The sequence below is a fragment of the Suncus etruscus genome, chromosome 14, assembly GCF_024139225.1.
Source record: "Suncus etruscus isolate mSunEtr1 chromosome 14, mSunEtr1.pri.cur, whole genome shotgun sequence".
Classification (NCBI taxonomy): Eukaryota; Metazoa; Chordata; class Mammalia; order Eulipotyphla; family Soricidae; genus Suncus; species Suncus etruscus.
Window position 1 is genome coordinate 32,474,472 of NC_064861.1, and position 276,668 is coordinate 32,751,139.

General features: G+C 44.5%; 8 protein-coding genes and 2 non-coding genes across 14 annotated transcripts; 5 read left to right on the forward strand and 5 right to left on the reverse strand.

Moving 5' to 3' along the window:
* The first annotated feature begins 29,483 nt into the window (after nucleotides 1-29,483).
* On the forward strand, nucleotides 29,484-125,257 carry AFF4 (ALF transcription elongation factor 4). The gene is made up of 22 exons (XM_049786819.1): nucleotides 29,484-29,533; nucleotides 54,213-54,304; nucleotides 54,768-54,894; nucleotides 58,611-59,405; nucleotides 63,908-63,952; nucleotides 69,168-69,254; nucleotides 89,354-89,390; nucleotides 93,460-93,505; nucleotides 100,849-100,903; nucleotides 101,330-101,367; nucleotides 102,862-103,024; nucleotides 103,546-104,463; nucleotides 109,899-109,987; nucleotides 110,937-111,177; nucleotides 112,000-112,094; nucleotides 113,896-113,959; nucleotides 114,063-114,199; nucleotides 114,913-114,984; nucleotides 117,289-117,382; nucleotides 117,737-117,780; nucleotides 118,624-118,844; nucleotides 120,895-125,257. The coding sequence occupies exons 3-22, from the start codon at nucleotides 54,772-54,774 to the stop codon at nucleotides 121,020-121,022; spliced, it is 3,492 nt and encodes a 1,163-aa protein (XP_049642776.1). The 5' UTR covers nucleotides 29,484-29,533; nucleotides 54,213-54,304; nucleotides 54,768-54,771; the 3' UTR covers nucleotides 121,023-125,257.
* A 2,007-nt stretch (nucleotides 125,258-127,264) lies between these two features.
* LEAP2 (liver enriched antimicrobial peptide 2) lies at nucleotides 127,265-128,149 on the reverse strand. Its single transcript, XM_049786815.1, has 3 exons — nucleotides 128,063-128,149; nucleotides 127,739-127,878; nucleotides 127,265-127,550 (listed from the first exon to the last, which is right to left on the reverse strand). The coding sequence occupies exons 1-3, from the start codon at nucleotides 128,117-128,119 to the stop codon at nucleotides 127,514-127,516; spliced, it is 234 nt and encodes a 77-aa protein (XP_049642772.1). The 5' UTR covers nucleotides 128,120-128,149; the 3' UTR covers nucleotides 127,265-127,513.
* Nucleotides 128,150-137,631: 9,482 nt separating this feature from the next.
* Nucleotides 137,632-139,112, reverse strand: LOC126027799 (cytochrome b-c1 complex subunit 8). Its single transcript, XM_049786814.1, has 3 exons — nucleotides 139,049-139,112; nucleotides 138,740-138,907; nucleotides 137,632-137,827 (listed from the first exon to the last, which is right to left on the reverse strand). The coding sequence occupies exons 2-3, from the start codon at nucleotides 138,891-138,893 to the stop codon at nucleotides 137,733-137,735; spliced, it is 249 nt and encodes an 82-aa protein (XP_049642771.1). The 5' UTR covers nucleotides 138,894-138,907; nucleotides 139,049-139,112; the 3' UTR covers nucleotides 137,632-137,732.
* A 3,874-nt stretch (nucleotides 139,113-142,986) lies between these two features.
* Nucleotides 142,987-148,836, forward strand: GDF9 (growth differentiation factor 9). Its single transcript, XM_049786759.1, has 2 exons — nucleotides 142,987-143,380; nucleotides 147,839-148,836. Exons 1-2 carry the CDS (start codon nucleotides 142,987-142,989, stop codon nucleotides 148,786-148,788), a joined length of 1,344 nt encoding a protein of 447 aa, XP_049642716.1. The 3' UTR covers nucleotides 148,789-148,836.
* A 9,491-nt stretch (nucleotides 148,837-158,327) lies between these two features.
* Nucleotides 158,328-158,434, reverse strand: LOC126029172 (U6 spliceosomal RNA). Its single transcript, XR_007502823.1, has one exon. It is a non-coding gene; the product is annotated as a U6 spliceosomal RNA (small nuclear RNA).
* A 19,561-nt stretch (nucleotides 158,435-177,995) lies between these two features.
* On the forward strand, nucleotides 177,996-181,714 carry SHROOM1 (shroom family member 1). Its single transcript, XM_049787370.1, has 7 exons — nucleotides 177,996-179,090; nucleotides 179,189-179,244; nucleotides 179,286-179,759; nucleotides 180,184-180,750; nucleotides 180,874-180,994; nucleotides 181,077-181,349; nucleotides 181,433-181,714. Exons 1-7 carry the CDS (start codon nucleotides 178,062-178,064, stop codon nucleotides 181,712-181,714), a joined length of 2,802 nt encoding a protein of 933 aa, XP_049643327.1. The 5' UTR covers nucleotides 177,996-178,061.
* Nucleotides 181,715-192,173: 10,459 nt separating this feature from the next.
* On the reverse strand, nucleotides 192,174-193,962 carry SOWAHA (sosondowah ankyrin repeat domain family member A). Its single transcript, XM_049786737.1, has one exon. The coding sequence runs from the start codon at nucleotides 193,950-193,952 to the stop codon at nucleotides 192,255-192,257; it is 1,698 nt and encodes a 565-aa protein (XP_049642694.1). The 5' UTR covers nucleotides 193,953-193,962; the 3' UTR covers nucleotides 192,174-192,254.
* LOC126028365 (basic proline-rich protein-like) lies at nucleotides 193,951-206,287 on the forward strand. The gene is made up of 2 exons (XM_049787371.1): nucleotides 193,951-194,195; nucleotides 206,193-206,287. The coding sequence occupies exons 1-2, from the start codon at nucleotides 193,951-193,953 to the stop codon at nucleotides 206,245-206,247; spliced, it is 300 nt and encodes a 99-aa protein (XP_049643328.1). The 3' UTR covers nucleotides 206,248-206,287.
* Nucleotides 206,288-237,880: 31,593 nt separating this feature from the next.
* SEPTIN8 (septin 8) lies at nucleotides 237,881-267,526 on the forward strand. 5 transcript variants are annotated; one of them, XR_007502319.1, is made up of 11 exons: nucleotides 237,881-238,126; nucleotides 250,365-250,485; nucleotides 251,381-251,576; nucleotides 251,787-251,973; nucleotides 254,417-254,578; nucleotides 256,075-256,171; nucleotides 256,381-256,549; nucleotides 257,103-257,235; nucleotides 257,333-257,523; nucleotides 259,712-259,839; nucleotides 259,999-260,380. XR_007502319.1 is itself a non-coding variant. In XM_049786751.1 (10 exons), exons 1-10 carry the CDS (start codon nucleotides 238,097-238,099, stop codon nucleotides 266,323-266,325), a joined length of 1,452 nt encoding a protein of 483 aa, XP_049642708.1. In that variant the 5' UTR covers nucleotides 237,881-238,096; the 3' UTR covers nucleotides 266,326-267,526. The 5 variants fall into 5 exon arrangements, 4 of the variants coding, with proteins under 4 accessions (XP_049642708.1, XP_049642709.1, XP_049642711.1 ...); XM_049786751.1 differs by lacking the exons at nucleotides 259,712-259,839; nucleotides 259,999-260,380 and adding an exon at nucleotides 266,160-267,526; XM_049786752.1 differs by lacking the exons at nucleotides 259,712-259,839; nucleotides 259,999-260,380 and adding an exon at nucleotides 266,163-267,526.
* On the reverse strand, nucleotides 244,903-245,022 carry LOC126028852 (U6atac minor spliceosomal RNA). Its single transcript, XR_007502550.1, has one exon. It is a non-coding gene; the product is annotated as a U6atac minor spliceosomal RNA (small nuclear RNA).
* Nucleotides 267,527-276,668: the final 9,142 nt, after the last annotated feature.

The following is a 276,668-nucleotide window of genomic DNA, read 5'->3' on the forward strand; positions in this document are numbered from 1 at the left end:
TCAGAAAATTGTTTTGATTTCTTATCCTTAGTGAAAAGCTCAAGAATCTATGCGGGCCCGAGCTATAGCGGGTGTGACCCCCCCAAAAATCTATGCCTTTTGGACAATAGTATTTGTGGGTTTTGGGTTTTTTGGGAGGGGGTTTGGGCCACACCCAGTGATGCTCAGGGGTTACTCCTGGCTCTGCTCTCAGAAATTGCTCCTAGGAGCTGGCGTGGTGGCACTAGAGGTAAGATGTCTGCCTTGCCAGTGCTATCCTAGGACGGAATGCGGTTCCATCCCCCGTCATCCCATATGGTCCCCCAAGCCAGGAGCAACTTCTGAGTGCGTTGCCAGGAGTAACCCCTGAGCGTCACCAGTGTGGCCCAAAAACCAAAAAGAAAAAAAAAATTGCTCCTGGCTTGGAGTACCAGATGGGACGCAGGGGATTCGAACCTCGGTCCATCCTAGGTTAGCATGTGCAAAGCAGACGCCTTAACTCTCGCACCATCACTCTGGCCTCTTGTTGCTATGGGGTTTTATTTGTTTAACCCCTGGCAGCACTCAGGGGTTATTCCTGGCTCTACACTCAGAAATCGCTCCTGGCAGGCTCGGGGGACCATATGGGATGCCAGGATTTGAACCACCATTCTTCTGCATGCAAGGCCTACCTCCATGCTCTCTTCGGCCCCTGTTGCTGTGTGGTTTGGGGGGTTTTTATGGGGGGTATTTAGTTTTTGGGTCACACCCAGCAGCACTCAGGGGTTACTCCTGGCTCCACACTCAGAAATTGCTCCTGGCAGGCACAGGGGACCGTATGGGATGCCAGGATTCAAACCACCATACTTCTGCATGCAAGGCAAATGCCTAACCTTCATGATATCTCTCTGGCCCTTCTCCTAGTTCTTATAGTTAGCCTTTTCAGAGGAAAAATGTTCTTGAAGAATCTAAAAAGGAAAAAGATGTTAAGCTTTTAGGATAATTTTGGTGTCTCAGTAATTCAGCGTGTTAGAAAATAAAGTCCTGGGCCTGGAGAGATAGCACAGCGGCGTTTGCCTTGCAAGCAGCCGATCCAGGACCAAAGGTGGTTGGTTTGAATCCCGGTGTCCCATATGGTCCCCCGTGCCTGCCAGGAGCTATTTCTGAGCAGATAGCCAGGAGTAACCCCTGAGCACCACCGGGTGTGGCCCAAAAACAAAAAAAAATAAAATAAAATAAAGTCCTGAGGCTGGAACAATAGTACAGCAGGTAGGGCATTAGCCATGCATGCAACCAACATAGGTTTGATCCATGGTACCCCATATGGCTCCCTAAGAACTGCCAAGGGTGATCATAGAGCACATAGCCAGAAGTAACCCGGAGCACTGTCAAATTTAAACTCCCCCCCCCCCAAGTAAATAGGCAGATAAAAGGCTAACATCTGGGGGGCCGGTGAGATAGCATAGCAGGTAAGGTTTCAAGCAAAGGAGTAATCCCTGAGCACTACTAGGTGTTATACACACCCCAAATTATTTTAGGGGCCTGAGAGTACAATGATCAAGGTGCTTGCCTTGCATTCAGCCTCGCTGGTTGAATCCAATCAACCGGGAGTTATGACTGAGTGCAGAGCAAGGAGTAGTAGTCTCTGAGTATCACTAGGCATGCTCAAAAAAATTTTTTTAAACAGGGCTGAATAGTGCAATGCATTATTTGCATTCAAGAAACCTAGATTTGGGGCCGGAGAGATAGCACAGCGGCATTTGCCTTGCAAGCAGCCGATCCAGGACCTAAGGTGGTTGGTTCAAATCCCGGCGTCCCATATGGTCCCCCGTGCCTGCCAGGTGCTATTTCTGAGCAGATAGCCAGGAGTAACCTCTGAGCACTGCTAGGTGTGGCTGAAAAACAAAAACAAAAACAAAAAAACCCTAGATGGGCCCGGAGAGATAGCACAGCGGCCTTTGCCTTGCAAGCAGCCGATCCAGGACCAAAGGTGGTTGGTTCGAATCCCGGTGTCCCATATGGCCCCCTGAGCCTGCCAGGAGCTATTTCTGAGCAGACAGCCAGGAGTAACCCCTGAGCAGTGCCGGGTGTGGCCCAAAAACCAAAAAAAAAAAAAAAAAAAAAAAAAAAACCCTAGATTCAGGGTTGGAGAGATAGCACAGCAGTAGGGCGTTTGCCTTGCACACAGCCCTGACCCAGAACGGACCCAAGTTCCATCCCCAGCATCCCATATGGTCCCCCAAGCCTGTCAGGAGCGATTTCTGAGCGCAGAGCCAGGAGTAACTCCTGAGATCTGCCAGGTGTGGCCCAAAAATACCAACCAATAAAAAAAATAAACTAGATTCAATCCCCATTTTGACATGGTCCCTTGAGCACCTCTCCCCAAAGGTGGGGTTAGTCAAAGAAGGATGCTAGATACTGGAAGCATGTCACATATATTGCATGCAATGAAGCCTTAATTTTAACCTGGAACTGCCTTACATGGCTGAGTTCACACATATATTATAACACTACTGAAAGCAAAATCAATGGCAAAGAAGAGTCTAAGGTTCAGACTCCCCATCCTGCCTGAAGTCCTATAACAATACTAGAGAAATGTTCTTGGAAGGAAAATTTATGGTCTAGTAATTCCTTATGCCTTTTTTTGTTTGTTTGTTTCTGGGCCACACCCTGTGTTGCATAGAAGCTACACCCAGAAAGTGACTTGGGTATTACTCCTATCGTGATGCTCAGGTACCATGAAGTGCTGGGGATCAAATCTGAGCTTCCTGCACTTTATCCCTTTGAGCAATCTGCCTGACCCTGTGATTCATTCTGATATGATTGTAACCAAGAAATTACACATTTGCTAAAAGGCCAGAGAAGATAATACCTGGGTAAGGCACTTTGCCTTGAATACAGTCAACCCTGGTTCAATCCCCAGGACCACATAGAGTTCTGAGCACTGTTAGAAGTGATACCTGAGCACAGATCCAAAAGAAAGCCTTGAGTATCCAGGATATGACCTAAATTGCCTCCCCTTCCAAAATTACATTTGCCAGAGACAATTCCACTAACATTTCACTAGTTTTGTTGCAGGATTTTGACCCAACTAGACTGAGAAAAACCAAATGCTCACTCACCAACCCTTAGAAACAGGATATTACCTGGGGGGCCGGAGCAGTAGCACAGTGGGGAAAGTGTCTGCTTTGCATATGGCCAACCAGAGTTCAATCCCAGGCATCCCATAAATTGTCCCCCCTAAGCCTGCCAGGAGTAATCTCTGAGCACTGTAGGGTATACCCTCCTGCAAATAAGAAGAAATAGGCTTTTATTTCAGGCATGGGAAAAAACTCCAACTTGAGCAAGTGCTCTGTGGGTCTGGGCCCAGAACAAAGTTATATAAAGAGGGGATGGACATTTGCAGGCAACAAGGAGGGGAGAATACAGAAGCAGAAATTCTTGAGCATGTTACTTAGTAGGGTCAGCATCATTCCTAGGATTCTCTAGGCCCATTCTCTGGTCACAAGACAGAGTGACTATCTCAAGGACATCCTGTGTGTGTTCTTTAATTGCCTCTGTTTCTGGCAGCCTTTCCTCTCTGGCTGCTCACCTTTTCATGACGGATGAGGGGCAGAGTGTAGGAAAACAGGGGTTTGTTTTCCTCATCAGAATGATGGTAATACTCTCTTAGAAAAAAAAAGAAATGTTCTAGGTCATTTTGTCCTAGAATTAAAATAAGTGATTAGACCTCCTATTAGCATGGAAAGTGGAAGACAGTGCAGGCAAGAGGTAATTAGTGGTTTGTTTCAACTATTTTGAACTGATTGTAAATTTCTAAGAAATTTCTAATTTCTAAAATGGTAAATTTTTCTAAGGTGTAAATTACATCTAGGGGAAGGGAGAAAAAAGTTGTAAATTGTGCTTAGTGCTGTCTCAAGTCATAGAGCACCTATGATCCCTGGCACCACATGTCCTTGCCCAGTGCTGCTGAGTGTAGGCCCTGGAGCACTGCCACAAGTGGCCCTATTAAGTAATTTAAATTAAATACAGAAAATAAATACTATTCAACCCTATAAAAAAATCTCTAGCAAGGAGCCTGAGGAATAAATTTAGTACTTGCCCTGCACATGGCCGACCCGGATTTGATCTTCGATATCCCATATGGTCCCAAGTCCGCCAGGAATTTCTTTTTTTTTTGTTGTTGTTTTTGTTTCTTTTTTTGGGGGGGGTCACACTCAGCGGTGCTCGGGTTACTCCTGTCTCTGCACTCAGAAATCGATCCTGCCAGGCTCTTGGGACCATATGGGATGCTGGGAATCAAACCGGGATCTATTCAGGATTGGCCGTGTGCGAGGCAAACAAACACCCTGCCTGCTGTGCTATCTCTCTGGCCCCTTGCCAGGAGAGATTTCTGAGCACAGCGCCAGGAATAACCATCAGGTGTGGCCCCCAAACAAAAACAAACAAAAAACCCCAGGAGCAGATTTGAATGTCGCCCAAATTTAAGACAAAATCAAGAAAAAACAGGGCCGGAACAGTGGCGCAAGCGGTAGGGTGTTTGCCTTGCACAAGCTAACCTGGGATGGACAGTGATTCTATCCCCCGGCATCCCATATGGTCCCCCAAGCCAGGAGCGATTTCTGAGCACATAGCCGGGAGTAACCCCTGAGTGTCACCAGGTGTGGCCCCCAAAAACAAAAAAAGTAAAAACAAACAAACAAAACTAACTAGAGAGTAAGCTCTACAGAACACATGTTTTGCATGTGACACGTGAGACACATGCTCAATTCCAGGCACTGCAAGGTTCCCTCAAGCACTGTCAGGAGCAAGTGAAACATAAGCAGGAAGTAGTACCGGATCACTGTTGGGCCCAAAACAAAACCAAGTCAAATCCATAAAATTTAGGTGATTAATTTCCCTTTTGTAACAAGGAACCCAACCCCATATGAACATTGCATGTTGTGCTAAATACCTGATAAAATGATTCCTTTAAGGAGTCTTTGGAGCCAGAACAATACTACAAGCTGGTAGTAGGGCTCTTACCTTGCACACAACCTACCAGGGTTCTATCCCTGACATCCCATACAGGTCCCTTGAGCACTGCTGGGTGTGGCTCAAAAACAAAAACAAAAGAAAAAGAGAAGTCTTGAAGACTAGAACTGGGAAATAGCTCAAAGTACTGGAGAATGTGCTTAACATGTCAAAAGGCCGGATTAAAATCTGAGCCATAGCACAGCAGATAGGGTAGGTGTGTCCAAAAGAACATCACCAGGCCTGCCCCCCCCCAAAGGCCCATTTCTCAGTTCAATCCTTGGCAAACCATTAGAAGCAAAGCCCCCCCACTTACCCCCCCAAAAAACTAAATGAAACAAAACATGTAAGATAATACAAGGAGATATTTCTGCAAAGGAAACCTTTTAATAGCTCTTTTGAAGGGATTTCGTAAGTGTGTACAAAGGAGAAATCACTCCTTTCTTCACTATTCATTCATGCAAAATGTAACTATTACTAAGCATTTGTTTCAGTTCTTTGAAGATTCATGATCTGTAAATAAACAAGTAGCAATCTATCTTAAGTGTTGCAAAAAAAGCCACTGGAGAGCCGAGAACCTTAAAAATTGCTAGAAGAGATGTCTAATTGTGAGAAATTGTGTCTAATAGTGAGAAATTGCAGCAGATGGGCACTTACCTTGCACATAGCCAACGTAAGTTTCTTTTCCCAGAATCCTTATGGTCCCTGAGCACCCACCAGAAGTGATCCAAGAACATGGAGCAAGGAGGAAGACCTGAGCACAGCCAGGTGTGGCCTAAACAAACAAAAAGAAACAGTTATCTACAGGATTTCAGGGGCCTAGAAATATTTCAAAGAACTAACAAACATTTTGCTTATCCCATCCCCACCCCCTTTTGCACTGCCCTAATCCTCTGGCCATCACTGGGTGTGGCCCCAAATGCTTCAAGGGAGGTGTGTTTGGCTAAGAAAGAGTTGTTGAATGTGGCAAAAAGCCAGACTCCGTGGGAAACTAGCAGGAAGTGAGGCTGGAGAAGAGGATTGCTACATTATGGGGGAGGGAAGGAGGGATTGTATGTCAGAGGAAAGATTTTTGTATTTATCCAGATGACTGAGGAGCTTTACTGTCAAGAGACATTGAAAATATGTTTTTTTAATTTATTTGGTTTGGACTTGTTCTTCAAGCTCATGTTCTTCTTGTAACATGCATCTTCCTTATTTATTTTCTATGTTTGTTTGTTTGTTTTAATCTTTTAGGGGCGGGGGGGGGGGGGAGATAGCACAGCGGTGTTTGCCTTGCAAGCAGCCAATCCAGGACCAAAGGTGGTTGATTCGAATCCCTGTGTCCCATATGGTCCCCCATGCCTGCCAGGAGCTATTTCTGAGCAGAGAGCCAGGAGTAACTCCTGAGCACCGCCGGGTGTGGCCCAAAAACCAAAAACCAAAAAAAAAAAAATCTTTTAAAAGATACTTTTCTCAGGCGAAGCAATAGCACAGCAGTAGGGCGTTTGCCTTGAACATGACGACCAGGAGACCCAAAACCAAACCGGGTTCAATTTCCAGCATCCCATATGGTCCCACAAGCCTGCCAAGAGTGATTTCTGAGATCAGAGTCAATAATAATCCCTGAGCGCTGCCAGGTGTGGCCCAAAACTAATAAATAAATAAATAAATAAATAAATAAATAAATAAATAAATAAATAAATAAATAAAAGATACTTTTCTCTTTTGGGGGGTGGGGGGGTCACACCCGGCAGCACTCAAGGGTTACTCCTGGCTCTGATCTCAGAAATCGCTCCTGGCAGGCTTGAGGGACCATATCGGATGCTAGGGATAGAGCCCAAATCTGTCCTGGGTCAGCCACATGCAAGGCAAACACTCTACCACTGTGCTATCACTCCAGCCCCAGTTCCCTTCTCACACCCTTCTAAGCAAATTTACATTCAATAAAAACTATCTTTTTTTTTTTTTTTTTTTTTTTTGGTTTTTGGGTCACGTCCGTGGCGCTCAGAAGTTACTTCTGGCTCTGCGCTCAGAAGTCGCTCCTAACAGGCTTGTGGGACCATATGGGATGCCAGGAATGGAACCAAGGTCCGTCCTGTGTTGGTCGTGTGCAAGGCAAACGCCTTACCGCTATGCTCTCGTTCCAGCCCCAATAAAAACTATCTTGCTTCAAAAGAGTTTCTGAATTTGGTTTGGGGAGTAGGATCAACCAGCAGTGCTCTGCCAGGAATCTGCTCAGGGGACTGGAGATTTGGAGATCAAACTCAGAAAACCCAGGCTTCCTGTATGCAGAGTATATGCTTCATTTTGTTTGCTTGTATTTTATTTTGGGCCACACCTGGAGGTGCTCAGGGGTTACTCCTGGCTTTGCGCTCAGGAATCACTCCTGGTGGGATCAGGGAACTATATGGAATGCCTGGAACAAACCCACATGAGCTGTATGCAAAGCAAGCACCCTACCCGCTATGCTAATACTCTGGCCCTAGTGCTCCTATTTTTTGAGCCATCTCCCTAGCCCTGAAAATATTTTTTAGCATCAAGATGAGAGGTAGAGGGGCCGGAGAGATAGTGTGGAGGCAGGGCGTTTGCCTTGCATGCGGAAGGACGGTGGTTAGAATCCCTACATCCCATATGGTCCTCTGAGCCTGCCAGGATCGATTTCTGAGCATAGAGCCAGGAGGAACCGCAGGGTGTGACCCGAAAACAAAAACAAAAACAAAAAAGATAAGAGGTAGAGACTCCTTGGCAAAAGCCAAGGCATATGCCTTCACCTAGAATCAAAATGTTGGATTGGGGAGAGGGTTCAGAGGGCTAGCATTCATGCTTTGCAGGCCTGGGTTTGAACTCATTGGGTTTGAACTCTGAAACCACACAGTCCCCCAGGTACTTCTAGTGAGACCCTCACATCAAAAATGAACCAAGGGGCCGTAGCGATAACACAGGTAGTGCGTTTGCCTTGCACGTGGGTGACCCGGGACGGACCATCCCTGGCGTCCCATATGGCCCCCCAAACCAGGACTGATTTCTGAGTGCCTAGCCAGGACTAAACCCTGGGCATCACTGGGTGTGTCTCAAAAACCAAAAAAAAAAGAACCAAAATGTTGGAATCCAGAACATGTTATTGTTGTTTGTTTGTGATGATATAGATCTTGTGAGTCTTATAGTTAATCTTTTTTTTGGGGGGTGGGGGAGGTCACACCCAGCAGCACTCAGGGTTACTCCTCACTCTACGCTCAGAAATCGCTCCTGGCATGCTCGGGGGACCATATGGGATGCCGGGATTTGAACCACCGTCCTTCTGCATGAAAGGCAAGTGACTTACCTCCATGCTATCTCTCCAGCCCCTTATAGTTAATCTTAGGAAGAAACCAAAAATATAACCAGAAGTTTCAGTAAATAGCAACCACAAAAAAAAAAAAAAAAAAAAAAAAAGAGTATGACCCAGATAAAACAAATCTTAGCATATAAATAATAAATTAATTCACAATATCTTTTTTGTTTGTTTGTTTGTTTTTGAGTCACACCCGACCACAATCAGGGGTTACTCCTGGCACTATGCTCAGAAATCGCTCCTGGCAGGCTTGGGGGACCATATGGGATGCCGGGATTTGAACCACCGACCTTCTGCATGAAAGGCAAACGCCTTATTTCCATGCTATCTCTCCGGTCCCAATTCACAATATCTTAATGATGAATGTATGTAACATAATATCTATGTATACTTAACCAGGAGGGAAGGATATGACTCAAAGGATATTGTAAGCAGCAAATTCTTGATATGTGTAAGCTGTTTTTTTTTTTCTTTTCATTTTGGACCACACCCAGTGACTCCTGGCTCTATGCTCAGAAATCACTCCTGGCAGGCTTGGGGGACCTATTAAATGCTGGGTGGGAATCTAACTCGAGTCCGTCCCAGATTGGCAGCATGCAAAGCAAATATCCTACTACTGTGCTATTGTTCCAACCCCTGATGTGTGTAAGGTTTTGATCCCTGGCATTGCATGGCTTCTGAGTACACCTGGGTGGCCCTGATGCCCCATAGTACTGCCAGGCCCTTAGTACCAACACAATGATCTGAGCACAGAACTGTTGTAGGGTCCACTAAGTCAAATATTTCTGGGAGTGTCCTCTTGGGCTCTACAGTACTACTGGGTGTGGCTGCTATAAAATTAATCATAGAAAAGAAAATAATGACCACCAACTCTTCTCAGTCTGGTCTGGGCCTTTGGGGGCCTTCTCAGAATGGATAGGCCAGATTTTCCTTCATACCTAAACCAAAGTAGCCCAGTACCACACCCCTTTACCCTATGGCAGTAACGCAGCTCCACAACTTAACCTTATCAAATTGCCCAGTCACCAAATTTGTTGCAGACCTCATAGTAGCATTAGCCCAGTAGTAATATCACAGGAAAAACCTCTGTTTGATTCCTGGAATTCTATATGGCCCCCGAGCCTGCCAGGAGCGATTTCTGAGCTCAGAGTCAGGAGTAACCCCTGAGTGCCACTGGGTGTGGCCCAAAACCCAAAATAATAATAATAATAATAATAATAATTTCACCAAAAATCTGATGGGAAAGTTACATAGAAGTCTACCAAACTCAGTGAGTCTAAACAGTAACACAGAAGGCTCAGCTAGGATCAACCACAACCCAGTAAAGCTCAGACACTGACTTTAGTAACACCATAGAGAGATATAACAATTATTTCAAATTGATCCTTGTTTTTTCTTTTTGTTTTTTTTTTGGGGGGGAGGTCACAACCCAGCGGCACTCAGGGGTTACTCCTGGCTCCACGCTCAGAAATTTCTCCTGGCAGGCTCGGGGGACCATAATGGGATGCCGGGATTCGAACCAATGACCTCTGCATGAAAGGCAAACGCCTTACCTCCATGCTATCTCTCCGGCCCTTGATCCTTGTTTTTTCGTTTGTTTGTTTGTTTGGGATACATCTGAAGGTGCTCAGGAATTATTCCTGGCTCTGTACTTAGAAATCACTCCTTATGTGATACTGGGATTGAACCCAGGTTTTTTACATGCAAGGCAAGCATCCTACACACTTTACTATTGCTTTAACCCTCAAATTGACCCTATTGATTTATGTTTTGATCATTTTATTTGTCTTTATGTTGTAACAAATAATTTGAAGTAAATATTTTTTACCTGCAAGGTGCAGGCTAGTGTGGTAGGTGAGAAATTAGGGACACTGGTGAAGGGAATTTTACACTGGTGATTGGCATGTGAACATTTAATGTCTGAAATGATTATGTTAAGTATGAACAACTTGGTAAATTAAAGTGTTATAATGAAAACTTAAAAAAATAATCATAGGTTCAGAGGGCTGTGCGCAGGCATTATTTGCTGGGATCAGTCTCCAACACCATCTCTGAGCACCTTCAACCCTTAAGAATCATTGAAATGGGGCCGGGAAGGTGGCGCTAGAGGTAAGGTGTCTGCCTTGCAAGCGCTAGTTCGTCCCATATGGTACCCCCCAAGCCAGGGGCGATTTCTGAGTGCATAGCCAGGAGTAACTCCTGAGCGTCAAACGGGTGTGGCCCAAAAACCAAAAAAAAAAAAAAAAAAAAAAAGAATCATTGAAGTAACCCCCAAACAAAAATTAAATTATGGAGTCAGAGAGGTAGTATAGCATGTAGGGTACTTCTCTTGCAGGCAGCCAATCAATTCAATCCCTGGCATCCCATATTGTTTCTGAGCTTCTCAGAGGTGATTCCTGAATGCAGATCCAGGAGTAGTTCTTGAGTATCCCCTGGCATGTCCCCCCAAACCAAAAATAAATAAATAATTTCATTTAATTCGAAAGAGCTATTTAAAATTGGGGCTGAAGAGATAGCATGGAGGTAAGGCGTTTGCCTCGCATGCAGAGGGTTGGTGGTTCAAATCCCGGCATCCCAGATGGTCCTCAGAGCCTGCCAGGAGCTATTTCTGAGCATAGAGCCAGGAGTAACCCCTGAGCGCTGCTGGGTGTGACCCCCAAAAAATACATAACTTTTTTTTTTTTGCCATCCCCAGTGGTACTCAGAAGTTACTCCTGGTTCTGCACTCAGAAATTATTACTGAAAGAAAGAAAAGAAAGAAATTATTACTGGCAGGCTCAGGGGACCATATGAGATGCTGAGATTGAACCTGTACCGACTGCTAATCGACAGCCTAACCTGCTGTGTTATTGTTCCAACCCCCAAATACATAACTAATTTATTTATCCATTTGGAAGTTGATGACAGGTGTGAAAGATAGGGAGAAGGACAAAGTATGGGGCCAGCGATAGTGCATTTGCCTTAGACACAGAAGGACGGTGGTTCAAATTCCGACATTCCATATGGCACCCCGAGCCTGCCAGGAGTGATTTTTGAGCATAGTAACCCCTGAGCACTGCTGGGTGTGACCAAAAACAAACAAACAAACAAAAAATAAAAACAAAAAACAAGAGAAGGACAAAGTAAGTGGTGAGTTAGTTGATGGTGCTGAGACGTGTATCTGGGAAAGTCTCAGTATTTGTGGGAAAGTTGGAGGAGGAGACGTGACCACAAAGGAACTCACACATAGACTGGGGCAACTGGAGACTCTTCACAGTCACTCCCCTGTCCTTGCAATGTTCTTGGCTTGCCAGACCCGAGTTGAATAGTATAAATAATTAAACTCAGCTTGGGGCAGGAGAGATAGCACAGCGGTGGAGCGATTGCCTTGCAAGCAGCCGACCCAGGTTTGAATCCTGGCATCCCATATGGTCCCCCATGCCTGCCAGGAGCAATTTCTCAGCAGAGAGCCAGGAGTAACAACCCCTGAATGCTGCAGGGTGTGGCCCAAAATGTCACTGCATGTAACATGGATGTCTCCATTATAAAGGGATAACACACTCCAGATGTGTCTACTGGCTTTCCAGGTGAAGTGCCTAATTTTCCTCTAGAAATAATTCAGTCAGAAGGCCCGTTGGTGGAAGTCAATCATAACCCCTGCGTGGATTACTGGCTATATTTCTGACATGCTGTGACATTATATATCTCTTTACTTTTATTTATTTGACTTTGCCTCCCTTGCTAAACTACAGATATTCGGCCTCAGTTATCCTGCAATCTTATAGAAATTTTCAGCACCAAGACTGCTAAATTTCCCGCTGGCTAGTGTATTTGCAACTCAAAGGTTGAGCCAAGCCAGTTCCCTGCAACTTGCTTTTTCCTGCTCTCTGCTTCATGATGCTATACAATAGCTTCTGCCTTTCTTGAATTCTACTTTCCGGAGACTGAACTTCTTGCAAACCAGAACACCTCCGTCTCATGTTTCGCCTTACCTCTAGCAGGGTTCTTTTTCACCTACATCAGGTAGTTATTTGACATGTAGATTCCAGGGTCCAGTACCATTGTGTTGTCCCTCCTAATGATCCTCTGCCCTTTGTTTCCCTGAAAATACCTTGCATACCAGAGTTGTGCTTAAAATGTCATCAGCTGAAAAGTAAAGTTGGTCTCTCTTCTCATAGAAGTGGTTCCCCATACAATGCATTTTGTGTGGTCTCAATTATTCCATATTTCATATTCGTCCACTCATGTACCCATTTTCCTCTTGTGAAAGTACTATGACCCACGAAAATTGCTGAGACACAACACATCCACAGCACCAAAAACCAAAATAATAATAATAATAATAATAATAATAATAATATAATAGGGGCCGGGAAGGTGGCGCTAGAGGTAAGGTGTCTGCCTTGCAAGCGCTAGCATAGGATGGACAGCGGTTTGATCCCCCGGCGTCCCATATGGTCCCCCCAAGCCAGGGGCGATTTCTGAGCGCATAGCCAGGAGTAACCCCTGAGCATCAAATGGGTGTGGCCCAAAAACCAAAAAATAATAATAATAATAAAAATAAACTCAGCCAAGGCCTTGCTGTCAACTTTTTTTTTGGGGGGGGGCCACACCCGTTTGATGCTCAGGGGTTACTCCTGGCTATGCACTCAGAAATTGCCCCTGGCTTGGGGGGACCATATGGGACGCCGGGGGATCGAACCGCTGTCCGTTCCTTGGCTAGCGCTTGTAAGGCAGACACCTAACCTCTAGCGCCACCTTCCCAGCCCCTTTGCTGTCAACTTAAGATTTAGTAAGAAGGTGCTGGGAGATTGCTCCATGACTAAGGTGCTGTCTTGCAAACATAAGGCCATAATTTTGATTCCACATGTGCCAACAGAGGTTCTGACAGCTTTGCAGATTGGGTTCCCCAGCATCAGGCTGGATGTGAATCTCTGGTGAAGTCGGGGGAGCACACACTTCAGCTAAAGATGTGTGAACACTGGACAGGATGGTGATTTCTGATAAACACAGGTGGAATCATTGCAACTAACGAATGTGACAGTGAGTTTTGCAGCCTGATATGAAGGCTATCCCTGCTCATCACAACAGCAGAAAAAGAATTGAGAACAGTGGTGGGGAGCAGTGGGGATTTGGTGGTCAAATGTGGAAGCCAACTCAAATTACCCAGTTCTAGTCTTTTTTGTTTGTTTGTTTGTTTGTTTTTTGTTTTGTTTTGTTTTGTTGGGCTACACCCTGCATTGCTCAGGGGTTACTCCTGGCTGTCTGCTCAGAAATAGCTCCTGGCAGGCACGGGGGACCATATGGGACACCGGGATTCAAACCAACCACCTTTGGTCCTGGATCGGCTGCTTGCAAGGCAAACGCCACTGTGCTATCTCTCCGGGCCCCCAGTTCTAGTCTTATACATTTCCTTGGTCATTAAAACTGTCACTTAAGGGCTGGAACGACAACGTAGCAGTAGGGCATTTACCTTGCACTCTGCTGATCCAGGATAGACCCAGGTTCGATCCCTGGCATCCATGTGGTCCTCCGAGATTGCCAGGAGCCATTTCTGAGCTCAGAGCCAGGAGTAACTCCTGAGTGCTGCCAGATGTGTCACAAAAAAACAAAAACAAAAACAAAAAAATAGGGGCCGGAGAGATAGCATGGAGATAAGACATTTGCCTTGCATACAGAGGGTCAGTAATTCAAATCCCGGTGTCCCATATGGTCCACCGAGCCTGCCAGGAGCGATTTCTAAGCATAGAGTCAGGAATAATCCCTGAGCGCTGCCGGGTGTGACCCAAAAACCAAAATAAAATAAAATAAAATATAAAATAAAAAAACTATCACTTAAGGAACCGAAGAGACAGTAGTACAGCAGTGCTTGCCTTGCATGGACCAACTTGAATCTGATCCCCAGCCCACATATGGTCAGGGGTGACTCCTGAGCCAGAAATCCTGAGCACAGGCAAATGTGACCCCCAAGTCAATAACAACAAATTGCCACGTAAGCTCTAAGGCCTGAGCACATGTCAGGCATGCAGGAGCTCTGGGTTCAAGGCTCCAGCAACACATCTAGCTCTGCAGAAAGCAATCCTATAACAACACTCTAGGAGTAACCCTCCAGAACCACTGGCTGTGGTCCTCAAACTAAAATAAACCAATCATGAATAATTTTATAATTTCACTGTGGCTACATAAAATAATGTTTAATGCTTAAAAAGTAGTAATGACAGGGCCGGCGAGGTGGCTCTAGAGGTAAGGTGTCTGCCTTGCAAGCGCTAGCCAAGGAAGGACCACGGTTCGATCACCTGGCGTCTCATATGGTCCCCCCAAGCCAGGGGCAATTTCTGAGCACTTAGCCAGGAATAATCCCTGAGCATCAAATGGGTGTGGCCTAAAAAAAAAAAGTAGTAATGACAATAATAAAATAAAAACCCCATCTACTATTTCAGAGCGTTCTGCTTCTTTGGTTTCTCTTTGTCTTACATCAGTGCTTCTCAATTATTTTCTGTCATGCCCCCCTAGGAAGAAGAAAACATTTTTTGTGCCCCCCACGCGACTGTAAATAGTATCTTTTTTTTTTTTTTTTTTTTTTTTTGGTTTTTGGGCCACACCTGGCAGTGCTCAGGGGTTACTCCTGGCTGTCTGCTCAGAAATAGCTCCTAGCAGGCACGGGGGCCCATGTGGGACACCGGGATTCGAACCAACCACCTTTGGTCCTGGATTGGCTGCTTGCAAGGCAAACGCTGCTGTGCTATCTCTCCGGGCCCGTAAATAGTATCTTTATTTTAAAAAAAACTTTAACCTGCAAAACAAAAATATCTAAAATAATTTGATCTGATTTTGTAATCAGAGGTGATGGCTACAATGAGGACATTTTGCAATGCATAATTTTTCGAAGCAGGATTTGAAGCAGGACACAGCAACTCTCAGCTCCAGAGATATACAGAGATATAAACACGGGCTTAGCTTGTTATAATAGTGTTTGCTGAGGTCATACGCGTCCCCTTTTACGGAGCCTCGTGCCCCCCTGGGGTGTGTGCCCCACTATTTGAGAAGCACTTTTACATGGAAGGGTCAGTTTGCAAACCAACAGAAGAGACAGAGGATTGATTCCTGGTACCACAAAGAGAGAAACATAATGAAACAGAGAGACAGAGGCACAGAAGACTGAGAGAAAGAGAAGATACAAAGGACTGGAGCATTATGAGTGTAGTGGAGTGATAGTACAGTGGATAAGGCACTTGCTTTTGCATGTGCCTGACCTGAGTTCGGTCCCTGTCATCCCATATGGTCCCCCAAGCACCTTGCAAGCAGTGCCTTGCACGCGGCCGACCCTGGACAGATCTGGGTTCAATCTCCGGCATCCCTTATGGTACCCACCCCCAGCCTGCCAGAATCATTTCTGAGCCCAGAGCCAGGAATAATCCCTGAGAGCTACCAGGGGTGGCCCAAAACCAAAACAAAATAAAACAAACAAAAAAATCATTGTGTCTTAGGCATCTATTCTTTTTACTTTTATGGAAGTTAAAAAGACCCTAAGTGAATAGGGCAACTTTGTTATTTACATAGTTAAAGAAAATGGGCTAGGGAAATAGCTCAGGGCAGGGCTGCATACCCTGAATATACATGGCCCCATTAGTTCATCCTTGCACTATATAGCAAATCTCCAACCCTGCTGGGATGACCATTACAGTCTACAAAGGCAAGGCCTTTAAGGGCTGCATTGAGCAACTGGCTTTAAATCTCTAGGACAGATCCTGGGCTCTGAGCACTATGTAGAAGAGTCAAAAAAATGAGAAAAATTTCTGGAAAACCAACAGTTGCATTTCATTGAAGAATATTCCATTATTTGAATACACTTATCTATAGAAAATAAAGCAACCTATAGCTAAAAATCCTTACACACACACAACTTCTCTTTAGTTTGTTCTTTGTTTTTCTTTTTTTTTTTCTTTTTTTTTTTTTGCCACACCCTGCGACATGCAAGGCAAACACCCTAGCCCTACTGCTGTGCTATTGCTCCGGTCCCAGTTTGTTCCTTGTTTTAAAGACTCACCCAGTGCTGTAGTGGTGCTCAAGGTCTACTAGTCCCAGTGCTATGAGAAGAGTGTAATGAAGGGGTGAGGACGATAGCCCTCCCCAACAGTGCTAACAGGGGAACATATATTTGCAAGGTCTGAATGCAAAGCATGCACGCTAGCCTGTTGAGTTATCTCTTCAGCCCAGAATTTTACTTGTTAAAAATATTTTTGGGGGACTAAAGAGAGTTCAGGGCTAAGGTGCTTGCTTGCCCTGTGAGTGGTCAACTCAGGTTCAAGTAACCCAGGAGTAATCCTTGAGTGCAGAGCCAGGCGTAAAGACTTGGGCACCATCAGGTATGGACCAAAACCAAAGAACAAGAATAACAACAACAACAAAACATACTTTATACACTTTTGGGGGGTTGAAAGATTGGGCTTCATCCATTAATATTCAGGAGTTAAACACCTGGTTCAGTGCTTGGGGGTGACCCATAGGGGATCTTGAGTGGCAGTGCTCTCAGGTGCTAGGAATAGAACACAGGGCTGGTACATGCATTGATGCAAACCATGCAAAACATGTGTTCTAGTACTTTTAGAGTTCTCCCAGGTCCTGTATTTTTTACTTCCTAATAATTTAACGTCAGAAATTAAAATGAAATAAACTTTGATCAGTAAGTAATATAATAACGTAGAGATATATTCAATTTCATATTTCATACCTTGACAATGAAATTGAATAAATATAGAAACATTTGCCTTTAGAGTTCACCAGAAGGTTTTTTTCCCCATGTAAAGTTGTTATGACTATTTGAAAGAAAATAAATGGTTTAGATTGGTATAACCTTTGTCTTCAAAATATTTCCGTGATCTTCATTCCCTTCTATTTGTGCCCTTGAGTACCCTCTTATTCCAAGGTTAATTTAAGAAACCAGTGGGAGAATACAAAATTTGACAGTGTGACTTCAGAGACTAGGTCATAAAAGGGATTACAACTTGTGCCTTGTTTCTTGAAAGTCTCATTCTGGGCCAAACCAGCTTCCATCCAGTGAGGAATGCAAGCAGCCTTTAGAGAGTCTCCTCTGGAGAGGCACTTAGTTCTGTTCCAAGCAACTGCCAACATCAGCCTGCAATTGAACCAGGGAGCCACCCTGAAAGCAGTTCTACTTTCCCAGTTAAGTCTTCAAATGACTACAACTTCTCAAGAGACTATTACCTGACAAAGTCACCCCTGAATTCCTGACTCAGAGAAATTGTGAGAGATAAGTGGTTATTATTGTTTTAAGCCATTAAATTTTGAGAAATTTGTTAATAATAAATATAATTGCTTATATATATTTTATTGTTATGGAGGTAATATGGTTTGCAAAATGGTGAATATTTATGCTTTTATTATATAAATTTATTGTTTCTTCACCAATATGTCAAGTCTGACATATTGTCCTTATGTCACTTGCCTCATCACCTCTGTCCCCTGACCTCTACTGTCAGAGTCCAAGGGCTGGTTTTGATTTGGATATCATCCATTCTATTGTTATGTCTCTTTACAATATATCATATTTTCCGGCATATAAAACGACTGGGCGTATAAGATGACCCCTAATTTTGCAGTTAAAACATAGGTTTAGGCCTATATTCGCTGTATCAGACAGAACGTTCCTGTGCTGCATGTGTTCCTGTGCTCACATACCACAGTGAGCCAATCACAACATGCAAAGGTTCAAAGGTTATACTGTCATAGACTTCCTCTCTGAATGGCCAATCTGAGCAGGCTTTTTACAGTGTAGATTCGGGTCCAGAACATTGTCTAATTTGCATGCATCAAAAACCTGCTTGGATTGGCTGAGTTAGAGAGGTGGTCCGAGCAGTCTTGCAGTGATTGGTGCAGGATCGAGTTGGAAAATTCGTTTTGTGGCAATATTCAGACAATTTTCGTTTAGCGGCATATTGAAACATTTTTCGGGATATACTCGGCGTATAAGACGACCCCCGATTTTCGGTTGACTTTTTTTTTTTTGTTTCAAAAGGCGTCTTATACGTCAGAAAATACGGTATGAGTGAGATCATCCAGTAGTTTTCCTTCTTCCTCTGACTTGTTTTACTTAGCCTGACACACTCTTGTTCCATCCAAGTTGTAACAAAGGCAAGGTTTTATGTTTTCTTCAAACAGAATAGTCGCCATTGTATTTGTATATCATAACTTCTGTATCAATTTTCTTTCATTGGGTTATTGTTTCTAAGTCAATTATAAGTAGTTCTGCAATGAACATAATGTGCCTATATTATCTCCTCAATTGGTTTTGTGTGTGTGTGTGTGTGTGTGTGTGTGTGTGTGTGTGTGTGTGTGTTAGGATAGATGCCAAGGAGTGGAACTGCTGGATCATATGGTGATTTTTTTCTTAATTAAAAAAAAATCTCCATGCTAATTTTTTGGGGTCACACCTGGCCGCACTCAGGGTTTATTCCTGGCTCTGGGCTCAGAAATTGCTCCTGGCAGGCTCGGGGCACCATATGGGATGCCAGAGATCGAACCTGGGTTCGTCCCAGGTTGGCTGTGTGCAAGGCAAAATCCCTACAGCTGTGCTATCTCTCGACCCCTCCATGTCATTTTCTAAAGAGACTGTAACAGATGACAGTCCCATCAACAATGAATAAAGGATTGATCATATTCCACAATATTCCTACCAACAATGACTGTTTCTGAATTTATTTAATCGTTTGAATGTCTTTTGGGTCACTCCAAGCAATACTTGTGGGAACATGCATCCCTGATGCCAGGGATCAATCTCAGGACTCCTTCATGCAAAGCATGTGTTCCAGCTCTTTGAGCCATCATCCTGGCACCATTTCACACTTTTCAATATAGCCTATTGTCACTGTGAAGTAATTTTTCATTGTTGTTTAGATTTACACTTAGCTCATAATCAATCACTTTTTCATATGCCTATTGACCAACTAACTGTAAGTCTTCTTTGAGAAAGTGTATCTCTGCTTCTCAAGTTTGGATGAGGCTGGCTATTTTTATGTTGTTGAGCGTTCTGCACACTTTCTATATCTTGGATATCAGTCTTGTCATATATACAGTGTGTACTTTTTCTTCTATTTAGTAGGATGTTTTTTTATTTGAGCCCAAATTTTTTTTCACAGTACAATGACCATATTTTAAATCAAACATTTATTTGAAGGTCACATTTAAGTTTCTATTCAAAGTTCATCTCCTTTGGGTTTTTCTTACCAAGCTATCTAAAAATAGCACTTGCACTCATTCTAATCCTTTGCCCTGCTTTTTCTTCTCTGCATTTACCTGAAAGTTTAGAGTATGATCCTTCTTCAACAAAACAGGAGCCCCCAGAGAATAAGGACTTCATTTTGTTCACTACTGCCTCTAAGCCTAGAATTCTTTTTTTGTTTGTTTGATTTTGGGCCACACCTGGAGGCACTCAGGGGTTATTCCTGCCTCTGCACTCAGAATTACTCCTGGCAGGTCCCCTATATGGGGACCATATGGGATGCCAATGATCAAGTCTGGACGGGCTACGTACAAAACAAATGTCCTACCCGCTGTGCTATCACTCCAGCCCCATTGCCTAGAATTCTTAAGTCTAGGTATATTTCTCATATACCTAAATCTATCTCGTATATAAGAGACATTGGATGGATAATTGTTGAGTGAATTCATGAATATTGACAAAATAATTAGTATTCAAGCTTGCCTTAGTAGTATTCTTGGTTTGATTTTGGAGATGGTTGGTAGTATAGAGAGTATGAGCCTTGTGTGAATTTTTACTGCATATCTTCCTTAATGCCTATGGTTAACATCATTACAATATAAACTCATGCTTCCCCCTCAAGGGTGCTGCTGAGTTCTAGCCTCAGATCCTCAAGGCTAGTGCTTTTTCTACTGCTGAGCTACATCCTCTCACCCTGGAAAAAAATGTTTTACAATAAAAAATCATCTTTCACACCTGCAGTTTTTGTTGTTGTTGTGTTTTTTCAAAAGCTCCTAAGATCCACAATGATCCTGACTCTCAGATTTAATGTTCCCATCTAGCTCCCCCCGTGCTGAGTAGAGCTGACTACAAGAGCCCAAAGGATAGTGCAGAAACTAATAAATTTGCCTGAGAGAGGATCATAAAAGCCATTGTCGGAAAATGTAAACAGGAGCCAGAATGCCAGTATAGAAGGGAGGGTGTTTGCCTTATTCGCAATGGACATGATTTGATCCCTGACAAGCCCAACAGGGCCAGGCCTAAATCAAAACTAAAAGTAAATACCCACTAAGTTTCTTCACAAAATTAAAAATAAAGAAGAGACGGGGCCGGCGAGGTAGCATGAAGGTAAGGCGTTTGCCTTCCATGTAGAAGGACGGTGGTTTGAATCCCTGCATCCCATATGGTCCCCTGTGCCTGCCAGGGGCGATTTCTGAGCATAGAGCCAGGAAGAACCCCTGAGCGTTGCCGAGTGAGACCCAAAACCCAAAAACAAACAAACAAACAAATAAGAAGCTGTAAACCAAAGCAAATGTCTGAGTAATCAATTAGCAGTCAGTACCTGTTTTCCCAACAACTATGCAACCATAGAAAACACTTAAAAAATCCTTAAGCACCGTGATTAAGAACACGTTTGTAGTGAGATTATTCTGTGTCTATTTCTCTCCCTCTGACTTATTTCACTCAGCATAATAGTTTCCATGTCCATCCAAGTATAGGAAAATTTCATAACTTCATCTCTCCTGATAGCTGCATAACATTCTTTTGTGTATATGTACCACAGTTTCTTTAGCTATTCATCTTTTGAAGGGCATCTTGGTTGTTTCCAGAGGCTGGCTATGGTAAATAGTGCTGCAATGAATATAGGTGTAAGGAAGGCATTTTTTTTCTATTGTATTTTTGTGTTTCTAGGATATATCCCTAGGAGTAGAAAACCACTCTTTTGTCTCTATATATTTCCTAAGATGGACACATTGTCTTTGACTCAGGATAATGTTTTCATTTAATTTCTCAAAGTTTTTAATAATATCCTATAAGTTTTTTTTTTTTTCCTGTAACACCCGGCAGTGCTCAGGGGTTGCTCCTGGCTCTATGCTTAGAAATCGCTCCTGGTAGGCACAGGGGACCATATGGGATGCCGGGATTTGAACCACCGACCTTCTGCATGAAAGGCAAATACCTTACCTCCATGCTATCTCTCCGGCCCCAATATCCTATAAGTTTTAAAGTAATGTACAAATTTTAAGTATTGTTATAAAATTTATAAAATTATAAAACTACACCTGTGGGGCTGGAGAGATAGCACAGTGACATTTGCCTTGCAAGCAGCCGACCCAGGACCTAAGGTGGTTGGTTCAAATCCCGGCATTTCAGATGGTCCCCTGTGCCGGCCAGGAGCTATTTCTGAGCAGGTAGCCAGATAGCCTGCTAATTATGAATGTTAGTAAGAGTGGAAAAAATGGAACACATAGATTGTAGGTGGGTTTGTAAAATGGGACAGCTGCTTTGGAAAGTTATCTGTCAGAAATACAAAAGGCTAAGGTACAGTTACCATCAGAGGAGAAATCCCATACCAATTTATATCCCTGAGAGAACTCAAAACATATGTGCTTACAAAACACTGTGCAGAAATGTTCATAGTAACATTGTCTGTAATAGCCAGAAGATGCAAACAACCCTACTGTCCAACTGGGAGTGGATCAACAAAATGTGATGTGCAATATGTGTATACAATCTCACAATCAAAATAAGTGAAATGCTGATACAGACTACACAACAGATGAACTTTGAAAACATTATGCTGTGATCAGAAATATATTTCAAAAGTCTGAAATTTTACAGACGTTACATGCAGGATGGCCTGGTTTGGTCCTCGGGACCTCATAATTTACCACCTGGAGCAACCTCAGTGCACCACCAAGAGTGTCCCCAAAACACACAAAAATTGTGCACAAATATATGATTACTTCTTCCTAATTATGCATTCAAGGGTGTTGAGGACAAATCATTATGTCTCTTTAATAGTTAAAGGAAGAAGGGGCCGGAGAGATAGCATGGAGGTAAGGCATTTGCCTTTCATGTAGAAGGTCATTGGTTTGAACCCTGGCATCCCATGGTCCCCGGGGCCTGCCAGGAGCGATTTCTGAGCATAGAGCCAGGAAAAACCCCTGAGCACTGCCGGATGTGATCCAAACCCCCCCCAAAATAATAATAATAAAAGGAAGAATTATTAAAAGTAATTTATCAAAGGGTCAGAGCCACGGCATGGAGCCGTAAGGTGTCTACCTTGCCTAGGATGGACTGCGGTTTGAACCCTCTGCGTCCTATATGGTCCCCAAGCCAGGAGCAATTTCTGAGCGCGTAGTCAGGAGTAACTCCTGAGTGTCACCGGGTGTGGCCCCTCCAAAAATTTATCAAGAATGGGGAGATTGCTGGAGCACATTTTTTATATGCAAAGGGTCCACTTTTGACACCCCAGCACCATTGAGATCTCAAAACCACCAAGAGTGGTAAATCAAAAATGGTAAAAGTGGTAAAAACTAAAATCTGGGGGTTATTCGTGAACACTACCAGATGTAGCCCAAAAGCACCCTTCATACACACACACACACACACACACACACACACACACACACACACACACACACACACACACATACACACACACAAGTTTTATCAGAGTTCCTTAACTTAAAGATTTTCTATTACAGGTGTAGTGTTTTGTTTTTGTTTTTGTTTTTGTTTGTTTGTTTGTTTTTGGTTTTTGGGCCACACCCGGCAGTGCTCAGGGGTTATTCCTGGCTCTATGCTCAGAAATAGCTCCTGGCAGGCTCCAGGGACCATAGGATGCCAGGGTTCAAAACATTGACCTTCTGTATGAAAGGCAAACGCCTTTCCTCCATGCTATCTCTCTGACCCCTTCTTCCTTTAATTATTAAAGAGACATAATGATTTGTCCTCAACACCCTTGGGTACATAATTAGGAAGAAGTGATCATATATTTGTGCACAATTTTTGTGTGTTTTGGGGTCACTCTTGGTGGTGACTGAGGTTGCTCCAGGTGGTAAATTATGTGGTCCCGGGGACCAAACCAGGCCATCCTGCATGTAACGTCTGTAAAAATTTCAGACTTTTGAAATATCTTTCTGATCACAGCATAATGTTTTCAAAGTTCATCTGTTGTGTAGTCTGTATCAGCATTTCACTTATTTTGATTGTGAGATTGTATACACATATTGCACATCACATTTTGTTGATCCACTCCCAGTTGGACAGTAGGGTTGTTTGCATCTTCTGGCTATTATAGACAATGTTACTTTGAACATTTCTGCACAGTGTTTTGTAAGCACGTATGTTTTGAGTTCTCTCAGGGATATAAGTTGGTATGGGATTTCTCCTCAGATGGTAACTGCATCTTAGCCTTTTGTATTTCTGACAGATAACTTTTCAAAGTAGCTGTCCCATTTAACAAACCCACCTGCAATCTATGTGTTCCATTTTTTCCACGCTTATTAACATTCATAATTAGCTGTCGTTTCAATTATAGCCACCCTAGTGGGAGTGCAGTAGTTTTTCACTATGATCTGTATGTGCATGTCTATGATAGCTGATGATGTTGAGCATCTTCTCTGTTCTTTTTGCCCTTTGGATCTTCTTTGAAGATGTCTATTTAAATATGCCCATTCTGGGGCTGGAGCGGTGGTGCAAGCGGTAGGGCGTTTGCCTTGCATGCGCTAACCTAGGATGGACCAGAGTTTGATCCTCCGGTGTCCCATATGGTCCAAGCCAGGAGCGATTTCTGAGTGCAGAGCCAGGAGTAACCCCTGAGCATCACTGGGTGTGGCCGAAAAACAAAACAAAAACAAAAGGGCCGAGAGATAGCATGAAGGTAGGGCATTGGCCTTGCATGCAGAAGATCAGTGGTTTGAATACCGGCATCCCACGTGGTCCCCTGAGCCTGCCAGGAGTGATTTCTGAGTGTAGATCCAGGAGTAACCCCTGAACGCTGCCGGGTGTGACCCAAAAACCAAACCAAACCAAACCAAACCAAACAAAAACCAAAAATAGTTTTGACAGTTGAGTTTTAGTCATACACCGTTCTAATACCCATCTCTTCACCATTGTTCATTTCCTGCCACTAAATTTCTCAATTACTCTCCTATCCCCCAGTGTTTATAGACACACATAAAAAATAGAAAGTCTAATATTTAAACGTTTCAAAGAAAGGGCCAGAATACAGCACTTAGGGCCTTTGTCTTGCATATGATCAACTCAGGTTCAATCTCAGGAACCACATATAGTCCTAGACCTCTGCCAGGAGTGATTCCTGAATACACAGCCAGGAGAAACACCTGAGTATTGCTGAGTATGACCCAAAAACAAAACAAAAAGCAAAAGTTTTAAAGAAAAATACGACTTAAAGCTTAAGCTTTTGCTTATTTATTTTGGGTTGTACCCAACTGTGCTAACTCCTGGCTCTGTGTGCTCAGGGATCAAACTGGTAGTGCTGCAGAACTCTGTTGTAATGCTAGGGACCAAATCTGGGTCAACTAAGTGCAGAGCAAGTGCCTTACTGGTTATACTATCTCTATGGCCCCTTAGCTTATAGTTTTATGAGAATTAAATATCTTCTAATGTTTCCCTATTATGTGAAGCTGCCATATGTTGTACTGGAACACAGTTAAAGATAGAACATTTAATTTGTTTACATGGGATTAAGTAAAAATGATAACATAGGGCCAAAGTGATAGTACAGTGGATGTTTGATATGCATGTGACAAACCCAGGTTTGATCTCCAGCATCCCTTGGACTTTATGGGTCCAAGTACTGTCAGGAGTAATTCTTTCTTTTTTATTTTATTTTATTTTTTTGGGTCACACCCGGCAGCACTCAGGGCTAACTCCTGGCTCTATGTTCAGAAATCACTCCTGGCTGGCTCGGGGGATCACATGGGATGCTGAGATTTGAACCACCGGCCTTCTGCATGCAAGGCAAATGCCCTACCTCCATGCTATCTCTCTGACCCCAAGCCCTCTTTTATTATTTACTTATTTTATTTATTTTTTGGCTTTTGGGCCACACCCAATGGCCCTAAGGAGTTATTCCTGCCTCTGTGCTCAATAATCGCTCCTGGTAGGCTTGGGAGCAATATGGAACGCCCGGGTTGGCAGCATTTAAGGCAAATGCCCTATCCAATGGGGCTTTGGCCCCATCCAATCCCCCCTTTTCTTTTTTGTTTTTTTGGGCCACACCCGGTGACACTCAGGGGTTACTCCTGGCTATGTGCTCAGAAATTGCTCCTGGCTTGGGGGCCCATAAGGGACACTGAGGATTGAACAGATGTCTTTCCTGGATTAGCTGTGTGCAAGGCAAATGCCCTACCATTGAGCTATCACTCTGGCCCCAATCTCACCTTTTTAAAGGGTTTTTTAATCAAGGTCTCGTCTTATGTTAAAAATCATGCGGGGCCCAGAGAGATAGCACAGCGGCATTTGCCTTGCAAGCAGCCGATCCAGGACCAAAGGTGGTTGGTTCGAATCCCAGTGTCCCATATGGTCCTCCGTGCCTGCCAGGAGCTATTTCTGAGCAGACAGCCAGGAGTAACCCCTGAGCAACACCGGGTGTGGCCCAAAAACAAAAACAAAAACAAAAATCATGCTGCCGGAAAGATAGCATGGAGGTAAGGCATTTGCCTTACATACAGAAGGACAGTAGTTCAAATCCCGGCATCCCATATGGTCCCCCGAGCCTGCCAGGAGCAATTTCTGAGCGTAGAGCCAGGAGTAAACCCTAAGCACTGCCGGGTGTGACCCCCTCCAAAACAAAACAAAACAAAACAAAAACAAAATAAAATCATTATGCAGTAGCGATAATATAGTGGCAAGACAATTGCCTTGCGCTAGGCTGAGCAGGAACAGACCTGGCTTCAATTTCCAGCATTCCACATGGTCCCTGAAGCTAGCCTGACATTTTCTGATTGCAGAGCCAGGAGTAACCTCTGAGTACCCCACCCCCAAATCATTATGGTGTTAATCCTCCCCCTCTTGCATGCTTTGAGAAGTTTCTTTTAAAAATCTCAATGGTGCTCAGAGGCCCCTATTAGTCTATGTTTAAGAAACAAGGCATTGCTGTGTATCAAAATAGGCTCTCATTTGTGCTCCTGTTCTTTGAGCAATTTCCCCAGCCCGATCATAATCCTTTATAGAACATAAAGCATATGATGGGGGGGGGGTAGATTGATAGAACTGTGGGTAGAGCATTCTAGCACACAGCCAACCCAGGTTCGATTCCCTGCATCTCATCTAGTCTCCAGAGCTGGTCAGGAGTGATTTCTGAGCTCAGAGCCTGGAGTAACCCTTGACCACTGGGTGTGGCCCAAAAACCAAACAAACAAAAAGTATGGTATATGATCATAAGATTAACCACATAATATTTGTTTCAAAGCATAGGTCTCAATAAAAATTATTAAAAAAAAAAACCCAAGCAAGCATAGGACCTGCTTGTAAAGTTGAGTAAATAGCTCTCATTTGCATTTTACTATTTCTTTAATTCTTTTTTTTTTTTTTTTTTTTGGTTTTTGGGCCACACCCGGCAGTGCTCAGGGGTTACTCCTGGCTGTCTGCTCAGAAATAGCTCCTGGCAGGCACGGGGGACCATATGGGACACCGGGATTCGAACCAACCACCTTTGGTCCTGGATGGGCTGCTTGCAAGGCAAACGCCGCTGTGCTATCTCTCTGGGCCCTATTTCTTTAATTCTTATGTAAAATGACAAATAGTCCTTTCTGTAGCTTTTTTTTTTCTCTCTCTCTCTTTTAGTTGTTGGGTGATACCAGCTGTGCTTCCAGTATGTTCCTGGCTATAAGATGAATTCAGGAATCATTCCTAGAGGTGCTCAGTCCTCTGTAGTGCTGGGGATTGAACCTGGCTTGGTAATGCACAGGCAAGCACCCTACCCACTGTATTATTTCTCAAACTACCATTATTTTATTTATTTATTTTGGGTTTTGGGTCACACCCGGCAATACTCAGAGGTTATTCCTGGCTCTATGCTCAGAAATCGCTCCTGGCAGGCTCAGGGGACCATATGGGATGCCGGGATTAGAACCACTGACCTTCTGCATGCAAGGCAAACACATTACCTCCATGCTATCTCTCCGGCCCGACTACCATTATTTTAAAGTTGTTAAGGAGCTCATGCAGTATGTGTAGGAGACTTAGGGATGATCCCAGCACCCCAAGGAGTGAGCATGCCCAGCTGCAAGGCGTGGCCCCCAAAAGTCCAAGGATGGAAGGGTATAAATTGGTAAAAAGAAAAAAAGGGGGGAAAGGGAGATATCAGATGTCTCATAAAGATACTTAGTGAGGCCTCTGTACCCTGGCAGTATCCTGTTACCCGGTGGAACATGCTCAAAAACCAAAATAATTTTTATCTTTAGGTCACACCCGGAGGCACTCGGGTTTTTCTTGACTCTGCGCTCAGAAATCACTCCTGGCAGGCTCTGGGGACTCTATAGGATGCCAGGATTGAACCCAGGTTGGCTGCGAGCATGGCAAACTCCCTCCCCACTGTGATATCGTTCCAACCCCCAAATCCCCCCAAATTTAAAGCAAAAGATAAATTTTTCTCTTATTGGCAAATCACCAGTTTTTAGGCAAGATAAAAACATTTTAATTATGCACATTCCTTTTATTTTTTTGTGCACAAAGCTTGCAAAGCAAGCGCCCTACCATTCAACTATTCTCTCCAGTTCCTCCTTTTATAATTTACTACTGTACTATTCTCAAAACGCTTGACTTTTATTTAAAAAAGAAAATTAAAATGCTTGCTTCGTAACTAGTAGAAAATAGGGACAAAAGCCAACTTCCCACATTAAAGAACACCCCGATTCATGGGGTTTCTTCACAGCAATTAATTAGGAAGGAGCGGGAAGAAAGAACCAAGGCCATTCTTTCTGGACAGGTACCATTCAGTTTCATGGGACACTATAAATCCTATGTAGCGTCTATGATTTCAATCTAATTCTGCCTGGCTCTAACTTGCAGGATGTTAAGGAATGAAGGAAATGAGTGCAAAACGACAAGTCTTAGGGGCTGGAGAAATAGCACAGTGGTAGGGCCTTGCAAGCAGCCGACACAGAATTGTAGGTGGTTCGAATCCCAGCATCCCATAAGGTCCCCCAAGCCTGCCAGAAGCAATTTTTGAGCGCAGAGCCTGGAGTGTCCCCTGAGCACTGCCAGGTATGGTAGCCCCAAAACCAAAACCCAAAAAACAAAAACAATATCAGGGGCAGAAAGTGTCTCGATCACGGTGCTGGAGAGGAGGGTGTCCCGGAGCAAAGTGGGGCCATTTGGGCCACTATGGAATTCAACCAGGTTCCAAGGGGCCTGGAGGAGGACGTCATGAGAGTTCCCTGCGGATGTCAATCCTTTTCACCGGACCTGTTGAGTCTCGGGGCTTCGGGATCCACACACCAAAGGCAGATCTATGGAGCGGAGGGATGGGGGGGGGGACAGAGTAAGACCCCCCAGGAGAGGCGGGCCACCGGGGGCCCAGTTCACAAAAGCCCCAGAACCGGTCGATCCTGCCGGGCCCGGCCCCACCCCGCCCTTCGGAAGAACCTCGCCTGCGTCGACGCGCAGAAGGAGACGAGGGTGCGCGCGTGCGCGAAAGGTGCAGGCCTGGTCCTGCCAGCGGAGACCCAGCCGGGGCCTTAATTTAGCCTCTGGGGCCTGAGGCCGGTCCTCTCGCGAGGTCCGGGGTCGAACGTCACCGGCCTCGTTGCCCCCCCACGCGGATCCCCCCTCACCTCCGCGACCGAGCTGGGGGCGGAGCCAAGAAGGGGCGGGGCTAATGACACCACGTGACCCCGCCCCTCCCCGCCCGGCAGGGTCACATGGGTGGCGCGGCCGCTGCGTCAGTGCCAGTCCGGGCTGCGGGAGGGGAGGGAGGGAGGGAGGCCAAGCCAGCCGCCGCCGCCGCCGCCTCCAGCAGCAGCGGACGGACGGGCGGACGGGGCGGGGATCCCGGGCGCTGCCAGTTCCTCGTCGGGCCGCCCCGAGCGTCATGGAGCGGGGCTGGTCCTGGGCCGGGGCCGTGTGAGGAGCGACGCCTTTTTCCCCCCCGCGATCTCTCCGTCCCGCATCCCGGAGCCCCCTCGTCCTTGGCGCAGCGAGCTTCGACCCATCCCCGCCGAGGTGCTGGCCGAGTCCGCCGAAGGTGCAGGCCCGCTGCGGGAGATGGTTCGGGCCTAGCGGAGCCGGGACTGGAGGTGAGACGGCCGCCGAGGGAAGCTAGCTGGCTGGGCCGGGGTGTGGAAAGGGAGGGCCGCACCGCACCGCACCGCACCGCGGGGGGTTGCATCCTGGGGGGCCCCTGTGCGTGGAGTGGCGAGATCGAGGGGGGCCCCCTGTCTGGGCTGGGCTGCGCTGCCTCCCTCCTTCCCTCCCAGCTCGCATTCCGCACCCCCCAAGCCCGCCTCACCCCACCTCACCTCTCCTCACCTCGTCCCCTCCAAGACTCAAAAAATACCAATGAAGAAGCTTCCACTAGGGCCGTCACCCTCTTCTGCCGCTTTCTCTCTTTTCTCTGTTTCCCCATTTGGTTTTGGGGAAAAGGAGCTTGGCAGGCAAGATCGCTTGCCACCCCGGGGTGACCTGCTACTTTTTGTAATTCATTCCTTCATTTCTAGATCTCTTTCTTTATTCATGTATTTCCCTTCGAATCCTTCTCTTTCTCCCAGCCTCCGTCTCTCAAGTTCTTTCTGCTGGCCCCGGCTTAGAAAAAGAGAAAAAAGAAAATGGGCCTGGCTTCTTTCTGGCTGCTCCTGGCTCTGCTCACCACCCCACTTGGTTCTCGCTTTTCCTTCTCGCGATCCTGCGCGCGGCCTCGTCGTCCTCCTCCTTCTCCTCCTCCCTCTGCCATGCAAAAAAAAAAAAAAAGAAAAAGAAGGTGGAGGGTGGGGGGAAATTTCCGCCTTCGATGAGCGTCGGGGTTGACTAAAAATGGGAAAGACGGGGGGGTGTGTTTCTGGGGTTCCCTCCCTTCGGGATGGGGCTAGGGCTGGGGCCCACTGGGCTGCCTGGCCGGCCGGCTGGCTGTCGGCGGTGGTGGTGGCTCCTATTGATGTTTTTCAGGCCTTGGCTCCAGCTGCTTAGGCTGCCCGGGCCCCGGGTTAAGCTCGTAATTGACGTCAGTGCTTTGTTCCTTCCACTTTCTGCGCCTTCTTCTTCTTCTTCCATCCATCTACTCTTTGCAGGGTGGGATGGAGCTGGGAGATTGGGGGCTGGGGGTCCTAGCGGAGTTTTGGGGGGAGTCTTGTCTTCTCACCACCTTTTTTTTTTTTTTTGTTTGCTTTCACAAAATGAATCCCCGTCACAGCCGGTGGAAAGCAAGCAAGCAAAGCCAGCGTCGGTCTGAAATGCTTGCGTAGGTAGTTAGTTGGGGAGGAGTTGGGGCGAGGGGAGCCCCCCATGTCAGTGGCCATGAAGGATTATTCATCGGGCGATTTCGTCCCTGCTGGCCATATGGAATTTTTTTTTTTAAAACTCAGACCTGTGTTATGTCCCTTTTCTTTTCCAATGACCGGCGTTTTTTAAAATTTTTTTTTATTTTTAATTTTTTTTCCTGCATCGAAATTATCTGTAGGTGCCGGTGAATGAGTGTTTGTAAAATTCTGTCGTCTTTTGTTGCTGATTTTTTTTTTTTTAGGGCTCGAAGCTTTGTTTGCATCATCATCATCATCATTCTGTGAAGTGCTGCCTTTTTTTTTTTTTTTTTTTTTTTTTTTGAATTTTCTTTTTTTAAAACTGTCTCCTAAGTCCAAATGGAGAGACATTTCGGAGAAACTCTGACTTTGGTGTTTGAGAGATAAGGAGCCTTTGTGGCCTGTGAGTCTGCCGGGGATCATTTTGGTAATACGTGCATAAAAGAACTGTTGGCAAGTGGCCACTTGGTTTTTTAACAAAGATGGCTTTTAATTTTTTTTCTTTGCCGGCTTATTTTCCTTTTTCATCACTGCATCTTTCAGTCTCTAAACCGGCTCTTCGACCCCCCCCCCCCAATACTGTTATTTTAAATTATCTTTCAGAGTTGATTTATCTGAGAGCAAGAAAAAAATTATTTTTAAGACCAGCAGTTTCATTCAGTTTGTGGTGACTAGCAGGCCCATTGATGATTTTTTTTTTTTTTGGTTAGCTTATTGGAACAGTATACAAATTTCCCTTTAAATAAAACGTTGTGTTTAAGAGTGGAGTGGACAAGATAAGGATGTTTGTGATTTAGGAGGGGGTTTTGTTTATTTAAAGAGTTTAGCTAATTGGAAAGTGATGTACAATTTTGAATAGTTATACTATGCTCTGGTGAACCTGTGCAAATTAAGATTTTTTTTACAAATAGACTGTTTTTTAACTTCAGTTGCACTTTCAAGTTGTCAGATGTGGCTACACTCTCTTCTAATGCGCTCCTGGGTTATTTGTACCCTTCTAGTAACTGTTGCTATATTCTGCCATGTTCCACAAATTTCTTGCAGGTCCATTACTAAGGTCTGTAGCACAAGCAAGCACTACTTTTGACATTTGTATCTTTGTCCTCCCCAGTATTTCATACACTTCGTAGCTTGAATTTGAACAAGATCATATTTTGAGTTTGAAATAGTTGTTCAGTCAGGTTATTCAACCTAAGGTTTCACACAAAATGGTCACCTAAGAAAGTTGAATGAGTCAGGTGTTTGAAGGGGGAAATGCCTGTCATTTACAGATGACTAGGTGAAGCCATCTACAGGTTGTCTTATCTTTTTTTTTGAGGAGTTACGGTAAATGTCATGGTTTTAAGCCTACTTGAGAGAAACAAAGGAAACAGGTATTTCTTCTTTTGTGGCCATCTACTGGCATAGAATGGAGTCCAAAATGTAACAGGCCTTGCTTTTTTATAAAATCAAAGGGATGTTTCTTTGTATTGAAAAAGCACACCTGGACAAATGACCCAGAAATGTATGAATGCTGTATATGTTGATGACTTAATTAATTTTTTTTAAAATTTTAGTTCTTTTCTTCAGCTATATTATTCTTTTAAAAAAAAACCCTGGAATACAGAGATTTCCCAACTTTTGAACCAGTTTTTTAATCATTTGCTTATTAAATGTCCCAGCTTTTACTTCCTTTTTCATTTCTTCTGAAGTTATATTTGATTTCTAGAAGGCTGTTTGCCTGGCCCATTTATTGTGAAAGAAGGTGTAATCATTGAATGCAAACTACTTTAAACTCCACTGACCAGTTACCTTGCTCATTTTTCATTTGGTTTAGTCAAAGTAAAACCCATCTGTAGTCTCCTATACTTACTCATTTTAGTTGTTGGAAATGATAACTCTAGTAAATGAAAGAAAGCAATAATAAACAATACAGTTACTGAATTTTGACTGAATCACCCATGTTTCTGTTGATTTTGATGTTTATTTTCACATCATTTTCTGAGCATTTCAGTGATACTGGCACATGAAAATATTTAGAACCACTGAATATATTACCAAAATATTCCCAAGCATTTTATTTAGTTTTTTTTTTTTTTTTTTTGCGGGTGGGGGGATGGGGGGCACACCCAGCTGTGCTTAAGGCTTATTCTTTGCTCTGTAAAAGAATTACTTTCCTGGGCCTTTGCCTTCCTGGGACACACCCTGGTTCGATTCCCTGCACATATGGGTTCGATCCCATATGGTCCCCTGAACCTGCCAGGAGTGATTTCTAAATTAAGTAACAGGAGTTACATTCCTGAGTGCCACTGGGTGTGGCCCAAAAACCAAAAAAAAATAAATAAATAAAAAAGGGAATTACCTTTCTATATTTGGGGGGGACTATATATATATATATATTGCCATTGGCTGTGGCAAGGCAAGCACCGTAATCTTTGTCCTTACTATCTCTCTAGCCCCCTCAAACATTTTACTATTGAATTTACTACTGTTTTGAAGGGGGAAAATTCTGCTTGCTATCTACCTATTAACTAGCTGTACTTTATTAATTTATTTTGGGTTTTTGGAACATGCCAGGCAGTGCTCATGGCTTACTCAGGCTCTTTGCTCAGTGATTACTCTTTTTTTTTTTTTTTTTTTTTTGGTTTTTGGGCCACACCCAGCGGTGCTCATGGGTTACTCCTGGCTCTATGCTCAGAAATCGCTCCTGGCAGGCACAGGAGACCATATGGGATGCTGGATTTTGAACCACTGACCATCTTGCATCTGCTATGTGCAAGACAAATGCTCTATGGCTGTGCTGTCTCTCAGGCCCCAGTGATTACTCTTGACTAGGTGGCTCAAGAGATGTGGGGATGGAACCTGGGTCTACTGCATGCAAGACAAGATCCCTAGCTGTTGTACTATTGCTCCAGCCCAATTAGCTGTATTATTTAGAAATCTGTAACCTGAGGAACTTTCTGAGGGAAGGCTTTTCCTGTAATCTTATCTCTATAAGGTGTCTAATGAACTCAGGTGCTGAATTTTAGGCTGGAAAATATAGCTTATCAGTGGATACTATTTTTGGTGGAGCTTAGGGGACCATATCTTTTTTTTTTTTTTTTGGATTTTGGGCCACACCCGGCAGTGCTCAGGGGTTACTCCTGGCTGTCTGCTCAGAAGTAGCTCCTGGCAGGCACGGGGACCATATGGGACACCGGGATTTGAACCAACCACCTTTGGTCCTGGATCGGCTGCTTGAAAGGCAAACTCCACTGTGCTATCTCTCCGGGCCCAGGGGACCATATCTGACTGTGCTCAGGAGTCACTCCTGGTAGGCTTGGGATCATATGGGATGCCAGGGATCAAACCCAGGTCAATCACATGCAATACAAGCTTCTTATGGTGCTATCTCTCTTGACTGTGAATTCTATGTGTTTTTTTTCCCCCACCCCGAATTCTATGTTTTTTGGGGAGGGGCAAGGGGGGGTCATCCTCAGTGGCCCTCAGGGGTTACTCCTGGCTCTGTGCTCAGAAATCACCCCTGGCAGGCTCTGGTTACCCTATGGGATGCCCGGAATCCAGCCACCATCTCCTGGGTTGGCCATGTGCAAGGCAAACACCCTACCCACTCTACTATCTCTCAGGCCCCCATGGAATTTATGCTTTTGTTTTGTTTTGTTTTTGGGCCACACCTGCTGACATCCTGTTATACTCCTGGCTATGCGGTCAGACACAGAAATTGCTCCTGGCTTGGGGGACCTTGGTTCATCCTGGCTGGGTCAGCTGTGTGCAAGGCAAACACCCTGCACTATTGCTCCAGTCCTGCACACTATTGCTCCAGTTCTGGAATCTATGTTTTTGATAGGGTCTACTTCCAGTCATTATGGGGGCTGGTCAGGTGCATTTGGTGGTAGAATTGAATTCTCGGATTCACACATTACCAGCCTTTAATGGGAGTACAGTGAATAGGGTACCTGTTTTACATGTGGTTTAACCTCCTAGTCTGCCCTAAAAACAAAACAAGTAAACAAAAATTTTTGTTGGGGGTATACCTAGTGATGTGGGGTGGAAGGTTTGGGTGGGGGTGAGGAGTCGGGGACTTGTAATGTTGGGGAATCTAGCTCTTGTATACAAAGTATCTGATCTAACATCCCAGTCACATCCTTAGTCCTAGTGGGTAGTATTTTATTATTTATTTATTTATTTATTTATCTATTTTTAAATGTGAGGCAAGGGCTGCTCTGGTGAAATGCCTTTCTTGATCAGTCACTTCTACCATATGGGATGAAGCCCAGTCTGTCTACTCTAGGCTCATTAGTTAGTAATATTTTATTTTGTTTTGTTTTGTTTTGTTTTGTTTTGATTTTGGGTCACACTCAATGATGCTCAGGGGTTACTCTTGGTTCTGCACTCAGGAATTACTCCTGATAGTGATTTGTAGGCCACATGCTAGGATGCCAGGGATTAAACCCGGGTCAGCTGTATTTAAGACAAGCTCCATCGCTCCAACCCCTTTAGTTAGTAGAATTTGCGTGCATGCGTGCTCTATGCTCAGAAATCGTCCCCAGCAGGCTCGGGGGACCATATGGGGTGCCGGGATTTGAACCACTGTCCTGCATGCAAGGCTTACCTCCTTGCTATCTCTCCGGCCCCTGTACTATTGCTCTTGTTCCAGGTGGGTAGTTTTTTAAAGGGATTATTTTGATTTTTATTTACTAGAATGGATTAAAGAATTCTCAAAGTTTTGGAGGGTGTGTTCAGAAAAATCTGGGGCTTCCATAATTGATAGCTTTGGAAAGCCAGTAGGGTTGCCCAGGGAGACACTGCTATGATCTGTTGGAACATGCGCTTCATGGGGTTGTTTTGGGCCTGAATGGCTCTCATGTTCTTTTTTGGAGAACTGCATGAACAGGCTTTCACAATGCTTAGCTGTTACTGACTTTTTTTTTTTTTTTTTCTGGAATATCACTATTTTTTTTTTTTGGCCACACCCGGTGACACTCAGGGTTACTCATGGCTATGTGCTCAGAAATCATTCTTTTTAGGCTAGAGCATACAAGGCAAATGCCCTACCGCTTGCACCACCACTTCTTCCTCCCCCTTTTTTGTTTTTTGGGTTACACCCAGAGACTCTCAGGGTTACTCCTGGCTCTGTCCTCAGAAGTTACTCCTGGCAGGCTTGGGACCATATGGGATGCCAGGATTGAACTGGGCCTGTTCCAGGTGGCTGCATGCAAGGCAAATGCCCTCCCACTGTGCTGCCTCTCCAGGCCCCTGGAATATCAGGGTTTTTTTTTGGGGGGGGGGTGCATAACCTGTGACGCTCAGGGGCTTACTCCTGGCTTTGGCTCAGAAATAACTCATGGTCCCCCAGGGATTGAACCAAGGTCCATCCTAGATCAGCCACGTACAAGGCAAATGCCCTACTGCTGTGCTATCGCTCTGGTCCCTGGAATATCACTTCATATCTTTTGTTTCTACCTGTTAACATTTTTTTGTTTTGTTTTGTTTTGTTTTTGGATCACACCCAGCAGCACTCAGAGATTACTCCCGGCTCTACACTCAGAACTTGCTCCTGGCAGGCTCAGGGGACCATATGGGATACCGGGATTCGAACCAAGGTCCTTCTGCATGCAAGGCAAATGCCTTACCTCGATGCTATCTCTCTGGCCCCCAACATTTCATCTTTTTTATTTTTTTGTTTTTGGGTCACACTTGGCTGCACTCAGGAGTTCCTCCTGCTTCTGCACTAAGAAATTGCTCTGGCAGGCTCGGGGTCCCTCTTGGGTTGACTGCATACAATGCATAAGCCCTACCACTGTGCTATTGCTCCAGTCCCAAAATTTCACCATTTTAAAGGCCCAGTATAAGTTGCTTTAAAATGGTATAAGTTGCCTCCTTTGAATCCCCATTTTACTTTTTTATTTTTTGTATTGCTTTTGGGCAAAAGCACCAGCAGTGTTCAGGCTTACTTCTGATTCTGCACTCAGGAATTAACACTTGGCAGTGCTTGGACAACCACATGGAATACTGGGGATTGAACCCGTCAGCTGTTTGCAAGGCTGTGCTATTGTTTTGGTGCTGGTGTTTTACTTTTTTTTTTTTTTTGGTTTTTGGGCCACACCCGGCGGTGCTCAGGGATTTACTCCTGGCTGTCTGCTCAGAAATAGCTCCTGGCAGGCACGGGGGACCATATGGGACACCGGGATTCGAACCAACCACCTTTGGTCCTGGATTGGCTGCTTGCAAGGCAAACGCCGCTGTGCGCTGTGCTATCTCTCCGGGCCCTTTACTTTTATCTTAATTATTTGTTTTTCAACTAATGAGGGGCCTGCGAGCATAGTCTTCTATGGGGAAGACACAGTAATGAAAAACTGTTACAGTATTTCATCATATATCTTTAAAAGATAAGGATTAAAATGATCGGATTACTTTTTGTTTGGTTTTTGGGCCAACCCAGGTTAAGCGCTGGGCTTACTCCTGGCTCTGCGCTTAGAAATCGCTCCTGGGGCCGGATCAGTGGCGCAAGTGGTAGGTTAGCACGGGTAAGGCAGACACAAGTGGCTGTGGTGTGTCTTGAAATCACTGGTGGCCACATAGTGCTCCCATGCAAAACAGTGGAGCTGCCAGGATCATGCTTGGCATATGTGGTAGAACCACCACCTGCTGCAAGCTTGAAAGGCAGCGCTTTATTTATTTATTTATTTATTTATTTATTTATTTATTTATTTACTGATTCGCTTATTTATTTATTTGGGCCACATCCTGGTGTATTCAGAAGCTGTTCTGACTGCTCAGGGGTCACATGTGCTGGGCATTTAACTCAGGCATCTTTCATGGATGGATGGATGGATGGATGGATGGGTGTGTGTGTGTGTGTGTGTGTGTGTGTGTGTGTATGTGTGTGTATGTATGGGTGTGTGTGTGTGTGTTTAACTCAGGCATCCTTCATGGATGGATGGATGGATGGGTGTGTGTGTGTGTGTGTGTGTGTATGTGTGGTGTGTGTGTGTAACACAAACTGGTGATGCTCATTTGATACTCCTGGTGTGGTTTGGTGCTGAGGAATCACTCCTGGCAGGGCTTGGTGGACTATATAGGGTGCTGGGAATTGAACCTCAGTTGGCTAAGTATAAGACAAAGGTCCTACCTGCTGTACTCTTTCTCTGACTCCAATCTGCCTTTATTTCTTCTTCCTCTGGTGGTCTTATTGCCACAACAAAAATAGTGCAAGGTTCACCTTGTAGAAAACAATACAGTAATAAAATTGCAGGATCTAAAACAAGTATGCAAAAATCGGTTGAGAGAATTTTAAAAATCTTACCCCTGATTGCTTAAAAAAAGGATAAAAGTGGGATCGGAGTGGTTGCACAAGCAGTAAGGCATTTGCCTTGCCCACATTAGCCTAGGACAGACCGAGTTTTGATCCCCTGGTGTCCCATATAGTCCTCCAAGCCAGGAGCGATTTCAGAGCACATAGCCAGGAGTAACACCTGAGTGTCACCGGATGTGGCCAAAAGAAAAAAGAAAGAATAGAAGTACTAGGGAAGAATTAGACCTATAGGGGCCAGAGAGATAGCATGGAGGTAAGGCATTTGCCTTGCATGCAGGACGGTTCGAATCCTGGCATCCCACTCTCTCTCTCTCTCTCTCTCTCTCTCTCTCTCTCTCTCTCTCTCTCTCTTTCGCACACACACACACACACACACACACAAAACCCCTGAGCGTGGCTGGGTATCTCTCTCTCTCTCTCTCTCTCTCTCTCCCCTCTCTCTCTCTCTCTCTCTCTCTCTCTCTCTCTCTCTCTCTCTCTCTCTCTCTCTCTCTCTCTCTCTCTCACACACACACACACACACACACACACAATATTAGACCTATAGAGGTGAAAGACCTAACACTGAAAACTGACATTATTGAAAATAGTAGGAGACAGTAAAATGGAAAGTCATCTGGTCATGGATTGAAAGAATAACTATTGGGCCGGGCGGTGGCGCTAAAGGTAAGGTGCCTGCCTTGCCTGCGCTAGCCTTGGACGGACCGCGGTTCGATCCCCCGGTGTCCCATATGGTCCCCCAAGCCAGGAGCAACTTCTGAGCACATAGCCAGGAGTAGCCCCTGAGCATTACTGGGTGTGGCCCAAAAATCCAAAAAAAAAAAAAAAAAAAAGAAAGAATAAATACTGTTAAAATGTTCACCTTATCCAGAGCATTCTACAAATCTAGCATTATCCCTTCAAAATTCCAGTGTCATTTCCCACAAAAACAGGACGGAATTTTCAGAAATTTGCATAGAACTAGGAAGATCCCAAATACCAAGAAAGTTTTGAAAAATTAAAGTGTGGAGAAAGGGAGTAATTCCCACCTTTCCTTCTAGGTTGGCAGATGATCAAATTAATATCAGATGGATTGAAGAGGAAAACAAAACAAAAGTAAGTTTAATAGCATATATAGGGGCCGGAGAGATAGTACAGAGGTAAGGCGTTTGCCTTGCAAGCAGCTGATCCAGTATGGATGGTGGTTCGAATACTGGCATCCCATATGGTCCCCTATGCCTGTCAGGAGCGATTTCTGAGCACAGAGCCAGGAGAAACCCCTGAGCGTCATTGGGTGTGACTCGAAAAAACAAGACAAAACAAAACAAAACAAAAAAAAAAGAAAAATAACATATGTAACTCCTGTATATATGGGATAGAACCAGCAAAAACTGATTAACTTCCATTTTTTTTGAATATTGCAAATAGTACTGCTTTACTACTTTACTTTTTTTTTTTTTTTTTTTTTTTTTTTTTTTTTTTTTTTTTTGGGTCACACCCGGCAGTGCTCAGGGGTTACTCCTGGCTCCATGCTCAGAAATTGCTCCTGGCAGGCACAGGGGACCATATGGGACGCCGGGATTCGAACAGATGACCTTCTGCATGAAAGGCAAACGCCTTACCTCCATGCTATCTCTCCGGCCCCTACTTTACTTTTTTTACTGCTTTACTTTTTGCTGACTGATTTTACTACTTTTCCTTTTTTTTTGGTTTTATTTATTTTATTTATTTATTTATTTATTTATTTATTTATTTTTTATTTGGGTCACACTCCATGAAGTCCAGGGGTTACATCTGGATCTGCGCTACTTCTGGTGGTGCTTGAGGGACTATATGGGATGCTGGGGTTTGAATCTGGGGTCAGATGTATGAAAGACAAGCATCTTACTTGCTGTATTATTTCTCCAGCCCCACTGCTTTACCACATTTTATACTTGTTTTCCATTTTCTCCTGGATGAGTTTTCTTCATTGTCTTATTACTATCTCTCTCTCTCTCTCTCTCTCTTTCTTTCTCTCTCTCTCTCCTTCCTTCCTTCCTTCCTTCCTTCCTTCCTTCCTTCCTTCCTTCCTTCCTTCCTTCCTTCCTTCCTTCCTTCCTTCCTTCTTTCTTTCTTTCTTTCTTTCTTTCTTTCTTTCTTTCTTTCTTTCTTTCTTTCTTTTTCTTTCTCTTTCTTTCTTTTCTTTCTTGGGGGAGAGGGTCACACTCAGCAGTGCTCAGGGGTTCCTCCTGGCACTACACTCAGAAATCTCTCTTGGCAGGCTTGGGGGACCATTTGGGATGCTGGGATTTGACCCAAGGTCTTTCAGCATGCAAGGCAAACACCCTACCTCCATGCTCTCTCTCTGGCCCCCTACTATTCCTTTCTTAACTTTTTTCTTTGTAGACTGCTAATGGACTGCTAATCCATTGTTATTGATAGTTCTGGGTTTTAGCCTTGACCTTCTCCTCACTGTCTGTATGATCTCATTCACTTATATTGCTTTAGCTAACATCTCTTGAGTATTTTGAGTACCAGAACATCTACATGCAACTGAAAACCCAATTTAATCTAATAGATATTTTAATTTTGTTAGGTGAATGACACATACTAATTTAAATGAAATGGAAATTTGGTGAGAACAAATGGGATATTACATGAATTCCAAATAAAGATAGAAAAACTATAGAAGAATACAGGGAGGTTAGAGAGATAATACAGGGATTATTGCACCTGGCTGATCCAGATTTGATCCAAAGAACTGAGCTCAGCCAGGAGTAAGCCCTGAGTACTGCTGGTTTTTGTGCTGCCTCTCCCTCCACTCCTCCCCCCAGATGGCTAGATGGACTTTGGAACTACAGGATTCAGAATCTCAAAATGTGATTAGGAATATCTATGGCTCATGAAATGCTCTGTGTATTAATTTCGTTTTTTTCTTAGATGAGCTTTAACACTTCTATTTTATTATTTTTTTTATTTTTGTTTTTCGGGCTACACCTGGCTCTGCACTCAGGAATCACTCCTGGTGGTGCTGGGAGTACATTATGGGGTGGCGGGGATTGAACCTAGACTCACTATTCTATCACTTCAGCTCTGTTTACATGTTTTGTTAGAAGTATTCTATGATCTACCACTGGAGAGGGACTCAGCGAGGGTTATGTACCATATTTTCCGGTGTATAAGACGACTTTTGAAACAAAAAAAAGTCAACCGAAAATCGGGGGTCGTCTTATATGTTGAGCATATCCCAAAAAATGTTTCAGTATGCCGCTAAATGAAAATTGTCTGAATATTGCCACAAAACAAATTTTCCAACTGGATCCTGCACCAATCACTGCAAGGCTGCTCAGATCGCCTCTCTAACTCAGCCAATCCAAGCAGGCTTTTGATGCCTGCAAATTAGACAATGTTCTGGACCCGAATCTACACTGTAAAAAGCCTGCTCAGATTGGCCAGTATCAGAGAGGAAGTCTATGACAGTATAACCTTTGAACCTTTGCTTGTTGTGATTGGCTCACTGTGGGACATACAGTTGCAGCACAGGAACGTTCTGTCTGATACAGCGAATATAGGCCTAAACCTATGTTTTAACTGCAAAATTAGAGGGTCGTGTTATATGCCCAACGCTGGAAAATATGGTATACCCTCTTCAACCACAGTTTTGACTACATTGTCATAATATGTTATAGCTGCAATATCCTAGGGAGAAGTGGAATAATTAGGTTTTGGGGCCACAGCTGGCAGTATTCAGGTCACTCCTAATGGTACTCAGGGTATCATGTCCTGCTAGGGATTGAACCAAGGTTGACTTTATGGAAGGAAAGAGACTTAAAATTTTATGTTATCTCACTGTGCCCATAGGTTTTCATTAGGGAAAAAAATTTGAGGGGGGGCCTGGAGAGATAGCACAGCGGTGTTTGCCTTGCAAGCAGCCGATCAGGACCAGAGGTTGTTGGTTCGAATCCCTGTGTCCTGTATGGTCCCCCGTGCCTGCCAGGAGCTATTTCTGAGCAGGCAGCCAGGAGTAACCTCTGAGCAACGCCGGGTGTGGCCCAAAAACCAAAAAAAAAAAATTTTTTTTTGAGAGGGCTCTAGAGTGATAGTATAGCAGGTAGGTGTTTGCCTTGCACTCGCCCAACCCTGGTTCAATTCCCAGCATCCCATATAGTTCCAGAGTGTAGAGCCAGGAATAATTAATCCCTGCTGGGTCTGGCTCAAAAGCCAAAAAAAAAAGGGAGGGGGTCAGTGGGAATACAGGGTGTGCTGGGCTGGAGCACATGTTTTATTTATGCCAGAGACCAAGGTTTGAACTCTGGCACTGCATGTTCTCCCAGGTTTCACCAGGAGCAACCCTTAAGCACAGAGCTGGGAGTATCTCCTGAAAACTATTAGGGGTTAGGATGGTAGAGAGGGGGGAGGAAAGGACAGAGGGAAGGATGGTGGTAAAGGAAAGGAAGAAGAAAGAAAGGAACAAAATAAGGGACCTGAGAGATAGTACAGGAGGTAAGGCGCTTACCTGGGTAAAATGGCTGACCTGCATTTGATCTCTGTCATCCCATAGGGTCCCCTGAACACCACCAGGAGTAACTCCTGAGTGCAGAGCCAGAAGTAACCTCTGAACATTACTGAGCATGGCTAAAAAAGGAAAGAAAGAAATTGCCATGCTGGATATTGAATTTTGGGCCCCATGTGTGAGTTATGTGCTTTACTACCAAGCCACAATTTTCAAAAAGTACTTATTTCCGAATCACTTTATTGTTATTTCGGGGCAGTGCACCGAGAGTCCATGTGGTTCCTTAACCATCATCCGACCCCCAGCATCTAGAATGATGATGTCAGAGCAGAGTGCAGCAGCAGCTTGCAAAATTCACAAGGTTTACTATGTGGTTTAAAAAGAAATGGTTGATTTCTTTCTTTGCAGATTAAATGGACCTTAGCAGTAGTAGACACCAGTCTGAGGATTGCCTAACATTCCGCTCCTTACAGTCAGTTCTCTTTACTTAGGTAGTGGTTGAGTTTTGTTTTGGTTTTGGTGCTACACCCAATGTTGGCTAGTGGGGATGGAGGTGTCACAGTGCTAATACTGACTGTGCGCTTGGGGATCATTCTGATGGTTCTTTGGGGATCACTTAGTATTGGGGATCTAATTATGGTCTCCTATATGCAAAATATACACTCCAATTAGTTGAGCTATCTCTTCAACATTATAATAATAATAATAATAATTATTATTATTATTATACTATTATTATTTTGGTTTTCACCACCCTGGTGGTGCTCAGGGATTATTCCTGGATCTGTGTTTAGGGATCACTTCTGGTAACTTGGAGGTCCAAATGTGAGGCCAGGGATCAAACCTGGCCAACTAAGGCAAATGTCCTACCTGAAGGCCACTCTTCGGCATTAAGTATTTTTGTTTGTTTGAGAAATATACAGCGGGCCCAGAGAGATAGCACAGCGGTGTTTGCCTTGCAAGCAGCCCATCCAGCACCAAAGGTGGTTGGTTCAAATCCCGGTGTCCCATATGGTTCCCCGTGCCTGCCAGGAGCCATTTCTGAGCAGACAGCCAGGAGTAACCCCTGAGCACCGCCTGGTGTGGCCCAAACCCCCCACCCCCCAAAAAAAAGAGAGAAATATACAGCAATAGGTACTCACTTATCTATAGTTGTATATATGTACACCCACATACATACATACATACATACATACATACATACATACATATACTATATATAAAACTGTTGGCATCTGGTCCTTGACCTAGCTTTAAGTTAAGATTCAGACCTGGGGCCGGGCGGTGGCGCTCGAGGTAAGGTGCCTGCCTTACCTGCGCTAGCCTAGGAGACGGACCGCGGTTCGATCCCCCGGCGTCCCATATGGTCCCCCAAGCCAGGAGCGACTTCTGAGCGCATAGCCAGGAGTAACCCCTGAGCGTCACCGGGTGTGGCCCAAAAACCAAAAAAAAAAAAAAAAAAGATTCAGACCTTACTGATGAACTGTAGTTTGAAGATAGAATCACATGTGGATTACATTGTAACATGTTGCTTTTGTACAGCTCTGATTGAGGGGCAGAATTTCCAGCAAAGACAGGGAGTGAGGTCAGGCAGGCTAGAAATGGATCAAATAATCTCTTTTAAATGGTCATCATGTTAACTGGTCTCTCCTTCCCCCCTTCCCTCCCTTCCTCCCTCCTTCCCTCCCTCCCTCTCTCATTGTTGTTTTTGTTTTGTTTTGTCTTGCCTTTGGGCCACACCCAGTGATGCTCAGGGGTTACTCTAGACTCTGCACTCAGGAATTATTTCTGGCAGTGCTCAGGGGACTATATGAAATTCTATTGCCTGGTCTCTAGGTCACTATTTTGTGTGTGTGTGTGTGTGTGTGTGTGTGTGTGTGTGTGTGTGTGTGTGTGTGTGTGGTCTCTAGGTCACTATTGTGTGTGTGTGTGTGTGTGTGTGTGTGTGGTGTGTGGTGTGTGGTGTGTGTGTGTGTGTGTGTATGCGGTTTGGGCCACACCTAGCAGTGCTTGGGTTGGCTACTCCTGGCTCTGCACTTAGGAATCGTTCTTGGCAGGGGACCATATGGGATGCTGGGATAGAACCTGGGTCAGTCACAGGTTGGCTGAGTGCAAGGCAAATGTCTACCCACTGTGCTATCACACCTGCCCCCCTAGTTCACTATTTCTTTTTTTTTTTTTTTTTTGGTGGTTTTTGGGTCACACTCAGCAGTGCTCAGGGGTTATTCCTAGCTCCAGGCTCAGAAATTGCTCCTGGCAGGCACAGGGGACCATATGGGATGCTGGGATTCGAACCGATGACCTTCAAGGCAAACGCCTTACCTCCATGCTATCTCTCCGGCCCCACTCCACTATTTCTTGCCTCACTCTCGGATCCTATGATTTTTTTTTTTTCTTGGAGGAAAAAAACCCACAATAAATGACATATATTGGTTTTTGGGTCACACCTGGCAGCATTCAGGGGCTACTCCTGGCTCTGCACTCAGAAATCGCTCCTGGCAGGCTCAGGGAACCACATGGGATGCTGGCATTCGAACCAGTGACCTTATGCATGCAAGGCAAATGCTTTACCTCCATGCTATCTTTCCAGCCCCCCAAATAATAATAATAATAGTAATTATTATTATTATTATTATTATTATTATTATTATTATTATTATTATTATTATCATTATTTTGGTTTTTGGGTCACACCCGGCAGTGCTCAGGTTACTCCTGGCTCTATACTCAGAAATCGCTCCTGGCAGGCTCGGGGACCATATGGGATGCTGGGAATTCGAACCATCGACCTTCTTCAGGCAAGGCAAACGCTTTATCTCCATGCTATCTCTTTGGCCCCTATTATTATTTTTTTTTAATTTATTTTTATTTATTTATTTTTGGGTTTTGGGTCACACCCGGCGGTGCTCAGGGGTTATTCCTGGCTGTCTGCTCAGAAATAGCTCCTGGCAGGCACGGGGGACCATATGGGACACTGGAATTCGAACCAATCACCTTTGGTCCTGGATCGGCTGCTTGCAAGGCAAACACCGCTGTGCTATTTCTCCGGGCCCAATTTTTTTTTTAATTATTATTTTTTCTTTTTTTTGGTTTTTGGGTCACACCCACCAGCGCTCAGGGATTACTCCTGGCTCTATGCTCAGAAATTGCCCCAGGCAGGCTCAGGGGACCATATGGGATGCTGGGATTCGAATCACCGACCTTTTGCATGAAAGGCAAACGCCTTACCTCCATGCTATCTCTCCGGCCACCTATTATTATTGTTTATAATAATTTATTTATTTACACACCTGGCGGCGCTCAGAGTCTACTCCTGGCTCTGCACTCAGAAATCACTCCTGGCAGGCTCCGGGGACTATACAGGATGCTGGGGATTGAAACCTGGTCTGCCCTGGGTAGTCTGAGTGTTAGGCAAATGCCCTACCACTGTGCTATTGCTCTGACCCCAACCATGATGTTGGGGTTTGAATTTAGTCTACCCATATGCAAAACTTGCAACCTAGTCTTTGAGCTGTCTTGGCTGAACCTCCTTAAAAACAATATTCTTGGGGCTGGGCCGGTGGTGCTAGAGGTAAGGTGTCTGCCTTGCCAGCGCTAGCCTAGGACGGACCATGGTTTGATCCCCTGGCGTCCCATATGGTCTCCCAAGCCAGGAGTGACTTCTGAGTGCATAGCCAGGAGTGACCCCTGAGCGTCACCGGGTGTGGCCCAAAAACCAAAAAAAAAAAAAACCAAACAAACATATTCTTGTTTATATTTTAGTAGGATTCTATTACAGAATTTAATTAGGACATGAATTGATTTAAATTTATAAACCTTGAGTTTATGCTTTCTCATTCAATATATTAGCATTTTACTTTAACCTTGTTATTCTGAGGGATGAAACATTAAGTACTTTACAGAAAATCTATGTACTTTATCACCATATATACAAATAAATATATCTTCTACACATTGCAAATAAGGATGCAATTAATGAGAAACAATTTCATTTTTAGTGTAAACCAACATTTCTTTTTTTTTTTTTTTTTGGTTTTTGGTTTTTGGGTTACTCCTGGCTCTACGCTCAGAAATCGCTCCTGGCAGGCTCGGGGGACCATATGGGATGCCGGGATTTGAACCACAGTCCTTCCGTATGGAAGGCAAATGTCTTACCTCCACACTATCTCTCTGACCCATAAACCAACATTTCTGAGGTTCTGGAGAGATAGATAGTACAGTGGATAAAGCACTTGGCTTGCATAAGGCTGACCCATATTCAATCCTTGGCATTCCATATAGTACCCCCTAGCTTGCTAGGAGTGGTCCCTGGGTGCAGAGGCGGGAGTAACCTCTGAGTAACATTGCGTATGGTCTGAAAACAAAAACAAGCCCCAAAATGACTGTGTATCATTTGCTAACTTTTAATTTGCTCTCTGCATGCAGTTTTGGAAGTGGGAGCGCCCACTCCTGTCAGTGCTTAGGGAACCAGGGCTTGCACTCCAGACCTTGAGTCATCTTTCTAGACCTGTCATTACATTTTCATTTTGTCATTTATGCTTGGATTATTCATTTTCTTGACTTTCTTGTGTACTATAACTGAAAGTAGTCTTATAGTGCCATTGAATAGATAGTTTCTTTTTTCTTTCTCCCCACTTGAACAGATTATTTCTTTCTGGGTATTACAGACTGAAATATCAGTGCATATACCATTTCAGTTTGCTTAGTATGGTTCTGAAATGTTACAGCCTAGCTCTTACATTTGGTGGACATTTTGAGAGTACAGGATTTAAAAGTAGAAATTTGTCATACTTATACATATATATTTTGTTTGTTTGTTTGTTTTTGGGTCATACTCAGCAGTGCTCAGGGATTGGGTATTCCTGTTTCTGCGCTCAGAAGTTGCTCCTGGCAGGCATGGGAGCTCATATGGAATGCTAGGATTTGAATGACCGCTCATCCTGGATCAGTTGCGTGCAAGGCAAATGCCCTACCGATGTGCTATCTTATCTCTCCGACCCCTATACATATATTTTATCCATGTTTTCCTTTTACTCTTTTAAAAAATTTAATCTAAAAGCTGTTTATTTAACATTATTAATAATGACTTATTGGAATGATAATTTTTTATGTTTTAATTTATTTTGGGAGGCTCTGGGCAATACCTGCCGATGTTTATGGGGCTAATACCAGTTCTGTGCTTGTGAGTTGCTCCCAGCAGTTTTTGGGGGGCATGTGGCACTGGAGGTAGAAAGAACCAGTTTGGCCATTTGTCAGACTAGACTATCTTTCATATATATATTTTTTTTGGGGGGGGAGGGGGGTTTCGGCCACACCCAGCGGTGCTCAGGGGTTACTCCTGGCTTTGTGCTCAGAAATCTCTCCTGGGCAGGCATGGGGACTATATGAGATCCCAGGATTCGAACCACGTGGGCCCTGGGTCGGCCACTTTCAAAGCAAATGCCCTACCACTATGTTATCTCCCTGGCCCCTGAATTAATAACATTTTAAATGTAAAAGTAAGAATACCTGTCTCTTATCAAAGAAAACTAAAGTGTTAGGGAGGAAATGGGAAACTAGATTGAAGATGATAGGTGACATCACATTCTGAAACTGTCACTGATCATTGGGCTCTTGAAGAAGTAACACTACAGTTACTACCTTTGCCTTTTTGTCCGTCTGTCATCTATGTAGGGTTGTGGGATTTTTTTGTTTTTGTTTTTGTTTTTGGGCCACACCCTGTGATGCTCAGGGGGGTTACTCCTGGCTATGTGCTCAGAAATTGCTCCTGGTATGGGGGACCAAATGGACCGCAGAGGGATTGGACTGTGGTCTGTCCTGGGTCAGCCGCGGGCAAGGCAAACACCCTACCACTGTACCACCACTCTGACCCTAAGTAGGGTTTTTGTTTGTTTGTTTGTTTGTTTGTTTTTTGAGCCACATATACACCCTGTGATGCTCGGGTTATTTCTGGCTCTGTGCTCTGGCTTTGCACTCAGGACTCCTGGCGGTGCTAGGGGGATCATATGGGATGCCGGAGATCGAACCTGGGGTTGTCCTTGTGTAAGGCAAAGGCCCTACATCCTGTACTATTGCTCCAGTCCCGACCTTTTTTTTTTTTAATAAATGAAGCAAAGTCCTTTTTTTATTTTTTGAAGCAAAGTACTTTTTTTTTGTTTGTTTGTTTTTGGGCCACACCCGGCAGTGCTCAGGGGTCACTCCTGGCTGTCTGCTCAGAAATAGCTCCTGGCAGGCACGGGGGACCATATGGGACACCGGGATTTGAACCAACCACCTTTGGTCCTGGATCAGCTGCTTGCAAGGCAAACGCTGCTGTGCTATCTCTCCGGGCCTGAAGCAAAGTACTTTTATAGAAACTTGTTAAGGGAGATGTGAGTGGAGAGAGGGAGAAGTGTTTGTTCAAGAGAGAACACAGACTTCTCAAGAGTGTAAATAATCAAAAAAACATCAAGATATGCAAGATGGATATGAGTTCAAGGGGAAATGGGCTTGAATAGCAAGCCCTTTATCACATTTTTGAGAACAGTATCTTCTATGTAAGCACTTTAAAGGACAGAAGAGAAGTTAATAATATCTGTAGTTATTGTTCTTCAGATGCTAAATATAAAAGTGTGTGTGGTCTGTGCATGAGATTGAAAAGTAAATAATAGACTAGAGTTAAATGCCAAGTGTGATGCCAAGAAATTGAGAAATGAATAATTTTTGTGGTGGAAGGATTATGGAGGAATGGGAAGAAATGAGAAGCCTTATAAAAGTAGGTAAGAACTGAATTATCCATAACTTTAAATTTGGGACTTTTGAAAATATTTTCCATAGAACTAGAATATATTTATTTTGGGTTTGGGGGCCCACACTTGGTGGTGCTTTGAGTTTAATCCCAACTGCAAGCTCTGAGTCTCCTGGCCATGAATGTAAGGGAAGTGAGGAATCTCAGGTAATACTGGGATCCAACTGGAGGGCTCCACACGCACAGCACGTGTTCCAGCTCTGCGCCATCTCCTCATCTGAGCTACTGATGATTTTTGCTTGTTTGTTTTTGGGCCATGTGTGCTCCATCTCCTTGAGTTGTCTATTTGGCCCATCTTTGTGCAGTAAGACTAAGAACTGGAAGTAGGAGGGAAGTGTTGTAGTGCTTCTTGAAAATGCAATTGAGGGCCCAGAGAGATAGCACAGTGGCGTTTGCCTTGCAAGCAGCCGATCCAGGACCAAAGGTGGTTGGTTCGAATCCCGGTGTCCCATATGGTCCCCCGTGCCTGCCAGGAGCTATTTCTGAGCAGACAGCCAGGAGTAACCCCTGAGCACTGCCGGGTGTGGCCCAAAAACCAAAAAAAAAAAAAAAAAGAAGAAAAAAGAAAAGAAAATGCAATTGACCAATAGTAAGGTGAGAACAGTATAAGTTTTTTTTTTTTTTTTTTTTTTGGTTTTTGGGCCACACCCTGTGACGCTCAGGGGTTACTCCTGGCTATGCGCTCAGAAGTTGCTCCTGGCTTCTTGGGGGATCGAACCGCGGTCCGTCCTAGGCTAGCGCAGGCAAGGCAGGCACCTTACCTCCAGCGCCACCGCCCGGCCCCGAGAATAGTGTAAGTTTGGGAGTAAAATTTTGGAGTTTTGTTGGAAGCAGTTGAAGATATATTATGAGAAATCAGTAAGACAAAAATAGATTTATCTTTGCTTTCATGTTTTTCACAGCATTACTTGAAACCTGAAAGCTCTAAGAATTTCATGACTTATAGGCAGACAGGAGAGAGGGTAGTGGTGAGGACAGGAGGGAAACTGGGGACATTGGTGGTGGAGAATGTGCACTAGTGAAGGGATAGGCGTTGGACATTGTATGACGGAAACTAATGATTAACTTCATGATTATCTTGGTGATTAAATTAAATAACTATTTAAAAAAATCTCATATCTAATTTTTTTGGAAAGAACCTTTTCATAAAACACTTTTTTTTTTTTTTATCAGAGCCCTGTAAATATAGCCCTGGTGGTCCCTCCTAGTCCTATGTCTTTGGGCTCTAATACTGAAATGCTGTTCTAGTTGGCTAAGTATCACTGAGAGTGATACTGGGCACTGCTAGGAGGCACTTCAAAACAAAACAAAACAATGCTGTCTTGGGACCTGATGTTTTTAGGTTTGAATTTGATCTTTAATTTTAAAACCTTTGTTTTCTCTGCCTTGTAGAGAAAATTCTTTTAAGACTCTCATGGGTATGAAATCCTGCCAAAAAGATCAAGAGAGGTTTCTCTGTTAATAAGGCTTTTTTGCATTAGCATAGTTTGCTATAATAAAGTTACAATTAAATAGTTTAAATAAAATGGATTCTAAAATCACTGAAATCTTAGCTCAAGTCTCTAATTTTTGGTTTTTAAGTCATTTAGTCTGATAGTTGAACTTTTCTTTTCCATAGAGCTAATTGTTTAAGGCACTAACTTGAAACGGCAACAATAACAAAACTCTTTTGTACCAGACTTGGTAACTACTTAAAAAAAAAGTTCATGAGGCCAAGGATTGTATGTAGTTTAGTTTATGCCCAGAGGGCATTGTGAAACCCTGGATTCAGAATACACTTAGATACTCTTACACAGCAAGTTAAAGGTCACATTTTACTCTTTAGCATGTTTTTCCCTGTTGTCATTTGTTAAATTTTTGGTTTTGTTTTTGGGCCACACGCAGCGGCACTCAGAGGTTATTCCTGGCTCTGTGCTCAGAAATTACTCCTGGCAGGCTCCGGGGACCATAAAGGATACAGGGAATCAAACCCGGGTCTGACCCGAATCAACCTTGTGCAAAGCCTTACCTCTGTGCTATCTCTCCAGCCCCCATTTGCTAAATTTTTTAATAGATATTACTCCTTATATCTTTAGGATATGGGAAAAGACTACCAAGTACACATTAAAATCTTTGTTTTGTTTGTTTTTTTTTGGTCATACCCGGTGACAGTGGTTACTGTCTCTGCACTTAGAAATTGCTCCTGGCTTGGGGGACTATATGGGACGCCGGGGATCGAGCCGTGGTTTGTCCTAGGCTAGTGCATGTAAGGCAGAGACCTTACGCCTTGCACCACTGCTCTGTCTCCCACATTAAAATTTTCTTTGGGGGGGGGTCACAGCCAGTGGTGCTCAGGGGTTACTCCCTGATCTCTCCCCTGGCAGGCTTGGGGGACCATTTGGGATGCCGGGATTTGAACTAGGATCTGTCCTGTGTTGGCTGTGTGCAAGGCAAATGCCTTATCGCTGTGCTATTGCTCCAGTCCCACACATTAAAATCTTTTTATGTGTTTTAAAAAGAAAAAGTATTTTTTAGGTGCTGGAATGATAGTACAGCAGGTAGGGCCCAGTTGCGTCCCTGGCATTGTATATGGTCCCCTGAACACTGCCAGTAGTAATTGCTGAGTGTAGAGCCAGGAGTTATCTCTGAGCACCCCCAAGTGTGGCCCCAAAAGCAAAACAAAGCAAACAAAATCTTTAAAACAATTTTATTTTACAACTATACCTAGAAAAATTAAGGATTTTTATGTTTAATTTTTAGTGTGCATTTAATAAAACATTTATATTATTTTAACGTTAAGTTTAATATTAAAATAATTACATATTAATTACTGTATGTTAATAAAAATGTCTTTTTTGGGGGGGTTTGGGCCACGCCTGGTGACGCTCAGGTTTACTCTTGGCTATGCATTTAGAAATTGCTCCTGGCTTGGGCACCCTATGGAATGGTGGGGAATCTAACCGTGGTCCATCCTAGGCTAGCGTGCATACGCCTTATTGCTTGCGGTCTAGCCCCATAAAATGTCTTTTTGTGTGTGTGTGTGTGTGTGTGTGTGTGTGTGTGTGTGGTATTTTTTTTTTGGGTCACACCCGGCATTGCTTAGGGGAAACTCCTGGCTCCATGCTCAGAAATTGCTCCTGGCAGGCACAGGGGACCATATGGGATGCTGGGATTTGAATAACCGTCCTTCTGCATGCGGGGCAAACGCCTTACCTCCATGCTATCTCTTCGGCCCTGGTAGAAAAAAATTTTAATTGTAATTAGGTTCAGAGTAAATAGTATAGGGGTCAGGCAAACATATTTTGCATGCTTAGGGTCCCAATTTGATCTTTGACATTACTTGTTCTCCCCCCCCACCCCTCACCCCCCCACCCCCGCCTGCTTGACACCATCAAGGTATACCATCATCAGGTATAGCTCTGGGCTTGGCCCTGGTGTTCTTTGGCACCATAGTGTCTGAGCAGCACCTCATCATCAGGCTGTAGCATTGAACTATCCCAGCCAGCTGAATATTATCGGAGTGGCTTTCCTGTCCCCTGATCATTGCTTGGGAGCTTTCATGAAATAATAAAATAAAAAATTGTTATTTAATCTGACACTTTGACTCTCAAGTACAATTAACAATATAGATGCAAGCACCATAGTTCCAGAGGGCTGCCTGAAACTTCATTATTGGTATTATATCATTATTGGTTCATGTATACAGGAGAATATATTCTTTGGTATTTGCTCTGAATACTATGTAAGAAACTTTTGTGGTGGAGGCTGTACATTACAGGGTCACTGCTCTACCACTGAACTATTTATTTTGGTGGGGACATTGGGGCCAAACCTGGCTGGTGCACAGGGCTGCACTGTGCTCAGGGATCACTTCTGGCAATTTTTTGGGGGACCATATGGGGTACCAGAGATAGAATTGTATGATACAAGACCAAGTGCCTTAGCCAATGTAAGCTTTCTCTGATCCCAGATCATTAAAAAACAAACCATTCGGGGCTGGAGAGATAGCACAGTGGCGTTTGCCTTGCAAGCAGCCAACCCAGGACCTGAGGTGGTTGGTTCGAATTCCGGCCGGCGTCCCATATGCTATATGGTCCCCCGTGCCTGCCAGGAGCTATTTCTGAGCAGATAGCCAGGAGTAACCCCTGAGCACCTCCAGATGTGGCCCCAAAACCAAACCAAACCAAACCAAAAAACCAAACCATTCAATTGGGGTAAATGAGATGTAGAGCACATTTAACTCAATACCCCTAACTTAGATCCCTAGTTTCCCTGCACAACTGAATGTGACATTACTGGGCTCTTTCCTTTATCATTACTGGGAGACACCCCACTATAGTATATATATATATACTATTCTGATATAAGTATACTATTATAGATTCACATGCACACACAAAACATTAAATTGTTTTATTTGCATAATAGTAAAATTGTGCAGATCAATCTTTGAATGTTTATTTATATTCTAACCACTTTATAAAAGCTTCAAGAGTATATTGATTTTGTTCTTAGCTCTAATTTGCAGTTATAGTTTGCCTTGATCTTGATTGATTTTAACTTTCTCATTAGGTTTGATTTTTGACAGATGGTTTAATCTTTCTCTACAGAAGAGCTTGCAGAGTCCCTGCTAATCCCTTGATCCTCAGGGTCTGAAAGCCTTTGTCATTAACTATTTAACCAAAATCCCTGCTGCTATAATAAGCTATTTTCTCTGGTTTGCTCTTAGAAAAACATAGTTTACTGTCATGATTATAGAAATTACACCATCATTATTCTTTCTCCCCGAAACGGTTTTCCTTTTTCAAAACAATTTCAACTACTGTTACTAACGAGTTAATTTTAGATTTTATTATGGAAAGCCTCATTTTGCCATTTATTGAGGTGTTAATTGAAATATTAATATATTTAGAGCAGAAATGTCGTTTTTTAGGGAATCTAGAGCAACAGCAAAGCTGAGGTCAAACTGCCATAAGGATGGACACCAAGGAAGCTGTGTTTGGGACAAAAAGAAATCAAGATAAGGTAGATGCAAGTAGAGAAAAGCACTGGACCCTGGGGGGAGAGGGTGGTAGGTGGGTGTGGGTTGTCTGCCTCTTAACAGAAGAGAATAGTTAGATTCCTGAGTAGTTAGGTTTTAAAGAAAAGTCCCAAAGCTTATAGGAAATATTAAGGTTTGGGGTTTGAGTATTGTCTTCCTTCTGAATGTCTAAATTTTACTTGACTTTTAGTTAGCAGAGTACTTTAAGATAGAGTTAAGTATCTCAATGGGGTGGATCCTAATAATCTGGGCTAGTGTTTTCTGTCTGGACAGTCATAGCTATTAGCTGATAAAATCATTGCCAAACCCAGCTTCAGCACTAATCTCTGAGATTACTTGAAAGTCACAAGGGCATCTTTCATTGAAGTATTAAACTAACAAACGAATACAGAAAAGTTATTTTTTAATTATCTTTTTGTGATGTAAGGATTGTGTTTTTGTTCATAGCAACATGAACCGTGAAGAGCGGAATGTGCTGCGAATGAAAGAACGGGAAAGGCGGAATCAGGAAATTCAACAGGGTGAAGACGCCTTCCCACCTAGCTCTCCTCTCTTTGCTGAGCCATACAAAGTTGTAAGTTGCTCTTTTAATTTTTTTTCTCCCCAATAATGTGGCACTTTTGCTTTTAACATGTTTAAGCTTGAATTTTTATTTTATTTTATATTTATTTTTATACTTTAGTCTACATGTAATAAAACCAGTTTTTTTGTATTAGAAAAGAGGTATTATTTGTTTCATTTAACACTTTCTTTCCTCTAAATCGATGATCTTTCTTTCTTTCTTTCTTTCTTTCTTTCTTTTTTCTTTCTTTTCTTTCTTTCTTTCTTTCTTTCTTTCTTTCTTTCTTTCTTTCTTTCTTTCTTTCTTTCTTCTTCTTTCTTCTTCTTTCTTTCTTTCTTCTTCCTTCTTCTTCTTCTTCCTTCCTTCCTTCCTTCCTTCCTTCCTTCCTTCTTCCTTCCTTCCTTCCTTCCTTCCTTCCTTCCTTCCTTCCTTCCTTCCTTTCCTTCCTTCCTTCCTTCCTTCCTTCCTCCTTCCTTTTTCTTTCTTTCTTTCTTTTCTTTCGTGGTTTTTGGTCACACCCGGCAGTGCTCAGGGGTTATTCCTGGCTCCAGGCTTAGAAATTGCTCCTGGCAGGCACGGGGGACCATATGGGATTCTAACCGATGACTTTCTGCATGAAAGGCAAATGCTTTACTTCCATGCTATCTCTCCGCCCCGATGATTGTACTTTCATGGGGTAAATTTATTGGAAATTTGCATGCATGCAGAAAAGTGATAAACCTCTATGCTTCTTTAAAGTGACTCTTTGTACCCCTAATCTCTTGTTAACCTAATCTCTTGTTAACCTGTACTTTTGAAAGAAATAAACTTAGATCAGCATTTTTCAATTGGGAGCCATTTGTCCAAGTGGGCCTCCAGGATATTCCTAAAAGAGGAAAAAATCATAGAAATGGAGGGCAGGGGCTGGAGCAACAGCACAGTGGTAAGGAGTTCGCCTTGCATGCCGTTGACCCAGGACAGACCTTGTTTGATTCCCGGCGTCCCATATGTTCCCCCAGCCAGGAGGAGTTCTGAGTGCAGAGCCAGGAGTAACCTGAGTGCCGCCGCTGGGTGTGGCTCAAAAACAAATGAACAACAAGAAGAAGAAAGAAGGGAGGGCAAAGTCACAAGACAGGGAGTCAGTGGTAGGGGAGGGGTTGTGCATTGGAAGAATAAAAGGCCAGAAGAGGGACATGGTCGTAATAAGGTTGAGAAACAGATAATGTTCATCTCTACATTCCTGACCAGAAACTTACTTTTCAAGTCTTCAGTTAAATTATTATTTTGTGGGTCAGTATGCATTACCTGCTGCTTTATAGGTTGTTTGGGTGTATTTTGTTTATTTTTGCCAAGGTTCAAATTCAATTTCTCCATTTGTGAAACACATACTTTACTATAAGCCACATGCCCACTCTGGGAATGCAAATATTCAAATTATTCATTTTTTACTCCATGTTTCTTCTTTCTTTTTTGTTTTTGGGCCACACCCAGCAGCGCTCAGGGGTTACTTCTGGCTCTGCGCTCAGAAATCGCTCCAGGCAGGCTTGGGGGACTATATAGGATGCCGGGGATCCAACCAAGGTTGGTCCTGGGTGCTGCGTGCAAGGAAAAGGCCCTACCGCTGTGCTATGGCTCCAGCCCCTAATGTTATGTATTTTGGCAATAAACACCATTCTTGGCTCATAGTAAGAGATGTAGAGGATATTAAACATTTTTCTGATTAAATATAATAAATACTGTTTCCTTTGTAACATTTGGTGTTTATAAAAATAATTTAAGAGATCTCTAAATATAATTTTTTAGAGATTATGAGGATTTTCTTATTCAAAAGCCATTGGGCATATAATACAAAATTTAGAATTTGAGATTAGAATTTTTTTGTTATTTTTGTTTGTTTGTTTTTGGGTCAAACCCGGTAGCGCTCAGGGAATACTCCTGGCTCTGCGTTCAGAAGTCACTCCTGGCAGGCTTGGGGGACCATATGGGATGCCGGAATTTGAACCATCGTCCTTCTGCATACAAGGCTAACGCTCTACCTTTATGCTATCTCTCCGGCCCCATGTTATCTTGTTTTTTGAGGTACACCAGTAGTCTTCAAAGCTTACTCCTGGCTCTGTGCTCAGGAGTCACTCCTGGTGAGCTTATAGGGACCACATGAGACTCCGGAGATTTAACCTGGCTTGGTTACGTATAAGGCAGGTGCCCTACTTTCTACTGTTCTCTGGCCCAAAATAGGTTACTTTTTTTTTTTGTTTTTGGGCCACATCCTGGTAACGCTCAGGGGTTACTCCTGGCTATGCGCTCAGAAGTTGCTCCTGGCTTGGGGGACCATATGGGACGCTGGGGGATCAAACTGCGGTCTGTCCAAGGCTAGTGCAGGCAAGACAGGCACCTTACCTCTAGCGCCATCGCCCAGCCCCAAAATAGGTTACTTTTTTGCACTCCAAAAAACTTTTTTTTTAATTTTTGTTTTGTTTTGGTGCCACACCCGGGGACGCTCAAGAGTTAAATCACTCCTGGCTTGGGGGATCATACGGGACTTGGGGGATCTAACTGTGATCCTTCCTAGGTTAGCGCCTGCAAGGCAAACGGCCTACCATTTGCACCATTTGCACCATCGCTCCAGCCCCTAAACATTTTTTTGGGGGGGCCACACCCAGTGGTGCTCAGATGTTACTCCTGGCTATCTGCTCAGAAATAGCTCCTGGGCCCAGAGAGATAGCACAGTGGCGTTTGCCATGCAAGCAGCCGATCCAGGACCAAAGGTGGTTGGTTCGAATTCCGGTGTCCCATATGGTCCCCCCCCCCCCCCCCCCCCCGTGCCTGCCAGGAGTTATTTCTGAGCAGACAGCCAGGAGTAACCCCTGAGCATCGCCGGGTGTGGCCCAAAAACAAACAAACAAACAAAATAGCTCCTGGCAGGCGGAGGACCATATGGGGTGCTGGGATTCGAGCCAACTACCTTAGGTCCTGGGTCAGCTGCTGTGCTATCTCTCCAGCCCCCCTAAACAATTTTTTTTAAAAACTATTCGTTGGTTGGTTAGTTGGTTTTTGGGCCAAACCCAGTGGCATTCAAGGGTCACTTGGTTTCTGCACTCAGAAATCATCCCTGCCAGGCTGGGGGACCATATGGGATGCCGGAAATCGAACCAGGTCCCTCCCAGGTCAGCCGCATGCTATACAAACACCCTACTGCTCTGTTACCTCTTCGGCCCTCCAAAAAACTTTTATTGTTTGCAATTCCAATAGATTCATTGAAGAAATCTGGAGTTTTTCCCTTCTCCAGGATTTCTTTATATATTATATATTTCAGTATTCTTTTGAATATTTGTATTTTGACATATTTTCTCTTTTCAGTGCTTTTTATTTGACTATTAAATTTATAGTATCTAATTTATTTTACACACTTTACTGAAGTGAAGTAAACTCAAGATATGAAGGCTGTCTTTAATGAGCCCTTCTCAATTTGAAGTCTAGAAAGTTTTCAAGGTTTTGTTTTGTTTTGTTTTGTTTTGAGCCACACCCAGCAGCACTCGGTTACGGTTACTCCTGGCTCTGCACACAGAAAGTACTCCTGACAGGTTTAGAGGACCATACAGGATGCTGGGAATTGAACCCGGATTGGCTGTATGCAAGGCAAACGCCCTACCCACTATACTATCTCACCCTGACTCCTGGAAAATCATTTTAATAGTGGTTTTATATCTAGTTATGCTAATTGTATTATTTTATTTTACTTTTTCTTATAGACTAGCAAAGAAGATAAGCTGTCAAGTCGTATTCAGAGTATGCTTGGAAACTACGATGAAATGAAGGATTTTATAGGAGATAGATCTATACCAAAGCTTGTTGCAATTCCCAAGCCTACAGTACCACCGACAGCAGATGAAAAATCGAACCCAAATTTCTTTGATCAGAGACATGGGAGTTCTCATCAGAGTAGTAAATGGACTCCAGTAGGACCTGCACCCAGCACTTCTCAGTCTCAGAAACGATCCTCAGGCTTACAGAGTGGACATAGTAGCCAGCGGACCAGTGCAAGTAGCAGTAGTGGTACTAACAGTAGTGGTCAGAGGCACGATCGTGACTCATATAGCAGTAGTGGGAGCAGTAGCCGGAAAAAAGGCCAACATGGATCAGAACACTCCAAATCACGCTCTTCTAGTCCTGGGAAACCCCAGGCTGTTTCTTCATTAAGCTCTAGTCATTCCAGATCTCATGGGAATGATCACCATAGCAAGGAACACCAGCGTTCCAAATCACCTCGGGACCCTGATGCAAACTGGGATTCTCCTTCCCGTGTACCTTTTCCAAGTGGACAACATTCAAATCAGTCTTTCCCGCCTTCATTGATGTCAAAGTCTAGTTCAATGTTACAGAAACCCACTGCCTATGTACGGCCCATGGATGGACAAGAGTCCATGGAACCAAAGCTGTCCTCTGAGCACTATAGCAGCCAACCCCATGGAAACAGTATGACTGAATTGAAGTCCAACAGCAAAGCACATCTTACCAAATTGAAAATACCTTCCCAGCCACTGGATGTAAGTCATGTGTTTAGAACTGTTAACTTTGACTCTGTGAAGCAATTTAACATGAAGTTGTGATTGAACTTAAACTGTTTCTTTGCCTTCATAGTAAGGAATGCAAACATTTATATACTTTTATTTCTTTATGGGGTGTGTGTGAGTGGAAGTTCTTAGTGAGGGAGGATCGTTCTCCAGCTGTGTTGGGGGACTCAAGGTCCATTCCTAGCTCTGCTAGGAATGTTAGATGCTCATAGACACCGACCAGGGCCACACTGATAATGGGGTATGTATGTGAATTGTAGGATGAGCATGTGAGATACCAGGATCATATTCAAGATTTGAAACATGCTAATAAGGTTGTCTACAGCCTTTTGAGCTATATTGCTGGCTTCTGCATGAAATGGTTAAAGAAGGATGTCTGATTTACTTTGAGCTAGATCCTAAACTTTATTAGTAGGCCAGGTACAGATTAGTACTTTAGATTTCCTCCTTTTGATTTTATGGAATACTGTTTCTGATTTATTTAAAAAAACATTCTAGGGGCCAGAGCAATAGCACAGTGGGTCGAGCATTTGTCTTGGACACAGCCAACCTGGGTTCGATCCCTGGCACCCAAATATGGTCGTCTAAGCCTGCCAGGAGCGATTTCTGAGTACAGATCCAGGAGTAAGCCCTGAGTGCTGCAGGGTGTGGCTAAAAATCAAAAACCAAAAATTAACTTTTAGTCCTGGAGAAGTAGTTCAGTAGGTAGTGTGCATGCCTTGCACATGACCAACCCAGGCTTAGTCCCTAGCACCAAATATGATCTACTGAGCACAGAGCCAGGACTGAGCACAGCTGAATATGACTCAAAACAAAAATAAATAATTTAACTATTACTATAGTGATGCTCATGATGAGAAGGACATAATTGATTGTGGTAAATGTTGGACTTTCCTCGCTTATGAAAAGACAGTGATGTATGGTTTAGTACCATGATCCTTTTATTTTTACACTTAAATGTTTGACTCAACTGCTCTAGAATCAGTGGTTTGGTAATTACAACTATATCAGTATATGTTATGCCAATATAACTAAAGTGAAACATATGATAGTTTCTTTTTCGTTTGTTTTGTTTTGATTTTCGAGCCACATTTGGTGATGATGGTCAGGGGTTAGTCCTGGTCCTACACTGAGGAATTAATCCTTTTTGGCTCGGGGATTATATGGGATTCTGTTGGCAAGACAAGGACCTTTTCTGCTTTACTCTTGTTTCAGCTCCAGTTTTTGTTGTTGTTGTTGTTTGTTTTTGTTTTGTTTTGGGGTCATACTCTCCAGGGCTCAGAGCTTACTCTTGGCTTTGTGCTCAGGAATTATTCCTGGTGGGACTTGACTATTCGTGTTTTTGCTGGGAATTGAGCCTTGATCAGCCACATGCAAGGCCACGGTACTATCTTTTTTACCCTAGTTAAAAAGAAAGTTTTTGCGATTAAAAAAAAAAGTCACTTTTAAAATTGTTGTTGGGGGGAGGAGAGATAGCATGAAGGTAAGGTGTTTGCCTTTCATACAGAAGGTCATTGGTTTGAATCCCGGCATCCCATATGGTCCCTTGTCCCCCGTGCCTGCCAGGAGCGAATTCTGAGCTTGGAGCCAGGAGTGAACCCTGACACTACCGGGTATGACCCAAAAAAACCAAGAAAACAAACAAACAAACAAAAAAGATTAAAATTGTTCTTGGAGTCATTCTCATTGGTGCTGGGGTACTCAGGAATTGAAAGCTATACATAAAGTGCCAAGGATCCAATCCAGGGTTACAAGAACATCAGGCATCCCTAGTCCTGAAAATTAAAAAACTTTAGTGTTAATGTAGCTCTTAAGTAATATTAGCTGAAAATTATAGATCATAGTTTAAAATGGTAGGGTAAGGAATGAAAGATAGGTAAAATTCTATTTTGAGAACATATAACATCTTGGGAAACTCGTTTGTGGTATTTGTCATTAATTTTTCCTTTCAATAGAGTAGTAAGTTGTTTTATTTTCAAATAACCTGATCCTTAGATTTAGATTTACGTTCAAACTCCAATGGTCTAAGTCCTGATTGTGCTTTAGAATAAACAGCTTAGAGGGCAGAGCGAATCCTGGCATCCCATATGGTCCCCCAAGCCTGCCAGGAGCGACCTCCGAGTGCAGAGCCAGGAGAAACCCCTGAGTGCCGCTGGGTGTGACCCAAAAACCAAAACTTAACTTTCTTTCTTTTTTTTTTTTTTTTGGTTTATGGGCCACACCCGGTGATGCTCAGGGGTTACTCCTGGCTGTCTGCTCAGAAATAGCTCCTGGCAGGCACGGGGGACCATATGATTCGAACTAACCACCTTTGGTCCTGGATCTGCTGCTTGCAAGGCAAACGCTGCTGTGCTATCTCTCTGGGCCCAAACTTTCATTATTTAAGAAAGATAATGTATAATGCTTTTCAGACAAGTAATATCAGCAGTATTGGTTATTTATCAGTTGATATGTAATGATTTATTTCAGTATAATGGTTTTTTAAATTTTTTCCCTCATTTTTGGGCTGCACCCAAGTGGTGCTGAGGAGTGACCCCTGGCTGCATTTGGGGGATTGTGTTACCTGCGGATTTGTACCTGGGTAGGACAGGCACCTTAAATCCTACACTATCTCTTCAGCACTCCTGTTTTTGTATACAAACATTTTCATAATCTGCTTACATAAAAACTTTCTTGTTTTTGTTTTTTTTTTTTAGATTTTTTGTTTTTTTTTGTTTTTTTTGGATTACACCCAGCGGTGCTCAGGGCTTACTTCTGGCACTGGGGACCATATGGGATGTCGGGATTAGAACCACCATCCTTCTGCGTGCAAGGCAAACACCCTACCTCCATGCTATCTCTCCAGCCCTTCTTGTTTGTTTTTGGACCACACCCTGCTGTGCTCAGGGTTTACTCTTGGCGCTGTGCTCAGGGACCACTTCTGGTGGGACTGGGGACCTTTTGGGGTACCACGAATTAGACTGGGTCAGCCCTATGCAAAGCAAGCTCCCTGCCCTCTGTACTATCCCTTGGGCCCAAAAATTATCTATCTATCTATTATTATCTATCTATCATCTATCTATCTATCTATCTATCTATCTATCTATCTATCTATCTATCTATATCTATCTATCTATCTATCTATCTATCTATCTATCTATCTATCTATCTATCTATCTATCTATCTATCTATCTATCTATCTATCCATCCATCCATCCATCATCTATCTTTGGGGCCACACCCAGTGAACTATCTATCTATCTATCTATCTATCTATCTATCTATCTATCTATCTATCTATCTATCTATCTATCTATCTATCTATCTATCTATCTATCCATCCATCCATCCTCTATCTATCTTTGGGGTCACACCCAGTGATCTATCTATCTATCTATCTATCTATCTATCTATCTATCTATCTATCTATCTATCTATCTATCATCTATCTATTTTTGGGGCCACACCCAGTGATGCTCGGGGGATTACTCCTGCTATGCGCTCAGAAATTGCCCCTGGGTTGGGGGGACCATATGGGATGCTGGAGGATAGAACCGCGGCTCATCCTAGGCTGGTGCGCACAAGGCAGATGCCTTTATGTATGTATGTATGTATGTATGCATGCATGCATGCATGTATATGTATGTATGTATTTGGGTCATACCTGGCATCGCTCAGAGGTTACTCCTGGCTCTATGCTCAGAAATCACTCCTGGCAGGCTCGGGGATCATATGTGAAGCTGGGATTTGAACCACGGACCTTCTGCATACAAGGCAAACGCCTTACCTCCATGCTATCTCTCCGCCCTTCCCCCTTTTTTGAAATATTTATTTATTTATTTATTTATTTATTTATTTATTTATTTATTTATTTATTTGTGGTTTTGGGGTCACACCCAGCAGTGCTCAGGGGTTATTCCTGGCTCCATGCTCAGAAATTGCTCCTGGCAGGCACGGGGGACCATATGGGACGCAGGGATTCGAACCGATGACCTTCTGCATGAAAGGTAAACGCCTTACCTCCATGCTATCTCTCTGGCCCCGAAAAATTCATTTTTAATTCAAGCATAAAACAGATGTTTGAAAGGTGTGAAATTCTGCAACTCATAAAATTTGATGATAAATGTATTATTGCTTTAAAAATTATTTAAAGAAATTAGTTTATTTAAACAGAATGGTGGTGAAATTATAAATACTTCCTTAGATTTATTTCAATAATAATGTCAAATTGGGGGCCGGAGAAATAGCATGGAGGTAAGGCATTTGCCTTGCATGCAGAAGGACAGTGATTTGAATCCTGGCATCCCTTATGGTCTCCCGAGCCTGCGAGGAGTGATTTCTGAGTGTTGAGCCAGGAGTAATCCCTGAGTGCTGCCGAGTGTGACCCAAAAAACCAAAAATAAATTAATAATAATAATAATGTCAAACTGAAATAATTCGTTACAGTTAATAATAAATTACTCTGAATCTAATGTGTATTTTTTTTCCTCTTAAGGCATCTGCTTCTGGTGATGTGAGCTGTGTGGATGAAATTCTTAAAGTAAGATTTTGTTCTTTTTTTAAAAAAAAAGTTTTTGGTCTCGAGTTATGATTATCTGCTATCCTCTTTTACTTTATATATTTCATAAAGTATTTCAAGTAGCAGATTAACATGTGATTTGTCACATAAAAACTAGCTTATTTTGCTTTTTTCATACTTGAGTTCTTAATCATTTATTTGTTACTGTTTTTTCTCAGAGAGTTGAGGTTTTAGTTTATAAGTTTTTTATTTTAAGTTAAACAAGTTTGTCCTGATAGTTTGCCTTGAAAAAGAGAGGAAATTTAAATTTAACTGTACGTTCTCAGGTTAAACAACAGACCTGAATAGAATTAAAATAAATTTAAAGCATAAAGAGCTAGAAATTATGGCAGTCAAGTAATTTTTGCCTTGTAATACATCTTACTGGCAAATTTCTGTGATAACTGGTCTCTGAATGTAATACATTTTATTGACATTTTAAAAATTTATACTTGACCAAATGGACAGGACAGTCTTCTGCTGGAATAGGAAACAGTTTGTTGGAGCAAGCACAATTCTAATGAATTTTAACATTATCAGTAGTGCTAGTGATTGCTTTGGTTCAGTAGAAATATATCATCCGTTAACTTATTATTGTGTAAATTCTTTGGTGAAGTTTGTGAGCTTTTGAATCTATCCTTGTTTGCCTTTTACTGGGGATACTCTTGAAAGATTGCTTCCATTTGCTGCTTCCGCTTTGTTCTCTATAATGCCCTTCTTTCGCATGATATAGTCTACTCTGTTATTCTGCCATTCTGCTGAACTTAATCTACATGTGAAGATGTTTTAAGTTTTGTACTTTCAAAATTTGGGAGGATACCGTGCAGTGCTCAAAGGCCTTTGGGTGCTAGGAATTAAATTTTGGGGCCTCTTGCTTACACGACATTTAATCTAGCCCTTTGAGTTATCTCTCTCCTAAGCCCCTGAAGAAGTTTTTTTCCCCCCCATTATGGAAACATTCTTATTCTTTTTCGTTTTGTTTTGTTTTGTTTTGAATTAGTTTTGGGTCACACCCTAAGATGTTCCTGGCAGCCACTGCAATAACATAGTGGGTATGAGGCTTGCCTTGCATATGGCCAACTCTGGTTTGATCCCTGTTGTCCCAGATCATCTCCAGAGCACTGCCAGGAGTAATTCTTGAGCAATGAACCAGGAGTGCCCTTGAACATTGCCCTCCCAGAACTCAAAACAAGCAAAAAATATCAACTTACTATATAAAGAATATCAACTTACTATATAAAGACAAACACAAATTACTCCTGGTAATTTGGGGGACCTTATGGGGTGCTGGGGATCAAACCTGATCTGATCCTTGGTGTGCAAGGCAAATGCTTTACCACTATACTATCTCTCTTAGCCCCCCCCCCCACTTTGTTCTCTTACTGTTGCTATGATTTATTGTTTTAATTTCCCATTCATCTTTTTTGTTTGTTTGTTTTTGGCCACACCCAGCGGTGCTCAGGGGTTACTCCTGGGTCTGTTATCAGAAATCACTCTTGGCAGTCTCAGGAGACATGGGATGCTTGAAATCGAACCTGGGTTTGTTCTGGGTCAGTCGCTTGCAAGGCAAATGCCCTACTGCTGTGCTAGCTATTGCTCTGGACCCATCCCATATTTTTTTTTTTGGGGGGGGGGGCACACATGGTGGCAATCAGTGGTTACTTCTGGCTATGCGCTTAGAAATTGCTCCTGGCTAGGGAGTCCATATGGGACTTCAGGGATCTAACCAGGTCCATCCTGGATCTACCGCATGCAAGGCAAACGCCCTACCGCTGAGCTATGGCTCTGGCCTCCCATCTTTTTAAAAAATCTTTTTTTCTCTGACTTTTGATAACTTATTTCATAAGCATGAATACATTTTATAGACTCCATTTTTGTCTTTGACTTTTCTTCTTCTTTTAGAGCTTTGTTAGCTCTTTAGTCTTCTGTCTGAGTTTCCTTTGGGTTTGAGATTAAATGTCTTCCAGAGACTTAGCTGTCTGGATTTCTCCCACTTTGTCATACTCACCATGTCTAAAGCCATATTGTCCCTCTGTTAGTTCCATTCTCTCTTTTTTGTTGTTGTGGACTCATAATCATCTCTCTCACTTTCTCTCTCTGTTCATTTTTTGTTTTGAATTTGTATCACACAATACTTGTGGGCTCCTCGCTCAGTTTAGGAATAACATGTGCCAGGGATCAAACCAGGCCTCCAGCACACTACTATGCACTCAGCCCTTTGATTTCTCTGGCCCTGTATCTTATTCTTTGTCTCTTTGTTTTGTTTTGGGCAACACCTAGTTGTGCTCAGGAAACCTTATGTAGTGCCAGGAATTGAACTTGGGTCTGTTGTGTGCAAGGCAAGCACTTTAACCCCATACTCTATGCAGACCCCAAAATCATAAAACTACTCATAGGACTTTAAAATATCTGCTCGTTTATCTCCATTTTTGCCATTTTGGGCTCCAGTAAATTGCTTAGTCTTTGTACAGCCTTTTTGCCTCTTAAATTTCTCTGCTCTTTTGCCTTCTTTATTGCTAACAGACTTATTCCTTTATCTTCTTTTTTTTTTTCTTCCTTTATCTTCTTAATCATATTTTCTTCTCAGAAAGTTTTTAGAGACCTTTCTCAGGGCCATAAGAAAAATAATAAAATACCTAGGCCTGGGTACATGGTATCCAAGCACATGTTGTCCACATCTCCCCTCTTGAGATGTGGACTTTTCCTACTTTGATGCTGGGTTGTGTATTGGGACTCTCTGTGTCTGGAGAAACCTGTCTTTCTTGAGCATGTTACTCATTACTCTCTTATCATCTTCCCTCCTCTTTCTCAGTATCTCCAAATAAAAATTGTTTTATACTTTAAAAAAAAAAAAAGACCTCCCAATGGCCTGTCCTAACCTGTACAACCTCCACCACTGTAAGTGAGCACTTCGATTTTCCTGAGCCATGTTTTACCTTCTGAAGTAACTTTAATGTTAGGAGTGTTTTTCTTTCCTCTATAGTTTTATGTCAATGCTTTTATTATTTCTGAATTGCAGTGAGGCCTTTCTGTATTAATAGTCAATAGTATGAACTTTTTCCTTTGAATATTTTGGTTGCCATGTATATGAAAAAGTACTAGAGATTTTTCTGAAATGTACATAATACATTATTATCTGGAAGCAGTTTTAGATTTTCTTTTATCTATTTTTTTCTTTCATGTTCCTGTTAATTTATTTTACATAACCAGAGCCTGACACATAGTCATCAGTCATTTGATCATAAAAAGTCAGATTTTTTTTTTTTTTTAGTATTTTGATATTTGAGAGATAAAATGCCAACACTGAAAACCCTTCTGGAAATAGTCTAGAAAGTTTCCCCATGTATAGTGTACAAAGGAACTTTAGCTCTTCATTATCTTCCTTTTTATTTTAAACTTCTTAGTAGTTTAGGTAATATGTAACTATACTGTTAATGTTTATTTTATTTTATTTTATTTTATTTTATTTTATTTTATTTTATTTTATTTTTGTCCTCTGTGCCACACCCAGCAACACTCAGTGGTTACTCTTGGCTCTGCTCAGAAATCACTGCTGATAGGGTTGGAGATGTTGGCGATTGAACCGGGTTGGCTGTGTGCAAGACAAATGCCCTACCCTTGTGATGGCTTGATGTACAAAGTTTTTATCAAAATCTTTATCTTCACGGAAGTGTCCAAGATCTTCCACCTCTGTCCTTACGCCATTTCTAATCTTTCTTCTCCATCTCCATATTTGTAGTCATAATATTTTCTTAAAACTTAAAAACATTTTTAATATGAAATTTCAAATGTTTATTAAAATGCAGATTAATTCAAGATGTGCTAATTGAATACTTCCCATGTGTCAAGCACTGGAAATATGGTGATAATAGTAATGGCATTTGTTATATTCTTTGAGTTGATATTTTATTGCCCAAAGGTAGCTGCTGTTTATTTCTTTTTAATATATAAACTTTACTAGGACATAGGATGTGAATTATGTTTGTCAGTACAATGTAGACATCATTTTATACCAATAAATTTAACATTTTACTGTCTACTTGGTGTTCCATTATATGGATGGCAAGTAATTATTCCTGTCCTGTTGGGTACTGGGTGGTATTAAATTTTAAATTGTGAGCTCTTTATACATCTTTATTTACATAGCTGTGTGGAAATATAGGGCAGATTACAAGAACAAGTTACCACCTTTAATTTTTTTATTTATTTTTTTTTTGCAACCTTACTTTGAATTTCTTTTTTTTTTGTTTTTGTTTTTTGTTTTTTGGGCCACAACCGTTTGATGCTCAGGGGTTACTCCTGGCTAAGCGCTCAGAAATTACCCCTGACTTGGGGGACCATATGGAAGCCGGGGGATCAAACCGCGGTCCTTCCTTGGCTAGCGCTTGTAAGGCAAACACCTTACCTCACCTGCCACCTCGCCGGCCCCAACTTTGAATTTCTTTAAATCAATTGCCAAAGTCAAAACTGTGCCTCTCCCATTACTAATAATTTGTTTCTCTCTCTTTCCCCTCTCTTCTAATATGCATGTACTTCAATCTTATTCAAGTCTCCATTTGTACCAATGAAATCTGATAAGACACTGCTTGTCTTCCTCCTCATAAACATTTTTTTTTAAATCTCTCTCCTGATTTCTTCCACCTGACCAGATTTTCTATTAGTGAACAGAATTTGTAGCCAGACTTTCTTAGATGAAATTCTCTATTACTAAGATTTGGAATAAATCAGCTCTGTGCTTCAGTCTCATCCTACAGAGAGTTAGGATAATAATGGCATCTACCTCATAATGTCATTATGAGAACTAACTGAGTAACAGACATGTAAAAACACTTAGCAAGTATCTAACCATTAGAGGTACACAATAAATGTTAGTTGCTTTTCTTACTGTTAATCCCCTCTTCTAACTCCCACAAAAAACTCTTCCCCAATAATGTTTTACTCTATTGCCTTGTATTTGATTACAGGTTTCTTTCTGAAACCCTTCACAGGTCTCCTAATTTTAACTATATTTATAATCTTACTTCCTCCCCATTAGTGTCTTGCACAAAGATTGTGCTTAATTAATACATTACTAATTAAATGTATACTTTTGGAGGAAGAATCATCAAACCAGCATTTATAATATAAATCTGGTTTTTAGCTGTATAGTTTTTATCCTTGACCTGGTTGAAAACAAACTGTAATAATTACATTTCAGGAGATGACGCATTCATGGCCTCCCCCTCTAACGGCTATTCATACACCATGCAAAACAGAAACTTCCAAATTTCCTTTTCCAACCAAGGTAAGTAATAAAATATGTCTTTGATTCTGTAAGTAAACTCTTAAAATGGCGTGACTAAAATCATAGGAATTTAAAAACTGTCTCGCCATTATCATTCTAGTGGGAGCTTATAAATAAGTAAATAAATAGATAACTTCAGATCATGTAATTTCAAGTAAAAACAAGATAACAGTTTAGAAAATTTGAATTGAGAGGTACTTCAAAAAAGGTAGCAAGAGACTTAAAATTAGAAGCCATCTGTATTTGGTGCAAACTCTTAATTGGTATTCTAGGCCTTAGGTGCTAAGTACTTAAACTTTGGTCTGAAATATCTCTTTCCAAGGTCATAGCAATTATACTTAATCCTGCGGAGCAAGGTTCCACAGACAACATTTTCAAATGCATCTAAAATGAACATTAAAAAAAATCATTGGCTTATATTATCATAAATAATATAGAAATACGTTCTTATACTAGCTTGACTAGTCTCTCTAATTGCCCCAGTTTTGCTGCCTCTGTCTTACTAGATCTATTTTCATGTACCTTTCCAGTTCATTTCATAGTCATATTTTATATATAATTGTTATACATCTACACAGTTTATTTCTGTAGTATTCTGTATTTTTAATCAATAATTTATAGCAACCTTTCCATATTTTTATATAGCTAGATAACATCTATATAATATATAGCTTTTTTTCCCTTTGTTTTGTGATGTCAGGAATCAAACCTAAGGCCTCACTCATGCAAAGCAAGTACTTTACTGTTGAGTGCATCCCTGGCTCTGGAGATAGATTATTTAACTCTTTCCCTTTGGTATTTACGGTGTTGTTAAGTTTCCATTTCTATACATGTTTCTTTAATGGATATTTTTATTCATACTTTCTTATAGAACATTGATTATGTGCCTAATGCTTGTTTTCTCTAATACTTGGTGCCAGTTAGTACTGTCTCTTAGATTACTTATTCCTGAATTTTTATCTAAAAGCTTCTTCTTTTGGGAGGGACCACACTTTATGGGGTTTGAGGCTAGGGCTGATTCAGTGCTCAGGGATCATTCCTGACAGTGCTTGGAGAGGACCATGTTGCAGACTTCCTGCATGCAAAGAATTAGTGCTTTAAGTTTTTTCTCTGATTTACTTTATATAGTGGGATTTGTGTGTGTGTGTGTGTGTGTGTGTGTGTGTGTGTGTGTGTGGTTATCATTTTTTTTTTTTTTTTTTTTTGTTTTTGGGCCACACCCTGTGAGGCTCAGGGGTGACTCCTGGCTATGCGCTCAGAAGTTGCTCCTGGCTTCTTGGGGGACCATATGGGACGCCGGGGGATCGAACCGCGGTCCGTCCTAGGTTAGCGCAGGCAAGGCAGGCACCTTACCTCCAGCGCCACCGCCCGGCCCCCATCATTTTGTTTTTTTAAGAATTTATATATGTTCCTGGGCCCGGAGAGATAGCACAGTGGCGTTTGCCTTGCAAGCAGCCGATCCAGGACCAAAGGTGGTTGGTTCGAATCCCGGTGTCCCATATGGTCCCCCGTGCCTGCCAGGAGCTATTTCTGAACAGACAGCCAGGAGTAACCCCTGAGCACCGCCGGGTGTGGCCCAAAAACCACAAAAAAAAAAAAAAAATTTATATATGTTCCTGAAGGATACTGACTGATAGTTTTTTGTTGTTGTTAAATCTTTGCCTACTTTTGGCACTAGAATACTGTGGGCTTTAATAAAATGAACTGGGACATAGTGCACTACTTGTGTATTTTATGAATCATTTCTGTAGAATTTATATATTTTTTTCTCCAAATTTTTTTTAAAGAATTACTTAGTAAAGCTCCTTTTATATTATGCCTTCTTTGAATGGCATTTTTATTTTGTTTTGTCAGTTACTGGGGATTAAACTCAGGGCTACACTTGGAAGGTACTCATGTGCTATACCACTATGCCTTATCCCCAGACCTCTTTGTATGAGTTTTCATCTTTTTTTCTCTCTGTTGCTTGTATTATCTTTTGTTTTGGGTGGGTGGAAGAGGAGTTGGGCCACACCAGCAGTGCTCAGTGCCTACTCCTGGCTCTGTACTCAGAGATCACTCCTGGCAGTGCTTGGGCACCATATTTGGTGCCAAGAATCAAACCTTGGTCAGCCACATGTAAGGCAAACACCCTACTCGCTATATTATGGCTCCAGTTCTTGCTTTTCATGTCTTTGTTTTTTCTTCCCTTTCATCAGTGTTGTTGCTATGATCAGGGATCACACAGACATGAGTTAACTCACACACTCAGCTGCTGTGTTTTAAGTGTTTGCTGGGGCTGCTGTTTGGGGTGGGTGTTTGGGCCATGCCTGACAATGCTCAGGAGTTACTTCTGGCTCTATACTCCAGGCTTACTACTAAAAGTGCTTGGCAGACCATTTGGGATGCTGGAGATTGGAGCAAGGTAAACAGCCTATCTACTATACTATCTATCTGGCTTCTGGGGTTGGCTTTGTGGTGCTTGTGAAAATCCTGGCTGCAGTGCTCACAAGTGTTTGCTATATGTTCATACTTGTGTTCACTGGGACTCACACTTCTTGTCGTGGCACTCAGATATTTTAGTTGTGATTCTAGTATACACCTGCTTTGGTGGGCCAGAAATTGCACATAAGTTGCACTACCCAGGTTTCTATCTGGTGGCGGAGCCTGAATTCAGTGTATGATGGGTGGCACTAGGAATTGGATTCATAACCTCATTTTTGCAAAAGAGACTCTTTTACCCAAGTTATCTCCCACGCAGTTTCTTGGTTTTTATTTTGTTTTACAAATAGAGGTTTGGTGGGTCATACCTGGTTCTCTATTGTTCTTTTTTGTTATATTGGTTTCTACTATGATCATTATTACCTTTTTGTTCACCTTTCTTTTGATTTAATTTACTTTTATTCTTTTTATAACAAAATCTTTGTATATTTGTTATTTTTGTGCCACACTGGCAGTACTTGGGGCTTACTTCTGACATTGCACCTAGGGATCTCTCCTGCCATGCTTGGGGGACTGTCTGGTGTGCAGGGAATTGAACATGGGTCAAGTGTCTTGTTGTACTATCTCTCTGGTCTTTTGAAAAACAATTCTTGGGGCTGGAGAGATAGCACAGTGGCAAGGCGTTTGCCTGCAAGCAGCTGATCCAGGACAGATGATAGTTTGAATCATGGCATCCCACATGGTCTTCCCACATTGTGGCTGTCAGGAGCAATTTCTGAGCGCACAACTAGGAGTAAACCCTGAGCACCCACCCCCCAAATAAAACCCAAGCAAACCTCCCCACTGATTTCAATAAATATTTAAAAATAAACTTCTTAATGAAGATATTACATCATTGACTTAAATAAGGTTTTTCTCCTTTTTTTCCTTTTTGATGGTGCTGGAGATGGAATCTAGGGCTTTACATGTACTTAAAATATACAAGAGAAAAGTTCTAAATCCCAGAGTTATATCCTACCAGAGTCCAGCCCTGGGTGAACAGACCTGAAGTAGGGGTGGTGCCAAGAGGATTAAGAAAACAAGACAGACATAGAGAAAAGCATGGAATCAGGGAGCTCTTTGGCTACCTGATCCTTTGTGTAGGATATTTATTGTTCAGGGACAATTCACTTGTGAGGAAGGACATGGCCAATACCTACCTAATACTAATCGACCCTAAGTGGGTTTTTACTTCTCAAAGAGGGATATATGATGAAAGAGGAAAGTAAAATCTCTGAAGTTTGTCTTCCCCCATGAGAAGTTGCAGATAATAGTGTGAAAACAGGACTCGCACTCAGAATACTTTTGAGTATTCCCAAAATTAAGAACCCTTAGATTACCTTTTTCTGCTCCACTCCTTAGACTATCAACTTTCCAGCTAAACATTATTACTTGAATGTCTTCATATCCGACAAGTCCCTGACCTCTCTTTATGTAATAAAGACTTAGTACTATTTATATTTCACAAGGAAATAATTAACTTGCATTCCATAATTCTTTTTGGTTTTCTTTGTTGTTTTTTTTTGTTTGTTTGTTTTTGGGCCACTCCTGGCGGTGCTCAGGAGTTACTCCTGGCTCTGCTCAGAAATTGCTCTTGGCAGGCTCAGGGGCCATGTGGGATGCCGGTATTCAAACCCGGGTTCGTCCTAGGTTGGTGCGTTCAAGCCAAATGCCCTACCACTGTGCTATCACTCCAGTACTCATTCCATAATTTTTGATATGTATTGTTTTTTATATTTTTGATTCAGCTCAAATAACTTCTGATATAATAGTCTTGTTTCATTGTTTTGTGTTGCTCTGTCGCCAGATATTATATATTTTCCTTTTGTTGAGTGAACTGTTATTTTCAGTTAGGCCAAGTTCACTTCTAGTATTGTAGTGTCATAAATTCTGTTTGCTTTTACTATTTTTTTTAGCTTTTACTATTTTTTAAACTATTTATTGATTGATCAATTGATTAGTTTCTGGGTCACACTTGGCCGTGCTCAGGGGTTACTCTTGGCTCTGCACTCAGAATTTGCCCCTGGGGGACCGGAGTTGTGGCTCAAAGTGCTAAGAAGTCCGTCTGCCTTGTGTGGTATCTAGGATGGACCATGGTTTGATTCCAAGCCAGGAGCTATTTCTGAGCTCATAGCCAGGAGTAACCCCTGAGTGTCACCACATGTGGCCCCAAAACAAAAAAAGAATTTGCCCCTGGCAGGCTGGGCGACCATATGGGATGCTGGGAATCAAACCAGGTCCCTCCCAGGTCTGCTGCATGCAAGGCAAATACCCTACTTACCGCTGTGCTATCTCTCTGCCATGTTAATGGTTTTGTTTTAAATTTTTATTGAGATCATTGTGAATTACAAGTCTTTTTTTTTTTTTTTTGGTTTTTTGGGCCACACCTGGCGGTGCTCAGGGGTTACTCCTGGCTGTCTGCTCAGAAACAGTTCCTGGCAGGCACAGGGGACTATATGGGACACCGGGATTCGAACCCAAGCACCTTTGGTCCTGGATCGGCTGCTTGCAAGGCAAACGCCGCTGTGCTATCTCTCTGGGCCCCCAAGTCTTTTACAGTTACATTTTAGGCATATAGTGACAGTGAATTAGGGCCATTCCCACCCCCTTCCCTCTGCCATAGTTCACAGCACACCCATACCTCCACCCTTAGCTCCTTGGACTCGTTTTGTGTTTAGCTTGTTATAGTTGGGTCTCTTGATTCTAATGTCGTTGTCTTTGGCTTAGGTATTTAGATCTGACTTTTTTTCCCCCTTCCACTCAATGCTCCTGAGACCACTTGGCCCCTGGGTCTCATCCACTTCCCTACCTTTTCTCAATTTGTAGGAACACATAGAAATATGAGGCACAACAAAATGATTCAAGTCCTAAGATTCCATGAAAAAGGTGGGAGCCTCTAGAAGATATAAATAAAATGAAAAGAATTAAAAGAAGAAAAAAAGGAGGGTGCCGATATGGCTTTTTTTTTTTTTTTTCTTTCTGTGGGGGCATAGGCACAGTAAACTTCATTGGGGAAATTAGAAAGAAAATTCCTTTGGCCTAAGAGCTACAGGGTGTCTCCACCCAGGAAGTATGCTGTCATAAGACTGACTATAGGCTCTGGGCATGTTGGTTATCCAACCCCAAGGTCTTTCTTTATGATTGTTAATGGGTGGTTTTTTTTTTTTTTTTTTTAATTATTATTGCTCTGCTTTTTCAAATCTTTAGGGTAGAGGTTTTTGGTCAATTTTTGTCGTTCCCCCCTTTTTTTTAAATCCAAGTACCTTTTATTTAATTTTATTATTATTACTGTTATTTTTGTGGGAGCCACACCCAGGAGACACTTAAATCACTCCTAGCTTAGAGCTCAGAAGTTATTCCTGGCAGGCTTGGGGGAAGCATAGAATGTCTGGGATAAAAACACAGATCAGCAGTGTATAAGGCAAATGCCCTACCTGCTATGCTCTCACTTTGACCTCTTATTTACGTAAAGTCGTATATGTTTATATGATACTGTTAGGTTTAAATCTGTCATCTGTTTTTTTGTTTGTTTGTTTGTTTGTTTGTTTTGGTATTGGGATTGGGAGAGGGTTGGGCCAAACTGGATGGTAAATGGGGGCTATTTCAGCTCTCAACTTGGGAATTGCTCCATAGTGTATGTAGTTCCAGGGGTTATCACCAGTCCTCATAAGCTTCTCTTTTAGTCCATTGAGCTGGTTCTTTTATATTCCTAATTTTTATTGCGGGAGGGGGGGGGCATGCACACCCAGCAGCACTCAGGGGTTACTCTTGTCTCTGTGCTTGGAAATTATTTCTGGCAACCTTGGGGGACCATATGGAATGCTTGGGACCCAACCTGGGTAGGCCGTATATAAGACAAACTCTCACCTGCTGTACTGTCACTTCTGCCTCTGATACATACATACATACATACATACATACATACATACATACATACATACATACGTTTGTTTCTTTTGGGTGATGCTCGGGTTACTCCTGGCTATACTCTCAGAAATCGCCCCTGGCTTGGGGGACCATATAGGATGCTGGGGGTTCGAATCGCGGTCAGTCCTAGGTTAGCATATGTAAGGCAGACACACTACTGATTGTGCCACCGCCCCCCCCCTTTTTTTTTTGAGTGAAGCGGTTGTCAAGGGCTACACTCATCTGAGTGCTGGGGGTTCCTCCTGGGGGTACTCAAGGAACCATGTGGAGCCAGGGATCATCAAACCTGATCCTATACATACTTTGCTGCCTTGGTGTGATTTCCAGCTTCTGAGTTCTATCCCTGATCCTGATTAATGTTTTATTTTACCTCCTTATAGATTGAATTAAATCCTTTAAATCTTACCATTGCATTTCATTTTTAGCTTATTATCTATAATTATTGGTTCCTTAGTATTTGTTGTAGAGTTTTATAAAATATATCTTTGGCTTATCAAAGGTTTATTAAAGTAGTACTGCTTTATGTATTCATACCCAGTTATTCTACATTCGGAGTTGTTGGGGCCTACCAAGTATATACCTAGTGGTACTGAGGGGAAGCAATCATTTTTTTAAAGTGTTTTTATTGGTGCTGAATGCTTTCAGCTTTTGCTTTCTTGAATTAATCCTTTATTTCATTTATTTTTTTTCTCATCCCCTCCCCACTCCCTAGCCCTCTATTTCATTTATTTTTAGTGTCGCTTTTATTCTTTTTAAAATCCTTAATGTTACACTTCTCCTAGTTATCACTTCTTCATAATGAAGATATTTATCAAATTTTATTAGAAGTCATGATTCTAGATGACTTATGAAAGTGTCATAAATAGGGGCCGGAGAGATAGCATGGAGGTAGGGTGTTTGCCTTGCATGCAGAAGGTCGGTAGTTCGAATCCTGGAATCCCATATGGTTACCCAAGCCTGCCAGGAGCAATTTCTGAGCATAGAGCCAGGAGTAACCCCTAAGCGCTGCTGCGTATGACCCAAAAATCAAAATTAAAAAAAAGTGTCGGGGTCGGAGAGATAGCATGGAGGTAAGGTGTTTGGCTTCCATGCAGAAGGACGGTGGTTCGAATACCGGCATCCCATATGGTCCCCCGTGCCTGCCAGGGGCGATTTCTGAGCTTACAGCCAGAAGCAACCTCTGAGGACTCCTGGGTATGACCCAAAAAGCCAAAAAAAAAAAATAAAATAAAATAAAAAAAGGCAAAAAAAATCAATAAATAAAGGGGCCGGAGACATAGCATGGAGGTAAGGCGTTTGCCTTTCATGCAGAAGGTCATTAGTTCGAATCTTGGCATCCCATATGGTCCCCTGTGCCTTCCAGCAGTGATTTCTGAGCGTGGAGCCAGGAATGACCCCTAAGCGCTGCTGGGTGTGACCCAAAAACCAAAAACCAAAACCAAAACAAAATAAAACTTTTGGGGCCGGGCGGTGGCGCTAGAGGTAAGGTGCCTGCCTTGCCTGCGCTAGCCTAGGACGGACCGCGGTTCGATCCCCCGGCGTCCCATATGGTCCCCCAAGCCAGGAGCAACTTCTGAGCGAATAGCCAGGAGTAACCCCTGAGCGTCACCGGGTGTGGCCCAAAAACCAAAAAAAAAAAAAAAAAAGTGTCATAAATAGGGGTTGGAGTGATAGCTGATAGCATGGGCGTTTGCATGAAGCCAGCCCAGGTTTCAATCCCAGGCATCACATATGGTCTCCGAACCTACCCAGAGTAATTTGAGATCAAAGCCAGTAGTAATCAACTTCTGAGTGTCGCCAGGTGTGGCCCATATCTAAACTCTTGACTCAGAAATTAAAAAAAAATAATTTATTTGCATTTGCATGTACTCAGGCACCATGAACTCAGGCAACACATGTGTCTTACTGTTTTGATTCCCATTTTATGAATGATTAGTAATTTTGAATTTCTTTTCATGTACCTGTTGATCATTTTTGGAAATCTGTGTCTACACTTCTGCTAACAAAATCAGTTAAACCTGATTGGTTGTTTGGGTATTAATAAACCTGCTACTGAGTTGTTTGGATATTAATGTCATTAGAATTAAATTTTACAAATACCTTCTCCCTTTGACAAGATTATTTTTAAATTTCTTGAGATTTCTTTCCTTTTTTGGGGGGGTCACACCCGGCAGTGCTCAGAGGTTTAGGGGTTACTCATGGCTCCATGCTCAAAAATTACTCCTGGCAAGCTCGGGGGACATATAGGACAGCCAGGATTCAAACCACCATCCTTCTGCATGCAAGACAAACGCCCTACCTCCACACTATCTTTCTGGCTCTTCTTGAGATTTCTTTCCTCCACAAAAGCTTTGTAGTTTGATATAGTCCTGTGCCAGAGTCAAGCTTCTGGAATGGACCCACACTGTTAGGTCTGCCATGGCCTGAAGGCAAGATTCTGACAAAATACGTTGTTTTTGTTGTTGTTGTTGTTGTTGTTGTTTTGGGTTACACCTGGCAGTGCTCAGGGGTTCTCCTGGCTCTACGCTCAGAAATCGCTTCTGGCAGGCTCAGGGGACCATATGGGTTACGGGATTCGAATCACCATCCTTCTGCATGTGAGGCAAACGTCTTACCTCCATGCTATCTCTCCAACCCCCTGACAAAATACTTTAAGCCTTTTTGTTTGTTTGTTTGTTTGGTTCTTGGGCCACACCCGGTGACTCTCGGTTCCTTCTGGCTATGCTCTCAGAAATTTGGGGGACAGTTTGTCTTACCCCTTGCACCACCACTCTGGCCCACTTGTAAGCCTTTTTAATAGAGGAGTCCAGGGGCCTTTGACAAACCCCTAGGCTGGGAGAGAGAAAAAGGGAGAGAGATCTGTGTTTGGGACCAGAGTAAAGTCAGATTGAGGGCCAGGTAAAATGAACAGGTATATAAGGTAAAGGGTAAATACTCCAAAAGGATACAGCTGAAGATCTGTCAAAATCTGGGGAAAAAAAAGCCACAGCCAGGAGTAGAAACAGTTTGATCAGATTGCTGCTCCAACTGCTTCTTCAAACTGCCACACACTCTCCACACTTTCATCCTACTCCACCTCACTGGGATCAGGGAGGGGAAAGGAGAGACGGGCTTTTATAGACCCAGACAGCTAATAATAATTGAGTAAAGTTTTTCTCAAAGGGGTGGACCCCTTTTCTGGATGGTGCTGGATTTATGCTGGAGTAATGTAGGATAAGAGTCCTGCTAGTTGGTTTTGCTTTTATTGTATCTTCTTATGGTGTTAGATCCAAAAATCATCACCAAGAACTATGTCAGGGAATTTACTACCTGTTTTTACTTGGAGTTGTCCTGGTTTCAGGCATTTTTTTTTTCTTCTTCTTCCGGATTTTGGGTCACACCCAGCAGTGGTCAGGGGTCACTCTTGGCTCTATGCTCAGAAATCACTCCTGGCAGGCTTGGGAGACCATATGGGATGACGGGATTCGAACCTCTGTCCTTCTGCATGAAAGGCAAAGGCCTTACTTCCAAGCTATCTCTCCTGGCCACCCCCCCCCTTTTTTTTTTTGTTTGTTTGTTTGTTTTTTTGGGTCACACCCGGCGGTGCTCAGGGGTTACTCCTGACTGTCTGCTCAGAAATAGTTCCTGGCAGGCACGGGGGACCATATGGGACACCGGGACTCGAACCAACCACCTTTGGTCCTGGGTTGGCTGCTTGCAAGACAAACACCGCTGTGCTATCTCTCCGGGCCCTCCCTTTTTTTCTTTTTAACTCTTTTTGTTTGCTTGTTTTGGGCCACATGTCGTGGTGTCAGATGTTACTCCTGCTCTGTACTTAGGAATTAATTCTGGAGCTGCACATAGGATCACATGGGATGGCAGGGATTGAATCTGGGTTGATTGCATATAAAGCAAGCACCTTACCTGCTATACTATCTCCAACCCCTTTAATTTATTTTTAGTTCATTTTTGTATATGATGTAAGAAAGCTATCCAATTACATATTTCCCAAGTGACTGCCAGTTTTCCTACCACCATTTGTTGAAGAGATTGCCCTTTCCCTAATGTGTATTTTTGTTTTCTTTGTGATAAATTAATTGGGTAATATGAATAGCTCGGCTTTTATAGTTTCTGTGTATTTTAGTGCTAGGGTTCTGAACCCAGGGCATTACCCATGCACAGCAGTCATTGTCATTGAGCCTGTATCTGACCCCAGAATATTATTGTTGTTATTATTTTGTTTCTGGGCCTATTCTTAGGGGTTACTAGCTCTGTGTTCAGGGTTCACTCCTGGTTGGGGCCTGGGAGAATGTATAGAACGCTGGGATTCAAACCCGCATCTACCACATGTAAGGCAAGAGCACGACCTGGTGTACTAGTGTTCTGACCCCATGACCCCAAATTTTTAGAGTATTCAATTTTGATTCATTTTGGCATGATGTCTTATTATTTTATGTGTGGGGTTTTTTTTCTTTTTCTTTCTTTCTTAGAACTTGGGTTTTTTTTTTTTTTATCACATTAGGGAAAATGGAATTAGTCCCTTTAAATAATTCTTTTTTTTTTTTTTTTTTTTTTTTGGTTTTTGGGCCACACCTGGCGGTACTCAGGGGTGACTCCTGGCTGTCTGCTCAGAAATAGCTCCTGGCAGGCACGGGGGACCATATGGGACACCGGAACTCAAACCAACCATCTTAGGTCCTGGATCGGCTGCTTGCAAGGCAAACACCACTGTGCTATCTCTCTGGGCCCAGTCCCTTTAAATAATTTAATGTACCTCATTTTCTTCTGCTTCAAGTATTCCATTTATGTGTATATTAATTTTCATAAAGTTCTGCCATTCAGAAGTGTGTGGAGAGCTTATTTTTTTTTTTTTGTCTTTTATCATTAAGTTCTTACTATGGTTCATAGAATTGACACTACTGTAGTTTTCATTGAAAATACAGACTGAATAAACAGCTGAGAGCAAGACTAATTGTATCTGAGTGAAAAGATATTGAATATATTAAAGACAGTTTTCTTTTGAGGTATTAATATAAAAGGAAACAGGAAAATGGAACTAAGAAGGGTATGGTGGGGCCTAGAGGGGACCTCAAGGGTAAATGCTTTGCATATATAAGGTGTCAAAATCAATCCCTGGCACCCCATTGATTCCCTGAGCACTGCTAGCAACGGCTCTAGAACCTGCAACACTACTGAATTCACAGTCTCAGTTTACAGAGCTGAAGCAGTGAACTGGTTAGCCAAGTATTGCCTGGAAGGGACCCTAGGGACCCTTGTAATCTTCTCAGTAGACTCCATGCCCTCTCTGTTTAAAAAAAAAAAAGGTTTCTTAAAAAAAGGTTTCACTAAAAAATACATTAACATCCCTTTAAAAAATCTGGGGCCGGGTGGTGGCGCTAAAGGTAAGGTGCCTGCCTTGCCTGCGCTAGCCTTGGACGGACCGCGGTTCGATCCCCCGGTGTCCCATATGGTCCCCCAAGCCAGGAGCAACTTCTGAGCACATAGCCAGGAGTAACCCCTGAGCGTTACCGGGTGTGGCCCAAAAACCAAAAACCAAAAACAAACAAAAAAAAGGTTTTTCCTAAGGTGAGGATATTTTATTGTTATATATGCTGATTATAATGATTATCAAAAGATAAAATTTAACACCTGGAAAGAGAAGGGGACCTTAGGGATATCATCCAAGAGAGCTGGAGAGTTAGGGTCCAAGTAAAATTCACTTTAGAACTGAGTACAATCAGGTTCTGTCTTTGCCTGAAGAGAACAAGCTAAAGGAAGGAGTTTATATAATTGGGGAGATTGGTAGATTTTCCAGTGTTATTTTGGAGCATACTAAAGATTTTGGTTGCATTTACATATACTATCTGTGTTTTGAACAGTGCCTGGCCATGTTCTAGGTGCTGCATGTATAGCACCAAATCAATCATTTTTATTTTTATGAAAGGGCTAGGACCAGAGTGATATTATAGTAGTATAGCAGTTGTGATGCTTACCTTGCACACAGCTACCAGGTTCTGTCCCCGGCATCCCATTGGTACCCTGAGCACTGCCAGGAGTAACACCTGAGCATTGCCGGGTCTGACCCCTAAACAAAATATAAATATTAAAAGGGGCCACCTGCATGGTATTTAGCCCAGCAGTATGACCCTGATTGTTTGGTGTGTATGCTTGACGATTCTTTATAGAGGGACTAGATCAAATTCAGGATCTTGCATGTGCCAGGCATGTAACACTGAACCATTTAGATACTACCCATACTCCAAGATTGGTATTTAGGGTTCACTATGTTAACTCAAATATCTATGGCACTTTCCATTTTTTTTCTATTGAAAAAGAATTGTAGAACTGGAGAGATAGTCTGTGGGCTGGAGCACATGTTTTGCATGAAGAAAGATCTTGGGTTAGATCTTAAGCACTGCATGGTCCCTCAAGCACTAAGCTGGGAATAGACTGAGCTCCTGCCCCAATTTGAAAATAAATAGAAATATTGGTAAGTAAAGAAGCAATTACCATAGAACATGTCAGTACTTGAAATAGTTCCTGGTAAGGAGTTGATAAAAAAATGTTTGATGATTGAATTTAACTAGTATGCTTAAGTAGTTATGTTCAGATTTTTGGTGTTTCTGAAACAGTTGTTTTGTTTCTTTTTTTCTTTTCTTTTTTCTTTTTTGTTTGTGGCTATATCTGGCAGTGTTCAGGACTTATTCCTGGCTCTGTCATTCTTCGTGGGCTTGTCCTACCATAGGAGGTGTCAGGGTTTGAATATAGGTCAGCTTTGTGCAAAGCAAGTTCTGCCCTCCCCAACTATACCATCTCTCTGGCCCATTGTGGGTGTTTTGTTTTTTGGCCCACACCTGGTGGCTCTCAGGTTACTCTTGGCTCTGTGCTCAGAAATTACTTTGGGAGGCCTGGGGGTGTGTGCATTTGGAATGCAGGGAATCAAACCCCAATCAGCCAAGTGCAAAGGTAATGCCCTACCTTCTATTATTGCCCTAAACCCCATAATAAAATATTTTATTTTAATAAAAAATAAAAATAACCCCAATATATATTTAAGTTTAATCTTCATTAGACTTATCATGCACATTGAGTGTCTTTTTGGGGGGGAAATGGAGGAAATCATACCTAACTGTCCTCAGGGCTTACTTCTGGCTCTGCACTTAGGTATCACTTCTGGTAATGCTGTATTTTAATGAATAGTTGTAAAGATTAGACATGACATCATTCAGATTGAGGTTCCCCCCCCCCCCTTCGGCTACACCTGGTGATGCTCAGGGTTACTCCTGGCTATGCTCTCAGAAATGGTTCTTGGCTTGGAGGACCGTATGGGACGCTGGGGGATCGAACCATGGTCCTCCTAGGCTAACGCATGCAAGGCAGATGCCTTACTGCTTTGCGCCATTGCTCCGGCCCTCAGATTTTTTTTGGGTCACACCAGGCATTGCTCAGGGATTACTCCTGGCTCCACGCTCAGAAATCGCTCCTGGCAGGCATGGGGGACCATATGGGATGCCGGGATTCAAACCAGTGACCTTCAGTATGAAAGGCAAATGCCTTATTTCCATGCTATCTCTCCAGCCCCCAGATTTTTCTTTTTGAATCTTTATTTAAACACCTTGATTACAATCGGCCCTCAGATTGAATGTTACCTACAAGGTCCTGGGGCCGGAGAGCTAGCATGAAGGTAAGGTGTTTGCCTTGCATGCAGAAGGTTGGTGGTTTGAATCCCGGCATTCCATGTGGTTCCCCCCCCACCCCCAGCCTGCCAGAAGTGATTTCTGAGCATAGAGCCAGGAGTGACCCCCCGCAGAAAAAAAAAAAAAAGCCCTACAAGGTCCATGTTTGAATTTGCATATCACCTGTTTTTTTAGTATTTAGGTATGAGTACATTTCATGTCAGCTTATAGGGTTCATCTCTTTATAAAATAAAGCCATTAGAGGCTTTGTGAAAAATAGGAGTGGGTTTCTAAGAATAGCTCAGTGGTTTATAGCTCCTTACTTTCAGGCATAAGGTCAAAAGTTCAAACCTTGGTTCCATCATATGCACTGAATTCAAAACTGGCAGCTCTACTGTCTGATTCCTGGCGCCACAAGGAGTTACTGGCCTCATCACAGTCAGTGAACACGGCAATTAAGGGGGTGCAAACCCTGGTGAGCATTTGTGCAGGCCCAACAATTAAATAATTGCAACCCTCAGTGAACACCTGTGCCAAATGTGCAATCATTGCAGCCTGATGGACAGACCTCGCGAGCACCATAGTCAAGGATAGGGAGGGAAATGCATTTTAAGTAAAGATGACATAGGCTAATAACACATATTGAGACTCAGACTTTAGAAAGATCAACTAGAGGCCATAGTTGAATGAAGGAAACTAAATCCATTAGATGACTCTTCCTCATTAAAAAGAAAAGAAGCCCTGGAATCTGCTTTGCAGATAGAGTGCTGATCACATTTCACTTTATGAGTGTTTTTCAACAGAATCTGGTAGCATTTGGTGAAGAGAGAATTAGCTGCTTATTGAGAGTTGAGGAAAAAAGTCAAAAGTACTTAAATCTTGAGTTATTAACTGTTAGGATATTAATCTTCTAAACGTTATTTTTTAGTGGAGGAATCGTGGTTTGCAATTATAATAATTATTTGGACAGGTAATGTCACTACACCATGTCCATCACCAAAGAGATATCTCTCCACCACTATCCTTAAGCCCCTTCTTTCCCAACCAACTCGGATTTCTTGACAGAATCTGAGTTTGTTGTCATTAACCATTTTCTCATCTCTTGTTTTGTTTCTTTATATACTTCATACAAATGAGATCATCCTCTATTTGTCTTTCTGACTCACTTTGCTTAGCATGGCACCATCAAGTTCTTTTTTTTTTCTTTTTCTTTTTCTTTTTCTTTCTTTCTTTCTTCTTTTTCTTTCTTTCTTTTCTCTTTCTTTCTTTCTTTCTTTTTCTTTCTCTTTCTTTCTTTCTTTCTTCTTTTCTTTCTTTCTTTCTTTTTCTTCTTTCTTTCTTTCTTCTTTTTCTTTCTTTCTTTCTTTTCTTCTTTCTTTCTTTCTTCTCTTCTTCTTTCTTTCTTTCTTTCTTCTTTCTTTCTTTCTCTTTCTTTCTTTCTCTTCTTTTCTTTCTTTTTTCCTTTTTCTTTCTTTCTTCATCTTTCTTTCTTCTTTCTCTTCTCCTCTCTTCTCTCTCTCCTCTCCTCTCTCTCTCTCTCTTCCTTCTTTCTTTCTTTCTTTTTCTTTCTTTCTTTTTTTTTCTTTCTTTTTTTTTTTTTTTTGGTTTTTCGGGCCACACCATTTGATGCTCAGGGGTTACTCCTGGCTAAATGCTCAGAAATTGCCCCTGGCTTGGGGGGACCATATGGGATGCCGGAGGATCCAACTGCGGTCTTTCCTTGGCTAGTGCTTGCAAGGCAGAGACCTTACCTCTAGCGCTACAACGCCGGCCCCCATCAAGTTCTTTTTGAGTTGTTGGCAGAAAGCAAGATTTTATCTTTTATAGCCAAGTATGATTCCATGTGTATGTATGCAATAGTTTCTTTATCCTAACTCATCTATTGTTGGGTACTTAGGTTATTTCCAGATCTTGGCTATTGTATATAGTACTGTATATTCACTATAGTACTATAGTGAATATAGGTAAGCAAATAACCTTTTCAAATTTATGGTTTTGTGTTTGGGGTAGATGACAAAGAGTATATATACTGGATCATGTAGGAATTCTATTTCCCATTTGGGAGAGTCTTAATACGGTTTTCCATAGAGACTGGCCCATATTTCATTCCCTCTAGTAGTGAATGAGGGTTCCTTTTCACCACTTCCCTACCAGCAGTCATTGTTTTTAGCCATTCTACCCTCAGATATAAGTTGGCATAAAATGTACAAAACAGAAGTTTTGTTAGTGGAGTGTTAGTACAGTAGGTAAAGAAGGCATTTACCTTGGCTGACCCTGGATCAATCTTTCTCTGGCATCTGTCCCTGAGCACCGCCAGGTATGCCAAAAACAGAACAGAAAAGGAAGATTTCATTATATTCATACATACAACTAATTACTATATCATATTTTTTTTTTTTTTTTTTTGGTTTTTGGTTTTTGGGTCATACCCGGCGGTGCTCAGGGGTTACTCCTGGCTGTCTGCTCAGAAATAGCTCCTGGCAGGCACGGGGGACCATATGGGACACCGGGATTCGAACCAACCACCTTTGGTCCTGGATCTGCTGCTTGCAAGGCAAACGCCGATGTGCTATCTGGGCCCATCATATTCATTTTTAAAATAACTTTAACTCAAAAATTGAAGCTCCCATTCTCTTTTTATTCCTCCCAGGCCTATAAAACTACTTTTGTACTATCTATACTCTCTATCTCTATAGATGTTCCTTTTCTGGACAGTTTTCTGGAATCTTTTATGATTAGATTTTTTTCATTGAATATACTTTCAAGATTCTTGTTGGTTATAGCATATTTTAGTATTTCATTTCTTTTTGACCAAATAATACTCTTTAATACTGTGTTAATGTATATCACATTTTTATTTGTACATTCATCAGTAGTGGATATTTGATTTATATTTTGGCTATTATGAATAATGCTTCTATAGACATTAGACAGTTGTGTACACATTTTATTCTTTGTTTTGGGTTTTTTTTTGTTTGTTTTGGGTTTTGGGTCACACCTGGCAGCTCTCAGGAGTTACTCCTGGCTCTATGCTCAGAAATTGCCCCCGGCAGGCTCAGGGGACCATGTGGGATGCCAGGATTCAAACCAATGTCCTTCCACATGCAAGGCAAATGCCTTACCACTTTGCTATCTCTCTGGCCCCATTTATTCTTTGTTTTTATTTTCTTCTGTTGTGCTGGGAATCGAATCCAGACTTCAGACATGCAAGGCAAGTGCTTTATAGCTGAGCTACTTTCCCGGCCAGTTCACTATTTTTTTTTTTTCATAGTGTAGGGAGAACATCTGTTGGTGCTTGACTGGTCCCAGTCAATGCTCAGTGTTTAAAGGACCATGTGCCAGGGATTGAGACTAGGGTTCTTGCATGCCAAGTTGCACTCCAGTCCTTTGAGCTCTCTTCCTGGACTTAAGGTTACAATTTGTTTTGTTTTGTTTTTGGGTCACACTGGCCGTGCCCAGGGGTTACTCCTGGCTCTGTGCTCAGAAATAGTCCCTGGCAGACACAGGGGACCATATGGGATGCCAGGATTCGAACCATCATTGGCCCTGGATTGGCCACTTGCAAGGCAAATACTCTACCGCTGTGCTATCTCTCTGGCCCTTTGATTTTTATTTTTGAGCCACACCCAATGGTGCTTAAGGGGCTACTCTTGGCATGGTGCTACTCAGAGATTTTCAGGGTAACTGCGATGTCAGGGATTAACTCCAGCAAGCAAAGCATGTGTGCCAGTCCTTTGAGCTATCTCTCCTTACCTCTACTTTTTTTTCCTCCTTTAAAACAGCAGAAGCTTTTTTTGGGGGGTGGTTTTGGGTCACACCCGACAGAGCTCAGGGGTTACTCCTGGCTTTATGCTCAGAAATTGCTCCAGGCAGGCTGGGGGACCATATGGGATGCCAGGATTCGAACCACTGTCCTGCATGCAAGGCAAACACCTTACTTACCTCCTTGCTATTTCTCCGGCCCAGAAGCATATTTTTAGATCATTGTTTGGATTCTTTTTAACAGAGAGTTCTATTATTAAAGATAGTTCTTTTTTACAGATAGTTCTATTATTAAAGATGCTTATCTTTCTTTAGATTTTTTAAAGGGATTTTTTTTTTTTTTTTGGTTTTTGGGCCACACCCGGTAACGCTCAGGGGTTACTCCTGGCTATGTGCTCAGAAGTTGCTCCTGGCTTGGGGGACCATATGGGACACCGGGGGGACGAACCGTGGTCCGTCCAAGGCTAGCGCAGGCAAGGCAGGCACCTTACCTTTAGCGCCACCGCCCGGCCCCAGATTTTTTAAAGGGATGTTAATGTATTTTTTAGTGAAACATACTAGGTACTACAGACCTTAACCAAGAAAGAGAGGTTATGCATAAAAAAACAGCAGTTAAAAAAATCACATAATATCTGCAGACCCCATTTAGGGCCCGGAGAGATAGCACAGTGGGGTTTGCCTTGCAAGCAGCCGATCCAGGACCAAAGGTGGTTGTTTCGAATCCCGGTATCCCATAGGGTCCCCCATGCCTGCCAGGAGCTATTTCTGAGCAGACAGCCAGGAGTAACCCCTGAGCACCGCTGGGTGTGACCCAACAACAAAAAAACAAACAAAAAAAAATCACAAAAACTGGGAAAGCCCTGTTTCAAAACTTTTTGGCTTTCTTCAGCATTGTCCATCTGTTTATAGAGAAGTACATGGCAGATGCTAATTGTAAGATGCTGAAGTTAGAGGAGTGAAATGATTGGGAGTAACCATGTAAGGGTTCTGGTCCACAAATATTCTATACTTTTAGTATAAGTAAATTGTACAGTTAATTTCATACCAGTATTAGATTTGGGATATTATCATTTTGAAAACAAAACAAAACAACTTTGTTTTGTGGTTTTTATTTTATGCTGTGAAGGATCAGATACTGGACTTCAGATTTACAAGTCTAGAACTCAAGTCTCAAGCTACATCCGCAATGCTGTTCTGGACTTTTAGGGAAATATCTGGCAGTGTTCAATGGTTACTCCTGGCATTGTGCTTAGTGATTGTTTCCAATGATGCTTGGAGGACCAGTTCAGTGTTGGGGATCTAGCCCATGCCTCCCATCTACAAACCATATGCTTTGCTCCTTTGAGCTGTCTTCCTGGCTCCAGGACATACATCTCTTAAAACCAAGAATCTGAAATTCTTTTTTTTTTTTTTAATCTGAAATTCTAACAAGAGAGAAAGTAGAGAAGTTAAGGTGGTTGCCTTGTATGTGTCTGATTTCAGTTTGTATTCCCAGCACCACATATGGTCCTGAAGCATTGTCAGGAGTTTCTCCTAAGCACAAAGTCAGGAATAACCCATATTAGCACTGGTAGGTGTGGATAATTTTCACCTCTCTCTCAAAAGAGTCAAATTAAAATCACCTGCATTTTCAGTGTTTTAAATTAGGAAATGAGTAGCATGGAATCTGGTAAAGAAATGAATGATAGAGGTCATCAGTAAGTTTGATTCTAATATGTTTTTCTTTTCGTTTTGTTTTTTGGGCCACACCGGTGGCACTCAGGTGTTACTCCTGGCAGGCTCAGGGGACCATATGGGATGCCGGGAATCGAACCCGGGTCTATCCGGGTTGTCCTTGTGCAAGGCAAATGACCTACAGCTGTGCTATTGCTCTGTCCCCTGATTATATTTAAGTGTTGCAAAGTCCATTATTAACCACAAATTACTGAGTCAAAGACCATTAAATTATTTTGGATTAGGGTTGTTTTGTTTTAAGGGGGGGTGGCTCACCAGGCAGTGCTTGGGTTTTACTTCTGGTCACTTCTGGGATACTTCAGAGATCACTCCTGGAGGTGTTCAGAGAACCATATGGGATGCTGAGCATCAAACCTGGGTCTGCCCTGCAGAAGGCAAGTGTCCTGTCCACTGTACTATTACTATAGCTTCATCATTAAATTCTGTTGATTTTTCTTTTATTCACTTTTAGGAATTCAACCAGATCTTTCATTGAACTAACTGGAATCCAATAGTTAAGTCTGGAACACTTTTAGTAATTGTTCTAATGTCAGTATGTCATTTTCTGTCCCTTTTTCTTAGGACTCTCAGCAGTCCAGTTTCGGCTCTGGAGAACAAAGTGAGTATTACTTTTAACTCTTTGTTGTCAGATTAAGTTGACATGAGCATTCCATTCTCATCATATCTCTTATTGCCTCAGTAATTATTTGCCTGTCTTATCCCAGTTTTATGATTAAGATAAATGTTGGGTTGAATTGACCTTGGTATACTTAAAAATGAAGAATTACATATTGTAGATATCAAGGTAAATAATTTTTATTAGGTATTTGAACTAATTGGTCAGAATTAATAAGTTCAGTGTGTTGGCTACCTACCTCATAAATCTACGAGCTGTTCTGTCTTTCCTTCTCCTTCATGAAGGTACTTGGGCTTATGATGCTAAAATTATATGTAGGAAAAAAATTAAATTTTATGTAGGAAGAGGTCATCGTAGCTGACCATGAAACCCTATCAGTAACAGCAAATAGTAAAGCACAGTGCCTAAAGGAATAAACTAAATAAGCTGCCTACCATAGATGCAGGCTGGGGGCAGTCAGGAAACTGGGGACATTAATAGAAGGAAGTGTACTTTGGTGAAGGGATTGATGTTGGAACATTGTGCACCTCAAAGTTAATTATAATTAACTTCATAAATCATAGCACTTCAGTAAAAAGTAAATAAAATACACATACTAAACAAAACCTATTTTTTTTCTAAGATTTTTTTTTTGGTGATAGTTACATCTTATTTTGGCTTTTTAAAAATGTTGGTTTTTTTGTTGTTGTTTTTACTTTTTTTTATTTATTTAAACACCTTGATTACATACATGATTGCGTTTGGGTTTCAGTCATAAAAGGAACACCACCCATCACCAGTGCAACATTCCCATCACCCATGTCCCAAATCTCCCTCCTCCCCACCCGACCCCTGCCTGTACTCTAAACAGGCTCTGCATTTCCCTCATACATTCTCAATATTAGGACAGTTCAAAATGTAGTTATTTCTCTAACTAAACTCATCACTCTTTGTGGTGAGCTTCTTGAGGTGAGCTGGAACTTCCAGCTCTTTTCTCTTTTGTGTCTGAAATTTATTATTGCAAGAATGTCTTTCATTTTTCTAAGATTTTTTTTTTCGGGCCACACCCGTTTGATGCTCAGGGATTACTCCTAGCTAAGCGCTCAGAAATTGCCCCTGGCTTGGGGGGACCATATGGGATGCCGGGGATCGAACTGCGGTCCTTTTCTTGGCTAGCGCTTGCAAGGCAGACACCTTACCTCTAGCGCCACCTCGCCAGCCCCTTTCTAAGATTTTTATAAGGAATTTTTTTCCTAAGACATATATTTCTTAGATCTGCCTAGACTCTGTAAGGTAAAAGGGACCCAACCATTGTTGATAAATCGAACAGTATAGCTAGTATTTCCTCTTGAAATCTTTTTTGTTGTTGTTATTATTATTATTATTATTATTATTATTATTATTTTAAAGTGTTATTATTTTTTATTGTGTTTTTGGGCCACACTTGGTAAAGCTCAGGAGTTACTCCTGGCTTCTGTACTCAGGACTTAATCCTGGCTGTACTCGGAAGAGGAACAGATGAGTTTCAGAGATAAATGTGATTTGGCTGTGCGCAAGGCAACAGAAACTCCTTTTCCGCTGTACTGTTGCTCCAGTATTTTTTAAAATCTTCTTTCAGACTTTTTTGTTTTGGGGCCACACCCAGCTGTGCATAGAGGTTATTTCTGGCTCTGCACTCAGAAATCACTCCTGGCAAGGTGCTGAGGTGGTGGTGGAGAGAACCATATAGGATACCAGAGATTAAACCTGGATCAGCTAGCTGTATGCAAGGCAAATGCCATACCCACTACGTTATCATTCCAGTGTATTCTCTTTTCAGAGTTGAGTTTTCCTTCTCCTTTACAAAAATTAATTATTTAAACACTGGTTACAGGTTTGCTCATAATAGAGTTGAGCTTGTTTTCACAGATACAGCCATGCGATACAACACCCATCACCATATACATATTTCTCACCAGTGTCCCAGTTTCTTTCCTGCTCTCCCCCCTAGGTCTGGGCTCTCTCTCCTCTCCTCTCCTCTCCTCTCCTCTCCTCTCCTCTCCTCTCCTCTCCTCTCCTCTCCTCTCCTCTCCTCTCCTCTCCTCTCCTCTCCTCTCCTCTCCTCTCCTCTCCTCTCCTCTCCTCTCCTCTCCTCTCCTCTCTCTCCTCTCCTCTCCTCTCCTCTCCTCTCCTCTCCTCTCCTCCCTCTCCTCTCCTCTCTCCTCTCCTCTCCTCCCTCTCCTCTCCTCTCCTCTCCTCTCCTCTCCTCTCTCTCCTCTCCTCTCCTCTCCTCTCCTCTCCTCTCCTCTCCTCTCCTCTCCTCTCCCTCCCCCCCTCCCCTCCCCACCCCTCCCCTCCCCTCCCCCCCCCCCTCCCCCCCCCTCCCCTCCCCTCCCCTCCCCTCCCCTCCCCTCCCCTCCCCCCCCCCCCCTCCCCTCCCCCCCCCTCCCCTCCCCTCCCCTCCCCTCCCCTCCCCCCCCTCCCCTCCCCTCCCCTCCCCTCCCCCCCTCCCCTCCTCTCTCCTCTCCTCCTCTCCTCTCCTCTCCTTTTTCCCCCTCTTCTTTTTCTCCTTCCCCCCCTCTCCTCTCTTCCCCTCTCCACCCCAGGGGTTTCAAACCTATCACTTTGTTTCCTTTCAGCACCCAATTCTTGTCCTGAGTGGTCATGTTTTTTCTTCCACTTGTTTTTTTATTTATTTTTTTTATTGGAAAACTGATGAGCTTCAGTTTGCAATACAGAACAATGGTGGTAAAACAGTTTTTTATTTATAATAACTTTATTTAAAAATCTTGATTAAAATATGATGGTGATTAGGTTTCAGTCATGTAAAGAACACCCCCCATTTCCAGTTCAACATTCCCACCCCAATGTCCCAAATCTCCCTCCATCCCACCCCACCCCCACCTGTACTTCAGACAGGCTTTCCAGTTCCCTCATTCATTCACATGATATGGTAGTTCTCTGTGTAGTTATTTTTTTAATATAATTTTTATTTTGATCATATTGACTTACATATTGTTGACAATATTATTTTAGGCACATATTTACATAAAATCAAGGGGGATTCCCATCACCAAATTGTTCTCCCTACATTTCCATTTTTGTCCTCCCTCCCATTTCCTCTTCCCTCACCCCCAGGGCGGCTAGAATATGTGGTCTCTTCTGTATCTGAGCTACTACTTAGTAGGCTTCCACTTGTTTTTACTCTTTCTCTGGGTCTCTTCCTAAAGTTAACTGTTAACAAATACCATCAAAAGTATATTCTCTTTTATCTATTTTTTTACTTATGTTCGCTTTTTCGTGTGTGTGTGTATGTGTGTGTGTGTGTGTGTGTGTGTGTGTGTGTGTGTGCGCGTGCGCGCGCGCGCCACACCTTGTAACACTTGGTTACTCCTGGCTATGTGCTCAGAAATCACCCCTGGCTTTGAGGTGCCATATGGGACACTGGGGATCAAACCGGGCTCTGTCCTAGGTCAGCCATGTGCAAGGCAAATGCCCTACTGCTATGGTATCTTTCCAGCCCCTGGTGTTCTGTTCCTTGATTTTCATTGATATTTCGGAGGGAGCATTTCTCGCCATGCGTAGGAACCATTTTTAGAAATGCTCTATAATTAAAATTGCCACCGAACCCAATGTTCTCACATGCAGACTTGTGCTGTGAACTGTCTCCCTGGCCCTTAATTTATTTATAATGATTTTTATGGCTGTATAAAGCTTTCATTGTTTTTTTAACATTAAATTGTATAAAGTCTCGTATTTATCTCCATAAATGGACATTTGTTTTCATTATTTTTATTATATACCATACTGTAAGCATCTCTGTATTTATGCACTTCAGAGATAGCTTGCAAGGAAAATGTACTTGTTATACAGTCATGGGGATAAGTGCATTTATAGTATTGGCAGTAATGGATGAACTTATGTCTTATCAATAGTCTTTGTTTTCCCAGTGTCTCAGATTCTGAAATATCACCCATTTGATGGACGAAAACTTAAAACCTGTTTTGATTTATATATATTGGGGATATTGAAGTTTTCTAGTTATGATTAGTCATATTTCAGTTGCTTATTTCTGCATTTTGTTTTGTTCTAGAAAGATACAATCCTTCTAAAACTTCAAATGGACACCAGTCTAAATCGTAAGTTATTTTTTTAACTGTTTAACTTTTTTTTTAATTTTTATTTTGATCATAGTGGCTTTACATATCTTTCACATTAGTATTTTAGGTACATATTAACATTGAGTCAGGGGAATACCCACCACCAAATTTGTCCTCCCCCCTTCCCCGTTCCCTTTCTGGAACCCATACCCCCCACCATCACCCCCCGGGCTGCTAGAGTAGGAGGTCCCCTCTTTGTCTAGCTTACTATCAGTGATCATACATCTGTTTGGTCCTGGTGCCCTCCCTTGTTTCTCCCTCTATTTGAGAGGCTAACCTAGATAAATCGAGTTATGTGGTTTTGTTTGAGGGAAAGAAAAGTAATAGAATGGGGTAAAGATTAAGCAAAAAAGAAAATAATAATAATAATAATAATAATATGCTGAAAATGGGCGGAGTCCTTCTAGTGGCTATCAGCCTCAGTTTGAGAGAGGACTTGAAAAAGGTAATTGAGGGCCCAGAGAGAAGATAGCACAGCAGCGTTTGCCTTGCAAGCAGCCGATCCAGGACCAAAGGTGGTTGGTTCGAATCCTGGTGTCCCATATGGTCCCCCGTGCCTGCTAGGACCTATTTCTGAGCAGACAGCCACGAGTAACCCCTGAGCGCCTCTGGGTGTGGCCCAAAAACCACAAAAAAAAAAAAAAAAAAAGAAAGAAAAAAGAAAAAGAAAAAGGTAATTGAAACACCATAACAATACAAAAATAAATGTCAAATTAAATATCCAGTGAGCCCTACAACAATAAAGAGAAACACCACACAATAGTCTCGGTTCTGAATTCAAATCATGCTGGAGTGCAAAAAGAAAGAGAAAGATAAGATAAAATAAAATAAAATAAAATAAAAAGGGAGACATCAGCTTCAATATCTATACCAGAATAAGGACATCAAAAAAAGCAATCAATCAATAAATATATATGTGGGAAAATGATTATTTTGTGCTCCCCCTCCCCCCATAGGCACAGTAACTATTGAGGATATTATAGAGGGAATTTCCTTGGCTTAGGAGATACAAGGTTTCTCCATCCCTGAAGTATACTGTCATGGAATTAACTGGTTTGGTTTGCTAAATGTCTGTATATTTAGAGCAAAATCTTTTAAGACCTGGGGTAGGCAAACTTTTATGTAAAGGGCCAGGTAGTAAAAGGTCTCAGGGTTTACTGTCCCAATAACTCAGCCCTGCCCCAAAGCATACAAGAATCACAAGTCATGATTTTAACTTTACTAATACATTTTTCTTTTTGCTGGTGCTCAGTGTGTCACTCGAGTATTCTGAGGACCATGTGGAGCTTGGGAGCTAACCCAGATATCTCTCCTCCTTCCCCCCAGTGGGCAAAATTGTCGTTATATAAGAGGATATTCAAAAAGAGTTAATAGATGTTAAGGGATTACATCTAAGATATACAAAGGAGGTATACATGTCCCTTTTATGTTTTAGAAATAGTCACAGGGGGAGGGTGTTGTTTCCGGGACATCACTTTGGTCTGTGATTTGGCCATCTGGAGTCTGTAAACAGCTCCCAGCACTCCCATATCAGGAAATGTCTTTGAGGGGGTGTCTCGGAAACTGATTATGGTAGCAAGCACAGGTCCCCAGTGAAGGATGTTGGAGGATAAGAGTTCGTAGATAATAAAATTGATAGGAAGAGAGTATTGGTTTCTTCTCAGGCTGAGAGTCTATTTTTTAATTTTGGGAGCTGACTGGTAGTTAGCTTGAGAGAGGATATTAATCTGCTTCATAAGGAGCGAAGATCTGAGGGTAAAAATGGTTATATATGGGGTAATAGACAGTGGGTGTGAGAGTAAAGAACTAGAAATGAGCCTGTAGGTGGTGAGCCAATGGGGGAAGGGAATAATACAACATAGACATTCTGTATATTGTAAACATAGATGAACACCTATGATATCCTATTTAACTATTTATACTTACTGTATAACACAAAGTGGATTACACTATATGATATCCTATAAATCTATATAAATTTTACGCATGGGAGCAATAGCATTCGTGTGGTTTGAGAATGGGGATTATTGGGAAGGGAAGTTCGCCAGGCACCACCCCAATACATGCTTCTGGTGCAGGGTATGGGATGGGGAGGCCTGGGGTCCCCTCAAAATGCTTGCCGGGGCCCACGTGGCTGGCACCCCAGGCAGGCGGTCCAGGGTAGTAACCCTGTAATTCAAATATCTTTCTGGACCTTCAATAAAGCTTTCTTTACATGGCCAAAACAATAGTTCAGTGTGGAGGGCCAACCCAGATTTGATCCTCCGTATTCCATGTGGTCCCCTGAACCCTGCTAGGGTTGATACACAAGTGCAGAGCCAGGAGTAACTCCTGATTATCTCTAGATTTGTGTACCCATTTCTCTTCCTGGCCCTTGAAATAAAAATAACACTTTCTGGTTTTGTTTTTGTTTGGTTTTGGATCACATCTGACTCTGTACTCAGAAATCACTCCTAGCAGGCTTGGAGGGACCATATGGGATGCTGGACCCCAGGTTGACTGCATGCAAGGCAAATGCCCTACCACTGTGCTATTGCTCTGGCCCCAAAAATAAAACTTTATTTACGGAATATGTAATGGTTTGAGTTTAACATCTGGTCAATAGTTTGCTTACCCTGAAAATCAGGTTTTTCCTCCTCATATTTATACTTCATTATGCTTATACCACATCATATACATACTGATTTGTTTGGGAGCCACACTTAGTAGTGCTCAGGGTTTATTCCTGACTCTGTGCTCAAGGATCACTTGTAGAAGTGACTTGGAAAACCATATAGGGTGCCAGAGATTGAACCTAGGTCGATCACTCTGGGCCTTCTGTGTTGATTTTGGGGCAACTTCTAGCTTAGTGTTCAGGAATCACTCATGCAGGCTTAGGGGACCATTTGGGGTGCTGAGGATTAAATTCAGACTAGCCTTGTGTTCTTAGTGCTTATTTATTTTTCTCCTCCCCCTGCTTATTTATTTTTAATAAAGAAGATATTAAAGATGTGATTCTTTTTTTATGTTGTTTTTTTTTGGGGGGGGGCGTCACATCTGGCGGCATTCAGGGGTTACTCCTGGCAGGCTCGGGAAACCATATGGGATGCCAGGATTTGAACCACCATCCTTCTGCATTCAAGGCAAACGGTTGCCTTACCTTCATGCTATCTCTCTAGCCCCACCTTTTTTTTTTTTCTTTTTTTTTTTTTTTTTTTTGGGTTTTTGATTTTTGATTTATGGGCCACACCTGGTGACGCTCAGGGGTTACTCCTGGCTATGTGGTCAGAAATCGCTCCTGGCTTGGGAGACCATATGGGATGCCAAACCGAGGTCTGTCCTGGATCAGCTGCATGCAAGGCAAGTGCCCTACCGCTGCACTACTTTTCTGGCACCTGGGGGCCAGAGAGCTAGCAAAACGTATGGTGTTTGCCTTGTACACAGCCAATTCAGGACGTACAGTGTTTCGAATCCTGGCATTCCCATATGTTTCCCCAAGCCTTCCAGGAGCGATTTCTGAACTCAGAACCAGGAGTAACCCCTGAGAGCCAATGGGTGTGACCCAAAACAAAAACAAACAAAAAGATGTGATTCTTCTCATAACCCTTTATTTAACCACTAAATGTAGAATATTAAGATAGCATTGTTTTATTTTTGTTTTTGTTTATAGGCCTCATCCAGGGGTGCTCAGGACTTCTGGCTCTGTACTCAGGAATTACTCCTGGTGTGGGGCTCAGGAGATGATATAGGGTGCAGGTACTGGAACTTGTGTTGGCCAATGCAAGGCAAGCATCCTACCTGCTGTACCATCCCTCCAGCTCAAAGCAACGTAGTTTGTCTTTATATTTACCTGCTTTGTAAGGCAGAAATGAATAATATATATACACTATATATTATTATCAAACTGTAATAGAGTGTAATGCTTCAAATTATATCAGGGTCCAGTTTTAAGGAATTTCTAAGACCCCAAATTAGAAACAAAGATACTGATTCTAATAATCTTGTAACTGCTTTTTAGCTAAGTAGAGGGAGAGAGACCTGAGATAGAAAATATAGGAGGGTTATTTTCTTGAATGTTCTGAAAATTTATCTTCCAGCTTTCACAGTGCCTTTGAGATGATTTAACAAAAAAAAATTTATTTTTGGTTTTTGAGTCACACTGGCTGCGTTCAGGGATTACTCCTGGCTCTATGCTCAGAAATCACTCCTGGCAAGCTCGGGGGACTATATGGGATACCAGGATTCGAACCACAGACCTTCTGCATGCAAGGCAAACACCTTACCTCCATGCTATCTCTCCGGCCCCCGATTTAACAAAATTTTTTAAAAAGTTATTTAAAATCACCATGAATCACAGAATTACAGAGCTGTTTATGATCGAGTTTGAGGCATATTGTTCCATCACCAAGCCCTCCACCAGTGTCCCTAGTTAGCACCCCCACCCTACCCTACCCCACCTGCTTTTATGGCAGGGCTCTATCTTCTCCCTTATGTAATATACTATTAGCAGTAGGGCATTATGCATGTCACTACCTCCTTTCTGCACCTAGTCCTGATTAAGAGTGACCGAAACTTCCCTCTCATTGCCATGATACTTTCCACGATCTAGCCCACCACCTCTTCCTCCTCCTCCAGTTGGCAAGTTTTCTTTTAAGGATCAGTTCCCTGCTCTTTACTTCCATTGTCTTCAGGTGTTAGTTATTCCTGGTCTAGCCCGTTAAGTTCGCCCTAATTCCTTTTATATTTAAATAAATAACGACTTTATATTTACAGTTCAGCAATTTACTAGTTATGTCTATTGCTTTATTATTCTAAAGACATTTTCATGTATAAAGTAGAAAACTTATTCTGGGTCTGTTTTATAATTTCTGGAAATTGCACCTTACTAATAATTGCAAATGGCAATGATTTTTTTTAAATGCAGAGATAAATACAAGAAGTTTCCCCTCACTGCTGAGGAATCAGATTTTATTACTATTCATCATATATATTCACATGCAAGGAACTGACACGAATCCTCCACTTTGGTTGTGGAAAAAGTAAAACATCCAAGACCTTTAGCAATTTTGAACACATTTTCTCTGTGTAAACAGGCTGATTAGCTACTTTTTTTGGAGTATACAAGCTGAAGAGCATTTTAGAGTTCCTACATGTCTTTTTGATATCAATCATAGAGATATGCAAGAAGTTCTTGTCTAAAAGAAACCGCACCCCCATCCCATCTGACTTTATTGGGTCAGTTTTAAAACACTTCTTACAATCCTATATTGTTCAGTTTCTAGATGATCTTTCTTTCTTTCTTTCTTTCTTTCTTTCTTTCTTTCTTTCTTTCTTTCTTTCTTTCTTTCTTTCTTTCTTTCTTTCTTTCTTTCTTTCTTTCTTTCTTTCTCTTTCTTCTTTCTTTCTTTCTTTCTTCTTCTTTTCTTCTCTTTCTTTCTTTCTTTCTTTCTTTCTTCTTTTCTTTCTTTCTTTCTTTCTTTCTTTCTCTCTCTCTTCTCTCTCTCTCTCTCTTCTCTCTCTTTCTTTCTTCTTTCTTTCTTTCTTTCTTTCTTTCTTTTCTTCTCTTCTTCTTTCTCTCTCTCTCTCCCTCCCTCCCTCCCTCCCCCTCCCTCCTCCCTCTCCTTCCTTCCTTCCTTCCTTCCTTCCTTCCTTCCTTCCTTCCTTCCTTCCTTCCTTCCTTCCTTCCTTCCTTCCTTCCTTCCTTCCTTCCTTCCTTTCTTCTTTCTTTTCTTTTTTGGTTTTTGGGTTACACTTAGCAGCAATCAGGGATTACTCCTGGCTCTGTGCTCAGAAATTGCTCCTGGCAGGCAGGGAGACCATATTGGATTTAAACCACCATCATCTGCATGCAAGGCCAACACCCTTCTCATTGTGCTATCTCTCTGGCCTCAACATTGTATTTATTTTCCCATGCCTAAAGACAGGAAAACGTTTTTTGTAGCTTTTGTTGTTGTTGTTGTTGTTGTTTCTGTTTTTTGTTTTTGTTTTTGGTGTTTGGGCTATAACCCAGTGGTGCTCAGGGGTTACTCCTGACTCTTCATTTCAGGGGATGCAGGAGAATTGATTGAACATGGGTTGGCCATATGCAAGGCAAAACTTGGCCACTCTGGCCCAATTACTTATATTTTCTTTTTAACTTTATGGCCTACAGGAAAATTCATACTTATTTAAAAAATTAGCTCTAGGAACTATTCATTTATGGATCTTTTTAGTCAGAGAATTTGGACTTTATTCTTAATTCATGCATTGTAATTTCTATGGTATGGGCAAGGTTCTATTTGCGGGGGGTGCACACCTACTAGTGTTCAGTGATTACTCCTGACTGCACCCAGGAATCATTCCTGGGAGTACTTGGGACCATATGGGATGCAAGGGATTGAACCCAAGTCAGTAGTGTGCATGGCAAACTACTGTTTTGACTACTACTGTTAGAACTCTCCAGCCCCTCACCAAGGTACTTCTTTTTTTCTTTTTTTGGGGCCACACCTGACTTGTGCTCACATCTGATTCCTGGCTCTTCACTCAGTGATTACTTCTAGTAGGGGCTTAGGGAAGCATATGGGGTGTCAGGGAATGAACTCCGGTTGGCCTTATGCCCTGGAGGTCACTTTTTAAATCATGGTTTATGTGCCTCTGTGCTCTAATTTTCATAAATTAGTTGGCAACAGTTGTACAAGTCTCTCTTCATTGAGGACGTCAAGAAACAGAATTGCTGATGCTTTCGATTTTATTTTTCTTCTTTATAGGAGCTTTATACATAGTGGACTGTTGGGTATGAGTATGACAATTTATAACAAATGAATTTGTGTGTATGTAACTATAGAAAATGAGAACAGAAATGTGGCTAAGAGCTTGCAGAAGATGACTTTTTAAGTAGGAAAAAAATATTAGTCTTTCAGTTATGGAAAAAAATTCAAGCTTGTGTCATTAAGTTCTTAACTTTTACTTTCTTTTTTTTTTTTTTTTTTTTTTTTTTTTTGTTTTTGGGCCACACCCGGCGGTGCTCAGGAGTGACTCTTGGCTGTCTGCTCAGAAATAGCTCCTGGCAGGCATGGGGGACCATATGGGACACCGGGATTCGAACCAACCACCTTTGGTCCTGGATCGGCTGCTTGCAAGGCAAACGCCACTGTGCTATATCTCCGGGCCCAACTTTTACTTTCTTTATGAACCAAACCAGACCTACTGGTTTGACAGAATATGATTTATTAATTTTTTTCTTTGTTTTTTATTACATTTTTGGCAACCAAAGTGATTACTTCTAGAATTATTTTAGATATTTAATACTCATATGCCATAATAAACTTCAAAAATTAATAATTCTTTTTGCCTTTTCCCTCTAGTATGTTAAAAGATGACTTAAAACTAAGCAGCAGTGAAGACAGTGATGGGGAACAGGTGTGTCTACCACTATGATTTTGTCAGTTTTATACAGTATTTGTTTTCAATGTCTTATGAAAATCATAACTAACATACGTTTGTAATTAGTTATTTAAAATCTTTTCTGCTTTCTGATAGAGGAATGTTAAAATTTTTATACTGTTTTTAAATCTTGATGTTTTTCTTATTAAAAGTAGTGATTTTTCCTTTCTATTTATATGAAAACCTATGAAGCATATGGTTTTTGATAAGAATGCTACAAAAGCCTTTTATTTTATCTTGGCATTTCAGTTACTCTTAAGGTAAATACCGTTTTTCATAAGTATTACGTAAACTTTATGTGCACATTATAGAAGCTAGTTTTTCAATTAAGAATTCAGCTTTTGTTCATATTAAGTAGGGAGGGCTTATATTCACACTTTTCCTCTAATGTTTCAATTTTAGGATTGTGATAAGACAATGCCACGGAGTACACCAGGGAGGTGAGCTTTCTTTAATTTATTTGAGATGATGTGCAAGTCTGATAATACAGTGATACAATATTGTGATGGTTATACAGCTCTATAAATGAAAATCATTAAATTGTATGCTTAAAATGAATCAATTCTTTTATTATTTATTTATTTGCTTGCTACATCTGGCTGTGTTCAAGGCTTACTCCTGGCTCTGCTCAGGGCTCTTTCCTGATGGGGCTGAGGAAACTATAGGTAGCACAGTGGATCAAACCTGGATAGGCTGTATGCAAGTCAAGTGCCTTACCCTTAGTATTATTCCTTTGACCCCTAGTGAATTCTTTTGTTTGTTTGGTTTTTTTTTTGTTCTTTAAGTTTTTTTTTTTTTTTTTGAGGGGGGTTCACACCCGGTAGTGCTCAGGGATTACTCTTGGCTCTGTGCTCAGAAATCACTCCTGGCAGGCTCGGGGACCATATGGGATGCCAGGATTCGAACCACTGTCCTTCTGCATGCAAGACAAATACCCCACCTCCATGCTATCTCTCCGGCCCCTTTTTTTTAAGTTTTTATGTCATATTCAGTGGTCTTTATTGCTTACTTTTGGCTCTGCTTTTGGAGAATCACTCTTGGCAGGCTTGGGACTGAATCTGGGTTAGTGGCATTGCAAGGCAAGCACCCTAACCTGCTGTACAATTGGTCTAGCCCCAGTGAATTCTTATGATATAAAATTATACCTCAGTAAAACTTAAGAAAAGTTAAGGTTACCAACAACATCAGAAACTTACAAAGACATTTTTTCTTGGTTGGTTGGTTGGTTTTGGTTTTTGCACCACTCGCAGCAGTGCTCAGAGGTTATTTCTGGCTCTGCACTCAGAAATTACTCCTAGCAGTCTTGGTGGACAATACAGGATGCTGGGTATTGAACCCAGACCAGCCACATGCCAGGCAAACATCCGACCCACTCTGCTATTGCTTCAGCTTCTATGAAGAAGTATTTTTGAAGGAATGGGTAGGCAGAGCAATAGTACAGCAGGTAGGGTGCTTGCCTTGTAGATACCTCAGCATGATCTGAGTCCAGTCAGAAGTATGCTCTGAGCATCACATGGTATGGCTCAAAAATCAAAAAGTAGAAAGGAATCAAAAGTAGAAAGGTTTAATTTTTTGTTTTGTTTTGTTGGGGGTGGGGGAAAAAGAAGTCTTTAGTTTTCTGTGTGTGTGTGTGTACGTACATACTCCTGACTTAAACATTTTAATTAAAATTGGTTGTTAGAGGGCCCAGAGAGATAGCACAGCGGCGTTTGCCTTGCAAGCAGCTGATCCAGGACCAAAGGTGGTTGGTTCGAATCCCGGTGTCCCATATGGTCCCCCGTGCCTGCCAGGAGCTATTTCTGAGCAGACAGCCAGGAGGAACCCCTGAGCATCGCCGGGTGTGGCCCAAAAACAAAAACAAAAAAATGGTTGTTAGATTTAGTGTTGTCATTGTCAAAATACTTTTTGTTCATTTGTATGTTTTTATCTTTCAGTAATTCTGAACCTTCACACCATAATAGTGAAGGAGCAGACAACTCCAGAGATGATTCTAGCAGTCACAGTGGATCTGAAAGCAGTTCTGGTTCGGACTCAGAGAGTGAAAGTAGTTCTAGTGACAGTGAAGCAAACGAACCATCCCAGAGCGCATCTCCTGAGGTGAGAGAAAGGCTTGGGGTCACTCACTAGAAGAAAACCTAGATATTTCCGTTTTCTTGATATTTGAACAAACTCTTGGTTTATATTGAAAATTACTTGAGGGGGCAGTGGAAGAGGTGGGGCCCCCCAAAAAAATATTACTTGAGATTATATTTCACATCACTAAAAGTGTTGACTATTTTTGTGTACTTAACTATGGATAGAATCTTAATGCAGCATAATTTTATAGAACATTGATAAAATGTATTAAAATATATCCTATGGTCATTTAGAATTTTGCTTTTGAAATTGGCAGGGATATTTAATATTTAAAGACCACAGATAAAACTCGGCAAAACTCAACATATTTTCCTATTCATTTCATTAGAACTTATGGATAAGTTTTAGCCCATTTTTTTCCTTCGGTCATAATTGAAAAACAAATACCTTTATATAATTAGTTTTGTTTTGTTTTGTTTTTTTCTACTCAGTAAAGGAGGAGAAATGTTCACAGGTTAAAAAAAAGCATTTTTTTTTTTCAGCCTGAACCACCACCAACAAACAAATGGCAACTTGATAATTGGTTGAATAAAGTGAATCCACATAAAGTGTCACCAGCTTCTTCTGTAGACAGTAATATCCCATCATCTCAAGGCTATAAAAAGGAAGGCCGAGAACAGAGCACTGGAAATAGCTACCCTGATCCAGGTGGACCTAAAGAAACTAGTTCTACTACTCCCGGACGGGACTCCAAAACTGTCCAGAAGGGATCAGAAAGTGGGCGCGGGAGGCAAAAGTCTCCTGCACAAAGTGACAGCACAACACAAAGGAGAACTGTAGGCAAAAAACAACCCAAAAAGACTGAGAAAGCAACTGCTGAAGAGCCCCGAGGTAGCCTGAAGATTGAGAGTGAGACTCCCGTAGACATGGCTGCCAGCATGCCCTCCAGCAGACACAAAGCCGCCACCAAAGGCTCCAGGAAACCCAACATAAAAAAGGAGTCCAAATCATCCCCTCGACCTTCAGCAGAGAAGAAGAAGTACAAGTCAACAAGTAAATCTTCCCAGAAATCACGGGAAATCATAGAAACAGATACCTCATCCTCGGATTCAGATGAAAGCGAGAGCCTTCCTCCTTCCTCGCAAACTCCCAAGTACCTTGAGAGTAATAGGACTCCTGTTAAACCCTCCTCCGTGGAGGAAGAAGATAGCTTTTTTCGACAACGAATGTTCTCTCCTATGGAAGAGAAGGAACTCCTTTCACCCCTCAGTGAGCCTGATGACAGGTATCCACTCATTGTGAAGATTGACCTGAACCTCTTGACTAGAATACCAGGAAAGCCTTACAAAGAAACGGAACCACCCAAGGGTGAAAAGAAAAATGTGCCAGAAAAGCACACAAGAGATGCTCAGAAACAAGCCTCAGAAAAAGTTTCCAACAAAGGCAAGAGGAAACATAAGGTTTGTAAAGTGATTTTTGTTTTAAGCGTCAGAATTTGCAATGCTCTGGAGATCTCAGGAAACAAAGAAAAATTAGTCAGTTAAGTCATAATAGCTATCAGGGAAAATGAGTTCTGGGGTACAGGCCCAGATAAGGCTATAGAGAAAATAGTCCTGACGTACACTGGCCTCTGCCTGGCTGCCTTTGCAAAGGAAAATTGTGAAGTGAAGGTAGTAGCAGTTCTTTTCTGAATGTGTGCTGCCCAAGTAGAGGGCATGAGAATGAATAGGAGATTGAACACCAGCCTTCAGGACATTCTTAAATTTTGGATTTAAGAGTTTTTCATTGGGGCCGGAGAGATAGCATGGAGGTAATGCGTTTGCCTTTCATGCAGAAGATCATCAGTTCAAATCTGGCTTCCAATATGGTCCCCCGTGCCTGCCAGGAGCAATTTCTGAGCATCGAGCAAGGAGTTTCCCCTGAGCATTGCCGGGTGTGACCCAAACCCCCCCCACACACACACACACCCTGGGTGTGACCCAAAAACCACACACACACACACAAAAGAGTTTTTCCAGGAGCAATTTCTGAGCATCAAGCAAGGTGTTTCCCCTGAGCATTGCCGGGTGTGACCCAAAAACCACACACACACACACACACACACACACACACACACACACACACACACACACACACACACACACACACACACACACACACACCTGGTGTGACACACACACAGAAGAGTTTTTCATTGAGATCTAGACTCTCCAGGTTGTCACAATCCCTAGCACTCTTGGACCTAGTCACACTTTGTAGATTACTAGTTATAGGTTTAAAAGGGAACTCACCAGAGGCCAGATAAGTATGTAGTGGGTTTGTCCCCCCGGCTTTCCTTACAGTACTCTGAGCCCAACCAGGAGTAATGCCTGAGTGCAGAATTTGGAATAATCCCTGTGCATTACTGGGTGTGGCCCAAACTGAAAGAAAGGAAGTTTAATGAACTCACCAAGTGTGACATGTCTTACAAATTGAATTAATTCACTGCTTAATTAAAGCACTGATGTTTGTGGCCCAAAAATAAAAGCAAACAAACAAAAAAATCTGGTCTTATCCCTAAATACTTTCAAGATTATACTGGATGATCTTGGCAGTTTTATTTGTTATTTTTGTCATACCTGACTGTGCTCACATCTTATTCCTGCCCTGTGCTCCAAGATTATTCCTGGTGGGTTTGGGGGATAATATGGGATGTTGGGAAGGGACCAAATTCGGGTAAGCCCATCAAACTATCCACTATACAATTGCTCTGGCTTCAAAGCTTGGCACATTCCTATGGTTAGCTTTTTTAAATGCGGGCATATGAAAAATTGAGGTCAGCAGCATGTATGTATTTGAAGTCTAAGGTAAAAGTTGAACTTTTTAGTTCTAAAGAGGACATTTTAGTTGAAAATAAATTTTAAAAAATGTTCTGTCATTTCCCATGATACATATTTATATATATGAATATGATTTTAAGATATTCTCAATTTTAAATGTGACTCTTAATTTCAAATTAAATACATTAATCTTAAGTACCTTAAACATGAACAGCTTCACAGATTTGGATTTATTGCAGATTTCTCATTCTGGGCCTCTAATAGTCCCCTGGCTTTCCGGGGAAATATCCATGCCAGATCATGCCAGAATAAGCTGTGGCCCTTGCTACGGGGGAGCAGGAGAGATAGTACAGTGGTAGGGTGTTTGCCTTAGACGCAGAAGGATGGTGGTTCGAATCCTGGCATCCCATATGGCCCCCTGAGCCTGCCAGGAGCGATTTCTGAGCTTAGAGTCAGGTGTGACCCAAAAAACCTAAAAATAAAATAAAAAATAAAAAAAATGGGGGCTGAAGCGTTGGCGCAAGTCATACGGCATTTGCCTTACTCATCCTAACTTAGGATGGACTGCGGCTTGATCCCCCGGTGTCCCATATGGTCCCCCAAGCCAGGAGCAGTTTCTGAGCTCAGAATCATGAGAATCACCGGATGTGGCCCAAAAACAAATAAACAAAAAGAATATAACATAGGGTCAGGGCCAGAGGGATAGCACAGTGGTAGGACGTTTGCCTTGCACAAGGCAGACCCAGAATGGACATGAGTTTGATCCCTAGCATCATATATGATTCCCTGAGCCTGCCAGGAGTGACTTCTGAGCTCAGCTAGGAGTAACCTGGAGTGCCACCGAGTGCGGTCCCAAAATAACTACAACTACAACAGAGACTGACATAGGGGCTGAGAAAATTGCTAAAAGGTCTGGACTAAGGGCTGAAGCAATAGCACAGCAGTAGGGAGTTGGCCTTGCACATGGGTGTAACCCAAAAACCAAAAAAAAAAAAGTCTAGACTAAATACTTGGCACCCCCATACAACACAGCTTCCAAATGGGAATGACATCAGGACCCCAACACTACTGAGCCTAAGTAATATCACGTTATTAAATTCCATGGAAAGGGGCCAGAGAGATATAGCATGGAGGTAGGGCATTTGCCTTTCATGCAGAAGGGTGGTAGTTCGAATCCCGACATCCCTTATGGTCCCCCCGAGCATGCCAAGAGCGATTTCTGAGCATAGAGACAGGAGTAACCCCTGAGCGTTGCTGGGTGTGACCCCCAAAAAATCCAAAAATAAATAAATAAAATTCCATGGGAAAATGTAAATTGGCCTGGAAAGGTAACAGCAATAATAAATGGGCTGAAACTTTCATTCAGCGAACATTTCCCCCCAAAATCATTAGACTTAACTAAAAAGAATAATAAAAGTGTTAGTGAAGATGTGGAGGAACCTAGGAAGAATATTGAGTTGGTAGATATATACAGTATTTAATCACTCTGGAACACATTTTTTTTTTTTTTGGCCACACCCGTTTGACGCTCAAGGGTTACTCCTGGCTATGTGCTCAGAAGTTGCTCCTGGCTTGGGGGACCATATGGGACACCGGGGGATCGAACCGCGGTCCTTCCAAGGTTAGCGCAGGCAAGGCAGGCACCTTACCTTTAGCGCCACCGCCCGGCCCCTGGAACACATTTTTACAGTTTCTCAAGTAATTAAAGATAGTATTACCATATTACCCAGGAGTTCCACTCTTAGGAATGTCCTCAAGAGAAATGAAAACATCAGAGAAAAACAAATATTTGATTTAGTTTCAATTTAGCTAACAGGTGGTGGCGACTAAAGTAGCCATCAGCTGATGAATGGAATAGATGTGGCACAGTCATGCAATTGGATTATATTTATCCATAAAAGTAATAAAATAGGTCCTGAGCAGTAGCGTAGCCGGTAGGACATTGCCTTGTATGCATCTGACCCAGGAATCCCCTGTAGTCCCCTGACCACCACCAGCAGTGATCTGGGTGTAGAGACAGGAATAACTCCTTAGCACTGCTGGGTATGGCCCAATACAAACCAAAAGGAATAAAATATTAATACATGCTGCAGCATGAACGAATCTTTAAAAGACTAGCTTGTTGGGGCCAGGGAAATGACTGAAAGGCTAGTATGTATGCATACCGAAGCCTGGATTCTTGGCACTGTATATTGGCCCTCTGTCTCCAGTTTCAGCAAAAATCATCCCTGAGCCAGGGACTGTTGGCACTCACTGTGCCAGAATTAGCACATAAGCTCTGCTGGGTGTCCCTTACCCCCACTAATGTTAGTGTCTGAGTCCCTATAAAGATAAATGTTTAAATGAGTGACTTTTTAGACTCTGAAGTAATGAGAATGGGCAGAGATTGCCAGTAGAGAGGGATGGTATCCCGGAAGTTAGGAAGGTCCCTTTTCAGAGTACTGAAAATTTTCTGAAATTGTGGATTATGTAACTCTGAAAAATAAGTAAGAACACCGAACTCTTCTACACTTTCATTTATTTTTGTCTTTTAAGACAATGTCACAAATTGAGCGCAGATCCTTAAACTTGCAAGACCAATGCTCTCTTACTGAGCCACACCTCAGCCTTAAATTGTATACCTTTACATGTTTGTTTGATTTGGGAAGGGGGAAAGGGGGCCACATCTGGTGGTACTCAGAGATCACTCCTGCATGCTCTGGGATCCATATGGGGTTCTGGGGATCAAACTCCAGTCAGTATGTGCAAATCAAGTGCCCTACCTGATGTACTATTTCTCCACCAGTTTTTGTGATTTTTGACTGGGGTGGGGGTGGGGTCATAACTGTACTTGAGGCTATTTCCATTGTTGCCTAGCAGTCCATGTGGTACCTAGAAGGATCAAACACAGTTTCTACATGTAGAACATGTAATCACGCTCTTTGAGGCATCTCCCTGTCTCTGGAATTGTATTTATTTTATTTGGCAAAGGGAGTGGGAGGAGGGTGCATCAGGCTTTGCTCAGGACTTATTCCTGGCTCTATATTCAGGGATCATTTCTGGTTTGCATCAAGGGACTATATGGGTGTTGGAGATCAAATTCAGATCTGCTGTATGTAAGGCAATTGCTTTACATATTGTACTATCTGTCCCCTATAATAGCACATTTTTGGTTTTGCTTTGTTTTGGGGTCACACCTGATAGTGCTCAGGTGTTACTCCTGGCTCTGTGCTCAGAAATCATTCCTGTCAGGCTTGGAGGACTATATGGGATGCAGGAGGTCGAACCTGGGTCAGCCACAAGCAAGGCAAACACCCTTTAAAAGAGTAAATTTGGGGAGAGAGATAGTACAGCAGGGAGGGTGTTTACCTTGCATGTGACTGACCCAGGTGTGGCCTCCAAACAAAAACAAACAAAAATTAAATTTAAAAAAATGTGGGGCCAGAGAGATAGCATGAAGGTAAGGCGTTTGCCTCGCTTGTAGAAGGATGGTGATTCAAATCCCGGCATCCCATATGCCCCCCCAAGCCTACCAGGAGCGATTTTTGACCGTAGAGCCAGGAATAACCCCTGAGCACTGCCGGGTGTGACCCAAAAACCAAGAAAAAAAAAAAAGTAAGATATGTTAAATACATTTTATTTTAATGGTTTAAATATTATATCCTTAATATTATTAGGCTGAAGAGATGCCAATTAAAAGACCAGAAAATGTATTTTCATGTTTGGACTCTCTACTTAAGATAGGAGATATTGCAAAATTAAACTTAAGGGTTTTGTTGTTGTGGTGGTGGTGGTGATGTTTGGTTTTTTTATTTTTTTAGCCACACCCATTGACGCTCAGGGCTATTTGCTCAGAAATTATCCTGGCTTGGGGGACTACATGGGATGCCAGGGAATTGAACTGTGGTCCATCCTAGGCTAGCACGCGCAAGGCCTTACACCCTGCGCCATTGCTCCGGCCCCTAAACTTAAGTTTTGAATATTGTTTGTCCCTTTTAAGGTTTATCCAGAGGTAAAATGGGGGTGACTAGTGATGGAACCTGAAGTTAGAGAATAAAAATCAGGCTTTAAAATAACTGCTGTTTTTCCCCACCCAGAATGACGACGATAACCGAACCATCGAGAGCAAGAAACCCAAAACAGAAGACAAGAATTCAGCAGGCCACAAGTCATCCAGCAACAGAGAGTATGTCTCCAAACATGTTGCATATGTTAATATATGTATGCAATTTTCTGTTGAGTTTTCAACATTTTCTTTGAATGTTCCTTTTAGTAAGCATATACATTTAGTATATATTTACATATACATTTAGTAAGCATATACATTATATATATATATATATATATAATGTGTTTGTGTAGGTGTGGAGCTTTAGCAGTTAGTTCGTAGGGATTAGAAGCTTCAATCAGTTTCTCTTAGTAGATTAGATTAAATTCTTATTACTTGGGGCCTGAGAGATATCACAGCGGTAGGGCATTTGCCTTGCATGCAATCAACCCAGGACGAACAATGGCTCAATTCCTGGCATCCCATGTGGTCCCCCAAGCCTCCCTGAAGCGATTTCTGTGTGTAGAACCAGGAGTAAACCCCTAAGCGCCACCAGGTGTGACCCAAAAACAAAACAAAACAAAATTCTTATTACTTAATTTAATAAAAATTATAGCAAATCTTTGCCACTTTCTGTAGACCACAGACTTACCTATAACTTAGGACACTAATTGTTAACTTAATCAATATTTATTGACTATTTGAGTGGCAGGCCCCATGAAAAGGCTAGACAAAACTTGTGGCCTTATAAAATTTACACTTTTTTTTTTTTTTTTGTTTTGTTTTTTGGGCCACACCCGGTAACGCTCAGGGGTTACTCCTGGCTATGCGCTCAGAAGTTGCTCCTGGCTTGGGGGACCATATGGGACACCGGGGGATCGAACCGCGGTCCGTCCAAGGCTAGCGCAGGCAAGTCAGGCACCTTACCTTTAGCGCCACCGCCCGGCCCCTAAAATTTACACTTTTGTTTTACAGAAGCCTGTGTCCAGATTGGGGGAAACAAATTTGAAAACAGGGAAAGAAAAGGGAAAAATTAGTTACCTGTATATATGTAGAGAATTAAAGGCTTTTTTGGTGGGTTTGACAGGTCTTCTAAGCAGAGTGCTACAAAAGAAAAGGATTTGCTGCCTTCTCCTGCTCCCGTTCCTTCAAAAGATTCAAAAACTGAGCATAGCTCTCGAAAGAGGACTATCAGTCAGTCTTCTTCCTTGAAGTCTAGTAGTAATAACAACAACAAGGAGAATAGTAGCAGCAGCAAAAGCAGTTCCTCTGCATCAAAACAGAAGAAGACTGAAGGGAAGACATCCAGTAGCTCAAAGGAGGCCAAGGTAAGGTACTGGGGGCCTGAGTTTTGAAAATAAAATATGTCTCATTCTTGTCATATGTCCTTCCTCAGTCCCCCCCTCTGTGCATGGAGATAATTCTTAGTTAGCAGTGCTCAGGGGATTGTATTGCCCACGATTAAATCCTGTCCTCCTACTGAGCTATCATTCTCCTTCTCCCTCTTCTACTCCTCCCTCTCCCTCTCCTTCCCTCCTTCCTCTTTCTGTTCATTTTTCTTCTTTATTATCTCTTCTTGTGATGACTAAAGATTGCACACACAATGTTTGTGGTACTTGCCTGGGGCGGGGTGGAGGTGGCAAAGATGGCATTGGGCCATGTATGTTTTTGGAGCTCCTGTCAGGAGTGATCCCTGAGCACAGAGCCAGGAGTAACCCCTTAAGTACCACTAGTGTGGCCTAAAACACAACAATAAAAATGTTTAAAATAATAGGTGGCTAGATCATTTATATTAGAATGCATTTTTGGACTTGTTCTGTAAACAAATGTTTGCATTCTGAAATTACATTTCAGGAATTTTATATCTCCTTCCAAGTAATATAAGAAATACTTTTTTTTACTTTTTATTTCAATCATCTCAAATTTTTCAAATTAGTGGCTGGAGAGATATAAGCCAGTAAGATGCTTAGCTAGCATGTGGCCAAACCAGGTTTGATCCTGGCATCCCATATGGTCCCTTGAGCACTTCAAGGAGTAATTCCTGAGTACAGAATCAGGAGAAACCTTTAAGCATTATCAGGTGTGGCTCAAAAAAATTTTTTCTACATGATCAAATATTGCTGTATGTGCATTCTTTTTTTCTTGCCCAGGAAAAGACTTCAAATAGCTCCTCAAGCTGCCCTCCATCTACCCCAACTTCTGAAGCTTCTAGGCCTCGGAGAACAAAGCTTGCCTTTGATGACAGGTGAAATAAATATGTTTTGTTGTTTTTTTTTTTTTATGGCATTCAAGAAATTGTTCCTGTAGGCACTGGAAGCAACTTTCTTTAAAACTCAGTAAATGGGACTGGAGCGATAGTACAGCAAATAGGGTATTTGTCTTGCACATGATCAACCTCATTAGATCCCCAGCACTTCATCTAGTCCCCCAAGTCTTTCAGTTGTGAGCCCTGAGCATAGAGCCAAGAGTCAGTTCTGAGTACCACCTGTTGTGGCCCCAAAATAAAAAAATTAAAAATAAACAAATGAAAAAACCCACCACAGTAAGGGAAACAACAAATATCCAAACGTTTCAGAACTGGATATTCTACAGAATTGAGCATCTGCAAGGTTGCAGTTACGAGAGTGAATGGTGACTGGGAGAGTTCCTTAGTACACTGGCGGAGGGAAGTAAGCAATCTAGTGTGGGTTTGGTGTTGAAATGGTATCTGCATGAAACTACCATTAATAGTATTAATATAAATTATGTCACCTCAGAAAAGTAAAGATCAAATCCTTGCCTCACAAAGTGTGTGGTTTAGAAGAGGACATGCAAATAAACAAATATACTTTATCATCTTGTAAGAGCTATGAAGATAAAGTAAAACAAGATGAAAGAATTTTTAAGAAAAGCTTTAATTACTATGTTAGTCATCAGAAAAATTTATGCTTGTTTTATGAATCACGGAATATCCAGTTCTAATTTGGAAGATACCCACTAATTCAAATACTTCTCCTTTAACATCACTCTGACTTGAAGGGGGCTATGAATGCCTTTCAGTAAAACCATCTATTACTGTTTAAAGTAGGTTAAATCAGTAAGAGCATTATTGGTTCTTCCTCTATTACTGATAAAAGTTTACTTCTCCCATCTCTATTTTATCTCCTCTAATCTTTTATACAGTTTGAGTAGTAATAATAAGGTTTTAGTAGTAATAATAAGGAGCTAGCTTTCTGTTGTCCTAAATATTGATTGCCTTCTGGGGCCAGAGTGATAGCACGGTGGTAGGGCATTTGCCTTACATCAGTGGTCTCAAACTCAATTTACCTGGGGGCCACAGGAGGCAAAGTCAGGGTGAGGCAGGGCCACATAAGGGATTTCGCTTACCGAATATTCACAATAAAAAATCGCATTAGTAAGAAAAAAAATTGCAAAAAGTCGCATTAAACATTCGCATACCCCAAGCAGTTCTTTTCTTACTAATGCAATTTTATTGCGATTATTTGGTAAGTGAATAATTGCGAATACTGCAATATTGGAAGGCCCGCCACAGGCCACAAAATATTGTACAGAGGGCCGCAAACGGCCCTCGGGCCACGAGTTTGAGACCCCTGCTTTACATGCAGCCAACTTGGGTTCAATCTCCCGCGTCCCATATGGTCCCTCAAGCCTGCCAGGAGTGACTTCTGAGGGAAGAGCCAGGAACAACTCCTGAGTGTTGCTGGATGTGGCCCAAAAACTAAAAACAACAAAAAAAAAAAAAAAAAAAAAAAAAAAAACAACTAAATTTTGCCACTTGTTGACCAAAATGATTTACATGCTAATTTACTTAAGTGAATGATTAGCAGTAACTTATTTTCTGTACTTGAGAATATGGAAACCTAAGAATGCTAGAGAGTTAAATGACTTTTATGACCATATTTGCCATTTTTTCTGGTGGAGGTATGGTGCTGGAATGTGTTACGCCTATAAACCCACCATTAACAATATTGTAAACCACATTGCCTAAATTATTTTTAATTAAAAATTATTTACCATTTCATTTACAATGAAAATTTACATTACAGAAATTATTCAGCAGACCATTATTTACAAGAAGCGAAAAAGCTAAAGCATAATGCCGATGCACTGGTATGTAAAATTATAACATGTATTTAATCAGGTGGTCTAATATTTATTTTTTGTTTGTTCACATCGTGTGGCCTCTCATCATCTTTATTTTTCTTTTTTTCAGTCTGATAGGTTTGAAAAAGCTGTATACTATCTTGATGCTGTGGTATCTTTCATAGAATGTGGGAATGCGTTAGAGAAAAATGCTCAGGAGTCCAAATCCCCATTCCCTATGTATTCAGAGACAGCAGATCTCATCAAGTAAGTGGAAAAACTTGTCACATGATTGAGCAATATCTATCTTGTCACTTACTAGGGATGCATTCTGAAAAAAGCATCGGCAGTGTCATTGTGCATATGTCACAGTATAATTATGCAAACCTAGATGATAAAAGTAGCTTAGCTATACTCTTCGACTATATGGCTTTGCCTTTTGGAACCATTGTCATACGCAGTTTGGCTGACAGAAGTGTCATTAAATGATGCTTCTGCCACATTGTACACACCAATATCTGCAATAAAGCTGAAGAGGATACTTGATTTGTTTTGACCATCAATTAGGAGGACTAGACACCCAGCACTTCCTGACCTTAGCTCTCATCAGATCAGCATGACCCTGGCAGTAGACATCATGCAATGACAGGCATAGAAGCCTGGGCTGCTACAAAGCATGTGCATTAAAATCTCTCTGGCCATTTTTCTTTTTTTTTCAGTAGGGACCTCCTTCATTCTGGGCACTCCTAATGGCCAGAGAGAGAGATTTTAATGGGAATGCTTTGTAGCAGCCCAGGGTTCTATGCTTGTCATTGCATGATGTCTTTGACCCTGCCAGGTGTGGCCCTAAAACATAAAGCTAGATAATACGTAAGTGGCTATCTTTTGCCTTATATTGGTTAGAGTCTAATGTTGTAAAGACTGAAGAAGTCATAGGTCAAGATGAAATACTATATGTTATTTGTTATTTTAACTCACAGATACACTATGAAACTAAAGAGTTATTTGGCACCAGATGCTACAGCTGCAGATAAAAGACTTACAGTACTTTGGTAAGTGTGTGTACTGACCTCTGATTCTTTTTTTTTTTTTTTTTTTGGGTTTTTTTGGGCCACACCCGGTAACGCTCAGGGGTTACTCCTGGCTATGTGCTCAGAAGTTGCTCCTGGCTTGGGGGACCTTACCTTCAGCGCCACCGCCCGGCCCCCCAGACCTCTGATTCTTGACACGCTACTACTCTTAAATAGGCAGTTCCATAATGTCTTGTGCTATGTTATTCTGAAAGCTAGTTTTGTAAATAAATTCATAAATTCATTCTTATATTTTGGAAGTTAGACACTGATACTTAGGTGCCACATGGTCTGGGGATCAAATTCCGGTCTCTCACAAAGCATACACTCCAGCCTTCCTTGCCAAGTTCTTGGCTTCAGATAAATTTATTATTGAATGAATAAATGACTCAATCCCTTTTAGTTGTCAATTTCTCATTCATTTCTTTCTGGTCAATTGACCAGAGTTTTTTGATGAAGTGGGATTGGTGTTAGAGACTTCATGTTTTTAAGTTACTTAGGGAGGCCCTTCTTTCACTGTGCTCTTTCTTCATTCACTTATATACCTTTTCTTAGGGAACACATGTTAAACTTGCTCAGAATACACAAGGTGGTCTGTTTGCTTGGTAATGGGGAGATATTATCAGGTTATTTGTTATTTGTATTTAACTCTCCCCTATGTGTCTTTTTTTGTTTGTTTGTTTTTTGATTTTGAGTGATGCTCAAAACTTATCCTGGCACAAACTGGGATGCCAGTTATTAAACCAGATGGACCACATGCAAGGCAAGTGCCTTACTCGTTATACTATCTCTCCAGCCCCAAATCTGTATTTAACAACTCCGAATGCAACTGTAGATAAAATTTCCAAGGTTGTGATTGGAGAGATAAGGTACTTCCATTGCATGCATCCTATCTGGGTTTAATCCTCAGCATATCATATAGTTCCTGGACTCTGCCAGGAATGGTCCTTAGCACAAAGTTAAGAGTAACCCTATATATATATAGCTGGGTAAGTCAAAAGGTTTTTTTCTTCTAGATTAGTGTGAGGATACAAACATTAATAAAATAATCATAAACATACATGAAAGATGTGTATAATTTTAGAGTAGATAGTAGGGAGACTGTCTTCAGGTAAAGTGTACATGTATGTACAAGTGTTGTTAGTGAAATAAAGCTGAAAACTTTTTTTCTTTTTTTGGATTTTGGGTCACACCCGGCAGCGCTCAGGGGTTACTCCTGGTTCTGTGTTCAGAAATCGCCCTTGGCAGGCACAGGGGACAATATGGGATGCCGGGATTTGAACCACCGTCCTTCTGCATGAAAGGCAAACACCTTAACTCCATGCTATCTCTCCGGCCCCAAAGCTGAAAACTTTTAAGGATTGAAAATACTACCAGTGAGGGCTGGAGTACTAGCACAGAGAGAGGTAGGGCCTTGCACGCGGCCCACCCAGGACAGGCCTGGGTTTGATCCCTGCATCCCATATGGTCTTCAAGCCTGCCAGAATTGATTTCTGAGCTCAGAGCCCAAAAACAAAAAGATAATAGACCAGTGAGAAGACAGCAATGGGAGAGGCAAATAGTTACGATCACATAAGACCACTATGACTCATCAGAGCTGTAATATTCATAGTTGAGTTTGCCAATTAAATTTGGTAGGGCCACACCCAATGGCACTTAGGGGTTATCTCTACTCCTGGCAGTCTCAGGGGTACCATGTGGGATGCCAGGGATCGAACCTGTGTCATCCATGTGGAAGTAAAAAACATTTAATTGGTCCAGCCTCCCAGTTAAAATTTTTCGATTCTTGGGCCCGGAGAGATAGCACAGCGGCATTTGCCTTGCAAGCAGCCGATCCAGGACCAAAGGTGGTTGGTTCGAATTCCGGTGTCCCATATGGTCCCCCGTGCCTGCCAGGAGCTATTTCTGAGCAGACAGCCAGGAGTAACCCCTGAGCATCGCCAGGTGTGGCTCAAAAACAAAAAAAAAAAAAAAAATTTTTTTTTTCTTCGATTCTTTATAATTTGATCTAGAGACCCTACTTTTAAGTGTCTTTTTTCCTTTTAATACATATCTGTTTTAATGATATTGGTATCATAAAATGTTTTTCAAATGTGCACCATACATTTGATATATACAAATGTACATCATAATAAAAGAAAATCTTATGATTTTGACTAAGGGTTAGTGATGTTGACCTTACTGCCATGGTACTGTCTAATCTCTTTGCATGGTACAAAAAAGATATCTGTACAGTATAAGCAGTCTACCATTGTGGTAAATAAGCTGCTTTTTTCTGTTGGCCAGCCTTCGATGTCAGTCTTTGTTATACCTGAGGCTATTCAAACTGAAGAAGGAAAATGCTTTGAGGTACTCCAAAACACTGACAGAACACCTGAAGGTAAGTGCAAAGAGCAGAGTTCATTTCCTAGAAGACAATTTTACCTGCTGCCACAGGGGAGGGGAAGAGCTCCCCTTGTGGGAACATTCAAGTATATGAGTTTTCCTAGAAAGTTTCTAAGTATAGTGTATTTAATTGTAGAATCTACATTACCCTCTATGGTAGCACATTTTATCATAAAATCTAATTTTTTTTATCTTTGCTTAAATTGTTAAACATAGGATGTCTATGTTTTTCATAACAATACGATTTTATTTTAAAGTAGTACTTCAGAATTAGTGAATGCTCCTCTTTTTTTCTTTCTTCTTTTTTAAAACTATTTAATAATGGTATTTACATTTATGTCCTTCACAGAATTCTTACAATAATTCTCAAGCACCGTCACCTGGCTTAGGAAGGTAAATTTATTTTATTCCATAAAATATTATATGTGACAAGTTACTTTTTATGTAAAAATAGTCGCTGCTCATTAAGACATTCTAGAAAAGATTCTAATTCACTCACTATTGCAGTCAGTGAGCTAAATAAGTATTATGAAGAAAAATACTTTTCTGAGAACATCTATTTTATTTTATTTTTATATATTTATTTTGGTTTTTCGGCCACACCCGGTGATGTGCAGGGATTACCCCTGGCTATGCACTCAGAAATCCCTCCTGGCTTGGGGGACCAGGGGATTGAACCATGGTCTGTCTTAGACTAGCACAGACAAGGCTGACACCTTACCCCTTGCGCCACCACTATGGCCCCCTGAAGACATCTATTTTAAAATAAATTTGCTGATTTATTGAATTATTTGTTACTTTTCTGAAAGAGAAATGTAGGAATGTCAGGCTTAATTAGCTAATTTTCTATTGTATATTTCTATAAACCTCTAATCCATAGGTAAATAGAAATCAGCTAAATAACAAGAAAAATGTCAAAAATAAATATTAAAGGGGCTAGAGAGATAGCACGGAGGTAGGCATTTGCCTTGCGTGCAGAAGGAAGGTGGTTCGAATCCCAGCATTCCATATGGTCCCCCGAGCCTGCCAGGAGCAATTTCTGAGCATAGAGCCAGGAGCAACCCCTGAGCGCTGCTGGGTGTGACCCAAAAACCAAATAAATAAATAAATAAATAAATAAATAAATAAATAAATAAATAAATAAATAAAGCCTTCATTTAAGGAGTAGTTAGATGCTTATTAATTTCTTTACTTTTTCCTATTTAATGATAATTCTTTCTGTTTCTATATGAATAGCAAAGCTGTTGGGATGCCTTCCCCTGTCTCTCCAAAGTTGTCACCAGGCAATTCAGGAAATTATTCTTCTGGGGCCAGTAGCGCTTCAGCAAGCAGTTCTTCAGTGACTATTCCACAGAGGATCCACCATATGGCAGCCAGCTATGTTCAGGTTACTTCCAACTTCCTCTATGCCATTGAAATTTGGGACCAAGCTGAACAACTTTCCAAAGAACAAAAAGGTGAGTAGATTGCTGAAATAACTTTGGTTGAGTAATGAAGTTGTTAAAAGGTACTTATGTGACCTGGCTAAATAAATACCAGTTCTGCATTTAGTTTATTATATAGTCTAGAATTAATAATAGGGGCACAGCGGTAGGGCATTTGCACACAAACAATCCAGGACGGACCTGGGTTCAATCCCTGGCATCCCATACGGTTCCCCGAGCTTGTGAGGAGCAATTTCTGAGCACACAGTCAGGAGTAACCCCTGTGCGCTGTTGGTTGTGGTCCAAAAAAAAAAAAAAAGAGTAATAGTTTGCTGATCTTTTGCTTAGCATCATCCTAAATATACTGCCTTTGTGTAGGCAATTTTATTATACTGGTGACACAAACTAAAAATAATCTTTATTAGTCATTATATATAAAAACAAAAACGTAAAATATTTTTTAGGTCAGAGCAATTGTACAGCAGGTAGGGCATTTGCCTTTGTACTCAGCCAACCCAGGTTTAGTCCCTGGAAACCCCTAAGCCAGCCAGGAGTAATTCCTGATTGAATCCCAGAACACTGTTAGTTGTCACCAAAAATGGAAAAAAAAAAAAAATCTTTTTTAAAGAAAAAATTTAGGGACAGGAGAGATAATACTGTGAATGGGTAAGGCACTTACCTTTCACACAGCCAATTTATATTCAGTCTCTGGCATTCTATCAGAAATTTATTTATTTATTTATTTATTTTTTAGGTTATTGTGTTATTTTTGTGCCACACCTGGTGGCACACCACAACTTCTGCTCAGAAGTTACTCCAGGTTTGGGACCATATGAGATGCCGGGGATTGAACCCGTGTCAGCAGCATGCAAGGCAAATGTCCTACACCCACTGTGCTATCACTCCAGCCTCCAGGAATTTTTTTCTATTTTGATTCTAGTTTGTTTCTAGTGATACATTACTTGGAAATCTATTAGGAAACACCTTATTTTCTCCACTGTTTGATTGCTTTTTGCTTTATTTGAATAGACGAAGATCTTTAAGACTAGTATGACCACTAGATTTCTTTTATATACCTAAAATTTTTTTCTCACCGAATCCTACATTTCTCTGTCATTCCAAATGACAATGAGACCAAATAGTGTATTATCAACACCTCCTCCACATAAAATTCAACCTGTATTTGTTCACATTGTAAGAAACTGGAAGGATTCTTTTATTTCCCTTCCCTGTCTTACATATTTAAATGACTCAAAAAACATAGAATTTAAGTTATCTAATTAGATTATGGGGCCAGAGTGATAGTACAGGAGGTAGGGTATTTGCCTTGTATGCAGCCAACCCTAGTTCATTCTCCAATACCCCATTTAGTCCTCCAAGCCTACCAGGAATGAGTGGTCACTGAATGCAAAGCCAAGAGAGACCTGAGCACCCTTACCCAAAATTAAACAGTTACAGTGGAAAGCTCTTAAAAGCTAATCTAACTCTTCCTCAATAAGTTACTTTTATAGAAAAAATGCACAGAACATTGTTCTTGTGTGTATACTTGCTTCTGTACAGAAACAATACTCAAAAAAATGTTTTGTGGTGCCAGAGCAACAGCACAGTGGGTAGGGCTTTTGCCTTGTATGAGGCTGACCCAGGTTCGATCTCCAGCATCCTATATGGTCCTCCAAGCCTGCCAGGAGTGATTTCTGACTGTAGAGCCTGGAGTAATGCTTGAGCACTGCCAAATGTGGCCCAAGCTCCCCCCACCCCAATTTTTTTGTGTGGACATAGGTCTCTGTTTTAATATTTCTTATATAATAAAGTACAGTTACTAATTTTTAGTAATCAAAATTCTGCTTATATCCGAAGGTAATACTTATATTCTGACCGTATTATTTTTCTTAAAATAGTGAAATTGGTGGTTTGTTTTAAAACATGGAGTTTATATAAATTTTAGTTTATTTAAAGATAGTGAAGAATGGGGAGTTTTGTTTTTGTTTTTAATTTCTTAATACTATTTTACAGTTGAGTAAAAATTTTAAAGTTGTGATTTAGAAGAGTGTGCCTCATTTAATGAGTGTTTTTGGTTTTCTAGAATTCTTTGCTGAATTGGATAAAGTAATGGGCCCTCTCGTCTTTAATGCAAGCATCATGACAGACCTAATTCGCTATACCCGGCAGGGACTACACTGGCTTCGCCAGGACGCCAAATTGATATCTTGAACTCAACACATTCTCGTTGCCTCTGATTTTCTCCACAACACTGTGTCACATCACGAAGGAAAACTGCCATAACACGCCACCTAGTCAACACTAAGAATGAGGAATGGTTTTCTCCTCCCTGATTCATGCATTGTTATTTTTTAAAACCCAGAGCCATCGTGTCAGTTGACCCTTCAATATTCCCTAGTATGAAAAATTATTTAAATATTTAAAAATATACAGCACATCAATCAGATGGTTTCAGTGATCTATAATAAGTGAAATTCCAGTTGCAATTCATGACTAATTGAAATTTAATTTATTTTAATTTTACAGTTCCCAGTTTGGGAATAGTTTAAAACTGAGTGTTTTTCTGCCTATAAATTTACACTGTTAAATATTTAGCATAAGTTTTATTTTGACATTTTTATTTATATACTTTGGGAGCTTTGTTACCTGATATCTTTTGTGGTAGCTCTTCTAAGAGTAAGAGTTGGTTCATCTAAAGTATGGACATATTCTTTCTATACCTACTACCTGATATTATTTCAAATCTTAACTACAGTTTTATGATTACAGAATTTTTATTTAGTATTAAGGGTATTCTACATGAAATCACTTAAAATGAGAAGATGGCATTCTACATGTCTAATTTGGTATGCATTATTTCAAAAACTGTGAATGTGTTAATAACACTATAGCAATCACAAGGTGACTATAGCTTGCATTTAATGCATTACTTAAGAGGGCAGGCAAACTTTCTTGGAGAAACATTGTATGAAGGATTTTATAAAAGGACAATCTTGAACTTTATGGATTATATTAAGACCATGTGTTCTTTTTTTGTTGCTAATCACGTGAAACAGAACATTATTGTTAAACAAAGGATAAGCTAGTCTGAGGGTTGCCTGTGTCTCACTGCTGAGGTTTGAAGGGTAAAATCTCTCTTCAGCATTTCCTGCCCACACACTATATTTGATGCTCTCTTAAGAACATGCAGTGATGTAGGAATGACTGGAGCTTTGGTTGTGTGTGCTTTTTGCTCTACCGTTTACAGTTTTAATGCCTGGCAGATAATTTCTTCTTCTTAACCTGTCTTCTATTTATTCTTTATATTATGAAGGCCCTCAATAATGTATGTTTCTGATGGGATCAGAAAATTCAGATTAGGAAAGCATTTAATTGGGTTCATTGTCAGCTTTTTGGGAAGGGGAGGGGGAGCTGGAGTAGTGCTAAGAAGCCAACTCTGTAAGAGTTGTTTCTCTAAGGACCTTTCCCTGTAAGATGCATATAGGAGTCACAGGTGAGCAATGTACCCAGTCTGTAGTTTTGTTTTGTTTTAAAGCCCCTATCATGTCTGGTGTGCCTTAAATCTTACCTTGAAATGAGGACTGTGGATTGTTTACAGATGAAGTTTTACACTAGGACCGGATTGCCCATATGGTTGGTCTTCTATAGTAATATTTTACATTCTCTTTTCTTCGAAACCTTAATTTAGGGTCACATAAGACGGAATCCTTTCAGAAAAACTAAGACTATTACATGACTTAGTCTAACCTGTTGGGTAATGCTGTTCAAAGAAAATAGCTTGTCCTTCTCCCTATTTCAAGAATCCATCTGAACAAAAATAAGGATTGCCCTGCTATTTTTAAAAATTGCTAATGCTTGAAATGGGAAAGGAGGATAGAAGATCTCCAAGCCCAGTGGTGCAGTGAGTCCTCTGTATTTGAAACTTTTACACTTATTTCTTAAGCTAGTGAACTTTCATTGTCCCGTGGCCTCAAGTTTCTAGAGCCTCTTCACGGTTTCATACCTCAAGTTGTTTTTGCATATCATTGATGATTAAAATCCAAAAAAAAAATTTGTTGAGTTTGTGAACTCGTTGGAGAACCCTTGGAGATATTGCCTCTGATCTTTTTAATAGTCATGGTGTGTTTTAGGAACAGTTTTCCTTAAGAGGACAACTTCTCAGTGATTGTGGTAATAAATGTGCCACTGTTAATCACAGATCTCTGTCCTCTCTTTGTCTGCTTCCTCTGACTAATTTCCTTTAATTTGCAGTGATGACTTAGAAAAGGATAAAGTATCCTCTGAGCTTTTAGGCGTTCAGCCACAGCAGCCAGGGGGGCCTCCCTGAGCTCCAGTGTGCTCGAGTCTCTTGTGTGTCTGAAGACAGCAGGAGCATTTCTGGGATCACACTGATAATTTTGTGGAAGCAGAACTTCCTGCATGTTTTATGGTGCTGCTCTAAGACTATCTATCTCTATATGTATCTGTGTTAATTCTTAGGGGAAAAAAATTCAAGTTTTAATCATGGGGGAGCTTTTCCCACCAGATGGTGATATGCCAAGGATAAAAATCCTATTCTAAATGATCGATTTTTCAATGAAATAGACTATGGAAATGCCACTCCCTCTTTTCTGTGTCCTTTTGCTCAGAAGTCTGTGTGTGTCTTCCTCAGCTCCAGCACCTACTTTGGACTCTTTTATAGATCACCATTCCGCCTTCTTCAGTGTTCTCTTAACCATTTTGAAACTGAATTTGACAAGTGGCTAAAAACTCTCTCTGAAATTTGTGCTCAATATATAGTTGATTTTAGAAATAGCAACTGTTTTAAAAATGACTCTGTTGACTGCTCTTTAATATCACACCTGTATGCCAGGAGGCAGCAGCCCATACCATTGGACTCTACAGGCAACCAGCAACCAGCAACCCGATTGCTGTGGGTGAAGTTGTCATGTGCAGGTGGCAGGGGCCTTCCCCTCCAGATGATACAAGTTTTCCACCGGCAATCCCAGGTGCATTCTGGCCAGGGATCATTGGTCCATTTCTTGCCCTAGTGCTACCTTTTTCTGGGCAAGCAGCCAAGATCTGACTTTAATTAAAGTAGTGAGTATGTCAGATAAATTTACAGCTAACATTGCTGAAGAGTGGAGAAGGTTGATTCTCACTAATTTAATTCTCCAACATAAAAGCATTTTAAAGTAATGTGTGCATGTGTCCACACACACACCTGTGCTCTGGGGAGCTTTTGCACGGATGAATCCATAAGGCATCTGGGCTGCACTTTGAATGACACATTTGTAGCTTTATTAGAGTCACTGTTGTTGTGTTTCTTAAAGCGTTTCTTTTCATTAAAGAAGGGTTTCTTCAGCTAGATCAGTCAGCATCATTTTGTATTTAATGATAGAATCTTTGAGAAGTTACCTTTATTAAATAAACGAGTTCATGTTGTAAAGCAAGAGCCTACAAAAGGCCCCTATTCTAAATGACAGTTTTTGCTATGGAGACCACAGTGCTCTCTGCAGTCTCTGAGCAGCCAGTGAGCAAGCAGCCTGTGGTCGCTGCAGTCAAGGATGCCTAGTTGTGTAGAGGAGAGAGTTACAGCGTGCACCCTTCTAGGTGTGAGGTATGCAACTTCAGATTTTAAAATTATGTACACACACACTCTTTATATATATGTATGTATGTATGTATGTATGAAAACATGAAATTAGTTTGTCAAATGTGTGTTTAGTATTTTAGCTTAGTGCAACAATTTCCACATTATTTATTAAATTGATCTAAGACACTTTCTTGTTGACACCTTGAATATTCATATTCAGGGCGTGCAATGTGTATTCCTTTTAGATTGTTAAAGCTTAATTCCTATGATTTGTAGAAAATTAACTTTTAAAATATATTCGAGCCCCTTCTGTAGTGTTATAGGGCTCTTACAGGGTGGGAAGGATTTCAATATTTCCAGTTGCTAATTGAAAATGGCCTCGTGTATTTTGAATTCTGGGAGTTTGCCTCTGGGTCTCTGGACCCTCTCTGAGAAAGTGTATTAGGCATTGTGATCGTTCTTTAAAACAAAACCAAAAAGAGACTAAATTGGGAAGCAAAGCATTTCAAATCCATATAGATTCCTATAAGTCATTTCCAGTTCAGTTTTATTTCAGTTTCATGTATTGCCCTGTTGGAGAGGCATACTTCCTTCCAGATGCACATCTAAGGTTGCTGTTCGGTAATAGAAGAGTTAAAGTATTGAATGACCAGAAGATGTAGTGACAGAGGCCAAATTGATCAAATGGAGAAATTCAGTTTAGACTTCTAGACCTGAAAAAAACTAAGCCTACAATGAACAGGAAATAAGGTATTAAGTGGGTGCTGATTCTTTTCAAATGAAAACTATGTTAATTAAAAAGAACTTACTGCCTCCAGAAAAGGAAACATATAAACTTTTATATATGAAGATATATATCAACTTTTTTAAAGTGGAATTTGATCACAATAAGACATTAGAGTTTTGTTTGAATCAAGTATCATATGATCTTTTAATAATACCCTAAATTATCATTCAGTGCAATTGACTTTGAAGAATGTCAACAGCATTGACCTCTCCTTGTAACCATTGCTCAGCCAAGTATAAATTGCCGTTCTTTAATTCAAAAAACAAACAACTACAGCACGGAAAGAAAATGCTTCCACCCAGAAATTCTAGAAATGTTCAGTTTTATCTCTTACTGCTTCCACATGGGGTTTCCTTTCAGCATTTAACCACTGGAATTTTCTACCTGCTATGTTCCTCTCTGGAAAATTCCTATTTGGAAATGCTGCCTTTCAAATCAATGCCATGATATCCATACTATTGAGCTTGTTGTTTCTGTTCAAGAAGTGTCCACATTTTACACCTTTATGCACTCTCCTGGCAAATCATTGGTTTGAGCATTCAACAGTACTCTGGGGTAGGTAAGGGCTGGGTGGGGTGGGGTGGGTGGGGCTTACCAAGAGAGCTGGCCTCATTGGTAAAGGCACCATTTTTGAGGTTCAGATTTGGCATTGGTAAGCACAGTTATGAAAATTTCTATCAAGCCTCCCTTTTGAATGGTTTAATATACAATTTTGTATATGGAGGATGGAAATGCTTATATATTTATTAAAATCATTTTATTTGAATTTTAAAATTATTTGAATAATGGTTTGCTATTTAGGGAAGAGTTTTGGAGAGGAGGTAATGATGCCGATATAAAGCCTTGTTGGTTCTGCAGAAAGGTACTTAACTGTTAGTGTCTATTAAGATGCCTTTATTTTGTACGTGATCCAAATCTTTGTTTTACATTTCTTTTATCCAAAATATTTGGGCATCTGACATTTTTCAACCAAAATTTTAATTATATACTGTGATTTTTATTTGTTGCAATACATTAAAATTTCAGAGGTACTTTGGGGCTCAAAAGCTAGGATTTCTAAGTCAGTATGTGCATTTCACATAATAAAGCTGTTAATGGTAAGCAAAATATTATATACTAACTAGATTTTTCCACATCTGTATAGTATATTATATGTATTTTGTGGTATTGAGACTATAGAAAGTTTAGAGTGTCAAACATGCGTTTAATGTGTATTTTTAAACAAATTTATGGCAATTAAAATATTTGGAGACAAGGGTATCACATTTCAATTTGTAAAGATCTTTTTAACTTTACTGTGTCATTAAGATGCTTTGTATAATGCCAAACCATAGCTGGAAAAACTAAGTTTAATAAATATCAAATAGATTTTCTGTATTAAAATGTATAACCACTGTGCTTTCTACATTTTTTCACCTCTTTGCCCTTTTCCTATCATAATTTGGATTTTAGGATATACTGCTGCTCTTAAAGTTTATTTTCACAACTCAGATCTCATTTTCTTGTTACGGAATTCTGAAATTGGGACCTTTTACATAGATCAAAATTTATTTTTCCCTGCCCAATTGATGTCTCTCTTTTTTTCCCTCAGTGGATTGAACATTGTTGGATATTTTGGTTTGTTTGTCTTGACTCCGTTTTTCTATATGTATTGGGGAAAAGGGATTCTCCCAAATAGTGATAAAGAGGGCCCAAGGCCATGTCTATTCATCTGGTACCAACCAGGCTCAGGAGTTCATTGCAAAGGACCACATCTGGTGATGCTGGGGTAGGCATATAGTGCCAGAGATTGAATTCTGGTCTTTATGCACGGTGAGGTCTGAGTCTTGACCCCTGAGCCATCAGTGCTATCAAGTTGGGACACATACTTTGTATGTGGGACATTTGGGTTAAGTCTCCAGCACTGCCAGTTTTCCCCAGCATTGCCAGTGTGCCTCCCCTGTAACCCACAGATAAATGTCACTCACTTCACTTCACTTTCTCGATTTGGAAGTTCAATCATTATTTTTAGGCAGTATTTCCCTCCTCCCCTTTTCTATACTATACAGAATGAATCCTCCTCCCCCTTCAAAGCTTCAATTCCAGACTAACAAAGTTTCTATTTGAGACATTTAATAGTATACATAAAAAAATAAACTCTGAATTGACAAGTTTAGATAAGCTTATCTACATATCAACATGCTAAGAAGAAACGGAGACCAACTTAAGGCATACATCTGTTTTTAAATATTAAAAACACAAGATGGCTTCATCTGCTCTCCAACAAGAATGGTTAATCAATATTCCTTAGAACGGAGCATTGTTGCATATGAGCACTCTTCACTCTTCTTGGGATGTCCATCATTCCTGGGCCACACTCAGGGAGCAGCGTCTTTTTCTAGAAGAGTAGGAAAGGTGGTGGTAAAGACACGCCTAGCAGTGTCAGAGCCAGCTTTATTATCTTGAAGACCTCAACTTAACTGGATAGTCCATCAGGTCCACTTTATTTTTAGGGCTGTGCCATATGCTGGCTTCATGCCCTGCTTTCCTAGCCTCTCCCAGCCCTGCTCCCCATTTGGTATGTACCTGCATAGTCTGGTGATGCACTCAGAATCATCTCGGCAGGCAGCTCCAATGGGTCTGAGGGAAACCCCTCTCCAGAATGGGGTCATTCTCCGAAGCCTTATCTTTGAGTCACTCAGTTCTGGTACTGGGGAGCCATTGACCTGTAAGGCAAAGGCATTCATCGAGGCATGGCACAACTGGCACCCTGATATGCACCTTGAAAGAATACTGTCCTCTAGAATGCTGTTGCCTCAGGCAGAGCAAAAGAGTCATTCTTCTGGTCTGAGTCTGGTTTGCAAATCCACCTCATTCCATGCCAATGTGCCAATGCACGAGTGTCCTTACCTGGTCCGGGAGCAATAGGCAGAGCATGAGCACTGCAAAGAGTTTGAGGAACCACATCTTGACAGAGGAGATGTTGGAACCTGAAAGTCGGGGCTGTTCCCATTGCCTTTTATAGACTGAAATCCACCTCTTTTATGGTTGCCAGGTGAGATGGGGGCAAAGTTTATATTTGCAGTCAGGGTCGATTTAATAAGTTAATGTCTACCGGAGGACTGTGCTCAGGGCCTGCCATCCAGGCATATTGCATTTACTGATCCCTCACCTGGACTTTGAGTGGTTATGTTGTTGGCTTGGACCCTAACCCATTTTATCAAGTCAGCACTGTCCCCCACCCCAGCCACGTGAAGCTCTTGGGGAAAATCTGGCAACTTGGCACAGTTTAATTCTAAAGTACCTCAGTGAGATCATTCTAGAATTAAAATAGAACAATGAGGTCCTCAGAAACAATGCTGACCCCCTTTCAGCTGGTCTGTTAAAGGCAACTAGATTATTATTAACAGACCATTATCTCTACTTAAGCGGCATAGGCTACAGTTCTTCAGATCCTTTCTTTGCATAATTGGACAGTCATCCTAGTTTTATGTTCTAGAACTTATTAGAACAACAGAGATCCAACTGGGGCAAGTTCAGTCGCACCTACCACTTTCCCAGGACAGGGATGACTCAGGTAAGACAGATTGACCTACAGGTGAATAGGTTACATTTTGTATTTTAAAATGTGAATGATAAGGTAGCTGGTGCCCCTAAATCACTGGGTGAGGTTCCTGAATGACCACCACTACACCTGGTCAGGTGCTAGGCTAGGGTAAGCAATGATGGGATATTCCTGGTGTGCACTCAGAGAACCCTGCAGTGCTGGGATCTTTGCCAAGATTGCTGTCTATAAAGCATGCGCTCCAGCTCTTTGAGTCATGGCTCTGGCAGAGCTTTGGTGGTGGTGGTAAATCTGGTTCCAAACTTTGAACAAACAGGCTGTCTTCCACACTGCTTATCCTTCCAGCAGCTTCAAGGAAGCAAGTCATAGGGCTGAGAAACCTCCAGAGACAAAGGTTGACAAAGCTGCTGTAGCTTTCTAAGCCAGTAGGGAACATGCATCTAAATCAGCATTACTTATAAAATTACATAAGGATTTTAGTTAATTTGGGAAGATTGGTGAACTCTGTAAAGGAACTTAATAGAAAAATGGATTTTGGGGCCAGAGTGATAAGACAAATAGGCATTTGCCTGGCACATGGTCAACCTGGGGTTCAATCCTTGGCATCACATATGGTCCCCCCATCATTGCCAGGAGTAATTTCTTTTTATTGGAGGTTGGGTTTCGGGGTCATACCCAGCAGCACTCGGGTTACTCCTGGCTCTACGCTCTGAAATCTTTCCTGGCATGCTCGGGGGACCATATGGAATGCCAGGATTCTGACCACCGTCCCGCATGCAAGGCAAACACCCTGCCTCCATGCTATCTCTCCAGCCCCTGCCAGGAGTAATTTCTGAGATGCCACATGTGGCCCTAAAACAGAAAAAGTACATTTAAAAATTAGGTCATACTATGATCTGTAAGAATAAGCCAAGAAGAGAAATGCAACAGGATTTTGTTTTTTTGGAGGGGGGGCCACACCCAGTGACACTCGGGATACTCTTGGCTATGCGTTCAGAAATCGCTCCTGACTTGGGACTTTATTGGACGCCGGGGGATAGAACCCTGGTCCTAACCCCGGTCTGTCCTGGGTCATCGCGTGCAAGGCAAATGCCCTACCACTTGTGCCACACTCTGGCCTCTACAACAGGGTTCTTTTCTCTTGGCTTCTTCCTTAAAAATTACCCTGATACTTCTCTTCTAAAGGCGGCTGTTTTCTTCTAAGATCCTGCCATTTCCCAAGGAAAAGTAGAGAAGATGCAGTCTGCTGGGAATGGAGCAGGATGGTCATCCATGTATGGCGAGTCCCTGAGCTAGGATTAGGCCGGGTGAAAACTCCAGAGATCCTTCTCCACTGCCTGATCTTTAAGAACATTAAGAAGCAGAACTGTGTCAAGCCCACACCAAGTTGTGAACTTAACTGGGATCTTTTGTGGGGTGGGGAAGATGTCTGATGACCTAGTGAATATTGGGTAAGAACACAAATCTGATTATTAAGCAAAAGATTGGACAACGTGATGTCCTAGAGCCATTTGGGTCTGAGGACTCAGTGACAGCCTCCACATAACCAACCTGAACTGATGTGCCAAGTGGGATTTGGAAATTTCATTCAAGTTAGTCTTAATTTATAAACCAAATACCAAAGCCATGGGACCTTCCATAATCCTGGATATAACAACACAATGGAAGCCTTTATGGTTCAAGCATTGACTTTATATGCCACCTCTCTGTTTTTCATAAACATTGTAACATTATTTTATTCAGTTAATAGAGCATCATTAAAAAAAAAAAAAGCCCCAAGCACCACTGTTTAGATGGTAGGTGAGAACAAAATGATAAGCAAAACTCCCAATAGCTAAAGTGACCAGTCTATTCATCCTAATATTTCTGAAAACAGTGTGGTCTCATCCTGGAATGAAAAAAATTCCTGAGTTCTGCAATCAAGTATCTTAATTGAACAGATAAACACTTATGTACATGTTCCTTCAACAGAAAGTTCTCAACATTTAACAATGCTGGCTATCAGGAAAATGCTGAGCTGAGAGACAAGAGCCAGGGGTCTAGGTACCTACTTACCCCAAGCCATCCTTTTTGAACTTTAGTCTGATTCCATTCATGAGATAGAAGATCTTTCAGGCTTCCCAGATGCCAACATTCAGGGGCTCAAATGATTAATTCACTAGAAGAAAATGAGACTAAAGCACATTTGATAGCTTTAGATTGGTAACTCTTAAATACAACTAGGGATTTTCTATTGCTGAGGTAAGCACCTAGGATGAAATGGGAGAACAGACTGTAGCTCCACCAGCAGCTCTTTGAAACATTCCAAGGAGAGAGCCTTCCAGCTGGGCAGTAATTGGGAACTTTCTTGTTCCTGAGCAGGGAGGGGGAGCTAATAAAAAGATCCTGAAATGGGGGAGGGGGGAGCCAACAAAAACTTTTCAAGGTAAAACTTCAATTAAGGGTCAAAGTATATTTGTTTTTTTCCCTGGTTGGAACTGACACAGACCTCTGGACCTAGACAATTTAGGCCTGCATCTCTACTGACAGACTGGAGAGTTCCAATTGCTACATTCTACCCCAGAGCTAAAAATCCTTGTAGGGGCTAGAGAACTGATGAAGAAAAGGACTTCAGGACAAGTAAGTGCTTGGAATCCATACTAAAAAGCCCCCCCCCATAGGTTATAGACATTACACCTGCAGCAGCAGTAACTTTTCTTTATTAAATATTAAAATAGTTTTTATTTTGGGGTCATATCTGGCAATGTTCAGGGCTCTGTGCTCAAGAATTACACCTGGTACTATATGAAGTATCAGACCGAACCCAGGCCATCTGTGTGCAAGGCAAATGCCTTACCTTACAGTACTATTGCTCCAGCCCCCCATTTTTCTTTTCTTTATGGAGTTCTACAGACTGATGCACCCTGCCTCAGAAGTTCTGAGTTCCTGAGCTTAGAGAAGCACCATGGAAGAAGTGATAGTCATATCTTCACAGTAAATCCTGATAAACTGTATTCAGACCAGACAATGCCTGATTTGGGCTCAGAGAGGTAAGTTAGTAGCCAAAGGGTCAAAGAAACAGAAAGAAATTAAATCAATATTAAATAAGGGCCATCTCCCCTAGGAAGCTTGGAGTGACAATCAGGAAAAGATTAATGAGTGTCAAGACAGTGGTCTTCCCTACTTGATGAAATACTTAAAATTTGTTCTAGTCTGGAGAGATAGCACAGCGGCATTTGCCTTGCAAGCAGCCGATCCAGGACCAAAAGTGGTTGGTTCGAATCCCGGTGTCCCGTATGGTCCCCCGTGCCTGCCAGGAGCTATTTCTGAGCAGACAGCCAGGAGTAACCCCTGAGCATCGCCGGGTGTGGCCCAAAAACCAAAAAAAAAAAAAAATTCTAGTCATGGGGCCAGAGCAGTGGCGCAAGCGGTCCTTGCATGCATTAACCTAGGATTCACCTCGGTTTGACCCCCCACCATCCCATATGGTCCCCCAAGCCAGGAGCGATTTCTGAACGCATAGTCAGGAATAACTCCTGAGCATCACTGGGTGTGGCCCAAAAATAAAATTTTGTTCTTGTCCATAGCACGTGACCACGCACGCAACACACACACACAGAGTTCCCCCTCTTTAAAAGTTTTTGGGCCACACCAAGTGGTGCTCAGGTTACTTCTGGCTCTTCACTCAGTAATTGTGCCTAGCAGTGCTCGGGGGACCATATGGAATGCTGAGGATTGAACTCAGGAAGAACACATGCAAGGCAAACATCCGACCGCTGTGCAATCACTCTAGCCCAGATTTTAGTCAGATACTTAATAGACTTTAAGATTTAAATATTTGTCCAGTTTAAGTGAGCAAGTCCTGGAAATAAATTTGAGCAAATTGCCAAACAGGAAAATAGGGCTATGTTTGATGAAACAGGAGCTTTCTTTCATCTCATAATAAGCCTGTGTCACCCCTGAAAATGATCACTCATTTCATTATCACAATTTTTTTATCACAATTTTATGGGCCTTTATAAACTAATATATATTAGAGCTAGAGAGATAGTACAGTGAATACGTCATTTACCTTGCACGTGGCCAGCCTTAGCTCAATCTCCCAACACCATATGGTCCCGAGTGCTTTCTGAGTGCAAGCACCAGGAGTAACCCCAGAATACCGCCAGGTGTGACACAAATACAAAACAAAAAGCTCAGGAATGCAAGTTTCTTGCTTATATCACAATGAAGAAGCCATAAAATACCAAACAGTATGGGCACAACTCAGACCAGTCTACCTTATAGTGACAAAAATTTTTATTCATACTAGGTTTTGGTTGCTGGAAAATATAAGGGACGAGGGAGAGATAGTTCAAAGGTCCAAAGCAGGGCAGTTAGTACAGTGGGTAGGGCATTTGTTTTGCACACAGCTGATAGGGATTCGATCCCCAGTCCCCAGGAATAATTCCTGAGTGTAAAGCCAGGAGTAACCCCTAAGCATCTTTGGGTGTGGCAAAACAAAATAAAAAGGCTAAAGCATATATTTGCACACCGAAACCTCAACTTTGATTCCCAACACCCCTGGGTACCACACATGACCCTCCACTACCAGTTGTGACCCCAAAACTAATGGAATGAGGAAGTAGGACTTAGGAGATAGTACAGTGAGAAAGATGCTTTGCATGTGACCTACCTGGGTTCAATCCCTAGCATCCCATAATAGTCCTTCAAGTCCTGCATTCTTAGGAATGATCTCTAAGCATCTCAGTTGTGTCACAAAAACCAAAAGATATAGCCTAAATTAGATGTTAAACCATGAAGATTGTTGCTCGGGGCCAACAGTGTCCTTGGAAAATGAAGTTTCTTTTTTTGGGGGGAGGGGGAGGGTGCATGTGTGTTTAGGCCACAATTGATGGCACTCAGGTTACTCCTGGCTCTGTGGTCATAAATCTCTCCAGGAGTGATAGCACAGTGGTAGGGCATTTGCCTTCCATGTGGCCGACCTCAGACAGATCCAGGTTCGATCCCTGGCAACTTATATGGTCCCCTGAGCCTACCAGGGACAATTTCTGAGCGCAAAGCCAGGAGTAACCCAAGCGCTACTGGGTGTGGCAAAAGAAAGAAATCATTTCTGGCAGGCTCAGGGGACCATATAAGATGTTGAAGATCGGGGCCGGTGAGGTGGCATTGGAGGTAAGGTGTCTGCCTTGCAAGCGCTAGCCAAGGAAGGACCGTGGTTCAATCCCCCCCCCCCCCCCCCCCCCCGTGTCCCATATGGTCCCCCCCCAAGCCAGGGGCAATTTCTGAGCGCTTAGCCAGGAGTAACCCCTGAGCATCAAATGGGTGTGGCCCCAAAAAACAACACAAAACAAACAAAAAAAAGATGTTGAAGATCAAACCTAGGTCCAAGGGTCAGCAGCATCCAAGGCTAATGCCCTTTCACTGTTCTATCACTCTGGCCCATGGGTAAGGAAGTTTCTAAGAATGGAACAGATCCAGGGGTCCTGAAAGATAGCACAGCTGGTAGGTGTTTGCCTTGCAAGTGGCTAACCTGGGTTTGATCCCTGCCATCCCATAAGGTCCACTGAGCATGCCAGGAGTAACCCTGGAGCACCGCTGGGTGTGGCCCAAAAACAAAGGAACAGATCCATAAGTAGAAATCAGTTAACAACTATGCCAACTATCCCCTATTAAAACCAAAAGGTTCCTTTTATACTAAAGATAATTTAGGGGTTCCAAATTTCAATAACTGAACTTAAAAATGTGACTATGGGGCCTGGAGAGATAGCACAGCGGCATTTGCCTTGCAAGCAGCCAATCCAGGACCAAAGGTGGTTGGTTCGAATCCCGGTGTCCCATATGGTCCCCTGTGCCTGCCAGGAGTGACTTCCAAGTATAGAGCCAGGAGTAACCCCTGAGTGCTGCCAGATGTGACACCCCACCCCCAAATGTGATTATCAAGATTGCAGACTTGGGGATGGGGAGAAAGGAATATTGGTGGAGGGAAGTTGATATTGATGGTGGGATTGGTTCTGGAACACTGTATGTCTAAAACTCAACTATAACTTTGTAAAACATGGTCCTTAATTTGTCAAGAGAAATTGTATTGGGGTTAAGGCTCTTGCTTTACATGCAATTTTGGTTTGATTCCTGGCATTGCATAAAGTTCTTTTTAAGTACTGCCAGGAGTAATCCCTGAACAGAAAGCATGGAATAAGCCTGCAGCATAGCAGGGTGTGGCTCAAAAAACAATTTGGTGGTGGGAAATGCACAGTGGTAAAGGTTGTATACTGTGACTAACTTAATAATGAACAACTTTATCTGTGGAGGAAAATGTAGTATGAACAAACTTGTAGCCATTGTGTTTAAATTAAAAACAAAAAAACAAAAAAAACCAAAGCAAGAATACTTTGCTACCTGAAAGATAGCATAGCTGGTAAGGAGCTTGCCTTATATGCAGCTGAACTGGATTCAGTCCCTAGTATCATTGAACCTGCCAGAAGTGATTCCTCAGTGCAGAACAGGTATGAACTACTGAAGATGTGGCCCCAAAACAACTTAATACAGTGCGGACTGAAGACCTAGCTCAAATAGTAGCACATATACTAATCATGTTCCATGTTTAGTTTAAGTATGATGTCTCGCCCTGCCCATCCCCCAGTACCACTGGATGTAGCCCCAGTGAACCACGAGTACTGCTGTGACTCTATCAGGGGTCCTTAAACTTTTTAAACAGGGGGCCAGTTCACTGTCCCTCAGACCATTGGAGGGTCTGACTATAGTAAAAACAAAACTTATGAACGAATTCTTATGCACATTGCATATATCTTATTTTGCAATGAAGAAACAAAACAGATACAAATACAGTATGTGGCCCGCGGGCCATAGTTTGAGGACCACTACTTCCAGGCCTGGGAACGATACCCCATTGCTGGTTGAGCACTGACCTTTCAAGCTTGCTCTGGAGAGCCAAATACACAGGAAGTGATCCTCAGGATCACAGACAAAACAATTCAAGAGCAGGGGTAGAGCCCATGCTCATGTGCTCCTAGTTCCATCATAGTACCATCCCCACCTCCCAGAAAGATCACTGAAAAGCACTAGAAATGTTAAAAAAAAAAAAAAGGTGAAATAAAATATTTTAGGGTTAAAAATAACCCTGCTTAGATAGCTCCCTGGGACTGTCAGTTATTTCCTTTAAAAAAAAAAAAAAAAAAAAACGGGCCTGGAGAGATAGCACAGCGGCGTTTGCCTTGCAAGCAGCAGATCCAGGACCAAAGGTGGTTGGTTGGAATACCGGTGTCCCATAGGGTCCCCCGTGCCTGCCAGGAGCTATTCTGAGCAGACAGCCAGGTGTAACCCCTGGGCACCGCCGGGTGTGGCCCAAAAACCAAAAAAAAAAACAACAACCCTATTTTGGGCCGAAGAGATAGCATGGACGTAGGGCCTTTGCCTTGCATGTAGGATGGTTGTTTGAATCTCGGCATCCATATAGTCCCCAGTGCCTGCCAGGAGCGATTTCTGAGCTTAGAGCCAGGAGTAAACCCTGAGCACTACTGGGTGTGACCCAAAAACAAACAAAAGCCCTATTTTGTCAGAGACAGTTGGGGCTGGAGCAATGATACAATGGGTAAGGGCTGGCTTTACACGTTGCAAACCCAGGTTGATCCCTGGCATCCTATATGGTTACCAGAGCCTGCCAGTTGTAGAGCCAGGAATTACCCCTGAGCACCACCAAGTATAGCCCCAAACAAACAGAAACCCAACAATTCCTTTGCTGACCCAATTCTACTCAGTCTTTTGTATTGGATTTCTCAACTTGTCTTACTAAAGACAGAATAGCAAAGCTGTTTGACTGGAGCCACTCCTGAGTACTCTAGACAATCCTCAGGACACCGTATGTGGTGCACTGAGACAAACTGAGGTAGGCAGAGTGCAAGGCCACTGTACTCTCTCCAGCCCCAGGATACTATAGCTTTAGGCAAATCACCTTTAGTACCAGACTCTAGCATTCACTGGCTTTTTAATTGCAGGCAAATTACTTTTCCTATGTGGGACACTATCATCTGCAAAATGAGAAGACTTCAAAGATACTTGTGAAGTTTAAGAGTTTACTTAAGCAGGGGTGAGAGAGAGAGATCAAAGATCTGAGTGCATACTTTGCAAGTAGAATACAGGGTTTGATTGCAGCCTCAAATGGCTCCACTAACACTAGCCAGGAGTACTCCCAGTTCTATTATGGCCCCAAAATAAAAGCTACCTTGCTTGTGCAAAGGGGGTAGTTCCCAGTACACAATGATTCCAACGTGTTAACAGATTTTGTTAACAAAGGTGCAAGCACCAACACTTCCAGACTCTGCTACTCAATGGAGTTTCTGTAGGAACAATCTTTTATTTTGTTTTGTTTTTGTTTTTTGAGCCACACCTGTTTGATGCTCAGGGGTTACTCCTGGCTAAGTGCTCAGAAATCGCCCCTGGCTTGGGGGGACCACATGGGACGCCGGGGGATCGAAACACGGTCCTTCCCTGGCTAGCGCCTGCAAGGCAGACACCTTACCTCTAGCGCCACCTCTCCACCCCCCCCCTTTTTTTTTTTTCTAATTTTGGTTTTTGGGTCACACCCGGCAGCACTCAGGGGTTACTCCTGGCTCTCTGCCCAGAAATCACTCCTGGCAGGCTCGGGGGACCATATGGGATGCTGGGATTCGAACCACCGACCTTCTGCATGCAAGGCAAACACCTTCCCTCTGTGCTATCTCTCCGGCCCCAGCAGGTACAATCTTGATCTTACAGATTAAATTCTGAACATGGGGTAGGCACCAGCAGTCACTAAGACCACAAACTAGCCCAAGTCATTCAGAAGTCCTACTGGGAAAGGAGTTGGGACTCCAGGAACTTGAGTACAAGAAATAGACGCCCAAGAGAGCTCCAAAAATGCCAGAGAACCACTGTGTAGCCCATTTTTAATTTATTGAATCTTCAAGACACTACCGCAGACTCCTCTCCCAGAGAGGGCCTTTAGAGCTGAGGGGCGCCTCGTTCTTCATGAGCTGTTCAGGAGTCATTTTCATAGTCGGCTGGATTCTTCCTCTTGGACTTTTCAAACTCCTGGGTCCCCCAGGTGTAGACGAGGTAAAAAGCTATAAATGCTTTAGAAATGAAAAGGGAGAAATTAGCAATGGATTGATTACAGGAAAGCCACGGGCGACCCTGATCTCAGAGATTCTGCCTCCCTTTTCTCGCTTTCCAGAAACTTTAAACTGAGATAACAGAAAGGTCACATTACACCCCCTTGATTTTAGAGGTGACCAAATAAGTCTATCTATTTCCTGCTCGGGAACACCAGTCACCCGAGATAGGAGATAAAACTCGCATCACATGTAATCGTCATCATTTTACCTCTTCTAAGGCATGCACAGCGGGAGCTCGTGTTGGCCTTGCAGGACCTAACTCTAAGCCAGTGCTTCTCAAATAGTAAGGTGCGCCCCTCGGCAAACACTGTCATAACAAGCTAAGCCCCGTGTTTATGTCTCTGTCCCTGGAGCTGAGAGTTGCTGTGTCCTGCTTCCAACCCCCGCTTCGAAAAGCTTTGCATTGCAAAACATGCTCATTATAGCCATTGATCCACATCACCTCTCATTAAAAAAAAATCAGCTCTAATTATTTTATATATTTTTGTTTTGCAGGTTAAAGTTTTCTTTTTAATAAAGATACTATTTACAGTCGCGGGGGGGGGGCACGCGAAAAATGTTTTCTTCTTCCTAGGGGGGGGCATGACAGAAAATAATTGAGAAGCACTGCTCTGAGCTCAGTCTCCCCCGCACGTTTAGCACTAGCCACCTTGGTGGCAGGGGAGGAACAAAACAAGTTCCAAATGTCCTGCGGGTAGGAGACGCTGGAGTCACGCAGCAGCGACCTTGGGCCGGTCCTGGAAGTGCTCCGTGACTCAGGCTGCCTCCTGCAGACGATCGAGCGGCTCAAGGGCCACCGGGAACCTTCCACGAGAACCCCGGGTGGGTGGCGTGCAAGGAGGGCGGGGTGCTCCGGGGGCAGATACTCACGCGGCGCCACGCGGAGGATGGACGCCTGCGTGCGGCGCAACACGTTGGGGATGCCCTTGCTCACGTAGTGGGGGAAGGCGCGCTGCTCGAAGGGCGACAGGCTGTAGGAGATGACATGGCGCATGCGCGTCAGGTGCCCGAACTCGCGGCCCATCGCGGCGGTGGCCCCTGCAAAGCCAGAGAATGGGGGGCGTTTAGTTTTAGTTCAGCTCGGCCCCAACCAGAGACGCCCTCCCTCCTCCCTCCTCGTCCTCCTGCCCGCCCTCACTCAGCCAGGCGCCCCGAAACCCCAAACTCTCGCTCCCTCACCGGGGTCACCTCGCCCTCCGCAGTCCTCGGATGGTCCCGCCCGCCACTTCCGGCAGAAGCGGAAGTTAAGGTGCGTCTTGACGTCACTTCCCGCGCAGGCAGGCCCCGCCCCGGAAGGGCTGGTGCGGTGGCTCCGAGTCGAAGAACCGCTGACCCCGATTGGGCGGCTCTGAAGTAGCTGGGGACGGTGGTTCGAATCCCGGCATCCCTTATGGTCCCCCGAGCCTGCCAGGAGTAGCTCCTGATCGCCGCAGGGTGTGACCTAAAAACAAACACATAAAAACATCTGGAGAGGGAACAACAAATGATCCCCCAAGAGTCGAGCATATGGGGGTGGGAACGGGGTTGGGCCTTACCCGGTGGTGTTCAGGTTCTTCCTGGCTCTGAGCTGAGAAATTGCTCCTGGCAGGGCTCGGGGGATCATATGGGATGCCGGGATTCGAACCACCGTCCTTCTGCATGCAAGCAAACGCCTTATCGCTGTGCTATCCCTCTGGCTCCCCTTGGGGTGTGTTTTATGATCCTGCGGTCTAGCCTAGCCACTGGCCCTAGAGACTGACTCGCTGGTGGCGAACTTTTGCATGCTTTTGTTATTTTATTTTATTTTATTTTATTTTATTTTATTTTATTTTATTTTCTGCAGACTGGTTCTTGATCTGGGTGGATTGACTTTGTTGCAGCCAATCATTTCCTTCAGGGGCTGCTGGAGCGTTAGTACGAGCAGGGCGTTTGTTTGCCTTGCACAGGCCGACCCGAGTTCTACCCTTCAGCATCCCATTTGGTCTCGCAAACCCCTTCAGAAGTAACCCGAGTATCGTCCTGTGTGACCCAAAAAGCAAACAAAAATTTTCGCTTAAAGTTGGCGTTACCTCGACCCTCATTTGAGCTGTTTATGGTATGTACCTTTCTATAGTTTCGTAAAGCAGAATATCAAGCCTGCTCTCAGCAGCTCCCAGGCAGGAGCATAAATATAGATGTTAACAACAACAAATCGCCTACCAAATCCTACCATCCACCATTTGATTAAAAACATTTTTTAGAAACGGAACATTTCCAAACTTTTCTTTGATTCAAAATGTAGAGGTGAAGGACCTGGAGAAAGATCGTACAGGGTTTATCAAGGCGCTTGCCTTGCTTGTGCTGAACCTGGGTTTGACTCTTTGCACCTCATTTAGTTCCTTGTGGCCTCCAGAGACTGTGACTTGACTCTTCAGGGGAAATGAGAGTAAGCACCGAGTTTAGCTGGCTGTGGCCCCCAACGCCAAATATATATATATACAAATATATATGTAGAGAGAAGTGAATGTGTACCCCCAAGCCAAGGCATTATATATGAATATATTTATCACATGTAATATCTATAGTCATCAGTAGCTCAGGGGTGAAATCCCTGTGGTGCTAGAGGATCAAACCTAGCTTTCAGCATGCAACCAGTCTTTTGAAACCTTGAACCAGTCCTTGACCCTTGAAATCAGTTGTCAAGGTTGAAAGTGATATTTTCATCTTCAAAAGCATATTGTAGGGTCAGAGCAATAGCACAGTGGGTAGGACATTTGCTTTGCATACAGCCAACCTGTGTTCAGTCCCTGGCACCCTATATGGTCCCTCGAACACCACCAGGAGTAATTCCTGAGCACAGGAGTAACCTCTGAGTTTTGCCAGGTGTGACTCCCCCCCCAAAAAAAAAAATTTTAAGGCATACTCTAATCACCTAATTTAAGTCTGTACTGTACTGGAATGATTAACAACCTAATAGTCCCTGCTCTCTGGAATCTCAGTTCCAGCTGTAACTTTCATCCAATGTACAGTAGTTTTTCTGGCATAGTGATGACAATGAAGGTGGAAGAGAGTGAACCTAATGGAACATTCCATACCAGGATATCTGCTTATCCTTCTGAACATTAGCTTTCACCTTGGAAGTTTCAGCAAACATATAAAGTACATTTTAAAAATCCTAATCTCTCTCTTTTGTTTTTGGGTCATACCCAACAATACTCAAGGGTTACTCCTGGCAGGGCTCAGGGAACCATATGGGATAGAACCAGAGATAGAACCTGGGATAGTCATGTGCAAGGTAAGCCCTCTCTCCCTATATTAACACTTGGGCTCCTAAAAATTCTAATTTCTGAGTCTAGAGAGATTGTACAAGATTGCAGGTGCTTGCCTTGCACCTGGCTTACCCCAGTTCATCCCACCCCACATGTTTCCTTGAGTTCAGTTCATCCCACCAAGTAAATTCCCCTGAGCACCATCAGAATTGATCCCTGAGCTCCTTCAGGTGTGGCTCAAAAACAAAAAAAAAAAAAAGGGGGAGTGTACTATTTCAACCACAGATCTGGTCAATGCTTAGGGTGCTGGAGTACAAGCCTTACATACTGAAATCCCAACACCATGAATCCTCAGCATTGCCTAAAGCACCCCATCTTCCCCAGAAGGAGGGTTTCTCAAGCACAGAGTCCGAAGAAGCCCATGAGGAGTGATCCAAAAACAAATGGACAGCAAAGGCGAGGTTTTATTTTTTAATTATTCCTCAATTTTTGGGGAGGTCAGAGTGATATTACAGTGGGTAGAACACTTGCCTTGTATGTGCTGACCCAGGTTTGATCTTTGGTATCCCTGAACCCACCAGAAATAATACCTGAGCACTGCAGGCATGGCTCAAAATAATAATAGGGGCTGGAGAGATAATACAGCGGTGTTTGCCTTGCAAGCAGCCGATCCAGGACCTAAGGTGGTTGGTTCAAATCTGGGTGTCCCATATGGTCCCCCATGCCTGCCAGGAGCTATTTCTGAGCAGATAGCCAGGAGTAACCCCTGAGCACCACCGGGTGTGGCCCAAAAATAAAAACAACAACAAAAATAACAAAAAGTAGGGCTGGAGAGGTAGCATGGAGGTAAGGCATTTGCCTTGCATGCAGAAGGTCGGTGGTTCAAATCCCAGCATCCCATATGGTCCCCCGAGCCTGCCAGAAGCAATTTCTGAGCATAGAGCCAGGAGTAACACCTGAGCGCTGCTGGGTGTGACCAAAAACCAAATAACAACAACAACAAGAATAATTATTCCTCAATTTTCTTAGCCTTTTTAAAACTTATATTGACCCCCAATTGGCTGGGGAGATAAGTTAAATGGTAGAATCTGTGCCAATAGTGGATTGTTACTATCATATGCCATTTGCTTCAATCCCTGCATTACATCCTGGCATTCAGCACCAAACATCCCATCCCTCACTACTTAGAGAGTCTCTCCAGGAGTGGCCCCAAGTTAATGAACACCTTCAAGGTGGCCTCTATTTTTTTGCTTGTTTTTGGACCACACCCGGAAGTTCTCAGGAGTTACTCCTGGCTCTGTGCTCAGAAATTGCCCCTGGCAGGCTTGGGGGACCATATGGGATACCGGGAATTGAACCCAGGTCTGCCCTAGGTCTGCCGCGTGCAAGGCAAATGTACCACTGTGCTATTTCTCTAGCCAGGCCTCTATTTTTAAAAAGAGGGTGAGAAGGCTGGAGAGATAGTACAGTGGATAGGACGCTTGGGTTCTATCCCTAGCACCACATAACAAACAAAAATGTCTTGGGTGGGGATATGTTGATATGTAGCTGGTATGTAGCGCACTTGCCTTTTGTATATATGAAGCCCAGAATTCATGCCCTTAGGGCCTTAAAAACAACAATAAAACTAATAAAATAAGTGTCGGTAAAAGAGATAGCAGAAAAATTATGTAAAACTATTTAATAAAGATAAATTGGGTAACTAAGGTGTTCTCAGCTGTTTGATATACAGCTAATAAAAATGATCAGATAGGCCTTGAGATCTGATTACAAAAGTAACTGCAGTCTACTCACACACCTAAATTTTATTTAAGAGACCATGCTAGGCTCTTCCTGGCTTTTTGGGTAAAGGAGTTGGGGATATGTGTTCCTCTCTAGTTTTTCCAAGCCATGGCATTTCCAGACAGATTCCTTTGGTTTTGCTGCTTGGCTTGGCTGTGTTTTCCTATTAGTCTTGGTTCTCAGGCATCTAAGGCTGAGGCACAGATTGCAAATAGTGCTGAGTTGGAATCTGGGGCTGTGGCTTGGTCCTTGCTGCAGCCACTAGATGGGAGAGACAGACCTGACCTCCTTCCCCCTCTCTTCAAGGTTCTGTATGATGACCGAGGTGGGACTTCTAGACTGCAGCCTGACTCCCGAGCTTTGCGCTACATGAAGAGGCTCTATAAGGCATATGCAACCAAGGAAGGGATCCCTAAGTCCAACAGAAGTCACCTCTACAATACTGTCCGGCTCTTCACCCCCTGTGCCCAGCATAAACAGTCTCCTGGAGACCAGGTAACAGGTGTGTAAGAGCAGAGTGCTTAATGGTGGAGGGGAAATGTAGTTTCCTTTTCATTTTAATAGTAGGATGTTCTTTGAACTGCATTTTATTTTACCTGCTATTCAGTAGCCAAATACAATAAAATATAGCACTTGGTTTTATTATTTCCTAATGGCCCCCCACAGGTAAAATGGGGACTAAAAATGGTAACATTTTAGAACCAGAAGATACAATAGTTCTAAAGGCCAAGGAGAGTGCTGCTGGAGGTTAGTGTCTTGGTCACTGAACCGAGCCTGAAAACCAGGTATTCTGACTTACTCTTTCCATTCTACCAATGCTGACCTTGAAATGGACCGCAAATAATTCATGGAGCTATTGGTATGCTTTGTTAAACAAGATGTTTTTCCCCCTTGATTTCTGTGAAATGAACACTTAACTTCCGGCTTTGGAACAGATCTTTACCAGAACAAAATGTTACTTGATGGGCCCGGAGAGATAGCACAGCGGCGTTTGCCTTGCAAGCAGCCGATCCAGGACCAAAGGTGGTTGGTTTGAATCCCGGTGTCCCATATGGTCCCCCGTGCCTGCCAGGAGCTATTTCTGAGCAGACAGCCAGGAGTAACCCCTGAGCACCGCTGGGTGTGGCCCAAAAACCAAAAAAAGAAAGAAAAGAGGGGCCGGGTAGGTGGCGCTGGAGGTAAGGTGTCTGCCTTGCAAGCGCTAGCCAAGGAAGGACCGCGGTTCGATCCCCCGGCGTCCCATATGGTTCCCCCAAGCCAGGGGCGATTTCTGAGCACATAGCCAGGAGTAACCCCTGAGCATCAAACGGGTGTGGCCCAAAAACCAAAAAAAAAAAAAAAAAAAAAGAAAGAAAAGAAAGGAAGAAAGAAAATGTTACTTGACAATTTTACTCAGCAACTTGGTATCTTATGTGTGAAAGAGAAAGGGGAGCAGTGGCTTTTCAAAAACCTAAGGGAAGTAGCTATAGTTCAGAAAGAGAGCACTTGCCTTGCCTGTGCAGGACTCTAGGTTCGGTGCGGCAAAAAAGAAAAGTTTACTTGCTACCTCATTGCTTAAAGAATGATACCTTTTTGGGAGCCAGAGCCAGTGGGAAGGGCACTTGCCTTACATACAGTCAACATAGGTTTGATCCTCAGCATCTCTTATGATCCCTTAAGCACTGCCTGGAGTAATTCCTGAGGGAAGATCCAGGAATAACCCTTGATCTTCACCAGGTGTGTTCCCAGAACTACAGAAGCAAACATTATTTGATTCAACGGATTAATTGTGACTATTTGAAGCCCACACCTACCTTGACGTACTATCTTAGAGCCTCTCTTGTCAGTCTCAGTGTTCCAAATTAATTTCAACAATTGTTTTCTTTACTGACAGTCCACTATCCATCAGGGCTTAGAATATTATCTTAATGAGTCAAGCAAATAATTTTTATTATCGTTTCCTTGGGCCAGTGTTACTCATAATAGTCGATACTCTGGTATTTCCCAAAATGGGTGAATCCATGCTCTGAAGGAATGTTGGAATGACCAAAGAGGGGCATAGCAAACAGGTGTTATTGACTTGGGTTTTTGTGTTGTGTTGTGTTTTTATATTTTTTGTTTGTTTTTTTCAGGCCACACCCATTTGATGCTCAAGGATTACTCCTGGCTAAGTGCTCAGAAATTGCCCCTGGCTTGGGGGGACCATATGGGATGCCGGGGGATTGAACCGAGATCCTTCCTTGGCTAGTGCTTGCAAGGCAAACACCTTACCTCTAGCGCCACCTCGCCGGCCCCGTGTTTTTTATATTTTAATGTTTTATGTCCTGGCAGTGCTCAGGACTTACTCCTAGTTCTGCTCTTAGGAATCATTCCTGCTGGTACTTGTGGGACTGAGGATATGGTACCAGGGATCAAAGCCAGATCAGACAAATGCAAGGCAAGCACCTTTTCCAGGATGCTAGTTTGCTTTAAAAAGGCAGATTGGGCTGGGGCAGGGGGTGCACACAGAGATAGTACAGCGGGTAGAGTGCTTGCTTTGCATGCTATGGTCCCTTAACTCCAGCCAGGAATGATTCCTGAGTTCTGCTGAGTGTGGTCCCAAAACCAAAAAAATGAAAATATTTTTCAGGATAGGGCAGAGACTTTTGAGGATAGGATGGTAATGAATGATTCTTTTTCTAAAAGAGGGTGGTAGGCCAAATATGTTTGGGAACTTGGACTGTAAAAGAGGTTCCTCTAAAACTCTTCCTCTTTTATTTATTTAATTTATTTTGGTTTGGGGACCACACCCAATGGAACTCAGGTGTAATCACTTCTGGCAAAGCATAAGGGACATATGGGATGCCAGGGATTTAACCTGGGCTAGCCATGTGCAAGGCAAGTGCTCTCCCTTTTGTGCTATTACTTTGTCACCACTTTTCTCTTTTATTTCTGGGTTGCACCTGGCAGTGCTCAGGTTTTACTCCTGACCATGCTCAGGGATCACTCCTAGTGGGGCTTAAGGGACTATATATGGTGTCGGGGATTGATCCAGGTTGGCCACGTGCAAGGAAAGTACCCTACCTCCTGTTTTGTCACTCATATCCCAAACCCTTTTCCTCTAGAAAATGTAACTTAGTGGGGCCAGAGTGATATTATAGTGGGTTGGGTACTTGATTTGCAAGTAGCCAATCCCAGTTTGAACTCCGGCACTCCCTAACTTTTCCAGAAGTGCAAAGAACTTCTATGCAAAGAACTAGGAGTAACCCCTAAGCACCACCAGGGTGACCCAAAAACCAAAAAAAAAAAAAACTAGCTTTCTCTGTGATTGAAACAAATTAATAAGATTCTAAAAAATTAGTTCACACAGGGGCTGGAGTGATAGAACAGCAGTAGGGTGTTTGCCTTGCATACTGCAGACTCGGGACAGACCAGGGTTTGATCCCCGGCATTCTATATGGCCCCCAGCCTGCCAGGGGTTATTTCTGAGTGCAGAGCGAGGAGTAAACCCTGAGTACTGCCAGGTGTGGCCCAAAACCAAGTAAATAAGGGGCCAAAAAAAATAGCACAAGGCTTTGCCTTGCAAGTGGCCGACCCAGGACCAACAGTGGTTCAAATCCTGGCATCAAATATGGTCCCACTAAGTGACATTTTCTAGTGGTGCCTGCCAGGAGCAATTTCTGAGCAGAGCCAGGAGTAACCCCTGAGCACCACCGTGTGTAGCCCAACCTCCCAAAAAACCTCAAGTAAATAAATAGTTCACTGTACACTTGCTGACTGACTGTAGAAAGCTACTCTATTAAGTGGGAATAACTTTTCTAGGACTGTAGGACATTTTCTCATTTGAAATTCACTGCTTGATAATTCAGTGATTCCCTGTTCCTTTGACTTACCATCATGGCCAATCTCAGTTTCTGGTGATTAAAAATACAGTTGTGGGCCCAGAGAGATAGCACAGCAGTGTTTGCCTTGCTAGCAGCCAATCCAGGACCAAAGGTGGTTGGTTTGAATCCCGGTGTCCCATATGGTCCCCCATGCCTGCCAGGAGCTATTTCTGAGCAGACAGCCAGGAGTAACCCCTGAGCATTGCCGGGTGTGGCCCAAAAACCAACCAACCAAACAAACAAACAAAACAGTTGTAGGGTTTGGAGAGATAGCACAGCAGTAGGGTGTTTGCCTTGCACGTGGCCAACCCAAGACAGATGGTGGCTTGTTTCCCATCATCCCAGTTGGTCCCCACAAGCCTACTAGGAGTGATTTCTGAGCACAGAACCAGGAGTAACCCCTGAGCAACCCCAAAACAAACAAAAAATACAGTAGTAGTCTTTGACAGGTACTTATGGCACCAATTACTTTTATTTTTGTTGTGGGAAATTACCACTCTTCCCTCATTTTGTTTTATATTTTGGTTTTGAGGCCACATCTGGTAATGTTTAGGAGGGGTTACTCATTCTGCATTTAGGAATAACTCCTGGGGGTTTTCTGGGGACCATATGGGATGCTGGAGATTGAACCTTCATCAATTGATACAAGGCAAACATTTTATCTGCTGTACTGTCTCTTTGGTCCCAATTTTTTTGGGGGGAAGGGTGGTTATGACTGAAGGTATTCAAGGGACTGTATGGTGCTTCTGCATGCAAAGCATGTGTTCAGCTCTTAGAACTATTGCCCTGGCCCCTATTCTCCCTTCTTTTTTGAAGCTTGAGGAAGTTAGAAAAGAAACAGGGAGGAACTGGAGCAATAATAGCACATCAGGTAGGGTGCTTGTCTTGCATAGAGCTGACCCAGGTTCTATCCCAAGCATCCCATATGGTCCCTGTGCCCTGCCAGGAGTGACTCCTGAGTGCAGAGCAGGAGTAACCCCTGAGCACTGCCAGGTGTGGCACAAAAACAAACAAGAAAAGAGAAGGGGAGACAGCATGTTATGAAGTTCTAATTCTTTGATGTCCCCTATTGGTGGGTTTGGACTGAAGTTCTGCTGCTGGGCTATTTTTCTTCTCAGGAAGCCTTTCATCAGTGGACCTGCTGTTTAACCTGGATCGTGTGAGTGCCGTCGAACACTTACTCAAGTCGGTCTTGCTGTACACTTTCAACAACTCACAATCTTTTCCCTCTACTGCTAAATGTGTGTGCAACTTACTGATAAAAGAGCCAGAATTTTTTAACAAGTCTTTCCCGAAGGTTACCTTCAACTCCCAGCTTGAATTTCGGAAGAAGCACAAATGGTTTGAGATGGATGTGACTAGACTCCTTCTACCCTTCGTGGCCTCCAACAAGAGAAGCATTCTCATGGCCATGAACTTGACTTGCATGAAAGACCAGTTACAGCAGCCTTCAGCTCAGGATGCTGCATTGAACTTGACTCTTCTGGTGCGACCCTCACTACTTTTGTATCTGAACGACACAAGCACCCAGGCTTATCACAGATGGTATTCTGTCCACTCTCAGAAGATACCTGCCCAGTGTCCCCACCATAAGAGAGGTGTGCCTGATTATGCCCCTGTGGAGCCCACTGTGGGTTCAAGGTCTTCTCGTCCCCGAAGGGATCAACAAAGTGGCAGCTTGGAGTTGAAGAAGCCTCTGGTTCCAACTTCCTTGAACCTAAGTGAATATTTCAAGCAGTTCTTTTTCCCCCAGAATGAGTGTGAGCTTCATGACTTTAGACTTAGCTTTAGTCAGCTGAAATGGGACAACTGGATAGTGGCCCCTCATAGGTACAACCCACGATACTGTAAAGGGGATTGTCCAAGGGCAGTCAGACACCGGTATGGTTCTCCAGTTCACACCATAGTTCAGAACATCATCTATGAGAGGCTTGACTCTTCAGTGCCCAAACCATCATGTGTGCCAGCCAAATACAGTCCCTTGAGTGTTTTGACTATTGAGCCTGATGGCTCAATTGCTTATAAAGAATATGAAGATATGATAGCCACAAAATGCACCTGCCGTTAGTGTATGGTCCTCTAAACCAGAGCCTTGGGTCCCTTGGGCAAAGTTAGTGCCACGAGCCCCTCTCTACTGCCAGAAGAAAGCTTCGTGTAGTTTTCTCTAAGTGTAAATGGCAGTGTGATGTGCAAACAGGAACCTACAAAGAGTAGCTTGTTCTGTGGTATCAGTGTAGAATGATAACTTTTGTATTCTAAAATGCAAGTGAAATTATTTTGAATAGCTTTATTTTTTCTGATATTTTTCTATTTCTTTTGATCAGAATCTTTTTTGATGTGTTTTTGAATAGGTAGAAAAGTAGTATAGATTTTGGTTGAATATAAACAGATCACCCTGAGTCCTATTAGTTTTACACAGTGAAAAAATAAATTCTTGTCAGTGGCACATTTTTTCTCTGTATGTGTATGATTACATAGTGTTTATCGTTTTTTGTTTGTTTTTGGGCTACACCTAGAAGCACCCAGGGATTACTCCTGGCTCTGCGTTCAGAAATCACTCCTGGCAGCCTTGGGGGGGCCATATGGGATGCCTGGGATTGAACCTGAGTCGGCACATGCAAGGCAAAAGCCACTATGCCATCACTCTACCCCCTATATAGTGTTTACTTTTACTTTTAACTGTTTTTGGTTTTGGATTCACAGTCATCAGTGTTCAGAGCTTACTCTTAGCTCAGTGCTCAGTGATGACTTCTGATGGAGCTTGAAAGACCATATGGGGGGTCGGGCGGTGGCGCTAAAGGTAAGGTGCCTGCCTTGCCTGCGCTAGACTTGGACGGACCGCGGTTCGATCCCCCGGTGTCCCATATGGTCCCCCAAGCCAGGAGCGACTTCTGAGCGCATAGCCAGGAGTAACCCCTGAGCGTTACCGGGTGTGGCCCAAAAAAAAAAAAAAAGACCATATGGGGGGGCCGGAGAGATAGCATGAAGGTAAGGCATTTGTCTTGCATGCAGAAGGTCATTGGTTTGAATCCCGGCATCCCATATGGTCCCCCGAGCCTGCCAGGAGTGACTTCTGAGCATAGAGTCAGGAGTAACCCCTGAACGCTGCGGGTGTGACCCAAAAGCAAAAAAAAAAAAAAAAAAAAAAAAACATATGGGGTGCCATTGATTGAACCTAGGTCAACTCCTTGCAAGACAAATGTCCTTCCTGCTATACAGTATTATCTGGCCTCAGTGGTTTCTTTTAAATGGTCATTGGGGATTGAAGGTTGAAGAGATGTATAGTGGGTAGCGCTTTTGTGTTTTATATAACCAACCGGAATTCAATCCCAGGCACTGACTATGATTTTCTTCCACTACCCCCCCCCAAGTATTGCCAGGAGTAAGTTCTGATTTTGCCAGTATGGCCCCAAAGCCAAAAATTAAAAAAACAGTTTAATGGTTATTTGAGGGGATGAAGTAGTATCTAAAACAACAGTTATGGGCCACTGGAGTGATAGCACAGCGGGTAGTGCATTTGCCTTTTGTTCAGCTGACCTGGGTTCAATCCCTGCATCCCATATAATCCTTTGAGTCTGCCAGGAGTGATTTCTGAGTGAGATCCAGGAATAACCCCTGAGTATTGCTGAGTGTGGCCAAACACAAACAAAAACTTGACTTTTGACCTTTTTCAGAGTAAAAGGCTACCATTTCTACCTAAATTCTGACAAAATGAAGAGATTCCTTAACAAGAGAGCATATATAACACAACCAACTTAGTGTTGTGAATTCTGCCTGTTAGATGGTGGTTTATCTTATTTTTACTTGTTTGGGCTATACCCAGCATTGTTCAGGAACTACGTCTAATTCTGTGCTCAGGGATCACTCCTTACAGTGCTAGTATGCGGTGCCAGAATCAAACCAGGGTTGACCATGTATGTGCAAGGCAAGTACCTTATCTCATATTCTAGCTGGACCCTAGGTGGTGGCTTAAACCAGTTATTTATATAGAATAATATAGCATTTGTTCCATTTTGAGATCCTAATTAAAGGAAATTACTTTTCAGATTAAAAAAAATCCAGATTTGTGCCGAAGCAATAGCACAGCTAGTAGCGAACTTGCCTTGCATGTGGCTGACCTTCATTTGATCCCCAGCATCCCAGATGATCCCTTAAGCCTACCAGGAGTAACTAAACCCCGAACATTGCTGAATGTACCTTAATGCCCCTCTCCAGTCTATGTTCAAGATTTTTAGTTTTGCTTTTCTGTTTTTAGCCATACCCAGCAATGCTTCCAAGACATTTCTAGTACAGTGCTGGGACAGTGTGATGAAGGTGACACACACATACACACATTACCTTCTACTACTTGAAGGAATAAAAATAAAGTGCTGGGAATTGAACCTACTATAGGTTTCTTTTTTTTTTTTTTTTGGTTTTTGGGCCACACCCGGTAACGCTCAGGGGTTACTCCTGGCTATGCGCTCAGAAGTCGCTCCTGGCTTGGGGGACCATATGGGACGCCGGGGGATCGAACCGCGGTCCGTCTCCTAGGCTAGCGCAGGTAAGGCAGGCACCTTACCTCCAGCGCCACCGCCCGGCCCCTACTATAGGTTTCTTATATTCAAAGCATGTGTTTCAGACTTTTAAGCTATGCGCTTTGCTTTTGGTATTTCTTCAATATATTTTCTCTTTTATACATTAAAAAACTGGTTCTGAATAGTCTCATTCATCTATGGGGCTTAAGAAAAATAAAAGACATTATTGTAATAATGCCCAGAGACCATAGAGATGAGGGCCAGAAGGATCAGCTCAAGATATGAAGCTCACCACAAAGAGTGGTGAGTGTAGTTAGAAAAATAACTATGCTGAGAACTATCATAACAATGTCAGTGAGTGAGGTATGTAGAAGGCCTGTCACGAATACAGGTGAGGATGGGGTGGGGAAGGGAGTAGATGGGGCATTGGTGATGGGAAGGTTGCACTGGTGAAGGGGGGGTGTTCTCTTTATGACTGAAACCCAACTAACAATCATGTTTGTAATCACGGTGTTTAAATATATTAAAATAATAATTCGAAAAAGGGGGCCAGAGAGATAGCATGTAGGTAGGGCATTTGCCTTGTATGCAGAAGGATGATGGTTTGAATACCAGCATCCCATATGGTCCCCCGAGCTTGCCAGCAGCGATTTCTGAGCGTTGAGCCAGGAGTGACCCCAGAGTACTGTTGGGTATGACCCAAAAACCAAAAACAACAACAACAACAACAACAACAAAACTGGTTCTGTGAAAGAAAGTCAAGGGACTTTTTTTTTTTTTTTCCAGTTTACCTCTGCTCCCATCTCTTTCCCTCTTGTTTGTTTTTCCATGTGATTTTGCGACTGCTTCTACTGATTCCTTGGCAGTAACTAGGTTTTATTACAGAGCTTCCTTGTTTGGAAAAGAAGGATCTTATGTGGATTTCCAGTATATCTCTAGCTTGAGAGAGCCCTAGGGATGCAGTTCATGTTTATGTAGTTATTTCTGTTTTGGTGTAAATGTAGATGCAAAATGAAGTCTTCATTTTTTCCATCTTTCCTTAGTATCATTTGTTTAAGCAGCTTAGTAGATAAAATTCACATTTCATAAATTTACCCATGGTTTAGGGACACATCGAGCAGTGTTTGGGGGTTACTAAGGGGTTGTTCTAGTGTTGCTCAATTCGTGAGGTGCTAGGGACCCCCAGGGTCAACCCAGCAATGCTTGGGTGCCTCCAGGACTATACCTGATGATGCTGGGAAGCATGTGGTGCCAGAGATCACACACAGGCATACACCTAACCTCAGTACATTCTTCTGGGCTCCAAATCTTATTATTTTTTTTTTGGGGGGGTCACACCCGGCAGCGCTCAGGGGTTACTCCTGGTTCTACGCTCAGAAATCGCTCCTGGCAGGCTCGGGGGACCATATAGGATGCCGGGATTCAAACCAATGACCTTCTGCATGAAAGGCAAACACCTTACCTCCATGCTATCTCTCTGGCCCCTCCAAATCTTATTTGAAAGTATTTTTTAGATTCTTAGTTCTTTGGGAGCATTATATCTTTATGTTTTAGGGGAGCTTACCAAGTAGTGTTCAGGGCCACTCCTGAACCCAGGCCACATGCAAGGCAAATGGCTTATGTGCTGTGCTATAACTCCAGTCCCAAACTACTTTAGTTTATAATTTCACTTTTGGATTGTTTTCTGGTGCTATGTTGCATAACATTACAAATCTTCACATAGTGACATTATACTGTTACCTATTCATGATTTTTTTTCTTTTTAAAACTTTTTTTTTTTTTTTTTTTTTTTTGGTTTTTGGGCCACACCCGGCGATGCTCAGGCGTTACTCCTGGCTGTCTGCTCAGAAATAGCTCCTGGCAGGCACGGGGGACCATATGGGGCACCGGGATTCGAACCAACCACCTTTGGTTCTGGATCGGCTGCTTGCAAAGCAAACGCTGCTGTGCTATCTCTCCGGGTCCTCAAAAACATTTTTAAGAAATGAAAATTAGGGCCCGGAGAGATAGCACAGCGGCGTTTGCCTTGCAAGCAGCCGATCCAGAACCAAAGGTGGTTGGTTCGAATCCCGGTGTCCCATATGGTCCCCCGTGCCTGCCAGGAGCTATTTCTGAGCAGACAGCCAGGAGTAAGCCCTGAGCACTGCCGGGTGTGGCCCAAAAACCAAAAACAAAAAAAAAAAAGAAATGAAAATTAGGAGGCTGGAGCGGTGGCCCAAGTGGTAAGGTGTTTGCCTTGCACGCACTAACTGAGGATGGACCGCGATTCAATCCCCCAGCATCCCATATGGTCCTCCAAGCCGGAGCAATTTCTGGGCACATAACCAGGAGTAAACTCTGAGCGTCAATGGGCTTGCCCCCCCCAAAAAAGGGGGAGGGGCTGGATAGATAGCATGGAGGTGAAGCGTTTGCCTTGCATGCAAAAGGTCGGTGGTTTGAATCTTGGCATCCCATATGGTCCCCTGACTGCCAGAAGCGATTTCTTTCTTTTTTTTTTCTTTTGGTTTTTGGGTCACACCTGACAGCACTCAGGGGTTACTCCTAGCTCTATGCTCAGAAATCACCCCTGGCAGGCACAGGGGACCATATGAGATGCCGGGATTTCAACCACCGTCCTTCTGCATGAAAGGCAAATGCCTTACCTCCATGCTATCTCTCCAGCCTGATTTCTGATCATAGAGTCAAGAGTAACCCCTGAGTTGAGTGCTGCTAGGTGTGACCCCCCCAAAAAAAATGGAAAAAGGACCCAGATTCAGAATAACTTTCATCTTGTAAAATCTGAAAGAATAGTTACTTTTATAAATGAGGCCAAACATCTTAAAGGTAAATTTTATTTTAAAGGTTTTGTGTCATCTATTATTATTAGGCAGTAAAACACATCTGAAGGGGCCAGAGCAATAATGCAGCGGGTAGTGCATTTGCCTTGTATGCAGCAAATCCAGGTTGGATCCCCAGCATCCCTCATGGTCCCCTAAGCCTGTCAGGAGTAATTTCTGAGCACAGGGCTAGGATTAGGCCATGAGCACCTCTGGGTATGGCCCTCAAACAAATTTAAAAAGGCACATCTAGAATGGACAGGGTATGGATAATTATAGCAATGTACTATTGAACTAATTTAAAGGTAAATCATCTTTAAAAATGGCACTTCCTGGGGGCCTGTGCCATAGCACAGTGGACAGAGATCTTGCCTTGCACATAGTTGACTTGGGTTTGATTCCTGGCATCCTATGTGGTCCCCCAAGCCTGCCAATAATGATTCCTGAGTGCAGAGCTAGGAGTATCCCCTGAGTGTTGTGGTGTGCCTGCCTCCCCAAAAAAGGCTGCTTTCAAATGGATAGCATGAAATAGATTAAACCTGTGAAACAAGCTAGTATAGCAATAGAGCATTTGTCTCTCCTGTGACTGTTCTGATCCCCACAACCCCATATAGTTCCACCACCACAAGGAGTGGTCTGTGAGCACAGTGCTAGGAGTGAGCCCAGAGCACTATCTGGTGTGACCCAAATATAATGATTCCTCAGTACTCCAGTTATCCTTGCTCAGATGTATTTTTTTTTCTGCAACAGGGACTTCTTAGGTTTTTATTATTATTATTTGAGAATGCGATGTTGTCTGAAATATGAAGATTTTTGTTTTATTTTGGGGCCACACCTGACTTCTTATTCCTGGTTTTATACTCAGGGATTACTTCTGATGTTGGGTGTGCTGGAGATTGAACCCAGGTTGACCAAATTTAAGGCAAGTGCTTCACTTGCTCTACTAACTCTCCAGTCCCAAAGTTGTTGTGTTTTGGAGTTTGTTTTTTTTTGTCAGGGAGGTTGTGTGACAACATGGTCATGCTCAGGGCTTACACCTGGCTCTGTGATCTGTGAACTATATATAGTGCTTAGGAATTGAACCAGCATTGACCATATGCAAGGCAATACACTATCACTTCAGACCCTAAAATCTGAAGTAACTAATATATCCAGGCATAACCCCTGAACACTCTGCTAGGTATTATACCCCAAAATTATTAAGAGCAAAATTAGTGTTCACACTAATAATCTAATGTTAACTTAAAAACTTTGACAAGAATTTTGATGCTACAACTGTTTAACAAGAGTTTTAGGAACTATAAACACACCCTCAGATTTTTTCTTTTATTCTTCTTTCAGTTTTTGGGTTAAATCTGGTAATGCACAGGGGTTTCTCCTGATTCTCCACTAAGGAATCATACCTGGCAGTGCTCAGGGGATCATACAGGGTGCTGGGGATTGAACCTGGGCCAGCCATGTGCAAGCTAAGTGTCCTACCCACTGTACTATCGCTCTGCCCTCCTCCACTTCTCTAGTTTCTTTCATAGGACAATGTTAATATTTAGGCTGAATAGAGTTGCTAAAATTTAACCTTTAAAGGATCTCTTCTACACAATTAAGAATATACTAGTCTCCCAACCTCTTCCTCCATATGAAACCTACATTTATTCAGTTACCCTTTTAAAAGCTGCCCATTTAGAAAATAAATAAGGATACTGATTTGAATCTGGAAATTCAAGGATGAGGCGATGTCTGTCTTAAATAGATGCATTCAGCTTTGGTATTTGGTCCAGATGAGATATGAGGCCACCTAACGTGATGAGGGCCTTAGTATGCTATGAACAATGGGCTGCATCAGAAGCAGGTTTTACCTTCAGCTCTGAATTTCCTGCTTTTTATCGGTTTAAATCAACACCTGTGTTACATTGAATGCTTCTGTTTAATCAGCTTCAGCTTCAAGGGCAACAGTCACTTGACAGGGTTTTAGAGCTCAACTGAGACAGACTATGGGGGGAATAAAGTTTCTCATTTGTAGAGTAAAGGATGAAATATTTTTAGTTATATAAAGTGGTAAAAAAGAATTCTCAGGGCTAGGGCCAGAGCGATAGTGCAGTGATTTGCCTTGCATGCAGTTGACCTAGGATGGATCATGTTTTGGTCCCCCAAGCTAGGAGTGATTTTGAGCACATAGCCAGGAATAACCCCTGAGCCCCACTGGGGTGTGGCCCAAAAAAACCAAGAAACAAATACAAACAAAAAAATTCTCATGGCCAGTATGATAGTACAGGACAGGGTACTTGCCTTGCATGTGGCTGACCTGGTTTCAATCCCTGGCACCACATATGATCCTCAAGCCCTGCCAGGAATGATTCCTGAGTGCTACTAGATTTGACCCCAAATCAAAATGGGTTGAAGTTGGAGTACAGCAGATAGAGCATTTGCCTTCTATGCAGCAAACCCATATTCAGTCCCTGGCATTTCATATGGTCAACCAAGTCTACCAGGAGTAATTCCTGAACATCTCTGGATGTGTGGGGATCTAAAACAAAACAAAAAACCAGAATAACCTGATTTGTATAAAATATAAGTAATGATAGAGGTATTGTAACTTATAAAATGAAAAAGAAAAAGAAAAGGTGTTGGAGCAATAGTATAGTGGGTAGGGTGTTTGCCTTGCACAAGGCCAACCCTGGTTCAATCCCCAGCATCCCATATAGTACCCTGAGCCTCCCAGCAGTAATTCCTGAGTGCAGAGCTAGGAATAAAATTGGCAAAAAGACAAAAATAAGGAAAACTAAAACATAAAATAGTTATTTAGAGGAGCTGGAGAGATTGCATGAAGGTAGAGCATTTGCCTTGCATGCAGAAGGATGGTGGTTCGAATCCCGGCACCCCATATGCTCCCCCCAGCCTGCCAGGAGCGATTTCTGAGTTTAGAGCCAGGAGTAACCCCTGAGCACTGCCGGGTGTGACTCAAAAACTAACCTCCCCCCAAAAAAATCAAAAAAACTTATTTAGAGGATGTTCTCTTTTGTTTGGGGGCCACATTTGTCTGTGCTCAGAGCTTATTCTTGGCTCTGCATATAGGGATCACTCCTGGCAGGACTGGGTATCATAAGGAGTAATAAGTATCCAATCTGAATAAGCCATGTGCAAGGCAAGCATCCTACTTATTGAACTATTTTTCAAGCACCTCCAAAATATTAAGTATATAGCTAAGGACTGGGTAGATAGTTAAAAGGCTTTACATGCAGGAACCCTGAAGCTTTGCCTGATACTGCATGTTCCCTTGACCACCATCAGGAGTGATCCCTGAATACTGCCAGGAATGGGTCTCACAGTATATAATTATATAGGTTGGCAGAATAGAAAAGTATTCTGTTGGGTCTTGAGAAAAAGTACAATGAGCAGAGTGCTTGCCTTGTACACGGTCAACTTGGTTGCATCCCCCATACCTTATGTGGTCCCTGAGAGTAGAGGCAGAAGTAAGCCCTGAGCACAATCTGGTGTGCCTCCTCAACATAAAAAAATAATAAAAGCACACTGTTGTATCCATTAACTGATCTCCAAATAGAAAATAAATAAAATGAGTAGATTAAAACATTTCACCTTTTTCTGTTTGTTTTTTGTTTTTGGGTCACACTCGGCGGCTCCTGGCTCTACATTTAGAAGTCGCTCCTAGCAGGCTCGGGGGACCATATGGGATACTGGGATTTGAACTGGGGTCTGTCCTGTGTTAGTCGAGTGCAAAGCAAATGCTTTACCGCTGTGCTATTGCTCTGGTCCCATCACCTTTTTCATTTTTAACCAAGTATCCTTTTTTTTCCCTCCTCGAGTCTAAGGCCTGCTACTGCTGCCAGGGGTTTTCAGAGTGGGAGAGAAAGACAGAGAGAGACGTAGATTAAAAAGACAGAGAGAGGGCCCGGAGAGATAGCACAGCGGTGTTTGCCTTGCAAGCAGCCGATCCAGGACCTAAGGTGGTTGATTCAAATCCCGGTGTCCCATATGGTCCCCCGTGCCTGCCAGGAGCTATTTGAGCAGACAGCCAGGAGTAACCCCTGAGCACCGCCGGGTGTGGTCCAAAAACCAAAAAAAAAAAAAAAAAGACAGAGAGAGGAATAGATATAAAGCATCTCACCAATGCTTCATCTTTGGCCCCCTGTGGACCAGCAAGCACTGCTCTGATCACTATACTGGCCACCCTCAAAGTTCCAAGTTTTCTCTTTTATACCTGGCAAGACGGATACGTCCATGTTCAACTGCTATAACGGGGGTATCCAAGGGACATGTCAAAAAATATGGAATGCTTCATGAATTTGCATGTCATCCTTACACAGGGACCATGGTGATCTTCTCTGTATCGTTCCAATTTTAGTAGATGTGTTGCTAAAGCGAGTGCAGCATTTTATCTTTTTTTTAGTTTATTTTATTAATTGATTGTTTTGGGGCCACACCCAGCAATGCTTAGGGGTTACTCTGGCTCTGTGCTCAGAAAACACTCCTGGCAAGCTCAGGGGACCATATGGGATGCTGGGATTCAAACCACAGTTGGTCCTGGGTTGGCCACTTGCAAAACAAATGCCCTACTGCTGTGCTATCGCTCTGGCCCCCCAGCATTTTTATCAGAAATGACGAATCATGTAGGTTTGTGTGATTAATCACTTCCTGGTGCAGCAATACAAACCACATACTTATTAGTTTTTGAAAATGGTCTTGATCTGGTAGTATCTTTAGGGTTATTACAGTATCCACTTAAATAATGAGATTTAAAGGATTGGAGGGATTGCTCAATGGACTGGAGCACTTGATTTGTATGCAGGATCCTTGGGTTTTATCCCTGGCACCACATGGTCCCTTAGTACCTCTGGGAGTGACTCCTGAACAATGCCAGTTTTGTGTGCACACACACACCCAAAAAAACAATGCCAGTTTTGCACACACACACACACACACACACACACACACACACACACACACATACACACATAAACAAACAAAATAAAAGGCAAGCCAAAACCAAAAGGACTTGGGACCAGAGAAATAATATCACTATAAGATGCTATTCTTGCATGCAGCTACCCTGAATTCAAATTCTGTTATTCTATATGGTACTTTGAGACCCTCCAGTTGTGATCCCTAAATACAGAGCTGTGAGTATATGAGCGTGTGGCCCAAAGCAAAACAAAAGATCAAAACTGGACAGATAACCTAAAACTATTTCTTCATTGTGTTTTACTCTGTGTTAAGATTTGTGTTAAGGATTTGAGTAAGCAGGGGCCACAGAGAGTTTAAAGGGCTGAGCATGTGCTTTGCATTAGAGAGGCTCTGAGGTTCTATCCTTAGCATCACATGGTCCTCTGAGCTGGGAGTAGGCCCTGAACACCAGTGGGTGTGCCTCCCCAAATTGCATAATTAGAACTATGTGGACAAAGATCAACTGTACATGTGGGGCATCTTACTGCTACTGATTTCCAAAGTCGTTTCTGGCACTGACTGGTGCTGGCAACCTTAGTGACTGTGGGAATTGGGTAGTGTTTGTTCATAGCCTGTGCTAGGATGTCATTTTGACTTTCTCCTAAATAGCTCATTGAATAAATATTGATAAAATGCTGAGAATAGGCTGGGAGTTCTGTGTGGTTAAGAACAGAGCCTGATGTCCTTAGCACCAGGGGGAAAAAGAAAACCAAAACAGAAAGCTGCCTCATTGAGTGCTGTCAGTATGCAGTTCACTTGTGGGTATTCCTGAATAGACAGGCTGAAGGAATAGCAAGTCATCTTGACTTTAGACTTGGGTTTTGTTTCATTTTTGTTTTGTTTTGTTTTGGGGCTATACACTGGCCATACTCCTGGCTCTGTGATCAGGAATCATTCCTGGTGAGCTCGGGAGACCATATAAGATGTTGGGTTTCGAACCCAGGACGACCATGTGGAAAAGCAAGCACCCTACTCACTGTGCTATCATTCTAGCCCTGCCTTTAAAGTTGTTTTTAAAAAGTAGGGAAATGTAATCCACATATCCCTTTAGAAAATTAAAGACAGATTTTAAAGCTTTTTAAAATAAAAAACGTTTGTGTGCCCAGCTGCCATTGCATCATTTGCCAGGAAATTCTATGCTGTGACCTTTGAAAATCACTGCATGATGGGAAAGAAAGTGATTGGGGATTACAACTTTTTGTAGTGTTCATGCCCTTGACCATTACTGGTTTGTGAAATATTTGTTAAGGGTAAAGCAGATTGTAAAAATTAAGAAGAAATTTGGTAAATTGAGATTTACCAAATTGAGGCCACACTCCAAACACTTCCTGGAATCTAAGGGTCATAGCTTCATCCTATTTAGATCCTTCTCCAACCAGAACTGCATGTAAATGAAGTAGAAAGTAGTCCCAACAGGCTGAGGAGAGGGGTCATGGGGCTGGAATGAACATTATGTTTTGCATGAAGGAGGCTCAGGTTTAATCCCAGCATTGCATGGTCCCTTGAGCACCACCTGGAGCAATCCACTAGCACTAAACTAGAAGCAGTCCCTGAGCACCACAAGGTGTGCTTAAAAAAAAGGCAGAAAGGGGCTGGAGAGATAGCATGGAGGTAAGGCGTTTGCCTTTCATGCAGGAGGTCATCGGTTCAAATCCTAGCGCCCCATATGGTCCCCCGTGCCTGCCAGGAGCAATTTCTGAGCCTGGAGCCAGGAATAACCCCTGAGCACTACTGGGTGTAACCCCCCCAAAAAAAAAGGCAGAAAAATTTATTCCCAATAGAGCAGCAGCTTTATTACTTACTTCTCAAGGTCATGCCAGGGAGAAAAAAAAAAAACAGTAGGCATACCTCAGATACTAGAAAAGAGTATTAAAAGCATGAGCTCTGGACCCACCTGTTATAACTTTGGGCAGGTGACTTAATCTCTCTGGAACCTATTATTCTCTTCTATACAAGGGGGAAGTAATAGCATCTATTTTAAAGGGTTATTGTAAGGATTAAATAAATCACATAATGATTTAATTTACCAATCAAATTTAGATCAATGCCTGGCCAATAGATTCTCACTTTTATTATCATAACTAAAATTACCATAACTAGAGTGTCCTGAAGCTGTGATTTCCAATACAGAATCACTTGCTATATGTGCCTACTGAGCCTTTTAAATATAGCTAGTCTGAGATGAGCTATTAATGTTAAATATATTTCAGATATATCTCAAGAACACAAGATATTCAGTGCATGAATTCAACCCCCAGTACCACATGCCCCTCTCCAGAATTACCAAGTGTGATGGTCCCCTCCACTGGCTTCATGTAGCACTGCTGGCTCATGGTATTGGGTCCTTCAGTATAGCTATATGTAATTGCTATTAAGAATAAAAAAACAGGGCCCGGAGAGATAGCACAACGGTGTTTGCCTTGCAAGCAGCCGATCCAGGACCTAAGGTGATTGGTTCGAATCCCGGTGTCCCATATGGTTCCCCGTGCCTGCCAGGAGCTATTTCTGAGCAGACAGCCAGGAGTGACCCCTGAGCAACACCGGGTGTGGCCCAAAAACAAACAAAAAAAAAAGAATAAAAAACAGGGGGCCGGCGAGGTGTCTGTCTTGCAAGCGCTAGCCAAGGAAGGACCATAGTTCCATCCCCTGGCGTCCCATATGGTCCCCCACAAGCCAGGGGCAATTTCTGAGTGCTTAGCCAGGAGTAACCCCTGAGCATCAAACAGGTGTGATCTGAAACAAACAAACAAACAAAAAAGAATAAAAAACAGTTGGGGCCATGGGCCGGAGAGATAGCATGGAGGTAGGGCGTTTGCCTTTCATGCAGGAGGTCATCAGTTCGAATCCCGGTGCCCCATATGGTCCCCCGTGCCTGCCAGGAGCAATTTCTGAGCCTGGAGCCAGGAATAACCCCTGAGCACTGCTGGGTGTGACCCAAAAACTACAAAAAAAAAAAAAAAAAAAAAAAAACAGTTGGGGCCAGAGAGATAGCATGGAGTTAGGGCGTTTGTCTTCCATGCAGAAGGACGGTGGTTCGAGTCCCAGCATCCCATATGGTTCCCCCGAGCCTGCCAGGAGCGATTTCTGAGCATAGAGCCAGGAATATCACAGCGTGTGGCCCAAAAACAAAAAACAAATAAACAAACAAAAAAAAAGTGTCAGGATGGCCAGAGAGAATACAGTGGATAAAACACTTGTCTTGCATGCAGCTGACCCAAGTTCAGTTCCCAGCATCCCATATGGTCCCCTGAACTTCTAGGAGTGATTCCTGACTGCAGAGCCCTTCCCTTTGTTATTGTTAAGGTGCACTGGGGTCCAACCATTGTACCAGCTGAGGATTACATCCAGTGGCCATGTGGTGCTGAGCTTTAGTATAAGCTCATTTGGCAGGTCTCTGACTACTAAGCCACATTATCTTGGGCCCCTATACACAGCTCTCTTTTCCTTCCCTTTGCTGCTGCTTTGGTTGCAACACATTTGGTTGTGGTGCTTCCTAGAGGTTGCTGTGGTATTCAAGTATGCTTACCTGCAGTCACACTTGTCCCTACAGTGACTGCATAGACCTGGCTGTGTCCTGGAGTTATATATTTGCCACTGGAGGTCCTAGATGCAGAACTGACCAGACTAAAGGGGATGTGGGAAATGGCAAGGATGGATATCTTGTCTCAATTTGTAAGGCAAGAGCTCTTAGTCACTGAGCCATCCCCTGGTTCTATTTTTTGTCTCTCATAAATGACAATGCTAGAAAGATCCAGGTCCAAGTTTTGTAAAAAATTTGTTTTCATTTCTCTTGGGTATTTACATGAGACTGGAATTGCTGGAGCATATGTTTAAAGTTTATAGTTCAACCAGTGCTACACAAAGATACTAATTTATATCCATTGCCAGCACTTAATGTATATCTTTTTGATAATAGGCATAAAGTTGTATCTCATGGTTTTATTTGCAACTTATATAAAAATTCACTTTTATTATGCTTGTCTTTTATTATTATGTCTTTTTAGAAAGAGTCTCCCACTTTGGAAAGAGTCAAGGGAAATTTATTGTATCTATTAGCCAGCACTTGGCCAAGTGGTATGAATCTGAGTTTGGTGATAGGGCTGCTCAGACTCAGCAGTTCGCAGGACCACCAAGGTCACACCTGAAAATGTTCTAGGTATCAATCACACTTATGGCCTTGGACACGTAAGGCATACATTTCAACCCTTTCAATTATTCCCTCATCTCCAAGTGTATGATTGTATGTGTGTGTGTGTGTATGTGTCTTTTTAAATAGTGACTGTAAGGGGCCGGAGAAATGGCATGGAGGTAAGGCATTTGCTTTGCATGCAGAGGATGTTGGTTCGAATCCCTACATCCCATATGGTCCCCCGAGCTTGCCAGGAGTAACTCCTGAGCACTGCCGGGTGTGACCCAAAAACCAAAACCAAAACAAAACAAAACAAAAAGTGGCTGTAAGTCAATAGGGCTACACCTAATGGTGGTGGTGGAATGGTGCATGTGGTGCTGGAATCAAATTCAGAGCTTTACTCATTCTGGGCATGTATTCTACCATGCTCTAGTTCACTACTCTAGTTCACAAACATGTATATCTTCTTGGAAAAAATGTCTATGCAAATACTTTGCCCAAATTGTCTTTTTTTTTTTTTTTTTGGGCCACACCCGGCGGTGCTCAGGGGTTACTCCTGGCTGTCTGCTCAGAAATAGCTCCTGGCAGGTATGGGGGACCATATGGGACACGGGGATTCGAACCAACCACCTTTGGTTTTGGATTGGCTGTTTGCAAGGCAAACGCCACTGTGCTATCTCTCCAGGCCCCCAAATTGTCTTTTTTATTGTTTTTTATAATATTTATTTAAGCACTATAATTACAAGCATGTTTGTAGTTGAGTTTTTTGTTTTTGTTTATTTGGTTTTGGGTCACACCCGGTGGTGCTCAGGGGTTACTCGTAGCTCTATGCTCAGAAATCACTCCTGGCAGGCTCAGGGAACCACATGGGATGCCGGGATTCGAACCACCGTCCTTCTGCATGCAAGGCAAACGCCCTACCTCCACACTATCTCTCCAGCCCCTGTAGTTGGGTTTGAGTCATACAATGTCTTTTTATTGTTGACTTATAAACCAGTTAAGCACGTTAAAGTGAATATAATAGATAAAATGTTTGCTGAGCTGGAGAGTACAGGGATTAAGGTGCCTACCTTGCATACAACTGATTGTGGTTTGATCCTGGACATTGCATATTAGTTCCTAGACCCACTAACAGTGATCAAGTGTCCCTGAGCATAGCCAGGTATGGCCCAACTCCCCACTACCCCCACCCTCAGATAATTAATTCACTGCTACAGTAAAGCTAAAGGATTACAGTTTGCTTTTAATTTTTAGGTAGACTCCCCAGAAATACTCAGGAATATGGCTGACCATTTCTTGTGATTTTTTTGTTTAGTTTTGGGGTCACACCTGGCAGGCTCGGGGGACCATATGGGATGCCGGGATTTGGATTGGAATCGGTCCTGTGTTGGCCGCATGCAGAAATGGGGAATCTGCCTTCTTTCATCTATTTCTTTCTTTTTTGGTTTCATCCATTTCTGAGAATGCCAGAGAGTTATCAGCCAGGACATGTCTACCTGGGAAGTATTGACTATTATTTTCTTTCTTTCTTTTTTTTTTTTTTTTTTTAGTTTTTGGGCCACACCCGGTGGTGCTCAGGCGTTACTCCTGGCTGTCTGCTCAGAAATAGCTCCTGGCAGACATGGGGGACCATATGGGACACCGGGATTCGAACCAACCATCTTTGGTCCTGGATCGGCTGCTTGCAAGGCAAACACCACTGTGCTATCTCTCCGGGCCCCTTTATTTTCATTCTTATTAGCCATTATTAGCTTTAATAAGGCTCAGCATAAGTAAGTCCTTGAATTTGATTCCAGCACCATATGCTCCATTCCACCATCATTGAGTATAGTCCTATTGGCTTACAGCTACTATTTAAAAAGATACATATATATATATATATATATATATATACACACACACATATATATATATACACACACACATATATATATACACACATATATATACATATATATGTATATATATACATATATATACACACATATATATACACATATATATGTGTACATATATATATATACATATATATATATACACACACACATATATACATATATATATATACACACACATATATATACACACACACAATATATATATATACATATATATATACATATATATATATATACACACACACACATATATATATATATACACACACACATACATATATATATATACATATATATATATATATACACACACACACACATATATATATATACACACACACACACACAATCTTTATTATTTTCATTATTAGCCATTATTTTTTTTTAAAAGCTTGGAGGAGGAGTGGGCCAGTTTTTTCCTAGGAAGATGGCAGCAGCTGCACCTCTGTCTTTTGAGCTCTCTCCCTGATTCTTTTTTGATTGTTTGTTTTTTGATTGTTCTTTCGATTGATTGTTTCACATCCAGAAATGTTCAAGGTCACTCTTGACTCTGCTTTCAGGAATTACTACTGAAGGTGCTTGGGAGACCATATGTAATGCTGGAGATTAAATCTGGGTAGACTGCATACAAGGTAAATACCCTACCCATTGTACTATGAGGACCCTTACCTTTTTTTTTCTTTTTGGGTCACACCTAGTGGCGCTTCGTGGGTTACTCCAGGCTCTGTGCTCAGAAATCGCTCCTGGCAGGCACAGGGAACCATATGGAATGCAAGGCAAAAAAATGTTTTACTGCTGTGCTATCCCTCTGACCCTGTGACCTTTATTCTTTTAATAATTTCCAAAAAATTATAAAGTCATTGAAAAAGAACTGATGTCACATGTGATCTGAAAAAATAGGATCTTTAGCTGTAAAATAAATTCTACACATTGTAAAATCACTGCAAATGCATATTTCCACCTCCTGGAGGACATGTCTGAAGAAGCAGGATAGTGGTGAATAATTAATAAACCATGCCAGTCAGGAAAGAATCATGGAGTCCGTCTGTGCCTCGTGGTCTCTCTCAGTGCGCTAAGCCAAACTGACTCTTTTTATTCTCAGTAAAAATTTAATCAGGTAGGGGAGGGTGGAACAAGATCCAGGTAAACTTTTTTTTGTTTTGTTTTGTTTTGTTTTGGGGGGCCATACCTGGTGACGCTCAGGGGTTACTCCTGGCTATGTGCTCAGAAATCGTCCCTGGCTTGGGGGACCATATGGGATGTTGGATCAAACCGTGGTCTGTCCTAAGTTAGTGTGTGCAAGGCAAACACCCTACCGCCTGTGCCACTGCAACAGCCCCAAGATCCAGGTGAACTTTTACATATGAAAGGGCGAGGTGAAAAGAAAACAGAAAATTGGAGAACACCTTTGTTTTGGGCTAATAGCTAGCTGTCATCTTACATATAGCTATCACTAATAAAGATTGGTAATGGGATCCCTCTAGTCAATGCAGAGCATTTAGAAATCCAAATGAACTCTCAGAAATCTTCCATTCATGACAGCAAATTTTATTTTATATTTATTTATTTATTTATTTATTTATTTATTTATTTATTTATTTATTTATTTATTGGCTTTTGAGTCACACCCGGCAACACTCAGGGGTTACTCTTGGCTTTATGCTCAGAAATAGCCCCTAGGAGGCACAGGGGAACATATGGGATGCCGGGATTCAAACCACTGTCTTTCTGCATGAAAGGCAAATGCCTTACCTCCATGCTATCTCTCCGGTTCCAGGCAGCAAAATTTAGACCGCTCTTATTCTGTCCAAGTGATATACTATGAAAAGAAAGAAGACCTTTTTGAAAGGGCGTGTCTCATCATTTTATTTAAACCACCAAAAGGATGAGCCAGGAGATAGCTCAAGTGGTAGAAAACATGCCTGGTACAATATCCTGGGTTTGATCCCTGGTACCACATGGCTCTCTGAGCACTGCTGAGTATGACTCCTGGAAGAAAAATAATGATCGCTAAAAGAAAGGAGTCAAACAGTTGGACAGGCCTGAAGAAAGTGGCTCGCTCAGAAACTAAGGCTGTTCCAGAGATAATTTTCCACCCAAGGGAACTGGCTGACTTGCCTGCCCATTGGCAGGGCTGCTAGGTGTGTCTCGGGTGTGTCAGGTACTGGGGCAGACAGGGTGAAGGAAGTCTGCAGCTGGCTCCTTTCAGCTTCTAGACCCTAGTGTTCCTGGACTCTTTCTTCAGGTCTGCTGACTAAATCAGGAGCACTCATTGGTTGCTCGATGACTGATTCCCATGATTCCACCCCTGTGCATATTTGAGTATTTTTGATGTTTCTGACTGGGATTCCAAGATGGCCTTAGGGGACTCAGAATGAAGTGCTCCACAGTCGTCTCATTCAATATCTCTGAAAATAGGGCTGCTCTTAGCACTGTCATGCTTGGCCTTCCCCTATCCACCTCCTCAAAAGAGCTTCCTGTTGATCTCAGGTTAATTGACACTTTAGATGCAGGGACTAATGAGCAGTGTGCAGGGAACTCAAGGAAGCCTTTGTTAAGGAAGGGACACTGGTTTGTGCCATGTCAGGACCTTTCAAGGGACATTTGCTGATGGGAATATGAAGGAAAGCACCCATCAAGGTGGAGAAGGCACCCATCTGCCACCCATCAAAGTGGAGAAGGCATAAAGTGGGTGCCTGTGCTCTGAGTCCCCAACAGGCCCAGCTTGGCATCAGCCTAGTCTTTGGCCCATATTAGTGTGAAGAAAAAAAAAAAAAAAAAAAAAAAAAAGGTCAGATACAGTTCAAATCTCTTTGATGCAGGATTAGGAAAAAGCAACAATCTCCAAATCTTCTTGCCTTTGATTTTGTGTTTGGCAAAGGAAATCTTGTTTTTATTTTTGTGGCAAAGTTCCTAACTGAACAAGGAATTGGCCTACCTTGTCTTTCTTCTGTGCTCTTAATCCAGTTTCCTGAGTTTCCTGAGCTAGTTTGAATATAGTTTGAAGTTGTTGGGGTGGGTCAGCCTAGTTTGAGAGTTTTCAATCACATCAAAAGGGTTTGATCTGACCCCATCCCCTTGGCTGAAGGGCAGCTATGAGAGAACTCTCTTGCTTTCACTCCTCATGGTTGCTTCTACCAAGGAAAAAGTAGCTTTGTACCCCCAAATCTAGGTCATTTTCTTCCTGCCTAATACTAATTAATGTCCTGAATTAAAATGTGTCTTGGATCCAGAGAAATAGTACAGTAGATAGGGCACTTGCCTTACACACATCTGATGCAGATTCAGTCCCAACATCCCATATGGTTCACTGAGCCCACCAGTGATTTCTGAGCACAGAGCCAAGAATAAAGCCCTGAGAACAATAAGCTGTGGTCTGACATCCAAAAACAAACAAACATACAAACAAACAAAAAACAGTTTGGTGTTGAAAGGGTACTTGTCTTGCTGTGGTCACCCTGGGTTTGATCCAGGGCACCACATATTTTATTCCAAATCCCACCAGAGTAACTCCTGAGCACAAAACCAGAAGGAAGTAAGCCCTGATATGGCCCCAAAATAAGAAAATGTAATTCTGGGACCCGAGCAACAGTATAGAAGGTAGGGCACTTATCTTTCACACAATCAAACCAGTTAGATCCCAACACACATATAGTCCCCTGAGCTCTTTAAGGAGTGATTCCTGAGAGGCAGGAGTAAGCTCTGAGCATAGCCAGCTGTGTCCCCAAAACAAAGTGTCTTGAGGGCATGTAGAAATAATATTGGGGCTAAGGCTCTTGCTTTGCATGCAGCTGACCTTAGTTCTATTCCCAGAACCCTATATGATTTCCTGAACCCCACCAGGAGTGATCCTTGAGCACAGAGCCAAGGAGTAAACCCTGAGCTCTGCCATGTATGCCCCTTCATTCCCCCACCAAAACTGTCTTAGTTTTTTTTTTTTTTTTTGGTTTTTGGCTCACATCCAGCAGCGCTCAGGGGTTACTCCTGGTTCCATGCTCAGTAATTGCTCCTGGCAGGCTTAGGGGGGGGGGGGGACGGACCATATGGGATGCTGGGATTCAAACCAATGACCTTCTGCATGAAAGGCAAACGCCTTACCTCCATGCTATCTCTCCGGCCCCAACTGTCTTAGTTTTAAACTAGGTGTCTTCCTAGTTTCAAGTTCTTCTTGACATACTCAATGTAGGGGGCTGAAGATGTGACTCTGTGGTATAGTATTTATCTTGCATGTATGAGATCCTAAGTTCAAGTTGTGGTACCACCAAAAAAACAAAAACAACAAAACCCCTAAAATATTGTGAACCAAAGAGAGATTTCAATGGGTTTGAGTTCATTGCATTGCTGTGTGTCATTTGTACCAGAGTCCAGCCCCTTACAGGAGCCTCAGATCTGTCCAGTCCAGGTCTCAGGCCAGCATAAAGTTAGTCTGATCATAAAAGTGAGGGGAGTGGGCTTGAGCGATAGCACAGAGAGTAGGGTGTTTGCTTCGCACAACCCCGGCTTGATCCCCTGGCATCCCATATGGTCCCCTGAGCCTACCAGGAGTGATTTCTGAGTGCAGAGCTGGGAATAACCCCTGAGCACTGTTGGTTATGGCCCAAAACCAAAAATAAATAAAACAAACATAAAAAGGGAGGGAGGAGACTCTGTCCTACCCAGACCATATGAGATTCCCCCCAGAGAGAGAGATTTTCATAAAAATCCTATTTGAGAGGTTGGAGTGGTAGCATAGCAGTAGGGCGTTAGCCTTTCATCCAGCTGACCCAGGACAGACCCGGGCTCAATCCCTGGTATCCCATATATTCCCCCAAGCCAGGAGTGACCCCTGAGTGCTGCTGGGGGTGGTCCCAAAAAAAAAACAAAAGTTTATTGATTGGGCCTGGAGAGATAGCGCAGCGGCGTTTTCCTTGCAAGCAGCTGATCCAGGACCAAAGGTGGTTGGTTCGAATCCCGGTGTCCCATATGGTCCCCCGTGCCTGCCAGGAGCTATTTCTGAGCACACAGCCAGGAGTAACCCCTAAGCACCATCGGGTATGGCCCAAAAATCAAAAAAAAAAAAAGTTTATTGATTAAAAAAAAAGCCCTATTTGGATAAATTGAGAACAAACTTTGGGAAAAGTGTTAATAAGTTACACAGGGGAAATCCTGGGGGCATAAAGCAAGCTATAGGAATAAAATTGGGACTGGAACTAAGTAAAGAGTATATTTCTCTAGAGAAGAAACAAAGGTTATAAAAACTAATGCTAACTGACACTATTTACTTATGGCTTGGTTCTAAATTACATCTTTAAATCTCATTTACTCTTTACCTGACCAATTGATCAAAATGTCCCATTTTACTGCTGAGGAGATAAAGGTCTGGAAAGTACAATATCTCCCAAGTTATAAGGCTGATGATGGCACTACTCTTCTGTTTTCCAGGCTAGGTACTTAATTCCTATTCTAACTGGGCTCATATTTTCAGAGTGCCTGGGATAGACCAACTTCAAGAGCACCTTACACTCTCTTTTTTTTTTTTTTTTTTTTTGCTTTTTGGGCCACACCCGGCAATGCTCAGGGGTTACTCCTGGCTGTCTGCTCAGAAATAGCTCCTGGCAGGCACGGGGGACCATATGGGACACCGGGATTCGAACCAACCACCTTTGGTCCTGGATAGGCTGCTTGCAAGGCAAACGCTGCTGTGCTGTCTCTCCAGGCCCCTTCCTCTCTCTATTTAGCCATGAGAAATCACAGCCAGAAAACATATTTGTAAATTCTTCTCTGCTCCTTCCTGAAAGCAGCTGGTAGTAACTATTTGCTCCAGAATCCTTTGGTGTCTCCCAGCTCATAGTAATCGTTCTCTTTATCCTGCAGGATGACAACAGTTTTATTCTCCTTTAGAAACAAATAGAACAATATATATATATATATATATATATATATAAAAATCCACACAAATAGAACTAGAGGGGCCGGAGAGATAGCATGGAGGTAAGGCGTTTGCCTTGCATGTAGAAGGACGTTGGTTTGAATCCCAGTACCCCCTGATCCCCTGAGCCTGCCAGGAGCAATTTCTGAGCATAGAGCCAAGAGGAACCCCTGAGCACTGCTGAGTGTGACCCATAAGGGGGGTGTTCTTTACATGACTGTAATCATACAACTATAATCATGTTTGTAATCACAGTGTTTAAATAAAGATAATTATAAAAAAAAAAAGAACCAGAGGGGCTGGAGAGATAGCATGGAGGTAAGGTGTTTGCCTTACATACAAAAGGTTGGTGGTTCAATTCTCGGCATCCCATATGGTCCCCTGAGCCTGCCAGGAGCGATTTCTGAGCATAGAGCCAGGAGTGACTCTTGAGCACTGCTGGGTGTGACCCAAAAACCAAAAAAAAAAAAGAACCAGAGAGATAGTACAGTTGGTAGAGTATTTGCTTTGCATACAACCAACTTGTGTTCAATTCCCAGCACTGTGTATGGTCCCCTGAGCACTGTCAGGAGTGATTCCTAGGCACAGAGCCAGAAACAAACCTTGAGCACAGATGGGTGTTGCACCCAAAACCAAAGAATAGGTCATCGATGGGCCAGAGAAATACGATGGTAAGGTGTTTGCCTTTCATGCAGAAGGTTGGTGGTTCAAATCCCGGCATCCCATATGGTCCCCCGAACCTGCCAGGAGTGATTTCTGAGCACAGAACCAGGAGTAACTCCTAAGCTCTGCTGGGTGTGACCCCCCCCCCAAAAAAAAGGTTATCAAACTCAGAGCCTCAAACATACTAGGCATGTTCTCTACCACTTCGATCTATTTCTTTCTTAGACTCCTCAACCTTTTTGTTTTCTTAACTTGATAAATCCTTTGAAGTACAAATATCTACCACCTAGACTGACTCTCCTTTCTCTATCTCATAGTCACCCCTACAGAGGAGACATCAAAAATGCTGGTCCATGAGATAGATGTCAGACAAGTTACAGCACAAAATCACTTTCAGTGAGAAACTGAACAGCTGTCAGTAAAAACCAGTAGGCTATCCAGATAAATACATTTTCAGAAGAGACCTGCATGCCAGAGCCAATGGCCAATAATTCACCCAAATGTGACTTTGCATGCTCAAGCATTGAGTTCTACCCTGGGCATTGCCTAATTATACCTGGCAGCCCCCAGAACTGCCAGGAATGACCTTTTAAAAAATAAATGGGGGGGGGGGAGAGAGAGTTCAACAGGCTCATGCATGCAGGAGATCCAGGTTCAGTCTTTAGCACTATTGAATTTGGCACTCAAAGCAAATAGATTCCTTCCTTCCTTCCTTCCTTCCTTCCTTCCTTCCTTCCCTCCCTCCTTCCTTCCCTCCCTCCCTCCCTCCCTCCTTCCCTCCCTCCTTCCTTCCCTCCCTCCCTCCTTCCTTCCTTCCCTCCCTCCTTCCTTCCCTCCCTCCTTTCTTCCCCCCCTTCCTCCTTCCTTCCTTCCTTCCTTCCTTCCTTCCTTCCTTCCTTCCTTCCTTCCTTCCTTCCTTCCTTCCTTCCTTCCCTCCCTCCCTCCCTCCCTCCCTCCCTCCCTCCCTCCCTCCTTCCTTCCTTCCTTCCTTCCTTCCTTCCTTCCTTCCTTCCTTCCTTCCTTCCTTCCTTCCTTCCTTCCTTTTTTCCTCCCTCGCTCCCTCTTTATCCCAATTTTATTCAAGGGCTGCACCCAGTTCGACTCAGGGGACTTTGTGGTTTTGGGAATCCTACATGCAAATATATGCTCCAGCCCTTTGAGCATCTTTGAGCCACCCCAACCCCCCTTTGTTTGATTTTTGTATCCCAGGGCTCAAACCCCGGGCCTCAACAATGTCAGACATTTGCTCTACCATTGAGCCACCTCCCTGCCCTCTCTGAAATTGTGTCCATCAGAAGAGTACCAAGGCCTTCGCTGTGAATGTCAAGGGAAACTCCTAGAAACACCAAGGCCTGGTTGATAGGGCTATCTCTCCAGACCCTCAACCCTCAACTGTACTTTTTTTTTTTTTTTGGTGTTTGGGCCACACCTGGCGGTGCTCAGGGGTTACTCCTGGCTGTCTGCTCAGAAATAGCTCCTGGCAGGCACAGGGGACCATATGGGACACCGGGATTCGAACCAACCACCTTAAGTCCTGGATCAGCTGCTTGCAAGGCAAACACTGCTGTGCTATCTCTCCGGGCCCTCAACTGTACTTTTTAATTGCTGGATGTGTTCCTTCTATTTTGATTCTCTTCTGAGACTAGCCATATAGATTGGGACTTAATGAGCCAGGTTTTCCACATGGCTCTCATAAGTGGGACTCGGGGTTCACTAGGGAATGAGATGGGCAGAATTTCAAAGCCAGGAGGTTCCCGGGCTGCCCTCTCCAGTTCACTGACCGTGATGGGGATTTGACCAGAAAGGCTTTGAGGAGGGATCCAGGAAGGCCTCCTCAGAAGGCAGGGATCAGGGGCTCCTCCTCTGGAAGCTCAAGCTTTCGTGCTCCCCAGGATCCCAGAAAATGGCATTCTCGATCACCTGAGTTCTGGGTACCTTATTATCCAACAGACCATATCAGCTCAAGAAACCAAGAAGGGCTGAGCTACCATCAAGCTGATTGGCGGGTAAGAGAGACCCTGAGAGAGCAGAAGGGGCTCAGGTCCTTCCAGGGCTGCTGTAAGCCCAAGTTCCCAGGGCAGAATTTTGGCAAGTGCAGGCAGAGGAGGTGGAGGAACCAGGAGTGAAACGTTCTTTGAAGCCTAGGGGGAAGCACCCCCAAGCCAGGGACCCCGAAAACACGTCTCCTGCCTTCTGCTAATCTGGGACGTGGGTGCTGGCACCGGGAACTAGTGTAAACTCAAGTCAGAGAGGACTCGAATCTGCCGGACAGTGAAAGAAATAGAAAAAAGGGAAGGAGGATACGGGGCTGAAAGTAACGGGCAGACGGAGTCTTGGAAAATGTGGGGTCTTGAGAGAGGGCTGGTCAGGGCTCGGTACCATCTGAAATGATCTGCCGCAAGGACTGCTTTGTTGGCCAAGTTTTCAAGGAAAGGGGTTGACTCCGTTGCCTTTGGGGTTCGGTCCTAGCGTCCCCCTAGCATACCGAGGGTATGTATACATATGGCCTCCCCCTTAGCTACCCACGGACGAGCTCACCGAGCACCCCACGGAGCGCTGAGAACAAGGACGGTGGTCGCTCTTTCTTCCCAGATGCTCCCGCTTCTCCGCCCAGCGCGCGCGGCAGAAGGGGTGGAGAGGGGGGCCGGGTTGTGCTTCCCCGGAGCCCCGGCCCGCCGGAGAGTGGACACGGCTCGGTGCTCCCGCCCCCGGGCCGGACGTGGCGCCAACCCTGTGGCGGCCGAGCCGGGAGGTGGGGTCGGAGCTGCAGCCCGGGGGCTCTGATGTCACAGCGCGGTCGCCCGAACCCCGGAGCGCCTTTGGGGCTGCAGCTCAGGTAGGTGCGGGCGGGGGAGTTGGGTGAGTCGGGAAGGAAAGGAGCCGGCCTGGCAGGGGAGGGTGGTCGCTGCAGGGTGGGGGTCCCCTGTGTGCTAGGAGAGGGAGAAGTGCGATTGAGGAGGGGGTGGGTATAGGGGGGTGGCCTCCGGGGCTCGGTCTCCAAGTGCCCATCTCTGCGCTATTGCAGTGGGGACTCTGCGCGCTTCTCCTCCTCTTGGAGGTGCGGGAGGTCACGGGCGCGGGAGGTGCGCTCGGTGTGGCCGGAGCTCTCAGACAGGTCTCCCTCCGTGAACCCCTTTCCTTTCGGCCGCTGGCGAGTCCGGCTTGGCCCCTCTGCTCCCGCAAACTCGCCATAGCCGAGAGCGAAGCCGCAGGGCAGGCCGAGCACCGCGCGCCCACGCCATCCGCCCGCGCCGCCTGGCTCGGGCTCCCCTGGCTGGACTCTGCCGCCCCCTGCGGTCGCCAGGCCCCTGCCGCTCTCCTTCCCGCGCTTCGCCTCTGGGCTTGGAGATCTCAGGTACTTGGGCCTCTGTTTCCCTAGGAGCCCTAGTACCCAGATTTTCTGCCGACGCAGCACGGAGCTAGAGTTTTTTTTGAGAAGCCACGTCCAGGCTGGCGCGCAGGGTGCAGGCAGAATGTGGAATCCTTTAGGGAAGGGAAAACCAGGATACACCAACTCTGCAGACCCAGTTTGGGGTGCGGGGATTCAAGGTTCTCAAGACTCCGTCTGGCACGCAGAAACTCATTTTGGGAGGCTGGAAGGATGAAAAGCAGAGGAGGGTCCTTCTCCTCAGGGTCCCTGCTGTGCTGGTGCTGAGGCCTTATTGCAGCCTGTGTCTGCTTCTCTGCTGGCCTAACCAGGGTCTGCTCCCGTTCCGGTTGCCCGGAGGTGGTTTTACCCATACTGAGGTGCAGATCCACATCCCGGTATCCCGGGATTCTGGCTAGACTTGCCACCCTCACTGCGGACTGGTGAGCGCTGGATACACCTTCGTTTCTTCCTACCCAAGTCGGCTCCTCTACCTCCCACACTCCCAGCATCTCTCTCCTTGATTTCTCTTTTGCAGTTTCAGTCAAGCAACATGTAGATCTCAAATGCTGTCCCTTTGTAGGAAGGATTCCTCACTGTCCCGCCAGCCTTGCCAGGGCTTGGCAAAATGCCTACAGAACTCCTAAAGCCCCTATTTCAAGACTCAGTGTTGAAGGCAGACACCTGCCCTGTGTCCCATAGGTAACCCTTGAGCTGATGCTGGGACTCCTGGGGTGTGGCCAGCCTGCCCGCCCCCCACCCCCTCAGGTGCTGGTTTGGCTGCTACTGGTTCCCTGCAGTCAATCCTGAGGGAAAATGCCTAGTTCTTTGTGCTCAGACCCCAATTCACACTTTAAAGCTAAATGTGCCTGACATAACAGTTTCTGCAGAGGGCTGAAGATGAGCCTCCCACAGGAGTTCAGACTATTTCAGATAAAATGAGAAAAATAAGGAAACAGACATGCACATTTATCGTTTGTATTGCTTGTTCAAATTGGCTTTTTTTTTGTTGTTGGATTTTTTTTTGGGGGGGGGGTATGCCTAATGGTGCTTAAGGGCTACTTCCAGCTTTGGCCATAAAGTGCCAAAGAAACTGGGACTCCTGCATGTAAAGCATATGCTCCAATTCACTGAACTCCCTCTGGCCCTAAACTTTTTGTTCAGTGAATGCCAAGAGCTCACAATGCAACTCACAAATGAGCTATTGAGGCCCTTTCTGGTGAAGCAGCTTTGTATTTGAATAGCACCTATGCTTATATATGCAGCAAGCCCACCAAGATAAACACTCTCAAACTGAGGTTAGGAAGAAAGGGCCAGAGAGATAGAACATGGATCAACGTACTTAACTTGACTTGGATGTGATGCCTGGCACCAGATATGGTCTCCTGAGCACTTTGAGGAGTGATCCCTGAGTGTAGAGCCAGGTGTAAACCCTGAGCACCACTGAATGTACTATCCACCCCAAATGTTACAGGTGCTCCTCATCTCCATTTCAGGACTCATAGTACGAGTCTTTCTACCTGTTTTGACCAACATCTTGGTCTCAGGAAAGGGGGTGCAATAAGCAAGGGTGACTCAGAATTCCAAAGAGTAGAAGGCTCAGACATTGCCCTCCAACTTGCTGTGCATTCATCACAAGAAGCTCAGGGAAGGCAGATCCTGTTCTGCCAATGCAACTAGAGCCCATAGGTAGCCCCAGGCTCCCAGGATCAAAGCTTCTCTCCCCATCACCTGGGTATCCCCACCTAAGTCCTCTTAGTCCCTGCCTTCCTATCCTGGTGGGGGTCTCCATGGCCACTTCTCTAAGCTGCTTCTGATTGTGTATGAGAGCCTATCCTGTGCCTGGAGGCAGCTTCTGTCTCTTTTCTGTCCCTTCCCCAGGAAAGATACAAAGAGAAAGAAGAGTGAACAAAGGGATCCTCTTACTGCTCCACTAAAGCCACCCCCACATCTACTCTCTGCAAATCCAGTTTCTCTCACATTCCTTGCGTGGCCAGTACTGAGGGTGAGAGGAGCCAGTACAAGGCTAACGACCAGGAATGGGGAAATCATAATTCCAATGTAGGGTGATGAGTGAAAAGGTGGGGGAAACTTTGGACACTGTAGGGACTCCCAAAGGTCAGAAGATCTCTGACCATATAGAAGGAGCAAAAGTAGTGGGACAAAGAGGGGCGTAAGCCTGTCATTCTGAGACAAAAGGAAAAATCTCCCAAGTAGGGACCCTATTATTCTAGAGGGAGTTAGGACTTAGTTGGAAACCTCAGGCAGTCAGGGGACAGGGGTAAGCTTGCTTTCAGCAGACTTGGCTTCCAGGAAATTGACTCTGCCTGCAGTCAGCTTGGAGGCAAGCCCAGATTCCAGGCGTGACTCTGCCTCCTACCAGCTGTGTGCCCCTGGACCCTTCATGCCCCCCCACAACCCAGGATTTCAAGTCCCCATCTGTGGAACACAGATAGCTATGGCAGGGCTCAAGAGAAATACTTGCACACTGTACCTGAAGTCCTAAAGAATGGGGACAGAGCAGGGGGAGAAGCTGGGGAGCAGCCCTTGCCACCTGCCTCTACCCGCTCCTGCCACAGCTCCTCAGTGACTTCAGAACCTTCTAGAGTCTAGACCATTGTTTATCAGAAAAAAATCACAGAGAAGCCAACAAAGCTGTCAGGAAGCAGCTTACAAGGGGCAAGGCTGGGGGAGGAAAGGAGAGTGGGTGCAGTCTCAGAGGGCTAGGTTTAAGGGGGTCCCTGGGCTGCTGGCCAGGAGTATCCCAGCGGGGAGTGAGCTAGAGGCTAATTGTTTCCTCTGAGCAGAGGCTCTCCATACCCAGGGCTGATGGTGCCACGGCCATGCCCGAACTGGGAACCTGTGAGCTCTATGCATGGTGGGCCAAGCAAGCTGGCCTAGTCCTAACCCTTTTTAGACAAAGAACACATGCTATTATTTCTTATTTTTCCGCTGCTGTTGTGGAAGCCAAACCTGCAGTGCTGAGGTCCACTAGGACTATCTCCGTGGGTGCTGGAGAGGGGGAAAACGACTGGGGATTAGGGCACACCGTGCTGGGGATTAATTCAAGCCTCACACGGGCTAGGCATGAGCCAGACCACTTTGAATCACATCTTGGACTCCCTTACCTTGACCATGAGCTCCTCACCCATCATCACATGCCCTCACCCCTTCCAGGCCCCCCGGAGCTCGCCAGCCTGGAAACTCCTGGATGTGACCATGGAGGACCTGGGTGATGGGAGCCCCCACACCTCTCCGGCCTCCTCTCCCCGCAGCCTGGACGTGCGGCGTCTGTCCACGCGCGTCGACTCGGCCTACAGCTCCTTCTCTGCGGACTCCGGTGGCCCTGAGCCCTGCCCGGGGTCGCCAGGTCCCTTTCTCCCCTGCTTAACCGGGGACTACACGCGCGTGGTGGTGAGCGATCCTCCCGCATCCTCGGAGCCCCAGCCCGCGGCGGCTGCATGCAGCTGCAGCGGCCAGGGACCCTCCCCAGAGCCGCTGAGCAGACTGGCCACCCCGCTGCTGTTCGCGCTGGCGGCGGAGGTGGCGGCTGCGGCGCGGGCGGCTGAACCGCCCAGTCCACCGGCCTCGCGGGCCGCCTACCGCCTGCGTCTGCAGGGCGCACAGAGGCGAGTGCTGCGGGCCACGTCCTTCCAGCGCAAGGAGCTCCGCCTGGGCCCGCGCGCCCCCGCCGCATCCCCGCGCTCCGCCTCGCTGAGCGGGGACCCCGAGCCGCGCTGCCGCCCCTCCATGCCGGGATCTACCGGCTGGGGACGCTTGAACAACCCGCCGCGGAAATGGTGCTTCTCCGAGCCAGAGCCAGAGCTGCAGCCTGGGGAACTGGGGCCTGTGCAGAGGGGCGGCCGGGCGGCGGCACAGGGGGACTCGAGGATGCTCTCCAGGCGGGAACCCCAGCATTTGCAGTCTCGAGAATCGACAGAGTTTGAAGGTCCTGAGATCAGAAAGCCTCCCGAGAACCCCCGAGGCCTTAAGGCTCCAGAACCCGCCACTTGGAAGCTCTCCCCCGCCTACAGGCCTTCCAGTGGCCGTCGGAGAGCTTCTGGCGAATTCACAGGCCCATTTGGAGATGCAGGGAGAACCGTGCCCTCTGTCCAGGTGTGGAGGACAGGGACTGCGGGGAGGGGTATTTGGGGGGGGGGCATGCATGAGCTGGAAACCTTAATCCCATTTCCCCCCATTGTTTGCCTTTTCAGGCTACTCCACAAGATGCAGAAACTTCTAGACCAGTATTGCATGCTAGAGTTCCCAGGTGAGAAGTCTGGACCACTCTGAGATGGATGTCCGGGTGTGGGAGTCTGCAGGTGATCTTATTCTGACTTGTAGAGCACCTTCCCAAAAAACTTCATTATCGGGAAGGGAGGAAAGCCCAGCAGTGTTGAGGAAAGCATTGCTTGCTCATAGCATATACCCTCAGCCCGAGATTTCTGACTTCTGCAAACAACGTCCACTATTTTCCCAGCACCCCACTACCTATCTATGCGCCCTATTCCACCGATTTATCCTAGTGCTTTTATTCTGGTCATTGGATTTCATTTGGATCTCACTCCTTTCCAGGTTTCTGGCCCAGATGGAATCTGCAGTTGGGTATCCTGCAGAGGGCCCTCAGAGCAGATCTGCTGGTTGTGTGAAGAGGATGTCAGAGGCCTGCATTGGATCTGCAGGATGTCCCTCTCGTCCTGATGATGAAGTTTTTCTGGAAGAAGCCCCGCTGGTCAGAAGAAGATCAGCTGCAGACTCCCATGTCCCACGAAAGCTCCCTGCCAGGTGAATCCCCTTGTACTTCTCAGCAGAGTGAGACATTCTTGTTCCATACACTCATCATTTTTTGTTTGTTTGTTTGTTTTTGTTTTGGGGCCACACCAACAGCGCTCAGGAGTTGCTCTGATTTCTGCATTCAGAAATCACTCCTGGCAGGCTCGGGGAACCATATGGGATGCCAGGAATTGAACCTGGATCTGTCCCGGGTCGGCCATGTGTAAGGCAAATGTCCTTTTGCTGTACTATCGCTCTGGCCCCACACACACTCATCTTTTGAATGGAGCACTAATGTTAGTACTGAATTACACAGAGGCAAAGAACCCTCTTCTAGCTGGAGCCTGGGGTCCTGGGGTGGTGGCCTGTGACCCTTGCCAGCTGCCATTTGCTTTCAGCCAGAATATTTTCTGATTGTGTCTCCTTGTACTTTCAGTATCCATGCCTTGGACCAGCTGCCTGGAGTTAGTTTGGACCAAAGAGCTAACCAGGCTCCAGTATCCCCAGAAAATTCCTTCTCCAAGTGCCTGGAGACCTCATCAGCTTGTGACTGTTGGCAGGAGGTGAGCCGTCCTGTGGCCACCAAGCTCACATGTTGTAGTCCTCCTGAGATGGCAAATGGTGACAACCCTCCCACTGGCCACACCGAACTGCTAAACACTGGCCTCTTCACGACTGCAGAATGCGATCCCTTCAAATCTCTTCCAGCTGATGCCTTGGGAACTCAAGGCAGTGGTATCTCAGGGCCCCCTAACCACATTGCCTCAGCCTGGTGCATGACTCAGCCTGGTTCCAGTGCCCGCCTTGAGGAGCTCATCAAGGAGCTGGCTAGACTGGACCCCTCTCTGAGTGACACTCTCACGTCCTATCCCAGCCCACCCTCTATCCCCCTGGCCTTGCTAGATGGGCTGATTCCCTTAGCCGAAGTCCGGGCTGCAATGAGGTCAGCTGGTGGGGAGGCTGGAGAGGACCCTGCTGCTGCTGCTTCTGCTTCTGAGACAGGGTAAGTGAGGGGGTACCAAGGCCTCTGGGTGAGTAAGGTGAACCTTAGAAGCCCAGGATGAATGAGGGGCACCCGTACGGGCAGTCTTGGCTTGACAGCCCATAGCTCTGGCTTTATCCTCAGGTCCTATCCGTTTAGCTCCACCTTGTTCCTGTCAACTTCTCAGGAGGAGACAAAGCCTGTGCCTAACCAGGCTTGTGGCCAGGTTTTCCCTGGGCCTAAACAGCTCATCCAGGCCAAGAAAGTGAGTGTGAATGGGCCAGTGGAGGTTGGGTAGTGCTGAGGATCGGAAACCCTGCCTTGACCCTCGCTCGCACTTTCTGCAGGAGGAGCTGGCTGAGCTCCTCAGAGAGATGCTGTTGGACCTGGAGGCTGAGCGGAAGCAGCTGCAGAGGGTATCGGAGGCCTGGGCTCTGCGCAGGGCTGCTCTGGAGGCCGTGATTGGCCAGGCCTGTGCGCCCCGAGAGCTTGAGCGCTTCAGCCGATTCCTGACGGACCTTGAGCGCGTTCTGGGCCTTTTGTTGCTGCTGGGCAGTCGCCTGAGCCGCGTGCACCGTGCATTGGGCCGGCTGGGTGCAGACTGTGACCCCGACGAACAGGTAAGTGGGTCAGGGTGCAGGAGAGCGTGGTGGAACTTTGAGGGAATGACTGTCACTTACTGCGTCCACTCCCCGCGGCTCAGGCCTCCCTGCAGCAACGGCTGGGACTCCTGCAGAGGCAGCAAGAGGACGCACGGGAGCTGCGGGAACATGTGGCACGGCGGGAGCAGGCCCTGTGCGAGGTGCTGGCGCGTGCCCTGCCAACACAGGAGCTGCGCACCTACCGCGCCCTCTTGGCGGGCAAGGCCGCAATCCTGGCCCAGCAGCGAAGCCTGGACGAGCGGACGCGGCTCCTTCAGGACCAGCTGGACGCCGTGAGGAGCGACCTTGGCCAAAGCCCCCTGGTTCCCAGGGCCCCGCCCTAGCTACAGACCTGCCCCTTCTGCCTCCTCTTGGCTACAGGGGTGGGACCCCTCCCAGTGAACTGGGGTGATGCTGGTTTTCTCCATGCTTTTCCCTTGGGTATGGGGGAGACTTAGGCAGGCCCTTCCCAAGGTTCTTCCTCCGAGTATGCCAATGTGGCCTTATTCTGGACTTGAGGACTATTTTTTTTTAATTTTTGGTGAATGTGATAAACTGCAGTATGATCATGTTTGACAGGGGGTGGACTACCATGAGGATAATTGAGATGACTCAGGGCAGAAGGCTTCAATCGAAGGTGCAGAACAGAATTTCTGTTGACCTGTTTTTCAATAATAATAACAATTAAAAAAACGAACGTGAGAGGTGTGTCTCGCCAAAATATGGTTTGGGCGGATGGGAGCATCTGGTACAGCAGCCTTGGCCATCAAGACCAAGGGGATTTGTTGGAGAATTTAGGTCAGCTCTGGGAATTGCAGGGAAGGCTCAGATTCAGACTGAAAAACAGAAGGGCACTGTAATCGCCTGCCCCACAGTGTGGGCCAGTCATTCTCACTGATCAAGTCACATCTCTATACACTAAGACTGCACTGGTCCGGTCCAGTGACATTCACTGTTCTGTACTCAAACCTTCCATGTCAGTGTGGAGTTTGGAGGTATCGCTCTCCCCAAGGTTCAGTGGGGGACAGGGCTGGAGCCATAGTACAGCAGGCCAGATGCTTGTCTTGTACAGGACTCCCCATATGGTCTGCTGCACCCCACCAGAGTGATTCCTGAGCACAGAGCTAGGAGTAACCCTTATGAACATTGCTGGATATTGTCAAAGCCCCCCACAATACTGGGGTTGCTAGCAGCCAGAGAGATAGGGAGGACACTGGCTTTGCACAAGGCAGACCATATTTGATCCCTGGTACCACACGAAGTTCCCTTTGCTTGCCAAGAGTAATCCTGCCCCCCTAAAACAAACGAAAAGCAAGGGTGAAAAATTCCTTCAAACTGGAAATGAGTTCAGATCCTTTGCTGTGTAAAATCCACAACAAATGTTCAGGACACTTAGACACTTAGGGATGTTCATTCCAAGACTCAGGACTTTCTTCTATAAACTGGACTGGAGAGTAAGGTGCTTGTCATGCCAATCCTAGTTTGATCCCTACACCTCTAGTCACCACCTGTAGTTCCACAAATACTATAAGGAATGACCCCTGAGTCCAGAGTTAAGAGCTCAGACAGGGGTTAGAGAGATAGTATAGTGGTAAGGCGTTTGCCTTAGACGCAGAAGGATGGTGGTTCAAATCCTGGCATCCCATATGGTCCCCCGAGCGTGCCAGGAGCGATTTCTGAGCATAGAGCCAGGAGTAACCCTTGAGCACTGCCGGGTGTGATCCAAAATTAAAAAAAAAAAAAATTAAAAAAAAAAAAAAAAAAGAGCTCAGAGGGTCTAGAGCAGTGATGGCTAACCTTTTTGAGCCCGAGTGCCCAATCCCAATCCCAATGCCCGGTCCTCCCAATGGCCAGTCCGGCCCTGTTGCTAGGTGAGCTGCAAAGCAGACACCGGCACACTCGCCTCCCGCCGCGCTGCATATCTTAATTGCAGACCCCTTCCCGCATGCTAGCTGCAAGGCCTTCAAGTGCCACTGCTGGCATGCGTGCCATAGGTTCGCCATTGAGGGTCTAGAGAGATAACTCAGCAGGAAGGGTGCTTGCCTTGCACTTGGTAGACCTGGGTTCAATCCTGGTACCCCAGAGAGTCCCCTGAGTACTGTCAGGAGTGATCCCTGAGTGTAGAGTAACCCCAGAGAACTGCTGGGTGTGGTTTAAAAAAAAACCTGAGGCCGGAGAGATAGCATGGAGGTAAGGCATTTACCTTACATGCAGAAGGACAGTGTTGGAATCCCTGCCAGGAATGACTTCTGAGTGTAGAGCCAGGAGTAATCCCTGAGCACTGCCATGTGTGACCCAAAAACCAACCCGCCCCCCAAAAAAAAGCCTTAGGTACAGTATAGTTGGGCATCTCTCTCTCTCTCTCTCTCTCTCTCTCTCTCTCTCTCTCTCTCTCTCTCTCTCTCTCTCTCTCACACACACACACACACACACACACACACACACACACACACTCCCAAACAATCCAATTATGAACTGAGTAATTTAACTTAACTTCTGAAACCCCACTGAGTCAGCCAAACCTGAGGAGTACAGTGGGAGCTGATGAAATATCAGGGGGTGCCTGGAAACTTCTATGTGGAGCTGAGGACCTAGAGAGGAAACTTGGTTTGCTGAAGAGTTTAATCTGAGGGTGGGCTGGGTGTTATGAAACACAGGACATGCACTCCCATCAATTTTGTACACTGCATGCTATATTCTCAACTGTACACTTGAAAATAGGCCCCATTATTTTTAGCTGCAAACACCAGGAAGAAGAACATTGTTCCAGCAAATATTCATTGTAATTTTGGAAGCTGGGTATACTGCAAGTGTTTGTGGATTTAAAGCCAGCTGACCCCAAAGTGAGAAACTTCTGCTTCTGGGCTTGCTTTCTGCTGCACATTGTCACTAAGTAAAACTGGCTGGGAATTTTAAATGGGCTTATTCATACCACGAGCATTAGTTATAACAGTCGTGCTATTGAGCACAGAACAATGCTTTCATTGTGCCTTTTTATAAGAAACATATGGGGTCCTGCTCCGACCCTGTTCATTCTAACATTATGCTTTACTTCTATGCTTTGAACACTGTGGGTGGAGGGTCCCCAATGTCCTGGACAAGCTCACGTGCAGACACATTTTGGATGAAATCCACTTATTTCTTCCACTGACTTGGTGACATTCTTAGGAATACAACATCTCACTAGGCCCCAGGAAGTGTGTATTTCACATAAAACTCTGCCAGCCCGGCTTCAGCATGGATATTCGTGTCTGCTATTGCCATGTTACACTGAATTTTCCCTCAGTTCTGGGTTTTTATTGTGGGGAATAAAAGTCTTTTGTGATTTCCCTTACCAGAAAGCCTGTAAAGTGAGAAACTCTACCTACCCTTCCATCTGGCCTCTGAGTTCATCCTGTCCCAGATTATGCCCTCATTCAGAGGGCAGGAATGAAGAGACGGGGAACTGGTAATACCAACTGCCTTCAAGGATTCCAAGAGCCCGAGGATTGCCACCCGCCAGATTGCTGTCAGAAGGGGGCACTGTTCTCCTTATGATGAGTGTCTCTGCCTTTGATGACCATGGCAGCCTTCTCCCATGCAGGCCTAGTGCGGCTGGAGCAGGGTGCAAGCAAGCCTATGGTGGGTGGGGCTGTATTGGGTCCAAAAGAAAGTCCAGAAACAGAAACACAACTGGTTCTCCTTTGAGGTCAGTGGGAAAGTCGTTGACAATGAGGTATCTGGAAGAAGGGGTGCTCATTTCATCTGAAGTATTCGTCTTAGAAAGGCTTGGTTTGGGCCCAAGAGATAGCACAGCACTTAGAGCATTTGCATTGCTTGCGGCCTACAGAGTTCGATATCTGGCATCCCATATAGTCCTTCCTGAACCCACCAGGAGTGATCCAGAGTACAGAGCCAGGAGTAAGCCCTGAGCACTGCTGGAATTGGATTAAAACCAATAAATAGTCTTGGTTCCTAGGTGGAAAAGAGTTCCAGAGGTTGACCAGAGCAGAGCTGATAATGCACTTGCTTTGCACATGGCTGACCCGGGTTTAACCCTCAGCATCCCATATGGTTCCCAGAGCCAGGAGTGATCCCCTAAGGGCAGAGCCAGGAGCAAGCCTTGAGGACATCTGGGTGTGACTCTCCCCCAAAAGGGAAGTGTTCCATGGGTTTCCATGGGATTTCTTTCCTTCCTGATGCTGCAAGAGACCCTGTCCCCTCCCCTATCACCTACGCACTCCCCTCAGACTTGGGCCGTAGCATGGGCTTCACTCTAGCTTCATTTGTGTGCTTTTATCTTCTGACTGTACAGTGGAAGGAAAATGGAATGAAGAAGTGGCGTGTCCCCAATCTGTGTGTCCAGGCACACAGCGTCCTGATTTGCGCCTTGGAACCTCGGGCCCTACCCTGTACTCTTTCTTTACACGTCATTCAGGTGTGGGAGGAAGTGTCAGTGTCAGCAAAACTGGGCAAAAGGGGAATTGGGGAGAAGGGCTGGTTGGGGTGGGAGTGCGGTGGCTATTACTGACATTCACCTGTCAGCCATGGTGTTTGGATCAGCACCAACTTCCCACTAGGAAGGCCTCATTTATTTATTGCACAAGACATCTGGTTTTCTCTTCCCTCCCCCTCTCTTTAACCTGCAGACAACCCTGTGACTGCCTCTCCTTATCTCTCCTGGGTACAAGTCCAAAGGTGTTGGCACTTCTGGAAAGGTGAGACCTGTCTGAGGTTTAAGAGCAAAAGCTATCTGCTGAGCAATAGAGTATTATAAAACCATTTTGAAAGGTCCCATCATTTCTAACAAGAAAAGGCAAAAAATGGAAAAGATGTTTCCTAGGTGGATTTAGCTTTTATTTGGGGGGGGGGGTGTCATACCTGGCAGTGTACAAAGGTTACTCCCAGTGCTGGCTCAGGAATCACTCCTGCAAGCTCAGAGACCATATGGGATGCCAGAGATCAAATCCCAGTTGACCATGTGCAAAGCAAGTGCCCTACCCTCTGTAAGATACTCTGGACTCAGGGGGCCAGAAAGATAGCATGGAGGTAAGGCGTTTGCCTTTCTTGCAGAAGGTTGCTGGTTCGAATCCCGGCATCCCATATGGTCCCCTGAGCCTGCCACGAATGATTTCTGAGCATAGAGCCAGGAGTAACCCCTGAGCACTGCTGGGTGTGACCCCCCTCAAAAAAAAGATACTTTGGACTCAGCTTTTATGATCTTTCTTAGGCCACACTCTACAGTGCTCAGAGTCTTGATTCTGAGCTCAGAATTACTTCTACTGGGATTCGGGGAACCATTTTCTGTGTCAGGATTGAGCCTGAGTTGGCTGCATGCAAGGCAAACACTCTAGTCTCTTCAGCCCTTGATTGGTCTTGTTTTGCAGTATTTATTTTATTTTGGGGACCACAGGACTTACTCCTGGCCTTGCTGGGGGACCATATGGGATACTAGAGATCAAAACTGAGTTAGCTGTGAGCAAGACAAATGCCTTATTTGCTGTAGTGTTTTTCTTGCCCTGTCTTTTATTTTTTTGTCTTCAGTGTCACAGTTCTTTATTCAAGCTCACTAGAGGTTCTCAATTGCTTTTTATGTGCAGAAATAGCAAACTGGTAAAATAATGGCAGTGATGAATCAAGCAAAACCACAATTTAGAGCCATTTTATTAGACTTTGCATGCTTATATGTTGGTTTTTTTTTTTTTTTTTTTTTTTTTTTTTGTGGTTTTTGGGTCACACCCGGCAGTGCTCAGGGGTTATTCCTGGCTCCAGGCTCAGAAATCGCTCCTGGCAGGCACAGGGGACCATATGGGACGCCGGGATTCGAACCGATGACCTCCTGCATGAAAGGCAAACACCTCACCTCCATGCTATCTCTCCGGCCCCTATATGTTGGTTTTATTGGAACTAACTCAACACCCTGGTAATAGTTCAGATTGGTATTTCAGTGAATAAAGTACCGTCCCTACTTGTTGCATTTGTTCCTTACTCCCCTCAGCCTGTGGGATAGATGTGTGCTGTCAGACTCTGTGCCCCATAGGAGATAAAGCTTGGATAACCTAGTCATCGAATGCATAAAGACCAATATGAGACCACCTTGATTTATGGCAGGGGATGCCTGAAGGTAAAAAGCTGCCCCCCCACCTGGGTGCTTCCTGACTTTGAGGCCTGGAAAATTAATTTCTATTATCTAATAAAGGGCCGGAGAGATAGCATGTAGGTAGTGCGTTTGTCTTGCATGCAGGACAGTGGTTCGAATCCCAGCATCTCATATGGTCCTCTGAGCCTGCCAGGAGTGATTTCTGAGTGTAGAGCAGAAGTAACCCCTGAGCGTTGCCAGGTGTGACCCAAAAACCAAAAAAAAAAATTCTCTAATAAAAGCCTTATGTAATATTTACCTCTAGGTTAAGATATTTAGAGCCATTTGGAGCAAGTATTTAGAGCCATGTTTGGCATTTTTGTCAATACATCTCATCACATATCTCTTCCTTGCCTTGGATGTAGATGACCTGTGTTTGATCCCCACATCTCATAAGGCTCCCCAATACTACCAGGACCGATCCTTGAGCACAGAACCGGGAGAAAGCCCTGAGAACAGTCAGGTATGACCCCCAAATCCAAAATAAATAAAAAGCAGTGGATAAGGGTTCTACACATCTATGTCAACAATGATCGCTCTGTTAAATGAAACAATTATTGAGCACCCTGTTCCAGAGACCCCTCTCATATAAAGAAAAAAGTTCCTTCTCTCTTCTTTTTATGCTTTCAGATAAAATCTATTTTGAATCTGACCATTAAAAAAAAAGTTGGAGCTGGAATGATAGTAGTATAGTGGGTAAGGTGCTTACTGGTACGTTACTTTCCTGGTATGGTCCCTTAGTTCCAACAAAAGTGATCCTTTTTTCTGTGGGGCACACCCAGTGATACTCAGGGGTTATTCCTAATTCTGTGCTCATAACTTACTCCTTATGTGGCTGGGGGACCATATTGGATGCTGGTTTGTCAAGTGTAAGGCAAGTGCCCTACCCTCTACTATCTCTCCTGGTTTCATCTTTTTAATATTTTTTTTCTAGCCATACCTGGTGGTGATGGGAATCACTCCTTGCACATTTCAGGGGACTATATGTTCTGGGGATGGGATCTGGGCCTTCTACTTAGCATTGATTTGTCATTTCTCTAACACTTGGATTTTAGGTTTGTTCATCTAAAGTCCTATAAAATAATTGGAAGATCAGTAAGCACACCTTCTGAAATACAAAAGTCTTCTGACAAGCTTCCACTAATTGGTTCAATAAACCTTAGTTATTGCTATTAATATATTACTTTTGACTTTCCCAAAGCAGCAGCTCATACTGTTCTAGTCCTTTTTCCTGTCAAGCATTTTTTTTTTTTTTTTTGAGGGTCACATTGGGTTGTGCTCAGGGCTTACCTCTGACTGTCCTTAGGGATCACTTCTGGCAGTGCTTGGGTGACTATATGGGATACTGGGGATCAAATCCAGGTTTAGTCATGTACAATGCAAGTGTCCTACCCCTGTACTGTCTCTCATAAAAGCCCTCATAAAGAACCATGGAGAATTTCTAACATTTCATTGTCTTCAAGACCTATAGTTACTCATATTGCTATGATTAATTCTTGCCACCCACAATTTTTCTGCAGAGACAGAAGATTTAATTTGCATCTTAAATAATGTAAGCAGCTTTGCTAATATTTCAGGCAGGTCATGTGAAGGGCTACATTTACATACAGTATTTGTCTACCAGGTCTGATTTGTGGTTAATTTTTTATTTTGCAGAGCAATCAAGATTATTCCAATAACAGAATCCTTTTTTTTTTGGGGGGGGGAGGCACACCCAGTGATGCTCAGGAGTTACTCCCGCCTATGTGCTTAGAAATTGCTCCTGGCTTGGGGGACCATATGGGACACCAGAGATTGAACCAAGGTCCATCCTGGATCAGCCACGTGCAAGGCAAACACCTAACACTGCATTATTGCTCCAGCCCCTAATATAGTCCTTGAAAGAGGCAAAAGGATCGGTAGAAATAGCTCAATAGGCTGGAGTATACTATTTTTATGCAGGGTGCCCAGATTTGATCCCTGACCCTAGGGATAGCTTTTGAGCACTATTAGGTGCCCCACCACCACCACCCAAAAACCCCCAGCACAAATAAAATGTAAAAGGATGACAAGAGGGGCCAGAGAGATAACATAGAGGTAAGGCGCTTGCCTTGCATGCAGAAGGTCGGTGGTTCAAATCCCAGCATCCCATATGGTCCCCCGAGCCTGCCAGGAGCACGGTTTCTGAGCATAGAGCCAGGAGTAACCCTTGAGCACTGCCAGGTGTAACCCAAAAACCAAAAAAAAAAAAAAAAAGTTCATCTTTAAAAAAAAAAAAAAAAAAATAAGGATGACAAGAAAATGAAGAAAGTAAAATAAAAAGTAAGGTTACAGTAGCAATTGCTAAAGAGTGGTTTCTTTGTTTTAGCAATATTGTGTAGGGATAACTTCTCCTTGGGGTTTCTCCTGATGGTATTTGGGGAACCATGCAGTACTTCAGCACACGAAACATGCACTTTAGAATTTTTTTTCCAGGAGCCACACTCAGAGGTGCTCAGAGCTTACTCTTGGTTTTGTGCTCAGGGATCACTCCTGGCAAAGCTCAGAAGACCTCATGTGCTGGTTTTGAATCCCGAGCTATAGCCTGTTTAAGGGAAACATATCATCACACAAGCAAGAATAAAATGAGAGACTTTATTAGTTTAATTGCTTATATCAAAACATTCCACAAAATATAACCTTAAATATTTCATAGGTTCACTGAGATATATCTAATGACATGCAAGACACAATTTGCAAAAGCATAACATTCTCACAATAGGAAATTTCAAAAAGGTTGGTTGAACAAATAGATTCCACATCTTTAAAAGAGAAAAGAAACCATTATTATTCCACTTTGTTGAATCTGGAAAATGTAGGCACTGACTTACAAATCTTTTTGATGGCAGAAACAAGGTCCAGAAATGTGAAACCACCTTTTCAAGTTCACTGAGCACAGAGATTCTGCTTTTGTTATTTCAGAATAAGGTGTTTGCTATCAGATGATTTGTTTGTTTTTGTTTGTTTGTTTTGGTTTTTGGGTCATACCCAGCGGTGCTCAGAGGTTACTCCTGGCTATCTGCTCAGAAATAGCCCCTGGCAGGCACAGGGGACCACATGGGGACGCCAGGATTCGAACCAACCACCTTAGGTCCTGGATCGGCTGCTTGCAAGGCATATGCCCCTGTGCTATCTCTCTGGCCCCTGGCAGGCACAGGGGACCGTATGGGATGCCAGGATTTGAACCACTGTCCTTCTGCATAACAGGCAAACACCTTACCTCCATGCTATCTCTTTGGCCCCTTGTTTGTTTGTTTGTTTGTTTTGTTTATACACCTCACCTGGCAATGCTAAGAGTTCTCTGTACTCAGGAATTATTCCTGGCAGTAGTCAGGAGACCATATGGGATGCCAGGGATTGAACCTGGGTTGGCTACATGCATGGCTCAGATAATGCTTTAAGATCACAACTTTTTGTTTGTATCAACTTTATTTTGCACCACATTTCCTAATGTTCAGGAGTTCTCTGCACTCGGTAATTACCCCTGGAGGGCTCACTAGACCATATAGGATGCTGGGGATCATTGGGTTGGCTGCATGCAAGGCAAGCACCCTACCCACTGCATTACTGTTCCAGCCCCTGTGCCAAATTTTGATGTAAAATTGTTGCCCCTTTGGTTCGAATCCCAGTGTCCCATATGGTCCCCCGTGCCCGCCAGGAGCTATTTCTGAGCAGACAGCCAAGAGTAACCCCTGAGCACCGCCGGGTGTGACCCAAAAACAAACAAACAAACAAAAAAATTGTTGCTCCTTTACAACAATAGTAATCATCACTATTTGACCAGTTAGGTTTTTTTCTTCTGGTGGAAGGCAATGACATTTTTTCCCTTTGCATATTCACTTAGTGCCTAGAAGGTTCTGCCAGATTTGAAAAACTACAAGTTTAGAAACACAGTACAAAAGTGCAGTTCACAGTTAAATCAGACTTTAAAAAATTAATTATTCAGGACATCAAAACAGCCACCTGCCAGTGGCAAAGAAATGTTTATATTTCCCCACAAAGGCAACCACAGATTAAAAGTATTTACCAAAAAGTCACTTCATTACTAGTTCATATTTATTTCCAAGATGCACTTGTTTCTCAGTATTTTGCGTTCACAGTAAAACTGAAATAAATTACATTCACAATGGTCACGATGCTAGTCTGTGTTCAAGATTCAAGAATCTTGATAGCCTAAAAGGAGGTAGATAACTGTTTAAAGATTTTGTTGGTCAGAATTAACATTTGTTTGGATCTTCATTTGAAAGAGAATTCCAAAATAGCAAAATATTGCAAATGCCCAAGCACTTTGCCTAAACATGGAAAAATATCATTTCAAAGATTATTACGAAACCTGTCTACCTCATTTCAATTTAAAAACCGAATAAAAGTACCAAGTTACAAAACCACTCTTCTCAAAGCTGAAAAACACCCAGCACCTCCGACTTCTGACTTGGGGGGTGTGTGGGTTCATCAGACTCATGGGGTGAGTCAGGGCCCAGACCAGCTGCTGCCCTTTCACCTTTGACTCTAGATTTCAAGGTTGCCCCCAAAGCCCAGGCCTGCTCTCGCCGCCGTTCTTCACGGGAGACGAAGATGGAATATTCATGGAGACATTGAGATGTTCAATCTTGTGTCAGGAGACTGATAATAGCTCAAAAGCGTCCCGCAGGGGCCCCCAAAGCTGGAAACGCCGGAGCCACTCTCAGCCATCAACTCTGGGGAGCAGCCCGCCTTGCAGGCTGCAGGTGGGAGGCTCAGGGCCCCCGTCAGGTTGTGGGGGGCAGCGTGGGCACCAGCCCCGAGAAAGGCCCGGGAGTAGCTCGCCGAGAAATTTCTCCAAAAGCTGGCAGGACTCCGCGGGCCTTGGTCTTCTTCCTTGGTGCCAACGGGGAGGCCGCCAGTAACTTGCTGAAGGAACTGGACTTCCTCAAGCCGCGGGTCAGCTCCTGGAGCATGGGGTCCTCGGTGAGCACCCCGAGGAACGCGCTGGTGGTGGAACTGAGGATGGTGGCGGCCACCTGCACGGGCCGCCGCGCCGCCAGGCCGCCGCCCGGGCCGCCGGTGGCCTCGGCCTCGGGGCTTCGCAGCTCGGGGTCCCCGAGCAGGAGGCGCAGCGCGTAGGAGGCGCCGGGCGGCAGGTACTGGTAGGCGCGGCGGCCGCTGTGGTCCCGCACGCGCACCTGCGCGCCCAGGCGCTTCACCAGCAGCACGGCGGCCTCCTCGTGGCCGTGCTGCGCCGCCAGATGCAGCGGCGTGTAGCCGCCGTGGGAGCGCGCGTTCACGTCCACCCGCGCGCCGCCTCGCCGCGCCACCTCCACCAGCTGCAAGGCCATCTCGGGGTCGCCGCTCTTGGCCGCCCAGTGCAAGGCCGTGAAGCCCGAGATGAAGTCGCGCTTGGCCGCCAGGCCGCTGTCGCGCAGCAGCAGCCCGTGCAGCTGGTGGCACCAGTGGCCCGCAGCCGCGCGCACCAGCCACTCGTGCTCGGCCGGCTCCAGCGGCACGGCGGCCGGCGGCGGGGCGGGCGCGTCGTCCGTGTCGGGGCTCAGCAGCCTTGGGCCGGCGCGCGACGGGCGCCGGAGGTGCGGAGAGCGCCCCGCGCCCAGCCCCAGCCCCAGCCCCGAGTCCTCCACCGACAGCCTTCGAAGCAGCATCGGGGAGGGCCGGGGGCTCGGCTCCTCCGACAGCTGCCGCCGCAGGCCGTGCTCCTCGGCCCGGACGCGGAGCGCAGCGGGGGCCGCCACGCAGCGCACCGGCAGCATGCACGGCTTTGGAGGCGGCGGGGCGCTGCGCAAAGGCGCGGGGGGTGGCTTCGGGGTGGTCCCCGCTCCAAATTCTGGCACCTGGGGGTTCACGTCGGACACGATCGCCGCCGACTGGTCCCTAGCTGGTGCGGCCGCGTCTGCGGAGCATCCCGGGGAGACTTGGGCGAGCTCAAAGGCTGGCATGGCGCGCTCGGAGGGTCCCCCAGACTGCTGGGCCAGACCCGAGGACGGCTCCGCAGTCTGCCGGCCATGCGGGGAGGCAGTGGTGCCCCGGGCGTGCAGAGGGTCAGTCGGCGAGGTGCCACCTTCGGGCCCAGCTGGAGACGGCGGCGAGGTCCAAGTGGGAGCCTCCGGGGCCTCGTTTGCTCCGGGAGGCTCAGGATGGATCTTCGACGGTGAGGTCGGTTCCTTGGGGCCACTGCGGGGCTGGGGCTCCGGGCCCCAACAGGGCTGCATCTTCTTCTTCAGCACCACGAATTTGATGCCGTCGAGCTCCTGCACCACGGCCACGTTGTTGACGAATTGCTTGAAACGATCTTTGCGGGCCGCGCGGCCGCGCGGGTCCCCGACCTCCAGCAGCGGCTTGAAGCGGCTCCTGAGCTCCGAGCAGCGCACCTGGCCGCCGTGCTCCAGCAGGAAGCCCAGCACCGCCGCCTGGCTCACCCCGGCGGCCGCAGCGGCAGCGGCGGCGGCCAGCGCCATGGTTGGTGCGTCCGCGTCCCTCCGGGCCTCCCTTGCGCGGCTGCGGGCCAGGTGGCGCCCGGCTCACCCCACCGGGTTCCGGGAGGCACGCCCGCCTGGGCCGGGCTCACCTGATCGCTCGCACCCGGGCGCGGCCCTTTACGCTGGACCTCGGTCACGCCGCGCTGCCCAGGGCTCTGTCGCCGCCAGCAAAGCGCCGGGGCACCGCGGCGCGCGGCCACCGCCGGGCCCCCGGGCTCCGGGGTAGGTTGCTGTCGTTCTCTCCTACCCAATGGGCGCCGGGCTCCATCCCCCGCACGCGGTGCTCGCCTTACAGGTGACAGATGCCACCAGCGCCGAGGAGGGGGTGGGGAAGCGGAAATTCATTCCACCGCGCCCCCCTAGCTCGGGAATTAAAGGCGCTGTGCCACGCTCCAGCTTGGCTCCCCCGTTGCTAGGTGGGTGTGTTCCCCCAGGAATGCCGCGGTCGGTCGCGATCGGCTGCAGAGGAGAGGATTTTTTTTTTTTTAATTCCCATAAGAAATATTGAACCGCCACCAAAAATCCCAGGCGATTATTTTAAAGCGGTCATTTATGTAAAGGGCCACCCACACCACTCCAACTGCTGGTTTGCAGTTTCTCATGGAGGAAAAAAGACTGCAGGCAATTTGCAGCCAAGGCAATTAGGGGTGTGCGTAGCAATGTATTAACTAGGGCTAAGAAAAGACGTTTTAAGAAGCAAATCTCGGGGCCAGAGAGATAGCATGGAGGTAAGGCGTTTGCCTTTCATGCAGAAGGTCATCGGTTCGAATCCCAGCGTCCCATATGGTCCCCCGTGCCTGCCAGGAGCAATTTCTGAGCGTGGAGCCAGGAGTAACCCCTGAGCACTGCCGAGTGTGACCCAAAACCCAAAAAAAAAAAAAAAAAAAAAAAAAAAAAAAAAAGAAGCAAATCTCTCAGAATACGTTAATACATTATTTTTTTAACATGGAAATGTGGATCATTCTAAGAAATCATCTAAGAAGGAGGGACCAAAATCAGCATTAATGTTTTGAAATATTTTCCTGCCAACCCACGTACATGTATCTGTTTGAAAATGAGGCATAATAGGAATCATGCAAGGTTTGGAGAATATGCAGTTGGTCCAAGGTAGGGTTCAATTCTCAACATTTTATGGTCTCCATTTTGCCTGGGGAAGAGCATATAGATGGGCCCAGAGAGCTGGAAGTAGCCCGCCACTCAGCTACTTCCACCAAGAACCAAAACAAAAGTAAGTTTCCTTTAGTCCACAAATATTAGTTGAGTACTTAGTACCTAATTTGCACTGAGGACTTTCCAATCCATGATACGAAACATTTAAAATGAAATGTTCCTGACCTAGTGGATCTCATGTAATGTCCTCACAGCACAGAAATGACATGGTCTGGGACCAGAGAGATAGTACAGTGCAGAAAGCCTTGCCTGGCACCAGATGACCTGGGTTTGATCCCTACATAACACATTCCCTGGAGGAATATGTTCTACAGATCCCCTCTAGGAGTCATCCCTGAGCACAGGGCCTCCAGAAGGCCCTGAGTCTAGTCGGGTGTGACCATAAAACAAACAATAAAAACAGAAACATGGTGAATCTGAAAATTGTATAAAATGCAAGATTAGGGGCCGGAGCGGTAGGGCATTTGATTATACACGTCTGACCTAGGACAGACCAAGTTCTGTTATTCCCTGACATCCCATATGGTTCCTCAAGCCAGGAGTGATTTTCTGAGCACATAGCCAGGAGTAACCCCTGAGCATCACCGGGTGTGGACAAAAAAAAAAAAAAGTAAGATTAGTGGAGTTAGGGCCCAGAGAGATAGCACAGCGGCATAAATTATTTCTATTGTTTTTATATGAGGGAAATATTGAATACTATCATTTATTAACCAGAACATTTGCTTATTACAGCTAAGATTTAAAGGCCCAAAATTAGTTTTATCTCAAAGCTTAATGGGTCCTATAACAATAATAAGCTGATGAGAATAGTTGTATTTTAGAAAACTATAGTAGCAAGTATGGAAAGGTTACATTAGCCACTATTTAGAAAGAAATAGTTTGTATTCCAATAAGCATGTTTCACTTGGAGTGGGTGGATGCTTACAAACAGCACCAAAATCATTTTTTTATAGAAACAGTATTTGGTGGTCATTGATTAGCTTTTAAATATGTTTTTGGGGCCCGGAGAGATAGCACAGCAGTGTTTGCCTTGCAAGCAGCCGATCCAGGACCAAAGGTGGTTGGTTCAAATCCTGGTGTCCCATATGGTCCCCAGTGCCTGCCAGGAGCTATTTCTGAGCAGACAGCCAGGAGTAACCCTGAGCACCACAGGGTGTGGCCCCAAAAACAAAAACAAAAACAAAATAAAAAGATTAGTGGAGTTGGGAATGTGGCACTATGGTAGGGCAATTACTTCAAATGTATGAAGCCCTGGATTCCACCTCTGGTTACAAAAAAATAAAAGCTAGATAAACACTGTGGAGAGAAATCAAGCAGGGTGAATTAGAATGGGACAGACTGCAATTTAGGAACCTATGGTCAAAATTTGGTTCATTTCCAAGATCACAATTGAGCAAAGCCTTGAGGAGATCCAAGGTTATGGGTTTTAGCTTAGGGAACTGCTAGAGCAACGGTGGGGTCAGTTTTTAGTCCATAAACACTATATTATAAATATAAAACCAAAGGCAGCACAATTAATAAGGGAGCAAGACTTCAGAATCAAAACCCCTCATTTTGATTGTAGCTCTACTTTGGGCTCCTTGATTGGCCTCTGAATGCCATGTTTATTATTATTAATAATTATTATTATTATTCATAAAAACGAGTGTTAATAGCAACACTTTATCCTGTCAAGTTTCTGGATGAGAATTGAGTGAGAAAATAAACATACATCAGGTGCTGGAGTGATAGCACAGTGGTAGGGCATTTGCCTTACATGTAGCAGACCCAGGATGAATCCTGGATGGACCCCAAGAAGAGCAAAAATCAAAAACAAAAACAAATAATCAGAATGATGCTTGGTCCACAATAGGTTTTTATATTTATCTATTTATTTTTTTGGTTTTTGGGCCACACCCGGCAGTGCTCAGGGGTTACTCCTGGTTCTATGCTCAAAAACTACTCCTGGCAGTCTTAGGGGACCATATGGGATGCCGGGATTCGAACCACCACCTGTTCTGGATTGCTGCATGCAAGGCAAACACCCTACCATTGTGCTATCTCTCCGCCCACTCCCCCCGTATGTTTTTAAATGTTCTGTTATAACTGCATTGACAAAGAAACTAGTAAAATGCAAGAGGTCTTCCTTTACCTGGTTCCATTCCCTAGTGACAATTTCTGGGGCTAGTATATTTCCAGAATACATGTGATTTAACCTCCCTCCCCACCCCTCACTTTATATAATAGTGGGAGCATTTCACCCTGTAATATAGCCTTTGTTTAAAAATAGATGTCAGGGAGCTGGAGCAATAGCCCAGCAGATAGGGAGTTTGCCTTGCAGGTAGCCAAACTGGATTCAGTCCCCAGCATCCCATATAGCCCCCAATCCTGCCAGGAGTTATTTTTGAATGCAGAGCCAGGAGTAACACTTTAGCACTGCTGGTGTGGTCCCCAAACTAAATAATAATAAATAAAAATAGATGTGATTTGGGGGCTGAAGAGATGGCACAAGAGTTAAGAATTTGCCTTAGATGCAATCATCCCTGATTTGATCCCCTGTACTGCCTTTGGTTCAAGCACTACCAAGAGATGACCCCTGAACACAAAGCCAGAAGTATCCTTGGAGTACTCTTACCCATAAATATTCTGCCCCAATGTGATTATGTGATTTAGTGTCCGAGAATAAACTCAGTGGCAAAGTGCATCTGAAACAAGAGAGGCCTTAGGTTCAACCCCCTAGCACCATACACACAAGTGCTAGTTTTATACTATAACATCAAGTAAATATGGCTTTGTATTTTTTCTTATTTTTGACAGTCTCTATTGCTTCTAGTATTTACTGTTATTACTGACAGATTGTTTATTATTATTTTAGAGACATACCCAGTAGTTCTCAGGGGCTCTTCCTGGCTCTGCCTACTCAGGAGTGATCCCTGCTGATGCTCAGGGAACCATTTATAGTGCTGGGAATTGAACCAAGGTTGCTGCCATTTTTGCTGCATGCAAAGCAAATGCCTTACCTCTAGTACTGTCTCTCCAGTCCTGCTTCTAGCATTTAATGCTTATATATTAAAATTTTTATTTCTAAAAAAATTGTATTTTTTTGTTTTATTTTTGGGTCATACCCGGCGGCGCTCAGGAGTTACTCCTGGCTCTATGCTCAGAAATCGCTCCTGGCAGGCTCTGGGGACCATATGGGATGCCGGGATTCGAACCACCATCCTTCTGCATGAAAGGCAAACGCCTAACCTCCATGCTATCTCTCCAGCCCCAAAAAATTGTATTTCTAAATGAATTCCTTAGGATAGATGCCCACAGAATTACTAGGTTAAAGAGGCTTCATTCCCAACTTCCCTTTGTTGTTACAATTACCAGAGATCACACATGCTGGTCATATTGTTCATACACTTGACCTAGGTGTTTGCTGGGAGTGGCACACCTTTATTTTTATTTTTGAGTCATACCTGGGCATACCCAATGGCTATACCTAGCAGTTCTTAGGGGACCTTGTGATGTTAGAGATCAAACCCAGGCCATCTGCTAAGCTCATGTTCTAGCATTTCAAACAATCTCCTTAGTTCTTTGGACACTCTTTTCTCTCTCTTTTTTTGTTAACCACACCCGATGGTACTCAGAGGTTACTCCTAGCTCTGCACTCAGATATAGCTCCTGACAGGCTTGAGGGACCATATGGGGTACCTGGAGATCAAACCCAGTTCTGCATCAGTCAGCTGCATGCAAGGCAAATGCCCTACTGCTGTTATTGCTCCAGACCCTGGACACTTTTTTTTTTTGGTTCACACCCGGCAGGGCTCAAGGGTTACTCCTGGTTCTGTGCTCAGAAATCGCTCCTGGCAGGCATGGGGAACCATATGGGATGCCGGGATTTGAACCACCATCTGCCCTAGCTCAGCTGTGTGCAAGGCAAATGCTCTACCACTGTGCTGTCTCTCCAGCCGCTCCTGGACACATTTTTGTTTTGTTTTGTTTTTGTCTTTGGGTCACACCTGGCAGCACTCAGGGGTTAATCCTGGCTTTACACTCAGAAATCGCCCCCAGCAGGTTCAGGGGACCATATGGGATGTCGGGATTCGAACCACTGTCCTTCTGCATGCAAGGCAAATATCCTACCTCCATGCTATCTCTCTGGGGGGCCCTCTTTTTAAACACTGTGTAAACATTGTGATGTTTTAGCTTGGCAGAGCAGGGGACAGTGAAGTAGCTTAAAGGGACAGAGTGCTCCATGAATGAGGCTGAGTTCAATTTATAGTAACACATGGCTTCTCAGTGCCACCAGGCCTGTCCCTGGGATCCTCAGCAACACCAGCCTGAACAGCACCACAGTGGGTCTAAGTTCCTGTCAGGAAGCCTACACTGATGAACTCCTAGTGCTGTGGAAGATTCTATAAAGAAAAAAATAAACAAGATTTGAAGGCTTATCTTCCATTCATATATATACGGATTTGAGGGAATGTCGGGATTGAATCCAGGTCCTCATACATGAAAAACCTTTGCTCTAGCTTAGGGCTACACATCAGCTCTTCATCTTCTGTTTAATGGCAACTTTTGGGGATCCACTGAACCTCTTCTAGTCAGCAACTTATCTCAGTCTTGAAAGCGGTCTTTGTACTTTGAGTATAAAAGGAGATTATAATCAGCTATCATTTTGTCTGTTATTCCCCTTTTTATTTATTTTTGTTTTGTCTTTGGGATACATCTGGTGGTGTCTAGGGCTTTTTCATGGCTTAGCACACAGAATCACTCCTGATGGGTTCAGGGGACCATATGAGATTCTGGAAATCGAACATGTAGGCTGCATGCAAGGCAAGCACTTTATTTATCCACTATCTCTCCAGACCCTAAATGCTACTTTTTTTTTTTTTTTTTTTTTTTTTTTTTGCCTCTCTCAGCGGTGCTCAGGAGTTACTCCTGGCTTTACACTCAGAAATCACTCCTGGCAGGTTCAGGGGACCATATGGGATGCCGGAAATTGAACCCTGGTTCGTCCCAGGTCAGCTGTGTGCAAGGCAAACACCCTGCCATTGTACTATCGATCGGGGCCCTGATGCTACCCTTTTTAAAGCAATTCAGATCCCACCTGGTCAAAGTCTGTGGCATCTATGAGAGGGTGGAAGGAGTAGAGCACAGCCTCTATGTGGTTTCTGAAACTCATTTCAGTGAACATATCTATGAACCTTACTGGGGCACAGGCATGGAGCCTGTGTGCAGCAGCAATCGTAGTCTATCCTGAAAGAGGAAAACACACATTTGATTATGTTTTATATCCAATTGAAGTCAATGTCCATAAACTTCCTGAGGGGCAGATTTTTCACACACAATCCCCCTCCCCAAAGATTATATCTATATCTCAGGTAATGAAAAGTAATGTAGGGAAGCTCTCAAATTATGGGAGAGGTCTCCTAAATAAGGATCCCCCCAGGTGTAGATTCTCGGAAACTTGAGGAAGGTTTTTGGGCCTGAGAGCAGGAACAAGGGGCTGGGAAGGTGGCCTGGGAAACTGTGTTCTGGGTGTTCTTGATTGAGGCCTGTGCCAGACACACAAGATAAAACTGGAAACTAATCTAATTTCATGGGTGGAGGACCTGAAGTGGCAGTTTGGACTTTATCCTGTTTGTAGTAGAATGCCTTTGAAAGCTTTCTTCTTTTATTTTTTAATTTAAATTAGTTTTTAGAATAATGAAATAAAAAGAGAAAAATGAAGCAAAACAACAAAAGTGGCTTTTCAGTTTGGGGAGATCTCTCAAATGGGGGGACACTGACCTATGTTATGTACAAGGCTCTGAATTTAATCTCTGGTACCTCATGGCCTGGTTTACTGCTGGGTGTGGTCCTGATGGTTTCAGAATACTGGGTGAACACAAATAGTCAGGCCCACACCTCTGGGTTCAGCATTGTGGAGAGTAGTTTTCCCTATCTCAGAAAAAATACCCCTAGAAAAAATAGTTTTCGGGCTGGAGAGCTAGTACAGGGATTAAGTTACTTGTAATGCACATGGTCAAACCTGTTTTGATTCTTTTCACCACGTATGGTCTCCTGAGTAGAGAGATACACCAGGGCTTACGTACTTGCCTTGTATGCAGTCAACCCTCTTGAATGTTCAGTACCACATGGTTCCCTGCTGAGCACCTCTAGGAATTGTCCCCAGCAAGGAGCTGAGAGTAACCCTGAGGCATTCTGGGTAGGGCCCAACTCCCCACCCACATACATGTATTTATGTATTTATTTTGTTTTCTGAACCATAGCCGGCAGAGCTCAAGGGTCACTCCTGACTCTGCTCTCAGAAATTACTCCCAATAATTAATTATGACATTTTTCAAATTTAATAGTTTCCAACATGTAAAAATGTAAGAGAGGCATTCTTCATATTGCCTGGTGTATTCTGTTAAGATTTTTTTTTTGTTTTTTGTTTTTGTTTTTTGGGCTACACCCAGTGACACTCAGGGGTTATTCCTGGCTATGCACTCAGAAATTGCTCCTGGCTTGGGGGACCATATGGGATGCCGGGAGATCGAACTTTGGTCCATCCTAGGTCAGCCGAGTGCAAGGCAAATGCCCTACCACTGCACCACCTCTTAGGCCCCATAGAATTTTTTATATCTGCATCATAGAAACATGTACAGTCATACCTGCAGGTCTATACAGATGGATTTAGCCCACGCACTGTGTCATAATCCACTCTGCTTTGCTGCTTGCTGGCTGGTGTGTGGTGAATGGTGGGTGAATGGGGGGAGTTCCTGGGGGTGAAGCCATGATCACTGAACCAGGGCAGGGGAGGGATATTTCAGAACAGAGATTGCAACATACTGCCTACTTTCACTTAAATGTTTTTTGTCTTAAATTGTTTTTTGTCTATTCGCTTTTGGCCATACCCAGCAGTGCTCAGGAAACCATAGGGATGGAATAGGTATTGGTCACATGCGAGGCAAATGCCCCAAACCCTGTAGTATCTATGAGACCCCTTTTATTATTTTTATAAGGGACCAAATTCAGTTTAATTGGGGGTTCCAGAAGCCTTTCTGAAACTGCTCAGCCTAGTGATGTGGGTCATACTATTTGGAGTCTGGGTCCAGTAACTATTTGGAGTCTCTCCAACCTGGAGATCAGACTTAGAATCTCAGCTATGCATGGATTATATTCTTAACCCCTATTTTAAATCTTTTTTATTTGGAACCACACCTGGTTCCAAAGTAAGCAATTAGGCTTACTCTGTGCTCAGGGATCACTCTTTATAGTGCTGAGAAACCATATGCAGTGCCAGGTATCAAAGTTGGGTCAGTCACATGATACCTTACCTGCTGGATTATCTCTCTGGACTTTAATTTTTTTAATATTTTATTTTATGTATTTATTTTGGTTTATGGGACACACGTAGCAGCACTCAGGGGTTACTCCTGGCTCTGTACTCAGAATTTGCTCCTGGCAGGCTCAGGGGACTTTACGGGATGTCGGGGTTTGAACCTGGGTCTGTCCAGGGTGGCAGCGAGCAAGGCAAACATCTTACCTTACTGCTGTGCTATCACTCTGGCCCCTGGTCCTTAATTCTTCTGGGGTTTTGGTCCACACCCAGCAGTGTTTAGGGCTTACTCCTAGCTCTGTGCTCATTCCTGGAGGTGCTCAGGGTTATACATATGACAGGAATATGCACTGTCAGGGATTGAACAGAAGTCAGTTATAGGCAAGGTGACTGCCATATTAACCCATGTACTATCTCTAAGGTCCCTCAATTTTAAAGTTACATACCTTTTGTTGCAATTTTATTTCAATATAGCTACTTTCATATTTTGTTATTTTAGCTTGTTTAGGACAAATTACAAGATCCCTTGAAGTATCATTTCCATTATTTCATTGGCAATGGAACCATAACAAATTTATGAATTTGTTATTGCTCCTTCTCAAGAATCTCCAAAAGAAGGATAAAGAAAATTCTTTTGTTTTGTTTTGTTTTGGCCACCTGGTGGCGCTCAGGGGTTACTCCTGGGTCTGCGCTCAGCGATCACTCCTAGCAAGCTCAGGGGACCATATGAGATGCCAGAAATCAAACCCAGGTCCATCCTGGGTTGGCCACATGCAAGGCAAACACCCTACTGCTGTGCTATCTTTCCAGCCCCAGCAAATTATTTTTTGTTTTATTTTTGGGTCACACTCAGCTATGCTCAGGATTTAACTCCTGGCTCTGTGCTCAGGGATCATTCCAGGTGGTGTTTGAAGGAACATATGGGATGCTGGGAATGGAACCTGGTTCAGTCACATGCAAGGCAAGTACCCTACCCACTGTATTATTGCTAGGGACCCAGACTCCTTTATTAAAGATCAATATTTAGGGCCCGGAGAGATAGCACAGCAGCGTTTGCCTTGCAAGCAGCCGATCCAGGACCAAAGGTGGTTGGTTCGAATCCCGGTGTCCCATATGGTCCCCCGTGCCTGCCAGGAGCTATTTCTGAGCAGACAGCCAGGAGGAACCCCTGAGCACCGCCGGGGTGTGGCCCAAAAACCAAATAATAATAATAATAATAATAATAATAATAATAATAATAATAATAATCAATATTTATCATTATGTGGTCTGAACTCATTTTGTCTGTGATTGCTAATAAGAGACAAGGGATTAAATGCTGATTGAAAATAAATGGCTGGTACAAAGTTAACTTACTGACAGTACTTAATAGGCTTCCAATACAGAGCTACACATAGAATCTGACCTATGTTTAATCATTGGCTGAACCCAAATACAACCCCAAGGCTATCTCATTCCAAAGCCTGTGCTCATTTACAGTGCAAAATGCCATCACTAATTATTTAAAAAAAATCAATGTCTGGTAGTTTAATATATAAAGTAGAGCAAAATTTTAAGAACAATCTATCTGTACTTTATGTTATCCATTATATTTGTGCTTCACTGCATGCTCTAATATTTTGAATGATTATAGTTTGGGTAAACATTAAAGAATGCCAGTTCCCCAGGCTGCTTTTTAAGTCCTGGTGCCCTACTACTAGGGAGAGCATGAAATCAATTCTTCCCATGGCCCAGCAGTTTTCACATAAACAATAGAAAGATCAAATATAAAAAGTATATTTATAGCAAGGGTCGACTTCTTAAATGTAAGTCTCAACATAGTAGAAAACCACCATAAAGCATTGTTTCCATTTCAGTGTGCTATTTAAAGAGGGAGTGAGAATGGAAGGTGCTTTATATATACTATTTCAAAATCACATTTAAAATATAACATTTTGGGGGACCAGAGAGGTGGCATGGAGGTAAGGCGTTTACCTTTCATGCAGAAGGTCATCGGTTCGAATCCTGGCGTCCCATATGGTCCCCCGTGCCTGCCAGGAGCAGTTTCTGAGCACAGAGCCAGGAAAAACCCCTGAGCACTGCCGGGTGTGACCCAAAAACCACAAAAAAAAAAAATAATAATAACATTTTGGGGCCAGAGAGATAGCATGGAGGTAAGGTGTTTGCCTTTCATGCATAAGGTCATCAGTTCAAATCCGGCGTCCCATATGGTCCCCCGTGCCTGCCAGGAGCAATTTCTGAGCATGGAGCCAGGAGTTTCCCCTGAGCATTGCCGGGTGTGACCCAAAAACCACACACACAAAAAAAGGCAAAACAAAATATAAAATTTTAAACTCTTCACAGCTGTAGTAGGTTGTATGTTGTGTTATCATGGGGTTATTCTAGCTCATACTACCCTCTGATTCACGGGGCCTGGGAGCCAAGAGGCCATCCTGGATCTGCATGGCTGAGCCTCCTTCCTGTCTTGGCTTCGTTAGGCCTTTGGCTGTGCTCATCAGGCTGCCTCCTCTGCCCCCTGGCGTCTTATCCAGGCATTGTCACCCTCAAGAAAGAAGAGGGATCTCTGGAACCCCAAGAGGAATTTGTGGGCTATGGACTACCCTGAGCGGCCCTAAAGAAACTCTGCCTAGATATCAAGCGTTTGTATCACAATCACTTGAAAACCATGCATGTTTTGTTCGTACCTGGGAGAATCAAAAGGAACTTCATTTATTTTTAGGCCTCTGACTTGTAAAATCCAGTTCTCCCTCAAATCAAATAGGTTTCCTTCCTTTTATATATATATATATATATATATATATATATATATATATATATATATATATATATATATATATATATATTTACTTTTGGTTATTAAATATTTTTGTTTTGTTTTTGGGTTATTAAATTTTTTAATTTAGTTTAAGAATCATTATTTACAAAGTTATTGATAGTTGAGTTTGGGGCATATTACTTCAACACCAATCCCCATAACAAGTATCAACTCCAGTCACCAGTTATTCCCATACTCCATCATTCCCACCAACACCTGCCTGTCACCTTGTCAGGCACATTACAAAGTTAGTGGTTGGGGGCCAGAGTGATAACACAGCGGCAGAGCATTTGCCTTGCATGCGGCTGACCCAGGGTGGACCTGGATTTGATTCCCAGCATCCAATATGGTCACCTGAGCCTGCCAGGAGCAATTTCTGAGAGCAAAATCAGGAGTAATCCCTGAGCATCATCAGATGTGGCCCCCAAAACAAATAAAAAAAAAACCAAAATTTTCATTTTTGAGATTAATAGTTAACCATTCCCTGACCCCTGTGCCTCCATTACTTCCCTTTCTCATCTTCTTCCTGACTTGATTCCTTTCCTTCACTATCCTCTTCCTTAACCTCTGGATCAAGGGTCATCTAGGCATCCTCTCTTTACTATTACATCTCCTCGGGACTGGAGAGCTAGCATGGAGGTAAGGCGTTTGCCTTCCATGCAGAAGGACGGTGGTTCGAATCCCGGCATCTCATATGGTCCCCCAAGCCTGCCAGGAACAATTTCTAAGTGTAGATCCAGGAGTGACCCCTGAGCGATGCTGGGTGTGACCCAAAAACCAATATATATATTCCATCTCCTTGTCTAGTTATTTTGCATACCAAAATAAGGTGAGATCATCCTGTATTTCGGCTTTTTTAAATTTCTGAATTTCAATGACAAATGTCAGATCCTTTTCCTCTGTTGTAAACTGTGTTTTGTATTTGTGATTCATTTTGCAGGCCACTCGGCTGCTACTTCAATCTGTTGCTTGGTTGCTTCCAAGGGAACCGCTAAGCCTGGTCCACAGAGACTTGGAGAGCTGTGTCCTGCTAGGTGAGTCACCAGTAATTGTTGCTCTTTGCTTGCTATGTTTAGCTTTCTCTCTTTGACCTGTTTTAGTCACATAGATGAGGTGTGTGTGTGTGTGTGTGTGTGTGTGTGTGTGTGTGTGTGTGTGGCTTCTAGAGCTTTACCTAATAGTGCTCAGGGGAGTCACATGCTTCCAGGGTTGGACTCAGGACCTTGAGTAGGGCAGGTCTATCCTCCAGCATTTGGACTTTCCTTGGCCCAAAATGAAAAGATTTTACTTAAAACATTTATTTTCTGGGACTGGAGAGATAGTAAAGTCGGTAGGACACTTATCTTGCATGTGGCTGGCCTAGGTTTAATCCCTAGCACCACATTTGGACCCCAAACCCAGGAGTGGTCCTTAAGCTCAGAACCAGAAATAAGCCCTGAGCACTGTTTATTGAGCCACACCCCCAATTTTTTTTTCCTAGAGGGATATTTGGGGGCTTCATCCCCTTTTACCTGGGTTAGTGTCTCAATTAAGGGGGTTCTAGTCTGAAAGGCCTTTGAAATGTTATTTTAACAATTTCCTTGTATAGACTTCCATGGACTCTCATGGACAAATCAGCAGCTCAGAGGTTGACTGCCAGTCCATTATGGTTATCCATGGACACTGCATGGAGATAATAACACAATGTTTAGAAATTCAAAACTCAGCACCAACATATGGCTTTAAAGATCGACAAATAGAGACTAGAGAGATGGTTCAAGCACTAGAGTACATAGACAGAATGTGAGAAGTTGTGAATTGAATTGTTAATGCCCTGCAGCTCCACAAGCACCACAAACATATAACATATATAATATATGTGTCATATCTATACATATAAACTGGTGAGATATCTCAAAGGATTGATCACAGACTTGGTATGTGAAAGACCTTAGTTCTATTCCCCAATGCCATACAATTTCCTGAGCTCTACTGGGAATGACCTTGAAGCAATACTAGGTGTGACCCTCCACTATCCTCCAACAATAATAGAAAAAGGCAAAAATAAATAAACAGAGCAACTCAACTTTTCCCTAAATTTATGGTATTTGTTTACTCTATTTAGCTTACTCTGTATGTAGCAACAAAGGTAAAGGTCTGAAGAATCCTACATATCAGCTTATTCAGCTTCTTACTCAGTGGTTCTAAGACATCATCAGCTCTTAGAATTTGATGGAAATTGTTGCAAACTCTGAAAAGAAGAGCCAGAGAAATTATTCAAAGGTGGGGCCATAAAGATAGCATGGAGGTAAGGCATTTGCCTTGCATGCAGAAGGACAGTGGTTTGAATCCCAGCATTCCATATGTTCCCCCCCACCCCCGAGCTGCCAGGGGAGATTTCTGAGCATAGAGCCAGGAGTAACCCCTGAGCACTGCCGGGTGTGACCCCCCCCCCAAAAAAAAAGAAATTATTCAAAGGGCTGTAGAATATGCTTTACATGTGGGGATTCCTGGAACCTCATCACCTCAGAGTCTCCCAAGACCTTTAAGCAGTATTGGGGTGGCCTCCAAGCCAAACCAAATCACCTCCTCCTGGAAAGTTGTGTGTTAAGGGCATGTCTAGCTCTTAGCTTTGCTTGGAAGGAAAATCTTGGTTTGAGTCAAGATGAGGTTTGTGCCATTGTTGGGAAAGGATAGGGGGCAAGGCATCTGACGTGGGAGATAAGCTAAAAAGCAGAATCCATGTCTTCAGATCTGTGTGCTTGCATCATGTAAGTAAATATTGAGCAGTTTTATTAACAGTCCTCAGGACAGTAATTTGTGACATTGAATAAAAAGCTGGATGAAGATAAACTCCACCTCTGAGACTGTGTGGTCTGAGGGAGGAATCATTAGCAAGTCTGGTTTGCTCGTTAGCATTCTGATACAGAACTGGCAGCACAGAATGAAGACTAGGACCTTTCCACTCCCCTAATGCCCAGATGACGAAAGTTCCCAGGAGCCAGGTGCTGTGTCTTCATCAATAGGGATAATCCAGAACTGTTCCATAAATATTGATAATGAGCCAATGGCAACAATATGTTACCTAATAGAAACTTTCATTCTTCTTTTAGGGCCCTCCCTACAAGAACCATCCAACACTCACTCAATAATGTTGATTGCCTAAATGTTCAGTACCCAAAGATACGAACAAAACAGTAATAATTTGTTCCTTGTAAGTGATGCTCATTTATCTGATTGTGTCTTCTCAAAATGTTGTCAGTAGTCATTGTTTACATGCTTCATAGTCATGTTGTCCATAGGTTCCCTAAGATCAGGAGGTAAGAAAGACCAGGCTGGAGCAATAGCACTGCAAGTAGGGTGCTTGCCTTGTATGCAGCAAACCCAGGTATACTCCCAGTATCCCATATGTTTCCCCAAGATTAGTCCCTGAGCACAGATCCAAGAGTAAGCTCTAAGCACTGCCAGATGTGATCCCCACACAAACAAACAAAAAAGGTGGGAAGTCATAAAGAGGGTTGATTTTTTTTTTTTTTTTGACTTTTATGAACCTAAACTTCTGGTTACGTCCTCAGACACTAATCAGATGGATACAAACATAATAGAGTTATCTATCCAAAAAATTATGCAGGGGCAGAACTTCAGTTCCAGTTAGGCTGTGTGGTTGTAGAAAAAAGGCAAGGAACTGCTTTTCCTCAGAAGGCTAGGGGTACAGAGCAAGAGGAAAGGCTCCACTTCCCAACCTGGTCTTTAAAACACAGACTGTCAAAGCCCTTCCCTCCTCCCCCTTTGGACCACACCTGGTGGCTCTCAGGAATTTACTCCTGGCTCTGCATTCAGAAATCACTCCTGGCAGGCTGGGGGTCCAAATAGGATGCTGGAGATTGAACCTAGATGGGCTGCCTGCAAAGCAAACTCCCTACCTGCTGTGCTATCACTCTGGTCCCTCAAAGCATTCCTTGTCTCTGTCTCTCTTCCTTATTTTGGGGGAGGCGACATACCCACAGTTCTTTTTTTTTTTGTGTGTGTGTGGTTTTTGGGTCACACCCGGAAGTGCTCAGGGATTATTCCTGGCTCCAGGCTCAGAAATTGCTCCTGGCAGGCACGGGGGACCATATGGGACGCCGGGATTCGAACCGATGACCTCCTGCATGAAAGGCAAACGTCTTACCTCCATGCTATCTCTCCGGCCCCATACCCACAGTTCTTAATCCTGGCCCTGTGCTCAGAGATGATTTCTGGCAGGGCTCAAGGGACCATATGTTTATCTAGTATCAAATCAGGGTTGGTTGCATTCAAGGCAAGCTGTTGTATTATTTCTCCAACCCCATTTTTTTTTTTTTAGGTTAGACCTGGTGGCCCCACCCAGTGATTAGGTAGCACAGGGAATCTAGACTGGAGCTTCATTTTTTTTTTTTTTTTTTTTTTGGTTTTTGGGCCACACCCTGTGACGCTCAGGGGTTACTCCTGGCTATGCGCTCAGAAGTTGCTCCTGGCTTCTTGGGGGACCATATGGGACACCGGGGGATCGAACCACAGTCCGTCCTAGGCTAGCGCAGGCAAGGCAGGCACCTTACCTCCAGCGCCACCGCCCGGCCCTAGACTGGAGCTTCTATGAAGTGTGTGGGCTGCAGCCATGGGTGTGTCTCCGTAAGGGTATTTTTTCTCAGGGGATCAAGTCAGAGGCTGCTGTGGGGCTTTGAGCACTGAACACCTTCCTTCCTCCAGTCTTCTTTCTTCACTCTCTCTCTTCTTTAGCAAGAGGCTAAAATTTCCTGTGCAAAAGAATCCTTTCTTTCTTTAACTGGAAAAAATTTGACCAAATGTCACACTGTTTTAGTGTCCTCAGAGCTCCACATAGTGGGCCTTAGAGACTTTCTAGGGGTGAGACAATAAGCCCACAGTCTGTGCAGAACCTTCTGTGTGACTGATCGCAGAGACTGAACAATGATGCTAATGTCACTGCTGGCCCAGGCTCTTCCCCCATCCCCTGCTGCTCCCTCCTGGTAGTTTTTCACTATTCAGTCTAAATTTTTAAAGAACATTGTTTATGTTTCCATTAAGAGAAGTTGTTTGTGCCTCAAAAGTTAACCAATGCTATGTCTTATTTGTTATTTTTTCATGCATAGTTGAAATGGGTTGAATGATGGAACAGCCCCTCTGCCCCCAAGGTGTTCCCAAACTTGTAAATGTGAACTTATTTGGAAGAAAATATCTTTATATACATATATAAAAAATAAGTTAAGGATATATACAGGAAATGGAAGAGGAAAGACCAAGAGGAGGGAAAATTCTATGCAGACAGAGATTGGAGTAATGTGGTTGAGGAAACCTGGGTTAGGGCACCAGGGAAGAATTCTCTGACACACTCCCTGAGGAAGCATACTCATTGGCACCTTGATTTTGTACTTGTAGTCTCCAGACTGAGAATAAATTTCAACTGCTTCAAATGACTGACCCTGTAGTCATTTGTTATGGCAACTATTAGAAATGAAAGTGGAAGATTGAAAGGAAATGGCAGGTGTGTCCTCATCTTGCTGAAGTGAGAGCTTCCATCCCCAGGACTAGAACATAGATGGCACAAGGTAGGACCCTGACCCTGACAGGACCCACATCAAACTCATGGTGTTTGCTGTGCTTATGTGGATCAGTTGTGGGAGAAAAATTTCCTGAAAGATTCAAGCTTTCAAAATAAGCTCCTTCCATCTATAGGGGATTTCATGTGATGAAAGCACTGACCAGCGGAGTCTTTCTCTGTTTCTTCAACAGGATGAGGCACATCTCAGACCCTGAGGAGTGGTTTTGGGGTTCCAAATTCCAACTCATCTTCTCTCAGTGACTGTCTCTTTCAAATGCACCCACAATGTGATCATCAGGTGGTGACAGAATGAATAAGCAGGAGAAGTAGCTTCACGGACATAACCATAAAGAGGAATGAGCTGTTTCCAGCTCTGGAAAGTAAAATATTGCCTGGTGAACTCTGGGGAGGACCGTGTTCATTCTAGACAGAAGACTCCAGGCAGGGAGCATTTCCCACAGACTGCACTGTGGAAGCTGCAGGTTACAAGGGAAGAGAACAAAAGAACCATAGTATGTTAATGGCACCCCAGACAGTTGGAAGGGAAAGGGACAAATGTGAGGGGTGGAGGTGAGAACAGAAACTGGCAGGTGAAGATACCTGGTATGGAGACAAGGCATGACTCATCTCCCATGACTCAAACTGAAAGTGGCCAAACCAACCTGGTTACTCATTCCTCCAAACCTCCACCAGGGTTCCCCCGTTCATAAAATATTCCTTTTCTCATGCCCAGTCACCAGCTGATGGAGATCTGGGCTTTGGGAATGATTTTCCTCACCTGCACTACTTTCTCTTGAATCTATCCTCTTCTCTCCATCACTCTGCCAAACTGTCCTTCTGCCCAGTCAGGATGTCCACAGTGCCCTCTCACCCCTGTAGCTCAGCCCCCATTCTCCTCACTTCCTGTCACTCTCCCCTCTACACTACCTTTGGCCAAAGCAATCCATTGCCTACACATCTGCTAACCAAATCCCTGTGGTCAATGTAAAGTGCAAACACATTTACAGAAGCTCACAGACCCACTGTGAGGTGCTTCTGCTTACATCAACCCACCTGGGCTCTGACAGACACCCCCCCATGCCTAGGCTTTTCCTTTGCAGAACCTCTTGTAGCTAGTTCTGGGTGCTGGTTCTGGGTGGTGGTTCCCTGCACTTCTACTGACATTTCGTGATGGACTCATCTTGAATTGCATAGAAAATAAGTTGTATCATCAATAAAGGTTTGATTGGCTTCTCTTCCTTTTTGCAGGCTATTCCTCATTTCCCTTCAGGACTGTTCCCGAACTATGTAACATTTCTTTACATCTTCCTTTCTGCCTTTAGTGTGGAGTTATAACCCCCCTCTGTCAGATGAACATACATGCACCCCCCCTTCTTTTTTTTTTTTTTTTTTTTTTTTTTGGTTTTTGGGTCACACCCGGCGGTGCTCAGAAGTTACTCCTGGTTCTATGCTCAGAAACCAGGCTGAGGGGACCATATGGGATGCCGGGATTCGAACCACTGTCCTTCTGCATGCAAGGCAAACACCTTACCTCCATGCTATCTCTCTGGCCCCACACACCCCCTTCTATACCATGTGGTGTGGTGTGACATTTATAGTCCAGTTAGCCCAAGTGAAATATTGTATCATTATTATTATTTCATTTTGGGTCACACTCAGTGTTGCTCAGGGGTTACCCCAGACTCTACTTAGGAATTACTCTTGGTGGTACACTGGGGATCATATGGGCTACTGGGGATCAAACCCGGGGCTGATTGCATGCAAGGAATGCCAGAGTGATATCTTCCAGAAGTTTTTCTCTGTTGCTTTTGAGGGGCAAGACCAATTTTTTTAGGATATTATAAGCATGAAAGCTTGACCATAGCTATAGAAAGTAGGTTTCCTCTGTGCCTGCCCCACTGCTTTGTTTTTCTGGAAATGTGGTTGCCTTTTATTTTATATTTTTTGGGGTGTGTGTGTGTGTGTGTGCGTGCGTGCGTGCATGCGTGCGTGCGTGTGTGTGTGTGTGTGTGTGTGTGTGTGTGACAAACTGGCAGTTTTTAGGATCCTTTTCCACCTCTGCTTGGGTTGTTCCCAACAGTGTTTAGGGAACCATTCTGTGCTGGCTGGCGATTGAACCCAACTCTCCCACATGCAAAGCTCAAGCTCAGCCTGTTGTGCCATCTCTCCCGCGCGCCTTTCCTCCTCACAGTTTCCCACACCTGCAGATACTCTGTGGTGTCTGGCCTCTTCTACCTCCCTCTCTCCGGAGCCCTTCCTCCTGCTGGCCTGTGGCTGTCCTCTTCCCATGAGGCTTGTCCTCTGCTTTCTCCAGACAGATCCCTCCCCTTCTTTCTTTGCCTGGACGGGACACATTGTTTCTGAATTCCAAATCTGTTTCTTTCTCTTTGATAACAGTTGAAACAAGCTATCTATTTGCTTCCTAAGACAAGATGTAGGGACTAATTTTGTTTGTTTGTTTATTTGCTTTTTCGGTCAATTTCAGTGGTGCTCAGGAATTATTCAGGACTCTACTCTCAGGGATCACTCCTGGTGGGGTTTTTGGAACCATGGAACTAATTCTTTTTTTTTTTTTAATTTTTATTGTGACTGAAGTGCATTATACAGAATTATTTACGTGCATAGTGACAATGAATGAAGGGCATTCCCACCACCAATGTTGGCCACACCCGGCGATGCTCAGGGCTTACTCCTGGCTATGTGCTCAGAAATAGCTCCTGGCTGGCACGGGGGACCATATGGGACGCGGGATTCAAACCAACAACCATAGGTCCTGGGTCAGCTGCTTGCAAGGCAAACGCCGCTGTGCTATCTCTCCGGCCCCGGGACTAATTCTTAAAATTCTTTTTCTGTCATAGAAAACTTAAAACAAAAGAATAATATAATGAAACCTGATATGCACATTAACCAACTTCAATAATGACCTTAATGATCTATCTTATTCCAGCTATGTCCCTAGCCATTCCAGTCCCAGATTATTTATTTTTTATTTTAAAGCAAATTTATTTTTATTTATTTATTTATTTATTTTTGGTTTTGGGGTTACTCCTGGCTCTATGCTCAGAAATCACTCCTGGCAGGCTCAGGGGACCATATGGGATGCCGGGATTCGAATCACCCACCTTTCTGCATGAAAGGCAATCACAAAGAATATGTATGTATCTCTAAAGAATAAAGAGTCCCTTATTTGTTTTTCTTTTTTTGTTTGCTTGCTTGTTTGTTTGTTTTGGGGGCTACACATGGCAGTGCTTAGTGATTACATCTGGCTCTGTGCTCAGAAATTACTCCTGGTGAAATTAGGGGACCATATGGGATGACCAGGATCGAACCTGGGTTGACTGCATGACAAATGCCCTCCCCACTAGGCTATCTCTCTGGCCCCTCTTATTTGTTTTGTAAACTTTTTTTTAAAGGGGGTCACTCACAGTTGCAATCTATGGGTCATGTAATAGCCCTGGACTATTATAACCGTGTGCTCCATATATAAGCTACATCCTAGACCCCAAAGGGTCTTTTTTTAAAAAAACATAATTACTGGGTCAGGGATCTAGCTTAAAGGCTGATAATGTCTGTTTTGCATGCAGGAGCTCTGCATTCAATTCTCATCATTACATGGTCCTCTGAGCACCACTGGAAACTGTTCACAAGAATGAGCAGGCCATATACACAATGGAATACTATGCAGCCATCAGGAGAGATGAAGTCATGAAATTTTCCTATACATGGATGGAAATGGAATCTATTATGCTGAGTGAAGTAAGTCAGAGGGAGAAAGAAAGATGCAGAATGCTTTCATTCATCTATGGGCTTTAAGAAAAATGAAAGACATTTTTAACAGTATCTCAGAGACAAGAGAGATGAGGGCTGGTAGGTGCAGCTCATGACATGAAGCTCATCACATAGAGTGATGAGTGCAGTTGGAGAGATGACTACACTAAAAACTATCATAACAATGTGAATGAATGAGGGAAGTAGAAAGCCTGTCTCAAGTACAGGTGTGGGGGGGTGGGGAGGGAGATCTGGGAAATTGGTGGTGGGAATGTTGCACTGGTGAAGGGGGGTGTTTTTTACATGACTGTAATCACACAACTATAATCATATTTGTAATCACGGTGTTTAAATAAAGATAATTATAAAAAAAGAAAAGAAACTTACAACATGCCTCAATTTTGAGGTATAAATATCTTGGTTGGATACATATCTAAAATAGAATCGAAGGTTCTATGAAATTTAAATCAAAGGTTATATAAAATTGAAAATTTTTGTGGAAAAAAAAAAAGAATGAGCAGGCCTGAGCATTGCTGAGTGTGACCCCAAACCAAAAACATGAAAAAAAATTTCAGGATTACTATTTATTACATGCCTAAAAATTAGTTATTATTAGTTATTGAGTAGTATTATCAAATAGCCAATCAGTATTCACATTTCCTGGATTATATAGATGCTTGTTAGAATCGGGTCTCATTGTAGTTTAAATGCTTGAGTCGCTTTTATTTAATATTAATTTTATTTATTTTTTGTTTGGGGGCCACACCTGGCAATACTCAGGGCTTACTTCTGCTCTGCACTCAGGAGCCACTCCTAGAGATACTTGTGAGGTCATATGGGATGCCAGAGATTAAATTAAGCCAAGGTTGGTTGAAACTCCATCAGCAATTCTCAGCCAACAGGTAGGTGGGTCAGTGTAAGGCTTTAGGATGTGACGCTGCTTGTGCCCTGTAATGTTCGGGATACCCTGGCCAACTCAGTCTTGTTGGGGCCCTCCAGAGTCACAGCTGCTCGCAGTGATGTACAGGGTACCATGTAGTGAGAGACATGGCCCCTAAGGACTATATTTTAGTCTTCTGATCCAGGTTTTTAAATTATATAAGAAGTGTTTGTGGGTTACTTGGGAGGTAGCTCTTAACAGGATATGAAGCTTTAGGAAGACATCTGGACTGGAGCTGTGGAAGTCTGAATTTCCAGATGGTGTGAGATGGAAGGGGGTGGGGAGCATTCCAAGGAGAAAGAGCAGGTCAGACCTTTGCAGTCAGTGCTAAAGGTGCAATGAAGGAATAATTCAGGGCAGAGGAACAATCAGATTTAAAGGGACCCTGATAATATTCTGGCACCTGCATGAAGTCTGAAAATAGAGACAGCCAACATTCCTGGAAGGCTGAACTCCCTGAGAAGAAAAACTCCAGCAGAAACAAAATGTGATAAGAATAGAAAAGACCACTGCAAGTTCCAAGCTCTTCTTCCTCTGTGCGGGCAGTTTGGTAAATATATATGAAATTCATTCTTAGGAGGCAGGAGTCACACAGTCCCTCTCCTGGAATTCCTACATCTCAACCTGAAATTGGCCTCTCAGCTCTGTCCCTGGAGAAGCCTTCTCCTCTGAATGAATTACCTTCTCTGTCCCCATAATTCTGGATTCAGATGTTTTATTTTACCATTTATCTCCTTTTTTTTTTTTTTTTTGTTTTTTGGGCCACACCCAGCGGTGCTCAGGGGTTCCTCCTGGCTGTCTGCTCAGAAATAGCTCCTGGCAGGCACGGGGGACCATATGGGACACCGGGATTTGAACCAACCACCTTTGGTCCTGGATCGGCTGCTTGCAGGCAAACGCTGCTGTGCTATCTCTCCGGGCCCCATTTATCTCCTTCTGAAATTCTTTTGTTGTTGTTGTTAGCTTTTGGGCCACACCCAGCTGTGCTCAGGGTTACTCCTGGATCTGCACTCAGAGATCAGTCCTGGTGGTATCAGGGGACCATAGAGTTTTGAGGTGTTGGTTCACAATTTACATCTTGGTTTCACCCAAAATAAATACCATCCCTGGTTTCTTTGTATCTGTTTGTTTACAATTTGATTTCACCGAAAACAGATTTTGCTATTTACCGTTATTTTTTTTTTTTTACATGTCTCAAGCATACCTGGGTGGGACTGGCCTCTTTTCTTTACTCCCCCCTCTTGGGGGTGCGTCTCTGTACTCAATAAAAACTGCAGTTCTGGGAGGCAGCTCACTTTCTCACTAAACAAGGCAGAAAGCTACCCGAGGTGTTTGATTCACCCTCTCAGCCAGATTTGAATGATTTCCTGAGGCCACCCTTGCTACGCTGGGGTTACTCCTGGCTATGTGCTCAGAAGTCTCTCCTGGCTTGGGTGACCATATGGGATGCAAGGGGATCGAACTGCGGTCCATCCTAGGCTAGAGCGCACAAGGCAGATGCCTTATGGCTTGCGCCACCACTCCAGCCCCTATATCCCTCCCTTTTGTTTGTTTTTTCTTCTTCTTCTTCTTCTTCTTTTTTTTTTTTTGTTTTGTTTTGTTTTGTTTTTTTGTTTGTTTGTTTTTGGGCCACACCTGACGATGCTCAGGGGTTACTCCTGGCTGTCTGCTCAGAAATAGCTCCTGGCAGGCACCGGGGACCATATGGGACACCGGAATTCGAACCAACCACCTTAGGTCCTGGATTGGCTGCTTGCAAGGCAAACGCTGCTGTGCTATCTCTCCGGGCCCTGTTTTTTCTTCTTTTATATCTTTTTTTTTTTTAAATAGGGGCTCCCACCTTTTTTATAGAATCTTGAGACATAGATTATTTTGTTTTACCTCATATTTTTTCATTTTCTATAAAATTAAGAAGGAAGGTAAAAAAGGAAGAGTAGGGGCCAGCGGCCAAGTGGACTCAGGTGCATTAGTCAAGAAAAACAAACAGAACTGGGCCTGGAGCAACAGCATAGCAGTAGGACATTTGCCTTAGTAGGTCTACCCAGGATGGACCTAGGATCTATGACCAACATCCCATATGGTTCCCCAAGCCTGCCAGGAGTAATTTCTGAGCACAAAGCCAGGAGTAACCCCTGAACACCACCAGGTGTGGCCCAAAAACAAAAAAAAAAAAAATAAAGGATAAAAAAAAATAAATAAAGGATAGAACTAAATATCCAAGCCAAAGTCAACAACAATAGAATCAAGAGAACTAAACTTTAACCATCTAAACTTAAAGGGTTCTGTTAAACTGGCAGGTCAGGGAGCAAAGGGTGGTGGTATAGGATGCACTCTGGGAACATTGGTGGAAGGAGGTCAACACTGATGATGGGAATGGCCCTGATTGTATATCTGGAATTCATCTATGAAGGACTTTGTAGATCACAATGGTTGTTTTTTTTTGGTTTTGTTTTTTTTTTTTTTTTTTTTTTTTTGTTTTTGGGTCACACCCGGCGGTGCTCAGGGGTTACTCCTGGCTGTCTGCTCAGAAATAGCTCCTGGCAGGCACAGGGGACCATATGGGACACCGGGATTTGAACCAGCCACCTTTGGTCCTGGATTGGCTGCTTGCAAGGCAAATGCCGCTGTGCTATCTCTCCGGGCCCTGTAGATCACAATGGTTTTTAATAAAATAAAAAGAAATAAGAACCTGGGGAAAATGAGAGGATAGTACAGTAGGCAAGGCAGTTGCCTTTCACAAAGCCATGAGTAAACCCTGAATACTCCTGGGTATGGCTCAAACAAAATAACCTGGAGAAATAGCCAGAGTATGGCATGAATAAAGGAACATGGATAAAGCAGAGGGGAACACAGATGAATCAGACTTGTTTGCTGTAACATAGAGCAAGTCCCACACATAATAGTTCCCAAACTAACACAGCATCTCCCTTTATTCTGCTATTACTGAGAACCTACTCAGTGGCAGGCAAAGTCCAGACAAGACTGAGAAAAGAGAAGACTTAGAGTATTAGTCAAATAAGATGGTAGGAGGAGTAGGAAGGAATAGGTTTAAAATTTGGCAAAAGGAAAAGATAACTGACTTTCTAAGGGAAATGTCCGGGGGAAAATTGGGGATTAGGGAGGGGATCTGGCAGCAGAAGCATGATCGAGGGTATGACTGAGATTTTGTAAGTCAGAAGCTAAAGACTGGCCCTGCCTGCATGGATGCTACAGTGCCACTGGCTAGCTGGCTCTGTCTCCTCTGCACTTTTCTTCTTGTCAACTCTTCTGGAAAGGTTAGAACCATAGCTATTTTATCCTCTAGCCAGGGGTCTTCAAACTACGGCCTGCGGGCCACATATTGTATTTATTCCCATTTTGTTTCTTCACTTCTAAATAAGATATATGCAGTGTGCATAGAAATTTGTTCATAATTTTTGTTTTTACTATAATCTGGCCCTCCAACAGTCTGAAGGACAGTGAACTGGCCCCCTGTTTAAAAAGTTTGAGGACGCCTGCTAGGCATTACCACCCAGTAAGTCAGGAGTCAATTTGTTGACTGAATGAATGGATATTCTTTGTGAAAAATGAGGTCAAGACTTCCATTGAGTGTGAAAGGGGTGGGGCTGTGAAGAGTGATTAATAACTGCAGAGTAATTAATATTTGGCCAGTGGTCAATGTTTGGGGGTTGGGTTGGGGTGAGGAACCCGGACAGGATTTTTCAATAATCTGGGAGTTCAGGAGAACATGGAACCATCGGAGAAATTGCTGTCAGTGTGCAGAGCTTCTGTCACTGCATGTGGTGCAGAAACATCCCGAGCCAGCAGAAGGGCTTTTTGTACTTCTAGTTGACCTATCAACATTCTCTCTATGGGGGTCCAGGGGTAGGGGGTACTAATGTAGTTCCTCAAGGCCCTGGATGCATTCCTAGGGAGGGTTTGTGCTTGGGTGTGCCTGAAGCTGCTACTATCCAAGAAAAGGAGTGAAGCCTCTGTTCAAGTGCCACCCCTAAGGAAACCGTTTCTGCCCTCTTTGCATTTTGCTTTGGTTCCTCCTGACCCAGTTCTCGGACTATCAGAAGTTCTCTAGAAGTGTGGGTTGGGGGTGCCAATTTACCAGGCAGGACACCAACCTGGTCACCCGCAGGCTTTGTGTAGGATTGTAGGCTAAAGTAGGAAACAGCGGGCATTGCCAGGGTGCCTGCTGTTAGCCAGGATACAGGCTTCTGGAGACAGCCGAAATCAGTCTGTCACACCAGGCAAACCAGATGATGTGATGGAAGGGGACAAAGAGGAGGTGATCAAGAGAGACTAAAGGCAGGTTGCTGGAAAAGAGTGACTTGGGATTGAGGCTTAATAAGCCAGCTGTCCACTTATTATTTATCCATTGTTATTGTTAGGGTTTACTTATTTTTAGGGTGAGTTTTTTTTTTTGTTTTGGGGCCACATTCCAGAGGTGCTCAGGGGTTACTCCTGACTGCACTCAGGATTTATTCCTGACAGTACACAGTCAACCACATGGGAAGCCAGGGATCAAACTCATATCAGCCATGTTCAAGGAAAATGTCCTGTCTAATTTTCTATTTCTTGGCTCCCTATTGTTAGGATTTTGGGCCACATCCTACTGTGCTTGGGTCTTAGTCCTGGCTCTGCACTTAGGGATCACTCTTGATATTCCTCAGGGGTTACTTTTGGTTCTGCATTCTGCAAAGCACTCTACTGACTGGACTATCTCCAATTCTTTCATTTTTTGTGGGGGGGAGGTTTTGGGCCACACTTGATGGCACTCAGGGGTTACTCCTGGCTCCCACTCAGAAATTCTCTGGCAGGCTCAGGGGATTATATGAGAATCTGGGGATCAAACCCAGGTTCATCCAAGGTCGGCTGCATGCAAGACAAACACTCTACTGCTGTTCTATTACTTTAGCCTCCACTATCTCTCCAATTCATTCATTTATTATTAACATATTTTTGGTTTGGGGGCCACACCCAGTGATTTGGAGTTACTCTTGGTGGTGCTTAGGAGCATATATAGTGCTGGGGGTGAATCCAGGTCTCCTGTATGCAAAGCATGTGTTCCAGCTCCATTGCTCTTGTTTGTACCCTTTTATTTGATGTGGAAAAAAAAAACAACTGAGGGGGGATTCACATCTGGCAGTGCTTAGGAGTTCTCCTGACTCTGCACTCAAAAATTATTCTTGGGCGCGGAGAGATAGCACAGCAGCGTTTGCCTTGGAAGCAGCCGATCCAGGACCAAAGGTGGTTGGTTCGAATCCCGATGTCCCATGTGGTCCCCTGTGCCTGCCAGGAGCTATTTCTGAGCAGACAGCCAGGAGTAACCCCTGAGCACCGCCGGGTGTGACTCAAAAAAACAAAAAAAAAAACAAACAAAAAAATAATTATTCTTAGTGGTGCTTAGGAAACCATATTGAATGCCAGGGATTGAATCTGGGTTGGCTGCATGCAAAACAAATAACCTCCCCACTGTACTATCACTCGGGCTCCTTGACTCAAAAATTTTTATTTATGGAGAGTTGAGAGTGATTGGGCCTTACCTAGAAATGCTATGGGACTATTCCTGGCTCTGTAGTCAGAAGTCACTTCTGGAGGTACTCAGGGGACTATACGTACTGAGATAAAACTAGGGTTGACCTGTATGCAAAGCCTTACCTCTATCCTCTGGCCTCCAATTTATTTTTTTATTTTTATTTTTTGGTTTTTGGGTCACACTCAGTGGCCCTCAAGCTGGCACTGCACTCAGAAATCACTCCTGGCAGGCACAGGGGACTATATGGGATGCCAGGAATCGAACCGGGGTCTGTCCTGTGTTGACCGTGTGCAAAACCTACCGCTGTGCTATTGCTCTGGCCTCTGGCCTCCAATTTTTGGGGTGGTTAAGCCAATCCAGAGATACTCAGGGTCTACTCTTTGTTCTCGGCTTCATAAACTATTCCTTGTGGTGCTTGGGGGAATCATATAGGACTCTGAGGATCGAACATGGTTTAGCTGTATGCAAAGCAAGTGCCCTACCCTCTGTACTATTGCTCCTGCCTCCAAAATTTTGCCTTTTCTAAAGACAAATTCTTTAAGGCTGGTCAGGTTTGGCTACATCTAGTGAAATTAATTAATAAACCAATTTATATCCTCTTCTCTTTATTGTTTTTTTGTTTGTTTTTTTGTTTTTTGGTTTTTGGGCCACACCCAGCGGTGCTCAGGGGTTACTCCTGGCTGTCTGCTCAGAAATAGCTCCTGGCAGGCACGGGGGACCATATGGGACACCGGGATTCGAACCAACCACCTTTGGTCCTGGATCGGCTGCTTGCAAGGCAAAGGCCGCTGTGCTATCTCTCCGGGCCCCCCTTTATTGTTTTTGCAGTGTCCAGGAGTCACACCCTTGGCCATGATGGTCACTCATATTGGGGATATCAATAGTAGTGCTCCTGAATTGTTCTCAGTGATGTGGGACAGTGCTGAGGAGCAGAAGTTCTACTATGGAGACATTTCCTTAATTCGTTGTCATTGTGCCCACTGACATATGGGATCAAGCTTTGTCAGTGATCACACTTATTCTCCTCATGCCGCTAGTGCACAGGAAGTGTTAAATATTTGTTGAGAAAATGACTGAAGGACATTAGTCCTTCAGCCCTGGATATATCCCAGAACTTGTGTAATCACATGAATAAGCCAGGGCCAGCAGGGGGCCCGAGAAATGGTCTAGCCTTTCTCCAAGAGGCACTTCACCCACGAGAACAATTCCTAAAGGCTCTGTATCTGTGAGTTACCAGGAAAAGGGACTCTTTAATCAGGCACTTCACCAGAAACCTTCCCTTCTTTCTGACAGGCCTCCAGTGGGGCATCTGCCCAGCATGATGGATCAATTCTTTGTCAGGTGGGACATTACCTAGATGGGATGGGTACAGCTTCATTAGGTATGTGTGTAGGAGTGGAGACCCTGAGTTCTCCACCCACTATTTCCACTCTCCCATCTGCCTCATTCCTTCTTCCCTTCCCCTACACTCATCACACTTCCCTGTTATGGTATGATGAAATTTATTTTTATTTATCTTTCTGTTTTGTTTCTTGGCCATACCTACTGATGCTCACAATTTACTCCTGGATCTACACTCAGGGATCATTCCTGGTGGTGCTCTGGGGACCACATTGGATTCTAGGGATTAAACTCAAGTACCTTACCCACTGTACTATCATTCCAAGCCCACAGTGATTAAGAGTGTACAGAAATGCCTTGAGCTGGCACTGTCTGGCACATCTGGCTGCCAGCCTAAATCCTGATTGGCCTCATGAATAGCTCAGGATAAGCCCGAGAGGGGCTAATTTGGGGACAACTGCTCTGACTGGAGTTGGCATTAGTCTTACCTTTCAACTGGCTTTTTTCATCCCTACTAGCTACAAGGAGCACACACCGCCAGCATTCTTGTATCCTTTTCATCTATGTTCAACTTCCATATGTTTCATTTATTCTGTCTGGCACATCTTGCAAGTTCCCAGTTTACTCCCTCATCTTAGGAATTTTGCCTGGGTTTTGTCTGCCTTGCCTTCTACAGCAGACTTGAATGTTCCAATAACAGAGTTAACGCACATCACATTAGCAACCCCACACTTCTGTGTGGTTATGTGACTCATTTCTGGTCAGTGTGTTTGGGGGGGGGGCATCTGGGAAAGATTTACTTTCTTGACAAAAAGCAAGAAGCAGTGCAAGGAAGAAGTTCTTTATCCCCTCCTCCTTTCCTGTGTGCTTAGTGCTGAAACAGTGGTCAGCACATACATATATCCATCTAATAGTTGGCTGAATGAGTGAGTCAAAGAATCCAGACTTGACATTCCTAACTGAGCTCAGAGGTTTTGTCCTCTGGTCAAACTTCACTTCTAAGTCCAGATAGGAATGTGAAAACAAAATGTTGGAAACTAATCTCATGATGACTGTTTAATAATATTACTATTGGACCGGAGTGATAGCATAACAGGTAGGGCATCTGCTTTGCATGTGGCTGACCCAGGTTCGATCCCTGGCATCCCATGTTGTCCCCTGAGGCTTCCAGGAGTAATTTCTGAGTGCAGTCAGGAGTAATGCCTAAGAGGCCGTGGGTGTGCCGAAAAATTAAACCAAAAAAAACATATGGACTAGTAACTGACATTCATTGAAAGCTTACTCCATTTAAGGGAAGGTCCTCAAGTTGTTTCCATAACTCTCTATAACCAGATCACATGGAAATAATTATTATTCTCATTTTTCACTTGAGGAAACCAAAGCTCAGAATGCAAGGCCACTTGCCTGTAGACTTTCAAGTGCCAAATGGTGGCTCTGGAATTTGAATCTAGACAACTTGTATTTGGAGTGCATAGACTTTATTCTCTCATTTTAAATTTCTTTTGTGTGCTGGACATCAAATCAGGTTTTTATACCTGTAAGGCTAGAGCTTAGTAATGAGATACAGCCCCAGTCCCAGAGAACATACACACAGGAACTTCTGCATTAGCTTCCTATTGTTGCTGTAACAAATTGCCTCGTATTTTATGTCTTCAGACATGGATTTTTTTATCTTGAAATTCTAGAGGTCACAGTCCAGCACTTTAGGGTTGGTCTTTCTGTGCTAACCCTAAGGTATAGTATGCCTGCAGTAGTTTCCATTTCCTTGCTTTTCCCCAGTTTTGAAAGCTGCTGAATTATTTGTCTTGTGGCTGATTATATCACTTTGCTGCTTCTATTGTCATTTCTCTGACACTAACTTCTCCATCTTCTCTTACATTGTGCTCATCCAGATAATTAGGGTAATTTATCCATCTCAGAACTCTCTGTCTGTCTGCCTAATTTTTGTTTGGGGGTCACACCCACCTGTGCTCTGGTGTGTGTGTCCTCTTTATTGCTACTTTATTTTTGTTTATTTATTTATTTATTTATTTAGGTCACACTTGCAGCGTTCAGGGGTTACTCCTGGCTCTGTGCTCAGAAATCGCTCCTGGCAAGCAAGGGCGGGGGGCGCATATGGGATGCCAGGATTCAAACCTCCATGGTCCTAGGTCAGCTACTTGCAAGGCAAATGCCCTACTGCTGTGCTATCTCTCTGGCCCCTATTTATTTATTTATTTGGGGAAGAACACCTGACTATTCAGGGATTACTCCTGGCATTGAGCTCAGGGATGACTTCTAGTAAGCACCATATAAGATGCTAGGGATGGAACTTTTTACAAGGCAAGCACTCTACTTATACAGTCTCTCCAACTCATTGCTACTTTATTTTCATTTCTCTTCTTTTTTCCTTTATTCATTTATTTTGGGGTCACTCATTCAGAAATGCTTAGGGATTACTCCTGGTGATGCTCATGGAATACTAAAGGTGGAATCCTAGCAAGGCAAGCGCCCTACCCACTGTACTCTCTCTCCAGCCCCTGTTTTTATTTCTATTCTTTGTCCAAATCTAAATAATTTATTTCAGTTCCCTTGAATCTTTTCTTCCAATGCCCAGCCATGCTGTGGGCCCAGGTAGTGCCCCCCCCCCCTTCAGGCTTTATTGCCTCCAACTCGGAGGCTTCCCGTGCTAGTTCCAGCAGCAGTTTCCCAGCCTGTCAGTCTGTCTGGATAAATTCCCACCAGAGATGTGGTTTTCAGACTTATTTTTAGCTCCAGAAGAGCCCTTTGTTAGAATGAAAGCCCAATATATAAAGCAGATGGAAGGGACTATTTGGGGAGGGAGTGGATCCCCATGGCTGCAAGGGGGGCTCTTCCCTTCCACCTTGGGGGTTAGTTTAACCCAGCTCTGCAGAGTCTCCCACTCCAAGTCTTGCCCAGCTTCTCCCCGGAAATCACCTCCTTTCCTCATGGCTCCTTTTATGTCTTGGCCGGCATGAAGCATTCTTTCTTTCCACTTCCCCCATGCTCTTTGAAGGACGCATTTTTTTGCCCAGAAAAAAAAAACAAAAAAAAAAACAAAAAAAACAAAAACCATTTTAACTTCCTCCTCTCTGCCTGGCCTTGCAGTGGCACTGTGTGGTGTATTCTGCCAGTTGAATCACTACCTCTGAACATGGCTGCGGGTGTGGAGACCCCCCCTCATTGCTGCTCTCTTCAGGTCTGCATGCCTTGAATGTTGTTTCAGCAGTTGGTGCTGCTCTATTTCACCAGGGAATTCTGTCAGGGCACAGCTATGTTGGAGAAGCAGCAATGGAGCCTGGGGTTCCCACATGTTGAGGGGGATCCCTGGGCAGGTACTTCAGCCAAACAATCTGGGATCAAGTCTCCCTCTTCCCTTGGATCCTGCAAGCCAGGCTTGCTGTGGGGTCTTCTCCCAGAAGGCAGCCCTGACATGGGAATGACTCATGAGTCCCTATAGGCTTGGGAACATGTGGGTGTCTCTGCATCTGGTGGGGGTGTCTTGGACTTACACAAGAAGTGAACTTTCCAGGCCTGCCACATGTGAGTCCTATTTTCCTCTTCCTAAACTCAGACTTTCATATTCCCAGTTTCACATGTGTTACTGCATGTGCATTTCTTTCTAAAGAGATTCCTGTCCAGATCTAATCTCCTTAAGTTCATCTTTGTGTCCCTATGAATGGGTGTTCCTCTTTGGGAACTCTGGTCTCATATTCTCTTAGAAGACCCAAGACCTATAAACTGGAACTTCCTGTGAGGAACTCAGAAACTTTTAGGGCTGGCCTGTGGCTCACCTGATGTGTGAGGTGCTGGGGTCCTTCCCTGACACCACACACACATACGCACAAGGCAGAGACTCTCATCCCAGGGCTTCCTGGGGAGTTGCTGGTCCTTCATGTACAGGGTACCCTGCCATATGCCCTGGTAGGGACCAGGGAGGCCCAGGTTTACACATGTTTCCTGATCCCACCTGTTGCTGCATGTCACCCTGTGACATTCTGAGGTGGACTGGGATCCTCAGAGGCTTTCTGCTGGCTACTCCACCCCCAGCCACCAGACTCCTGCATTTGTTTAGTTTCTGATGGTATTTCTGATGGTATTCAGAATGAGGCTCCTTTCCCATCACCACTCCTTACCTCCCAACAACTTACCCTTCTCAGAACTTCAAGATGGCAGGACTGTCTTGACTGTCTTTACTAAAAGTGACTGCCTACTGACAGAGAAGTTGGGGGTGTCTTGTGAACTCTGAGCAGAGTACCCAGCAGAATCCTTGAGTCTGCTCTCCTTTTGTATCATACCATAGTTGTTGATACAAATCCTATATAAAAGTCATGGTTGATGTGTAAATTAAAATTGTGGGGGGAAGGTTAGGTGGGAAGTGTTGGTTTGTTAGATTATACTATTTTATCCAAAACAAAGATTATCTCTGGTTTCTTTGTATCTGTTTGTTCACAATTTGGTTTCACTCAAAACAAAGATCATTGCTGATTCCTTTCTTTTTCGTTTTTTTGGGCCACACCGTTATATGCTCAGGGGTTACTCCTGGCTAAGTGCTCAGAAATTGCTCCTTGCTTTGCTTGGGGGGACCATATGGGACGCTGGGGGATTGAACCGCAGTCCTTCCTTGGCTAGCGCGTGCAAGGCAGCCACCTTACCTCTAGTGCCCCTCACCGGCCCCAAATATAGATATATAATTTTATTTATTTTGGGTTTTGGGGTCAGACCCGGCAGCGCCCAGGGATTACTCCTGGCTCTACGCTCAGAAATCGCTCCTGGCAGGCTTGGAGGACCATATGGGATGCCAGGATTCGAATCACTGACCTGCATGCAAGGCAAATGCCTTACCTCCATGCTATCTCTCCGGCCCCCACACCCAGCTCAGAAATAGCTCCTGGCAGGCACGGGGGACCATATGGGACACAGGGATTTGAACCAACCACCTTAGGTCCTGGATTGGCAACACTGCTGTGCTATCTCTCCAGCCTCCATTGCTGATTCCTTTCTATCTGTTTGTTTACAACTTAGTTTTACCCCACACAAAGATTGTCTTACACATAAACCGGAGTGGGACTGGCTCAGGATAGCCTGAGCTATCTGTCCTTACTTCCCCACCTGGGGGTGGTCTTTGTACTCATTAAAAACAACAGTTCTGGGGCCCAGAGAGATAGCACAGCGGTGTTTGCCTTGCAAGCAGCCGATCCAGGACCAAAGGTGGTTGGTTCAAATCCCGGTGTCCCATATGGTCCTCCGTGCCTGCCAGGAGCTATTTCTGAGCAGACAGCCAGGAGTAACCCCTGAGCACCGCCGGGTGTGACCCAAAAACCAAAAAAAAAAAAAAAAAAAACAACAGTTCTGGCAGGAAGCTTGCTTGTTCTTGATACAAGGTAGAAGATTGCCAGGCTACATACATTTCACCCTCAGCTTGGTTCGGATTATTTTGTTTTAGACTTGTTTACCCAGGGGTGGGAAATATGGCACATGAGGTGATTTTACATTGGTCATTGGTACAAGACAAAACTCAAATATGTGGGGTGTAGATTCCAACCTCTGGCACCCCGTGAAGGCCATTTCTAGTGGATCAAAACTTTCCTATAGAAGTTTTGTTCTTTTCTCAGTTCCTAACAAAACACAAAAGTAGATGAAGTCACCTGGAAAACTCAGTATTGAAGATGACTATAAGCTTCAGGTTGGGGCTGGAGCTATAGAACAGCGGGTAGGGCGCTTGCCTTGCACGCGCTCGACCTGAGTTCGGTCACCGGCATCCCACATGGCCCCCCGTGCATGCCAGGAAGGCGTCCTGAGCAAAGCTAGGAATAGCCCCTGAGCATAGCCGGGTGTGGTTAAAAAAAGGCAAAAAAAAAAAAAAAAAGCTTCAGGTTTGGGGCCAGAGTGGTAGCACCGTGGTAGGGTGTTTGTCTTGCATGTGGCTGATCCAGGACGGACCCAGGTTCGATCTCAGGCATCCCATAGGGTTCCCTCTTCCCCTGCCCCCCGCCCACTCCAGCCTGCCAGGAGCGATTTCGGAGCACAGAGCTAGGAGTAAACCCTGAGCACCACTGGGTGTAGCCCCAAAACAAAACAAAACATACAAAGGTTTGGCCTCCAAAGAAAGATACAAACTTTGGAGTGGTGAGGACTGGTTAGCACATCTCTGCCCCTGCTCTGTCCTTGATGCCTAGAACCTAAGAGCCAATAAAATTCCCAACATTTTCCCTCATGTCCTTAATCTGAAAAGCAACAAAAGTGAGTTATGCCCTTATGCTTTTCCTCTTCTGAATGAGCAAAATTAAAACTGGGCTGGGGGTGGGTAGACTATACAGACTATACAGGAGTTAAGGTACATCCCATGCATGTGTCCAACCCCAGTTAAATCCCCGGTTTTATGATGCTCCTGCCCCAACATTGCTGGTATAGTTTAGGGTGAAAAAGAGAAGCAGGGCCCGGAGAGATCGCACAGTGGTGTTTGCCTTGCAAGCAGCCGATCCAGGACCTAAGGTGGTTGGTTCGAATCCCGATGTCCCATATGGTCCCCTGTGCCTGTCAGGAGCTATTTCTTTTCTTTTCTTTTTTTTTTTTTTTTTGGTTTTTGGGCCACACCCGGCGGTGCTCAGAGGTTACTCCTGGCTGTCTGCTCAGAAATAGCTCCTGGCAGGCACGGGGGACCATATGGGACACCGGGATTCGAACCAACCACCTTTGGTCCTGGATCGGCTGCTTGCAAGGCAAACACCGCTGTGCTATCTCTCCGTGTCAGGAGCTATTTCTGAGCAGACAGCCAGGAGTAACCCCTGAGCACCGCCGGGTGTGACCCAAAAACCAACCAGAACAACAGTTCAGGTTGTGAAACTGATTAGAAGTCTTGAGTTATCACTCCCGCCTCCCCCTTCCTCTGAGAAGGTTTGGGGAGGCCTCTCCAGAACCAGTCAGGTGACATGAAGCTTATGCAAGACAGCAGAAACTCAGGATAGAAATCAGCACAGGTGTGAATCAAGGCTGCATTCTGCATTGAAGTTCTCTTCCCCTTCTTCCCTTCATTGGATCACAAAGTGGAGAAAACTCCAAACACCCCCCACCCCCATCACTTAACTCAGAGGGAAAACAGGGCCTCACACAGTGGGGAGTAGACATCAACCGGAACTTCCCTTGTCAGTCTGCTCCATAGTAGAAAGAAGGTCTAGACAGAGACATAAAAACAAGCTGAAATAAATGGATGCAAACACATGATAACAAATGATTGGTGATAAAGAAAGAGTAGAAAAATAGTGGGTGAAAAAACAGGTCCCCGGAGAGATAGCATGGAGGTAAGGCGTTTGCCTTTCATGCAGAAGGTCATTGGTTCGAATCCCGGCGTCCCATATGGTCCCCCGTGCCTGCCAGGAGCAATTTCTGAGCGTGGAGCCAGGAGTATCCCCTGAGCACTGCCGGGTGTGACCCAAAAACCACAAAAAAAAAAAAAAAAAAAAAAAAAATGATCTTTAGAGGCCGGGGCCGGGCGGTGGCGCTGGAGGTAAGATGCCTGCCTTGCCTGCGCTAGCCTAGGATGGACCGCGGTTCGATCCCCGGCGTCCATATGGTCCCCCAAGAAGCCAGGAGCAACTTCTGAGCGCATAGCCAGGAGTAACCCCTGAGCGTCACAGGGTGTGGCCCAAAAACAAAAAAAAAAAAAAAAAAAGGGGCCGGGTAGGTGGCGCTGGAGGTAAGGTGTCTGCCTTGCAAGCGCTAGCCAAGGAAGGACCGCGGTTCGAACCCCCGGCGTCCCATATGGTCCCCCCAAGCCAGGGGCGATTTCTGAGCACATAGCCAGGAGTAACCCCTGAGCGTCAAATGGGTGTGGCCCAAAAACCAAAAAAAAAAACAGGTCTCCTGCCTTGGTTTTGTAAGGAAAGCCCTTATAGCTGCCTTATGTTATAAAATGATTTAATAAGAACATGGCTAAGTTAGAGAGAGGCTCAGAGATGGGATGATAAAACTGGGAATGTGACTCTCACATGCCTTGTATGTCTGTGGCCCTGAGTTCATCCCCAACACCAGAAAAAAAAAAAAGATCATCAGTTGATAAAACAAAAGGATTGGTGTAAAGGAAGTAAGCTGAGGGCAAAACATTACAGAATCAATGGGGTAATTAAACTAATAAGAAGTGACTCCCAGAAAAGGGGGGGGGGACCAGAGAGATGGCATGGAGGTAAGGTGTTTGCCTTGCATGCAGAAGGTCGGTGGTTCGAATCCCGGCATCCCATATGGTCCCCCTAGCCAGCCAGGAGCGATTTCTGAGGGTAGAACCAGGAGTAACCCCTGAGTGCTGCTGGGTGTGACCCAAAAACCAAAAAAAAAAAAAAAATAGATTCTTATATATATATATATAAAACAAGTAATGAGAGAGTTCAGTTACTGGAAATAAAAGTAAGCCTTGAAATGCTATTAGAATTTTTTTGTTTGTTTGTTTTTTGGAGCACACCCGTTTGATGCTCAGGGGTTACTCCTGGCTAAGCGCTCAGAAATTGCCCCTGGCTTGGGGGGACCATATGGGACACCGGGGGATCGAACCACGGTCCTTCCTTGGCTAGCGCTGGCAAGGCAGATACCTTACCTCTAGCGCCACCACGCCGGCCCCATACAAGATAATTTCTTATGTAGAAAAATTAAACTAAGCTTTCAGACTGAAAAACATTAGATTCCAGAAATAATGGTTCAAAATATTTAGTATTATATGTGTCTTAGTTACATTATTAAACTTTAACAGAAAGAAAGAAAGAATGAAGGGTTACTTCTGTAGCATACAGTCAGGGAAAAAATAGTTACTTATAAGGGTTGGAGAGAGGGGAGAATCCCAACTGGCCTCAGATTTCTGCCCAGAAAAAGAAGGAACAAAACCACGTGCTCTGGTTAAGAAAGCAAAACCTAAGAGAGTTACAGCTCACCAAGGAATGGTTCTGATGTAAAGGCAGCTGACAATCTTAATCACCCCAAACAAACCCTTCAGGAAAACAGCTCAGTGATGAAATCCAGTCCATTACGAGATGATTTGAAATAAAAACAACTTGTCAGAGGACCAGTAAAGAATCCTTAATTTACATAAAGCTAGAATATATACCAACTCTGTCATTGTTTTTATACAACATAAAATGATTATCACAAGCCCAGATTGTTATCATATAACAATAATAAAATAAATAACAAAACTCAGGAGACAAGGGCCCGGAAAGATAGCACAGTGCTGTTTGCCTTGCAAGCAGCCCATCCAGGACCTAAGGTGGTTGGTTCGAATCCTGGTGTCCCATATGGTCCCCCGTGCCTGCCAGGAGCTATTTCTGAACAGACAGCCAGGAGTAACCCCTGAGCAACGCCGGGTGTGGCCCAAAAACAAAACAAAACAAAACAAAACAAAAAAACTCAGGAGACAAGAGATCATGTAAAGATAAAAGAATCAGACCAAGGATAATACAGGAGGTGGCTTGCTTGGACAAAATAAATTTCCAGGACCCTATGTGGTCCCCTAAACACCTTCAGGGTAAAAACACCTTTAGATGTCACCTGAACAGAAAGCCCAAAGTAGTCCCTGAGTACTATCTGATGTGGCTCCATCACTTCTCCTTTGAGGATCATAAGCATTTCTACATATTTAAGCACACAAGCATAATTAAAATGTGTAATTAAAAATATTGAGGGCTGAAGAGATAGTACAGTGGGGAGGGCTTTTGCTTTGCACATGATCAGCTTGGGTTCTATCTCTAGCATCTCATATGGCTTTGCGAGCAGTGCCAAGAGTAAGTAATTACTGAGTGCAGAGCCAGGAGTGACCCCTGACCGTTGATGGGAGTGAACCCACCCATAAAAGAAGAAAAATAGCAAAGGGCTAAGTTGGGGATGTGGTTCAAGTTGTAGAGCACATGCCTAAAATGTGTATGGCCCCAAGTTTTGAACCCTAGTGCTGGAAGTTTCCTTGAGCATTGACGACTAGCTCCGGTAGCCTCCAAGCACCACTGGATATGGCCACTACTAAAGAAGAGGAGGAGGAGGAAGAGGAGAAAGAGGAAGAAGAGGTAGAAGAAGGAGGAGGAGGAGAAGAAGAAGGAGAGAAGGAGGAGAGAAGGAGGAGAAGGAGAAGGAGGAGAAGGAAAAGGAGGAGGAAGAGGAGGAGGAGGAGGAAGAAGAAGAAGAAGAAGAAGAAGAAGAAGAAGAAGAAGAAGAAGAAGAAGAAGAAGAAGAAGAAGAAGAAAGGAGAAGAAGAAAGGAGAAGACGAAGGAAGAAGAAGAAGACAGACAACAATTCACTTGGTTCTTGGAGACCAAATGGGACTGGTAAGGATGACAAACAATGCAAGTCAGGCAAACTCCTTCATCCCTGTACTCTTTCTGGCCACTAACATTTTTTTTTTTTTGTTACACACAGCAGTGGCCAGGGGTTACTCTTGGCTCCACGCTCAGACTCAGGGGACCATATGGGATGTTGGGATTCGAATCACTGTCCTTCTACATGCAAGGCAAACACCCTACCTCTATGCTATCTCTCCGTCCCACATCTATTTTTTTTTTTTTAATTTCTTTGGTTTGGGAGCCATGCCTAACAATACTCAAGGCTTGCTCCTGAGTTTTCACTCAGGAATCATTCTTAGCTGGGCTTGAGAGACCATACAGGGTACCAGAGATTGAATCTTTGTTGGCTGCATGCAAGGCAAATGACTTAGCCAGTACCATCTCTCTGGGCCCTGAACCCTAACCTTTGAATGTTTTTTCACATATTTTCGTTTTAAATTGGTTTATTTTGGGGTCACTCTTCAGCATTAGAAGTTGCTCCTATGAGCATTTGGAGAATAAAATTGGGGACTCCAGCAGGGAAAACCTGACTTCCAGCTGTTTGAGTCATTTCCTTGGCCCTACAATTTTTGTTTAACCTCAGAACTATCTTTTAGGAAGTAATATTGCTTGTGGTAAAGAAATGTTTGAAGTTCAATTCTTTCTTTAGTTTCACTTCAACTTCCTTTAGATTCAGGTAAAATTAAGTTGAATAATAAAAAAAAATTAAATAGTTGAGCTGGAGAGGTAGCAAGGTGGGGAGGGCACTGGCTTAGGGGACTATATGTAATCCTGGGGATCAAATTCAGGTCAGCAGCAGCATGCAAGGCAAATGCCCTACCCACTATGCTATCCCTTAGGCCCATTATGTACCAATTCTTACAAAATAGCTTTATGATTTCTTTCTTTTTTTTTTTTTTTTTTTTTTGGTTTTTGGGCCACACCCGGCGCTGCTCAGGGGTTACTCCTGGCTGTCTGCTCAGAAATAGCTCCTGGCAGGCACGGGGGACCATATGGGACACCGGAATTCTAACCACCTTTGGTCCTGGATGGGCTGCTTGCAAGGCAAACGCCACTGTGCTATCTCTCCCGGCCCCAGCTTTATGATTTCTATATCTGGAAATATGCATAGAAAGCTTTCTAGGACCAAAGAGACAGCTCAACAGAACTCCCAAAGGCCCTTAATTCAATGCCTGGCATCATATAGTCCCCTGGGACTATATAGTCACTGGGAGTGACTCGTGAGCACTTTGCCAGAAGCAGCTGCATGCACTGTTGGGTGTGGCTCCTCCCCTAAGAAAAGGAGAAGGAAAGTCAGAGCAATAGTAGAGTGGGTAGGGAGCTTGTCTTGCATGCTGCTGACTCAGATTTGACTCCTGGCACCACATATAGTACTGAGCTCACTAGGAGTAAGCCCTGATTACTGCTGGGTGTGGCCCACACACATTCCAAAAGGAGAGAGAGACTGGAGAGAGAACACTTCGTATGCATCCAAACCCAGTTTCATCCCCAGGACTGCTTTTGGTTCTCTGAGCATCACCAGGCGTAATCATGAGTGCAGAGCCAGAATTAAGACTTGAGTGGAGTCCAGTGGAGGCTGAGAGATAGCTCAGCAGTAGGGTGTTTGCCTTGCATGCAGCCGAGCTGAGACGAACCTGGGTTGAATTCTGAGTGCATCCTGAATGGTCCCCCAAGTTTGAAAAAGTGATTTCTGAGCACAGAGACAGGAGTAACACCTGAGCACCTACAGATGTGCCCCCCCACAAAAAAAAACCTTGAGCACTACCACATGTGGGACCTCCAAAAATCAAGAGAGAGGAAGAGCGAGATTGGAAAAAAATCTGTCTGGGGGGCCGGAGAGATAGCACAGCGGTAAGGCGTTTGCCTTAGATGCAGAAGGACTGTGGTTTGAATCCCGGTATCCCATATGGTCCCCCAAGCCTGCCAGGAGTGATTTATGAGCGTGGAGCCAGGAGTAACCCCTGAGTGCTGCTGGGTGTGACCTAGAACCAAAAAAAAAAATTTGTCTGAAATAATATAATAATATATAAACATATATATATACCATATATATAACTATAATATAATGGTCATTTTTGTGTTTGATTTGAATGATGTTAATTATCTTATAATCTAAATTTTTTTTGTTTGTTTTTGGTTTTTGGGTCACACCCGGCAGCGCTCAGGGGTTACTCCTGGCTCTTCGCTCAGAAATCACTCCTGCCAGGCTCAGGGGACCATATGGGGTGCTGGGATTTGAACCACTGACCTTCTGCATGCAAAGCAAATGCTTTACCTCCATGTTATCTCTCTGGTCCCATAATTTAAATATTTTTAATTTTCAAAAAATTGTTTTTAGACTGGGGCCGGGTAGTGGCGCTGGAGGTAAGGTGCCTGCCTTGCCTGCGCTAGCCTAGGACGGACCGTGGTTCGATCCCCCGGCATCCCATATGGTCCCCCAAGAAGCCAGGAGCAACTTCTGAGCACATAGCCAGGAGTAACCCCTGAGCGTCACAGGGTGTGGCCCAAAAACCAAAAAAAAAAAAAAATTGTTTTTAGAGTTGAAAAAGAGTTTTTGAAACATGGTACTAGAAGTAATATTCTGAAACAGAGTTGGAGATCTGAGAGAGTATCGCATGTAAGGTGCTTCCCATGCATACAGATAACTTGAGTTCAGTCTTCAACATTCCCATGTGGTCCTTTGTGCCCCAGCAAGAATGATCCCTGAGCTTAGACTCAGGAATAAGCCCAAACCCAAAAGAGTAACAAATAATTACAAATAACAAATAGTAACAAAATATAACAAAGTTGGTAGGCATTGCTGCCAACATTTTACTCTCTAATTCTAACAGTTTATGGAAGTTTCAAGTGGATGCCTGATAGAATAATATCTGCTTCTAGTTCTGAACAATCGTCCGTATCTTTAACCAGCCATGCCATGTAGCAGCTTTTGGAATCATTCAAGAATGTTTGCTCATTTTCTCTTTATCAACTTGATTTTCTCCCATGGCCTGGAATGCACATCTCACCATGACTATGAGATCAAGGTGTTTCAAAGCCAAGTGATAGAATGGCATCTGTAGAGTGTCACATCACCTAGCCTGTGTCTCCAGACAATGTGAGGAGAAAACATTGTGGAGCAAATGAAAGTATAATTGACCCACTGCTCCCTCAGAAATGTAAGACTATTTGTGCTAGACAGAAATGTGGAAAGAGGAAACACTCAGCCTACATATCCACAAACAAATCATGGATGAGGCAAATGTGGCCAAAATAATATAAAAGCTTCATAAAAGAATTTTTTAAAAAATGAGGTTGAGGGGCCGCAGAGATAGCATGGAGGTGGGTGTTTGCCTTGCATGAAGAAGGACGGTGGTTCGAATCCCAGCATCCCATATGATCCCTGTGCCTGTCAGGAGCAATTTCTGAGTGTAGAGCCAGGAGTAACCCCTGAGTGCTGCTGGGTAGGACCCAAAAATCAAAAAACCAAAACAAAACAAAACAAAAAATGAGGCTGAGGCAGAGAAGCATGTCTTTCTTTGTGGAAAAAATAAAGATTTTATGGGGAGATGGTTCAAAGGGCTGGAGCACATACCTGGCAAACTCAGGGCCTGGGGCCAATCTCTGCACAGCTTGATCTTTGAGCACCATTAGTTGTAGACTTAGTGGGCCCTGGTACTGCTGGAAGGTTGCCACAAAGAAAAAAACAGCAGAGTTCTATAGTTAAAATTTTTAAGGAAGGGCTGGAGCGATAGCACAGCGGGTAGGGTTTTTACCTTGCACACTGCTGACCCAGGTTCAACCTCCAGCATCCCATATGGTCCCCCAGGCCTGCTAGGAGTGATTTCTGACCACAGAGCCAAGAGTAACCAATCTCTGAGCACTCCCAAACAAAACAAAACAAACAAAACCATATGGGAACAACAAACTTTCCAGCATGACTCTAAGGCTATCAGGTTCAGTTTTGTGCAGTGCTGGAAGTGCCTCTGTGCTGGGAGCCAGGTGGTCAGGTAAATTGAGGAGTTAATTTCCTGATCTCTCAGACATAGACAGTACATTTTGCTTTTCACAAGCTCTAAGTTCCTGTATGGAACACAACATTTCATACATGGCAGTTATTTGTCTGTGGGACCACTGTGGTGCGTGTGTATGAGAGATGTGAACTTGTAATGAATATAAAAGAACCCTGTGAATGCCGCCATCAAAATAACACTTTTCCTCATGTGAGAGATGATTATGCTTTCAGCCCTGTGTCTCCACACAAGTAACTCTTGACTCCTTTTGTCCTTCTAACCAGCATTTGTATGAAAGGTGGGCCTGTTCCTTAGATGAGGCCCGTGGTGGAGCAGGAGGTAACCCCTGCTTCCCCTCTGGGAAGGTAAAAGGAAACGATGGAGATTCTAGGAAGCTTAGATCTAGGTTTTATGTGCGTAGTCAAGGGGGGTGGAATCCCATCCCTACTCTTACCCCCCACCACTAATCAGAGCTGGGCAGAGGCACATCTGGGGTAGTAAGAACTAGCTCTCTGCTAGTTCTTACTACCCCAGATGTGCGCACCTTCTGGGTCCAGTTGGTTCAGACTGCTTGAAGACTTCGCCCCACGCCTTAGGAGACGTGCTGGGTGCAGATTCTTCGCGGTCTGATGACTTGGTCGTCGTGGAGCCCAGCTGTTTTGTTGTCGTGGCAAGGGTACCAGGCCTCAAGTGCGCGTCCTTGCGCGCTCATTGCGCAAGGAAGCCAAAGCTGGTCTACCACCCCGCGAAGGCTTGCCTGGCTGGACGCGCGGGTCCCGCCTCGGGTTCCGCCCTGGTTCTGGCCGGAGCATCAGGTGGGCCTGGAGCACCCGCACAGGGGGCTGGACGGTCTCCCCGACGCCAGGCAGTCTCCAACTAGGTAGAGGCAGCTTGGAGAGGGGGAACCCTCGAGGGCGCGCGCAGCTCTCCGCCTTCTCCCCGCCTCGGAACGAGCTAGCTGCCTGGGGCGCGGTCCGGGCGGCTAGTCCCCAGTCTCCCGCGGCCACAAGGCGGCCCGAGAGGCATCTTGTGCCTTGGTCTCCCCAGCACCTCCACGCCGGCCCGGGGCGCGCCCCGACACCTCCCGGCGCGCGGACTACAAGTCCCAGCAACCCTCTCCGCGGGCACCTCCCGCCTCGCCGCCGAGACCCCCGGCCGTCCCCGCGGCTGGGCTCCGGCTGCGCGCGTGGCCGGGCCAGGCAGGCAGGCAGGCAGGCAGGCAGGGAGGGAGGCCGGTCCCGCGGGCGGAGGCGGGGGCGGCTCCCGGTTCTCCCGCCGCGGCGGCCGAGGGGAGTTTCCAGGAAGTGGCCATATTGGAGCCATTCAGCCGCAGCCACCCGGGCGCAGCGCGTCCCGCAGCCGGCGCGTCCGCGAAGCTGCCCCGCCGCCCGGCGCGGACCTCGCCATGGCGGCCACCGAGCTGGAGCGCTTCCCGGTAAGGGCCCTGCGGGGCGGCGGCGCGGGCGGGCGGGCGGGAGGCGCGAGCCGGGCTGTCAGCGCCCCGCCGCCGGGTCTCGACGCCGGGCAGCCCCGGCCACCCCGGAGCGAGCGGGGTCTCGGCTGAGCCAGTCCGGGAGCGCCGCGCGTAAAGACGGCGCGCCCTGGTGGGGTCGCCTTGCGCCCTAGCGCAGCCCCGGTGCGCGCGCGGGCAGGAGCAGAAACAGCTGCCCGCCTTCCCTCTGGCCAGGTGCGAACCCGCGGTGGGGTTCGCCGCCCTCGGGAACCCCAACTCCTCAGTCATCATCGCTTCTGCGCGGCCGAGCCATTCCGTGCCATGCAGGTGCTGTTGGATAGACACCGCCGGGGAGGACGGGGTCCCCGAGTTCAGGGTGCTCCCGCTGCGGACTCGGGGCACTTGTCTACTCAGGGCACCAACATCTCAACATCTTTTTCCTGGCTCCTGCCGGGGCCCCCCTCATCTCCCTTCCACCCCGGAGCCCGGGCCCAACGGGTCGCCTCCGAACGCTGCCATTCCCCGGGAACTGGAACGAAATTCCAGACTCAACCCTGCCTGCCGCGTGTTTATCTGGACGCGGGTCCCGGAATGCCTTCTGCGGGGTCTCGGGTGGTCCCTGCAGGGGTCGCTCTGGGCCCGAGCCAGCCAATAGGCAACTTCCTAAATGTTTTTCTGATTCATGCCCAAAGAGGGGGGGAGGCCCTTTGGGGATTGAATCTGCTTGTCCCCTGGTGTCTCTCTTGCTTGGCTCTGGGTGTGTCTGGGAGGCCGGGCTGTGACAGTGAAGGAAGCTGTGTCCTCTTGCCAGCCTCTGAGGCCCTGGTCGGCGGTGGCGAGGGCCCAGTCTGTTGGGGGGAAGGGATGGGGAAAAAAAAGCTGAATTTGTGACCGGCAGGGAATTGGTTCTGGGGCTAAATAAAGGAGCGGGTACTTATGTAATCAATGCTATAAATACAGCCATTTGAATTTATGTATGTAAATTCCCCCCCCCCCTTTAATCTGAAAATACCTTTGTGGGTCTACTTTAGAACTGTGCATCCCTGAAATAGGGATTCTTGGTTTCATAATTTCTGGGCTGGCGTTGAGGAGGGGGCTGTGGGCCAGTGAAGTATTTTTAAGTACTGGAGGAGCAGTTTCCAAGGCTTGAGGGTGCTCAGAGACTTCCTTACCCTTGCTCTGGAAGTTGAAATTCCTGTGTATGATGCCCAAGTCCTACCAGCTCTGCTGCTTACTTAGCTGGCAGCCAGGAGGCCTGAGCAAGCTTGACCTTTTTGCATACATGTCACATACATTTTCTGTTTTGAGTAACTGGAAAGTTGTGTTTGGGTCTTGTCTGTCTGGGCCAGAGGTTGTTCAGTCAGTGGGTCCTGCACGGCCTTTGCCCCCTGTGGTATATAGAGTAAACAGAATCAGCTGCCTGGTTTGAATCCTCCACTGTTACTTGTTGGCCATGTGAAGTTGGCCATGGTCTTTAATCCCTCGTGGTGCTGGCCTGTATTACAGGCCAAAAAAAAAAAATGACCTTAGAGTATTCATAGAAGGACCTGCGAGGTGTGTGTGTGGAGCAGTGCGTGGCACGTGGTAAGGATACAGGACACCTGTGTCCATGTGGAAGTGACAGCTGGCCCTCTGTCGAGGAAGGCAGCAGAGAGCTTGTCTGTTCCTGGTCCATCCATCAATGCCTTGGCCTCAGGGTGATTGTTTCCCAGGCTGACTTGACAGACCCTGAATCGGACAAATCCTGTATTGGAAAGACTATCCTCATCTTCTCTTGTTTGTTCTTGGACTGTAGCCAGCCAGGCAGTTTTGGATTGAATTTTTCCTGCTGTAGTCCAGACAGACAGAGACCTGGCTCAGGTGAAGGTGTGGTGCCTGAGATTAGGAGTTTGGTTACGTGGCTGCCATTGGGTTAAACTGGCTCCCACGCCCTCCACGCCCTTTGTGCTCTGGGCCATTAGCCTCCTGGGAGGATTCATGCAGGGTAAATTTGGGTGGGGAGCTTGGGTGGAGTTTGGCCTGAATTTAGGTGACTGGACTCCTTTTCCTCTCCAGGCTTGTCTGCCTGGGAAAATCATTTTTTCTTTAATTTTACATGGAAGTGGATTCAGCCCTGTTGATGTTCTTCAAAGGGCTGGTGGACCTGTGTGGAGATAAGTACAGCAGGTCCAGTGCCTCTCTTCAGCCCATTCTGTGGCCAAACTGGCTTTGCAGGGCAGGGAACCAACCCAACCTGGTCAGCTTCTTGGAGCATCCAGGGTTCATTGAGCTTGGTTTCTGCTAGGTTTCTGTTCCCCACATAGCATGAAACAGATACCCTGGGCCCTATACCCTTTGCCTTGTGAAGCATCCATCTCTGCTATCTCTGAGTGCTGTGCCAGGTGGGGTCTCTCCCCTTAGGGGTCCACATGCTCCTTACCCTGCCCTTCTCACCAGATCCCGGACTCTGGAATTCACCTTTTTCTTGCCCTGATCTCCATCTCCTGTGGGTCTCCTGTCAGAATTTTCTGTCAGGGTCAGTCAGGGTTTGGCTCCAGGGCAGGGGAGCCCTCCGCAGCAGGGGAGAGCTGAGCTCTCTGGGAGAGGGAAGCACATGCTCTGTGGCAGCCTCATGCCTGGCATTCCTCCCAGCCAGTCAGCCCTCCCCACCCCTGCCTTATCCCCAGCACCATCTGTTACTTCCGTTGTCACCCCTCTAATCTTGACACTTCCCCAAGAAGCAGGCTCTCCAGCCAGCACCTCTATCTCCCTGATCAGGAGCTGGTGGTGAGGATGTAGGAGGGAATTCTCTCACCAGGGGCTCTGTCACACAGAGAAAATGGCCAGTCACCTCTCTGAGCTGATCCTCAAGTGAGATCTGGGACTCTCTCAGTGCTGTCCCATGAGGAGCCCTGAACAAGCCCTGTCCTGCCTCACCTCCTCTCCCCATGTGGCCTGGCTTCGGGTGGTCTCTGGGAGCTTGATGGGAAGCAGAGAGGATGGTGGGAAGGCTTGAGCGGTGACAGGGCACATGGGATAAAGGCTAATGGAGCTGTTAGGGAGAATGTTTACTATGCCAGGGAGATGGGAGGATAGATGCTTGGAGGCAGGAGGCCAGGGCAAGAACTTGGGTGCTTCATTATGCACCACCTCATTAGGGCCCACCATCCTCTGTTGCATGAGAGGCAGACTGGTCATTGGCAATTGAGAACCAAAGACTACCCCTCTCCAGCATCTGAATTCTCCCTGGATGTGCTGGAGGGGAGGTGTCACGAGTGTCTCTGTGGCTCAAGTCTAAGCAGATACAAGATGGAGTAAGGCCAGTGGGTTGACTGCTTTGGGGGTATTCCCTAAAGCCTCCTCCTCAGCCTACAAGCATCTGCACAGTCCTGAAGATCACATCTTCCAGATGACCTGCTGTGGAGCTCTACAGGCAGGGGAGCCTCTTTGCCAGAGCCACCTGGGTCCAATGGCTTTTTTTTTTCTTTTTGGTTTTTGGGTCACACCAGGCAGCGCTCAGGGGTTACTCCTGGCTCTACGCTCAGAAATTGCTCTTGGCAGGCTCGGGAGACCATCTGGGATACCGGGATTCCAACTACCATCTTTCTGCATGCAAGGCATGCATGCGACCTTCATGCTATTTCTCCAGCTACCTGGGTCCAATGGCTCCTTTGGAACTGGGGTTGGAAAGAGGCAGAGAAACACAGGATGGGGGGCGGGCAGCCTGGCTGAAAATGCAGCTGTTCTGGGGCCTCTTGGGTAAATCAGGTGCTATCTTTCTCAGAATACTTGTCTTACAGGCCCCTATCCTGGGGTCCATTTTTTTTTTCTGTACCTGGTTGTGCTCAGGGGTTACTCCTGGCTCTGCACACAAAAATCACTTCTGGTAGGCTTGGGGTACCATATGGGATACCAAGAACTAAATCTAGGTTGGCTTCTTAAAAGGCAAGTAAGTGCCTTACCCATTATACTATCTCTCTGCCCTCATGTATTTTTGTTTTGTTTTGTTTTTAGGTCACACCCAGTAATACTTAGGGTTTACTCATGATGCACTCAGGGATCACTCTTGGCTGAGCTTAGGGTACCATATAGGATTTTGGGGATCGTACCCAAGTTGGCCACATGCAAGGTAAATGTCTGACCTACTGTATTATCACTCTGTGCCCTCCCAGGAGGGCCACTTTATAGGATCAGCAAAGGAAGGAGAACGGCTGGAGCAATAGCACAATGGCAGTGCTTTTGCTTTGCATGTTGCTGACCCAGGACGGACCCGGGTTTGATCCCCAGCATCCTATTTGGTCCCCTGAGCCTGCCAGGAATGATATCTGAGTGCAGAGCCAAGAGTAACCCCTGAGCGCTACTGGGTATGGCCCAAAAACAAAACAACAAAAAAGAAAAGAACGGAGAGAAAAGCAACACATTTCAGATTACAAATGCTGGCTACTCTGAGGTTTCTTTTTTTTTTTTTTTTTTTTTGGTTTTTGGGCCACAGGGGTTACTCCTGGCTATGCGCTCAGAAGTTGCTCCTGGCTTCTTGGGGGACCATATGGGACGCCGGGGGATCAAACCGCGGTCCGTCCTAGGTTAGCGCAGGCAAGGCAGGCACCTTACCTCCAGCGCCACCGCCCGGCCCCTACTCTGAGGTTTCAATAGCTATGCTTTAATAAGAACTATTATATCTTAACTCCTGTTTTGTTTTGGGGGAAAACACACTCAGAGGTATTTAGGGATCACGCTATGCCAGGGATCTCATCCAAGCTCCTGTATGAAAAGCCTGCATTCAGCCATCTCTCTTCTCTCAGAGATTTGTTGTCAATTTAAGAGAGAGGGATCAGGGGCCAGGAAGGTGGCACTAGAGGTAAGGTGTCTGCCTTGCAAGCGCTAGCATAGGATGGACCGCGGTTCAATCCCCCGTGTCCCATATGGTCCCCCCAAGCCAGGAGCAACTTCTGAGCGTATAGCCAGGAGTAACCCCTGAGCATCAAATGGGTGTGGCCCAAAAACCCCCCAAAAAAAAGAGAGAGAGAGAGAGAGGGATCAGGGCTGGAGTGACAGCACAGAGTGAGGGTGTTTACTTTGCACAAGCAGACCCGAGTTCAATCCCCGGCATCCTATATGGTTTTCTGAGCCTGCCAGGAGAGATTTCCTAGTGCAAAACCAGGAGTAACCCCTGAGCACCACTGGCTATGGCCCTAATCCCCACTTCCAAAAAAAAGAGGGAGCAAGGGTTGGAGTGATAGTAGAGCAGGGAAGACACTTACCCTGGGTTTGATTTTCCCACATCCCATGTGCCCTCCTGCAACTCCTTCTGTCCACCAGGAGTGATCCCCGAATATAGAGCCAGTAGTAAAATTCTAAGCACCGCCAATCTAAGCACCCAATTCCCTTTCTCCCCCAAATAAAAAATACAAAGAGAAAACAGGCCTTGAATTCCTAGGTGCCCTCCTGCTGGGGACAGGTAAACCTGCTTTTGTGCTCCCTTCTTCTCAGGCAGCAGCTTTCCCACTGTTGCTCTCTGCATGCTGCATGCTGTGTCTGGGTTGTTTCCTGTCACCTCTGACCTGGATTTACAGACTTGCTGCGGAATCCTGGGACCAGAGCCTGAGTTTTTCCTGGGAAAATTCTTAGGATTCCTCTCTAGCTCAAGGACAGTTGCAAAGTGACCCTAGTTCTGGCCAGAGGCCTCTGGCTATTTAAGACCCTGGCTGCTTGGATGAGCTTGAGCTGGGGGCTGTGATTGGTGCAGGGAGCAGGGGTGAAGTTACCAGGGAGGCTGGGATTCCTGGGTTCTTTGCTAAGTGAACTAGTAGCTCCTTCTCCAAGGGTTGGGGCTCTTCTGGAAGTGAACGTCCCGTCTGCTTGTTAGGATACTCAGGCAGGGGTCCCAGTGGGAAATGGGTGTCCAAAGTCCCAGGTACCAGGGAACTCTGGCAAGCCTGGATCAGGGGGCTGCTCTTTGCGCAAGATCGAGAAGCCACATATTGTGGTGGAGTCTCACATCTGTTCAAGAGGTGTGATTTCAGGGACCGTTCTTCACCCCAGCTTCTGTGGCACTTCTGGTTTCATCCCAGTTCTCTTTGGATTGAAGCTGGTCTGTGTCCAGACTGGAGACATGATCTCTTCCTACATTCTACCTCTCTTCTTGGTAAATGGGGTGGAGGTGGGTGGGGTACAGCTGCTGAAGGCTTGGACAGGCTCTTTTCCGGTCACAGAAAGGCTGTCCTAGTTATCTACTGGGCCATATAACAAACATGCTATTCTCCTCTTTGTTCTAGATGATGACTGTGACCAGCAGAGCATGAGGGACACAGCAGTGATTATTTTGATTGTTGTCTTTGATATGCCCAAGAAATTATAACACAAAAGCCCAGGCTGTGGCATGGGAGTCAAAAGCTTGTTAGTGCTTTGCTGGGGGGGGACAGTAGCCCTATGACCCTCCCATGTGTGTGGCCAGTTCTCTGCCCTGAAGCTTGGAAGATAGTTAGAGCCCCAGGGTGTCCCAGGGAACTCAGTGTGTGGAAAGGACCAGAAGTATTTGGGTCTATCTCTTTCCAGGTCCATGTGAGGTTGTGCAGCTCAAAGGCTCTCCACAAGGAGCAGCCTCTGTGGGGCTCCCTCCTCCAGGAATGGAGATGGTGCATGGGCCTCATCTCTCCATTCCCAGACCTAGCCATGGTTCTTTTTCTTCTTATCTTTTTTAAATTAGCAGTAGGGCATTTGCCCTGCACATAGCCAACCCAGGACAGATGGTAGTTTTCCCATATGGGCCGCGTGCCTGCCAAAAACATTGGTTAGGTGCCACAAAGTAGGTAGCAGTGCCTTAACTGTATGCATGTTGCAGGCCGAAGCCTCTTCCATCCTTGTCAAGGGGAGTGCTAACCTCTCCTTTCATACAACACCCAGCATGGTTCTTGACTGCCAAGTCAGGACCAGGCCCAAACACATGGCACTCCAGACACATTGTGTCAGGCCCTCAGTGTAATCTCAGTGTTTAATGCTCACCAACTTTTAAATATCAGTGAGTTTCTCTTTAAAAAACAAAAATGAGGCCTGGAGAGATAGCACAGCGGTGTTTGCCTTGCAAGCAGCCAATCCAGGATCAAAGGTGATGGTTCGAATCCCGATGTCCCATATGGTGTATCTCCCCCCCCCCCCCCCCCCCCGTGCCTGCCAGGAGCTATTTCTGAGCAGACAGCCAGGAGTAACTCCTGAGCACCGCCAGGTGTGGCCCAAAAACAAAAAACAAAAACAAAAAAACGACAAAAATGAGCCTAAGTGATAGTACAGTGTTAGGGCGTTTGCCTTGCACATGGCCGACCTAGGACAGACCCAAGTTTGATCCCCAGTATCCCAAATGGTTCCCTGAGCCTCCCAGGAGTGATTTCTGAGTGCAGAGCCAGGAGCAACCCCTGAGTGCCACTAGGTGAGTTACAAAACAACATCATAAATTAAACCCCAAACAAAAACAAACAAAACCCCAAAACACTCAAAAAACTAAAACAACCTCCCCCCCCCATTGGCTCAAATTCGATCCTCGGCATCCCATATGGTGTGTGCCAGGAGTGATTTCTGAGCATAGAGCCAGGAGTAACCACTGAGTGCCACCAGGTGTGGCCCCAAAAACAAAAGACAAACCAACAAACCCTCCAACAAAGAACAAAAACAAAAACCCCCAAACACAACAACCACCACCAAGGTGTGGGGCTGGGAAGTAAGATCTAAGGGCTTAAAAACTTGCCTGACTCCCAAGTGTTGAGCCCGAGCATTGATTAACCAAGCCTGTGTGGCCAGCCTGAGACTTTGCCTGGACCCTTGCTTGAGCACTGGTTAGGAGTCCTCTCTCCCCCAATCCAGGTTTCTAGAGTTTCTTGAAAAGTGTAAGATTTGGCATTTCCTTAGGGCCGTGCTGCCACTGTGGGCTGGAGTGGCAGGACTCTGGCTGTGGTGGGCTGAGCACCGGGCAGATGCTGCCTGTGTTCCCACCTCTCCCGGGCCTCACACTTGGCTGAGCCAATGCATCTTCGTCCAGCAAGCAGCAACCCAGAGGCTGAAGGCAGAGTTTGCAGTCACACTGTGTCCTTTCAGACCTGGCTCCTTGTTGGGATTTGGGGCCTCAGTTGTGCCTTTACTGCTAGGGCTGAGAGGAATAAAGCCCAGAGGGGAAGAGCCAGCGCAGGAGCGTCCTTAGCCCTTGGCTTTGTTATTCCTGTACTGCCCCACTTCTCCCTGTACATGAACAGCCTGGACTCTATGACCACTTGAAATGAGACTGAATTAGAGGGGACCCACGAGGTCAAGGACCCGGTGTCTCCTCGTTTCTTTGGCAGCCGTCCCAGTACCTGGCACACCGCCTCCATTCCCGGGAGTGTATGCTCAGTGACGGATGGAAGCGCCTGGAAGGAGATGCAGGGAGAGTGGTTCAGGGTCAGGGTGGGCTGCTCTAAGTTCCTGCTCAGCCACCCTCTGCAGCTCTGCAGCTCCGAGCACCTGACTTGTCTTACCTTTGAGCAGGGTTCACAGTGGGGTCTGCCGTAGGGCATGTGAACAGAGGCCCCATTTGCACAATGAGTTCTGCGAGTGTGACTGTCACCATGTGATCTCCACTCTTACCTCTGGCTGCAAATCCTGAGATACTTCCTTCCCACACACTTTTCCTTCCCTGTTCTCAAGCTCCCTGCTACCTCCCTGTTCCCCTGCATTCATTTTCACAGTCAGAATGCTTTCAGTTGTGAAAAATGGCCCCTCAGAGGAGCCACAAAAGCAGCCAAAGGAGATGTGACCCTTTAGCAAGCGGAGGGGCAAAGGGGAGAGCCCGGAGAGAGGAGGGAGGTGGTACTCTGGCTTGCTCTCTGCTTTGCCCCACTAAGTGGCTTTCTGGAGGCCACACAGTGATCATAAATGCAGACTAGTCGCTTGCCTACACCAGAGCCAATTGTAGCACTTGCTGACCGCTCAGAGCTCTTTAGATCTACTCCCAGAGTTGGGGTTGAGGCTCACTCCCAAATTGCAGGCCTGGTAGCCAGGTAATTGGAAGGAAACCTGGTTTGTTTTTCCTTTTTTTTGATTTTTGAGGTCATTCCTACTAGTACTTGGGTACCATATGCGGTACCGGGAATCTAATCAGGGTTGGCCACAGACAAAACAAGCACCTTAACCCTGCGCTGTCTCTCCAGCCCAAAACCTGGTTTATGTCTAAGTTGTGAGGCAGGTAAGCTTTAGGATCTGCTGGCTTCTTGCAGACTGGACCCCAAACAGATCAGATGATTTCTTGCAGCACTTGATGCACAGATCGTGGCTGCCAAATATAGGATCAAGGGATTGGCCTGTGGGGGTCTGAGGGACAGTCACCCCTCAGAAGAGCAGAATAGTCTCTGAGAGTGGCCCTAGGAACAGCACCCTGTTCCTGTCAGGACAGGGTGATGGACATTTCAGAGAGAGAGAGAGAGAGTATGTGTGAAGGTGAGTGTATTGTGTGTGAATGTATGGTTGCAAGTGAAAAATGTCTTAGCCAAGAGAGTGTGAGGGCAGCAGGGCGCACTTGTGTGCCCAGACCTGAGCTTCATGAGAGCTGTGAGCAGGGGTCTTACCCAGAGCTTGAAATGTGAAAAAGCAAGGACAACACGGGAACAGGGCAGCCTTTTCTGTGCAATGCTGTGCTGCAGGCATGCGTGTGTGTGTGTGTGTGTGTGTGTGTGTGTGTGTGTGTGTGTGTGTGTGGTGTGTATGCGCACATGTCAGGGGGCGTGCACACGTGCACGTAGGTGGTTTCCAGACACAGCTGACGGCTGGGCTTTGGCGGCCAACTCCAGGATGTTGGATTGCATCCTGGTTGTGTCACCCTTGGAAGAAGAGGCTGAATAAATACGCAGCCTTCTCTGCAAGCACAGCATGCCTTAAATTTTGGAGATTTTCAGTCTCGCCTAAAGAGAAAAACACTCTAGTCAGACCTTTCTGACTCTCGTTTGATTCGTGCTCTGCCAGGAGCAGGTGGAATGACCAGACAATGAAGCTCTGTATGAGGTGGGCAGATGCCCCTGAGCGGTTGCGGAAGATGTTTTGGGGGGTTATGAATGGCGATGTTGTGCAGCAGTCTGGGCATGGGGGTGGTGGTTTATTCCTCTACCCCCAGACTGTAGTCAACTTTAGGGGCTATGGAAGAGTTGGAAAAACAGCGGGGGTGGGGGTGGGGGTTGGTTAAAAGGACAACTAATAGTACAAGAGGGGAGCTGTGGCTGCCAAGTGAGGGCTGCAAATACTTCCAGGCTGGGCCTGAGTAGGAGCCCTGGAAAGGTGGATCCATTTCTGAAGCTCAGAGCTGAGACTGACTTTGAAGGAGCAACCAGATGTCATGCTGGGTGGGGAGCGACTTTGAAGGGCCTGGATAGGCAAGCACAGGGTTTTAGACCTGCCTTAGACATTCTCTGCTCCTTTTACCATGTAAGTAAGCTGCTTTTTTTAGGACCTCTTGGAAGATTCTGTTTGCATTTGCAGTCCAGGTTGGGGGTGGTGTCGAGCCTGAACTTGGGGCACACTTCCCTGGGAAAAAGGGTGAGGGCGAAAAGGTTGGCACTAAGAACAATGGCTCTGTTGAGTGGGGGGTTGTTGGAGTGGATATTTAGGACAGCCTCAGCTTGTTTGAGGGGCAGTAAAACTGCCCAGGGGAGCCCCACAGGTTAAGTGGGCCAGCTTACTCTCTTGCAAATCGTGGATGCAGGGCTAATGCCTGAGCTAGGGTAGGGACTAATTAGTGGTAGAGAGACGGTGAGATTGAGGGTCCAGGGGTTCTGGGTGGGGAGAACTGATGATGGTTGTTAGGCTGAGACTGCTGCAGAGAAGCCAGTGAGAAGTGTGTGCTGGGGCTGAAGTGATAGTACAGTAGGTAGAGTGTTTGCTTGTCTTGCATGTGGTTGACCCAGCTTCCATCCCTGTTACCTCATGTGGTCCCCTGAACCTGACAGCAGTAATCCCTGAGTACAGACACAGGAGTAAACCCTGAGTACCACTCACTGTGGCCTCCCACCCCAAAAGAGAGAGAAGCGTATGCTGAGGTGGGATGCTAAGAGGTCCCTCAGGAGGATCTAGGTAGGGTTGAGCCTCTTTGCCTCCTCAGCGCATCCTTGTCTTGATTTATTTACAACCAATCCTAAAGCTGTAGGCAGGATGTGCAGTTTGAAAACCCAGGGTCTATCTCTGTCTCTCATTCTTGCTTCTGGGAATCAAGGCAGTTAGGGGATCCTTCTGCCCAAATTTGGGGGGCATGCCCTTCAGAGGAGCTGATTCAGGGACTCTTCCCCTGGAAGGCAGCATTCAACCTTCCCTGGGGAGCCCAAGAAACCATTTCCACATTTATTATTACTCTTTTTTTTTTAGCCACACCTGTGTTCAGGGCTTAGTCCTGGATCTACACTCAGGAATCACTCTTATTGGGGCTCAAGGGACCACATAGGATGGTAGAGATTGAACCCGGGTCTGCTGCATGCAAAACATGCCCTACCCACTATGCTATCACTCTGGTGCCCATCTCCACACTTTGGAGGGTGCTTTCCTGCTTGGGTTTTGGGGGCTTCCTTTTAGAGTCCCAGATCATTCCCCCATTCCCAGCAGTGTGCTTTCCTGCTATGGCCCTGTCTCCTTGTCCTCTGCCTAACTACCCTAGCAACCAGGACTGGGCCAAGATAATATGGGGGACATGTGTGTGTGTGTGTGTGGGGCCAAGATAATATCGGGAACAAGGTGTGACCAGGAAGACCCTGAACTTGGCCTAATAGGGGAACACCCCCCCCCCCAATCCCATGGAGCACAAGTGTGAGGGTGTCAGGCTAGATCTGCTTCTGCTAAATTCAGGAGGAGAATCTGGGCATTTGGTTGAGGGACTACAAGAAAACATCTACCCTCCAATCTCAGTGTCTGAATATCTTAAGCTCCAGGGACCAGGTAGGACTCCTCAGGGCAAGGCAGGTGAACATTCTAGGGTAGCAGCTACAGGTCCTAGGGTTCCCGAGTCAGTGAGAGAAAGCTCAGACTGAGATACCCCAAATCAGTCCCAGCCCAGGTAAGTGCTGGGTGACAGGTCTCAGAACCTTGATCCTAATGCTGCTTCTGGAACTGACTGTGGGAGCAGTGTTCCTCCCTTGCTTCTCAGCCAAGCTGAGAATTCAGAACTGGGGGCTCAGTGTTCACCTTGCTCAGCCCAACCCCTTCCCCATGGACTTATCGACTTACCCCACTTCTCTCCCTGCAGAATGCAGAGCCTGAACCTCGGCCCCTCTCCCTGGGTGGCCATGTTGGCTTCGACAGTCTCCCAGACCAGCTGGTCAGCAAGGCAGTCACTCAGGGCTTCAGCTTCAACATCCTCTGTGTGGGTGAGTGCCAGAGGGGGTGATGTTGTCCCAGCCACTGGTCAGGCTGCCAAAGAGCTGCCCAGGCAGGCTCATTTTGGGGAAGTTGGGATGGGGTTTGGCTTAGGGTCTGCCAAGAGTCAAGGATGGCATCAAAGCCCTCTAGAGGCCCAGATGTTTTTTTGCCAGTGGAAGGAAAACAGGGCTATGTAGGTGAAAATGCTTCTTAAACTATTTCTCTGAGGTCTAGATTTATTGGATTATTTAACACCCCCACTAAGGGAAGAAAAAAAATCTTTTAAAAAAGTCAACATTTACACCTTGTGGCCACTGGGTGGGGAGCTATAGCTCTGCCTGTAGCTCCAGCAAGTACCTGAGTCAACAGTCCTATAGGGCAGCGCCCCAAGACTCAACGTTCTTTCTTAAGAGCCCAGAGGGTTCTGCCCAGCCTCTGGCTGCTAAAGGGCAGTGGAAGCAAGAAATTTCCCATTGGGAAGCAAGAAGTCACACAACTGGACAACCCCCCACTGCTGCCTATCAAAGCTCCATGAAGGTGCGGCTGCCCAGTGCAGGGGTGCCAGTGCCAGAGATTCTGACCCTACTGGCCCATGGGCAGCCTGGGTTTGGGGGAGGGATGACTACAGATGTCCATGTGTGAGGTGCCTGGGTCATAGGTCAGTATCCAGGGGGCCTCTGTAGATACTTGGCTCTGTCCTCTGCCTGAGGGTTTTTGTGCCCCACAAAGAGCCACAGGGGCCAAATCAGACTTTTGGGCTTTTCTCTGCCATCCCTTCATTCCTAACATTAAGTGCCATTGAGACAAGATGACCCTGGGTCGAGGAAAGTGAGGACAGGAGAGGGAGCCTGCACCCCATCTAATGTGGCTCATAGCTACATGCTTTCTTCACTCACTGTCCAGGGGAGACGGGCATCGGCAAGTCCACCCTGATGAATACGCTCTTCAACACCACTTTTGAGACCGAGGAGGCCAGTCACCATGAGGAGTGTGTGCGTCTGCGGCCTCAGACCTATGACCTTCAGGAGAGCAATGTGCACCTCAAACTGACCATCGTGGACGCTGTGGGCTTTGGGGACCAGATCAACAAGGATGAGAGGCAAGAGGCAGGAAGGGGCCACCTGTCAGTGTGGGAGATCACAGGAGGCCTCTTGGAAAACTTTTGAGGGCCCTTTGAAGGGGAGCCAAGAGAAATGGACTGTGATGGTCTGGGGAGCCCCAGACAGAAATGATTTGCATGGAGGGGATGCTGGGAATGGCTTGCAGGGAACTGTGTGACCGCCTTGTGGGTGATGGAGCTTGTCTGTAGTTACAGGCCCATCGTCGACTACATCGACACGCAGTTTGAAAACTATCTGCAGGAAGAGCTGAAGATCCGCCGCTCGCTCTTCGACTACCATGACACGAGAATCCATGTATGCCTCTATTTCATCACTCCTACTGGCCACTCCCTCAAGTCCCTGGATCTGGTGACGATGAAGAAACTCGACAGCAAGGTAGACCAGTCCCTCGAGCCCCCTGGGTCTGGCCTGGATACCCTATCTTCCAGTTACATCATTTGATTCTTTTGGTGTTTGGCCAACACTCGGTGGAGTTCAGGGGCTTCTCCAATCTTGTGTTTGGGGAATCACTCTTGGATGCCCTTGGGGGATCATGCAGTGGTGGGTTTCACACCCAGTTTTCTTGAATGCAAAGCATGTTGAGTTATCTCTCTGGCCCTTAACCATTCTTATTCTCAGTTGCTGTGTCTTACTTGATTTTTCCTTCCTTTTCTTCAGATGCATCCCTACTGTTTCCTATAATTCACACACACACACACACACACACACACACACACACACACACACACACATACACACACACACACACACACACAACACTCCTAAAGAGGAGTATCTCAGCCCAGAATTATATTTTTATGAATCTCAGCCCAGAATTATATTTTTATGAGGGGTGGGTGTTAACACAAGCAGTGAGCTAGGAGTAGCAGGGAGAATGTGGGGGCCCTGCAGTCACCTGTCAGCAGAAAGCACCTGTTCTTCCCCAATCCCAATTTGATTTTCACTGTGAAAATAGGCTTACCCAGATTTGGGTAAGGTCTGTTGAGGTCTTCATTTTATTTTAATTCTATGTACAAATGTATCTATATTATGTTCTCTCATAAATATCAGAGTTGTATATTAGTGGTGTTCACATATAAGAAAGGATAAAAAATTAGGTTCTTATTACTTAGGTGAGCCTCCAAGGTTTTAAGAAAGTATCACTTCCCAGGATGTACATTCTTTTCTCTTTTATTTTTCTTCCTTTTTTTTTTTTTTTTTGTTTTGTTTTGGTTTTTGGGTCACACCCAGCAGTGCTCAGGGGTTATTCCTGGCTCTACACTCAGAAATCGCTCCTGAGGAGGCTCGGGGGACCATATGGGATGCCAGGATTTGAACCACCATCCCTCTGCATGCAAAGCAAATGCCCTATATCCATGCTATCTCTCCAGCCGCACATTCTTTTCTTTACATGTTTACTGATAACAGAATTTCAACAGAAAGCAGTCCTGAATTTTAAGATGGCCAATTTAAAATTAGCAACATATGGAATGATTTTGTTTGTTTGTTTTGTTTTTGGGTCACACCCAGCAATGCTCAAGGGTTACTCCTGGCTCTACACTCAGAAATCACTCCGGGCAGGCTCGGGGGACCATATGGGATGCCGGGGTTCAAACCACCGTCCTGCATGCAGGCAAACGCCTTACCTTCATGCTATGTCTCTGGCCCCATGGAATGATTTTTTTTTAATGATATGACAAAAAAAAAAATGAATACTTTCTCAGAACAGTAAAAGGAAGAGCACTAGGGAGATGAGTGCCTCAAACAGGTATAGATAAAAATCCAGTGATATCAGAAAATATGATTTAGCTTTTATAAAGTCATACTGAACTGCTTGAAAAATAATCCCCAAAAACAAAGCATAGACTATCTAAATTATGAATTTCAAGGGTTATATCTTATTCTATGGAAAAGAAACAAGTCAATAAAATTAAATGGAAATTTCTGACCAGGAACCACTCTCTATATATGGGTTTTATATACACTATTGTGGTTCCCAATTGTACTATTTTTCTTTTTTTTTCTTTTTTTTATTTATTTATTTTTAATAATATATTTATTTAAACATCCTGATTGCAGACATGACTGTAGTTGGGTTTCAGTCATAAAAAGAACACCCCCTGGGCCCGGAGAGATAGCACAGTGGCGTTTGCCTTGCAAGCAGCCGATCCAGGACCAAAGGTGGTTGGTTCAAATCCCAGTGTCTCATATGGTCCCCCGTGCCTGCCAGGAGCTATTTCTGAGCAGACAGCCAGGAGTAACCCCTGAGCACCGCCAGGTGTGACCCAAAAACCAAAAAAAAAAAAAAAAAAAAAAAAAAAGAACACCCCCTTCACCAGTGCAACGTTCCCACCACCAATACGCTCATCTCCCTCCTCCAACACCCACTTTCTGTATTTGAGACAGGCATTCTACTTCTCTCACTCATTAACATTGTCATGGTAGTTATTAGTGTATTATTTCTCTAACTGCACTCTTTGAGGTGAACTTCACCATATGTTGAGGTCTTATTGTGGCTACTGCTGGTGGCTTGTCTCACTGCTGGAATGCCCCATTATCCCCACAATCAGCTTAGATTCATTAGAATCATCCAGACACTTTGGGCTAGAGCTAGTTTGTCCTGGGAAAACTAATTTTGGGAGCTTGGGGTGTGTGGGGGTGTGTGTGCAAGTCTTAAGCATGGAGTTGGTATTTTAAGCTGCCAGAGTTGCTGTGGCATTCATCTGGTATCTATCCTGTGGTATAACTGCTTCTGCTTCCCTGCTCAGGGATGTGTCCCATCCAGGGTCCTGTTCCAATGAGGGACACTGACCTGCTGCCCCTCTTTCCTGATCTGCAGGTGAACATCATCCCCATCATTGCCAAAGCTGACACCATTTCCAAGAGTGAGCTCCATAAGTTCAAGATCAAGATCATGGGCGAGTTGGTCAGCAATGGGGTTCAGATCTACCAGTTCCCCACTGACGACGAAGCTGTGGCAGAGATCAACGCAGTCATGAATGTGAGCACAGACTAGGTGCCACGGGGCATCGATTGCCCTCACTTGAACTGGGATGGGTGGACATCTGGGACAGGCTCTGTCCCCTAAACAGGGCCTGGGGAAATGGGTGCTGGACTCGGCCTAGGTCTTCACAGATTTACGTTTTATATGCTGTGGGCTCAGCGCAGACTACCTGAATCCTGTAGGAGTCTGGAACTTGGACATGAGCCAGGCCCACAGTGCTTCTGAGAGAGCATCTCATAGTGTCTGAGGAGCCAGGAATTGACAAAGCACTCCAGAGCAGGGCTTTTTTTGGGGGGGTGGAAGGAAGGAAGGAAGGGGCCACGCCTGGTAATGTTCAAGAGTTACTCCTGGCTCTGCACTCATGAATGGGAGCACTACTCCTGGCTTGAGGGACCATTTTGGATGCCGGGGATTAAACCTGGGTCATCTGCTTGCAAGGCTAATGCCCTGCTGCTGTGTTCTCACTCTGGCCTGCTAGAATGGGGCTTCTTAAGCGTTTTCATTTGCAACCCTAATTCATCTGAGGAATAGTTTGTTGAAGTGGAGCGAGAATGGGGGTCACAATCAATGGTGCTTATTCTCAGCAGCACTTAGGGGAATCCTATGTAATGAGAGGTTTGAAATAGAATCCACTAAATGCAAGGAAAGTGCTTTACCTGATGTAATATCTCTTTGGCTTTACTTAAGAAAAAATAAATTTAACTTTTGGGCTACTTTTGATGGCATAATCCTGGCTCTCATCTCAGAGACCACTCCTAGTGGACTCAGGACCATATGGGATGCTGGGAGTCCCTGGCCCCTGTATGAGAAGTTTTTATGTAACCCTGGGTATATAGGTATATAATTGAATTATATGGATCAAACTTTTTTTTTTTTTTTTTTTTTTGTTTTTGGGTCACACCCAGCAGCACTCAGGGGTTACTCCTGGCTCATTGCTCAGAAATTGCTCCTGGCAGGTTTGGGGGAACATATGCCAGGATTCGAACCACCATCTTTCTGCATGCTAGACAAATGCCTTACCTCCATGCTATCTCTCTGGCCCGGATCAAACTTTTATCAAGAATAAATCATAAGTAAATCGATTAAAAGTATGTTTAGGCCAAGAGAAAGAGAGACTACAGTTGCTAAGGTGCTTGCATTGCGTGCATCTGACCCAGGTTCGCTCTCTGGTACTGTATATGGTCCTTCATGCCCCATCAAGAATAATACCTGCGCACAGAGCCAGGAGTAAGCCCTGAGCATGGCCAGCTGTAGTGCACAAATCTCCTTTCAAAATATATTTTTCAGGTTATCTCTATATGGGATCTTGCCCTATCGAAGACCCTGGGCCTTAGAGCTGCAGGAAGGGGGATGTGGGCCTCACTTTTCTCTCTTACTTAAAGGTTTCTGGATATTCACCAAAAGAGAATTAACCTTGTTCGGTTGTGGGCATCTTCTACAAGGGGGACCCTGCTTGTGTCACTCTGGGCTCACATGTGATGGTCCCTTTGCAGGCCCACCTGCCCTTTGCCGTAGTAGGCAGCACCGAGGAGGTGAAGGTGGGAAACAAGTTGGTCCGAGCACGGCAGTACCCTTGGGGAGTGGTGCAGGGTGAGTGTGGTGGGGGCCTCGAACTGGATCCCAACTCTGTGCCCTGTCCTGATGCCTGGAGCCCCATTCTACTGTCTGCTTCCCCTCTCCCCCATTGCCTCCCTTGCTTGGGGAACCTGTCGTGAGCTCTCTGGCTATTGTCCCAAACCCTGTCCTACCTGTGCTCACCTCATGCCCTTCAGCCCCACCCTCATGCCCTCTGCTTCTAGTGGAAAATGAGAATCACTGTGACTTCGTGAAGCTGCGGGAGATGCTGATCCGTGTGAACATGGAGGACCTCCGGGAGCAGACCCATAGCCGCCACTATGAGCTCTACCGGCGCTGCAAGCTGGAGGAGATGGGCTTTCAGGACAGTGACGGCGACAGCCAGCCCTTCAGGTGACAAACCGAGCAGGAAACCAGCCCTCCTCCATGGTCACCACTCTGCTAACTGCACTAGCTTTGGGTTGGGGCTTGTATTCCAGAAAAGGAACCGCCCTGCTGTCTCCTGCCATTACCCCATCCCTGATCGCTTTTTGTTTGTTTGTTTGTTTTTTGTTTTTTGGGTCATAGCCAGCAGAGTTCAGGAGTTACTCCTGGCTCTGCACTTAGAAATCACCCTTGGCAGGGCCGGAGAGATAGCATAGAGGTAAGGTGTTTGCCTTTCATGCAGAGGGTCAGTGGTTCGAATCTTGGCATCCCATATGGTCCCCTGAGCCTGCCAGGAGCGATTTCTGAGTGCCAGGAGTAACCCCTGAGTGCTGCCGGGTGTGACCCAAAAGCCCCCCCCCCCCAAAAAAAAAAAGAAATCACCCTTGGCAAGCTCCAGGGACCATATGGATGCCAGGAATCGAACTACTGACAGTCCTAGGTCGGCCGCGTACAAGGCAAACACTCTACCATTGTGCTATCTTTCCATCCCCCTGACCTCTTTTTTTCTGCCTCTCTGCAGCCTACAGGAGACCTATGAGACCAAGAGGAAGGAGTTCCTGAGTGAGCTGCAGAGGAAGGAGGAAGAAATGAGGCAGATGTTTGTCAATAAAGTGAAGGAGACCGAGCTGGAGTTGAAGGAGAAGGAGAGGGAGGTGAGTGCAGGGGCAGGGGTAGTCAGGTTCACTGAGGGAGAGGACAGGCCCCTCCCCTGCCCACACACAGTCTGGCCCCCTCACCTTCTGTTCCCAGCTCCATGAGAAGTTTGAGCACCTCAAGAAGATCCACCAGGAGGAGAAGCGCAAGGTGGAGGAAAAGCGACGTGAGCTGGAGGAGGAAAGCAGCACCTTCACCCGCAGGAAGGCCGCCGTGGAGGCGCTGCAGAACCAGGCCTTGCATGCCACCTCTCAGCAGCCACTGAGGAAGGACAAGGACCGGAAGAAGTAGGTGGTGGTCCCTGCCCCGCACTGTGCTGTGCTCCCTCCTGGTGCCCGGTCTCGCTCGCTCCCGGCAGCTTTGTCCACTTTGGGTCTTTCTCTGCTCTCTCTTTCCCACTCCAGCTCACTCTCTCCTGCTCCTCTGCCACTTGCATCTGTTCTCACTTGCTCTCTTCTTACTTTTGTGCCTTCTCTCTTTGCTTTTTCCTTTACTCGTGATCTACAGACCATTCTTGATTTGGGTGTTTTCTCATGCACAGGTGGTCTCTCTCCCTCCTTCTCTCTGGAGAGAGAGAGAAAGAGAGAGAGAGAGACAGAGACAGAGAGAGACAGAGACAGAGAGAGAGAGAGTATGTGTGTGAGAGAGTGTGTGTGTGTGTGTGTGTGTGTGTGTGTGTGTGTGTGTGTGTGTGAGAGAGAGAGAGAGAGAGAGAGAGAGTATGTGTGTGTCTGTGTGTGTACAAGGCCTTGTCCCAAGAGGGTACAAGGATCTCAGGAAGGTCTTTCAGCTGAGAGAGCTGTGGGGACAGGACTGTCAGCATTTCCAGACTGGGTCTCTAAGCATGTGTGCGAGGTGGATGCTAGGGTAGCCAGGGCATATTCCCCTCAATCTCAGAGAGCACTGAGCAGGTTGGCATGGACTCACTCTGTGATCACTACTTAGCCAAGGATAGGCAGCAGTTCCATGAGAGCGCTTGGGCCTGCTGCAGAAAGGGGTTGGGATTACTTTAAAGGATTGTGCCCTTTGAGGATAGAGAAATTGGGGATGGGGGAAGAAGGGGTCCCAATCTTCACAGTGCAGGCAGGAGTGACTGAGTCAATTCTGTCTTCTCTGTTTGTTTTCATACTGTGGCCTCAGTCTCTGGCTAGTGGAGCTCTCCTGCTTCAACTCTGCATGGGGATCTTGTCCTGTCTCCTACCTCCAGCTTGTGGCAGGTGCTACCTACTCTTGCCAGCCTACAGCAGCACAGCACGCACTCATTTTTAGGCACCATGGAATCCCATTTCCTCTTGGAACATTCAGGAAAATGTGTGTCTGGGGCCTTCGTTTTTTGGCAGTGAAGTCCCGTGGCTTGGGTCACACCAAGTAGCTAGACGTAGCCCTGAGATTCTACTTCTGGCATTTGTACCCTCTCCACACCGCAAGATTCCTTTCCCTGACATGCACACCCCTGCATGTTTGCCATCATACTTTTTCTCCTGTACCTCATGGAGGCAGGTTCAGGCATGTGTCTCCCAAAGACACTGTCCACTAGACACACAGGCATGGGTATCACAGAGGAAAAGAAGCTTAAAGGGAAGCTTTGGTGGGGTTAGGGAGTAGAACCACATTATCCCTGAGGGCACTGCTGGGCCATCTGAGCCTGCCTGTGCCCTGCAGGGGCCTCAGTCACTTATGTTTTCCCTCGGCTTAGCTTTGCATCTAGCACTGTGGTCCCTTGTTCAGCTTTGAGCCTGGTAAGCAAGTGTGGATACAGTGGAATGGGAATCTGTGTGGGTTTTGAGTCAGTGACTCAGAGCTCCCCTTTCTCCTAAGTGATGCCATATAGGATTGTGACCCAGATGAGGCCACCCAAAACCTCTCTGTCCTGCTCCCTCCCCACTTAGCCATGGTAACTTGTTAATGAAAGACAGATAAAGCAACTAGGAAGTTAGCTCTGGAGAAGCGTTCAGTATCAGAGCTGAGCATGGTGGCCAGGCTGTGAGATGACTGCAAGGATTGGAGTGCAGCTCTGGGGATCTGGGGGAATCAGGGGTTTGGCCCTTCTTGGGACATGGGGCTTTTCTGTTCGCTGGACATGCCAGAAAGCATCAGTTGGTTTGGCCTCTGAGAGAGCAAGATTTCCCAAGTTCACTGTGGGGAGCCTGATAAATGGGGGGAACTGGGTTTTCCCGCCATGGAGAAAGGAGTGATCCATGCATTTTGGGATGCGGGATTTGTTTCTCATGACCATTTTGGGTTTGTATTTTATTCCTCAGATTTGAATCTGCTCCTGCAAAATTACTTTCCAATTAGCTCTTGACCTGGGTTGCTCCACACTGAAGTGAATTCTCTGCTTTGCTCATTAGAGTGCCAAACTGATTGATCTTTCCCAGTGTCTGATCCTGTCTTTTGCTTCTCTTTGGTTTGGTTGTCTGCATATCTTTTAACGTGTTTGGTTTTTGTTCTGTTTGTTTCATTTTTATTTTTCAGTTAACGCACGCACAGACTTACATGTCAAGAGCGGACTTTTAGACTTTCATGTTAAGTTGCTTGAGTTCCACCTTGCGACCCTTCTCCCATAGTATGGTGTGAGGACGAACGGAAGTCTGTGGGAGCCGGTACAGACTCCGTGTTTACAGCCTTGCTTTGGCCCCAATCCCCGACCCCCTTTCCCTTCCCCTTCCCCAGACTGCAAGCCTGGGACCACCCCCTCTATGCAAACTCGGTCAGAGCCCTGAATGCTGGAATCCCAAACTGATGAGATTTATTTTTTTCAGAGCCAGTGGCTGGCCTTCCATTTACAGTGTCACTCTCCCCTGATGGAACCATTTCGTGCCACTAGAGAGGTACCTGCCGGTTCAGCGAGGGGCCCTCCACAGAGAGGCCTAAGAACCCCAGGACTGTGCTGCAGAACAGGCCAATTCCCCCTCGTATTAATTTTTCTAACCTAGAGCTTTATTGCAATAATATCTTTTAAAACACTTCTAAATATTTTTTATTTTGGCACAGTAAATACAAAATAACATTCTCTCCCATTATTTTCTTAAGTAACAGAGATTCCCTGATTTTTAAAAACTAAAAAGTTCCCTCAGCCTTTCTTATGTAAAAAGTCTCCCTCCGTTGCCAGGGAGAGATGGCAATAAATGTCCAGTGATGGCAGTGTTTGAAAATTTCTTTCCCAGTGACAGTGGAACATCACTAAGATCACAGTGTTTCTCCTACGAATGTAAATGGAACAGCAGTCCCAGCGCCATTTTCTGTGCTCACTCCCACGGTGCTGCATGTCAACACAGAACCATCTCCGCGCGTGTGCGCACGTGTGTGTATGTGTGTGTGTGTGTCTGTTAAATGTTCGACTCCAACTAAGACCCCCCTTCCCAAACCAATCCTGCATATTCAAAATGCAAAGAGTACTCAGCTATGAAAGGTCCTTTTTTTCTCTCTCTCTTGAGTCATTGTTTTTCTTTTGTAGCTGAGTGGCAGGGCCAAGAGATGAAGGTGTCCTGTGTGTGGACAATTTAAAGGGGGGAAATAAAACAACCTGCTGACCAAGGAGAGGTCCCTCTGCTATATTCTTGCAGGGAACACTGTAAGGAGGCCCCAGTGATATTGATTCGTATGTTTTTCTGTTAGTTTATCTGCAATTGGAAGTAACTTGGTTGAAAATACGGCCTGGTAAAATGGGGCACTAGAAAAATAACAGATAAGAGGATTTCATATAACAGTGATAAAGCTTTCTACTGGGCACATCTTCAAGGAGCTTCCTGTCTCACATCCCCCAGCTCAAGAAACTGGATTGGTAGTTTAGGGCCTGTTCTTCATGTTCTCCATTTCCCCTGGTCTTACCTCCCTTCTACCTTGGCCTGTGTTACTGATTTCTAGGGCCAGTTCCTTGCTTCCTCCTTCCCTTCTGAGATTTGTTTTCTTCAGATGGGGGCAGAGAGGAAGTTATGGGTTTCCACTGGGGCACAGCCAGGAAAGGGCAGCAATGACTCAAGAGGGGATCAGACAAGCAGGTTCAAAGTGAACATTCTCCAGATCTTACGCTATGACTGGGGATTTTGTACCAGATTTTGAGGTACTAGAAGCTTGAACTATTTGAGAAGCCTTCTTCAAGAAAAAGAATGTGACTATAAAATTAGGTACACAGCCTTGGAGGTGCCCCGAAGATTTAGCTTCATTACATTCATAGTAAACCCACTTACCTTTCGGTGTGAGAGTTGAAGCCTGCTTCAGTGCCTGGCTCCAGAAAGGGGAATGAATCAGCAGCTCTGTCAGGACACATGTGGACCGAGTGGCTCATATTTAGAATTCTGTGTTTCAATTATGTGTCTGAAAGTGCATTCAGCAAGGACAAAGCATGACCTTTCAGATGGTCTCTGCAGTGTGACTCCAGAGATGAGGCCTTAGGACCATCAGCTTTGGTAAGAAATGAGGACCCCGATTGCTGGTCCACCTGAGCAGAGGCTGCCACCTGCCCACTACCGCCTGAGCTTCCCCTCATCAGTAGACTGGAAGGCCAGAATTGTTCCTCATTACTTACCTCCCCATTCCCCACACCCCCACTTCTGGTTGTATTCCAAGGCCCAAGCTGCCTTTGCAGGCTACATCAGTGTTAGCAAACCTCATTGCTCTTCTCTCCTCATGCTGCTTGTGTTTGGAATTCTATTGTCATTAACTGAGACCAAACGAACCCTCACAGTACAAGGGAAGCTTATAATGAGAACTCATGAAATGTACCCCTACCTTTATGAGAAGTCCCTGTTCTTTTCCTCTCAGCATCTTCTGCATTGATAGGGCAGCCAGAGGGATCATGTGGACAACTCCTAGTGTGTCTTTCATTCATCATGTTAACTTTTAAGTAGAATCACCATATAATTTATTATCCAGACTGAGACTTTGGAAAGAGAGCAGAGATGCTGCTACTAATTATGCCAGACCAACAGGTATCAGCCAGAAGTATCTCGGGCAAACCAGGAGGCCTGGTCTCTTTAACCATGGGGATCTGAGTCTAGTTTATGGTTGTACAGACTGACTGCACGTATGTCTGTGTCTGTCTCCCTGTGGATTCCCTGTGCTATGGGGGCTTACTGGCGGCTGAGAGACCTGAGGGAAGTGTGTGATTTGCTAGTCTGTTACGTTATCATGCTTTTCTGAAACTGCTCCACTTGTTAATTCATTTATGCCATCATTCATTGACTGTTTTTGTTTTCTGTTCACTTTGTACTTTTTTTCCATTAAATTTTGCATTTATTTTGAGTTTGTGTTGTCTTTTTTGCACAGTAGCTTTTCTAATTTAACAGGTGCCTTAGCCTATTCTGCTATAATCTGATAAAAAATATCACTTGTCTTTTGTGTAGAGTCAATCAGTTCTAGAGGAATCATTTTTAAAAAGCAAATCATAGCAGGAGGCTCTGCAAAAGGCTATTGAGTGGATTTAGAATGGAGCAAAGAGCCATGGTTAGAAAGAAGACACATCCTGGGAGCCACCAGTGTACCTGTAATTGGGCAGCTAGCTGGAAGGCAGCTCCTCCCCTGGAAGAGCTTCAATCTTTGGGGCAGTGACTTGACATGTGACAGCTCACATGTGAAGTTCTTATTGTGTGTAAGTGTCATCTAAAGTGCGTTCCCTCCATTAATTCCCCTAATTCTCCTCATGATCCTATGAGTGGATGCCATGCTTCCCACTTTATAGGCAAAGTACATAGAAGATCATGCTGCTAATAACTGGAGGAATTGGGATTTGAACTTTGGTATCCTGAATCCTCTGTACTAGAGCTAGAGCTGCTCCTTAGTGATCCCAGTGGATGAGAGTGGAACTGTGAGGTCTTTATGCAATCAACCAGGGCTTTCTTGAGCCTGAGATGGAGGTGGGCTGGGGATTGTTGTAGTGAGGAGACACGTATTTGAGAAAGAACACACTGGTGTGAAGTGATGTCAAGCTCATAGTAAGATGTTTAGAAGCTTGTTTACATGCTTATTCTGTTGGGCACTAAACTAACATGAGATAGGATCCAGGTTGGGAGCTGACATTCAGACCAGGAGGGAGGCTAGGATGCAGACAACTATAATGAAGGTACAGCTCTGCTCCACCCAGAAGAAGACAGGAAGTAGCATCTAGATAGGAAGCCAGAGGGAAAAAGGCCTTGCTAGAGATATTGTCATTGTCTCTTGTTCCAACCAGTAGACAAAGAGATACTTGGACAAGATTTAAAAAAGGCTGCTGATACTCACAAGCTGTGCACTTCCCTTAGCTCATTTGCCTTGCCTGTTCCATAGTATCTGCTCTGAACCTCCCCATCTCCATTCTCTGCTAAAGACCCATCTCCTTGGTACTGGGGAATGAAAAGAAGCTGGGTGTGTCCCTGATTCGCCTACCATAATCTAGTCTCCGAGTTCCTAGTCTTAGGGAAAAATGTTAGAGAAGTATGGGATATAAGAGCCAACGTAAGGTTGAACTGCATAACATTGTTTTCCTACACAAGCAGTATTTTGTCAATATGAATCTGAATCACTACAGTCCTATTATTTATCGACAGACATGCCACAAGTCTGTGCCCTTTGCCAATACCAGAGCTCTCTGGTCTACCTTCTCTTTCCAGGAGACAGTATTGGATTAGCTCTGTGAAGAGCTACCTGTTTAAAAGATATAGATTCCCAATAGTCCTCATGTCAGAGCCTGAGTTGGTGAGGTCCCTAATGTTGAGCCCCCCTGCAGTACCTGCTGACAGACATATAGACAGCATGATACCCCAACACCCACCTATGTTGGGCTAGAGCAGTCTGCCTTAGTTTTCCTGCCTATACCCCCCTGGTCTATGCCATGATCACCCACTTACAAAAATTTTACCTACTCACCCCTCTGGAATATCGTCAGGCCAATACAGAGCTCCCTGTTGAGGAATGTTATCAAAAGAATCCAGGAGATGATAACTCACATATGACTCCAGCAAGTCTAAAGGCATAATATGCAATACACAGTAAGTTTCAGGGACTGGAGAGATAATTCAGAGGAAAGGGTGCTTGCCTTGCACACAGCCAACCCAGGTTCCATCTCCTGGCATCCATATTGTCCCCCATGCACTGCCAGGAGTAAGTCTTGAGTGCAGAGTCAGGGGTTACCCCTGAGTATCACTAGGTGCCTCCCAAAAAAGTAAGATTCAAGCCATCTTGAAAGCAGTTCAAGTTTAATTTCAATAAGAAAATGTGTTTAAAGGGGCTGGAGAGATAGCATGGAGGTAAGGCGTTTGCCTTTCATGCAGGAGGTCATCGGTTCGAATCCCAGCGTTCCATATGGTCCCCTGTGCTTGCCAGTAACAATTTCTGAGCATGGAGCCAGGAGTAACCCCTGAGCACTGCCGGGTGTGGCCCAAAAACCACACACACACACACACACACACACACACACACACACACACACACAGAAAATGTGTTTTTTTTTTTTAAAAAAAAGTAAGGAGTCGTGTTGACTGTATAGCCAGACATTTGCCTTAACCATTTCGCACCTAGTTGCAGACATTCCTCCCTATGGCTTAGCACTTTCACAGCAAACTGTTCGCAGTGGCTAGACTCTCACAAGTCACTTCTAAATGTATGCCCCAGTCATGTCCCCAGTACTCTACAGATGCCAGCCAACCTGGACTACTCAGCTAATAGCTCCTCGGTGTCAGGTTTTGGAGAGACAGCTGACTTCTCCCACACATCCTGTTAGTGATCTCCTTTTCCTTAGTCGTGTTTGGCACACATCTGGGCCCCCAAGCCTGCTCATCTCAAACCAAAAAGTCAGAACGCCAACACTTTATCACCTGGTAATGTCCCTCAAGTCAAACCTAACTATGTTGCATGAGGTAAACAGCAGAAAAAGAGACTCAGAGCTCAAATTATTGTACCTGAAAACTAAGCACACTTTCTAATCTGGTCTTTATGAAACGACTAAGTCCCAGTCAGGATAAACAAGCAAGAGAGTTCGCCCCCTTGTGGGCAGTGGTGTTCATCATGTGCACACATGTGGTGCCCGACTGAGGATACTTATTGGAGGAACCTGGCCAGCTTGGAGGCGGGGAGGATAACAACAACTGATCTGCCAGAAGCCATTCCACATCTGGCTTCCTTCTTTTGTGTCTGGGGCCAGAGCTCCCCTTTGCTGGTAAAATGGGAACCGAGATATTTAATGAGTTTGTAGGCCTTCTCACCTGCTATAGATCAAAAGGAGAAAAGGGAGGCAGGCTTTCTTCCACCTTGAAGGACTCTGCCCTATCTCATCATCACTTTATTTTTGCTAAGGATTTCTTTTTCAGTTGCTCTTGCTGGGCCTTCCTTTTATGTTGTTGCAAGGTTCATAAAACCTAGACTGCAATGGAGTATAAGAAAGCACTGGGGCACAGATTGGCAGGTACAACAGGAGGTGGTCTGTGGGCAAGGATGTCTACAAATTACTCAGCACCTACTGCACAAGTTTCTTGCAGTGGTCAACCTCTTCAATACTGACTTGTAGTTAAAACAGAGAAGGCTGTCTGGCAGTAAAACCATTTTATTTTCTAAGACAGGGAGTAACTGAGTCTCCCAAATATTAACCGGGGGCAACTGCATGAAAGTACAGCCATCTAACTTAAAAGCACTAACTCCTAGGAACATCATCTCCCACCTCTGTAAAATAAGCATTGTTCTAACTGTGCAACACATCATACCCTGTTCATCTGAGGGTTTTGTATCCGCTGGCCACTGCAGCCACATACTAGGCCTCCCAAATAGTAAAACTCCAGGTGGCCCAGGAAAGGGAACAGTGTTCCACACTCAATTACAGTTGGGGATTCTTAGTGTGGGAAGCCTTGCTCCTAGTCCCTGCAGCCTAGAGTCTTCAGGAGCCCACAAAGGCCCTGGGGACCCTGTGGGGTAGTGTCAGCTAAGGGAGCAATGCTGATGCCTGTGCTTTCTTTAGCAGATCAGATATAGGAGCACAACAGTCGGGCATGAGCCTCTCCAACTCTAAAGTGATGATGACCAAGGCCAATGTGGAACCCTTGAACTGCAGCAGCTGGTGGCCCACCATGCAGTGCTGCAGCTGCCTTGTCAGGGATGCGACGTGGAGGGAAGGCTTCCTCTGAGGCTGCAGCTTTTTCACTTGGGGCAGGTCCAGGGCTGTCTCAGCGTGGAACTGGGGACAATGGTTTTTAATGTTAGAACAGAACCCCCCCCATTACTTTTCATATATCCATGACCAAAAGTGCAAACAATTTCCATTTTCATCAGGGAACCTCGAATGTTGTCCAACCCTTTTCATTCCCATGTGCTGCATCCCCACCCTCCCATACCCTCCAGGAGGTCTGAAGGCTTAAGGTTCATTCTGCTGCCAGGCCAAGCTTCAATCTTGGAGAAAGGAAAAAAAAAAAAAAAAAGCCAGCTTGGTGCTGTAGTCCCGATTAGCCTGAAGTACCTAGATAATGATGTTTCTATTTTGAAAAGTGGAAGCAAAAGGGATGCAGATTACTGCAGCAGAAGTTACTGTTTCTACTAGACACAGCCCAAATTCTGCAATTTGGCAACAGTGGCCAGTTTTCCTAGTGAAACAGCCTTTAGTGATTTAATTCTCCATGCTTCCTAACAGACCAAAACCCAACTGCATCATTTCCCATTGCATAATTTTGCCTTACTAACAGAATCACATCCTAAATGAAGGATGACCGTCATTCCCTAACAAAACAAGTACAATCTCATAGGATATTTTTTAAGTGCCAGATCAATATGGTCTAAAGCCTCAATAAGGATGGTGTGTAGGTGAAAAAAAGACAGCTAAGTGAATGTGTGTATAGTGTAGCAAAAGATGACAGCCTTTTATGTACAGTATTCATAGAATGGAAAGTGAAATATTTTTGCAGTGTGTCTTTAAAAGAGAAATTCACCATTATAGTGCCGTCTAACAAAAAAACCTTTGTAAAGTTGTTTCTCTGTTCTTGGGAAATGGGTGTCCGGTGGGACTGTGTTGGTTTGCAGATGCATTTTTCTTTCCGTGTGCATCTCCTTTCTGCGGTGCGTGTGTGCACGCCGGTGTTCCACTGTCCTGTTATTCCAAAGGCACAGATGAGTCTGAGGGAGACTCTGCCAACTCCTCATACTCACTATGACCAAGAATTCCATCGGTGTCCCAGTATAGCGGTCCCAGTGCAGTTTGTCCAAAATAGCCAGCTCCATCGTTAGCAGCTCATTTGGGGTATGCTTAGAGTCATAGTGCTTTATGAAGTCTTTTACATGTGGAATAACCTGTAAAAAAATAATAAAGAGGCCAAAGCCCTATATCACACCATGGTACCTTTTTGTGTTCTTATCCATGGGGATCGGGTATCCATGACCCAAGAAGAGTGTCTTCCAGTGAACAACCACAGAAAATGTTTCTCAAGGAAAAATTAAACCAGATCTCTTTGTCAGGTGCCCAGGCTGTTGTGACTGTATGTAGTGAATATCATGAAATCATGATTTCTGAATGCACAATGGCCCATTTCCAAAGCTGTTTTGGAAGTGGGATTTTTGCCATTAGTCCTGTTCAGCTGGCAGAACTCACCCAAAGCTTCCCAGGTGTTATCCATGCCCTTCAGTTTGGTTCTTGATCCTTAGAGCACTTGTCATGGAAGTGGGAGCAAATAAGCATGCAAGCCTCTAGCTTCCTGGGCTGCTTCAGACAGCTCATTGTTAAAAACAAAAACAAACAAAACTCTCCCATTGTTTCAACACACAGCTGCAAACACATTCCTTTCAACTTTGATTGAAGACAGTTCTGGAAAAGATATTATTTTCTGATAACTAGTAAGTCTTGCCTGTGAGTTATTGTTCAAGTACCAAGTGTGTAGTACATCTGACCTAATATTAGAATAAACAAGGTACTATTATAACTTCCACAAATACTCTTTTTGCAGGGGATGAAGGCATTTGGGCTATTCCTGGCTTGTTGCTCGAGAATCAGTCTCAGCCCTGCTTAGGGATCTACACAGTGTTGGTGTAGAACTCAGACTAACCACATGCAAAATACACTCATAGCTCTTTGAATCAACTTCCAAACTCCAGAAAGATACTTTATGGTTCAATTACTTGATTTTTTTTAACTAGACAGAAGCAACAAATATTCAAGTAAAGAAAGGTAAAAGGCATTGTTATTAAATATTTGAAACAAAATAGATAATCAACTTTTCTTAGGCTCTGAGATGAGCTCAGAAAGACTTTTTTGAAATAAGGTGGTTCCACTCTCCATCCCCCCAAAAGACTCCTACATCACCCTCTTGCCACTTTCAGAAGAAAGTTAGTTCTGGGGGACCAGCTTCATTGACAGACAACACTTTAAGTTTCAGGTAGACATTACATGGACTCTGGGGTGGAACATTGGGCCACATAGGTTACAAGGCCCTTTTGCATCTGCTCAATACCAGATACCTAACTCATAAATACCATCACGTGTGCTTTAATTTATGTTATACCACATTCAACTGTGGGCCACTGGTGTCACCAGTATCGTGTTTACATGGACTCTGTAGCTGCTCCAATGCCCCATTGTGGGTCTCAGAGTCTAAAAGGTCTGAGGAAGGATAAACTGATCCTAGGAAATGAATGATTTTCCCAGTGTCCACTATCCCTAGCAACACAAGTGTGTATGTTTGTGTGTGTGTGTGTGTGTGTGTATTTGTGTGTTTATATTGGGGCCATACCTTATGGCTCAGGGCTTACACTTGGCATTCAGAGATCACACAGGGTGCCAGGGATCAAACCTGGGTCTTTTGTGCACAAGGCAAGTGCCCTCCCCATTGTATTATCTTCCCAGGACACAGACCTTTTAAGAATTGGGAGTGTTCCAGTGTTACAACCCTGGACCTCAAAGGTGTCCCAAGTGGGATTTAGGGAGATGTACCTCATCTTCTTCATAAAACTTGACTGTAAGCTTCAGGGAAGGAATCATGATGCAATTGAGTAGCTTCTCCCTCACCTGTAGTAGGAGATGGATGTTTTTGAGTCGACAACAAATGCCAGCAACAAGCCATAAAGCACCTTTTCAAGAAAATAAGTTTTTCCTTTTTGGCTTCTGGGCCATGCCCAGCGATCAACAGGGATAACTCTTGGTTCTGCCCTCAGGAATATATTCCTGGCAGTGCTCAGGGGACCAGTTAGGATGCCCTACCCACTGTAATAATCACTCTGACCCTGAAAATAAACTTTTCAGAAGTGACCTAAGGACAGTGGTAGAGGGTCATGGACACTCGGGTGGGGTTGGTGCAGTTAACTTTGTACATCAATACATAAATAAAGTCAATATTAGAAATAAGCCTTTCCTCTTCTCCGTATTTTTCTACCTGGGATAAGAGAACTGTGGTGACTCCTCAAGGGACGCTTGATCCCATTCTGGCTCCTGGGCTAGCACTGCATCTCCTCAAACTGCTCTTTCCCTAACTGAGTCCTCTGCTCCCCAAGTCCACCCTATGCTAGCCCAGCACTGAGGGGATGACAAGTGGGGGAAAACCGGAGTCCAAGGAGTGAGAATGAAATGAACCCACCTTGAGGCAGTGGAAATGAGTGAACTCCATGTTATAAGTGGCCCCAGAGAATTCGAAGATGTTGAGAAACTTCAGGAGCCCCAGTACAACCTTCTGGAAGGCACCGTAGAGCTCTTTCTATACTATAGTATAGTACACAGGACAAGTCTCTGTGGCCTGTGTCCCCAGGCGGGTGGTGCTAGGAGCCCTTGTCCAAGCTGAGGAGGCCATTTGGGAGCACACCCCTACACCTTACTGTCTGATATCCTGGGGCTCTCCAAATCAGACTGCACCCCAACTTTCCCTCCTCAGCAGGAAAACCAACCTACACAGGCTCCCTTCCCAGCACCTATCAGGGAGGCCCCATCATGGGGCCGACTCCAGGACTTCGTGCAGAGTGGGGGGCCCACCTGGTGCGGGTGCTGCCTGTCTGCCTCCCGTGTGTTCGACAGAAGGAGGCGCAGGGCCTACCAAGAGAGCACCCCGAAGCGGGGTGAAATGAACCCACCTTGAGGCAGTGGAAGTGAGTGAACTCCATGTTATAAGTGGCCCCGGAGAATTCGAAGATGTTGAGAAACTTCAGGAGCCCCAGTACAACCTTCTGGAAGGCCCCGTAGAGCTCTTTCTATGGGGGTAAGGAGACACAGTATAGTACACAGGTCCCTGGATGGTGCTGCCCTGCCAAAGGCGCACCCCAAGGCCCTGTGCCTGCCAGTGCCGGGCTGGCAGCCTGAGCTCGTCCTGGTGGCCATCCAGGTCGCTCAGCTTCAAGTCTCGGGGGTATTCAGAGAGGAACCTCCTGGGCTCGGGGAGATGTCTGTCGCCCGTCCTGTCGTTTCGGTGGCTCCCAGGAACAGAAAGGGTATCTCTGCTGGGTGCTGAGACCTATTCAGGGTGTTGAAGGGCACAGAGATGAGCCACCGCAGCGTGGAGTGGGGATAGGTAAGGGGAAAGCCCCCCAGGAACCCAGTGAACCTTCTGGATGCAACGAAGTGAGGCCATGGAGGGCAGAGAGGTTTTATTCATGCAGCGCCCCAGACTTGAAGCTGCGGTCGCCTGAGGCCCAGAGAGGTGGGTACAATCCAAACCCTACCGCCCTTCCTCGACACTCGCTCTGGAGTAAGGGATGTGAGTCCTCAGGACAGTGAGCAGGTAAGTGAGTCAATGATCCCCCACCCAATTTCTCTTTCCACTCCATTGCTCCTCCCAGAAAGTCTCTCACCCATCCACAGCTCTCACAAAAGTTGGGACTGGACTGCGGGTGTCCTGAAATATCTTGACAAAGGACCCGTGTCCTTCCTACCTCATAGTGCAGGTGCCAATCTGGCCACGGATAAGATGTTTGGGGCTCAGGGCTGCGATTGCTGGATGTGACCTTCTGCACTACACTCAGCACTCAAAGTTTTGATTAACCGGCTACACCTGCATTTTTGGTTTTGGTTTTTGGGTTACATTGTGAGGTGTTCAGGGTTTACTCCTGGCCCTTTGCTCAGAGGCCACTCCTGGACGGACTGGGTGGGACCACATGTGATGCTAGGGATATAACCGTGTTGGATCGACTGTGTGTAAGTCAAGAGCCCTATCTGCTGTACCATTTCTTTATCCCCTAATAATACTCCTTTTCCCCCCTGGTTTTAGGGTCACACCTGGCACTGCTCGGGAGCTACTCCAGGCTGCGTGCTCCCTATATTGCTTTAGGAGACAATGTGGTGTCCATGCAAAGCCTTCAGTATGGGAAGCATGCACTCAGCCTTTCAGTCTCTCCTGGACACGGTTATTACTTATCAGAGAGATAGTACAAGGGTGAAGGCACTTACCTTACCTGACTAATCCCAGTTTCATCTAGACACCCCTATGTTCCTCCAAGAGCACATTAATCCGGGAGTATGGAAAGGTGTTCCCCCCCAGACTAAAAAAATTAAGTTAAGCACTAGTAGTCCCTATTTAAGGCGACTCATTCAGGTGTGTGTTTATCCATTTAGCACTTGAAGATAGAAGATTTACAGTGTATTAGGCACATCTAATATATGGAAATTGGGGCTGGAGAATAGCACAGCGGTAGGCTGTTTGCCTTGCATGCAGCTGACCCAGGATGGACAGTGGCTCAAATCCTGGCATCTCATATGGTCCCCTGAGCCTGCCAGGGGCGATTTCTTAGCACAGAGCCATGAGTAACCCCTGAGTGCTGCCGAGTGTGACCCAAAAACCAATATATGTGTGTGTATATATATATATTATATGGAAATTGCAGAAATTCCACTAATAAGAAATTCCATATACTTGACAGAAAGTCTGGTTTTGTGTGCATCAGAAACTTCTACACAAAAAGCAAGCAAACAAACAAAAACTTCTTCACAATGTTTAGAGCCTCACTATTGCAATAGTCCTGAGCTAGATACATGAATGTTTATCCCAATGGAATGGAATTTTTCTTTTTTCTTTTTTTTTGTTTTGTTTTGTTTTGTTTTGTTTTTGGGCCACACCCCGGCGGTGCTTAGGGGTTACTCCTGGCTGTCTGCTCAGAAATAGCTCCTGGCAGGCACGGGGGACCATATGGGACACCGCGATTCAAACCAACCACCTTAGGTCCTGGATCGGCTGCTTGCAAGGCAAACACCGATGTGCTATCTCTCCGGGGGAATGGAATTTTTTAAAAGGTGTTATGTTCACACAATGGAATTTTCTGCTGTGCAGAAAAACAATGAATTATTGCTATATTCAATAATCTTATCAAATTTCACAAATAGGAAAATATACAGAGACATATAAAAGTAAAAGTTCATATCATATCATGGGGCCAGAGCAGTAGTCAGTGGGTAAGGCACTTGTCTTACAAGAAGCAGACCAGGGTTTGATCCTGGCATTCCATATGTCCCCTGAGCCTGTTAGGAGTAATTCCTAAGTGCAGAGCCAGGAGTAAGCACCCCTGGTGTGGCCCCCAAACAACAAAAAAGTTCATAGTGTATGATTCTATTTATGTAAAAACAAAGAAAAGTATGTTAGAAATAAGATAGTGGTTACATTGGGGTGGGGATGGGATACTGGAGATAGTGACTAGAAAGTAACACAGATCTTCTGGAGATCTGGTAAGTCTAACTTAACTATACCTACATGCTAACTACACAGGTATGTCATCTATAAAAATTGATTAAGATGCATATTTATGATTTTTGCAGTTGTATAGATATACATCTTTAAATGTAATGTGTATTATATTAAATTTCATTGAAATATGTGAGACTATAAGGAGGAGACATAAAAAAGAAAGGAACAGGGGCCGGAGAGATGGCATGGAGGTAAAGCGTTTGCCTTTCATGCAAGAGGTCATCGGTTCGAATCCCGGCGCACCATATGGTCCCCCGTGCCTGCCAGGAGCAATTTCTGAGCCTGGAGCCAGGAATAACCCCTGAGCACTGCCGGGTGTGACCCAAAAACCACAAAAAAAAAAAAAAAAAAAAAAGAAAGGAACAAAATATTTGAAGTGATAATCACTGAGAATTCATACAGGCAAAATCAGTACCAAGTCATATATCTAGGAAACTCAGAGAACACCAAGCAGGCTAAATACCAAAAACTGTAACTAAACCCACCATGTTAGAGAGTAGATTAGAGATCACACAGATTAGAGAGTACACAGGTGAGGTGCTTTCCTTTCATGTGGCTGACCAGGAGATAGACCTTCAGCTCCACAGTTGATCCCCTTGGGACCACCAAGAGTGATCCCTGAGCATAGCCAGGTCTGACTCCAAAACAAAAACAATGACAAAACACACTCACAAAAGTGTTTCTTTTTCTTCTTTTTTTTCTTTTTCTTTTTTTTGGCCATACCCGTTTGATGCTCAGGGGTTACGCCTGGCTAAGCGCTCAGAAATTGCCCCTGGCTTGGGGGGACCATATGGGACACCGGGGGATCAAACCGCGGTCCTTCCTTGGCTAGTGCTTGCAAGGCAGACACCTTACCTCTAGCGCCACCTTGCCGGCCCCACAAAAGTGTTTTTTTTTTTTTTTTTTTGGTTTTTGGGCCACACCCGGTGACGCTCAGGGGTTACTCCTGGCTATGCGCTCAGAAGTCGCTCCTGGCTTGGGGGACCATATGGGACGCCGGGGGATCGAACCGTGGTCCGTCTCCTAGGCTAGTGCAGGTAAGGCAGGCACCTTACCTCCAGCGCCACCGCCCGGCCCACAAAAGTGTTTCTTATAATTTTTTCCCCTTGGTGATAGTAATCAAACCTAAGACCTCACATGTTTTACCTCTGAGCCATGAAGACTGAACTTTTAAATGTTCATGGTGGGGCTCATCATGATGTGGGAACAGAAATTCTGAAGGTGAGAAAACTAGGTGAATTTATTGAATGGTATCACCATTCCTATATCTGATTCTGTATATATTACTGACCAAGATATAATTTTCTTAATTTTTAGTGTAAAATAGCTGTTGCTATTAAATTGACTCATAATTATTATTACAAAATATGTATTAAATTAAGAAAAATACTTAGAACAGTACCCTGGCACTAAGTGAAATGCTTCGTAGTTATTTATGTTTTTCAGTGCTGAGATGGAACCTAGATCCTCATGCATAAAAGGCAGATGCTGTATTGTTACCTTTATTCTGGTCTATAGTTTTTTTGTTATTTTGTTTTGGGGCCACAGACAGGAGTAACAACCAGGGTCACTCCTGGCTCTAAACCAAGAAATTATTCCTGGCAGTACTCAGGGATGTCAGTGATCAAACTCAGGTTATGCAAGGCAAGTTCCTTACCCACTGTACTATCTCTCTGGCCCTTAAGTATTTTTTATTAAATTAATTTCTGTGTGTGTGAGAGAGAGAGAAAGAGAGAGAGAAAGAGAGAGAGAAAGAGAGAAAGAGAGAGAAAGAGAGAAAAAGAGAGAGAAAGAGAGAAAGAGAGAGAGAGACAGAGAGAGAGAGAGACAGAGAGAGAGAGAGAGAGAGAGAGAGAGAGATCCAGCTGTATCTAGGAATCATTCCTGGTCTTGCTCTGTGGACCAAACACAGTGCTAGGGATTGAACTAGGGTAGTCTGCATGTAAGACTAGTGCTTTTTATTAATTGTACTATCTCTCAGGCTCACTTTAATTACTTTGTTGGCTTCTACAGCCAGTGTTTGCCTTTGCATGTACTAACAAGGAAACCTGGTGCAATGTCAGATGAATCAAGGAGGAAGCCGGTAGGGCTGGTGCTGAATGAATAAGAGGAAAGAATAAAACCGGGGGCCCGGAGAGATAGCACAGCGGAGTTTGCCTTGCAAGCAGCCAATCCAGGATCAAAGGTGGTTGGTTCAAATCCTGGTGTCCCATATGGTCCCCCGTGCCTGCCAGGAGTTATTTCTGAGCAGACAGCCAGGAGTAACCCCTGAGCACCGCCAGGGGTGGCCCCCCAAAAAAACCACAACAACAACAACAACAAAAAAAACAAAACAAACAAACAAACAAAAAAAGAATAAAACCAGAAGAAGACTGATGACTTCACACTGAAACTCACACTGAAAGTTTTTAAACAAAGAAAAGACAACCATTAGTAGGAAACAATGAATACTTTGGGCGTGATGAGGTGTGTAATTGTACATGAAAATCACAAATATTAACACTTTTGTAAGCATGTTGCCTATTGTATCCAGAAAAAATTAATATCATCTGGTAGCTTCCTATTGTTAGTTAGGAATATCAGTACCAACAATAAATACGTAAGAATAAATATCCTAGCTTGCAATATAGACGACAGATTGCAGATAGATAGAACAGATTTTAAAAAACAATATTAGGGGCTGGAGAGATAGCATGAAGGTAAGGCGTTTGCCTTTCATGCAGAAGGATGGTGGTTTGAATCCCAGCATCCCATATGGTCCCCTGTACCTGCCAGGGGTGATTTCTGAGCCTAGAGCCATGAGTAACCCCTGAGCATTGCTGGGTGTGACCCAAAAACCAAAAACAAACAAACAAAAAACAATATTAAATTTATGTTTTGAATTCAGTTTATGTATTGAACATATCTGGTTCCTGTGTTGAAAATAGACACATGGGACAAGATCATATAAGAAAACACCAGTTTTGAGCTTTTGTAAGAAAAAAAACAAAAAGGTGATTCTGGTTTTACTTTGGAAAGACAAGCTCCATTAGAGGATTAGCTATACCTGAGCAACGCACACAGTCAGTTTACATTTATTGTGATTTGGAAACTCTGAGAGGGAGCTGTCCCAGCCTTCTTTAATGGGTTGGTAGGGTTAGAACTAGTGGGGCAAAGATCAAGAGTTCAATGTTGTACATGATAACTTGGGAATACTTATGACAGACACACTTAAGTGGAGTGGTACAGAGAGAAAATGTTCAGATCTAAATGAGACTATGTCATTCTTCCATCAGTACTTATTGAAAAGCTATCCTCTGTCAGTTCTTTGTTTTTGAATTTTGGGCCACACCCGGTGATGCTCAGGGGTTACTCCTGGAGATGTGATCAGAAATAGCTCCTGGCTTGGGGAACCATATGGGACGCAGGGGTAGAACCCAGGGCGGACCTGGGTTCAGCCGCGTGCAAAGCCAAGCCCTACCACTGCACCATCACTCCAGCCTCCTTCTGCTAGGCCCTTTCCCAGGTTCTAGAGATACTTGTGAAAATAGGGGGACAAATCTCCTTTAGCTTTCCAGAGGTCATTGCTATTGTTGTTTCTAGCACAGCAAAACACCTAAAGATCAGCTTTCTGATCTCAGGCTGCCTTTTCCAAGGAATCAGACACCACCAGGTTATCCATCCTTAGGGGCTAGGCAGGAGGAGGAAAGCTTGCTAGAGCCGGGGCAGAATCGCGCAGGCGCAGACTCGGCCCGGCGTCCTAGGCGACCGAGCGGGGAAGCGTCCGCGCAGGCGTAGAAGAGGGGGGCGCGAGGCCGGGTGACGGGAGGGGCGGGGCGAGCTTGGAGTGCGCC

What these genes read in the sequence shown, in the direction of transcription:
- GDF9 (XM_049786759.1), top strand. Translation starts at nt 142,987, where the DNA reads ATGGCATTTCCAGACAGATTCCTTTGGTTTTGCTGCTTGGCTTGGCTG. An exon ending in TCCTGGAGACCAGGTAACAG is followed by an intron (nt 143,381 to 147,838) that starts GTGTGTAAGAGC and finishes TTTTCTTCTCAG; the next exon opens with GAAGCCTTTCATCAGTGGAC.
- LOC126028365 (XM_049787371.1), top strand. Translation starts at nt 193,951, where the DNA reads ATGGTTGGTGCGTCCGCGTCCCTCCGGGCCTCCCTTGCGCGGCTGCGG. An exon ending in CCGGGCCCCCGGGCTCCGGG is followed by an intron (nt 194,196 to 206,192) that starts GTAGGTTGCTGT and finishes TTCATTTTGCAG; the next exon opens with GCCACTCGGCTGCTACTTCA.
- SEPTIN8 (XM_049786751.1), top strand. Translation starts at nt 238,097, where the DNA reads ATGGCGGCCACCGAGCTGGAGCGCTTCCCG. An exon ending in CCCTTGGGGAGTGGTGCAGG is followed by an intron (nt 256,172 to 256,380) that starts GTGAGTGTGGTG and finishes CTCTGCTTCTAG; the next exon opens with TGGAAAATGAGAATCACTGT. An exon ending in GGCGACAGCCAGCCCTTCAG is followed by an intron (nt 256,550 to 257,102) that starts GTGACAAACCGA and finishes GCCTCTCTGCAG; the next exon opens with CCTACAGGAGACCTATGAGA.
- SHROOM1 (XM_049787370.1), top strand. Translation starts at nt 178,062, where the DNA reads ATGAGCCAGACCACTTTGAATCACATCTTGGACTCCCTTACCTTGACC. An exon ending in TTGCATGCTAGAGTTCCCAG is followed by an intron (nt 179,245 to 179,285) that starts GTGAGAAGTCTG and finishes TGTCCGGGTGTG; the next exon opens with GGAGTCTGCAGGTGATCTTA. An exon ending in AGCTCATCCAGGCCAAGAAA is followed by an intron (nt 180,995 to 181,076) that starts GTGAGTGTGAAT and finishes CACTTTCTGCAG; the next exon opens with GAGGAGCTGGCTGAGCTCCT.
- LOC126027799 (XM_049786814.1), bottom strand. Translation starts at nt 138,893, where the DNA reads ATGGGCCGCGAGTTCGGGCACCTGACGCGCATGCGCCATGTCATCTCC. An exon ending in CATCCTCCGCGTGGCGCCGC is followed by an intron (nt 137,828 to 138,739) that starts GTGAGTATCTGC and finishes TCATTTCTAAAG; the next exon opens with CATTTATAGCTTTTTACCTC.
- SOWAHA (XM_049786737.1), bottom strand. Translation starts at nt 193,952, where the DNA reads ATGGCGCTGGCCGCCGCCGCTGCCGCTGCGGCCGCCGGGGTGAGCCAG.
- AFF4 (XM_049786819.1), top strand. Translation starts at nt 54,772, where the DNA reads ATGAACCGTGAAGAGCGGAATGTGCTGCGAATGAAAGAACGGGAAAGG. An exon ending in GAGACAGCAGATCTCATCAA is followed by an intron (nt 114,200 to 114,912) that starts GTAAGTGGAAAA and finishes TTTAACTCACAG; the next exon opens with ATACACTATGAAACTAAAGA. An exon ending in ACTTTCCAAAGAACAAAAAG is followed by an intron (nt 118,845 to 120,894) that starts GTGAGTAGATTG and finishes TTGGTTTTCTAG; the next exon opens with AATTCTTTGCTGAATTGGAT.
- LEAP2 (XM_049786815.1), bottom strand. Translation starts at nt 128,119, where the DNA reads ATGTGGTTCCTCAAACTCTTTGCAGTGCTCATGCTCTGCCTATTGCTC. An exon ending in GCCTATTGCTCCCGGACCAG is followed by an intron (nt 127,879 to 128,062) that starts GTAAGGACACTC and finishes TTTGCCTTACAG; the next exon opens with GTCAATGGCTCCCCAGTACC. An exon ending in TGCATCACCAGACTATGCAG is followed by an intron (nt 127,551 to 127,738) that starts GTACATACCAAA and finishes CTACTCTTCTAG; the next exon opens with AAAAAGACGCTGCTCCCTGA.